The following is a 288358-nucleotide window of genomic DNA, read 5'->3' as shown; positions in this document are numbered from 1 at the left end:
AAAGCACTTCACCAGAACACAATTCTCCTACCAGATCAGGACCTCACTCCATCACTGGTCTACCACCTGGAAACTATTTCACTTCTGAGGTTCAAAGCACACAGCACAGTCCCTCTTCAAGCAGGTGGGGGGGGACACAGCACACAGCAAAGCCCCCTTTCCTCTACCTTGGTGGAAACAACAAACTGCAGGTGAGCCCCCAGAACACACAGCAAGGGCAGCCCCCTCAGTCTCTTCAGCTGATCCACTTTGGCAGAGATTCCTCTTGACCTAGAAGTTTCCTAATCTCCCAACCTAAGATCTAAACCCTCAGGTTACACCGGGGTCAGAAGTAAGGACACCGTCCCTCTGCACCCCCTTCCAGTTCCAGTATGTCTCAGGCTAGACAGAGCACACGCCAGCGGCGTATCAGCGACACACTCTCCTCCAGTACTCCTTCCAGGTCAGGCCACACCCCAACCTGGCTTTCCCCCCTCCTCGGGGAACGACCTCCAGAGGCCCCACAAATGGTCAAGCACTCTAGACGGTCAAAATGCTCAGCGAGCCAGGACTTCTGCACCCTCCACTTAGGAGCGGTACTGCCCAACACTAGGACCGCCGGAGTTCTGGTTACAGACACTCCCCGTCCTCTAGACACAGGAAGATCCTCCTCAAATGACCTATGTACAGCTTAGGCCCCTGACCTGGCGCTCCCTTAGGGAACCCTCCAGGCCCTGAGATAGGGTTTCAGGCCAACGTGGAACACACCGTCCCACACTCACTCCGCCTCCACTGAGACAGGGCGTGAGCCCCTACACCCCTACCATACTAATGGGACCAAGCTGGGTTACACATGAACCTCTTCCCCTTTACAGGATCATCAGATACACAAGCCACTCCTTTTGGAACCACTCCCTAATGCCTCTGCAAGACATCTAGCACACCGCCAGACATCCACCTTCTTGTCCAGTGCCTCTGCAGGACCTCCTGCACACCACCAGAGGTACACCTCTCATGCAAGCTTTTTAACAAAAAGAAAACTCACACCAACTCCTCCAGTTCAGCACATCACTCATTCGCACACTCCCCCCCCTCGGACTGGTAAGGCACTTTCCACCACCCCTGATCACTCAACCTGACCACACGTGACACAGGTACCAAACTCTGGGAGCGGGGAATGGGAATTAACACACTGGACACATTAAAGCTGCCACCACTGGATCCTACCACACTGGGGAATCCAGACACACACACTACACTCAGGGAACAACCACCCTCCTGAGCTAGTCATTTCTCCTCACACTCCCTCTCTTCCATCTACCCACACAGGGACAGGATTTGGGATTGGACACGGGACCCAGCAAGGGATTCCTAATCTATGGGAACCTCCCCCTCTAATGGCGTCCCGCCCTGTCACTTTCTCTCATCTGCCACTAAACATAAAGCGCAGAAACACATTTGAAAATGACACTCTTGAGGAAAAAAATCAAAAACAATAATCCCAAACATGTGACTATCTGAAAAAAACAATTGCAGAGTTTTGTAATGTAGCCAGTTGTCGCTATGGCACTGCGCAAACACAAGTCCAAAATCCGCACCGCTGACCAACAATGTTAGAACTGGCTATTTCTGGTAGGCTAAGGCTGACGCCAAAGCCAGGCAGAAACCACCATTCTAGTCAGGGCAAGGAAGTCACACGCCAAGATAACCTCTGCTCACCCCCTTGGTAGCTTGGCACAAGCAGTAAGGCTAAACTCGGAGGCAATGTGTAAAGCATTTGCGCCAGCGCACAACAGCAACAACATACTAGGCACACCACAGAAGAGACTCCACACAAGGTTATTATAAAAATAACTTTTGTATTGTAAAAACACATCAGATAAAATCACACATATACATTGTGCCAACTGGCACAGGCAATATTCACAGGGATTATGTACACAAGACAGGGCCACATGGGCGCCTGTCAAAATCAGATATAGAACTTCTAGATAAAGTGTAGAATATAAAATCACTTCTAGAATAAAGAATAAATGTAACATAAAATAATAATCAAAGATAACCGCCAGTAACCACTGGTAACAGGAACCAGGACCTTACTAGGACCACCTGTACTAAGAAAGAAGAACCACCTAAGTATCACACAGCATTAGGGGTCTAAGAAAGGATACATTACCCATGATGTAATAAACCTACATTCAGAGGAGTAGAAAAGACAACCACCTAAGAATAACCACATTTAGGGGCATAAACCAGAACACCTTACCCATGATGCATGAACACATTCAGAGGAGTAATAAGGAGAAACACATGATGACTAAACATTCAGAGGTGTTAAGAATAGAGCACATGATGCAATAAAATCACATTCAGGGGTGCAGCGCAAGAAGACACATGATGACTAAACATTCAGAGGTGCAGCGCATGGAAAGAAAGACACATAATGCATAAACATTCAGAGGTGCCATAACATAAGTCAATAGCGCAAAAACACACAGTAGGCAATTACTCTTTAAAAGCATAGAAATCACATTGCGCCTACACTACATAAGCCACTACCTGTGGCAGTCCCTAGGCCAACTGGCCTTGTTGGGGCAAGGATGCCCTGTGTCCAATGTCAGGGCGCGCTGCCATGCAGCGCCAGTCACAGAGTACAAAAAGCCTAAACGTGGCAGGTGCCCACAAAGTGCTGGGCACCTGGGCATCGCAATAAAATAAACTGCGACAGGGTCCTCACTGACCCTTGGGCGCAAACTGCGCCATGCTGGAGCCACACAGGCTCTGGGACACATACACTGTGCACGTTGGAGCCACACAGGCTCTGGCCAACACTGGTCAAACGTTGGAGCCACACAGGCTCTTAAAAACACATATGGCCCCTCTGAGCCACACAGGCTCTCTCAGACTGCGGGGGTCGTTGGAGTCCCTCACGGGGGACTCGAGCAAAAGAAAATGCGGCAGGGAGCCCCTCGGGCTCTAAACAGACCAAAAATGCCCCCACGAGCCTCTCTCAGGGCTCAACATCAACAATGCCCCCTTCGTTGGAGCCTCAAGGCTCTGGCGTAACGTTGGGGCGACCCACTGCCAACCGGGGCCGCCCGAGCACCAACTCTGCCTCACCGGCACACAAAACTCCATCTGCTCCCTCCCGGAGCAGCAACAGCATTGCCCCCGTCTCACCCGGCCCAGCCCTTAACTTACCGGGCCTCGGGCGGGGCTTCTCCACATCGCGGGACTCCTCGGCGACAGCAGGCGGGGCTCCTCTGGGCGGCGGCTCTCCACTCGCGGTGGGGGCAGGCACCGGCAATGTGTCTCGCGCCCCCCCCCGCTACCGCTCCTCCCGCTGCAGGGCTCCCTCCGCTCACGGGAGCCCTGCAGACCTGCCGCCATCACTCTTCCTCCTCTTCTCCCCGGGCCCGGCGGTGATCATCTCTCGGCACCCGGGCTGCGGGGGCGGGACTTCCGGCCGGCCGCGCTGAGATTGGCCGGCCGGCCAGGTACTTCCGGGTCGCCGCGGGCAGCGCGGCGGCCCGATTCAGGCAGGCAGGCAGGCGGGCAGGCATTAAAGATATCGGCGTGGGCAGCCGAAATTTAAATAAAGTCGCAAATAAGCGAGGTGGGCACTCGCCAAGGCGGGCAAAGCACTCTTCAGCACCATAATCCAAATAAAGCGTTCTACAGCGCTAGAGAACAGGCAGAGCGCTCCCAGGCGCTCAAGGGGAAGCACAGCGCTTCTTGCAGACAAATGCAGCTCCTCCATGCTGCAACAAGGTCCCAGTGATTCCAAGGGGGGCAAGCAAAGTCCCCCCCTCAGCCCAGCAAGGCAGAGGGGTTCCCCAGGAGTCCAGGAATGTCCATCAGAGGTCCAGGAGCTGGGCAGGACCCAGGGATTCCCCTGAGCCGCAGCAGCAGCATACCCCTGGCAGATTCAAGTCAGAAACAAGAACATTTTGGAAGGGGATACAACCCCTTCTTATACAGTGCAAAACCTTTGAAGTTCTTTGAAGTCCTTTGAAGCAGGCAGTGTGAGAACCAGCTGGACTGGTTTAGAGGGAAGTCCCCTTCAGTATCAGGGACAGAGGTGTCAGTCGCCCAGCGGGAGGTGGAGCCAGCTTTGTAGTTACACAGGAACAGCCCTTCACTATCAGGTGCCATCTCCTCCCACTTCCCTGGCAGCAGATGCTGCCTTTCATCCATGGGCTGACTCAGACAACCTCCTGGGCTCTCCAGCCCCTGTCATCCTCAAACCAGACAGTCAATCCACAAGCAGGCCCATGCACTCTGGGCCAGGCTCACCAGCCAATCACACGCTAGCACCAACTTACACAAATATGCCAACTTCCAAAAGTAGGACTTCTAGACTAGACACAGCCATGTTGCATACATCATTTTGCAGCATTCATTCTCACGAGTTCTCTCATACCAAACTCGCCCCTGCACTCCCCACGCATCAGGAACTACCATGGGCATACATATTCCCCATTCATTCCTATGGGAGGGCAGGTCACTCACCATTCATTCACAGAGAGCTCAAGCACTTTACACTGTACCACAGTGAAAAAGTGCGCAGAGGCCTAGAATCACCAATACCAGGTTCCATAAATAGGCTAGGAAAACGCAAAAAGTCTAGGGGTGAACCTGCCTAATGGGCCGGGTCCAACAGTTACCATCAAAGAAATTGGAAACCTGAGTGACAGCTGCTCTTTCTATCAGTTTTCCACTGATGGTCCATTTGAAACTGGCCTGTTATGGTCTTGGTCTAATGGGTCGTGATTGTTCTCCATGAATAGACTATCTTGAGCTCCTCTGATGATAAGCCTGTATTTAAGAAAGTGTTTCTTGGGTTCAATGCATGCTTGGTGACTGTGGCTGGCAGAAGCGTATTCTTGAAAGTTATTTGTAGACAGAGGTCTGACGGTGAACCAGCAGGTCCACTGGTCTTTACCAGATCGTGGGATTCTGAAAGATGCAAGTGTAGGGTGATTTTTCTTTGGGTGCGATCCCTCTTGTTGTTGTTGAGCGGCTTGTCTTGTGGCAAGGAGGCGTTCCGGTGGCTTTGGCGACAGTGTGGTCTGCCATGATACATTTATCATGGGACATCTGCCTACAGTCTCTACCTGACCTGTTAACGGAGCCCAGGTGAGGGATGTTTTCATGTTGATACCGACCGCATCTTACTGTTCTTCGCTCTTACATTTTGTTGAGGACCCCGGAGCAGCGAATAGAACAGGAGGGACTATGCAGGCGTGTAGCAAATAGGCCCTCAGACTCTAAACACCTCAGATACTCAATTGAAGTTGGTGGGCTCTGAACCCAGAATTCAAATCTTCTCCCCTCCTCATATGATTCTGATGGGTGGGGAGGTCCAAACCGGTGATTGAGAAGTGAGCCCCTCCACATTTGATTCTGATGGGGGGGGTCCACCTTCCTATAGCTTAGACAATACAAACTCTGGAGTTTCTATTGTACTCAAGCCTCTCATTTGACAAGCAGTGAAGACAGTGACCAAACATGACAGCTGTCACATCCGCCTGCTGGAGGCGCTGCAGTCCCTTCTAGATGCTCAAGATGTGGCTGTGATTGCACCAATCATCACCCTCTCCAGGAGTCATTATTGCAGCAGTTTGTTAGGTGGATCTCCTGAAACAACTGATCAGCAGTCTACAAAAGATCAAGAACTCTGCAGCATGCCGCCCAGAAGCGCGCAGATGTCTTCTCAACATCTGGGAGCCCAATGACTTAAACCCCTATCACACATTATGGGTCACTCTAGGGCTTACAATAGCGAAAGGTAACATAGGACGGCTCTGGGGAGCTGCTCACGCACCCACCCTGTCAGACTGAAAGAAAGACCTTGACTGGTGCATGTTCAGGGAGAAAAGGGTATACACTGCTCGGGGTTGCCGACCCCATGCAACCGACCTTTATTCTGTCTCTTCCCCATAACTTCCAATTCGGAAAACTGTTGATTGATGCTTGCTGTATGTCTCCACTGTCACCGCATTTACCTAATCCTTTGTACTGTCTGTAAATGTCAATGACTGTTAATAAAATGAATTATAAAAAAAAGAACTCTGCAGCATGGAAAGTCACTGGATATCAACATTCAGTCATAATCCTCCTCTTCTTAATCAATTGAGATGGCTTTCGATCAAGGATCGCGGTTCACCAGCTGGGGAATTTTCACACGTCCTTACCCTTGGTGCGCCTTAAACACTGGCGAAGGAATCTCCTTCCACGTACCCAAGAGGAACCTCCGCTCTGCCGACCTCGCCCCCGCTGAACCCCCGCTCATTTGCGGAGCAAGAGCGGGTGGAAGAACCTTCTCCTACATAGCGGCTTAGACCTGGAGCGAGCTCCCGATTACCATCAGACACGCCCCCACCATGCACACCTTCAGGAAGACTCTCAAGACCTGGCTCTGCGAATGACCAGAACTGCTGTTACAATGCAACTGCCTTTACATCACATGCCATTACAGTGCATGCCATTACACTGCATGTCACTACAACGCATGCCATTACAACGCATACCATTACAGCGCATGCCATTACAACACATCATAAGGTAAGTAATGGAGATTTCTTTAGTTTTAGGGTGGGTATGGGTTTTGGGGTAGATGGGAATAGTAATTTTTACCCCTACTCTATGCAACACTTACCCTACTGTTGCACTCACTGGAGTGGGAATAGTAATTGTTACCCCCACACTATACAACACTTACCCTACTGTTGCACTTACTGGAGTGGCAATAGTAATTTTTACCCCTACATTATCCAACACATACCCTACTGTTGCCCTAAAAGTATTATGCATTGTAATAGTATGCGTTGTAATGGAATGCGTTGTATTGGAATGCATTGTAATGGAATGCGTTGTAATGTTAGTTTGTAAAAATCCATTGTAATGGCATGTGTTGTAAAATCATGCAATGTAATGGTAGTTGCAATGTAAAAAACCGCATTGTAAAAGCATGCGTTGTAATTGTTTGCGTTGTAACGTCATATATTTGAGTAGCGCGCTTAAAAAAATCCCTGATTGATTTATTGATTGATTGATCTGCTATTATAGTAAACAAGCCCAGGTGCGTTGTAGTGAACATTCTAAAGGCACAAACATTTCGTTACCACAGTGAAAGAATTTGGAGTTTGAAGATGCTGGACCCCTGATATGCCACACTAATCTAAAAGAGGTGTAAAAACGTGTTCCCATATTTCCCACAAGAAGTAGCCCTGGGACCACCCTCCGGAGTCTGTAATAGGGCGGGTCTCGTGCGGTGGCCGTGTTTTTAAGCCACCTGCGTCCTGGGATTGAGGGGTTCAAAAAGCGTTGTCGCCACTGACACTCATTTTACGTTAAGACCTGTGCTTTAAATGGGCCGGTACTGTCCGGTATGGAGTACCAGCACTTTTTTATTTTGAGAGTGAGAGTACCTACACTTCTATTTTTCCATTTCAAGCACTAGTTAAGGCGGTGGGGACTTCATTGTGCATTAAACTCTTTAATGCTGCATCCAGCAGAAACCTTAAAAGGACAACAGAGAAGGTGATAAGAAAAAAAATCTTTCAGGACATCCTAATAACTCGTTGCCTTGGAGGGCCCTCGTCTCTAGAATGCCGCTCCTCACACAGCCAAGTAGGTCTGCGGCCTTTTCAGTCTTTTCTACCTTCTATTTCAGTTTCTTCCTCTCTCAGTTCCATACCTCGCTCATTCTAATGTAATTCCCCCTTTTCTCATAGTCATTCATTGTTACACCTGTCGTCGCTCCCTTCCTAACTCCAGCTTCAATTGTACGTTTATACGCACATCATCTAGCATGCCTTCATGGTTGTCAATCTTCCTTGTCTCTCCCCCCCCCCTCTCTCTAGTTCTCTCTCCCCCTCACTTCCTCTGTCCTTAAATATCACTCTTCCCGCTTCCGCTTTCGGTTGTGTCTCTCCCAGCCACACTCTCTCTCACTTGTCCCTTTCCATTCCTCTGTCTCAGCTGCTTTTCCATACCCTGCTCTTTCCTACAGCGCTACCTGGATTGAGCCTGTTTCTAAGCGCTTGTAAGGTTTGGACACAAAGCTGTGAAGGCCGCAGGAGGCTGTGTCGCCTGTTCTACGGGTCCTGGGGAGTAGGAGGTTAGCTCAAAGTATCAAGTGAATGCTGCCAGTTACCACTGGTGCTCCAGTGCCTGAGATACTATTTCCTTCGAATTCACTAATAAGTGCTTCCCTTTGTGAAGATGACTCTAAAGGCAGTGATGAAATGAAATGAATGAAACTTATATAGCGCACGACTTACCCTGGGGCATCTCAGCGCTTGCTTAGGGAACCCGTCCTGGTATTCCCCTGTGAGATAACCCTGGCAGGGTATCCACAAGGTGAAAGCCAGGCATCCCACCGCGAGGGGCCGTTGTTGCAGAGGCCGCCGCACCCTCCCGTAGGGAGGGGGAGGCTCGAGGGCCGGCGCCATAACCCACGCGGTGCCAACAGTGGGGGTGAATTGGTTCTGGGCACCCCGAAGCGGCCAGGAACCAGCGGAAGCGGGGTGCGCACCAGCCACCCCGACAGGAAGTGACCTTGTGACCCGGGCGCCCCCAGAGGGCGACCAATGGTCAACCTTGCTACCTTTGAACCCCCCAATCAGGGGGGTTCACCTGAGACCCTCTAGGGGGGCTCAGGAGGATTTAAGCACCGCCGCTCCCCAGCAGAAGCACAACGTCTTCAGGGAGCTGGGAGAGCGGCGCGACAACGACATCGCTTGAAGGAAGAGGAACCAAGGATCGACTGCTGCAGGAGACGACGAGGGACAGCCGAAGCAGGAGGAAGGCAAACCTACCCCCCCCCCTCCGCCCGGTCGTCGGTGTTCGCCCGGGACGGCACCGCAGAGTAGCGCGCCGCTCCAGCCTCCAGCCCAGCTCCGCGAGACTGCAACGCTGACATCTGGAAGCGACAGACGGAGTACGAGCTCGGCGATCCAGCCAAGCTCCACCGCGGTGAGCGACTCGACTTTCCCCCGCTTTCCCGCCCTCCCCGTACATAGCGCGCATTGAGCCGCTACACCCAACGAGCGGGAAGGTAAAGTGGGGAGGAAAAAAGCGGCGGACGGTAAGCTTGTAGGTGAGGCCAACCCAGCCGGGTTAGCCGGCCCCGAGTTTCTCCCTCGATCCAGCGGCGCAGAAATCAGCCCGCAGAAACCAGGCCAGGGCCCATTGACACGATCCAGCGGCGCAGAAGACAGCCCGCTGAAAAACCTCTCACAGCCGGAGCGAGCCACACCTCCCCGCCGATCACGTGGGAGAGCGCGCCGCGCAGAGCGGACGCGCCCGCTCGGTCTCCCCCTTGAAAACTCACGCATCAGGCGGTGCGGACCAGGAAAAAGGGTACAACGTGCTCAGAGCCCGCTGAAGGCACACGCATCACGCGGTGCCACCGCAAACGGCCTGACGCAGACACAGGGGGAAGAAGGCAACATGGCGGAGGACCAGCCAGAGGAAATGGCGGAGGTGTTGAAGAGGATCCGCGAAATATCGGCGGTGCACGGTGACGACTGGCTCCAGCCTCATTTGGCCAAAGGGAAGGAGAATAGGCCGGAGGGCCAGGCGGAGGAAGAGGCGTGCCCCTCAGCACCCAAGAAGCCCAAGACCACACCCCGGAAGAAGACTTCTAAAAGAAACCCCCCAAAGAAGGTACGCCAGAAGCCCCCACCGCCGAGGCTGGACGACGCCAAGCAGGGCGAGATGACCGGCAGAGCAGTTAATGGTGAGCATATTAGTACCATTGTAAAAGAATGCTTGAGATCGCTGGCGCCAACCTAGCTTAATGGCACAGGGCAGGGGGCGGCAGGGCCTAGGGAACAGCGCGCGGAGGAAGCAGGGGGTATGACATGGCATATGGTTGATCCGGGGTGGGCACGGCAAACAAGGGTCCAGGAGCAGGTGGGCCTGTCCGTGCAGGGGGAACAGATTTCTCCGCTACCCGGTTGGGGGTACACTACTTCGTCCGGGAGCCCAGGGTCGGGTGGGCTAGGCACTGACCTCTATGTTAGGCCATCTCCCGGACCGGCCTCCTTGACGACGAAAGCCACTGGGCTGGCATGCCTTATTCCTCTTGCAGTGAAGGAGAGGATATGGCGCAAGGAGTTTATAGATATATTTTCACTGTTGGAAATACAGCTAGAGGGCCTCGACCTGACCACATGTGACAGGAAGGAGGATGACAAAAGAGAAAGGCGCGGGGCCAGAAAGGAGCGGAATTTTGAGAATTGGCTAGACGCATTCAGAATTATGGCGTGTATCATAGATGAGAGGTTCCCCCATTGCGCAGCGGACCTATGGTTATACGAAGTCAACATACACTTAGCACAGAGGCAATTCCCTGGGGACGCCTGGTTGGAATATGATAAAGGGTTTAGATTAAAGATGCAGAGGCACCCAGAGATGGAGTGGAACGAGGAAGACGTATCAGGTTTCATTCATAAGATGCTCGCGGCCAAGGAAGTGAAAGCCTGGACAGGCAAATATGACCAGTCCTTTCGGAGCTCTTCTCATAAGGGGAAGAACAAATCTTACCAAAAGCATTCCTCGGGGAGATCCAACTCCCCGCCCACAACCAAGGCAATATGCTGGAGATATGATGCGGGGGACTGTTCATGGGGCTCCTCGTGCAAATTCCAACACGCATGCTCGAGCTGCGGGGGTAGGCACGCCGCGTTGGCATGCAAAGGCTCCAAGCGCGAATCAAAAGGTGACAAGAAAGAGAAACACAAGAAGCACTAGCCCCGAGGCTAGTGGGGGCGGGGCTCTAGTAGACATTCAACATTGCCAGCTGGCTAGGTCCCCCATTAATACGCAACAGCTGCGCAGACTAGCAAACAAATACCCAAACAAAGTGGACGCCAGAGTACTGGTGGAAGGCTTTGAGGAAGGTTTCATTATCCCATTCCATGGCCCGTTACCACTGGAGGGAGCGAACAACTTACAGTCAGCGAGGCAACACCCCAAGGTGGTAGGCACAAAGATAGAGAAGGAGAAGAGCCTGGGTAGAATCGAGGGCCCCCTTCCTAAGGAACTACACGCAAGTATAGTCGTCTCTCCACTGGGAGTGGTCCCCAAGAAAGAGAAGGGCCAATTTAGACTAATACACCACTTGTCATATCCCGAAGGGTCGTCCGTGAGCGATGGAATTGACCCAGAAGCATGCTCAGTTGGTTATGCGTCAGTAGATGATGCGATCGCACTAGTCAAAGCATCAGGAAAGGGATCCCTCATGGCCAAGGCGGACATTGAATCGGCCTTTCGCCTATTGCCCGTTCACCCGGCCAGTTTCCATCTACTGGGTTTCCAATGGGAGGGAAACATATATTTCGACAAGGCCATGCCCATGGGCTGTGCCATATCCTGCGCCTATTTTGAACAATTCGCCACCTTCTTGGAGTGGGCCCTCCATGACATGCACCAAAAAGGCGGAAAGCTGCACTACCTGGACGACTTCCTGTTCAGAGGCCCAGCAGGATCCACGACGTGTGCTAGTACACTGGCAGCATTCGAGGCCCTGACAAAGTCACTTGGGGTCCCCCTAGCAAAAGAGAAAACGACAGGCCCAACCACAAGACTTACGTTCCTGGGCATAGAACTGGACTCCATGGCAGGGACCGCCAGGCTGCCCCCAGACAAAGTGCAGGAATTCAGGGAAGAAATTGCCAAGCTACGGGGTCGGAGCAAGGCCACCCTTAGGGATATCCAAGGAGTGATAGGCAGACTGAATTTTGCGGCTAGGGTCATCCCGCCGGCGAGGGTCTTCTCCAGGCGCCTAACCGCGCTGACAGCCGGCGTTACCCACAAACACCATCACATCCGGCTAAGTGCGGGTGTAAGACGGGATCTGCAAGTGTGGGACGAATTCCTGCGGGAGTTCAATGGTGTTCTGATCTGGAGAAAAGGTTGGGTGACCGCTGAGCAGTTATCCCTCTACACGGACGCGGCTGGGAGCCTGGGTTTTGGGGCGGTCCTGGGAAACAGATGGTGTGCCAGCCAGTGGCCAGACAGGTGGCATGCGCAGGGGCTCACAAAAAACATCACTTTCCTAGAGCTATTCCCAATAATAGTGGCGCTGACCGTCTGGAAAGAGGAGATAAGAAACCTGAAACTCACCCTATGGTCCGATAACAAGGGGGTAGTGCAGGCCATTAACAGAGGCGCAGCAAGATGCCCTGACATGTTGAGGCTAATGCGGCAGTTGGTTAAATTACAGCTGGAGGGGAACCTGGAGCTGAAGGCTCGACACATGCCAGGGACAGAGAACACAGCTGCAGATGCGTTATCCCGGCCCCAAATGAAGCGGTTCAGAAAACTTGTACCCGGGGCGACCAGGGAGATGACCCCCTTTCCACCATACCTGTGGGACCTGGTGGGGTTGACCTGTCCAGGTTAATTGGGCATTCGCTCACCCCTGAGGCACAAAGGAGATACAAGAAATACGCAGGCACAGTAATGAGAATTGGGGGCATAAAGTCATTGGAGGACAAGGCCGAGGCGCGCACAGCGAAATTCGTGCAATGGGCATTCGACGCCAAGAAAACGAGATCTTGGGCCCAGGCACACCTGTCTGCCATTGCTCACTTTGCCAGGCTCTACACAGGTGAGGACCCCACGGCCTCTGCCTATCTGAAAACAGCCTTGAAAGGCTGGCGAAGGGTTGAGGGGACCAAGAAGGACGGCAGGCGCCCCATTGACTTCGACAAGCTGGGGCGGCTACTGAGTACATTAACCAGCATCATTTCAGACAAATATGAGCTACTACTGTTCAGGGCAGCCTTCACCACGGCATTCTTTGGGGCATTCCGTGTAAGTGAGATAGTGGCTCCCAACAAATCAGGCCCGGCACAGCGTTGCCTCCAAGCCAGGGACATCAAGCCGATGGTGAGGGCCGTTGAGCTCACGCTGAGGCAGTCCAAAACGGACAGGGCACGAAAGGGGACGGCGATACACCTACATTGCATCCCAGAGGCCGGGCTCTGCGCGGTGTGCTGGCTCTTTAAGTACATGGCGGCCCGCCCGGCGGGCGAGGGCCCCCTCTTCATACATCGGGATGGAAGGAACCTGAGCAGGTTCCAATTCACGGCTGTAATGCGCCAGGGCCTTGGTAAGGCCGGTTTCCAGGCAACATCATTTGCTCCTCATTCCTTCAGGATCGGCGCAGCGACCTCGGCATCGCAGCATGGCATGCCGGAGGACAGGATACAGGCTGTGGGCAGATGGCGTTCCAGGGCCTACAAGTCTTACATACGCCCACATCTCATATAAAAAAAAAAAAAGAGAGAAGAAAGGAAGAAGAGGGGAAGTGGTGGGGGGGAGCAGCCGCCTTGGGATGCCGCACGGCAGGGTTCTTGCCCTCCCTCGACCACACCCGGTGCGCAGCAAGCCACCCTAATGGAACATTTTCTCTTGACAGGGGGACGCCTGCGGCTTGTCTGGGTGGTGGGACATTCATTCGTGTCCAGAATGGAGTCCTGATGGCAACGAGCGGGGCACAAAGCAAGCAGGCCCAAGGCGACATACATCCGCTGGATAGGACGGCCCAGCATGAGATGGGAGCAGTTACTGCCTACCCTGGACGGCCTTATGGCAGACTCAGCGTGGCTGCCCGATGTCCTAATCATACATCTCGGGGGGAACGACCTAAAACGCTTTGGCCGCAAGGCGGTGGGGCAGGCCATTCAAAAGGACCTCACCAAAGCCGCGGCATGGCTGGGTCCCACGACAGTGGTCTGGTCAGAGATGATCAGCAGGAGGCACTGGAGGGGTGCTGACTCCAACAAAGCGGTAGATAATGCGAGGCGCAAGTTAAATATCGCCATGCACAAGTTTTGCTCTACCAATGGCCTGGAATCAATCCGGCACGGCCTCATCCACCCAGGCCGCCCGGAACTTTATGGACAAGATGGGGTGCATCTGTCCGACAAAGGAATGGAGGTGTTCTGGGATAACTTGTGGGGTGCAATGGCGCTCGCAGGTTGTCTTTAAAAAAAAAAAAAAAAAAAAAAGAGGTGGGTAGCCACGAACCAAGGGCAAAGGGGGGGAGCCGCAGAAAGACGTGAGCCTCCCTGCGGCGTGGCGGAAATCCTACAATGGTTGGCTAACCAAACACACCGGTGGGCGGTGTGTAGGAGGAGGGCCACTCACTTTTGAATGCCGCACGGCAGGGTGACGTGGCCGCACAAAGGAGGGGAGGAACAGATGGAGGCAGCCCAGACCCGGCCGGACGGCAGGGCGCAAATGGTAGCGAGCTGGAGACCTAACTCCAGGCAGATAAGCTCCCCTTCATGACACCCAAAAGGGGTGTGGCCAACCAACCACTGGAACACCAATAAACTGACTAAGAACTGGTTGCGCACAAGTGCCATTTACGAACTGAGGAGTGCACAAAAGACAGACACCTGTACCAGAGGAAGGTGTCATAATCTGTAATGTGATGTGCATGATTGATGACTAGAGTTCGCAAATGAAGATTGCACAACCAGTATGTTATTAATATTGTTATTAATATTTTTATTGATATTAATAAATCTGCGGCCAACAATGACCACCACTAATAACTGCCATTGTTGGCTGACATTATTTCCTAGTAGTGACAGAGAATGTATGCAGAATGCAGACCGGCAAGTAAGTATGTGTTGGTGTCCCACTGAGTAGGCACATGCGAGGGTTATTGCAGAGGCCGCCGCACCCTCCCGTAGGGAGGGGGAGGCTCGAGGGCCGGCGCCATAACCCACGCGGTGCCAACAGTGGGGGTGAACTGGTTCTGGGCGCCCCGAAGCGGCCAGGAACCAGCGGAAGCGGGGTGCGCACCAGCCACCCCGACAGGAAGTGACCTTGTGACCCGGGCGCCCCCAGAGGGCGACCAATGGTCAACCTTGCTACCTTTGAACCCCCCAATCAGGGGGGTTCACCTGAGACCCTCTAGGGGGGCTCAGGAGGATTTAAGCACCGCCGCTCTCCAGCAGAAGCACAACGTCTTCAGGGAGCTGGGAGAGCGGCGCGACAACGACATCACTTGAAGCCCACCCACCCACACCTGAGGAACAGCAGAGTCGCAGTGCTGGACATTGGGGGAAGGCGTTTGGCGGAAATCCTACAATGGTTGGCTAACCAAACACACCGGTGGGCGGTGTGTAGGAGGAGGGCCACTCACTTTTGAATGCCGCACGGCAGGGTGACGTGGCCGCACAAAGGAGGGGAGGAACAGATGGAGACGGCACTCGCGGCCCAGACCCGGCCGGACGGCTGGGCGCAAATGGTAGCGAGCTGGGGACCTAACTCCAGGCAGATAAGCTCCCCTCCATGACACCCAAAAGGGGTGTGGCCAACCAACCACTGGAACACCAATAAACTGACTAAGAACTGGTTGCGCACAAGTGCCATTTACGAACTGAGGAGTGCACAAAAGACAGACACCTGTACCAGAGGAAGGTGTCATAATCTGTAATGTGATGTGCATGATTGATGACTAGAGTTCGCAAATGAAGATTGCACAACCAGTATGTTATTAATATTTTTATTGATATTAATACATCTGCGGCCAACAATGACCACCACTAAGAACTGCTATTGTTGGCTGACATTATTTCCTAGTAGTGACAGAGAATGTATGCAGAATGCAGACCGGCAAGTAAGTATGTGTTGGTGTCCCACTGAGTAGGCACATGCGAGGGTTATGGAGATTAAGCAAGCTATTGCCCAGAGTCGCAGAGTGTGAACCCATGAGTCGAGGAGGCACCGGAGCGAGAATTAACGAGTCCGTGGAATTTTTGAGCCCAAGACCCGCCGAGGCGGGGAATTGAACCCTGGTCCAGGACCGATCTCAGGCTCCAGGTCTGCCGCCTCTAACCCCTGAGCCACACTTCTCCACGTGATGGCGAGCAGGGAAGGCTGTCTGGAGGAGGTGATGGAGGGCTTGCAGCCCACACAGGGTACACATAGCAGTCAAAAAACACAAGATAAAAGGTCAAGGCACCCTGGACCTGCACTGGTTTTAAATGTTCGAGGTAGTATAGACAGAACAGTGGTAGTGCACGAACTGGGAACCTGACTTCCCTGGCTCCCTTGATATTTTGGAAAACTAAAATTAATACCGCAAACAAAAAATGCTCAGCACATACCAATATATTTAAAGTATCAAAAAATGATGTAGTACAGTCTATGAGAATGAAATATAATATCAATCACAATCCTAATGAATACACTCCCAAAGCCCAATGAATTTGCTGGAGACTTATTTTTATCAAAAAACGTTCTTCTTTCTTTATTTTGATAGATGATATTTTCATTCAATTATTAAAAACATGATACATGATCATAGCCATGGGCTTTGGGAGTGTATTCATTATGATTGTGATTGATATTATATTTCATTCTCAGAGATTGTACTATATCACTTTTTGATACTTTAAATATAGTGGTATGTGCTGAGCATTTTTTGTTTGTTGTACACATAGCAGTCACAATGGATTTTATTTTTGTTTGTTTATTTTATGTGTCTTATATAGCGCCTGAATCACCCCATACGGGGTATCTCTGCGCTCAGACTGCTTGTGGTCATACCAAGGAGGACTAGAACAGTTCAGCTTTCAGAAGTTTCCTGAGGCCAGGAAATGTGTGCACCGGCACGTCTGTATGGGGAGTTGGTTCCAGTACCGAGGGGCCAGGTAGGAGAAAGCTTTACCTCCTGTACGTGCCAGTTGGATACCGGGAGTGCAATGGATGGTCAATCTCTGGCTCTTACAGAGGTTTATGACTTGCTTTAGAGGTGGGACGTTATGGAATGACCGTCCAGACTACACCCATGACTCACTGGCCACCAAAATAAAGCCTTCTGATGGGATCTGGGCAGTGGACACTCGAGCCAGGTCACTTTAGGGTGCTGGGCAAAACTTCTGTGATGAATGGTCTCTCTGGAGGTAGCTTTGCAAGGACATCTGAGCAGCAACTAGTGACTGTCAGAACCAGTCAATCAATCAATCAATCACGATTTATAGAGCGCAGCTGCATTACCAGTGAGGGTATCGAGGCGCTTTGAGAGCACCTGTTATCCTATTGGCTGATCCTCCAGGTCTTGAGGTACTTCCTGAACTGCTTGAGTGATGGTGAGGCTCTGGGGGGCTGGGGGAGGTTATTCCAGGTCTTAGCTGCCAGGTGGGGGAAGGAGCGCCCTCCGCTGTGCGTCCTGTGGATGTGCTGGGTAGCTGCTAGAGAGAGGGATTCAGAGCAGAGTTTCCTTTTAGGTTGGGGACGTTCATTCGATTGTTGAGGCACGCCGATCCTTCGTTGTGTAGTGCCTTGTGTGCGTGGGTGAGAAGTTTGAAGTGGAATCTCTTCGCGACTGGTGGCCGGTGGAGTTTCCCGAGTTGTGGGGGTGTGTGGGTCCATCTGGGGAGGTCAAGGGCGAGTCTGGCTGCTGTGTTTTGGATAGTCTGGAGTTTCGTCATGAGTTGGGATGTTGTGCCTATGTAGAGGGAGTTGCCATAGTCTAATCTGCTGGAGAAGAGAGCTTGCGTGACTGTTCGCCTGGTGTTAGGTGGGAGCCATCTGAAGACCAGCAGTGCAGGGACATGCGCAGGTAGTGTGAAAATCTGAGCCCAAGTAGTGTGCAGGGAGTCAGGGCCCTCTGCAGGAAGTGTAGCAATGACGTCAGTGCAGGAGTTGCGCAGAACCTTCAGTCAGCATAACCCTGCCTGGAGGGGTTTATATGGGAGAGTACAAAGTCATCCACGTGCCCTTAGGTTTGCAATGCCTCGATGCAAGGTACACAGGCAACATTCATGGGCAAGTGAGTGTGCAGGGTCCCGACAGACAGGCACATACATAGAGGGTCCCCGTGCAGAGCAGGTGTACAGGCACCAACATGTACTTGCCATAATGACCCTTTCGCCCAGGGCCTCCCCGACCAGTCACAGACATCAGGGGTAAGATGAAAAAGCATCACAGCATCCTGGAACGTCCAGTGCGCATGCCTTTGCAGCAGCAAGAGAGGCGGCCTCGGGAGGAAAAGAAATAGTTAACAGGAGAAGATGTGGTATAATGGCCGGATCGGCTGACTTTGGAACTATAGAACCTGGTTGGAGTCCCAGCGTGGGCTCAACATTGTGTGATTCTGGTGAAAACATTTAGGGCCAGATGTACTGCCCTATTTTGCATGCACAAACGGGTTTGCGATCTGTTTGCGCATGCAAAATCTACTAGGGCCAAGTACAATCCCTATTTAGCGTGTCGCAATTTTTTTGCGACTCGCTAAATAGGAATCGCGAGTTGCTAATAGGAAGCGGCCTTCCAAGGGCATTCCTTCCTAATAGCGAGTCAGAGGCCTATGTAAGAATGTTTTGCGACCGCAATTGTAGTTGCAACACACTCGCAATTTACCGCCCTCTTCAAGAGTGTGGTAAAGCACTCGCAAATACAGGGTAAATATTTTTTAGGGGCAGGCAGGCCCTTAAAAAATGAAACGAAAACGTTTCACTTTTCTTTTTTTAAATGCATCCCGTTTTCCTTTAAGGAAAACGGGATGCATTGAAAGAAAAAACATACCTGCTTTATTTCAAAGCAGTCCCAGTCTGTGTACCTTGTTTGGAACATTTAAACATTCTCAGCGTTGGAAATGTATTTATATGTACATTATAGATTGGGACGTCAGCCCACGCGCATGGCAGGCAGACGGCAATGGCGGATATCCAGCGGTTTATTCCGTTTAATATTCAGCGCCTCTGAGTGATGTGATTCACACACTCACCGTCGCCCCATAATCATGGATTTCCCATAGCGTCCGAGCTGCTTTATGTTCAACGTGTGCTCAGTTGTCGGGACTGATGGATCTCAATGCCACGTAATGTGTCGTATAATTTCCGTCTATAGCGTAATAAGTTATGCAAATTTAACTGCTTGTCTTACAATTTGTTGCTCTTTGCTGATACTTTAGAAATCCTGCCACATAACTTGATCTTTCATTGCCACATAATTTCAAGGGCCCTGGGTATATTTCTGATCTTTCAGAATAATGTTATGGGGACAATACATTTTATAGACACCCCGAAAACTATAAACCCTTTTTATATGGAGTTGTTTATGTTGTTTATTTGGAAATCAAGATCTCCAGAGCTGCAGCAACATCTTGGATCAGAGATGCCTGCAGGCTGTGCGTGGTTACAAATCGTTCAATATATGTTAAATGCATGTAGCACATATGATTCTATCGACTGCAACGTATACAGTGGCTGGAGGGCAACTGTGGAGGGTACAGTGGGGGCCTGCGTTGTACCGGACCCATTGTCTGATTTCTAGAGGGGGCAAGAGTCTAAGGGGCAGATTTATCAAACCTTCAACCAGCACAACGCAGCAATCCGCCTTGCTGCGCTGCGTGAAAGGGCAGGGGTGCACCGTATTTAACATTATACAGCGCATTCCTGTTCTTTGCTAGCGCTGGCACACAGTGCGCTGCCTAGCTCCAATGCAGGCAGCTTTGCGGCACTGTGCAAGGGAGCCTATGTTGCATGCAGAAATGTTTTTGTGGACGGAGGGACACTTTCTTACACAAAAACAATCCATAAAGGCATTTTCCTCTTTGTATGTGTGCTGCAGGCTCAGCACGCATAGTAAGAGGAAACAAGCATTTGCAATTCACTAGGTCTCGAATTTGTGAGAGTTTAAGCTATTAGAATCGCAAATGACAATGCCTTTTATTTATCTGTTTTGGTAATTATCACATAAATAAGAGGCATTGGGGTATATTCACAAGAACGTGCGCTAAATATTACCAGAAAATGCTAACGCACCTTTACACATCGCAGCCGATCGTGGGAAAATAACCCTGTGTTAACGTGGAATTCACAACACCGCTGTACCATGCGATAGTCCGCCGAAAACGCAGCCAATGTCCTCAATACAACCACTGCGATGAAGATAAAAACACAAGCCCCAACGCGGAAAAACGTGCAATGAGCCCATCCGCGATGAGGAAAGCAGGGATAAGCACCGCCAGGCCTGCATCACCCACACAGAAGTGAAAACTACACTGCCCGGAAGGGAGAAGGGTGCAGCACACACACATAGGCAGCAGAGCACCCCAACATTCAACACAATGTGGTACAAACACCAACATTTGCACAAATGAACACAGGACATAAGTGTACCTGCCTGTGGCCGGAAACGGCCACAGGCAGGTACACTTATGTCCTGTGTTCATTTGTGTTCAAACGGCCATACGCACCTGGCAAAGCACGAAACAGGGACACAAGAATGTGCAAGTACAAACCCACAGTCCTGATGGGGTAGCAATGCACGTATGATGGAGCCAGAGAGTCTGTGACACACACATTGGCAGACAAAGCAAGACACAACACAGTCGGATACAAGTGAAAGTGCTCAAACTTTATCAACAAGTGCATGTCAGTACATCCAAGAAAAATGTCACGATATGCATGACAATGCAGCAGCATGCCTGAATGAGGAACGGAGAAAACGCACCCATGTCCACCTCGGGGGAGTCCATCACCAATACAAGTCTGTGCCAAGCCGCGTTGGTTGTCCGCGCTGGGATCATGTGTCAAGGACAATGCAGCTATGTCCACTGTCATCTCGGGACATGTAATCAGATCCACCACCTGCAAACAGGCGTCGGGACACATGCAATGGGTCACATCCAGCCGTGGCTGCAGGTACCTTGTCACTCGTCCATGAACGCGAGTGCAGCAGTGTAGGCCAACAGCTCCAATGAGGCATCGTCGTCCAACACATCCGACATGTTGTCGACGTAATCCATCAGCTGACCCGGACAGATGTGCTGACACCAACCACTCAACCCAATGTGCATCAAAGCCCAGTCTGGTAGTGGCTCAATGTGCTCACTGCACACGTCGACTCGTGCAATCTCCCAGACCTAGTTCCCAGCCTGCATGCCAAATACCCATGCATGCCATAAACAGGTATCACAGTGACACTCCTTGTCGTGGGCCAACAGGGGGCGCACACACACGTCGAAGTTCAGGTCAGCCACCGTGACGTTGGAGAAGCAGACATCCATGGACCACTCGAATATGCATGAGCTACAATGCAACATAGGCTAAACGCAGGTGACGTCCGCAAGGCGGAAGCTCAGCCGGTAACTTATTAGCTGCACTGCCAACGGCAATGCCCCCAGAACATGCAGCATACATGCACGGTACAGCTCCACGTGACTGGAGTCGAGCGTGTGTCCGGGATGGTCTTCCATTGTGTCAGTGGCTCTGCTTGCAATGGACACACTTACCGCACCTCCTGCACGAGGCCAGGTCCGAGCCACACCCTGCTGCCCCTGCCGAATCAGCACACCCCTGCGGTGACCTGACGTACGCCAGACCAACACACGACGCTTGTGCATGTAGTGGGGTGCGTGTGCAGCAACAGGTCCAAGGTCACTGCCAGCATTGAGGTGACATGGTAACGTCCAATGAAGACAGCACACTATGACGTTGCAGGACCAGTGCCCATCATGCTGACACAATGACTACACGGACACACTTGCTCAGATGGTGTAAATGGCTATGTGCACGTGCGAATGGACACCTTTATTAGCAGGCACACATATCGAGTGACACCTGTGTTGGATGTGTGTGGGGTGTGTGCACACCAGCCACAAAGGGCTGCCTGGTGCAGTCAGAAATCAACAACAGTATACATCGAAAAGGTCATAATCATACAACCACAAAGGCCCCATGACTTGTGCTGCATAGAGTTGGTGGCCCCGGATGCACTGCGGCCAGAAGAGACCCACCACCACGGGATGGTGACTTGTGGTGCAGTCAGATGGGCCATGCGACTTGATCGGGTCCTCATGAATGTCCGAGGTGCATGTGGCGGAGGGTTGCGGGGGACAGTGGAAGGTGTCCTCCAGGGCATGATGCAGAGGTTTGATGATATCCGTAAGCAGCAAATGGAAGAGTAGATTGCGACGGCATCGCTTTCGCCACATAGTCAGTATCACTGACATGATGGTGACGACAAACCCAAGTCCATGGATTCAGTTGCCCCAAGAGTCCAATCAGAATGTGTCGTAGGTCTCGGGACACAGACTCAGTGGCCCCGTGGCTGAAAGGGGATGTAGTCTGCAATGAGGCCTGTACAATGACATCAGGTTTGTCATAAATGAATCAAGGCTGAATTCAAAATTGTGTATGACTTACTCGACTGCAGTTGTAGTCCTGAGGCAGTGGTTAGCATGGGCCATTCCCTGAGTGTCGCCAGCCTAGGTTGGATGGCACCACCGGCCTGCTTAGCTCAGGTTTAGTGACACCACAGGACACAGACTTGCTGTGGACAGGGTTGATGGCACCAGGTCAGTTGTTGGTAGTGTTCGTTCATGACTCTGATCCGGCTGTCGTCCGGACTGAACTGCATCTTCCTCTGACTCCTCTCCATGCGCTAACTGGTGTGGACTCTGCCATTCATAAATCACGACTAAGTGCTGGATGTGTGACCTACTGGTCCGCAGGGTAGGCCTGAGCCCTCAAACACGTGTCACCGGCTTGCGTTGAACAGGGTTAGTGGCGCCACGTGTGGCTGGCTGGCATAGAACAGGGTTCGTGGCACCACGTGTCGCCGGCTTGCCATATGGAATTATGCCTCACTGATTGTAGGGGGTCTGGTGCTGTGGCTGCTGCCACTGACTTTGGGACACTGCCATTCAGGCCTCAGGACACAGTTCCACATGTGGGGCCTACTGGGCCGACGAGGACACCGGTGGAGTATTTAAATGAGAAAGAAGTACTGTGGACCAGCGTCGGGGGGGGCAGTGATGGTCTGTGGAGGCTGCAGAGGTCACGGGACTGGTGCTTGCCGATTGCACCGGCACGTGGTGGGCCTTCTTTGACACACACCGGTGTAAGCAGGTGAGCAAAGCCTCGTTGGTGCGCAGGGGCAAGCATGAGGGGTCTGGGGACCAGCGGCCCAGGGTGCAGCAGGCGCACAGGGACGCAGGCCCCGCCGCACTTGATGCTGGATTCGTGGTGGGCTGGGAGGCGCCGCCCTGGCAGAAATTGTCCATTCAAAATGAGAACCATTGAGCAGTGCGAGGGCTTTCTGTTCACACCCTTATGCAGGCCTGGCGTACGTATGTCCAACCCACTACGCTTGAGCATGCAGGGGGAGATGTAATATGCAACATTTCCGTTTTCTGCCTTTCATGCTGTGGGTAGTCGTCTTGCTTAGCACCAGCAAAAGGCAGATGTTAAATCCCTGCTGCTACCATGGCTTATCGCCTGTTTTTCGTTTGCAACTGGGATCTGGCATTTCGTTGTGAAAGTGATGTTGTGTTTTTTTTTTCGTGTGTTTTTGCACGGGAACGCCTACTCTGCCTCTCATTAGGGTAAGCTGGTGGTGTTCACCGCGGAGGTACATTTCGGGGCAGTTATTGTGGGAATACTGGCGATGTCCGTAGTTTGCACCAGCTTGTGAGAGGGGTGTTAAATCTATCTCAGCTTTTGATGCGGTACAGTGGGGTAAATCGGAGTTAAGTCCTTGTAAATATATACCCTTTTGTCATTTACATTGCCAATATCTCAAACTCTTGTAAATATAGATATATATTGTGCTTAATTTCTTCTTTATAGCTCTTTATACGATTCTGGGTACTTTGATGATAGTGACAGGCATTCACACGCAGCATTTGTGTTTATGGCTTTATTATGGTGCACAACATAACTTTGGAGGGACTGGCAACTGAGGTGGCCAAGGCGCAGAATAAATGCATCATAAACTCGTCCCTACTAAAATACGCCCGGCCCTATGCGAATTACTGCATATTTTGTTTACAATGTGTACTGGGGTTCAATTAGCATATCAAAAATACAAGGAACACAATATATATTCAAGGGGTGACTGAGGCCAGAGCTGCCGACTTTGGAGCTGGGAACTCGGTTCAAGTCTCAGCATCGGCTCAACATCCTGTGTCTATGGTCAAATCGCTAAGCACGAAATGCATAGGGGATAATGCTTACTGTTGAAAATCTTCAAATATTTGGATTCTGAAAAACTGTTGTATATATATCATATGTGGTAATATGATGACGACACAAGAAATCTTTTGAAATTAAAATTAGAAGATTACCATCCCCAAACTTGTATTTTACCGTTCTTGTACAAACACACTACGCGCCTATGCGTTGTTGGAGTGCACAAGGTTAGACCTTACACGGGGTAAGGCTGCTTCTTCATTATTTCGTTCTGCACCTCAAGGACTACGAGGAGATCACCTTGCATGAACCCGTATGTATACACAATGCCTAGTTTTGCCCGCATACACATGCCACGCCTCGCTGCCCACTGAACTGTTTTCTGTGGTCTACTTTGTACAGGACTCAAGCTCCATGTTCCTGCTGCTGCATCAATGTTTCTTCAACTTGTTCAAGTGTGACACGGGTGACGTCTGTGCTACTACACCTGGTGAGAAAAAGTAGTTTCTAGATCATATTAAAATAAGAAAATATAAATATAATTAACGCTTTCATGCAGTTTTACGGTGCGAAACGGTGAGAATTGGACAAGGCTGGGCAGTCTCATAACACGTTATAAATGACCCTTATAAAATGTTTTTTTTTAAAATCACATTTAAATTGACTTTATCGCCCCAATATTCTGTAATTCCCTGCCACTACCAATTCGGATGAGCAATAATCTACTGGCGTTCAGAAGAACGCTCAAAACTTGGCTATATGAGCAAGCTCTTGAGTAACTTCCCTCGGTGTGACTTCTGCCTGATTAGCGCCATGAAACCTCTGGGTGATCGCGCGCTTTATAAATTCCTATTAAGATAAGATAAGATAAGACTGACATAAATGATACATTTACTGTGATAAACCTTCCTAATCGCATTGCTGGGTATCTCTCACCTTACACCAAAATATTTTGTCCCTAAACTCTTTTTTAGAATCCCCTTCCACCCCCAACACACACGCCCAGGTGGACTGACAGACGGAACCATCACAAAGCCGAAAAAAGGACATGAATGGAGCAAGGCTCAGATTCAAAACTAGGATTGCGTGTCACCTTTCGGCATTATTACACCGAATCTCCGATGTCCAACGAGATAGACAACCACTTTAGGAAGTCAAGCCTTGGCAGAAAACAAACCGCAATAAAAAACATTCCCAAAAGGTCCAGTTTTGCCACTGCTATGCCAAATGCACATTGAGTGCCTCCATGTGCATGTTCACACGCATTCCACTGGACTTTCTCGTGTCCTTTTTATGTCAAATCACCCCTACTCCTAATGTCCTGCCAATGAGCCTCGACACATCTTTGATCGCTCCTTTGCATCTTAATTGTGTTTATATTAACCCTGGGTGGGTAACTCCGCTCCACCAGCGGAGTTTGCAGAGATTTGGCTACTCGGCGCTCCGTGGCGAACACGGATATAGGCAAAACTCTGCCTCCATGGCGGAGTGGAGTTAGCCGCTCCCTCCCCCCTTCCAAATGCTTTAAAAATAATAAAAAGAAGGCACTTACCTGTGTTTCTACCTCCTCCCCTGCCTGGCCGCACTCCTTTCTGCTCCTCTCGAGTCCTTTTTCATTAAAAATCACTACATGTACGTCTTGCGCATGCGGATGCGCAAGCACAAGACCTACAAGTTAGTGTTTTTTTCAAGGAAGAAGGATGCTAGAAGCAGAAAGGAGAGCGGCCAGGCAGGGGAGGTGGCAGCAACACAGGTAAGTGCCTTCTTTTTATTATTTTTAAAGCATCTGAGAAGGGGAGCGGGGAGGGAGTGGAGTGAAGCGGAGCTAAGCGTGGCTCCACTGAGTTTTTTTCAAGTTCCGAGGAGCTACGCTGAGAGGCACTCCGCCAGCTCCGCCCACCCTTAGTGTATATGGTGCCTTGATTGCCCCTGGCTGCTTTCCAAGTGAAAGCGTGCTTGGCACCCTGAATGCTGCAGGAAAGCATGTTGTGCCTGCAGTACCAGAGTCTCTTTAAAGAAAAAGGTGCTTACAGATTAAATAAGACGTAAGGTGTAACCACAGAAGTAAAAGGGCCAGTCGTCATGGGAGGTTACAAATGCAGACAAGGCTCGAGCAAGGAGGGACTAACAAGGCTATTTACGAATCAGAAGCCAGCATTTATGAAGGACAATGACACAAGCCAATGACAAATATGAGCAGGGAGTAGGAAGGGCTTCTAGGGCATACTCTAATATAGCATGCCTTGCAGAGCAAGCAGCGTATGGGTGTAGTCCTTAGGCTCGACCTAAAAACGATGAGAAATAAAGATATTTCTCCTTGGTACACCTCCCCTGGGGAGGCGTGGCATTCTGATGCATTCCCAGGTCAACCACTAATGGTAAATCCGGCAATGTGCCAAAATCCATGGGTGGATACGTGGGGACACCCACGCTCCATCCATGAAACGCCTCCCTGTCGATTTGCGCTGCACAGCATTGCGTTACTCTGGATTTATCAAGCTACTCAGGGCCACATGGCTCGATAAATCTCACGTAGGTTTTGCATCGCCCTTGCGCCCCATTTAGTGGCCCTAAATCTATAGTTTTCTGAGGTCAAAACAAATCCTCAGAGACACCAATCGAAGCACACTCTGAGGCTTAGCAAAGGGAAACTACCTCTTGCATGACACGTCGCTTCCAGGCTTGAATGTTACATCTCTTACGTGATTTTAATGATTTAGATGTTATAATACTCCGATTTTGAATAGGAAATTAAACTTTATGTGTTTTGATGTGTAATAACGTTTTATGATACCTCTGTGTTATATTTTACTTGCCTTTCTAGGATAAGAGGCAAATTGTACTTTTATGGTTGTAACAAACTAAATAAAGTTTTGTTTGACTGACTGACTGACATCTCTTACAGGCTCAGGTGTTACATCTCCTACAGGCTCGGGTGTTACAACTCTTACAGGCTCGGGTGTTAATCCTCACCACTATACCGATGCTATAGGCTGACGCTTCATGACTATCAGTCATGTAATTTTGATTACACAGCTTAGGACTTCAGGCAGTAGATGTGCTTTGGCGTCGGGTACCTCAAACATTATTAATATAGTCTTTGACCGTACAGGCTAAAGTATCGGACAGAAGACACAACGCTTACAGGCTCTGGGTTGGGATAGCAGACCTACCTCCTGAGTTTCACATCTTACAGGCTCCATCTGCTGTCTTCCATCCTAATGGAGTTGTCCATGTGATCACATTGTCGGCGTTCTTGCGTCATCTCTTGCGCATTGTTCATCAAACCTGTTCTTCAGGCTGTAGAACTCCTCCATAATAAGGGCTGATTCAGAAACAATTCAATGTTTGGCACTTAGATCACACAGGCCTACAGCAGTCCCTATGGTGACAGGCTGTCCCTTAAGCAACATGGAGCACAGAGGCTCAGATTTCAGAGAGCAGAGCTATCCCTCATGTTACACAATTCGCCAAGGCTTTGTAAAGCACCCTGGTTCCTCGAGTCACAGGGATCTTGTAAGCAGAACCAGGACACAAAAGAAATATGCAAGAGGTCATACAGATTTCACAGGCTCAGGTGTTACTTTACTGTGTACACACCTTACAGATTCAAGGCTCTGGAAACAGAGCCACCCTGCAGGTTGCAGGCACACTGTAGAGTTCTTGCAAATTCAGGCCCCGGAATGAAAGCCTACACCTCACATTACCGAGGGCCGCGTGTACGTAGGTTTCATTTTGCGAGTTCCTGATGGCGAATTTTTGCAAATCACTATTAGGAAATCGCAAACACCAATGTACAAATGTGTCCTTGACACATTTAGCGGTTCCTAATGGGGTTGCAATTGACCTTCCTCATTAATATTCATGAGGAAGTTGGCAATTTGCGACCCATCGGGAATCGCTAAAAACACAGGGATCGCAGGGGTGGTGGCCTGCTGCGTACAGCAGACCACCATGTCTTTGTTTGCTTTAAATAAAGCAACTTTTATTTATTGCTAAATGCAGCCCCTTTTTTATAAAGGAAAACGCGATGTTTTTCAAAAACAAAAATGAAATATGTCACTTTAATTTTTTAAGAGTAGGCAGTCGTCCCTGAAATCACTGCCTGCTCTTAAAAAAACGTTTTTGCATGCATTCACAACAGGAAGGAGCCCCCTTGATGTTCCCAAAGGGTACCTCTTCCTATTTTGGGAATGGGTCACCACCTACTTGAAGTAGGCGGAAAAATGTGAATGTTTTGTGACCGCATTTCGGTTGTAAACATTTGTACATAGCACTGAGAGTTGCAATTAGGAAGGGACGCCTTTAACATGCCCCTTTATAATAGTGAAATGCCAACCCAATTTATGATTATGTAATAGTTTACAGAATTGCAAAATAGGGTTCTGCACATATGTTACAACAGGGGGCATCTAGTTGGCAGAGGTAGGTACCTTTGACCAAGTAGGGACCCTGGCTTCTAGTCAGGGTAAGGGGGCTACACTCCAAATTAACCCCTGCTCACCCCCTTGGTAGCTTGGCACAAGCAGACAGGCTTATCTCAGAGGCAGTGTGTAAAGCATTTGTGAACACATACAGTAATCAAGTGAAAACACTACAGATGGACACCACACAGGTTTTTATCAAACTGAGTATTCTTTATATAGATTTAACACAAGACCCAAAAAACAATACTGTAATCAAAAGTAGGTTTCAATATGGTAGAATTTTCTTAGTTCAAGTTGATGGTAAATGCGACACGTTTCTCATTAAAGTACCTTAAATGCGTAACGCAAAACAAACAAAAGTTCGCAGGGAGGGTGATGCGTCGGTTCATTGCTTCGGGGGAGGTGATGTTCCTCAGTGCTTGCGCAAAGTAGGCGATACGTCTGTTTCTTACCGAAGAGGAGGTGATGCATCGATCTCTTATTGCGTTCCGGTGACGATGCAACAAGATGGTGCCTCGATATGTTGCAATGCTCCGATGCGATGCTGAGAAGATGGTGCCCTTGATGCATTGCGACGGTGTGAATACGATGTGTGCAATCCCGACGGCCGTGCGGCGAACTCTGTAACTTTGGAGCCGCGACAGGCCCTGCAACACGCTTCTCCGGTGAAGCGACGGCGAACCTTGCAGTGATGACACGCTTCTCCAGTGATGCAACGATCAGCAGATGCGGTGGAGACACGCTTTTCCGGTGATGCGATGACGACCCTTGCGGTGGCGACACACTTCTCTGGTGATGCAAGGACCAGCAGCTGCGACGGAGAAACGCTTCCTCTGTAATGCGACGGCAACACATGCGGCGGTGACCCTCTTTGCGTCACACTTCCAGCTCCCAGCGACACGCAGGCTTCTTCAGACAGAATCCCCAGCAAGGGAATTCAGAAGGGAGCTGGTGGTGAAGTCTTGTATCCCTGAGACTTCAGCAGGAGGCAAGCACAGTTCAAGCCCTTGGAGATTCTTCTTTAAGATGACAAAAGTTTCCCCTTTCCTTGGAAATCAAGAACCACTGCAGGCCAACCCCAGAAAATAGCGCTCTGAAACAGGGGCACTTCAACTCTTTCAGATTCTCTGGTTCTTCTCCTTGGCAAAGGTCCGTTTTGTTCCCAGAAGTGATCTAAAATCTTGGGGTCTGGTTCCCCCTTTTTATACACACAAATCCTTTGTCTCTTGAGGCGGAGAGTGTCTGTACCTAGTCCAAACCAGTTTTGAGTGAATTCTGCCAGTGCACAACGTCTTCCTTTGTCAGTGTGGGCCAGGGTCATCAGTCACACTGCATGGGATGGAACCAGCATTGTGGAAGGCAGGCACAGCCCTATTCAGTCCCAGGTGCTATTCCTCCCACAACTCTACATGCAGATAGGTCTATTCAGACTAGTGCTGACTCACCCTGTCTCTGGGAGCCCCCCCAATCCCTGTCACTCAAAAAACAGACATGCAATACACAACCTAGCAGAGGCAGGCTGGATGATTTGGTAAGAAAATACCTACATTCTAAAAGTGGTATTTTAAAACACAGAATGTTAAAACCAACATCACTAAAAGATGTATTTTATCATTCTGTGTTCAGGCATACTAAATTCACTTTTCTACCATGTTTCCTGGGATCGTTATGATTATAAGGTGTTATAATCAAAACTGCCCTTTCTGGCCTATTGGGACAGGTAGCCTTGCAATAGTGAAAATTGGCTGTAATTCACTATTAGGACATGCCAAGCATATCAGGGCATGTCCTACCTCTTACATACAATGCACCCTGCCCTTGGCCCTACCTTAGGGGTGTCTGATATGTAGAAAAGGGAAGGTTTTAGGGACTGGTAAGTGGGTGCACTTGCCAAGTCAGCATGGCAGTACTAGACTGCACACAGACTCTGCAATGGCAGGCCTGAGGCACACTTTACAGGCTACTTCTGTGGGTGGCACAACTAGTGCTGCAAGCCCACCAGCAGCATTTGATTTACAGGCCCTGGACACACATGGTGCACTGAACTAGGGTCTGACAAGTAAACCAAATAAGCCAATCATGGGTTCACTAATTCAGTACATCAATTTACATAATTAGCACTTGCACTGTGGCACTGAATAGCAGTGTCACAGTACCCAAGGCATCTTAACCAGCAAAACATATCAAAAACAAAGGAGGCAATCAGTGAAAAATGGAAGGGAAACTCACGCCAATGGTACCAAGTCTAACAACATACAAAAAGGCTTCTCTGGAGTTGCAAACGGCCCGATTCTGCATATTGGCCATATGCCACAACACAAATGTTATGTACATGTGGTCACTAGTTCTTACAGGCTTATAAATATGTTCGTAGGGTTGTCCTTCATGTTACATAGGTCTTACAGGCTGAGGCATACGTCATCAAAGTGACTCTTCAGTCACACAGACCTAACAAGCTCAGGCGTGTTCTATGAAAGTTGAGGTACTGTTGAGGTCACAGAAATCCCACAGGCTCTGGCATCTTAACAGCAGAGCTGCCACCCAGGTTACACAGATCATAATGGTTAAGATATCTGCCAGCACAGATACTTCACCATATAGAGAGAGATCTTACTGATTTACATTGCAGTGCTATCTCCCAGGTTACAGATATGTTCTAGAGTCAAGCATCTGACATCAAGCTGCCTTTTGGTTACAAGGGCTACACAGGCCCAGGCTTTGGTCAGCAAACAATTTCCAGTGTGTTAAGATGTCCGTTAAGAGACAAAGTTGATGCATTGGTGTTAAAGGCCGTTTTAACTAAATTTGTGGCCAAATATTGTGGAGACAGCTATGAGGCATATGTCCCTGTACAGCACCCTAGTCCCTTTGTCCCTGTGGACGTAAACAAAATTCATTAGACCATCTCCCCAGTCCAGTACAGCTCCCTGTGTGATTGTGTTCATCTGTTGCATTCTAAAAACCTATCCTCGAACTCTAGTACAGCATCAGGTGTGCTTCTACCACATTATAAGGACACATATCCCACTGCATTACACCTGCCTGTATACATGTGTGCTTATACCATATTATAATGACCCATCGCCCCACTGCATTACAGCTCCCAGTGTGCATGTGTGCTCTGTCATATTCTAAGGAGCCATCTCACACTGCCTTACAGCTCCCTGTGTGCATGAGTGCTCCTGTCACATTCTAAGGACTCATCTCCCTGCTCCAGTACAGCTCCCTGTGTGCATGTGTGCTCCTACCACATGCTAAGGACCCATCTCCCCACTCCAGTACAGCTCCATGTGTGCTCCTGCCACATTCTACGGACCGTGGAAGGGTATACTCAGATGTGAGTCCCTTGCTCATTGCACCATCAGGATTCAAGCAAGCCGGGCCGACGACGGCTGAAATGCCAGAAACCGGTCCCCGGAAGCTTGTTTCCTTCCCAGTACAAGAATTGGCTTGGTAGTTTGGTTTGCCCTGTTCCCATCATACACTGGGACAGGAACAGACTAATTTGCATGTAGCCAGGTTCTGAGCTGGGATGGTGCAGTGAGCTAAAAAATGGTGATGGATCAAGCCCTGATCTTTGGACTGGGTAAGAGTGGTCTGCTTAATTCAGACACTCTGTTCATCACCACCCCCTTTTATGAATCACATTCTACGGACCCGTCTCTCCTCTCCAGTATAGCTCCCTGTATGCATGAGTGCTCCTGCCACATTCTAAGGACCCATCTCCTCACTCCAGTACAGCTCCCTGTGTGCTCCTGTCACATTATTAAGGGCCCATCTCCCCACTCCAGTACAGCTTTCTGTGTGCTTCTACCACATTCTAAGGACCCATCTCCTCACTCCAGTACACCTCCCTGTGTGCATGCATGCTCCTGCCACATTCTAAAGACCCATCTCCCACTGCAGTACAGCTCCCTGAGTGCTCCTGCCACATTCTAAAGACCCATCTCCCACTGCAGTACAGCTCCCTGTATGCATGAGTGCTCCTGCCACATTCTAAAGACCCATCTCCCACTGCAGTACAGCTCCCTGCATGCATGAGTGCTCCTGCCACATTCTAAAGACCCATCTCCCACTGCAGTACAGCTCCTTGTATGCATGAGTGCTCCTGCCACATTCTAAAGACCCATCTCCCACTGCAGTACAGCTCCCTGTATGCATGAGTGCTCCTGCCACATTCTAAGGACACATCTCCCACTCCAGTACAGCTCCCTGTGTGCTCCTGCCACATTCTAAGGACACATCTTCCACTCCAGTACAGCTCCCTGTGTGCTCCTGTCACATTCTAAGGGCCCATCTCCCCACTCCAGTACAGCTCCCTGTGTGCTTCTGTCGCATTCTAAGGGCCCATCTCCCCACTCCAGTACAGCTCCCTGTGTGCATGTGTGCTCCTACCACATTCTAAGGACCCATCTCCTCACTCCAGTACAGCTCCCTGTGTGCTCCTACGACATTCTAAGGACCCATCTCCCCACTCCAGTACAGCTCCATGTGTGCATGTGTGCTCCTACCGCATTCTAAGGACCCATCTCCCCACTCCAGTACAGCTCCATGTGTGCATGTGTGCTCCTACCACATTCTAAGGACCCATCTCCCCACTCCAGTACAGCTCCGTGTGTGCTCCTGCCACATTCTAATGACTCATCTCCCCACTCCAGTACAGCTCCATGTGTGCTCCTGCCACATTCTAATGACTCATCTCCCCACTCCAGTACAGCTCTCTGTGTGCTTCTACCACATTCTAAGGACCCATCTCCCCACTCCAGTACAGCTCCATGTGTGCTCCTGCCACATTCTAATGACTCATCTCCCCACTCCAGTACAGCTCTCTGTGTGCTTCTACCACATTCTAAGGACCCATCTCCCCACTCCAGTATAGCTCTCTGTGTGCATGCATGCTCCTGCCACATTCTAAGGACCCATCTCCCTGCTCCAGTACAGCTCCCTGTGTGCTCCTACCACATTCTAAGGTCCCATCTCCCCACTCCAGTACCTGTCACATTCTAAAGACCCATCTCCCTGCTCCAGTACAGCTCCCTGTGTGCATGCATGCTTCTACCGCATTCTAACGACCCATCTCCCCACTCCAGTATAGCTCTCTGTGTGCATGCATGCTCCTGCCACATTCTAAGGACCCATCTCCCCACTCCAGTACAGCTCCCTGTGTGCATGTATGCTCCTACCGCATTCCAAGGACCCATCTCACTGCTCCAGTACAGCTCCCTGCGTGCTCCTGTCACATTCTAAGGACCCATCTCCCTGCTCCAGTACAGCTCCCTGTGTGCTCCTACCACATTCTAAGGTCCCATCTCCCCACTCCAGTACAGCTCCCTGTGTGCTCCTGTCACATTCTAAGGACCCATCGCCCTGCTCCAGTACAGCTCCCTGTGTGCATGCATGCTCCTACCGCATTCTAGGGACCCATCTCCCCACTCCAGTACAGCTCCCTGTGTGCATGTATGCTCCTACCGCATTCCAAGGACCCATCTCCCTGCTCCAGTACAGCTCCCTGTGTGCTCCTGTCACATTCTAAGGACCCATCTCCCTGCTCCAGTACAGCTCCCTGTGTGCTTCTACCATATTCCAAGGACCCATCTCCCCCACTCCAGTACAGCTCCCTGTGTGCATGTGTGCTCCTGTCACATTCTAAGGACCCATCTCCCTGCTCCAGTACAGCTTCCTGTGTGCTCCTGTCACATTCTAAGGACCCATCTCCTCACTCCAGTACAGCTCCCTGACTGCATGTGTGCTCTTGTCACATTCTAAGGACCCATCTCCCCACTCCAGTACAGCTCCCTGTGTGCTCCTGTCACATCTAAGGACCCATCTCCCTGGTCTAGTACAGCTCCATGTGTGCTCCTGCCACATTCCAAGGACCCATCTCCCCACTCCAGTACAGCTCCCTGTGTGCTTCTGTCACATTCTAAGGGCCCATCTCCCCACTCCAGTACAGCTCCCTGTGTGCATGTGTTCTCCTACCGCATTCTAAGGACCCATCTCCCCACTCCAGTACAGCTCCCGGTGTGCATGTGTTCACCTACCGCATTCTAAGGACCCATCTCCCCACTCCAGTATAGCTCCCTGTGTGCATGTGTGCTTCTACCACATTCTAAGGTCCCATCTCCCTGCTCCAGTACAGCTCCCGGTGTGCATGTGTGCTTCTACCACATTCTAAGGTCCCATCTCCCCACTCCGGTACAGCTCCCTGAGTGCTCCTGTCACATTCTAAGGACCCATCTCCCTGCTCCAGTACAGCTCCCTGTGTGCATGTGTGCTTCTACCACATTCTAAGGTCCCATCTCCCCACTCCAGTACAGCTCCCTGTGTGCTCCTGTCACATTCTAAGGACCCATCTCCCTCTCCAGTACAGCTCCCTGTGTGCTGCTGTTACATTCTAAGGACCCATCTTCCCACTCCAGTACAGCTCCCTGTGTGCTCCTGTCACATTCTAAGGACCCATCTCCCTGCTCCAGTACAGCTCCCTGTGTGCTTCTATCATATTCTAAGGGCCCATCTCCCCACTCCAGTACAGCTCCCTGTGTGCATGTGTGCTTCTACCACATTCTAAGGTCCCATCTCCCTGCTCCAGTACAGCTCCCTGTGTGCATGTGTGCTTCTACTACATTCTAAGGTCCCATCTCCCCACTCCAGTACAGCTCCCTGAGTGCTCCTGTCACATTCTAAGGTCCCTCTCCCTGCTCCAGTACAGCTCCCTGTGTGCATGTGTGCTTCTACCACATTCTAAGGTCCCATCTCCCCACTCCAGTACAGCTCCCTGAGTGCTCCTGTCACATTCTAAGGTCCCTCTCCTTGCTCCAGTACAGCTCCCTGTGTGCATGTGTGCTTCTACTACATTCTAAGGTCCCATCTCCCCACTCCAGTACAGCTCCCTGAGTGCTCCTGTCACATTCTAAGGTCCCTCTCCCTGCTCCAGTACAGCTCCCTTTGTGCATGTGTGCTTCTACCACATTCTAAGGTCCCATCTCCCCACTCCAGCACCGCTCCCTGTGTGCTCCTGTCACATTCTAAGGTCCCATCTCCCTGCTCTAGTACAGCTCCCTGTGTGCATGTGTGCTTCTACCACATTCTAAGGTCCCATCTCCCCACTCCAGCACCGCTCCCTGTGTGCTCTTGTCACATTCTAAGGTCCCATCTCCCTGCTCCAGTGCAGCTCCCTGTGTGCTCCTATCACATTCTAAGGACCCATCTCCCTGCTCCAGTACAGCTCCCTGTGTGCTCCTATCACATTCTAAGGACCCATCTCCCTGCTCCAGTACAGCTCCCTGTGTGCATGTGTGCTTCTGTTATGTTATGTTATGTTATGTTAAATCTATTTATTGAGCGCGCTAACACCATTAGGTTTCTTGGCGCTGTACAGAGGGAGCAGGGAGGAGAGACAGAAGGAAAACCAGACTAAGGAAGAACAACTAGTGGTAAGCTATAGTAAACAGGTGCGTTTTGAGGGAAGATCTGAATGTGGGGTAGGGGGAGGATAACCTAAGAGGGAGAGGTAGGGAATTCCAAAAAGACGGAGCTAGGAAAGAAAACCTAAGGCCACCGTGTTTCTTCCGCTTGAATCTGGGGACAGAGAGTAAAGCCAGTTGGGATGACCGAAGGGTGCGAGAAGGGACATAAGGATGGAGCAAAGAGGAAATGAAGGAGGGACCATGACCAGTGAGGGATTTAAAGATGATGCAACCAAGCTTAAATTTACAGCGGGCAGAGACCGGAAGCCAATGGAGACTCTACCACATTCTAAGGACCCATCTCCCTGCTCCAGTACAGCTCCCTGTGTGCTCCTGTCACATTCTAAGGTCCCATCTCCCCACTCCAGCACCGCTCCCTGTGTGCTCTTATCACATTCTAAGGACCCATCTCCCTGCTCCAGTACAGCTCCCTGTGTGCATGTGTGCTTCTACCACATTCTAAGGTACCATCTCCCCACTCCAGTACAGCTCCCTGTGTGCTCCTGTCACATTCTAAGGACCCATCTCCCCACTCCAGTACAGCTCCCTGTGTGCTCCTGTGACATTCTAAGGACCTATCTCCCCACTCCAGCACCGCTCTCTGTGCGTCTGTCACATTCTTACTCCCCACCTCCTTGGAGAGGCTACGGTCTGGTCTGTCTTGGCGCTCAGTGGAATGTGGAGCTTGTAAGAACTTTTGTTCTCAGGCTCTTCTAGGTTCCCAGAGTGCAGCTACCCTTCCGGTCTTCCCTGTTCCTTTCCTCCCTGTTCCCTCCAAAACTCACCACTTTGGCTGGTATTCGAGGTGCCTCTCCGGCTGACGCGTGGGTGGGAACTCTTTATGGATAGGTCTCGGGCACTTTGGATGTTATCATCTCAAAGCCATGCTCAGCCCGAAGGAGCTGCAGACCCGGCATTGAATAGAAGAACCAGAAGGAAGATCAACCTGCCGCTGTGAAAAAACAAGCACTGGTACCTGCAATTCGTCCCTCTGGACTGAATATCTGTAACCAGAATCGAATCCCAGGACAGTGGCATTCAGGGTCCTGATCGGACCCCTAGAGAGATTGGACCTGGCTTAAGAGCTTGATTCTGGATCATCCGAAGAGCTGGAGAACTGAGAGGTACAGACCCAGAGGAGGCTGATGAGCGTTTCACAGAGTCCAAGGGGCATATCACCAACGATTAGCGATATTTATCGCTAACTAGGCTTAGCAACGATTTATTTATTGCTAAGCATCGCCGTAAATTATCGCTGAGATAACATGCTATTAGCTACGTTTATCTCCAAAGCGATCATTTTTCCGGCGATAGGGTGAATATCGCTGAGAATACAGCGATATTCACGCATTAGCCACTAAATGTTCTTAGCCATGTTTTCCACCTCCCATTGGATAACATGGCTAAGAACTAGTCTGGGCAGGTGTTAGTTTTTGGTGATATTCGCGCTTAGCGCAAATATTGCCATTGCTAAGCCTGCTTGGCTAATAGGCGTTAGCGACGTTAGTGACTGCTTTCAGTCGCTAACGGGTTGGGAACGCACACTTTGCATGTCATTAGCTAGTGATAATTATCACTAACATGCAAAGCGGGCCCTAAACCGCTCGCTATCGCCTCAAAGCTGTCGCTAACATCAGTTAGCAACAGCTTGCTAATTGGGCGATAGTATTGTCGCCGCTTAGCGGCCGAAAACGGCCGCTAAAGTGGCGAAAATAGCATATCGCCAGCATTGATAATATGCCCCCAAGTTATCTAGGGGAAGATTTACAAGCCCTTGCGCCTCTTTTACGCTGCTGTTGCGTCACTTTTGTGCGCCATGGTGTGATGTATTTACAACTGAAGCGCCATGTTGTAAAGCCCTGCGCCAGAAGTAGGCATTCCTGCGTGGGGGGGGGGGCGCATTCCGGCGCAGGAACGCCTCCTAAAAGTGGCTGAGTGAAATCTACAAGATTTCACTCAGTCACTTTTGAGCCCATGCTGCGTCAAAACCCTGCGCCTGCTTGAAGCAGGCGTAAGGATTGAAGCAGCATTGTAGAGATAGGGCCCCAACAGATCCTTGCTGGAGCTGCATTACGCTTGTGACGCAACTCCAGCAATGCGCCGCCTTTACGGCACAGATGCGTCATGCATCTGTGCCATTTTTGCCCCATGGTGCGCCGCATTGTAAATGCGGCGCATCCATGGTGGGGGAGCTGCGGCGCACAATAACTGGTGCATCCCTGCTGATATGCAGGGATGCACCACTTATTGCAAATCTGCCCCCTAGTGTTTTCTTGGGACCTGCCCCAGGTGTTGGGGGCCCATGAGGATTCATGATTGGGGTGGCAGAGACCAGTGCTGAAGCACCAACAGAAAGGAAATATGTAGTGCACTAACCTAAAGACATAAAAGGTACTACTCCTGTTGGAGAGCAGCCTACAAGTCTGACAAGGAGCAACACATGCAAGGAAAGACAACCTGCAGCACTCGGGCAACTGACTTCTCCCCCGCCCCCCTGTCCTCTATGAATATCTGTGGCCTGAGGCTTAATACACTCTTGAGGACCGGTTTGCTTCGAGATTCTTTTTGGTGGGTTCTGTTAAAAGCAGGATTGTGTTCCCCTTTTTGTTTAAAATTGACATGTAAAACGTTTTAATATATTGTTAATGCTTTTTTGCTTTGTATTTTCTTGCTAATTTTTTTTAACCTTTTTACTTTAACTTGGTGTGAAAAACGAAGTTCCCTGTTACTTTCTCCTTGCTTGGTGTTTTGTTCTTTTGTCACGCGGGAGTCCCAGCTGCTCAGACCAATGTATCTCAAGTGGGACAAGGTAAGTTGAGGTAAGAGTGTTTGCCTCTGTGAATGAATCTCTTGAGTAGCCTGGGAGTTCAGTCACAGCTCACATCAAGATCTCCCTCCCCTATGGTAGTTCAGTTAAAAGTCTTTAATTGGATGCGACAAACATCCATAAAAGTTATACAGCAAATGTCACAATTAAAAAATAACATAACAAGTTTAAAATACAATTTCAGATTTATAGCAGCATTCAAAACATCTTGACAGTAGAATAATGCTAGCAGCAATTAGATAAAACAGATAAAACCACTCCATAAAACAATATTCGGTGCTGAGAGATACCTATAGCAGCGTTCCAATAAAAACTCACAGATGTCCATAGAACGAGCAGCGAAGTGAGGAGAGCAGTCATTTGTAAGAAAGAGCCGGCACGCATAATTATTTCGTTGTTTGATAATTGCAGTCAAACAGCGAAGGCTGATCTAAGATGCTTAATGTCAGGGGACTCTGGGGCATATTATCAACAAATAGCGGTATTTATAGCTAAGTAGGCTTAGCAGCAATTTTTTTATCGCCGCGTATCACCGGATTTTATCGCTGAAATAACATGCTATTAGCAACGTTTATCTCAAAAGCAATAAAATTCCCGGCGATGGCGGCAAAATCCGTGAATATCGCTGAGAATACAGCGATATTCACGCATTATCGCTAACAGGGTCTTAGCCAATATTTCCACCTCCCATTGGATTTAATGGCTAAGAACTGGTCTGAGCAGGCGTTAGTTTTTGGAGATATTCGCGCATAGCGCGAATATTTCCATCGCTACGCCTGTGTTGGTAATAGGCGATAGCGATGTTAGCGACTGCTTTCAGTCGCTAACAGGTTGGGTACGCCCTTCTTTGCATGTCATTAGCGATAAATATTGCTGACATGCAAAGCGGGCCCCAAACCGCTCGCTATCGCCTACAAGCTGTCGCTAACTACCGTTAGCGACAGCTTGCTAATAGGGCAATAAAATTATCGCAGCTTAGCTGCCGAAAACGGTCGCTAAAGCGGTGATAATTTCCTATCACCCCCTTGATAATATGCCCCTCTATTTTAGAACCGGGATGAAAAATTGTCTAAACCTTCATACGTTGAGTATCTATATGCCTAAAATTACAATTTTAATAAGCATATTTAAATCCCAATAATAAATAGTTATTCTGTAGAAACAAAAAATTAACAAAGCCAGTAGTTGGTAAAAAAACATACGATAGCCAAAATTACAACCCAAAGGATTTTCTAGTTCTTACAGATGAGGTCCTAACCCAGAAGCATATGTCAGGTGAGTTCAGGAGTTGGAGATGTAAAAAAAAGTTTCTCTGCATCAGCGATGCCCCGAGCTCTTTAGTAACGCCTTGTGCAAATGTCTATGTGAAAAGCTGAGAAAATTACAAAAGTACATGAAATGCAACAGTGATCGTTCACTAACATTGTCACAAGGGCAGGACAAGGCCCCGCTAGGCCTGGCTCTCTGTTAAAGCATAAATGCAGAACAAAAAAGAACTGATCTCTCGCAGTGAATAAGGTTTAGTGATAAATAGATGACGGACTACACTGCAGCCAAAGACCAATAATATGTACAAACAGAGCATTTGGATAATTCCGTTCTCAGCCTCGATTCTTCCCTACAATTTAAAACCAGGGACTTGACCCGTAATTTGTCCTCCTGGGAGACACTCCTTGGATTCGTAAACAAAGAGGACAACCCCAAGGTGTAGAGAGTTTTAGCACTAGAACTCAGCCATGGTGGTGGAGCAAGAATTCGAGAAAACGAAACTTGCTCGGAGCAATCCCTCATTAACAGTACTAATCGGTAAAAATAGTAAAGAAAACTAAATTAATATTCGCACAACATTTACATGTGGGGAAAAGAGCTTTACGCATGCTTAGTTAATGAAGACTAAAATGCAACGGGACTAAAATCCGCTTCAAACTGGTAAACGCGTTTGCGCATGTGCAAATCAGAACTACGTAGATAACAACGTGACTAACCTGTTTGAGAGGGAAAACTCTCAGGCATGCGCAAGAATTACTAACATTAGGTCTTGAGGCACCGCATGCCTGGCATATGGGGTGCCTGAATTTAAAGAGAGGTATTGCTGCTAATGCTTTTACCTAAAGAAAGAAATAATAACATGCGATAGAGTAGAAGTGGATGGTGAACAGTAAAAATCACATATTTGAGAAATTAACATCTGTTTATTATTCTTTTATTAATAGTGTACGTTTGGGCCTATTGTTGCATGCAAGAGAAAAAGATGGCGGCGAAAATGGAAGCAAGCTAAGCCTAAGCGTTGGCATTATCATGTGACCCACTGACAGCGTCGCTGACAAACTGCCATGAGTCAAGGACGACAGTCTTGTGAAACCTCTTCTCGACTGTGGAACTGCATTCAAAATGTTATTTGATTTGCAACATTAGATATATCGGAAAGGAAATAAGACAGAATAATGAATGAGCTAAAGGGAAAGGGTTTGTTAGACAAAAGAGTTTGTTAAGAAATTAAACTTGTCAGAATGAGATGATGGCAACTCCCCTGTCCCTGCCCAATCACAGTCCGTAATCCATCGATATTAGCAACTTTTGAGGGTGGGACATGCAGAAATGAAGACTATAACTAGAGTGACTTAAGTTTAGAGTGTGTGTGATTTGATGATTGAGCGAGAAGCAGAGGATTTATGACATTGATGCTGAGAGAGAGAGAGAGAGGTGAGAGCTGCAGCGGTTGAGGAAAGGAGAGAACAGACTGTGAAGATTCATACCTGAATGACAACCTGATTAGATTGAAGATTCCAGAAGAATATCGAGGAGGTAGCGAGTGTAAGAGAGGAATGCGCCCTGGTGTGTCGGGTCTGTAGAGAAGTTTAGTGAGTATTGCCCTGTCTTGATCTTGTCCTATAGTCCTTGTCACCTGATTCTTAAATCGGGGGACCTTCACCAGTCCTTTGGCCAGTGGGTTGGTTTTCCGTTTTCACATTTGGGTAACTATAATCCTGTCTTAAATTTGCATATCTTTTGCAAATTTATGATTTATTATGCCTTTTGGCTCTTCATCTATCCACTCTCAATGCATTGATTTGTTGAATGAGTCTGTGAATTGAATGTATTTGCTAAATTAATTTTCACTCCCATGAAATTTGATGGAGTTTGCACTGTGAATTTGTACTAATGAGCGTTCATTTATGACTGAGATTTAGATAAAATGTATTGACTCTTACCCAGAGTCTATGGTTATTTCACTAAGATCAGTAAATTAGTTAGTTAATTGTTAATATCACCATCAACTACTCAACTAAAGTTCCATCGACCAAAGGAAGAGAGTTGATCAGTGAAGATGAGATAGACATGGAATAATTTTCTCAAATAATTTTGAGTCTACAAGTGAGTTAACTAATCAAGGTCAAAGTGGAATTACAAAACTTGACCCCTCGCGAAACAGCCAGGAAATTTGAATTTGTATATGGACCCATGCGAGATTTCTTGACTGTGAAGTGTTTATCCCTGGCCTTTCGCTGGATCAATGGTATTGAAAACCACTTATCAAAGCGGAGGCAATCCAAGATTATGTCCAGCATAATGACGCCTCTGGATTTATTCACACACTAACTTACAGCAGTAGGGGGTAAGAGGAACCTTATCTGCTATATAATCTTAGTTTAGCTCAGAGTGGACATTAAAACCAGAGGTAGTCGGCGGAAGATACAGGCTCCTCCGACTGGACATAAAAGAGACGAAGCGGTGTACCAACAGCCGCAAAGCGTTAGGGGTACAGGCTAGGAGGACCGCGTCATCTGCATAAAGCAATGTGGGCACCTGTAAGCCAGCTATCCTTGGGGTGTCTACTGGGTTTAAAGTCAGAGAAGACCCAAGGCCATTAATATAAATATTAGAAAGTAGTGGGGCTAAAATGCATCCTTGACGTCCCCCTTGTGGCAAAGCGAATTCTGGGGGCATTTTCCCATTGGCACTCATGCGTACTCGTGCAACTAAGTGCAGGAAGTTCACTAGAGGTAGATCCACCTGAAGATCCAACAATGTCCGCCACAGCTTAGTCGTATTCACAGAGTCAAAGGCTGTAGACAGGGCCATAAATGCCAGCTACAATGGGCGATGCTATGCATGGGTGTATTTGTTTATAATCAGATTCAAATGTAAACATTGCTCCACGGTTCACAGGCCAGAACGGAACCTGAATTGGAAAGGGGAAAGTATGTCGTGCTCTTGGGCCTCGATAACAAGGCGGTGATAAACCAATGATTTTAACTACGCTAACAATAAGTGATATGGGCGGTAACATTTTGGGTACCTAGGGAAGAGGTGTGGTGCCAAGGCCAGGGCATCTGACGCTGGATGCTGGGGATCACGGTTCGATCCCTGGCGCCGGGGGCAGGTTAGCCCAGCACCATGCGACTCTGGGCAACAGCTTGCTTAATCTTCCCAACGGCCCCCAGTGCCAAGATACCCCTTTGGGGGTGATTCATGCGCTATACAAGTACTGGATTTACATTTTCTTTTACATAGGGGTGTAGGATCTCAGTCACACCTCACGTCAAGACAGTGACATCTCTCCCGTATGGTATACTATCCACCTTTCCTGCAGATCACCAGCCCCTAGTTGGATACATCGGTTTGCACAATAAACGGATGATTGAGATCAGATGCAGTTAGGACAGTGGCTTCCTGGAGAGACATTCTTCTGCAAACCCTGACCATATTCTGCAGTCCAAAGGAGATTGTTGGACTACTTACTGAATGTCAGAGGGTCAGCTGATCCCCAAAAGCCCTAAAGTTACTTAAATATTATGCATTATAATAAGAGAAGTAGAACATGCCTTTTTTTATCTGAGCTCAGAAGTAGTCATGGGTTAGAACTCTTGGCCTTTGCAGAGAGCAGCCCATGAATAGACCCTATGTTATAAACAGTGGGCAGAGCCTGACCACTCCAAGAGAGGGTGTTTGTAATCCATCGCCCCCCCTCCCCTGGCGAATGATCACCGGCGTCACTGATTGGATTAAAAATACTGCAGTGCCCTATCCTCTGGAAAACATGTCGCTGTTCTCACCACTCCCCTGAACCCATGTGTACCCAGTGTCTGTTTGTAATATATCAATGTAAGGAATGTCGAAGGCAACACATAGCACTCTCTGGAGTTCCCTGGCAGGGAACTTGATGGAGCTTGTCCTCTTCAACGCAATTAAAGGAACTGCCCCTTGCCAAACAATGCTCTAAGCTTGGTATGCTCCATGGTCTGAACCCCAGGGTCTCCCAGTAAACAGAAATAGTGGTCTTGTGATAGTGCCATTGCCTGTTCAATTCTTGGTTGGCCTAGCAGCTTATCACAAGATGAGCCCTCTACCTAAGACAACTATATAGGCCATCATACAGATGGGGCAAAAATAAAGGTGCTCACAATCCCTCATTACTAAGATAAGGACTCCCTTAGAGGAGACTTCAAAAGGACTGAGTCTGACTCCATTTTTTGGAATCTCCCTGCTGACAAAGAGCAAGCATGGCAGCTGGAGAGCACATTTCCTCCATGGGGGATGGTTCCTCATGCTTTTCAAAGGTTTATAACTAGTGTCAATATCGGCCCACTCACTAGCCCGCTCCCAGCAACATGCATGTCGCAGAAATAAACAGACAAGACAACTTATTGTTGGGAAAAAGTAGCTGCAGGTTTATTAGCATATACACATGCCAACAAGGTGGGTTATCTTACAGACGATCCAAAGGCAAGCCGCCCCTCGCGACCTACCACCTGATGGGCCAGTTTGCAACGTGACCTTAGCCAAACGTTGCTTAGCGGTTATGGGAGGAGAAAGCCCCTCCCATTATCCGGTGAACCATTGGTCCACCCTCTTGCTCACGCCCCCCCCCCCTAAGAGGGGCGGAGCGTTCAAGCGACCCCCGGTTGTACAGGTTTCCAACCGCCCGTAGGATAGCGGGGCGCTGTCGCACCCCCAGGGTCCACCGCACAGACTACCTGGGGATATTAGGCCTCAGCATCCTTTGTGCTCCTGAAGAGGGTACTCTCAGGTACCTTTCCGCCTCTGGATCGCCCTGTAACTCCGCCACAGCCCTGGGTGTGGCGACCGTCGCAGCCAGGGCCCCCCCACCAAGGCCGGCATTCCACCTACTATTTCTAGCTCGTTATCTCTAGGGCCACTTCCCCTAACCAGCCTGAACCAGTCAACGTTAAATAGGGCAGGAGTGCCAAGAAATCCTCCCAAAGCCCCTTGCACTAGGCATACGGTCTCCCAGGTCTAATGACATCCTGTCTCCTCTGCCCTTTGCATATACGCAGCGCAGGACTTCCTGCGCATAGGCTCCAGCACCTCCATTGTGAGCGTCTTGCCTACAGAGATAGCGACAAGGAAGACCACTGAAATTACTTGACCCCCACTGGTGGCAGGAACCCCACCGTGAGTAAAAGGTGGTCATTCTCACAGGTGCATAGCATGCCGAGATGGCCAGCGCAAAATTCGTAAAAAGTGTCAACCTACACTGCTTGCTGACCAGGGACTGGTCACAACTGCCAGGACCCTGATAACCGCTAAAGACCCTGTTGTACACACCAAGAAGGTGTAGACTAGAAAGCTAGTGAGTCGACAAGGTTCCCAATCTGGTGGCCAAGGAGCATCCGCTGGAACACGTCTGAACGTGAAATACAGTGCCACGCACATCAATCCATAAAACCCATGCCTGATCCACAAAAGGCACATAGCGCCCGCTGCCACCCGCAGCGCATGGCGAGGGACAAGTGGCCCAGAACCCCCAGACTGAGTGTGGCACACTATCACCCTCACAGGATCTAGCTACAGATGGGCTACCCCTGATCTGGCAAGGCCTGTCGGTGGCCAGCCCCTCGCCCCTTAGATGACTACCTAGCCCCGGGGAAATAACTTGTAGCAGACCTGCAGGGGGGTCAATACCCGAATCCTGCAAGCAAGACAGTTGGTCACGTTTGCCAAAACCTGTCGAAAGGGGAGGACTTGTAGACTATCTAGGGTGATCTGGATGAACCATCTCGTGTTGCATGCCTGCCCTACCAACACCCCATCTGTTGACATAGTCGATGCTGCTTAGTTGCACAAAATACAGAAACCACACTAATACTTTCATGCATCGCCGACCACGAACTGGCCACCCCTTGAACAGGCCCACGGGTTGAATTGGTATGTGAGACATTTCCTAAGTTCAGTGCACAAAAGGGTGGCAATGGGTTATTTCCCTGTAGTATGTAAAATACTGATCTTACCTGCCCCTACTGGGCCCTCCAAGTACGTCAATACAAACTACATCAAAATACGAAGTGCCTCATATGGTGCCTGGTGCCCAGTACATTAGTTGGTCCACTCACTTCGTGGCCACCAGCTTCTCCAACAGGGGAAAAGGCCGTATTGGGTTATGTATAGGTAACCTCCCTACAACACTGAGAAGGTATCTCCTCATGATTTGCCAAAGTACAAAATGTTTACCTTTGCCTGACCTACGTAGGACCCTATGAAACATAAATCAAGCTGCCTATCCGACTGTGTATACATGTAGTGCCGCTAAAGCAAACGTCTACATGACGGCGAAAGTGCCAACAAGTGACCCACGTTGGAAACTGTGAGAAGTTGGCCTGATATGTAGTGTTTCCAATTCTGGAACCACTTGGTATCAGTCCAAACAACCCCAAAGATGTCAGGTTGTAAGTCAACCTTGTTAGACAAGCTATCCTAGTGGTAGCATGGACTAAGCAGCCTTAAAGGCTTAACTTAAGAGGTCGTGTTAAGCGAGCTGTTTTACCACATACAATCCTGTAATCAAATGAAAGGACACCACACAAGTATATATTATAAAAATATATGTGTTTATTTCTAAAAATAATCCCCAGTACTCCTTATGAGGAAAGGGGCACAAGCGTTAAATCAAAAGCACAGTATAACATACAAAGTTGCACTATTTTGGATAAGGGCCGGTGGCCACTTAAACCATATACTAAAAAAGTGGTATAAGAGATACCAATCGAACAGTGGTTAGGCCTAGGGCCTAGAGATTCGCTGGGAGCAGTCAGGACTAGCAATGCTGAAGTTGGGAGTAGCCCACAGGAGACGGGTGCAGCACGGAAAGTGCGGCTCGCACCAATGCAATGTCAATGGTGCGTAAAAGTTACATAAAGTGAGTTAAATGATACTTCCGCTGAACCTAGAGGAACAAAATTTTAGACACAGACCCTAGAGGTGTGTACCAGTGTGGGAACACTGGCGTTGCAATGTTACCTCACCCACAGGCCGTGGGTGCACAGGGTCGAAGTGGCGTCGGGTTTTGACACGCAGGCTCTTGGTGCTTGGAGCTGTTGCAGCTGCAGGCGAGGTGAAGCAGAAGTGTCCGGTGCGATCCAAGGGTGGATCGAAGTAGAAAAGTACCTGAAAGCAGAGGGGACAGAGTCTGGGTCACTCAGCAGTGACCAGGGTGGAACCAGGACGGAACCAGGCAATGTCGGGCGCAATCAGGTGGTTGTCGATAGGCTTCTCTCCGCTGTCACGTGGGCTCTGGGGCATCTGCGACGTCCAGGAGCGGGTCACGATCTGTCCCACGAAGGCTCTCGCCGTCAGCACCGTCGGCTTCAAGATTGCAGCAAACAGCACTTGGCAAAAGCAATCCCCGCGGAACCGGGAGATTGCTTATCACTCGAACCAGGAGGGTCAAAGTGGGGGCTCCTTTTCACAGGAGCTGGTGCAGATCTGGAGCAACCAGAAAAGCGAGTCGTATTCAAGTTTTCGTCGGCACAGGGGCCACAAGCCAGCTGGCAAGTGACCGGGCCAACGCGTCGAGCCAACACAAGCAGAAGGGCCCCACGCAGCACTCGTCGAGTGTGGAGGGGTGAGCTTTGGTGCAAGTGGAGCTCGGGGTGGGGGCTTCTCAAACCCCGGTGTACAGCTTCGAGGGTCACTCTTGGGCTGCACGGTCAGCGTCTCGTGGCCTTTTCAAGATGGCGTGCCCCACGCTTCCGGTCGCCTCCACTGGTCTCAGCTCTGCAGGGACTGTGGATCGGGCAGGGAGAAGGCAGGCAAGCTTGATCTCGTCGATCTCTGTCGCTTGAGTTCCGGCGGGAACTGCAACAAAGCAAGGGTCGAGGGCTGGATGTTGCCTGTTTGCACAGGGTGGTCACTCCTTGACCACAAGGGAGATTCTTCAGTCTTCTAACGTCGAGTAGAAAGTCGAAGGGTCCAGAATTCGTTTCTTATGTTTCTTCAGGATGATCTGAGTTGCATTGGCACTGCTCCCACTCTTATTCGAATCTGGTGGGCTGGACATCCTGCTAGGTCCCCTCCTATGGGTGGGACCCAGGAAGGGGGTGGTTACACCCCTTTCCTTTGATCCAGGCCGCGCTGGGACAGGGGCTGGGAGGCCCCAGAACCGGTTTGGCCGGATTATGCAAGGGGCAGCCTTGTGCTCCCCAGTCAGTGTCTGGTTTCTTCGAAACCTCCCTACTACAATCCACTATCTCCTGTCTGGGGTGGTTTGACACCGCCCTGCGACAGGAAACTCTTTGTCCAGGCCACCATATGCTGAGTTTCGGTCAGCAGCAGGAGGCCAGACCCGTGTCTGTGGCAGAGGCATCCATTTTGTGGATCTGAGGCTCATTTTAAATCAACCGCGTTTCCGTAAAGTAACATGTCTTATCCCTCTAGAAGGGTGGAATGCTACCCCCGTCGCCAGAACTGGCGAGGGGGTAGTATTCCAATTCGTATGACACCTTACATGACATGTTTTGATAAAGCCAAACCAAAGTTGCTATATAACCGCGAGGATTATAAGGCGCTTAAGAGTATATGGTATGGCATTATCCCGGATCAGCTTAGGGAGTTGTTCCCGACAGCTGCAGACAGGCTCAGCTCATGCCAGAGCTCTATCTCACATAAAACCACGCACTCTGCCCCCAGGATTGATGAGGCCTTCCATAGGAGTGGCTTACAGGCTATATATGTGTCCAGATATAGGTTTAGATATAGGTATACTATATCTAAGCAAGGGGTGATTACACCCACTTGCCCCAGCTGAGTGATCAGCCAGTTGTGTCGATTTAAGAACCAGCCAGGGGTGGCAAAAGCTATGCTTCAGCCCCTGGTAGGCCTTGGTGGCACCTATGCCCTGAGCACCTATAGTGCATGGTACAGGGGCTGACAAGGAGTCCATTTCCAATTGTGGTATGTACCTATAGCACATGTATTATAAATTTAGAGAGAGAACAGCAGGCTGGGGGTCTGATTAGCAGGCCCACAGCCTCAGTAAGTCGAAAACCAGTGAAGCAAAAAGCAAAAATTGGGGTGACCATAGGATAGCAGACCCTACTCTCCTACATAACCCCCCCCCCCAAACGCAGGGACATTAAACTTAACCTTGACCAGATAAGTCTTCATGTTCTAAGTGGAAGTACCTGGAGAGACCATCTGCATTACCATGGTCAGTCCCTGGGCGGTGCTCCACTGTACAGTCCATCCCCTGTAGGGAAATGGACCACCTGAGCAGTTTGGGATTTTCACCCTTCATCTGATTTAGCCACAAGAGGGGCTTATGGTCTGTCTGAATTAGGAAGTGAGTACCAAACAAGTATGGCCTCAACTTCTTCAGGGCCCAAACCACAGCAAAGGCCTCCCTCTCAATAGCTGACCAACGTTTCTCCCTGGGGGTCAGCCTTCTGCTAATAAAAGCAATGGGCTGGTCTTGACCATCTTGATTAAGTTGTGAAAGCACAGCTCCCACCCCCAACTCAGAAGCATCTGTCTGTACAATGAACTGTTTGGAGTAGTCAGGACTCTTCAGGATAGGTGCAGAGCACATGGCCTTCTTCAGGTCATCAAATGCCTTTTGACAGCTAACTGTCCACTGAACCTTTTTGGGCATCTTCTTGGATGTCAAGTCATTCAATGGTGTCACAATGGACCCATAGTTCTTTACAAATTTTCTGTAATACCCAGTCAGGCCCAAGAAGGCTCTGACTTGTGTCTGGGTAGTTGGAGGAGCCCAGTCCTGTATGGTCTGGATCTTGCTCTCCAGTGGTTGAACTTGACCCCCACCTACTAGGTGGCCCAAGTACACAACCTTGCTCTGCCCTATCTGGCACTTAGTAGCCCTGATAGTCAGGCCTGCCTTTTGCAGGGCCTCCAGAACCTTCTTCAGGTGGATCAGGTGATCCTCCCAGGTGGAGCTAAAGACAGCAATATCATCTAGATATGCTGCACAAAAGTCATCCAACCCAGCAAGGACTTGATTCACCAACCTTTGGAAGGTGGCAGGTGCATTCTTCAAACCAAAGGGCATTACCACAAATTGATAATGTCCACTAGGGGTAGAGAATGCTGTTTTGGCTTTTGACTCTTCAGCTAGTCTGATTTGCCAGTAGCCAGCTGTCAAATCAAATGTGCTCAGAAACTTGGCAGAAGCCAATTTATCAATGAGCTCATCTGCTCTTGGAATGGGATGAGCATCTGTCCTAGTGACAGCATTGAGACCTCTGTAGTCCACACAAAACCTCATTTCTCTCTTCCCATCTTTGGTATGAGGTTTTGGCACGAGGACCACTGGGCTAGCCCATGGGCTCTCTGATGGCTCAATCACTCCAAGCTCCAACATCTTTTGCACCTCAGCCTTTATACAATCCCTGACATGGTCAGGTTGCCTGTAGATCTTATTCTTCACAGGCAGACTGTCACCAGTGTCCACCTCATGGGTGCACCAATTAGTCTGGCTGGGTGTGAGTGAAAACATATGTCTGTGGGCCTGCAACACCTGTCTGCAGTCCACCTGTTGCTGCTCAGTGAGGCTGCCTGCCAAGGCTACTCCATCAACTGAACCATCATCAGGGTTCTGGGAAAGCAGGTCTGGGAGAGGGTCACTCTCTTCCTCCTGATCCCCATCTGTGGCCATGAGGAGACTCAGGTCCTCCCTGTCAACAAATGCTTTCAATCTGTTTACATGGAGCACCCTGTGGGGGCTCCTAGGGGTGCCAAAGTCAACCAAGTAGGTGACTTCTCCCTTCTTTTCAATGATAGGGTAGGGTCCAGTCCATTGGTCCTGGAGAGCTGCTGGCCCCACTGGGTCCAACACCCACACCTTCTTCCCTGGCTGGTACTCAACCAGAACAGCCTTTTGGTCATGCCAAGCTTTCTGTAACTCTTGACTGGCCTCAAGGTTTTTGGATGCTCTCTCCATGTATTCAGCCATCCTGGAGCGGAGACCAAGTACATAGTCCACAATGTCTAGTTTAGGCTTTTTGAGAGGTAACTCCCATCCTTCCTTCACCAAACTCAATGGACCCCTCACAGGGTGGCCAAACAAAAGTTCAAAAGGGCTGTAGCCAACCCCCTTCTGTGGGACCTCTCTGTAAGCAAAGAGCAAGCAGGGTAAAAGGATGTCCCATTTCCGCCTAAGCTTCTCTGGTAAACCTTTTATCATTCCCTTTAGGGTCTTGTTGAACCTTTCCACAAGCCCATTGCACTGTGGATGGTAGGGTGTGGTAAACTTATAGTTTACTCCACACTCTTTCCACATTGCTTTTAAGTATCCAGACATAAAGTTGGTACCTCTGTCTGAAAGAACCTCCTTTGGAAAGCCCACTCTTGAGAAAACTGCAATGAGGGCTTTTGCCACCACAGGAGCTGTCGTGGTCCTCAGGGGAATTGCCTCTGGGTACCTGGTGGCATGATCCACTACCACCAGTATAAATCTGTGCCCAGATGCTGTTGGAGGATCCATGGGACCCACAATGTCTATTCCAACTCTTTCAAAGGGTACCCCCACCACAGGTAGTGGTATCAGGGGGGCCTTTGTTGTGCCACCTGACTTACCACTGGCTTGGCAAGTGACACAGGAGCGACAAAACTCCTTGACATTTTCTGACATGTGAGGCCAGTGAAAGTGTGGAACAAGCCTGTCCCAAGTCTTATTCTGGCCTAAGTGTCCTGCAAGGGGAATATCATGGGCCAAGGTAAGAAGGAAACCCCTAAACTTCAAAGGTATGACCAACCTCCTGGTTGTGCCAGGTTTGGGGTCTCTAGCCTCTGAATAAAGGAGTCCTTCATCCCAATACACTTTGAGCATTCCCTGCAGCCTCAGCAGCAGCTTGCTGTCTGAGGGGTTCAAGGGAAGGGCAATCTAATTGAGCCTGCCCCAGGTCTGCCCTTGAGGGTCCCCCTGTCCCCAGAAACTCAACCTGTTCAGGTTCAAGCTCATCTGAGACAGTCTCCTCTTGGACTGCAGAATCAGTTTCCTGTGAAACTTGATCCTCAACCTGGGGCACGTGGGAAGGCACAGCCTTAACCCTCTTGCTCCTTCTCTTGGGTTGTGGTTGGTCTATTGTTTCAAGATCCACCACTGGTTCAGGAAGGCACTTCTTAGCCTGAGACCTTGTCACTGCAAGGACATGAGCTGAAATCCCTAGCATTTCTGCATGAGTCCTGTACTCCACTTCTGACCAAACTGAGCTTTCAAGATCATTGCCTAACAGACAGTCTACTGGGAGGTCTGCACTCACAACAACTTTCTTTAGGCCATCTACCCCTCCCCAGGAGAAGTTCACAACAGCCACACTATGTGAAGTAGTGTAGTTGCTTGCATTGGTCACTAGGTAACTTTCACCTAGTACAATCTGTCCAGGGTCCACAAAGTCAGGTGTCACCATAGTGACACTGGCACAAGTGTCCCTGTAGGCCTGAGCCAGTTTCTCATTGATTAATGGATTCTGCCTATATTTGCCCAGGTTACTGGGGCTTACTGCAGTGGGCAAAGGTAAGTCCACATCATATAGGAGAACTGCCTGTGTGGGGATTCTGACTAGGCCAGATTCCACCTCAGTACCCAGGGTCAACCCTACTAAACCCTTGGGCTGTGTACCACCACTGCTAACTGTACTAGGGGGTGCAGGTGCTTTAGGAGCTGCAGTGGTGGGGACTGGATTTTTCTTAGTGCATTCACTGCCCCAGTGTGAAACTGATTTGCAGGTATTACACCAAGGTTTCTTTGGGCCATCATTCTTCTTTTTCTTGTTTCCATTTTGGGAACCCCCCTCCTTATTGTTAGTTTGCGGGGCCTGAAGACTTCTGGTCCTTTTCTTTATCTTTCTGATTCCCACCCTTCTGGTCTGTTTTCTTCTGATCACCTTGGTTCTGGTTTTTCTGCTTAATCCTTGTTCTGACCCATTTGTCTGCCTTCTTTCCCAATTCTTGGGGAGAGGTCAAATCAGAGTCAACAAGGTATTGATGCAACAGCTGGTTCTGACAGTTATTAAGGATCTGCTCTCTCATCATAAGATTGTACAATCCTGTATAGTCTGAAACTTTACTTCCCTGCAGCCAACCCTCCAGAGCCTTAGTGGCACAATCTACAAAATCAGTCCAGTCCTGAGTCTGTGCTTTTTGGGTGTCTCTGAACAACAACCTGTATTGCTCAGTGGTTAGGCCAAACCCTTCAATAAGAGCACTCTTCAGAACAGAGTAGTTTTTGGCATCCTCAGGTCTAACAGTGAGTAGCCTGTCCCTCCCTTTCTCAGAAAAGGAGTACCATAAAATTGCTGCCCACTGATCCTCAGGGACCTGCTGTACATGCAGGCCCTCTCAAGAGCAGTCATCCATTTGTGGATATCATCCCCTTCCTTGTAGGGGGGCACAATTTTTGTCAGGTTTCTATTGTCATAGGCCCTGTCTTTTTCTTTAGGAACTTTGCTGCCACCAGTGGCATCTAAGCCACTCAATTTCTGCTCCCTTGCCAAGGTAAGTTTAGCTTGAGCCAAGGTAAGCTTAGCTTGAGCCAAGGCTACCTCCTCCCTCTCTATCTGGAGTTGGACAGCCCTCATTCTGGCCCTATGCTCTTTCCTCTGGGAGGGAGTCATCCCTCTCTGAGATTCTCTTGAGGCACTAGAAAGATGAGAGTCCCCTGATTGAGATCTCACCCTCCTGTTACCTGGGAGAATTTGGTTATGAAATCTGGGGAGGTGCTGGCCCTCTCCATTCCCATGTAGGTCTAGGTTGGCCTGGTTAAGCCTGGCAACCTGTACCTGGTTCACCCTCTGATCCTGATCTTCAGGCTCATCTATATCTGAGCTTTCCTCTTCCTCTTCCTCCTCCTCTTCTTCTTCATCTGGAAGATTCTCATTCTCAGGGGAGTGTATCTCTTCACCTGTCTCTAAGGGAGCCTGACTCACCTTATCTAAGTCATCCTTTTCTAGGATAGCTATTAGGGAAGGGATGGTAGGGCCTCTGCCCTTTTTTAGCCTCCTGGCTGTGCACAAGGCACTCAGGTCTTTGTGGCTAAGGTTGTCATATCTGGATGTTGTCCCTATAGGATCAACTACTACAGGAGCAGAGCCTGAGGCTCTATCGGTATCAGACATGACTGCTAGTGAGGTGTAAGTGATGCACTTACCTACACTGAGTGTTTTCCTACTGTACCTTGCTAGTGATTTGTAGTCAGGGTGTGCTAATCCCTTTAATCTACAACTACTAAGTTCAGTAGAACTTAATATGCTAAGCTTTTGATTTATATGTACCTAGAGGTACTTGATGTGATCTTTCAATTTGGTGTAAAGATTGCAATGGTAAAACAAACAGCAAGCTCAAATCCGCACCGCTGCACACCAATGTGAGAAGTTGGCCTGATATGTAGTGTTTTCAATTCTGGAACCACTTGGTATCAGTCCAAACAACCCCAAAGATGTCAGGCTGTAAGTCAACCTTGTTAGACAAGCTATCCTAGTGGTAGCATGGACTAAGCAGCCTTAAAGGCTTAACTTAAGAGGTCGTGTTAAGCGAGCTGTTTTACCACATACAATCCTGTAATCAAATGAAAGGACACCACACAAGTATATATTATAAAAATATATGTGTTTATTTCTAAAAATAATCCCCAGTACTCTTTATGAGGAAAGGGGCACAAGCGTTAAATCAAAAGCACAGTATAACATACAAAGTTGCACTATTTTGGATAAGGGCCGGTGGCCACTTAAACCATATACTAAAAAAGTGGTATAAGACCTACCAATCGAACAGTGGTTAGGCCTAGGGCCTAGAGATTCGCTGGGAGCAGTCAGGACTAGCAATGCTGAAGTCGGGAGTAGCCCACAGGAGACGGGTGCAGCACGGAAAGTGCGGCTCGCACCAATGCAATGTCAATGGTGCGTAAAAGTTACATAAAGTGAGTTAAATGATACTTCCGCTGAACCTAGAGGAACAAAACTTTAGACACAGACCCTAGAGGTGTGTACCAGTGTGGGAACACCGGCGTTGCAATGTTACCTCACCCACAGGCCGTGGGTGCACAGGGTCGAAGTGGCGTCGGGTTTTGACACGCAGGCTTTTGGTGCTTGGAGCTGTTGCAGCTGCAGGCGAGGTGAAGCAGAAGTGTCCGGTGCGATCCAAGGGTGGATCGAAGTAGAAAAGTACCTGAAAGCAGAGGGGACAGAGTCTGGGTCACTCAGCAGTGACCAGGGTGGAACCAGGACGGAACCAGGCAATGTCGGGCGCAATCAGGTGGTTGTCGATAGGCTTCTCTCCGCTGTCACGTGGGCTCTGGGGCATCTGCGACGTCCAGGAGCGGGTCACGATCTGTCCCACGAAGGCTCTCGCCGTCAGCACCGTCGGCTTCAAGATTGCAGCAAACAGCACTTGGCAAAAGCAATCCACGCGGAACCGGGAGATTGCTTATCACTCGAACCAGGAGGGTCAGAGTGGGGGCTCCTTTTCACAGGAGCTGGTGCAGATCTGGAGCAACCAGAAAAGCGAGTCGTATTCAAGTTTTCGTCGGCACAGGGGCCACAAGCCAGCTGCCAAGTGACCAGGCCAACGCGTCGAGCCAACACAAGCAGAAGGGCCCCACGCAGCACTCGTCGAGTGTGGAGGGGTGAGCTTTGGTGCAAGTGGAGCTCGGGGTGAGGGCTTCTCAAACCCCGGTGTACAGCTTCGAGGGTCACTCGTGGGCTGCACGGTCAGCGTCTCGTGGCCTTTTCAAGATGGCGTGCCCCACGCTTCCGGTCGCCTCCACTGGTCTCAGCTCTACAGGGACTGTGGATCGGGCAGGGAGAAGGCAGGCAAGCTTGATCTCGTTGATCTCTGTCGCTCGAGTTCCGGCGGGAACTGCAACAAAGCAAGGGTCGAGGGCTGGATGTTGCCTGTTTGCACAGGGTGGTCACTCCTTGACCACAAGGGAGATTCTTCAGTCTTCTAACGTCGAGTAGAAAGTCGAAGGGTCCAGAATTCGTTTCTTATGTTTCTTCAGGATGATCTGAGTTGCATTGGCACTGCTCCCACTCTTATTCGAATCTGGTGGGCTGGACATCCTGCTAGGTCCCCTCCTATGGGTGGGACCCAGGAAGGGGGTGGTTACACCCCTTTCCTTTGATCCAGGCCGCGCTGGATCAGGGGCTGGGAGGCCCCAGAACCGGTTTGGCCGGATTATGCAAGGGGCAGCCTTGTGCTCCCCAGTCAGTGTCTGGTTTCTTCGAAACCTCCCTACTACAATCCACTATCTCCTGTCTGGGGTGGTTTGACACCACCCTGCGACAGGAAACTCTTTGTCCAGGCCACCATATGCTGAGTTTCGGTCAGCAGCAGGAGGCCAGACCCGTGTCTGTGGCAGAGGCATCCATTTTGTGGATCTGAGGCTCATTTTAAATCAACCGCGTTTCCGTAAAGTAACATGTCTTATCCCTCTAGAAGGGTGGAATGCTACCCCCGTCGCCAGAACTGGTGAGGGGGTAGTATTCCAATTCGTATGACACCTTACACGACATGTTTTGATAAAGCCAAACCAAAGTTGCTATATAACCGCGAGGATTATAAGGCGCTTAAGAGTATATGGTATGGCATTATCCCGGATCAGCTTAGGGAGTTGTTCCCGACAGCTGCAGACAGGCTCAGCTCATGCCAGAGCTCCATCTCACATAAAACCACGCACTCTGCCCCCAGGATTGATGAGGCCTTCCATAGGAGTGGCTTACAGGCTATATATGTGTCCAGATATAGGTTTAGATATAGGTATACTATATCTAAGCAAGGGGTGATTACACCCACTTGCCCCAGCTGAGTGATCAGCCAGTTGTGTCGATTTAAGAACCAGCCAGGGGTGGCAAAAGCTATGCTTCAGCCCCTGGTAGGCCTTGGTGGCACCTATGCCCTGAGCACCTATAGTGCATGGTACAGGGGCTGACAAGGAGTCCATTTCCAATTGTGGTATGTACCTATAGCACATGTATTATAAATTTAGAGAGAGAACAGCAGGCTGGGGGTCTGATTAGCAGGCCCACAGCCTCAGTAAGTCGAAAACCAGTGAAGCAAAAAGCAAAAATTGGGGTGACCATAGGATAGCAGACCCTACTCTCCTACAGAAACCAATAGAGGCCATAAAGTATCCACCTGAGCCACAGCAGAGCCAGAGCAGAGAGGTCTAGGTGGGATCAGGCGGGAGGGGGAAAGATTGCTAAAGCAGGCCCAAAGTTCTGTGTAAATAGACAAAGCAACTCCAGGGAGCCTAATTGCAGGTATGGAAAACTGGCGAGGCTGGGTACAACTAAGCAGGTATCTCGGCGTGGGCCAGAAGGGATGGGTTGTATGTGTGGCAATGCAAGCACAACTAATCTACAGGGCTGCACAGCGTGCTCAGGCAAGAGTGCTGTGCAATGCTTGAAAATTGGCCGCTGCTCCAAAGTCTCCCTAACTATACTACCAATGGGAGCGCTACCATACAACAAGCCCAACTCATGGTTAGGTCAATGCTACAAGTGCATAAGATAACTAAGCCACAACAAATCTTTCGTGCATAGCCAACCAAGAAATAGCCACCCCCATCCGTGGCTGCCAAGGTGTCAAGGTGTGAAGTAGTGTGGCTCACTGGTTAGAGGCGGCAGACCCGAGAGCAGAGGACGGCCCGGGACCAGGGTTCGATTCCCGACGCGGCAGGTTTCTGGACCAGGGTCAGCGGACTCGATAATTCTCTCGCCTCGGTGCCCACTCTGATCAGCGATCACACTCGGCAACTCTGGGCATTAGCTTGCCTCATCTTCACTAACGGCCCCACCAGACCGCCGGGGATGCCTGGTCTCACCCTGGAGATACCCACTAAGGGACCATCTCTCAGGGAAGCCAGGAAGGGTTTCGCAGCGGTCGAAGCGCGGAGATACTCCTCCGGGAGTCGATCCTAGCGCTATATAAACCTGCAATTAATTAATTTTAATTAACTGCTATGTGTAACATGTCCATAAATACAGTGCACTATGGGTGACATAAAAGGACCTGAATAACACTTTCTTGCCAGCAATAGGACGAAGAACCAGAGAGACCAAATCAGGAAAGCCACCCAATAACCCAACAAGCGACTCTATGAGGCCAAGGAAAAGGCGGCTATAGGCAGATAATCCAGAGCTAAAGTGTGCCTGTGGGAAACACTAACACAGATACGCTACTTAGGGAGTCAGAGTGCCAGGTGTGGTAAGAGGCTGCGTAGCTCATAAGTAGCCGCAACCACCAACATACAGTCGGTCTGCAATGCCTGGCACCGTGGTGCAGGAGAAGGGTGAATGCAACTATGCCTTGACTTGAAGATTCACCTAGAGCTGCAGGGGAAAAAGGCGTGCCCAGTCATCGACTCAACCTGAGCATGCCCACCCAGTCTATTCACCGAATGAGGACAACCACGTCCAAGTCTCTAAATATTCTACTCAACCAGTGAGAGGGAAACCCAACACCAAGGTCGCACTACCGCCCCACAGCGTAAAAGTGACCGAGCTAGTACGTCTCCCTGCAGAGGTGCAAGCTGCGCCACCAGGGAAATGAGTTTTACTCTTAAAACAATAATAAAAGGTTTCTAAAAGAAACTAACCTCCAAAGCAAGTTGGAAGAGTCACCCAATATTTCCATTACTAGTAGAAAGATGCTGCGAAAAGGTATTGCAAACACGTAACCATCCCCGGATGATGTATGGAAACACAATCTGACATGACAAGAGAATGCTCGGGCCCTGTCAGTCACTCTTCCCAAAGAGGGCATGAAAGGGGTGGACTGTCAAATGGGCATAATACATATCGGGCCGTAATGACTCCTGGTGAGAACGTGGGTGTCCCTAACCTAACTCACTGGCCGCAGTGAGCTAAGACCCTACTACCTGTAAACAGTTTGGGCGGCCCCCAGGGGAGAGGGCGGTTCTCCAGCGTGGTTCCTGCAGATGAGACATAAAACAACGATTAGAAGCCCCGCCCCCTTCATGTAACCATAAGAAATTGTACAATGAGACTGGGGCAACAGCCCCCTTCCTACCAGGCAAAGCCTGTGAGTCAGTTGAGAGAACTGAAAATTCCAATTAGATTGTTGAGGAGTTGGGCGGGGCAAACCATAGAGAAACTACAGCATCACAGGCAGTAGTGCAGGGAAGCGTCATGTTACTAGGACCATATCTCACATGCTAAGCTTAGGCACAGGGGATGCAAGCACTGGCCACATACTGCCACTGCTTTCAGAGAAACCAGCGCAATCAAAGACAGAAAATCAACCAATTGCCCAGGCTCATCAGTAGTAACCGGCAAACCACCAATTAATGCATAGGGCAAAGGGAAGAACATGCAAAGTAACTAATGAAATGTGCAGTCAAAAGATGACAGGTGCACATAGGAGTGAGTGAAAAAAATCACCCCTTACTTGTCCCCTTACCATTCTTCCCAGAACATCTCATCCCAGGCCTTCAGATGACCTCAACCCAATACAAATATGCCCTCTGATAAAAAAAGGGGAACAATACATAAAGCTAGCGATAATCCCCATGGCTAAGTAAGTGTCTTACCCGTGTGTTCATTTGCCTGGGAGTCTGGCATATAGTGCAGTAATAACGTTTACCTGGGAATGGTACTATATGTAACCTGCACATGACATATCTTTAGTAACATACATGGAGCTCCCTCTTAATGTGCCTAGCTTCCAGTGTTAGCACACATGTCACCATGTTCTACTGAACCCTTTGAACATGAGATTGACTGCCTATAAAGCATTCCAGAAATAATCTCTACCAGAACAAAGAATGCTTCTGAACTTGTATTCATGCCACATTACGCTTGTAATGTACCTTTTGCTACATCTGGTGTAGCATAAATAACTGCAAGCCAGTCAAACTGGTACTTCACAAGGTACACACATTCGTACGCAGGTGGCATAAATTCCCGATATACCTATAAGATACTTGGGATGTGTTCCTCTAGTATGAATAAAGAAACGTTACGCGTAAGGCATCCTAATGCGTGCTGGCTCAGCAGAAAAGCCAGCCACACTAGCAGACCGGAGTCTGTCACCCAAGGACCTAATATATGAGACATGCTAGTGAAAACTGAAATGGGGGGAACCCAAAGCACAGTCCAAGCTGGGGAAGAGGTATAACGTATCGGTATCAATAGGAGACTAGCTCTACAATGGATTAATCTGACACGGTTATGGTAGACTAATATTAGTTATGTAGCGACTCAGTATTTTGCCGGGTGGCAGTGGCACCTCTTGGGTGTCTTTTGAAAGCCCTCACCCACCAACCTAGTTGGTGGCATGCTTCATCATCGGGCCCACCCAGTGACACCTAGCGTGTCCCGGGTGTGCTTCGACGCCTGATTACAGCGGAGCAGGTATGTCACTGTGTGTGCGGTGTGAGGTGCTAAGATAAGTGAAGTTAAAACGGCTTGGCAGGTGGTCCCTGGGGTGAGGATATTTTATTAAAAGGGCCTCTGCCAGCGGTTAAAAATAAGGCTGTGGGACGTTAGAGGCGGGTTACGACCTCCTACGTCCTTGAGTAGTCAACATGTTTCAGCCAGTGCCTTATGTTAATCTGGCTTTCATCAGGACAATAAATATGTGTGGGTTAAAATTAGGGGTTGTGTAGTGTAGTCTATGTGTCTACACGCCCTAAAGTGTATCTAGCTGTGAGATGGGGGATTCCCTTCTCAAGATCACGCTTTCAATGCTTGCCTGTTGTGCCTCCTTCGCAGAACCGGTGTTGCGAAGGAGGCACAACAGGTCCCACGCTGGTGCTGGCCAGAAATCCTGGCTTCACCCTGCCACTTCAATAACCTTGGAGCTACCAACAAGCATTGAAAGCGTGATCTTGAGAAGGGAATCCCCCATCTCACAGCTAGATACACTTTAGGGCGTGTAGACACATAGACTACACTACACAACCCCTAATTTTAACCCACACATATTTATTGTCCTGATGAAAGCCAGATTAACATAAGGCACTGGCTGAAACATGTTGACTACTCAAGGACGTAGGAGGTCGTAACCCGCCTCTAACGTCCCACAGCCTTATTTTTAACCGCTGGCAGAGGCCCTTTTAATAAAATATCCTCACCCCAGGGACCACCTGCCAAGCCGTTTTAACTTCACTTATCTTAGCACCTCACACCGCACACACAGTGACATACCTGCTCCGCTGTAATCAGGCGTCGAAGCACACCCGGGACACGCTAGGTGTCACTGGGTGGGCCCGATGATGAAGCATGCCACCAACTAGGTTGGTGGGTGAGGGCTTTCAAAAGACACCCAAGAGGTGCCACTGCCACCCGGCAAAATACTGAGTCGCTACATAACTAATATTAGTCTACCATAACCGTGTCAGATTAATCCATTGTAGAGCTAGTCTCCTATTGATACCGATACATATAAACCGGGGATCTGGACTAGCTTTCTGGTCCTCTCTCTCCCTCTTGATTCTCGCCCGAAGAGGTATAACGGCCTGAAGAAAATTCCGGGAGTAAAATTAATACACCCTAACCTCCCAGAGCTACTGAATGGGAACCCAGTTTCACAAAATTAGATTTTTTACCAAAATTGGACGATATTGAATATGTAACAGATAAATATTAAAAATTATAAAACCATCCCGCCACACGATGGCGGGAATCGAACCCATGCCGCAAGCTGTAGCGATCCCGGCACTAACCACTGTGCTAATGGCCTAGCTCTCATGAGGAACCCGGGAGAGGAAGGAGATGGCGGGCCGGCACTGCATGGACTCACTAATTCAGCCCAAGCAAAAGAACTGCTTAAGCTAATCGAACCCTGCCCATATGATCGAATGTAAAACGCCCAATAAATAGGCCACCCAGACACAAAGAACACACGCGTGCCTGGTGAAAGCTCCGATGGAATCACGCTCGAACTCCTGGGTGGAGGGGAGTGGGGGTAGATGGCCAGCGAAACTCATAACCAGAGCACGACACAACTGTCTACGCCGAGACGGCGAAATCGGGAGATGAAAGAAACGTGGGAAATGCAGGGAGGAACTCCATGGCACGACGGAGAAAGAGTGAATACCGGTGCGGAAGCAGTTCAGCCCCGTAACACTCCACCCTCAGTAATACATGGTCGGCATGAAAGAACGCTGCCCAAAAAATGGCCACGCATCCAAGCCCCTCCCCCGTAGCACCGAAGGGACAGACTGCCCCTAAAATGGCCGCTTGGGTGCCCAGACCCAATTGGCCGGATCATGGCGCCCCTAAAGATGGCCACCACCAAACCCCAAGACACGCGGCTAAAGGGGGGTCCCGAGGCACTGCTAGATTGCAAAAGAGCGTGCAAAGGACTCCTAGGCCCGGAGGGTCTAAGGAGAGGCCACCTAGTAAAGAGCGCGGGCAGCCAAGCCGCTCCTGTGGTGTGCCCGACGGCTGGCAGACTAGCACTGAGCACCCTCCCCCCCCCCGCCAACTGGGAAGGGAGGGGGCAGCCGCGACCCGCTGCCTCGCTAGGGAAACATATATATAAGGGGCGGGACGCTGAAAATAATTTCAAAAATCAACTAATAAATACTATACACTGATTCTGTTATTCAGGTAATCAAACCACATGAAAGGGAATCAAACCGCGAGCGCGCAGGGCCTGAGACACACCCACTGACCATCAGAGAGAAATCCTCCGCAGACCCGACCCGCGTGTCAGGAGATGGACACTACGAAAAGGTTGCGCGTGGAAAATACATAATACATACAATACATACATACACGGGCACATAATATCGACAAAACGCTACCCCAAGCAAGGTACCCCGCCCGGTGCCCAGCCCCCCGGAAACAAAACTACACAAAAGCGGATACCGTTCATGGTCCGGACATGTACCTGTCCCAGCTTCAGTGGCCCGATACTAAGCAGGCCGCCCGGCCCATCTCAACCCCTAATGGGGGAAGCAAGCACGAAGGGGGGAAAGGCCTCTCTGTAATAAAGGAAGTGACAGAGTCCACTGTAGATATAGGTTCCTTTAATGTAAGTTCCTTCCAAGATTACAGGTACAGAAGTAAGACAGATAAAACCCCACCAGGAGCCAGCTCTCATCAGCTCAGCCTGAGTAGATCAACTGACGTTAAGAGCCAGAGAGTCACCCCAGGCATTCTATGATGTCATCAACATTCTAATCAGTAGAGCACCACAGAGAAGTAGTTTACTACACATCCTCTCTCCTTAGTGAATGAGGAAAGAAAGAAGAAAACACAGACAAAGATACCTCAAGTGTGACATTTGCATAAAAGTACAAAAATGAAGTACGCAAATAAATAATGTACAACAAGTACTGCATGAGGTATGATTAGCATGAACAGAAATACTATAATCATAAGTATGAGCAGAAATAGAATAACATGCTAAATTTTAGATGGAAAGAAACCACTAAATGCTACTATACGCCACATCCCCTTCCCTTAGAGTAAAAACATGGCATGGATGAATAAAGAGCAGAGTAGCAAAGAAAAATGGTCACGCTGCCAACTGGGTACACCAGAGAGAAAAAAAACCTGAAAACAAAGGCAAGTGTAGACACAGGCCCTTTACAAGCTCCCCTAACAAAACAATCTGACAGAGAAAAATGAAACTTCTCACCCAAAGTCCCACCGACATGAAACGCTTGGCCACGAATCTCAGGCAGGTAGACTTTGACGAAAGCAGAGTGTCAAAAAGCAACGATGTTAAACAATCTCCACCAAAAATAGGGAACACAGGGTACTAATACTTAAAAATCACAACCTCCCCAAAGTAGGGTACACCACAGGAAAGACAACCTGGAACTGAAATAGGGCATTGACTACCCACAAATCAACAACCTCCCCTCAAAAGGGTACACCGCAGGGTAGAAAACCTGGGAACTGAAATGGGCATTGACTACCCTAAAATCCACAACACCCCCTAAGTAGTAGGAAACCTGGGAACTGAACTGGGCATTGACTACCCTAAAATCCACAACATCCCCTAAGTAGGGTACACCGCAGGGTAGGAAACCTGGGAACTGAAATGGGCATTGACTACCCTAAAATCCACAACATCCCCTAAGTAGGGTACACCGCAGGGTAGGAAACCTGGGAACTGAAATGGGCATTGACTACCCTAAAATCCACAACCTCCCCTAAGACACAGACCCCTAAAATAACACCTAGACTAATAAAAAAAAACAGTTTCACTGACCTCCCTCACAAGTGTCAACAACAAAACTGAGTGCCCCACGCCAAACCCACAAAAGAAATGACAGCAGGCATTATAATGACAGTAAAAGTGTAAAGCTCCCCACACCAAGCTCACAAACTAAATAAAAGCAGGCATTGTAAAAAAAAACAGTGAAAATGAAAAACTCCTCACAAACTTGCTTTCAATCAGTCCCCCACCCCTTACACACAAAACGAAATAAAAGTGAGCATTGCAGGCAGAGATAAACCTTCCTCCCCAAACCACACAAGACCACACAACGTTGCCATCGAAGAATAAAGAAGTAAAGTTCCTCCAACGGGCAAATGGTGAGCAGCGCTTCCAGAAAGAAGAGATACAACATCCTCCCAGATCTAGGATAAGTTCACGAGTCGAAAGTTCGTTACCTCTTGAAGACGAGCTGTAGTTGACCAGCGGCACCAGCGATTAACTCTTGAAGAACCCCGTGTAAAGAAACAGCTCATCGGAACCAGGAGAAAGATGTCCACAAAACTTTATTGACACAATCGTTGAAAAAAAAACTGTAGGACTGTAGGACTGAACAGAAGATGGCGGCACGTAACCATGACGTTGTGCGAGGTGGCTCTCCGCTGGAGCGTGAACCAAAACGTCCACTGCAGTAATGAACTGGCAGACGTCACAGAAGAACGAGTGCAAGCATCCATGAGGAGGTAAGGCTGTGCGTGTGGCATGAGAGCGCGTGGTGAAAGATTGTGCGCTGTTTGAAAACCAGCGGTTAAACTGCCAAATTGCAGAGGCAACATGTCTAATGTCCAACAAAGAAAATAAAAGTAAGTATGACATCACGAAAACGCAGGTACAATCCCAACATCCATGAAAATGCACATTCGCTTGCCGAAGACGCCACTCACAATACCACAAGTCACTGCGACAACATGAAAAGTACCCCAAGTCGCTGAATGGCGCTTTAGCAAATGTGTAAAAGAGTTTGCCAACATTACCGTTTAACTCTTGTCTCATGAGTCCTTCTCAACGCTGCAAACGCTCCTTAGGAGGTGCCAAATCCGACCTACAGATGGGCAGCGTATGTCTTGGAGAGTGCGTGTTGGCGTCGCTGATGAAGCTTGTTCTCTGTAGGAGACTTGCAGACAGTAAGAGAAAGCCTCACAAATAAACGCCGATTTTAACACGCATGGAGGATAGACCGAGTTAGTGCAAAAGTCTCTTTAGGCACAGATGGTTTAAAAAAAAAATCTCTTTAGGCACAGACGATTTTAAAAGTCTTTTTAAGCACAGACGATTGAACACTGTGACAGGCACTTTCGTCAGAAGACTTGCTGATGGGCTAAGACAATTCCCACACAGGTTGAAGTATGTTGCATTAACCCTCACAACATTCACCAGATACAGCAGAGTCTTGGAAAATGAAACCACAAACGCCCTAGATGCAGGCTCAACAGGTAACATACGCCCAGATTGCAGGCTGTCCAGGTGGTGGAACGGACACTGGTGGGGTTGGCTGGGGCGTTACCTTTGGGTTTTTATTTGGGTTTGAGAGTCCATAAAGTCTTTAGTTCCTTGTCTTTAAGTTCCTTAGTCGTCCTTTCTCCTTAGTTCACGCGTAGGTTCATCCTTTCAAGAAACGTCGCCAAATTGTAATAAAGGAAGTGACAGAGTCCACTGTAGATATAGGTTCCTTTAATGTAAGTTCCTTCCAAGATTACAGGTACAGAAGTAAGATAGATAAAACCCTACCAGGAGCTAGCTCTCATCAGCTCAGCCTGAGTAGATCAACTGACGTTAAGAGCCAGAGAGTCACCCCAGGCATTCTATGATGTCATCAACATTCTAATGTAGTTGTAGTTGAGCTTATATAGCGCACAGCTACCCGCAGTGGGTTTCCCGGCGCTTGCTTAGGGAACCCGTCCTGATATTCCCCTGTGTGATAGCCCCAGCAGGGTATCCACAAGGTGAAAGTCAGGCATCCCGCCGCGAGGGGCCGTTGTGGAGATTAAGCAAGCTATTGCCCAGAGTCGCAGAGTGTGTAATCAGTAGAGCACCACAGAGAAGTAGTTTACTACACTCTCACCTTTGATTCAGAAGGTCCTGGGCACCAACATCGATGGCAGCAAGAGCACAAAATAGAAACAGGAGCATAATGGCCGAACAACGGCCAGTCTATCTGCTTTCTCTATAAAATGGATTCCATTTACTTTAGATACATACCAGATTGGCTACTGGGTTACCCTTGTGAGTCCTTGTATATGGTACCTTAGGTACCCAGGGCATAGGTACCACAGAGGCCTACCTGGGGCTGAAACATGTATTATGCCACCCCTGGTTAGCCTTCCAAAGTGGTACCACAGGTATGCACTTGCAGCCTGGGTAAGGTGGTGTAAGCACCCCTTACTTGGATATAGTATACCTATATCTACCTTTACATATAGACACATATTAACCTATAAGTCACTCCTATGGCAGGCCTTGACAATCCTGAAGGGGAGCGCTTGGTTTTGTGTGAGAGGGTGCCCTAGCATGGGCTGAGCCCCTCTGCAGCTTTCGGAACCATCTCCTTATAGCTGTTCCAAGATATAGCCATGCTATATACTCATAAGTGCATTATAATCCTCACGGTTAATGCTAACTTTGGTTTGGCTTTATCAAAACATGTCGTGTTTGGTGTCAAATGCTTTGGAATACTACCCCCTCACTAGTTCTGGCGGCGGGGGTAGCATTCTACCCTTCTAGAGGGAAAATACATTTACACACTGGTACACCCAGTTAAGGTTAAACAGAGCCTCAGCATCACAAAATGGATGCTGCTGCCACAGACACAAGTCTGCCCTCCTGCTGCTGGTCGAAACTCTGGCAGGGAAGGCCTGGACAATAGGTTTCCTGTCCAGGAAGGTGCCAGTACCTCCCCAGACAGGCTGTAGTTTATTGGGGGAGGGAGGGTTGCATTCAGTGAATGCTTTTCAGACACTGCCTGGGGCACACAAGGTGCTCCATGCATTTCCCAGTTCAAACCGGTTGCTGGGGCGCTCTGCCCCAGCTCTGGCGTGAAACTGGACAAAGGGGAAGGGGTGTAACCACCCCCTCCCCAGGTCCTTACATAGGTGGGACCCAAGAGTTAGTCCAACCCCTAAACTTACTATAAGAATAGGAGCCCAGTCCCTAGGATTTTAGATTGCCCTGGACGAATCTCTGCAACATATATCTTGGACCTTCGACATTCCATATCGACTGGAAGACGGAAGAAATCTCCCTTGTGGTCAAGGAGTGACCACCCTGTTCAAACAGGCACCAACAGCATATTTGCCTGTCTGCATTTTCTAGGCTCCTGTCGGATCCCGAAGAATCTGTGATGCAGGACATGGACTTTCAGACATCACTGAGGCTGACCCGAGATCCCAGCAAAGCTGAGACTCGTAGCTGACACGAGAGACGTGGAACCGGAACTCCTGGACATCCTGCATTTTTGTTACTGCACCTACTTACAGAGGTATCCCGAAGCTGTGCATTGAGGTATCTGAAGCCCCTGCCCCGAGCACTTTGTTCACCAAAGCTTAGGGGCCTACACTGTACGAGTGTTCCGTGGGCCCGCTTTGTAAATTTCAGCTCGACACGCCTTCATGGTTCCTCGTCTGTTGACTAGTGGGCCCCTACGAAGGCCAACCTTTGATTCCTTGAGCTTTTCTGGTTGCTCCAGATGTGCTCTGAGTACCCTCCAAAGGAGAAGTCACCCAGACCTTGCTGGTCTGAACCGAATCCAATCTTGTCATATTGCATGGGTTGCTGTTGCCAAGGCTTGTTGGATCCAATCCGGATTCCGGCACTGCAGCACTTGACATCCTTTGTGGGACAGCTTGAATCCAGCTCCTGGTCATCATCGATGCCTCCTGGTCCTCGTGGCTGAAGAGTCAAGCTTCACCTTTTTCACCTGAAATCCCCCGACATCGGCTGGCATCTTCTTCCCGCCATCCTGGTCACTGGCTAGTGAACCAGACTCTGTCCTCTCTGCTTTCAGATTCTTCACATCTCCGATCCACCCTTGGATCCACCTGGACACTTTTCCTCTGGTCGCCTGCAGCATTTCTTCGCAGCTCTCCATTGGAATCGATGACGAAACCCGACACCAAAAGACACCTAAGCACCCGGGTACCCTGGGTGAGGTAACACTAGTACTCCGGAGCTCCCGTGGGTCTTGACTTTCGAAGTGTCCTAGTCTATAAGGGTTCCATCGTAGTTCACCTCTAAGTGCCCTTATTCTTTAAAATTGTAACTTGTTCGTTCTCCATAGAAAGTCAATGGTGATCCGCAGCTGTGTTTAGACACTGCACGCGTTCCCCGTGGGCCTCCTGCATCCTAACATTGGGTGGTTCCAGGTAGCCCCAGCGGTTCTACAGGCCCTCGGCCTGCTTTCTATCCATCATGTGATTCAGAAAAGGGGGGTGGTGATGAACAGAGTGTCTGAATTAAGCAGACCACTCTTACCCAGTCCAAAGATCAGGGCTTGATCCATCACCGTTTTTTAGCTCACTGCACCATCCCAGCTCAGAACTTGGCTATATGCAAATTAGTCTGACCCTGGCCCAGTGCATCATGGGAACAGGGCAGACCAAACTACCAAGCCAATTCTTATACTGGGAAGGAAACAAGCTACCGGGGACCGGTTTCTGGCATTTCAGCCGTCTTCGGCCCGGCTTGCTTGAATCCTGATGGTGCAATGAGCTAGGGACTCACATCTGAGTATACCCTTCCACGCTTATGGTGGACAAAAATGATTCAGAAAAGGGGGGTGGTGATGAACAGAGTGTCTGAATTAAGCAGACCACTCTTACCCAGTCCAAAGATCAGGGCTTGATCCATCACCGTTTTTTAGCTCACTGCACCATCCCAGCTCAGAACTTGGCTATATGCAAATTAGTCTGACCCTGGCCCAGTGCATCATGGGAACAGGGCAGACCAAACTACCAAGCCAATTCTTATACTGGGAAGGAAACAAGCTACCGGGGACCGGTTTCTGGCATTTCAGCCGTCTTCGGCCCGGCTTGCTTGAATCCTGATGGTGCAATGAGCTAGGGACTCACTTCTGAGTATACCCTTCCACGCTTATGGTGGACAAAAATGATTCAGAAAAGGGGGGTGGTGATGAACAGAGTGTCTGAATTAAGCAGACCACTCTTACCCAGTCCAAAGATCAGGGCTTGATCCATCACCGTTTTTTAGCTCACTGCACCATCCCAGCTCAGAACTTGGCTATATGCAAATTAGTCTGACCCTGGCCCAGTGCATCATGGGAACAGGGCAGACCAAACTACCAAGCCAATTCTTATATTGGGAAGGAAACAAGCTACCGGGGACCGGTTTCTGGCATTTCAGCCGTCTTCGGCCCGGCTTGCTTGAATCCTGATGGTGCAATGAGCTAGGGACTCACATCTGAGTATACCCTTCCACGCTTATGGTGGACAAAATGATTCAGAAAAGGGGGGTGGTGATGAACAGAGTGTCTGAATTAAGCAGACCACTCTTACCCAGTCCAAAGATCAGGGCTTGATCCATCACCGTTTTTTAGCTCACTGCACCATCCCAGCTCAGAACTTGGCTATATGCAAATTAGTCTGACCCTGGCCCAGTGCATCATGGGAACAGGGCAGACCAAACTACCAAGCCAATTCTTATACTGGGAAGGAAACAAGCTACCGGGGACCGGTTTCTGGCATTTCAGCCGTCTTCGGCCCGGCTTGCTTGAATCCTGATGGTGCAATGAGCTAGGGACTCACATCTGAGTATACCCTTCCACGCTTATGGTGGACAAAAATGATTCAGAAAAGGGGGGTGGTGATGAACAGAGTGTCTGAATTAAGCAGACCACTCTTACCCAGTCCAAAGATCAGGGCTTCATCCATCACCGTTTTTTAGCTCACTGCACCATCCCAGCTCAGAACTTGGCTATATGCAAATTAGTCTGACCCTGGCCCAGTGCATCATGGGAACAGGGCAGACCAAACTACCAAGCCAATTCTTATACTGGGAAGGAAACAAGCTACCGGGGACCGGTTTCTGGCATTTCAGCCGTCTTCGGCCCGGCTTGCTTGAATCCTGATGGTGCAATGAGCTAGGGACTCACATCTGAGTATACCCTTCCACGCTTATGGTGGACAAAAATGATTCAGATAAGGGGGGGGTGGTGATGAACAGAGTGTCTGAATTAAGCAGACCACTCTTACCCAGTCCAAAGATCAGGGCTTGATCCATCACCGTTTTTTAGCTCACTGCACCATCCCAGCTCAGAACTTGGCTATATGCAAATTAGTCTGACCCTGGCCCAGTGCATCATGGGAACAGGGCAGACCAAACTACCAAGCCAATTCTTATACTGGGAAGGAAACAAGCTACCGGGGACCGGTTTCTGGCATTTCAGCCGTCTTCGGCCCGGCTTGCTTGAATCCAGATGGTGCAATGAGCTAGGGACTCACATCTGAGTATACCCTTCCACGCTTATGGTGGACAAAAATGATTCAGAAAAGGGGGGTGGTGATGAACAGAGTGTCTGAATTAAGCAGACCACTCTTACCCAGTCCAAAGATCAGGGCTTGATCCATCACCGTTTTTTACCTCAGGCCAATGCCAGAAACCGGTCCCCGGGAGCTTGTTTCCTTCCCAGTGTAAGAATTGGCTTTTGTAGTTTGATTTGCCCTGTTCCCATCATGCACTGGGACAGGAACAGACTAATTTGCATACAGCCAGGTTCTGAAACTGGGATGGTGCAGTGAGCTAAAAAACGGTGTTGGTTCTAGCCCTGATCTCTTGACTGGGTGAGAGTTTTCTGCTTAATTCAGAGACTCTGTCCCTCACCACCCCTTGTTGTAAATATTTTTGTCCACCCTAAGCGTGGAAGGGTATACTCAGACATGAGTCCCTTGCTCATTGCACCATCAGGATTCAAGCAAACCGGGCCGAAGATGGCTGTAATGCCAGAAACCGGTCCCCGGGAGCTTGTTTCCTTCCCAGTGTAAGAATTGGCTTTTGTAGTTTGGTTTGCCCTGTTCCCATCATGCACTGGGACAGGAACAGACTAATTTGCATACAGCCAGGTTCTGAAACTGGGATGGTGCAGTGAGCTAAAAAACGGTGTTGGATCTAGCCCTGATCTCTTGACTGGGTGAGAGTTTTCTGCTTAATTCAGAGACTCTGTCCCTCACCACCCCTTGTTGTAAATATTCTATCCATCATGTGGTTCTTATACCACTATTTTAGTATATGGTTTGTGAGGCCCCTAGGGCAAAACGTATACTGTGTAACTTATGTTATGCTAATTAAGTTCCTTGTATTGTAATTTTACCTCTGAACTCATATAGAGTCCAGAGGGGTTGTGTTTAGATTAAAAACATATATGTTTGATATATACCTTGTGTGGTGTGCTTTCATTTGATCATTCAAGAGATTACAACTGGTAAAACAACTTGCTTAACTCGCCTCTAAGTCTTAGCCTGAAGGCTCCTCTCCACAGCTACCACTAGGATAGCTTTCTATAAGGTTTACTTTACAACCTACCATCAATAGGGTCGTTTGGACTGGTGCAAGGTGCCCACTAGAATAGTGGACAGAATATACCAGGCCAACTTCTCACACCAGGTTCATCAAAAGTCAAGGAGAACGCTGGGAAGAGAAGGAAGAGATTGCAGAGGCTAAATGAGGAACAACCATCACAAATGCTGCTTGCCAAATACCTTGCAGCATTTACCATCATAAGGCACCTATAACTTCGGACTAATATAGGAAAGCTTAGCATTAAGGAACTTTATCAAAAATCAATAGGTTCTTAAAGGGCACTTGTGAATCTCCCAGTATGCCTGACCCTCCCCAAAAGCGATGCACGTTCACTCGACTCAAGAGAATTTTTAGAAAATGCTGCTAAATGGTGCATTTTTCAGGATAATTTCTAAAACACTATAGGGGACAGAGAGTTCATAAAATGCACAAGGCTCGTCGTTTACTTTAGCATCTAGCTGCATATGACAGGGTCAAATGTATTTTGCCACTGAGAACCTTCTTGGAATGGCCATGGCATTGTTGAAAAAAATAAAAATACACAAATCTTGCAATCTAAGGCAATGCAAGTGGCCTAGAGAGCCCTTGGAGGCTCAGGTTCATCCAACAGACTAATCTTACACATTGTGGTTTCAGACAGCACCAGCGCAAGCATCTTACCCCTAAACATCAGCTATTCAGTAAATGAACACACATATTTCTTTATCAAATACAATCTTTTTACTTTCGCAAAATAAACTCAATTCCCCTAAACCAATAGCTTGTTATTTTCATCAACAAAAAAATCACAGCTTTTGTCCTGAAATATCATCTTTTCATCATCAGCGAAGGCATGTTAGGTGGCATGTTAACATTGCCATGTAATCGGGGGCACTCCTGACAGTGCTTGTTGTAGTTGACAGCAAAAAGCGGGTTTGAGCAGGCGGTGTTAAAGGTTTTTGAAGAGCAGTGCAGCCTGGCTGTCCTCTCAGGGATGGATCAAGCGTCTCCGAGAGCTCGACCCCTATAGTCTTTTTTACCGATCTTTCTATTGCAAATAAAGCAAAGACAGGACCAAAAGGAAAGGGATGAGAATAATACTTTGCAGCACAATGACATTATCCTACAAATCACAATCCTCTAGCCCCGCTCCCTCCCCGACATTCATACTTTGGGGTACCTTGGCACTGATCAAGAGATGTTTATTCTTATTCAACTCAGTGGTACTAACTGTATCGACCTTAGGCGGATGAACGGTAGAATGGAGCTGCTGAGATTCGAACACTGATTTCTAGGCACATACACACTCATACACACTCACTCATGTAAACACACACTCAAGCACAAACACTCAAGTGCTCACTCACTGAACAAACCTTATCATGTGAGCACACTCAGATAAGCACACAGATGCTCATGGGCTCACGTGCACACACACTAGCACACTCACATGCACAAAACACTTGTGGACACACTTGTGCACATATGCACACACACCTATGTGCAAATAAACGTGCGCACACATACACCAACATAAACAGCCTTCGACGCTTTCTTTTCCTTGCTGTAGCGGTTTCACTTTTTCTGTGGGAACAGAGCGGCAGGTCCATCATCATCCCCAGGCTCCACCAGGCGGGCTACTCATACCATTGTTACGCATACCCAGAGGCCAGAGCCCCTGGGTCCAGTGAGTCTTGGGAGATAGCTCTTCTGTGTAAGGCCAGAGCCCCTGGGTCCAGTGAGTCTTGGGAGATAACTCTTCTGTGTAAGGCCAGAGCCCCTGGGTCCAGTGAGTCTCGGGAGATAGCTCTTCTGTACAAAGCCAGAGCTCCTGTGTCCAGTGAGTCTTGTGAGATAGCTCTTCTGTGTAAGGCCAGAGCCCCTGGGTCCAGTGAGTCTTGGGAGATAACTCTTCTGTGTAAGGCCAGAGCCCCTGGGTCCAGTGAGTCTTGGGAGATAACTCTTCTGTGTAAGGCCAGAGCCCCTGGGTCCAGTGAGTCTCGGGAGATAGCTCTTCTGTACAAAGCCAGAGCTCCTGTGTCCAGTGAGTCTTGTGAGATAGCTCTTCTGTGTAAGGCCAGAGCCCCTGGGTCCAGTGAGTCTTGGGAGATAACTCTTCTGTGTAAGGCCAGAGCCCCTGGGTCCAGTGAGTCTCGGGAGATAGCTCTTCTGTACAAAGCCAGAGCTCCTGTGTCCAGTGAGTCTTGTGAGATAGCTCCTCTGTGTAAGGCTAGAGCCCCTGGGTCCAGTGAGTCTTGGGAGATAGCTCTTCTGTGTAAGGCCAGAGCCCCTGGGTCCTGTGAGTCTTGGGAGATAGATCTTCTGTGTAAGGCCAGAGCCCCTGGGTCCAGTGAGTCTTGGGAGATAACTCTTCTGTGTAAGGCCAGAGCCCCTGGGTCCAGTGAGTCTTGGGAGATAACTCTTCTGTGTAAGGCCAGAGCCCCTGGGTCCAGTGAGTCTCGGGAGATAGCTCTTCTGTACAAAGCCAGAGCTCCTGTGTCCAGTGAGTCTTGTGAGATAGCTCCTCTGTGTAAGGCTAGAGCCCCTGGGTCCAGTGAGTCTTGGGAGATAGCTCTTCTGTGTAAGGCCAGAGCCCCTGGGTCCTGTGAGTCTTGGGAGATAGATCTTCTGTGTAAGGCCAGAGCCCCTGGGTCCAGTGAGTCTTGGGAGATAACTCTTCTGTGTAAGGCCAGAGCCCCTGGGTCCAGTGAGTCTCGGGAGATAGCTCCTCTGTACAAAGCCAGAGCTCCTGTGTCCAGTGAGTCTTGTGAGATAGCTCCTCTGTGTAAGGCCAGAGCCCCTGGGTCTTGTGAGTCTTGTGAGAAAGCTCTTCTGTGTAAGGCCAGGTCCCCTGGGTCCAGTGAGTATCGGGAGATAGCTCTTCTTTGTAAGGCCAGAGCCCCTGGGTCTTGTGAGTCTTGGGAGATAGCTCTTCTGTGTAAGGCCAGAGCCTTGAGTCTCAGGAGATAGCTCCTCTGTGTAAGGCCCGAGTTTCTGGGTCTTGTGAGTCTTGTGAGATAGCTCTACTGTGTAAGGCCAGAGCCCCTGGGTCCAGTGAGTCTTGGGAGATAGCTCCTCCGTGTAAGGCCAGAGCCTCTGGTTCTTGTGAGTCTCAGAAGATAGTGCCTCTTTGTAAGGCCAGAGCCCCTGGGTCCAGTGAGTCTTGGGAGATAGCTCCTCTGTGTAAGGCCAGAGCCCCTGGGTCCAGTGAGTCTTGTGAGATAGCTCATCTGTGTAAGGCCAGAGCCCCTGGGTCCAGTGAGTCTTGTGAGATAGCTCCTCTGTGTAAGGCCAGAGCCCCTGGGTCCAGTGAGTCTTGTGAGATAGCTCCTCTGTTTAAGGCTAGAGCCCCTGAGTCCAGTGAGTCTTGTGAGATAGCTCCTCTGTTTAAGGCTAGAGCCCCTGGGTCCAGTGAGTCTTGTGAGATAGCTCCTCTGTGTAAGGCCAGAGCCCCTGGGTCCAGTGAGTCTTGTGAAATAGCTCCTCTGTTTAAGGCTAGAGCCCCTGAGTCCAGTGAGTCTTGTGATATAGCTCCTCTGTTTAAGGCTAGAGCCCCTTGGTCCTGTGGGTCTCAGGAGTTAGCTCCTCTGTGTAAGGCCAGAGCCTCTGGTTCTTGTGAGTCTCATGAGATAGCTCTTCTGTGTAAGGCCAGAGCCCCTGGGTCCTGTGAGTCTAGTGAGATAGCTCTTCTGTGTAAGGCCTGAGCCCCTGGGTCCAGTGAGTCTTGGGAGATAGCTCCTCTGTGTAAAGCTAGAGCCCCTGGGTCCTGTGAGTCTTGGGAGATAGCTCTTCTGTGTAAGGCATAGCCCCTGGGTCAAATGAGTCTTGGGAGATAGCTCTTCTGTGTAAGGCCAGAGTCCCTGGGTCCAGTGAGTCTTGGGAGATAGCTCTTCTGTGTAAGGCATAGCCCCTGGGTCAAATGTGTCTTGGGAGATAGCTCTTCTGTTTAAGGCCAGAGTCCCTGGGTCCAGTGAGTCTTGGGAGATAGCTCCTCTGTGTAAGACCAGAGTCCCTGGGTCCAGTGAGTCTTGGGAGATAGGTCTTCTGTGTAAGGCATAGCCTTTGGGTCCAGTGAGTCTTGGGAGATAGTGCCTCTTTGTAAGACCTGAGCCTCTGGGTCCAGTGAGTCTTGTGAGATAGCTCCTCTATGTGAGGCCAGAGCCACTGGGTCCTGTAAGTCTTGTGAGATAGCTCTTCTGAGTAAGGCCAGAGCCTCTGGGTCCAGTGAGTCTTGTGAGATAGCTCTTCTGTGTAAGGCCAGAGCCTCTGGGTCCAGTGAGTCTTGGGAGATAGCTCCTCTATGTAAGGCCAGAGCCACTGGGTCCTGTAAGTCTTGTGAGATAGCTCCTCTGTGTAAGGCCCGAGTCTCTGGGTCTTGTGAGTCTTGTGAGATAGCTCTTCTGAGTAAGGCCAGAGCCTCTGGGTCCAGTGAGTCTTGTGAGATAGCTCTTCTGTGTAAGGCCAGAGCCTCTGGGTCCAGTGAGTCTTGGGAGATAGCTCCTCTATGTAAGGCCAGAGCCTCTAGGTCCTGTGAGTCTCGGGAGATAGCTCTTCTGAGTAAGGCCACAGCGTCAGGGTCTTTTGAGTATTGGGAAGAGATCCTGTGTGTGGTGCCAGAGGGATACAACAGTTACAACGCAACTACTACAACGCAGGATCCTTTACAACGCATGCCTTTACAACGCATGATATTACATAGCAGATGCTATTACAACGCATGCCATTACAATGTAAGTATAGGTAAGTTTATCTTTTTTTAAACATTTATTTAATTTGGGTTTTGGGGTACAGGGGTATTTTTAGTGTTCAGGGTAGGTTTGGGTTATGGGGTACAGGGGTATTTTAAGGGTTCAGGGCTAGGTTTGGGTTTTGGGGTACAGGGGTATTTTCAGGGTTCAGGGCTAGGTTTGGGTTATGGTGTACAGGGGTATTTTTAGGGTTCAGGGCTCGGTGTGGGTTTTGGGGTACATGATATTACATAGCAGATGCTATTACAATGCATGCCATTACAATGCAAGTATAGGTAAGTTTATCTTTTTTTAAACATTTATTTAATTTGGGTTTTGGGGTACATGGGTATGTTTAGTGTTCAGGGTAGGTTTGGGTTATGGGGTACAGGGGTATTTAAAGGTTCAGGGCTAGGTTTGGGTTTTGGGGTACAGGGGTATTTTTAGCGTTCAGGGCTAGGTTTGGGTTATGGGGTACAGGGGTATTTTTAGCGTTCAGGGCTAGGTTTGGGTTATGGGGTACAGGGGTATTTCTAGGGTTCAGGGCTAGGTTTGGGTTTTGGGGTACAGGGCTATTTTTAGGGTTCAGGGCTAGGTTTGGGTTATGGGGTACAGGGGTATTTTTATGGTTCAGGGCTAGGTTTGGGTTATGGAGTACAGGGGTATTTTTAGGGTTCAGGACTAGGTTTGGGTTTTGGGGTACAGGGGTATTTTTACGGTTTAGGGCTAGGTTTGGGTTATGGGGTACAGGGGTATTTTTAGGGTTCAGGACTAGATTTGGGCTATGGGGTACAGGGGTATTTTTAGGGTTCAGGGCTAGGTTTGGGTTATTGGGTACAGGGGTATTTTTAGGGTTCAGGGCTAGGTTTGGGTTTTGGGGCACAGGGGTATTTTTAGGGTTCAGGACTAGGTTTGGGTTTTGGGGTACAGGGGTATTTTTAGGGTTCAGGGCTAGGTTTGGGTTATGGGGTACAGGGGTATTTTTAGGGTTCAGGACTAGATTTGGGCTATGGGGTACAGGGGTATTTTTAGGGTTCAGGGCTAGGTTTGGGTTATTGGGTACAGGGGTATTTTTAGGGTTCAGGGCTAGGTTTGGGTTTTGGGGTACAGGGGTATTTTTAGGGTTCAGGGCTAGGTTTGGGTTTTGGGGTACAGGGGTAGCTTTAGGGATTAGGGATAGGTTTTGGGTACAGGGGTATTTTAAGGGTTCCGTTTTTTTAAAAAAAAACTACTTTAAATAAATTAAATTAATTAAATATTTATTAATTACAATTTTTAAAAAAAAGATATACTTACCTATACTTACGTTGTAATGGCATGCGTTGTAATAGTATCTGCTATGTAATGACATGCGTTGTAAAGGCATTCGTTGTAAAGGATCCTGCGTTGTAAAAATCGCGTTGTAATAGTATGCGATGTAAAAGTAGGCATTTTAACGTCATACATCCGGTGCCAGAGGCTGTGGATGCGTGTCTGAGTAATGTCTGGGATAGTTCTAGGATTTTATGGGCCGTGGGCAGTAAGGGAGTGTGTGAAGCCTCTAATTTGCAAATAACATGAAACATTCAAGGCTGTTCATGGCTGCAACTCTGCGGTCCCTCAGCTGTGACTTGGACATGCTGTCACTCCCTCTCACTCTCCTCGCCTCTCTCTGGGCTCAGAGACTGTGGGCATTTTTATTGGCCCTTTGTTCCACCGGGCATCAATTTTTGTGATGCTCCGGTGCCACAAACAAAAAATCATAACTATGAGGTCAGGCAAAGCCACTTTGCGTGGCTTGAATGGTCTCCTAGATATTTATGGGCCCTTTGTGCCACCGGGCATCACTTTTTTTGACGCTACATTGGCGCTCTGGAAGCGTTCAATGGGCGTTGCGGTAAGTGTTCCCATCCAACTCCCACGGATTTTGACGCTGCTCCACGTAAAACTGAGGAAGTGCCAAAACCTTACACCTCCGGGTTGAGGCGTATCCAGGAGAAATAACTTTAAGTTTATTTCTCCTCGGTTAAATACGGTACATTCCTGCCTTTTCACATGATGGAGCGCAGCCCAGCAACGTGACTTGCGTCGCTGCCCTGTGGCAAACCCCCTTCAATGAGGCCCTATGTCCTGTAGGGCGAGCCCAGGAAACATTCTGACAGGGTGTTTGCAGCACTTGTGGCACACGTGTTCGAGCCTGCCCTGTGTACTAACTTTGGTAACAGCTGTCTGACTGCCCCTGAAAACAGGGGGTGGGGGCGCTAGTAACACTGAGGGGGTGCTCCAGTGAGGGGGTCTGGGTGACTAAATTGGAGCTAGAGACTGCCTCTTGACACCTGCTTCTGTTGGCCCTTGGGCACCTGCCTCTTAAAATGAGATGACGTACGGGCGGGTGCATAGGTCACAGAGTGGTGTCTGAGGTCAGGCTGTTCCATGTGACCTGGGCTCAGCTCACCTGTGTCTGACGGCTGATGGTGCCTGTGCGCAAACGCTGTTGAGTGCTCTGCTGTGATAAGAGGACCGTTGTCAAAGTCTCCGGGTGACGTCATACAGGTGCACAGTGAACTTTGAAATGCACTGCTGTAATATCGTGTGTAGTCAGTTCGTTGTGCAATGTTGTGACGTCATGCTTATAGTGAGCTTGCTTGCACACTGCGGTCATATCAATACATGCACAAGCGTACAATAATTGATTCTGCGATGCTGCCATGCCATGGCGACTTTATTTGTGTACTCTTGTGATGTCATGCCACCAGCGCTGCACGAGGAGTTTGGTTGCACACTTCGTGACATCGCAGCTTTGCATAATAAACTTGAAAATGTCTGTGAGTCTGGGACGTATTCCACATGTATAATAAGTTCGGCTGATTACAGCTGTGACGTCATGCTAATGTACTAAAACTCCTGCCGCGCATTGCGGCGAAGTCATGTCACTAAATAAAGAGTTAAGCTGGTCACTGCTCGGTCAGGCACACTGAGGGCGTGCGCTGTCATGACGTGCAGAGTACAGAGAGCCTAGCAGCTCACTGCTGTGACGTCACGCCACTTACAGCAGCCCGGCTCGTCACTGCTCAGTCACTCAGCTAGGCAACGCGCTGGCTGGTGTGTCGTCATGCTAGTGCACGGCACCACGAGTCTGCTCATTCGTGTGACGTCATGCCACTTTACAGCGAGTTCTGGTGCCAGTGGCAGTGTACCAGGAGTCTGCTTGCTCACTGCCGCGCCGTTATCCAACAATGTACAACGAGGTTCTTTCTGCCCTGCCTTGACATCATGCCGAGAGTCTGGCTGCTCACTGCTGTGACATCACACAACGTAAAAGGAGCCTGCCTGCTCACTGCCGTGACGTCACGCAATGCACAAGGAACGTGTCTGCTCACTGCTGTGACGTCACGCAATATACAAGGACCCCAGCTGCTCTGTGCTGTGACATCACGCAATGTACAAGGGCCCTGGCTACTAACTGCTGTGTCGTCACGCAATGTGCAAGGAGTCTGTCAGCTCACTGTTGTGACGTCACGCAATGTACAATGAGCCTGACTGCTCGCTGCTGTGACGTCACTCAATGTACAAGGAGCGTGTCTGCTCACTGTTGTGAAGTCACGCAATATACAAGGACCCTAGCTGCTCTGTGCTGTGACATCACGCAACGCACGACGAGCCTGCTGCGGACAGCTGTGACGCCACGCAATGTACAAGGGCCCTGGCTACTCACTGCTGTGTCGTCACGCAATGTGCAAGGAGTCTGTCTGCTCACTGTTGTGACATCACTCAATGTACAAGGAGCCTGGTTGCTTACTGCTGTGACGTCACTCAATGCACAAGGAGCGTGTCTGCTCACTGCTGTGAGGTCACTCAAGGCATAAGGAGCGTGTCTGCTCACTGCTATGACGTCACTCAATGCACAAGGAGCCTGGCTGCTCACTGCTGTGACGTCACTCAATGCACATGGAGCGTGTGACGTCACTCAATGCACATGGAGCGTGTCTGCTCACTGATGTGACGTCACTCAATGCACAAGGAGCCTGGCTGCTCACTGCTGTGACGTCATTCAATGCACATGGAGCGTGTGACGTCACTCAATGCACATCAAGCGTGTCTGCTCACTGCTGTGATGAGCCTGTCTGTGTACTATTGTGAGGTCACAACGTGGCTCGGCTTCCACATTCCTCCGCCGTCTCCACCGACAACAGCCACTGGTGGGGGCGGGCGGTCCTCCCTCGGCCCTCCCCGGCCCTCCTTCGGGCCCTCCCCTTCCTCGGTGCCTCCCACTCACCCCTCTGGGCTTCCTGGTTCCGATCACACTTGGCCCGGAGTCAGCAGGAAGCACCGGAGAGATATCCAAGGAGCGTCTGGCAGGTGAAGCGAGCGAGCGCCCCCGGATCTAGCGCCCACCAGCCCAGAGCCATGGCCCTGCGGGTCTTCGGAGCGCTGTGCCTCATCCAGGCGCTATGCCTGCGCCAAGCTTGGGCAGGTGAGACTCTTCTCCGTCGTTTTTGATCCACTCTGACCAGAGGGGCACAGATGGGCCCCGGGGAGGAGGGCAGGGGGGCCCCGGGGAGGAGGGCAGGGGGGCCCCGGGAGGAGGGCAGGGGGTCTCCGGGAGGAGGGCAGGGGGTCTCCTTCACCTGCCTCGGTGCGCTCTACACGAGCAGGGGCTGGGGCGAGGAGCAATGCACCTGCGCAGCGCAGGTGTGGGAGCCGATGGGCTCTTGTTTCCAGTGCCGGAGCCCTCTTGCGGTGCCGTTTAAGGGTGGTTTCCACTGCCTCAGGTGCGTGAGTCCCAGCTGAAGCCCGAGTTTCACTACCAGGCTGGGGTCTGGTCTCGCACTTTCCATCCTCCACGTCGGTGTCTGTAGTGACTGAAGACTGCGCAGGACGGAAGAGGGGACTGGTTTATTCTGAGACCTGCAGGCAAAGCGCAGCAACGGCCCAACCGGGAAGACCCCCGAGGAAAAACACCCAAAAGTGCATGCAAAGTACGCCGCGACGTCACAACCTTCTAGAAGAGTAAACCCAAGCAAAGGGGACGACGAGGGGGAGGGAAAAGGTGGGGTAACATGGCGGACAGGTAATGAGGATGCTAAACACGACAGTGCTTCTTGTAGTGCGGTTAGCACACTAGCAGATGCACGTAACACGCATCCACACATCCGCAGGCCAGGCGTGGCCTGCGGGGTCAATAAATGGAAGGCGTGCGCTCGGGCACGTCACTTCCGACGAGAACCAAGTGTGTGGGCTGTTGGCTGTCGCTGCGCGTATCCACCCCAGCGCATGCGACCAGGCCTAATTACCAAGGCCCACACCGAAACACCACATTGGCGACGAGCGGAGGGGGCCCAACCCTCGCCCGTTCACCGTGCATCGAGCGGTGCAGCCCGCTCGCTCCTGCGGTGCACACCGCGTGTGGCCTGAACCTGCTGGCTACTCTACGGGGCCGCTGTGCTCCTTTTCCTGCCCGCCCCTCGCCTGCCAGAGGGCGCTACCCCACCTCCGACACTGCCCTGGTGAAGTGGTGTGAGACGGGTGACTGCCGCCACGGCCGCCGTTCCTTCCCACTCCACACGGCGGCCGAGTGCCATACCTCACGCATCTCGCGTGATACGCGAGGTCGAAGTGCCCTGCATTTCCCCACGCATTGGGGGTGAGAGGAGGGACGAATCTCCTGCAACAGGCCCTATCATCTGCCCTGCCAAGCGGCCGCCGTGCATGCCCTGTACAGGAGTCTGCTGAGACCTGGTGTGACTGGCTGCTGCTGCCACAAGTACTGGTATCCTGTGTGGAGACCCCTGCTGCTGCTGCTCTGACCTGCATCACTCCACTGGCCAAGGGGCGCGTGAGCCCAGACGACAAACAGCGTCTTCTTCCCGCCAAGGTGAGCCCACACGACAAACAGCGTCTTCTTCCCGCCAAGGTACACGTGGTGCTGCGCGCCTGCGGAAGGGACTGGAGAGGTTCTAGACTCCGCCGTCATGGGGGATGAAGACGCAGGGGCTCCCATCATCAACATCCCTTTCCAGCATGCCGCCGCTGGGGTGTTGCCGCCATTCAGCGAGGCAAGTGATCCATCCACCGCCTCACCCCGCTGGAAAATTTGGTTGGAAAGGCTCGAGAACTACTTTGTAGTCACGAGGGAGACGGACGACGCGGTGAAAAGATCACTTCTTCTTCACTACGCAGGGGACGAGATCTTCAGGCTCTTCAAACACCTCCCCAACCCGACGGGGGTGACCACCTACGCTGCTGCTGTTACTGCCCTAAACAACCATTTTGACCCTCAATTAAACGTGGACTTCGAAGTCTTCAAGCTAGGGCAAGCCCGTCAGCGTGAAGGAGAATCCATGGACCAGTTCCACACTCGAGTGCGGGAGCTGGCTAGCTCCACGGATGAAGACCAGCCAAGGGCCATACGACGCCAACTAATCCAGGGATGCCGAGAAAAGACACTAAGGGGCCATATCCTGCGGAAACCAGGCATTTCACTGGAGGACATTCTCATCCTGGCCAGAGCACATGAACTTTCAGACGCCAGAGCAACGGCGATGGAACAGGCCTTACATAAAACTCCCGCCAAAACGGAAACCGTCAAGGTGGAGCGCGCCGACGCAGTACGACCACGACCACGTAGCCAGGCGAAGAAGGGATACCGAAGAGACACTCCTCAAGGCCGCTGTGGATACTGCGGACATGAGCCTCACGCAGCCAAAGACTGCCCCGCTCAAGGTCAAACCTGCGGGAACTGCGGAATCCCCAATCATTTTGCGTCGGTCTGTCGCAGAAAGAGCCAACCCAGGAACGCCAAGAAATCATGGACACCCACCAAAGCTGTCCGCCAACTATCACTCACAGACCCACCCCCGGAGAGAACGGACAAATTCCTACCAATAACCTATGACGAGTCAGACTCGGAAGACGAAGAGGCGTATGTAATCTCCTTTGCCCGGGAGCTGAAACTCAGACGACGACCACAGCCAACATGTGTAGTACAGGTGGGAGAAAATGAAGTTAAAGCTATCATTGACACCGGCGCCACCGTCAACGTCATGGGGCTACAAGAATTCAACAAACTGCGTCCTCGTCCGGAAGTCCTACGCTCCAAGACTAGAATCTTTGCCTACGGAGCAGACACTCCCCTCCCTCTAAAGGGGAAAATTGTAATACCCATACGAGCTGACGAGGCTGAAGTGACCGCAACGATACACATCATCGACCGAGAAGCCGACACGCTGTTGAGCAGCCACACCGCGGAGGACTTGAAGTTGATCGCCTTCGCCAACCGCATTCGGAACCACCAGGTGGAGGAATTGCTGGAGCGATTCCCTGAACTGTTCAAAGGTCTGGGCTGCATCAAATGCGACCCAATCAAGCTCCATATCGACAAGTCAGTCACTCCCACAGCCCTACGCCATCGGCGAATACCATTCCACCTGCGGCCACTGGTGGAAAAGGAACTTGAAAAACTGGAGAACATGGGGGTCATTGAAAAGGTAACAGGACCCACCCCCTGGGTTTCCCCCATGGTCATAGTCGAAAAGCCTAAACAGCCTGGCGAGATTCGGCTATGCATCGATATGCGGCTGCCGAACACAGCGATCAGAAGGGAGAGGCACCTAACACCCACGATGGACGACATCATAGCTGATGTGAACGGATCGAGGTGGTTCTCGAAAATCGACCTCAATGCGGGCTACCACCAACTACCCCTTGCCGAAGAGAGTCGCTTCATCACGACCTTCAGTACCCACCTTGGCCTCCGGCGGTACAAACGCCTCAACTTTGGAATATCGTCGGCAGCGGAGGTATTCCAGAACACCATCAGGGAACTGCTGTCTGGACTACCGGGGGTACTCAATGTGAGCGACGATATCTTAATTCATTCCGCCACCGCATCCGAACATTACAAACAACTACGGGATGTGCTAAAAAGACTGAGCACCTATGGAGCAACCCTCCACAAAGAAAAGTGCCAATTTTTCCAATCATCAATTGAATTCTTTGGTTATGTGTTCAACCAGGAAGGGGTCCAAATTGATCCGAGAAAGTCCAAATCCATCAAGGACGCCCCAGCGCCGAAATCCCCAACGGAGGTAAGGAGCTTCCTCGGGATGGCCACGTACTGTGGCCGGTTCATACCAGGACTGGCCACCCGCAGCGAGCCCCTCCGAGCACTTACGAAGGCGGACGCCAATTGGACATGGGGCCCGAAGGAACACGATGCGTTTCAAGGCATTAAGGACGCCCTCCTTGAGAATGCAACGCTCTCATACTTCGACCCCGCCAAGCGGACCGAGGTCATCGTGGACGCAAGCCCAGTGGGCCTGGGGGCAGTCCTGACACAAGAACATGAGCCCGGAAAATGGACGGCGTTGGCTTTCGCCAGCAAGGCGCTGACCCCGACCGAGACCAGATACGCACAGATAGAGCGAGAGGCCCTGGCAATCAAGTGGGCCTGCAGCCACTTTCATCTTTACTTACAAGGACAACCATTCGTGATGGTCACCGATCATCAACCCCTAGTGCCGCTTTTCAAGGGCACTGCTCCCCACCCACCACCACGTATCGAGAGGTGGGTGATCCAGCTGCAAACCTATGACATGGAAGTGGTATACAGACCGGGAGCCAAAAATCCAGCCGACTACCTATCGCGCCACCCACTACCCCAAGAGCCAGTAGCTGCAGACGGAGACTGTGAGGAATATGTCCAGTGGGTAGCACTCACTTCCTGCCCCCAATGCATGACCGTCGAAGAAATCAAGGAGGCGATAGTGGACGATAACCCATACCTGAGGTCGTTGCAAGTAGTACAAGAGGGATCCTGGACGGACTACCTACACCCCCCCAACACCTGGACAGCCGCAGATAAGGAAACCCTCACGAAATTCTGGCACATCCGCCATGAGCTTAGCGCCACGGAAGAAGGCATACTGCTGAGAGGGACCCGCCTAGTAATACCGAAACGTCTCAGACACCGAGCTACCCAGCTCGCCCACGGGGGCCACCAGGGTGCCACTAAAATGAAGGCGCGCATGCGAGAGAAGGTGTGGTTCCCTGAACTAGAAAACACAGTGGAAGAATATGTCAAGAATTGCATGTCCTGCCAGTTAACTAGCGAACCAGAAAGGCCGGTCCCCATAATCACTGAGGAAGCATGCACGACCCCGTGGTCCAAAGTCAGCGTGGACTTCGGAAGTTTCCCCGGAGAGGGCCACACCCTGGTAGTCATTGACTCATACTCTAAATACCCCATTGTGGAAAGAGTGCCATCCACGGCGTTCATACACGTGGGGCCAGTGCTCGAAAAAGTATTTTCACTATTCGGATTCCCCGGCGAGATCAAGAGTGACAATGGACCACCATTCCAGGGAACAGAGTTCGCCACGTTCTTGAAAAGTAGAGGCATCACCCACAGGCGCATTACTCCCCAGTGGCCACAAGCCAATGGAGAGGCCGAAAGGTTTATGCGAACTCTCAATAAAATGTTCAGGATCGCAGTGGTAGAGGAAGCTGACCCGGAGCAAAGACTACATGAGTTTCTGAGAGAATATCGAGGAACGCCCCACTGCACTACTCAGAAGAGCCCGTGGTCACTTATGTTTCAGGGCCAACGCAGAGACCTCCTTCCCATCGCCACAGGACCGACACCGATAGGGGTTGACATGAGAGAGACTCAAGAACGCCGACGCCGGAACAATGTGCGAGCGAGCCACCGGCGCAGGGCGACACCAAAGCAATTACATCGAGGAGACAAGGTTGTCATTAGGAACAGACGCCCGGGGGGAAAATTCCAAACATTCTACGAACCAGGCCCGTGGACTGTCACCAACACGAGAGGAACTATGGTGACGGCCAACAGGGGGGGGGAAGAAGTCTCGAGAAACACTTCATGGTTCAAAGTGGTCCCCCCTAGCCCGGGAGTGAATTCTGAAGCCATGGATGGAACCAACGAGCCGCCCCGAGTCGCAACACAAGAGGAAAAGGACGATTCAACAACGGAGACACGAGGGCCGGTGCCAGTGCAGGGAGGAGGACTGTCAATCATGTCCACCCCCATCCGGAATCCATCGCGCAGCGGGGAACGAGAGCCAGGCCGCACCCCGCGGTACAGTCTGAGGCCTAATCCCCGTCCAAGTCAAAGACTAAATGACTACGCCTGTCAGCTGAGACCCTGAAGCCGTCATCAAGGGGACACGCAAGTACAGAACGCCTGGTCAACAATTATTGTGATATTCTGAATAGCCTTGGGTTGAACATTTTCAAAGTTTGTGTAGTTGGATAGAGATGTAGTGCGGTTAGCACACTAGCAGATGCACGTAACACGCATCCACACATCCGCAGGCCAGGCGTGGCCTGCGGGGTCAATAAATGGGAGGCGTGCGCTCGGGCACGTCACTTCCGACGAGAACCAAGTGTGTGGGCTGTTGGCTGTCGCTGCGCGTATCCACCCCAGCGCATGCGACCAGGCCTAATTACCAAGGCCCACACCGAAACACCACACTTCTCTCTCTCCTTATAAAGAAAAAAAAGTTTTTTAGCTCCACAGGCATGAAAACACGGGAGTGTACATGAACGCTGAGCCCCACTCAAGGCTGGCCCGCTTTACTTCACGCGAGAGGCCGTACTCTCCTGTTCTTGTCTGTCACTCACTGCACCCGCCTGCAGGGGTATCTCTATCCCCCCCCTCAAAGTGTGGGAGGGTTGCCGCCTGCACTGTGAAAACAAGAGCAGCTTTTAAAGCTTTTCACGCATAAGTTAACTGGGGGCAGCGCGTTTTCCCTAGGTGGTGCATTAGGAGTAGGACTAGGTGTGGCGCAGCGGCTAGGGTGCCTGACTCTGGACCACAGGGTTCACGGTTCGATCCCCGGCAGCAGGTTAGTCAAGCACCATGTGACTCTGGGCAAGCTAATCTTCCAGACGTCCCCTGCGCCAGGACACCTCTCCGGAGGTAGCTGTGCGCTTTACAAATGCGGGCATTTACATTTTCCATGATTGACAGGCGCATTTTTTAAACGTGCGCCCGTGCATTCAAGGAAAATACACTGTATGTATAATACAGCCTCAGTTTTTCCCAAAAGTGCGGCTTTTACTTCCTTCTTGTAAAGCCTGAGTGAGTTAATTGCTCTCGTTGAGGGTGGTAGGGAATTCCAATTTTGGGGGGGCAGATCCGGCGGAAGTGCGACAGTGAGTTTTCCTTTTTTGAATCTGGCTGGTTCTAGTATGAGAAATTTATCACTTCTAGACTCCATTCTGCCTCCTCATAGTTTGATCCTATTTGCCATGTATTTTGGAAAATCATTGTGTAGAGCTTTGTGTGTCGGGCATGCCACCGTCAGTTGGATCCGAGCTCCAACTGGGAGCCAGTGAGGGCTCTGACTGATGGGGAAATGGGATCAAACCGCTATGCCCCTCTTGAGAGCTTTGCTGCTGCATTTATTGTCCCTCTTATTGGGGCTAGGCTGGCTTTAGGAATACCGATGAGCGTGGCTTCATAATAGTCCAGTCTTGAGAGCACTAGAGATTGTTCCGCTGTTTAGAGGTCTCCTAGCGGTATGAAGGGTTCTAGTTTTCTTAGTAGGTGCTTATGGAGGTCATCGCTTTTGTTTGCAGCTCGGAAGTGGGCTCGCATGTTTAGATTAGAGTCTAGAATGATGTCTTGTGACAGGGAAACAGGTATCCCTCTGACTAGGCTCTACCTGCATAATTTGTGGGACCCCTTGACCATGCTAACACTTGTAGTCACCACAACTGAATCTTTAACTTCACCAACATCAACTTCTGTCCTTACATTTAACACCGCCTCGTGTTCCGTACATGCCCACCCAGTGACATCACAATGGGCGTTCCCCTTCACAATCCTAATAGTCCCTTAAACCTAGAATAAGACTTGTCTGCATGTTTCTAGACCCCTTCCCCCCCCCCCCCAACAGAAAAATGAATAAAGACATTCCTGCAGTCATATCTCTTCCTGGACCTTCCTTGCTCTATGACCATATATTCTGCCAAGGCTTGTTTGGAGAAGACTCCTTCTTCACTCTAGTCTTCCTTTCATAAAGCATTCTTATTATGAACTCTACTGAAACGCTCCACCTGCCTGGTTTTGCGGGTTCTACATTGTTCTCTTTATATAAGTTCTACCACATGCTTTTAAAACTTCTACTTGCCCTAAGGGGTTAACTGAACCCAGTCACTAATAACCAATGTACAACAAAATGGTGTGCAGAGTTCCCCCGGGGGAGCTTAAGAAATTTGGCTCACCCTGTAATTCTCTCTCATAATACCTAGACAAGGGGTGAAGAAAGGGTCTCAAGTGTGCAGTGTTGACCCATATTCCAGAATGAAAAGGTACCTCACACAGGCTATCAACAGGACCACAACTGTAGCCCCAGTCGATAGTTGTTCAGCCTCATCATCGGTGCCTTGCTCCTTCGGCGGGCTGGCGGTGCAATGCCCGTCGGGCAGCGGTGAAAGCTGCACTTTTAGTGGAGATCTTTAATTCTGGGCCAGCGGGTGTGTGCGTGTGAGGGGCCAGAGGGAGTGTAATAGTGAGCGTGGTGGTGAGGTTAAAAGAAGTCAGGGAAGTCCTGTTGGTGAACAATTTATTGGTCAGGCTTCCTGCTTCAGTAAAACAAAAAGGGGTACTAGGGGGTGGCAAGTAATGGGACCAACCCGTATTCAACCCTTTGTGTGCAAGTAGTGGTCAACATGTTTCACGCCCTAAGGGCGATTCATCAGGACCTGGGTGCTCATAAATTACTTGGTTCCTTAAAAATTTATTAGGACACCAGTATACGACCTGAATTAATGTCGTATCGTAATGGTTCCACAGAGGGGACTTTCTGGAACTGAAAAAGAAAAGAGAAACAACAGTATAAACACATGTAATGCCTCCTTGGCAGTCAATTGCTAGTGACTTGTTTTCTGTGTTTATTTGTGTGCATGCTATCCAAAGCATGCGTGCCCAGTGAATGGCTTTGTCTAGATAGTAAAGGCAGCAGGTTTTTTCGTGCCACGGTAAGAGAGAAGATCAGAATTCACTTAATTCTGATTAGTGCATGGACGGTGCTCGCACTAAATAGTGGTTGCGTGCTACTTTTGCAGAAAACCATGACAAAAAAATAAGTGATAACGCCTACATTAGTTGCCCAGGCGTATGTACAATCAGAACCCCCAGAGGCGATGCGGTGGTGAGTAACAATGGTCAGCCACCCGTAGGAGATTCGAATCATTACGCTCTAAATGAGCGAGCCACACAGTGAAAACCGAGGAAAAACGTGGTTTGACACTCTGTAAAGAGAAGTTGATTTGTACGCCAATCAGCGCACTCACCCTTAGTGTTTCTTCCTAGAAACCTCACGGGCCATCCAAGTGGGGCCAGCAGCGAGATGAGGGAGCCCTATGGAGGAAGAAGACAGCAAGGCAAGTGCCCAGCGGGGAAGGATATGTAAGCCGATCGAGGTTTTTGCTGAAATGCTACGCGGTCAATAAACCGTCAAGGGAACCAGCCTCTAACCAGCCCGCCCAGCTCCTTACCTCTAGCGTCGCTGCATGCAAGCTGCTCTGCACCTACCCCTCCCACAGGAAAACAAGGTCTGGACAGCCGGCGTGGTTGAGCAGACCGCTTCCGGGTTTAAGAGAGGGAGGTAGCGCGCGCACATTCAGGGTGTGTCCGTCACGTTGCTAGGCAACGGAAAGCCTAGTTGACAAGGCAGACGGTACGAAAGAAGGACTACACAGCTCGGGCGCATTCGTATGAGCGCCATCTTGGACTGGAGTTGAGTGTGTGACAGTCAAGGGTGCGCAGCTCGGGCGCATATAGTATGAGCGCCATCTTGGACTGGGGTTGAGTGTGTAACAGTCAAGGGTGCACAGCTATGGAAATAACAGTGGACAATGAGTCCAGAATCATGACTATCTGGCGAGAGTCGTCCAGGGCACCCCGTCATTTAAACCCAGCGTGTCACACTGCAAGCGATGTATCCATCTTTGTTCATGCATGAAGAGTGCTTGTTGATTAAGGTGTGGTAGGGATTCAATCACAGCCCATCGCATGTTCTCAGGGAGGTGTTCCTTCTCCTTACAGTGGTCATACAGTTTGGTGTGAGATTTATGACAACGGATGTTACTGTTATGTTCCATTATCCTTTGCTTGACAGGGCGCATGGTCATCCCTATGTAGAGGCAGTTACAGGGGCACATAAGGACATATATGCACTTGGAGCTGTTGCAGTTCGTGTGCTTGCTGTAAGTCCATGTAAACGTGTGGTTCAGGGTAAGGGATTTGCCCTGGATGGTCTGTGGACAAACAACGCATGTGCCACACCGATAGTGTCCAGTCACAGGCGGGAGATCCCACAAAGTCTTGGTAGTGTGAGCAGTGGTCTTCTTGGGGCGGGTGTGTACAAGGGAATCCTTGAGGTTTGCCGTCCTCTTGAAGGCGAAACGTGGACGTGGTATCTCCAGTCCCGCAGAATTCAGGATACCCCAGTGAGCATTGACAGTCTTCTTGATGAATACTGAGTTCCTGGTGAATGAGGTCACACAAGTAATCTTGTCGTCTGGTATCTTTGGGTGTACCTCGAGAAGGGCCTCTCTATTGTTATTAAGAGCTCTTTTTGTAGAATCCTTCAGGAGGCGGGTGGGGTAACCTCGGTCCAAAAGTTTAGTTTGGAGGGAGCGAGCCTGTCGTTTGTAGTCATCAGTCGAACTACAGTTTCTCCGAAGGCGGAGAAACTGCCCAAATGGTAAGTTGTCCCTAAGGGACTTAGTATGGTGGCTGTTGTATGGTAGTAGGCTGTTCCTGTCCGTCTCTTTCTTGTAGAGGGTGGTGCTTATTGTCGTGGGCTCCAGTACAATGGTGAGGTCGAGATAAGGGATCTTTTCACTCGACATGGTGCCAGTAAATTTGAGGAACGGGTCCTGTTGGTTAATCCACAGACAAAACTTCTCACAGGTAATCTGGTCCCCCTTCCAGAATACCAGGATGTCGTCGATGTAGCGACGCCAGCAGGTAATGTTTTCACGGAAAGGATTAAAATCGGGGGGGTAGATGCACCTTTCCTCGAATGATGCCATGTAGATGCAGGCCAGGCTCGGCGCAAAGGTCGAACCCATAGAAGTACCGCGTATCTGATGGTATAGGGACGATTCATATTTGAAGAAGTTTTCAGTTAGTGCCAAATGGGCCAACTCCATGATGAAGGAGATGGGTGTGGGTGACATCCACTCCTCTTGACGGAGGACTGCTTCAACGGACTCCAGTGTCGCTTGTTGGGGGATGTTCGTATAAAGAGCTTCCACGTCAAGTGTCAAGAGAAGGTCGATGTCTTCTCTCCCATCCATGTCGTTGATGAGGCGAAGTACATCTCTCGTGTCCTGAAGGTAGGATGGAATGCGTTTGACCAGGGGTTGCAGGAAAGCATCGCAGAACTGGGAAAGGGGTTCTAAGATAGAACCAATACCCGACACAATGGGTCGTCCTGGAACAGGGGTGATGCCCTTATGTATCTTTGGTAAGATGTAAAAGTACGGTGTTACAGGGTCTGTGGTCACCAAGAATTCTGCCTCTTTTTTGCTAACCCATCCATTGGTCTCTGCTTCAATGACCAGGGACATCACGGTAGTCATGAGACGGTTAGTGGGATCTTCAGTCAATGGTCTATAATGATTGGTATTAGACAACTGACGTCTGCACTCTAGGTCGTAGTCGTCATAATCGAGAATGACAGTGGCTCCCCCTTTGTCGGCCTGCTTTATCACAATGGAGGTGTCATTGCCAAGTGAAGAAGCTGCCCGTCTCTCAAAATTAGAGAGATTGTTGAATGATTTGGTGGATGGTTTGTTTTTTAGGGTTCTCAGCACAGCTCTTTCAAAGGTCAGTACCTCAGGGGGGACCATCCCATCCGTTGGAGTGAAAGTGGAGGGTTTCCTGAGGCCAGTGTCGTCACAGGGGATGTCCGGTTTGTTGTCAAAGAACGCTCGGAGGCGTACCTTCCTGAAAAATTGCTTCAGTTCTATCATTTCATGGAAGGTGTCGGGGGTCGGAGTTGGGACAAACCCCAGTCCTTTCTCCAGGACTGTCTTCTCTGCGTCGGTAAGGGTTCTCTTGGAGAGATTAACGATCAGGCTCTTCTCCCCCTGGACGTCGTGCTCCTGGTTTCCATCCCCGTTGGTTCTGGCACCTGATCTTGCCACTGAATACCTTTGTTCCCGCCTCGCTTTCGCCCTCTTCCTCTGCCCCAACCTCTGCCCTGAAAAGGAGGCGGATTGAGAGGGTAGAATTGCCTCTCAATCCGCCTCCTTTTCAGGGCAGAGGTTGGGGCAGAGGAAGAGGGCGAAAGCGAGGCGGGAACAAAGGTATTCAGTGGCAAGATCAGGTGCCAGAACCAACGGGGATGGAAACCAGGAGCACGACGTCCAGGGGGAGAAGAGCCTGATCGTTAATCTCTCCAAGAGAACCCTTACCGACGCAGAGAAGACAGTCCTGGAGAAAGGACTGGGGTTTGTCCCAACTCCGACCCCCGACACCTTCCATGAAATGATAGAACTGAAGCAATTTTTCAGGAAGGTACGCCTCCGAGCGTTCTTTGACAACAAACCGGACATCCCCTGTGACGACACTGGCCTCAGGAAACCCTCCACTTTCACTCCAACGGATGGGATGGTCCCCCCTGAGGTACTGACCTTTGAAAGAGCTGTGCTGAGAACCCTAAAAAACAAACCATCCACCAAATCATTCAACAATCTCTCTAATTTTGAGAGACGGGCAGCTTCTTCACTTGGCAATGACACCTCCATTGTGATAAAGCAGGCCGACAAAGGGGGAGCCACTGTCATTCTCGATTATGACGACTACGACCTAGAGAGCAGACGTCAGTTGTCTAATACCAATCATTATAGACCATTGACTGAAGATCCCACTAACCGTCTCATGACTACCGTGATGTCCCTGGTCATTGAAGCAGAGACCAATGGATGGGTTAGCAAAAAAGAGGCAGAATTCTTGGTGACCACAGACCCTGTAACACCGTACTTTTACATCTTACCAAAGATACATAAGGGCATCACCCCTGTTCCAGGACGACCCATTGTGTCGGGTATTGGTTCTATCTTAGAACCCCTTTCCCAGTTCTGCGATGCTTTCCTGCAACCCCTGGTCAAACGCATTCCATCCTACCTTCAGGACACGAGAGATGTACTTCGCCTCATCAACGACATGGATGGGAGAGAAGACATCGACCTTCTCTTGACACTTGACGTGGAAGCTCTTTATACGAACATCCCCCAACAAGCGACACTGGAGTCCGTTGAAGCAGTCCTCCGTCAAGAGGAGTGGATGTCACCCACACCCATCTCCTTCATCATGGAGTTGGCCCATTTGGCACTAACTGAAAACTTCTTCAAATATGAATCGTCCCTATACCATCAGATACGCGGTACTTCTATGGGTTCGACCTTTGCGCCGAGCCTGGCCTGCATCTACATGGCATCATTCGAGGAAAGGTGCATCTACCCCCCCGATTTTAATCCTTTCCGTGAAAACATTACCTGCTGGCGTCGCTACATCGACGACATCCTGGTATTCTGGAAGGGGGACCAGATTACCTGTGAGAAGTTTTGTCTGTGGATTAACCAACAGGACCCGTTCCTCAAATTTACTGGCACCATGTCGAGTGAAAAGATCCCTTATCTCGACCTCACCATTGTACTGGAGCCCACGACAATAAGCACCACCCTCTACAAGAAAGAGACGGACAGGAACAGCCTACTACCATACAACAGCCACCATACTAAGTCCCTTAGGGACAACTTACCATTTGGGCAGTTTCTCCGCCTTCGGAGAAACTGTAGTTCGACTGATGACTACAAACGACAGGCTCGCTCCCTCCAAACTAAACTTTTGGACCGAGGTTACCCCACCCGCCTCCTGAAGGATTCTACAAAAAGAGCTCTTAATAACAATAGAGAGGCCCTTCTCGAGGTACACCCAAAGATACCAGACGACAAGATTACTTGTGTGACCTCATTCACCAGGAACTCAGTATTCATCAAGAAGACTGTCAATGCTCACTGGGGTATCCTGAATTCTGCGGGACTGGAGATACCACGTCCACGTTTCGCCTTCAAGAGGACGGCAAACCTCAAGGATTCCCTTGTACACACCCGCCCCAAGAAGACCACTGCTCACACTACCAAGACTTTGTGGGATCTCCCGCCTGTGACTGGACACTATCGGTGTGGCACATGCGTTGTTTGTCCACAGACCATCCAGGGCAAATCCCTTACCCTGAACCACACGTTTACATGGACTTACAGCAAGCACACGAACTGCAACAGCTCCAAGTGCATATATGTCCTTATGTGCCCCTGTAACTGCCTCTACATAGGGATGACCATGCGCCCTGTCAAGCAAAGGATAATGGAACATAACAGTAACATCCGTTGTCATAAATCTCACACCAAACTGTATGACCACTGTAAGGAGAAGGAACACCTCCCTGAGAACATGCGATGGGCTGTGATTGAATCCCTACCACACCTTAATCAACAAGCACTCTTCATGCATGAACAAAGATGGATACATCGCTTGCAGTGTGACACGCTGGGTTTAAATGACGGGGTGCCCTGGACGACTCTCGCCAGATAGTCATGATTCTGGACTCATTGTCCACTGTTATTTCCATAGCTGTGCACCCTTGACTGTTACACACTCAACCCCAGTCCAAGATGGCGCTCATACTATATGCGCCCGAGCTGCGCACCCTTGACTGTCACACACTCAACTCCAGTCCAAGATGGCGCTCATACGAATGCGCCCGAGCTGTGTAGTCCTTCTTTCGTACCGTCTGCCTTGTCAACTAGGCTTTCCGTTGCCTAGCAACGTGACGGACACACCCTGAATGTGCGCGCGCTACCTCCCTCTCTTAAACCCGGAAGCGGTCTGCTCAACCACGCCGGCTGTCCAGACCTTGTTTTCCTGTGGGAGGGGTAGGTGCAGAGCAGCTTGCATGCAGCGACGCTAGAGGTAAGGAGCTGGGCGGGCTGGTTAGAGGCTGGTTCCCTTGACGGTTTATTGACCGCGTAGCATTTCAGCAAAAACCTCGATCGGCTTACATATCCTTCCCCGCTGGGCACTTGCCTTGCTGTCTTCTTCCTCCATAGGGCTCCCTCATCTCGCTGCTGGCCCCACTTGGATGGCCCGTGAGGTTTCTAGGAAGAAACACTAAGGGTGAGTGCGCTGATTGGCGTACAAATCAACTTCTCTTTACAGAGTGTCAAACCACGTTTTTCCTCGGTTTTCACTGTGTGGCTCGCTCATTTAGAGCGTAATGATTCGAATCTCCTACGGGTGGCTGACCATTGTTACTCACCACCGCATCGCCTCTGGGGGTTCTGATTGTACATACGCCTGGGCAACTAATGTAGGCGTTATCACTTATTTTTTTGTCATGGTTTTCTGCAAAAGTAGCACGCAACCACTATTTAGTGCGAGCACCGTCCATGCACTAATCAGAATTAAGTGAATTCTGATCTTCTCTCTTACCGTGGCACGAAAAAACCTGCTGCCTTTACTATCTAGACAAAGCCATTCACTGGGCACGCATGCTTTGGATAGCATGCACACAAATAAACACAGAAAACAAGTCACTAGCAATTGACTGCCAAGGAGGCATTACATGTGTTTATACTGTTGTTTCTCTTTTCTTTTTCAGTTCCAGAAAGTCCCCTCTGTGGAACCATTACGATACGACATTAATTCAGGTCGTATACTGGTGTCCTAATAAATTTTTAAGGAACCAAGTAATTTATGAGCACCCAGGTCCTGATGAATCGCCCTTAGGGCGTGAAACATGTTGACCACTACTTGCACACAAAGGGTTGAATACGGGTTGGTCCCATTACTTGCCACCCCCTAGTACCCCTTTTTGTTTTACTGAAGCAGGAAGCCTGACCAATAAATTGTTCACCAACAGGACTTCCCTGACTTCTTTTAACCTCACCACCACGCTCACTATTACACTCCCTCTGGCCCCTCACACGCACACACCCGCTGGCCCAGAATTAAAGATCTCCACTAAAAGTGCAGCTTTCACCGCTGCCCGACGGGCATTGCACCGCCAGCCCGCCGAAGGAGCAAGGCACCGATGATGAGGCTGAACAACTATCGACTGGGGCTACAGTTGTGGTCCTGTTGATAGCCTGTGTGAGGTACCTTTTCATTCTGGAATATGGGTCAACACTGCACACTTGAGACCCTTTCTTCACCCCTTGTCTAGGTATTATGAGAGAGAATTACAGGGTGAGCCAAATTTCTTAAGCTCCCCCGGGGGAACTCTGCACACCATTTTGTTGTTCATTGTTGCTAGGACGAGTGCATTGGACCCCCTTAAAAATTGTCCTACCCTCCTTTTCCCCTTCTTTTGATATCACTAATAACCAATGTCTCAAAATGTCCTTCCCTTGCAAATGTTTCTTTGGAAAAAGTCCAAAACATCATTTGTAGGTGCCCACTTCAGAAACCTCTGGCCTTGGAGTAGCAGTCTGTCTAGATCAATGCACGTTTAGCATCTCACGCTAAGCTACTAACGGGCCTTGAAATCTCAGTTGTTACCTTCTGCCATGTACGACCTCACAGGGCTGAGTAGGGCGGTGTTAGTCTTTAGGCTGTGATTGCAAGAACAGGCTGAGATGAGAACTGTTGAGCCCACCATGTCATCGAGTTTGGGCACCAAAAGAACATTCTCAAAATGCTTTTCTTGGAGGTCATTCAACGATATCACTCATGAGCAATTTCTCTTTCTTTTCTGGATGCTCTGGGGAATATACTTCTCAGCCTTGAACAATAACCTTCCCTCATCAATCTCCAATAACTTGGTCGCTTTGTCAGCGTTCTCCCACTCAATTGTACTAATTTCAGAGAATTACGAATCGTGCCTACATAAAGTTCATTGTTCTCTTACCTCTGGCTGATCCTCATCATTCCCTAGAAAGGCATGATAAGCAATCTGCTACCACATTTTTCCCCAGGACAAACTACTATAAAATGATTCTCCTTTAATCTAGAACACAATCTGCAAATACATAATGTGGAATTCCATCCATCTTCTGGAGATATTTGTCTAGCAGTGTATCATCCCTTCTCAAATCAACCTGAGTATTCCAGATATAATTTGTGTAGTGCTTAATAGCTCAGACACATGTTAACATTTTTTTTCAATCACAGCATACTTCCTCTTCATGATGCTCAATGTGTGTTATGTGATTGCCACTTTCCATTCTTCTTTTTCACTCTCTAACCTCACACAGCTCCGATTCTCTAAACACACTAGCATCGACAGCGGTCACAGATTTCCCCCCTCATAAAAAAGTTTCAAGTTGGGTGTGTGAACAGTAAGAGTTTTTATCTTCTACTAAGCCCTCCACCTACTTAGGCATCCAGTCATACTCCACATTCTGTTTCAATATCTTTTTTACAGGTTCCATCTTCTCTATGAATTTGTTTACACACTTTCTTTATTACCTGCATTGCAATTCAAAAGGCAGTAGTTTTTCAGTGGTGCCAGAATAAGGTGCCTTCAAATGGCATCAACTAAAGATTTATTTGCGACAATCCCTTCAACGGAAATGGAGTGTCCAAGGCACTCTACTTCTTTTTTTTAAATAATTTGCGTTTTGCCTTCTTTAGTGTCAAACTATTCCTTCGTAATCTGTCATGCACACATCTTAGATGTGTTCTTTAGATTCATTTTCACTTCTTAAAAACACCAAGATGTTGAAAACAATTGACAACATGTTCAGTGTTACTAGAAATTTGGTACACTGTCCCTTAAAGAACAATTTCTGATGCCACTAAGTTAAACATCATCCTTATAAACTGAAGTAATCCATGTGGTGTTAAAAATATGGTAAGTGGTTTGGATTCTTGATACAAATCAACCTGGTGGAAGTGGATCCAAGATCTAAAGTAGAAAATATGTAACTGCCATCAAGTGTGGATTTTAGTTTGTAGATATTTGGCAATAGGTTACTATCTACTATGTTATTGTTGAGCTCCCTTCAGTCCACACAAAACCTCAAGATGTTATCTGTCTTACTAGCCAGAACTATATGCGATACCAAATCAAGATTCAGTCTCTTCTATGATGTCTTCTTCAATTAATTTCTCAAATATTTCTCTTGTTTCACATTTATGGATACATCACACAATTTCTGTCAGCTAGGAACTGCCTCTTTTTTTAAGATTAATTAGATCTGATAAGCCCTTCAACTTCCCTAATAAATACAGCAGGAAATAACTTACACAGCCATTCCTCATGTATTGCCTCTTTAAATGATAAGACTTTTTTCTTGGAACATTGGTTGAAGTGTTACTCCTGGTGCCCTTTTGTCTCCAAAATAATACACACCCTTTCTCTGCTACATATAGATTGATGTTTGCATTCATTTCCTTGAATAACAAATGTGGCCTGCAAAAACTTGAAACACCTCTTATGGGACCCTCAAAGGCTTCCGGCACAATATAGATTTATTTTCAAGATCTGATAAGCTCATTACATGTCCAAATTTCCCAATCAACTTAATAGGGTAATATAACTATTTCTAGATAGCCACTTATGAAAAAAGAATGGGAGAAATAGTGTTGTCCTGTGACAGCTCTGCACAGCCCTTAAAGGCCTGGGTTTTTATTTTGCATTCTGGAACTTGCTGTTTTCTTCTTTGTTTATGTTACATCCTGGTAAGGAATTCCAGAAGACTTGGATAGGTTACAGATGATAAGTTTATTCTTCTTAGATGGTTAGATAGGTTTTCCAGTATATAAGTAATCAAAGCCCCACCAGGAGCATCCTCTCTGCTGCTCAGCCCAGGATCCAACTGACAGTCCACTCACAGAATGCCAAACACTCCAATGACATCACACTCACACTAACATTCCACTCACACTGGCTGAACAGCAGAGGCAGAGAAACAGGGAAGATGTAAAAACCTTAGATATAACACACCTTCCCTCTTTACAAAATGAACAAAGAGAAAGCAAATGTAAAACGCAACATTGCAATAACATCACAGTATAATCAATAAAATGTTGCAGTAGAAAGATTGTAAACACACATAAGTATGAAAAACATACTAGAAATAAGCAAGGTGAAATGTGACGTAATAATAAGCAACGAAGGAAAAACATGTAATAAAATGCAAAGTGAGAACAGTATGACAAATAAGACACACATACATCTCCTTCCTTAGCAGAGAAAATTGAAGTAAGAAGTTTCAAGAGGAAGGAAACAGTCAAACAGAAAAGCAAACTGAGAAAAATTACATAAGCAAGAAGTAATAATACCACGAAGATGAACAAGAAGTAACGCACGAGTGTGACCACCACAACTACACCAACTGGCCAGGCTAGCGAGAAGTATGGAACCACTGAACACAGCAACAGGAAGAAGGAAACCAGGAAGAAATTAAAGTAAAGAACAAAAATAGGTGGCATACACCTAACACATCAACCAAAAGGAAGACACGTAAAAGAAAGGTCTGCGTAAACTGTCCCACACCGAAGATAAAAGTACAGTCACACCTAAAATTAGACCACAAGTAAAGAATTACAGGGAAAGTGCGATCTGGGAAACTGAACTAGACAGCAAAAAAAAACTCAGTAACACCTTAAATTAGACCACATAAGTAAACCTGCGTGCAATAAGACAATAAACAGTAAATATCAAGTACTCATGTAAAGAATCGGAGGAACAAAAAATGCTCCAGGAAAAATGCGATCTGGGTAAACTGAACTACACATCAAAGAAGTTCAGTCACGCCTCAAGTTAGACCACTCGCCAAACTGCAGGAAAATACGATCTGGGTAAACTGAACTACACAGCAAAGAAATTCAGTCACGCCTCAAGTTAGACCACTCACCATTTGAGTATAATTCATACGACAGATTATAGTAATAAATGCAGATACAATATAAATGAATAAGTATATTCACAACAACAACCTAATGTTCAGTCACAATATCTGCCTGCTAGCTGTTTACACTCATTTATGAGATCTGAACTTCTGCGAAAACCTGCGCACTAAATGAAAATTGCACTGTAAGTATAATCATGGAAACATCAGAGGTAAAAGAAAATTGCTTCAGGAAAACTGCGATCTGCGTGAACTGAACTACACATCAAAATAATCCAGTCACATCTCAAATTAGACCACAAACAAAACCTGTGCACAATATAATAAAGGCACTGTAAGTGAAAAATCATGAACAGAACCAAAGAAAAAAAAGAAATGCATCACATCAAAATACATAGAAGAAAATGTCGAAAACCTACATGCCAAGCAAAAGAAATTAACATATGCTTCAGAGTAAAATGGCAGTACTACAGTAAAATAAGAAGTGTATAAACACATTGTAAAATTGTAATAGTGTTAAAACGCAGAGAAAACGTAGTAAATATGAGCTAAAAATGAGAGAGTGAAGTAAGTTGAAAATGATCCAGCATAATGTACATTTTAGGTAAGATGAATAAAATAATAAGTTAACACAAATAAAGTTGTCACCGTTGTCATGGCATGCAGCTGATGAATTAAAGGTAAATGGAACAGTACCTTGTGAAAAAACGTTTGCAGAAAGATTGGATGCAAGAAAACACTGGAGGTGTTGAATATACATGTCAAGAAACAAGTGGACTTATCTTCCTTGAAGAAGTAACACGAGTAAAGATTATTTCCTTGAAGAAGTGCAGTCATGGTGGTTGACCGCTACGTGGCACTGTTGCATAGCCAAAACAATACCAAAAACGTAACACTCTGTCATCATGACAAAAGAACTGTATGTCGGCAATCAAATGAAGAAAAAGAAAACATCGAAGGCAAACAGCAAGAAATGTGGTTGACAGTTGGCAGCACACTCAAAAGTCAAGGAAGTCCGGTGGTGTACGAGAAAATGGAGGCACGCTGTGCCGGGTGGATCAAGACAAGTCCAAGCTCCTCTGACACTGTAGAGAATTGGTACGTCACAGTACCGGCTGGAAACACCACCGGACGGCTGCAGACGTCATGAGGAAAGAAGAGCAGTACAGCAGGATAGTGAAGGTAAGAGCGCGTGATCACAATGTGTGCTCGAGACATTTTGAAGGATTTAGATGACAGTTAAATTGCCACAGTGAAGCGCGGTACTCGGGGAACGAAAAACCCATAAATAATAAACACACTTTGAAAAATCAAACACTCCCACGTAGGATCACTTAAACTGAGTGTGCCGATCTCCGTTTTTTTTTTAAGTTGAAAAAAATCACTGCTGGAATGCTTATGCGGCATATCAGAAAATATACTCATTGTGAGCAAGATGTCAAGTTGGCAACAGGCAGTAATGAGCATTAAAAGCAACTTGACGATCACAGGAGCGATCAGAAGTGGACACAGCCACCTCACTGTAAATAATGAACTTGCAGGATTATGGCTGAAACACTTGATCAAACCCAGGCTTAATGTACACTGCAGTTCTTAAACAGATGAAGTAGATAGACACTCCCAAAGCAGCAGTAACACCAGAATTCAGGGGAGCTGGAACATAATGCTGAATTAGGCAGAAAAGCAGTAAGTTGAATTAAAGAAGCAGGAACTGGTAAACTGCTGTGAGCACGCAGGTGACTAGAAGTGTAATAACTAGCACACACCAGAAACACGTGCCCAGTCAGAAACTGGCCCAGTAGAAATCAAGCAGGAATAAACCGGTAGTAGAAAATGTACGCCTTGTCCATTAGCTGTCCGGTGAAATTTGGACACTGGTGGGGCGGGAGGGCGTAAAATCCTTACGTAGGTTCGTTTTAAGTAGAAACTTGAATAAAAGTACCTTTAAGAAGCTTGTTGAAGGTCCTTAAACTTGAAGAAATTCCTTACGCGTAGTTTTGATCCACCTCGTCGCCAAATTTATGTTACATCCTGGTAATGAAATTCCAGAAGACTTGGATAGGTTACAGATGATAAGTTTATTCTTCTTAGATGGTTAGATAGGTTTTCCAGTATATAAGTAATCAAAGCCCCACCAGGAGCATCCTCTCTGCTGCTCAGCCCAGGATCCAACTGACAGTTCACTCACAGCATACCAAACACTCCAATGACATCACACTCACACTAACATTCCACTCACACTGGCTGAACAGCAGAGGCAGAGAAACAGGGAAGATGTAAGGTAAAAACCTTAGATATAACAGTTTAGTAACTGCTGGACAACAAGAACTAGAATAAAAAATTTAAAAATTGGACTTGGCGAGCCTGTCACACCTGACGTCATAGAACTTTCACTCTACCCCCACCCACTGCCTCCTTTTTCTCCCACCCTCACCCCTTTTTTTCCCACCCTCTTCCAACAACTCCTCTTTTGGGAATATGCAAGATCTGCCTGGGTGCAAGGAAGCTGAGTCCTGAACATGTAGCCTGTCTCCTTAGAAGGGATGGTTTTGGTTCTTGGGATTTACTATGATCTGCTCAGGAAGACAAGGCCCTTGCTGCTTAATTTCTGATTTAAAATTTCCATGGTTATAAAGTTTTCATGTTTTCAACCTTGCGAGGTCCTATGTTTTGTGTTTGTAAATGTTTAGATTTATCGACCGATCTCCCCCTATGAACATGAAACAATGTCCGTATATGATATTTATGAAACACAAGAAGCGTTAGTCCTTTTGTGTGTGTGTGCATGAGATATATATATATATATATGTTTCTTTTATTGGTGTGAGATTCATGTATTCCTTGTTGATTCGTGCAAATGAGTCCTCTGTTCGCCCAGTCCTATTGGTGAGTATTTCCGGAATGTTTGTGGTTGCCTCAGATAAATCTTTTATTCTCTGGCCCCTACTCCAGCACGTCTCATCCAGGGCCTGCAGACATATAATCACATCACCCCCATCCTGATGGGATTCCATTGGCTCCACTTGCCAGCACACACAATCATCAAAATCAGCTGTATCATTTGCAAAGCCATTGCGACGACCAGCACCATGCTTATCTTGCAGACAAACTCGCCATGCCTGTTGGCTGCTGCACACCCGCAGCCAGGTCCCCATTAACATGCAGATTAAGAAGTATGAAAAGAAAATACAAGACAGCAAGCCATTTCCATCACACCTCCATTAAAAGGCCAGTTTACACCTTGTGCATCTCTTTAACCTGCAGGAAGTTTCAACCTTTCTGTCCTTCTATAAGGCTACCTCTTCATGCTGAAGGTACCTTTCCCTCACTGGGCCTTTCTTTACTTCTATAGAGACACCTCTTCGTTCCGAGGCCCTTCTGCTGTTCTTTAACCAGCGGGAAGATGATTCCACTGTTGACACATCTTCATGCCGAACCCCCTGTTATCCCGGTGCTTCTCTTTAACCCCCTAAGCAGTTCATCTGTTGCCTGTCTTTTACCTGCGGGAAGGTGAATCCTGTGTTTCACATTCTATGGAGCCAGGTTCATTCCTAAGGACCTTTGACCTCGCAGAGCCCGCCTCTTTAACGTTTTTAGGTCGAATAAAGGTCATTTCGGTCGCTTCGTCTAGAGGGCCCCTCGTCATCCTGAATGCTCATTTCCTCCCAGTGCCCCCAACCTGCAGGAAGAGGAATCCTTCGTTTCTCCTATAGGCACAACTCTTCATCCTGTAACCCGTCTACCTCCCATTGCCTCTTCCTTCAACCCGCAGCAGGAAGATGAATCCGGTGTTTACTTCTTAGCGACACCTTTTCATACAAAGGTCCTTTTTCATCCAGGGTTTTTTCTTTCATTCTTTCCCTCCCTGGGCCTTTGTTTAACCTGTAGTTAGATGACTCTTTAGTTTCCTTCTCCATGGACACCTTCTTTCGGAGGCAGTTTTTGCGGCGACACCTCTGCACCCCCTGCAGTTTCAGGGCGCTGGCAAGAGCGGCCTGTCTCTGTCTCAGTGCAGCTGCACCCGTCACCTCTCCCAGAATGCTTTGCTCCGAAGGAAGCTTTGCAAATGTTCTTGGCAGGCGCTCGTGCTGGGACGGAGGGGGTGGGTGGGGTGTTTGGTTTTCTGCAGAGAAACGAAAGAGAAAGGCCCGGGCTGTGTACAGCAAGGACTGCTGTCAACAGCAACACCCCAGCAACAGGGCCCGGCTGGGGTCGAAGTGCACGGGCGGGTCTGCCCTTGGAGAGAGAGGCGTCACGCGACTCCCACAGGGTGGGGGCCGCTCACTTCTGTGCGCGCTTCACGGTCTCTGCGTCCTGTCTCCAGGCACCTCCATCCTTCTCGAGCCTCACTCACCGTGACAGTGCAGGACGCCGCAGCACAGAGGGCACGCTGCCCACACCCTGGGTGCCAGTCTGTAACCGCCTCAGGCTGCCTCCGGGCAGGGCACCGTGTGCCCTGTTCGGCCCTTGTCGTTTACAGATCATTATCCGCCTATTTGATTACTTTCATGGAAGCAAACAAAGACCACAACTCCCAGAATACCCTCTGTGCCACAGAGTTTCTCAGTGAGGCCGGGGCCACTTCAGCTTTTAATGCCGTGTCTGGTAACTCAGTGGGCTAATGCACTGTAGTCTGTAGGGGCCGTTCTTCAACCCCACAGGTTCTGTTCAACCCCACAGGTTCAAATCCCAGCGGGCCCACTCAGCCTTTCATCCTTCTGAGGTCGATAAAATGAGTACCATTGAGTTGGGCATCTGTTATTCAACGCCAAGATACCCTTTGGAGTGAATGTTTGGATTTTGGGCGGAACACAGTACTGAGCTGGCTTTAATAAAATCTACAAACTAGATCAGAAAGGCTCTAGATCAGGGTGGTGCTGCCATACTTATCAATCAATCAATCAAAGCATTTATATAGCGCACTACTCACCCAGAGGGTCTCAAGGCGCTAGGGGAGGGGGGTTCGCTACTGCTCGAACAGCCAGGTCTTGAGTTGTTTCCTGAAGGCGAGGTGGTCTTGTGTCAGGTGAAGGTGGGTGGGGAGGGAGTTCCACGTCTTGGCGGCCAGGGAGGAGAAGGATCTTCCTCCCGTTGTGGCTCTTCGGATGCGGGGGACGGAGGCGAGGGCGTGGCTGGTCGATCGAAACTGGCGGGTGGGAGTGTAGAAGTTGAGGCGGTCGTTGAGGTATCTTGGGCCTTGGTTGTGGAGAGCTTTGTGTGCGTGGGTGAGGAGTCGGAACGTGATTCTTTTGTTGATGGGGAGCCAGTGCAGGTTTCTTAGGTGTGCGGAGATGTGGATGTGTAGGGGGATGTCCAGGATGAGTCGTGCTGAGGCGTTCTGAATCCTTGAAGTCTTTTCTGGAGTTTGGCAGTGGTTCCGGCGTAGAGGGAGTTGCCGTAGTCCAGTCGGCTGGTGACGAGGGCCTGGGTGACGTCTTCCTGGTTTCGGTGGGGGTCCACCGGAAGATCTTCCGTAGCATGCGTAGGATGTTGAAGCATGACGAGGAGACGGCGTTGACTTGTCTGGTCATGGAGAGGGAGGAGTCCAGGATGAAGCCCAGGTTGCGTGCGTGGCCCGTTGGTTTGGGTGCGCTGCCCAGGGCAGGGGGCCACCAGGAGTCGTCCCAGGCGGATGGCGTCGATCCCAGGATGAGGACTTCCGTCTTATCTGAATTCAGTTTCAGGCGGCTGTTCCTCATCCACTCGGCTACGTCTTTCATCCCTTCGTGTAGGTTGGTTCTGGCGGTGGCGGGGTCGTTGGTGAGGGAGAGGATCAGCTGGGTGTCATCGGCGTAGGAGATGATGTTGAGGTTGTGTTGGCGTGCGATGGCCGCAAGGGGACCCATGTAGATGTTGAACAGCGTTGGGCTGAGTGAAGATCCTTGTGGTACTCCGCAGATGACTTCGGTGGCTTCTGATCTGAACGGGGGGAGGCGGACTCTCTGTGTCCTTCCGGCGAGGAAGGAGACGATCCATTCCAGTGCCTTCTCTTGGATTCCGACGTTGGATTCCGACTTATAATGCTAGATCTCTCGGCCGCCTTTGATACGGGCCAACATAAAGTTCTGATGGACCGTTTATCTGCGGTCGGAGTCCAAGGCAAGGCCTGAGACCTCCTAAAATCATTCCTGGCCAGCAGAACACAAACGGTGTACCTTGGCAGAGATAGTTTGAAGCCCCTTTCTCTCCCTTGTGAAGTTCCACAGGGCTCCTCACTCAGCCTGACATTATTTAACTGCCTTAAACTTAACGCAGGGAAAACTGAGGTCATCGTATTCAGGAACACCGCCAACCTTTGGACACCTGATTGGTGGCCAAATACAACGGGCATGCCTCCAATCCTGGTGGAAAGGGCGTAACATCTTGGAGTGACCCTGGATTTGAAATTGGCCTACGGAGATCAGATCAGCAGGGTCGTCTCTTCCTGCTTTCTTATTCTCAGAATCCTGCGTAAAATCAAATTCCTCCTCCCGGAACGCAGCTTGAAAACAGCAGTCCCGGCGCTCATTCTTTCACGGCTGGATTACTGCTATAGTCTCTATATTAACATCCAGAAGAGACAATTGGTCAGACTCCAGATCGTGCAGAGTGCGGCAGCGAGGATGCTTACGGGCACCTCCAAGTTCGTCTCTGTGGGGACAGGACTCGGAACCCTTCACCGGCTCCTTGTTGAATTACGGATTCAGTTTAAGGCCATGTGTATAGTCTTTAAAGCCCTCAATGGCATTGGCCCGACTTCTGAAACAATCTATACAGTGGTATGTTCCGGGAAGAGCCTTATGCACCATGCAAGCAAAACAAGTAACCCCCCCCCCCCCCTTTAACAAAATTAGCTGGGGTGGCAGGAGTTCCGTTACTGTGCCTCTAAGGCATAGAACAGGCTCCCCTTTCTTCTAAGAAACTCAACGGAGCTCCTTCCTTTTTAGGAAGGGATTAAAAACTGGGTTACTCATGTAAATGTAGGTCATGTAAATCGTTATCCCGCCAACTGGTACAGTCACAGCTTTTTATTGGACGGTAGGGTATAGCGCCAGGAGGGGTGCAGGCAAGAGGTTTTCCCATTGCGTAGTTCCTTTTGGGGAAACTGAAATGGAAACATTCCACAAGGCAAAGCACCTTTGGTAAGCAGGTAGAAGTGTGTACATCGGCATATATTACGCATTTGCTTGTGTAAATGCTGTCCATGTTAATGCCACGCTTGTAGAGCGCTCGGTCTCCCGAGGGGGCCATGGCGCTAAGACTCAAAGAGAACTATACTGCTCATGGAAGACCCCTCCTTATACACGTGAGCCAAACCCTTTCTTAAACATCCCAGGCTTCCGGGCATTTCTGAAAGGTTCCGGTCTCGTGAGGGGGTTCAAGGCTTCAGCGGCAGGCACCGAGAACCTCAGCCGATTGTCTTTGGAACACGACTTTGCAGCTTCCCAGAAGCACTCTTAGAATATTCTGTGAATTTAAAAATACAACACAACTACAAGAAGTACAGCTGTGAGTGTAACTTGCTATTTTTTAAAACAGGACCCATAACGCTTCTAGCAATATTACTGGTTGCCAGCTCTGGCTGGCTGCAGTCATTTTCAAAGGCAGCCCAGAAGGATGAAACCAGGCCCGTTTTGTATGTGTCACTGCTGACGTCAGCTGGCCTCCTGCGCTGAAAACAGACCTATTTATTTATTTCTGCATCATAATTAAAATAAAAACCTGCCCAGCAATAATACACAGACGAAAATAGTCCACCATAACAATCCATGCCTAATGTACAAGTGAATGTTAATCTCAGAGAAACACAAGGTGTCCAACCAACCGTTGTGAGCATGGAGCTGAGGTGAGGCTGCAACTTCAGCATTTTTAAAAACAATCTGTAAAACTACCAGGGAAAAGGTAAAGTGAAAGTTTTCCCAAAGTCTTCCATAATCAATTTATATTAGTTTTAAAGTTTATTGTGACCTTTTTGTTAATATTCCTGGCCACTGGAGTAGAAATGAAATGAAATACCAGCATTTGTATAGCGCACCGCTACCTCCTTAGAGGTGTCCCGGCGCTGGGGGCCGTCGGGAAGATTAAGTGAGCTATTGCCCAGAGTCACATTGTGCTGGGCTAACCTGTCGCCGGTACCGGGGATCGAACCGCGAACCCCGTGGTCCGGAGTCAGGCACTCTTGCCGCTGCGCCACACCTCTTTCACAAGTAGAGTTGAGGGTACTCCCCTACCCCATGACATTAATATCCCTACCTATATGTATTGATTAAAGGTATTCATCAATTAGGCGGGATTCATAAAGTGTGGCTAATCACCCATGGTAGCATCCAGGCACAGATAGCCTCGCTGCTTCAGATTGGTTTAATTGAACAGCTGGGTCTTGAGTGCCTTCCGGAACTCTAAGAGCGAGGTAAGTGGGGGGGGGGGGGGGGTTGTCCCAGGATTTTGCTGTGAAGTAGGAGAAAGCGTGTCCTCCACTGTTGCTATGGCGGGCGCGCAAGGGGGAGGGAGCCGGAGCGCAGGTGTCTGGAGGTTGGTGGACATTCAGGTGGCGGTGGTTGTAGGCTGGTGTTGGTTGTGCAGGGCCATGTAGGTGTGGATCAGCAGCTCAAATTGACCTCTTCTGGTTGGGGAGCCAGTAGAGTTTTTTGAGGCAAGGAATAATGTGGGTCTGTTTGGGAAGGTCGAGAATGAGTCTGGCTGCGGAGTTCTTTATGGTTTACAGTGTCTTCAGGTGAGTGGTGATTCCTGCGTTGAGAACGTTGTCGTAGTCCAGGCGTCTAGTAACTAGGGCTTGAGTGACGGTGCTTCTGGTGTTGATAGGGGGCCAGTTAAAGATTTTCTGTAGCTCTTCAGTGTTGAGGAAACCGGCAGATAAGACTGCGTTGATCCAGGTTTTCATGATTAGTTTGCTGTCCAGGATAATGCCAAGATTACGAGCATTGTTTGCCTGTGTGGTTGAGAGTCCTAGTTTGCGGGCCACCAGGAGTTGTTCCACGGGAAGCTGTTTCCGTATTGTCTTTGTTTAATTTCAGGCAGTTTTTTTTCATCCAGTCTTAGACGCTTGGGTTCTGAGGTGAGTGGTGGTAGACTGTCTCTCTGGGTCCTTCGTTAAGGAAGGAAGTGATCAGTGATCACTTGTGTGCCTCAGGTGACTAAGTATGCCCGATCAATAAAGTTCTATTTCCCCATGTAGCAGAGCACCCAATCTGGTCTTATTTACTGTTAGGCTGCAATTACTTATAAGTCTATTTTACTAATGTTGGATAAATTAAAAGAACAGCATTTTCGCCCGTTTAGCAAGTCCTTGAGGCTGGATGTCTGAGTAATACGGTTTGTGGTAACGTGTTGGGTTGCTACAGGGAGACCACATCCGCTGTCTCAGCCAGCAACAAGGTGATCATTGAACAAGATTGGTAACCTCACTGGGCAGATAGGCGCAGAACATCGGAGTGCAGTGGTTTCATGTTGATTGGTTCTGAACATACATTGTCGCTCTCCTACCTCATGTTAATCTGAGGAGTCAGTGCGCATGTGCGTTGTGGGTTTCAGGGAACAGGATCACAAGCCATCCAGTGCTTGTCTGACCTATGAGAGAGAGGGGAGAGAGAGAGAGAGAAAGAAAGAGAACAGCCTCCTACTCTACAGCATTCCAAGATTAAACCTTCTAGTCACAGGTAAGTAGCTTTGTGTTTCTTGTACCTCTTGCTCCAGCTAACAAATGTTTTATTTATTTATTTATATTTATTTATTTATTTGAAACATTTGTAAAGCGCGAACGAAGGCCCGAGGGCATCTCGGCGCTAAAAAACTGCTATGTTTAACCCAGGGAGCCAGAAAGTACGAAGGTTAAAAAGGATCAGAGGTTAAAAAGCCAGGTTTTAAGATTTTTTCGAAAGGACCTGAGAGAGGTGCTGGCCTTAATTGAATATGGAAGTGTATTCCACAATTTCGGTGCGGCTACTAAGAACCGCCTATCACCCCAATTGACAGTTTTGGTTCGGGGTACCGCCAGATCAGAAGAATTGGAGGAGCGCAGTGTTCTTGATGGGCAGTAGGGAGTTAAATTTTGAGTGAAGAACACTGGTCCGACATTATGTAAGGCCTTGTATGTCAAACATAGTGCCTTGAACTTTATCCTCTTTTTCACTGGGAGCCAGTGAAGTCGCCTTAAAGTTGGTGAGACCGATTGGTATTTAGTGATACGCCCTAGGAGCCTTGCAGCGGCATTCTGGATGGCCTGCATTTTAGCTAGCACTCTCTCCTGGGCACCTAGAAACAGGGCGTTACAGTAATCTAGGGTGGAGAGAACCAGGGCGCTTACCAATGTTTTGGCATGATGCTCAGGTAAAAAGGGCAGAATTTTTTTTATAAGCCGGAGTTTGTAAAAGGCAGAGGAAGAGATCTGGTTAGCATGAGGCAGGAAGTTCAGACGGTTGTCAAACAGTACACCCAAGTTCCTGACCTTGTCGACCGGATCTGGAGGCTGGCCCATAGACGACGGCCACCATAAGGGGGACCAGTCTGGGGAAAGATTGCCGAAAATTACAACCTCTGATTTTTCAGAGTTCAATTTCAGGCAATTATGGCCCATCCAACTGCCTATTGCCTGCATACCTTGGTTAAGCATGTTCGCTTTTTGTGGCCCATCGTTCTTAACAGCTAGGATCAATTGGGTGTCATCTGCATAGGACGTTAGGCTCATCCCAAATGCCCTGATGACTTTGGCAAGGTCCGACACATAAATGTTAAAAAGTGTCGGACTAAGGGATGAGCCCTGAGGAACTCCACATGGTAAAGACAGTGGGGAAGACTCGAAAGGTCCCACAGTGACAACCTGGGTCCTATTAGCCAGGAAGGAGGCAATCAGATTTTTTGCGTTGCCTCGAAAACCTATGCTCTCGACACGGTCGACCAAGGTGGTATGGTCGACCGTGTCGAAGGCCGCCGATAGGTCCAGTAGGATCAGGATGGCAGAGCCCCCTGCATCCCGGATAGATCTAATATCATCTGCCGCCTTGACCAGAGCGGTCTCTGTCCCATGGCATCGGCGGAAACCAAACTGCGATTCATCGAGCCTTTTGTTCTCCTCGATAAAGAGGGAGAGTTGGGTGTTCATGATTTTTTCCACCACTTTCGCTAAAAATGGCAGACTGGCAATGGGCCGGTAGCTTTTAAGTTCCTCTTTATCGAGGGAAGGTTTCTTCAGAAGCGGTTTTATGAGTGTTTTCTTTAGGGTGTCCGGGTAGATGCCTGTGGAAAACATGGAGTTACAGATCTCGGTTATGGATGGGAGAACTGTGTCCATCATAGGCCGCAGAACCTTCAGAGGACATGGGTCCAAAGCTGACCCAGATTTAATAGAGGATATGATGTTGAGTACCTGAAGGCAGGTCACCTCTCTGAACTGCTGAAAAATTGGTCCTTCAGGCTGGGTAAAGGCCTCATGGGCGCTAATTGCGATGTTAGCAAAGTTTCGATAAATGTCATCCACTTTGCTGAAAAAAAAACTAGACAATGCGTCACAGAGGGTTTGGGAAGGGGTGGGTGTGAGATCCACAGAAGAGCCAGCTAACTGTCTGGTAGTCTCAAATAGACATTTATTTGAGTTCTGTGCATTTTCTATTCTGTAACAATAATATCTTTTCTTAGCGTCTGTAATAAGATTTTTGTATATTGTTACCGACTCTTTGTAGAGAGATTTGGACTCCTGGGAATAATCCTTACGCCAGTGTCTCTCTCTGTTCCGGCACTGTTGTTTTTGGGTGCGTAGTTCATCCGTGTACCATGGGGCCGAGGGGGTCGCTCTATTGCGTGACCGCTGTTTGACTTGAACCAGATCTCTGGCTGCTGAACTGACCCAGTGGTAAAATTGAGAGGTGGCGGTATTAGGGTCAGTGGATAACAAAGGAGTTGTATCTGTGAGCAGATTTTTTAAGCTGCATTCATCTATGTTATCCCAAGCCAAGTATGTTTGATGAAGGTTACCGTTAGATTTATTAATCGGGAGATCATAAATTTGTAGCGATGAAAGAATAAGATGGTGGTCAGACCATGTTAGAGGCAGTATTTTTGTAACTTGAAAGCCAGTGGCATTTGAAAAAATGCCATCTAACATATGACCTCCTTCATGCGTGGGGGCATGAACCAAAGTGGCCAAGCCAAAGGTAGATAAGTCTGCTAATAGAGAGGCTGTGTCAGGATTATCAAGGGCATCAAAATGAAAGTTAAAATCGCCTAGAATGGTAAAAGGGGTATCTAATGCAGATACTTCCAAAAATGACCTGAAGGCGCCAATGAAGTCACCTCTAGGCCCAGGAGGGCGGTAAAGAAGAATCCCTTTAAAAGTGTAAGATGGGGACATTTTAATAGAAAACTCAATGGCTTCACACGGGGTCTGCACAATAGTGGAAAACCTTACAGTGTAGGTGTCACGGGCGATAATGGCAATGCCACCTCCCTTTTTCTTGGTTTGCCTATCTAATCTATGGGTGGTATACCCCATCGGGACTGCTATGACCAAATCCGGGTCGGATGCTGGGCCCATCCATGTTTCAGTCATGAACAGGAGATCTATTTTGTGGTCATGGATCAACTCATGAATGTCTTGGCTATGCTTGCCAAGTGAGCGGACATTTGTGAGTGCTATCGTGTATGTTTCCGTAGTACGCAGTTTACTTTGCGGGGGTTTATGGATAGCGGGGATCATGATGTGACAGCCCGAGCAATGAGTTACAGGGCTAGTGAGCAGGGAGATCGGATGGGAGATACAACAGGTTTCACTAGTCGTGGGGCGACAACGCATAAGCTGGGCGGCCGAGTAATGAATACGAGGGGACTGGTCAAGTGGGCCAGGGGGGGTGGCCCTAGGCCCGGGCCAGGCGCGGACGGGCGCAGACGGGCTTGCCTTAGGCGCGCCTTCGGCGCGCCGTCGGCGCGCCCGCTGCGCCCGCCCGCTGCGCGGACGGGATGGCCCAGTACTTTTAAGCATTGTTCGGGGAGGCGGAGGAGGGCGAGAGGGAGGAGCAACTCGACCAGCAGCCTTCCCCAACCAAAGATGGCGGCCAATCTGGATCGAGCCAAGAGTTCCCAGCGCCTAGCAGCAGCAGCGCTGACTCAATGTTGCTCCAGAGTGGCCTCGGAGCGAAGTAATCTCGCGCCGAGGTGAGCAAAGAATTAAAAATTCACAAGCTAAAATATTCACAAACTTTTTAAAAAACGGGATAATTGTTGCTAAATAACAGGATTATCGTTCTGGTCAGCAGAGACAGCAAGAACCCCCGGCTTCCGCCTCAGGGGAGAAATAAGCAGCTCGAGGATGCAGGAAACACCCTCTAAAGTAACCTGGGAGGGCGGGAGGGAGGAGCAACTCGACCAGCAGCCTTCCCCAACCAAAGATGGCGGCCAATCTGGATCGAGCCAAGAGTTCCCAGCGCCTAGCAGCAGCAGCGCTGACTCAATGTTGCTCCAGAGTGGCCTCGGAGCGAAGTAATCTCGCGCCGAGGTGAGCAAAGAATTAAAAATTCACAAGCTAAAATATTCACAAACTTTTTAAAAAACGGGATAATTGTTGCTAAATAACAGGATTATCGTTCTGGTCAGCAGAGACAGCAAGAACCCCCGGCTTCCGCCTCAGGGGAGAAATAGGCAGCTCGAGGATGCAGGAAACACCCTCTAAAGTAACCTGGGAGGGCGGGAGGGAGGAGCAACTCGACCAGCAGCCTTCCCCAACCAAAGATGGCGGCCAATCTGGATCGAGCCAAGAGTTCCCAGCGCCTAGCAGCAGCAGCGCTGACTCAATGTTGCTCCAGAGTGGCCTCGGAGCGAAGTAATCTCGCGCCGAGGTGAGCAAAGAATTAAAAATTCACAAGCTAAAATATTCACAAACTTTTTAAAAAACGGGATAATTGTTGCTAAATAACAGGATTATCGTTCTGGTCAGCAGAGACAGCAAGAACCCCCGGCTTCCGCCTCAGGGGAGAAATAAGCAGCTCGAGGATGCAGGAAACACCCTCTAAAGTAACCTGGGAGGGCGGGAGGGAGGAGCAACTCGACCAGCAGCCTTCCCCAACCAAAGATGGCGGCCAATCTGGATCGAGCCAAGAGTTCCCAGCGCCTAGCAGCAGCAGCGCTGACTCAATGTTGCTCCAGAGTGGCCTCGGAGCGAAGTAATCTCGCGCCGAGGTGAGCAAAGAATTAAAAATTCACAAGCTAAAATATTCACAAACTTTTTAAAAAACGGGATAATTGTTGCTAAATAACATGTTTCACACCCTCAAATTAAAGTTCTCTTCCTTCGGTGGGGGTGGGTGGCAGGTGGTCTAGGTCAATTGAGGGGAGGGGCAAACTCTTGAGTTTGGTTTGGAAAGTAAATTGTTGACCATGTCCATCCGGTTTATCCGATCTTGTTCCAATTTTTCATCTTCTGGTTTTACTCATGATTGCAGTGTCTGCCACACACCATTCTGTTACACCTTGCAGTTATGTCTTCTTGAGGATAATCAGGTTTAATTATTTTGTTTTGGAAGTCTCTGCCAGGGTATTTACTAGCTGCCACCATCAAACTGCTGAGGAAGTTCTTTGCGGAGCCCACCTGGACAGTCATGAGCCATTTTAGGTCTCGCCTAGGCAGCGCTTGCGCTGTCTCTTCGAAACATGCTGTATTCAGGATATGTGCATAAAGCTCCGCCTACTTCCCACCCATACTTTTAATTGGCTCCTGTCCCTGTCCTTTGTAAATAGTGTTTTTTCACTAGGCTTTGTAGTCCCTCCTTAGTACCGCCCTGTCTCTTTTTGTAACCTCCTATGAGACCACCTCCTATTACATGTGTTGTTACGCCCTAGGTGTTCATTACAGCCTCAAGGCCCTATTTTCTTAACTCACTAGCATATCTCACATCTATATTACACCTTCTATAAATTTCTCTTCATCAGCTCCACATAGAGTCCAACCTAATCTGGAATTAATATAATAATTCTTTTTTCATATTTCAAAGCTTCTAATTCTATATATTGAATATACTGTGGTACTGTCTTTCATGCAATGCATTATCGATAGAGTGGATTTACCATATCTTCAAAATGTATGATGCTCACTAAAGACCTCTAGGTGCAGCTTGCGTACTGCACCTACACATCTCACATATATATTAGACCTTCTATAAATTTCCCTTCTTCAGCTCCACATAGAGTACAAACGAATCCAGAATTAATATAATAATTATTTTGTCGCATTTCAAAGCTACTAATTGTATATATGGACATAGCTATTTGAATGTACTTGTCGTACATGCAATGCATTATGGGAGTACCATATGCGACCAAAAGTTTGATGCTCACTATGGACCTCTAGGAGCAGCTTGCAGTACTGCATCTAGACATGCAGGGCTGGTGACCTGCTCACTAGGGACCTCTAGGAGCAGCTTGCTGTACTGCATCTAGACATGCAGTGCTGGTACCTTGCTCACTTGGAACCTCTAGGAGCAGCTTGCGGTACTTGCAGTGCTGGTGCCTTGCTTATGAGGGACCTCTAGGAGCAGCTTGCAGTACTGGCAGTGCTGGTGTCTTGCTTATGAGGGACCTCTAGGAGCAGCTTGCAGTACTGGCAGTGCTGGTGTCTTGCTTATGAGGGACCTCTAGGAGCAGCTTGCAGTACTGCATCTAGACCTGCAGTGCTGGTGCCTTGCTCACTTGGGACCTCTAGGAGCAGCTTGCTGTACTGCATCTAGACCTGCAGTGCTGGTGCCTTGCTTATGAGGGACCTCTAGGAGCAGCTTGCAGTACTGCATCTAGACCTGCAGTGCTAGTGCCTTGCTCACTTGGGACCTCTAGGAGCAGCTTGCTGTACTGCATCTAGACCTGCAGTGCTGGTGCCTTGCTTATGAGGGACCTCTAGAAGCAGCTTGCTGTACTGCATCTAGACCAGCAGTGCTGGTGCCTTGCTCACTAGGGACCTCTAGGAGCAGCTTGCAGTACTGGCAGTGCTGGTGCCTTGCTTATGAGGGACCTCTAGGAGCAACTTGCAGTACTGCATCTAGACATGCAGTGCTGGTGCTTTGCTCACTAGGGACCTCTAGGAGCAGCTTGCAGTACTGGCAGTGCTGGTGCCTTGCTTATGAGGGACCTCTAGGAGCAGCTTGCTGTACTGCATCTAAACATGCAGTGCTGGTGCCTTGCTCACTAGGGACCTCTAGGAGCAGCTTGCTGTACTGCATCTAGACATGCAGTGCTTGTGCCTTGCTCACTAGGGACCTCTAGGAGCAGCTTGCTGTACTGCATCTAGACATGCAGTGCTGGTGCTTTGCTCACTAGGGTCCTCTAGGAGCAGCTTGCTGTACTGCATCTAGACCAGCAGTGCTGGTGCCTTGCTCACTAGGGACCTCTAGGAGCAGTGTGCTGTACTACATCAAGACATGCAGTGCTGGTGCTTTGCTCACTAGGGACCTCTAGGAGCAGCTTGCGGTACTGGCAGTGCTGGTGCCTAGGAGCAACTTGCAGTACTGCATCTAGACCAGCAGTGCTGGTGCCTTGCTCACTAGGGACCTCTAGGAGCAGTGTGCTGTACTACATCAAGACATGCAGTGCTGGTGCTTTGCTCACTAGGGACCTCTAGGAGCAGCTTGCGGTACTGGCAGTGCTGGTGCCTAGGAGCAACTTGCAGTACTGCATCTAGACCTGCAGTGCTGGTGCCTTGCTCACTTGGGACCTCTAGGAGCAGCTTGCAGCACTGTGACATACAATGCTGGTTCCTGGCTTACTATGAAATGAAATGAAATGAAATGAAATGAAATGAAAAAGAAATTTATAGAGCGCTCTGTGGCCAAGCGGCTTCCTGGCGCTGAGGAACACATCGGTAACTGCCTAACTGGTGCAAGAGAGATTAGCCAGGGAAAGCCTGAAGAAAGAAAAAAGTTTTGAGGGCTTTCCGAAAATGAGAAAAAATGGGAATAGAGCGGATAGAGAGGGGAAGAGAGTTCCAGATTTGCGGAGCACGCACAGAGAAGCGGGTGCCCCCTGTGCGGGACTTACGGAAGCGGGGAACGTGAAGAAGAGAGAGGGAGGAAGATCGGAGGGAGCGGGGAGGGGCATAGGAAGAGATCAGAGAATTGATGAAGAGAGGAGCGGACCGGGCCTGTGCCCGAAAGGCCAGGCAGGCAAGTTTGAACTGGGACCTGAACTGAACGGGGAGCCAGTGAAGGGTTTTTAGGGCGGGAGTGATGTGGGAGAACTTAGGTAAACGAAGGACAAGACGGGCCGCCTGGTTCTGGATGGCCTGGAGACGACGGGTCTCGTAGGCAGGGATGCCTACATACAGGCCATTACCATAGTCCAGGCGGGATGTAATAAGGGCAGTGATGATAACTTTGAGGGCATCAACAGAAAAAAACCGGGAGATCTTGCGGATGAGGCGGAGGGAGAGAAAGCAAGAGGAAACAACAGAACTAATGTGTGCGTGCATCGAGAGGTCATTGCTGACCTTGATGCCCAAAGTCCGAACAGAGGGAGCCGGGGAAGGTGGAGGACCAAAAGAAAGGGGCCAGTGGACAGAGGACCAAGGGTTAGAGGGGCCGCCGGTGAGAACAAGCTCTGTCTTGTCAGGGTTGAGCTTCAAATGATTGAGGCTCATCCACTGAGAAATAAAGACAAGAGTTGACCTGAGCTTGGGAAGAGAGTGAGTGGGGGAGGATAGATCAAAGACGAGCTGGAGGTCATCAGCGTAATTATACACTGAGACGCCCAGCTCAAGAAGAGAGGAAATAAGGGGGCGGATATAGAGGTTGAAGAGGAGGGGGGAAAGAGAGGAGCCTTGAGGTACCCCACACGTGACCGGGAGGGGAGGAGCCGAGAAGGAGGAGAGGTGGACTGCCTGTGAGCGTCCCTGCAGAAAGGACGCGATCCAAGAGAGGGCAACGCCCTGGATGCCCGCTGCGCTGACACGGTCAAGAAGAATAGTATGATCGACCGTGTCAAACGCAGCGGACAAATCCAAAAGGACTAAGGCCTGAGGAAGGTTGCCATCGGCCTTGCCCTTCAGTTCGTCAAGGACCGCCAGGACCACGCCCTCAGTGGAGTGGCCCGGTCGAAAGCCGGCCTGGTGGGAGGCCAAGATGTTGTTCCCCTCGATGTAAGAAGAGAGGCAGGATGTTACGTGGCTCTCAAGAATCTTCCCTAGATAGGGGAGGAGGGAGATCGGCCTAAAGTTCAATGGAAGGGAGGGATCCAGGCCAGCTTTCTTCAAGATGGGAAGCACGATGGCAGATTTAAAGAAAGAAGGGACAGAACCCAGAGCCAGACAGGAGTTGAGAAAGGTTAGGGGGGGGGTGGGACAACTAGTGAATAAAGTTCTGAGGATACGAGCAGGTGCACAATCCACCGGGGAGCCGGACTTGACCTTAACAAGGAGGTCAAGAAAAAGCTCGGGTGAGATGGGTGTGAAATGATCAAAAACGGGGGAGGAGAGGGGGGGATGGTCCGGTAGATCAAGGGGAGGAACAATCGGGATGTTGGCCTTAATGGTGGTTATTTTATTGATGAAATAGGTGTTCAACGAGTAGCAGAGGGATTGCGAAGGAGCAGGGGAAAGACCAGCACGGTCAGAAGTGGCAAGGCTACGAACCAGAGAAAAGATCTCACGAGTTTTGTTAGCCGAAAGGGCAACGCGGTCCGAGAAGTAATTGGATTTGGCTGCTAAGATAGCAGATTTGTAATTATTGAGAAGGGCCCTATATTTCAGGCGGAGAGTGGGGCAATAGGTACGGCGCCAACGACGTTCCGACCGTCTAAGCTCGAGCTTCAGGGATCTAAGGTCATCGGAGAACCACCTGTGGGCGTCGTGAAGACGGGCCGATCGAATCTTTTTAAGAGGAGCGGCCTGATCGCAAGCCGCGGAAAGCCAAGTGTGGATGGCATCCGCCTGATTTTCCACAGGGAGGTCGGTCAAAGCGGGGGCCGATAGGGAGAGAGAGGAGGAAAGATCATTGAGATCAACCTTATTCCAGCACCGAGCCCAGATGTTCTTGGGCAAAGTAGCTTTCTCAGGCTGACCTAAGGGGATTGAAAAGGAGATCAAAAAATGATCAGACCAACCACAGGGGGAAATAGAAGACACCAGGGGATTGCAACGGAGAGACCAGATCTGGTCAAGAATATGACCATGGATATGGGTAGGGGTCGAGACGTGGGATGAGAAGTTGAGACAACAGAGAGTAGCAGAAAAGTCTTTCGAGAGGGGGTCCTCCTGCGGGTCGCCCGGCCAGAAATTAAAATCCCCCAGCAGAATTAGCGACGAGTTGTCTACAGCCAGGGTGGCCAGGAGATCCTGCAAAGAGGACACAAAAGAGGACATGTACTGAGGGGGGCGGTACAGAAGAATCACCGTGAGGGGAACCGGGAGGTTGAGAGAGCGGGCCACCAAAAAATCTACATTGGTGATGCCAGGATGCGGAAGAAGCTGGAATTGCAGGGATCGGCGGACTATCATCGCCACGCCACCCCCAGTTCTTCCATCTGGGCGGTCGGCACGGAGGGCGTAGTAAGTTGCAGGGAGAATAGCAAGAAGGTCAGGAAGTGAATGGGAGGAAAACCAAGTCTCAGTGAGGAAGAGAAAGTCCGGGGGGTCCGTATCCAGTAGATTGAAAAGGGCGGTTTGATTTTTTACGGCGGAGCGTGTATTCAAGAGAATAGCAGAAGCATCAAGGGAGACAGGGGAAACACAAGGAGGGGAGGGCAGAGAGGAGATTGGGGAAGAAGAAGAAGGTAAGACGCCACCGGAGGGGGGGCGGGCATAGATGCCATGCGAGGATAAGTAAAGAGCTGTAGATGGGGAAAGAGGGATTGAGGCAGAGAGAGATGAGAGTTGGGCCGAAGAATACGCCAGACGAGGGGCAGAGTCTGTGGCCCCAGGTCCCGGTCGGTCGCGGACGGGCGCAGACGGGCTTGCCTTAAGCGCGCCTTCGGCGCGCAAACGGCGCGCCCGCTGCGCCCGTCCGCTGCGCGAACGGTGGAGGCACATGTTAAGTAGTGAGAGTGGGAGGCGAGATCCGGGGGGTGTGGCCAAGAAGTGGGCGTGGCCGGTAGGGCGCCCGCTGAAGGCGGGAAGCGAGTGGGAGAGCTACCGCTTCAGCGTCCAACTCGGCTGCGCGGGAGGGAGGGAACAAGGGCAAGGACCCTGAACAGGTAAGGAGAGGGTGGGTTTAAAAAGCGCACTCAGGCGCAGAGAGCTCCAGAAAAAATAAATCAGGGCTGAGAAAGTTTTGCTGCTAAAAGCTCCCGCGGAAGGCAGGGAGTGATCCTGTGGCGAGTCAGCTCGTAGTCAGCTGCTAAATAGTGTCCCGGGGGGCGTGGCCAAGAAGTGGGCGTGGCCGGTAGGGCGCCCGCTGAAGGCGGGAAGCGAGTGGGAGAGCTACCGCTGCAGCGTCCAACTCGGCTGCGCGGGAGGGAGGGAACAAGGGCAAGGACCCTGAACAGGTATGCAATCATTTGCAATGCATTAGATCTCGCATTACTGAAGTATGAGGCATTATTATTTGCAACGCCAATACCTCAAACTATCAGTAATGCGAGACCTATTGCATTGCCAATGCTTGTTCCTTTCTGTGTCACTTGCCGTTCAGCGGAATGACTCCCCAACGCCTCCAGTTCCCTAGCAAGCAGTTAATTCTTCATATCAACGAACGCAGTTTTTCTAGCTAATATGCCTGGGTTTAGTGCCATGACTAGCACTGTCTCTTTCATTACTGCCGCCATGATTATATCGCCATTTTGACCCCAAGGAACTTGAAACCACCATTGCCGGACCTGGTGCTCCCCCTTGTGGCTGAAGGGAGTGTGGTACACTAATCTCATTATTTGGCGCAGTGTCCCCACCTGAACCTTTGACCTCCAGCTGCACCCCATGTGCTTCTTTTGGTAGCTTCTCATCTTTTATCGTCGCCAGTCGTCTATTCCTCTGAAGTTAGGGACCCCCGTGTAGATTATCTAGTTGCTCTAGTTCGGCGTTGAGTTTGAGCATCCCTCCTGTCACCACTGTTGCCTTCCAGCTTATGTCCTCTGATGGGAGAAAGATTGGAAAGTTGTATGAAACTTCTACTTACTTCCAGTTGAGAACCAGCTGCTTCCTAGTCGTGGCGTTCCGTGTCTGCTCCTGCGTTTAAATATAACACTTGTCACCTGTCACCAGAGGTACCGGTTATCCCTGATTCTGTTATGCTGTGACGAGCAGGAGCAGGGCGACTCATGAAGTGGATTCTGGACGATTCACATTTGAGCTGATGTCAAAGTCGTCATTTTTGTGGATGAGTGCATGAGCCTCCGAGGAAGTGTTGTCTCATCGACCACTGTGGGGAACTCCAGACTGTAGGTTCACAGCCCTACCGTGTGTGGCCACCATTTGTACTACATGTAAAACCACCCCAGAGCTGAGACTTGGTGGACATGGTGATGTTAAGGAAGGTCGGCGTGAACGCCTACTTGAAGTCTGAAAGCATTTATTAAACAAAAATAAGCAAAGAGGGGTCTCCTGATGCGAGCGAGCAGTGAGACCCTAAACCCCACCCCAATTTATGCAGCGTCTATAGACTTTTGTATAAAGGCACCAATGGAATACACGTCGCAGAACAGGATAGTCTGATATAACAGCTGGTAGAGCGTCTGATTGGGATCACAATTCGGCCCGGGAACCCCAAACAAGTGGCCACTTGTCCGGATCATGTCGGTTCATGAAACCGCGTTTTATTAGTCTCATTGGGTTTGTTTTTAGAGACCTGTTTGATAAGTTATGTATTTTAAAGCTCATAGAGGCAGAAACATTGGTGAAAACCTGAAGCACTACATTTGGGCGGGCGGTCGAGGTGAAATAAAGTAGCCCAAAGGCCACTGCTCCGGATATGGCTACGTTTGCCACCTGGCTGTTTTTTTTAACCGCCATCACTGGTATTTTATTGTGCTTGCCGGTACCAAAATGAAGAAAATCCCCATAAGCTGGTATTTTCTCCTCTGATCGATATGCTCTTTAAAATTTAAACAGTAAATGTGAGATGAAAGTAGTTTAAAATGTGGTCTGAAGCTGCTTTAAGGTCCATGACTGATAGTTAAAACTAAACAAAGGCAGAGCAGCCACGTTAAGAAGGAATACAGACTTCTTTATTATTGTATAAAGAATCCTGTCTCATTTTTATGTTCCAGCCTTTGCAGACTCTTAAAACATGAGCAAACAGAAGGTTATTTTTTTATTGTATTTTTTTATATTGCGTGAACTATGCGAAAGGGCAGCGATTACATGAGCACCAGTCACATTGCAGAGGGATCCAATTCATTTTTAGGTCTCGCCTGTCGATGCGCATGCGCATCGAGCTTGCGAGACTATGGGGGCTTAAACACTCTAACCAACTTGCAAGTAATCGTGGCGATTCCTTCAGTGCCCGTGAAATTTAAGCTCAATGCGCATGCGCATTGAGCTTAAAAGCGCGTGCACATGCCCCCAGCCGCCTGCCTTGCCCACTCTCTCTCTCACAGCCTCCCCCAGCTCCGCCCCCTCACTTCTTGGTTGCACGGCCGCTAGGCCGTGCCTCCCCTACTCTCCTCCCCCCTCCTCCTCCTACTCTCCTCCCCCCTCCTCCTCCTACTCTCCTCCCCTGCCTGCTGTGTCGCACCTCTCCCCGCTCCGCCCCCTCCCCTGCCCGCCGTGTCGCATTTCTCCTCCCCCCCCCCCCCTCCCCTTCTCTACCTTCCCTCCGTCTTGTCTCTTTTGGCCAATTAAATCGCCATAAAACAGGAGTAAGGCTATTTCAGCCCGTTGATCTATTAACCTACGACCATTAGGTTACGCCTGATATGTTAACCTATGACCTTCTGGCTAGAGAAAGGTCTATTCCGCATTAACCCGTCATCCGTCATTCTCCCAGTTTCAAAAGACGAGGCCCAATCATGTCCTAGGGCATATACCCAGGGCCCTCTAACTCCCAAAGCTCGAAGTTTACGGGTCGGCTGAAAATTACGTCATCCGTCAGCCGCCATCTTTGTTTGAAGACACAGCAGGTCTGGCGGTTCAACGCATTAATGACTTACTACAGGGGCTCTCAGGGTGAGCCATAGGCCTCATATTGCAGAATTATCCATTTCAAAGCCAATGCTCGCCACCTGAGCTCAACGCCTATATCGTTTATGCTGCTCTGCCAGCTGTGGCCTCAAATCTACATTTCAGCATGTTCTTTGCAAGCGGAGGGAACAAAATACTGGCATGTTTCTAGCACACTTTCAGGCGCCCACCTACATACATGGTACAATGAGTCAATTTCAAACTTGTGCATGGGGTATTTTGTAGGCACGCATACTTATTTTAAAAAGATCTGAGATGTACATGTTATGCGATTTGGTTTTCTGGAGCAAAGACAATAGTTTTTGCGGTAAATGCGTTCATCCCCACAACCCCTCTCTACCTTCTCGCGAGATTTGCCTGTACGGAGATGAAGTCAGACACCTTACTCCTTTCTCTTGAGTTCCACAGCAACCCGAGACGAGGAATCTCTCTTAACCACTCATATTTACAACCAAGTGAAAGCCCTGTCCCCCAGCTCCGCCCCCTCACTTCTTGGTTGCACGGCCGCTAGGCCGTGCCTCCCCTACTCTCCTCCCCCCTCCTCCTCCTACTCTCCTCCCCCCTCCTCCTCCTACTCTCCTCCCCTGCCTGCCATGTCGCACCTCTCCCCGCTCCGCCCCCTCCCCTGCCCGCCGTGTCGCATTGCTCCTCCCCCCTCCCCTTCTCTACCTTCCCTCCGTCTTGTCTCTTTTGACCAATTAAATCGCCATAAAACAGGAGTAAGGCTATTTCAGCCCGTTGATCTATTAACCTACGACCATTAGGTTACGCCTGATATGTTAACCTATGACCTTCTGGCTAGAGAAAGGTCTATTCCGCATTAACCCGTCATCCGTCATTCTCCCAGTTTCAAAAGACGAGGCCCAATCATGTCCTAGGGCATATACCCACAGCAACCCGAGACGAGGAATCTCTCTTAACCACTCATATTTACAACCAAGTGAAAGCCCTGGTGACAGCTGCTTACCCAACCGGCTCTCTGATGCCCTGCGGCTTCAAGCCACAATTAACCAAAAGACAATTTAAAGGATTTTACATGAAAAAAAACATAACTGTAGTAAAGAAGAGCACTTCTGCCATGAAACCGTGGGTTTAGCACTTAAAGTATTTGTAATATAACATTAATAAAACTATTGACATTGTAACTGACAAAGCTATTAATTTTGCTACTTTCAAAACCAACACATAAATAAAAAAGTGTCATTTACAATATCAATAGCTCAAACTTTCCTAATGCGAGACCTATTGCATTTCCAATGCTTGTTATTTTAGTTTTTGAGCAATTTAAGTCATGTGCCCAGAATCACAGGATGTTGAGGTGAGGCTGGGACTCAAACCTATGTCTATACTTCCAAATTCAGAAGCTCTGACCCTAGCATTACATCCTCTCAATGTTCCTCGCTGGGAAAGGTGCCTCACAGGGAGGCCTATGTCCCCCCCACCTAGGCCTGAAAGACTCTGGAGCTGAGATGCCAACAACAGCACCTCAGCGAGGCCGATTCACTTTCTCTCCTCCTTTCAGCCAACTGCAGCCTCAGGGCGATGGCCTGGCAGGATAGGGGGTGAAGAAAAGCACAGAGCTGCTGGTGCTCGAGGGGAGCAGAGGTGATGATGTGTGTGTCACCCATGAGTGGGGAGACATTCACATTCACAGTGCCCTGTTTTGCTCCTTTCTTTTGCCTGAAGAACACCCCTTTCACTCTACTATCGTTCTTCCTTCTCCTTTTTTGTACGGCACAGGCTTGTGTCATGCTATTCTTTGTAATAATATAATGTATATTTGACATTGTTTCTTGTAAATAAATTCCTTGCCCAGCTGGGCAAGGAAACCGTAATCGTATAGTATTCCATTGTGTCCTATACTGTATTGTGTTGAATTTGAATGAGCTAGGAACCTTTGTTTTCTATAACGCTGCTCAGTTTAACAGCATGGCAGGGGAGTGGAACGCTGCTTCTGGGCATCTGCGCTGGCCCCAGGGGGGGGCAAGATAAAGTCTGCAGCGGACAGAACAATACTGGCCTAGTGACACTGCTGCAAACTACCCCCTCGGAGTGCCTGTTTTGTAAAAAAAAAACAAAAAACCAATTTAAACATTAGTGCCAGGGCCCTAATCAGGAGACCACTGCAGCTTACACCACATGTTGCCCCTGCCAGCGCTAGTACCAACGCAACTACTAACAATCACATCTGCAAGAGTGGCAATTTGGACTATTTCAGGCCCCCTTAGCCAGTGGTCTTCAAACTTTTTTTATCCCGTGCCCCCACCCAGTGTCAACAAATTAATTGTTGCCCCCCTCAAAATTATTAACAAATATTATTCCGTTAATATGTCTAGACTTATTTAAACATTGCAGTTAAGTTTTGTTAACCTTTTAAAAATGCAATCAAATACATGATTTCCAAACCTACTATTTTGGTCAGCCAGGGCCTAACTTGTCAATGTTTCCATAGTGTGATTATCAGGGGTGGGGTGGGGGTTTTGAAGAATATTTGGAGTCCCTCCCCTTTTGAAACAGACCCGGAGATGGGATATAAATGGCACATGTTAGTGATGGCTCATTACAGAGCAGTTTGCTGCCGCTCATTTGTTTTCCACTTAAAACAAAGCCCTGTTATTAGCATTTAAAAAAAAATAATTTACTTTTGATTGGAATTTTCCGTTAGCATACATGGTGTACAGCAATCGGGTACAATTTGCAGTGCATTTCAGGTGTATCAACATTTCAATACATGCTAACTGCGTGCCCGTTGCGGCGGGGTGGGGGGTGCCGCTCTGCTTCTGTATGGTAGATTGAAACCTTGTTTGCATGTGAGGTCGAGAGGACTACTGTGACTTCCAGTCCCTCAAGACAGTTGTTAGAACTTTCTTGTGTGGAAGTGGTAGTGTGTAGGGGAAATCCATATTCATAAGTGAACTGGGAATGTAACTCGGGCAGATGTGTTGGGGGGTGGAGTTGAGGGGGAGAGGGTGAGTGGGTTTAGGGGTCGTCGCTCCGCTATGGTTCGTTATCTACGGGCAGTGGGTCTCGTCGCTGCTGGCGGAGTGGTCTACCCTGGGTGGCCGAAGGGGTGGGCTAGTGCGGAGGGGTCCGTGTGGATCGATGGGTCCTGATTCTTGGTGGCCTGTGGGGTCTCCCCGTGCGTAGCCTGTGTTTGTGTAAAGTTATGGGGGATCATCGCCCATTCCATTGATATGGGGTTCCATCGTATACCACGTGCTTCTTTCTGTCTGATTATAATCTTCTTCGGCCGCGCCCCATTTCGTGTTGGCCCCCCCCCCACCATGCGACTATCAGGGGGCCTCCCGGTGATTGTCAGTGCTTAGCTATGCTGCGTTTAGTGAGGAGTATGGCTAGTGTTGCAAATTTGGTCTCTACCTTTTTGTGTTTGTCGTCTGAAGATGCCGAGGGCACATGCTTCCCATGTAAGAAGTTCCGTCAGGCCCGTGATCTCTTGTAGTGTATGTATTGTGGAGTGTGGCCCAGAAATCTCGTAGTATGGGGCATGTCCAAAACAAATGGATAAAGGGGGCGTCAGAAGTGTGGCAGCGGGGGCAGTCAAAAGCACTGTTATTAGCATTGTGCTTCTTTTTGCCAAGAGTCTGGCGGCCACCCTAAGGGGGCCGGTTCCCACTTTGAAGATCTCTGCCCTAAGCTATAAGAATGGTTTGGGTAGCAGGCAATAGCCAGTGTTAATGTATTTTGAATTAATAATTAACTGTTGTTGTGGTAATCTCTAAATTAGCCATATAGCACCACCTTGTGTCAAGGTCCCTGTTGACATAAGTGCCGAGGACCAGAAACCACCGGCTCAAATTAAGCCCTGCCTGCTCAGAGCCTGCCTGCTGGCCCTACATTACATTGGCTTGTTGGGGAAAACAGTAAGGCTCTGTGAGCCGGTTGACAAAAAAACAGCCGACAGGTGAACCTTCGGCACCGGCCCAATACCTAACAGCCCGCCTGCTGGGCGGGTGTGTAGTGTTCTAATTAGAAAGGAGCACAAAAGACCTTGAAATGAAATGCAAATAATATGAACTTTCAGATGCTGAGCGGGCGACTCCAGAGTTCTGGCTTCATACCGCCAAGCATGAGAAAGAAATGAAATGCATCAGAAGCGAACATAGTAAACATGGTAAGCCAGACAGCGTTTGCTGGGCGGCAGGGAGACAGCTATCGGGAGTCTGTAAGGCACATTTGGGCAATTTCCCAGTGGCCAGAACAACAAATGGCAGAAGTAGGATCCTGCCTGGGCTAAACCTGCCCCTGGGCCTTTGTGGAAGGTGCTACTTCAGTGCCCATGAGCTGCAGCCTGATTGGCCGATGTTGGACCAATAGACAACCATCTAAGTATTGTTCTCCTGGTCCGACCATCACACCAGACCCCCTTGTGGCCAAGGGTGGAAAAGCACGTGCCTTGACAGCGTACTGGGTCCATCTGCTCTGAGGAGGGGGGACTCCACACCCCAAGGGATGTGTCCCCTCGGACTGGCGGCCACTGGACCTTGGGACCGGGGTTGGATTGGGATTAAAAATCAGCCCGGGCATGCTAAAAAGAAAGAAAAAAAAAAGTGTCCCACATTTGCATAATGCTTTTCTGCAAAACACTGCTTCAGCGACATTTAAAAAACAAAAAAGGGGGGGTGTGGGTGGGTAAAAAAATATACTGATTAGTTCACACTGGTGAAATACACCTGAAAACCAGTGAGGCTCAGGTCCCCGCCCCTGCTTTATATGCATACATTAATTGACAGGCCCAGCCAGAGAAAAGTTGATGAAAGGGAGGTAATGGATGCCCATCTACCTCCAGAAACGCCACTCGGGCACCCACTGATCCACAGCGAGTATCAAACAACGCAGAAAGAGCCAAATCGGCCCCAGACTGCTCAAAAAAGCAGCCCACAGGTAGAACCGGACACCAGCCCCTCGGGTGTTGCCAGAGTGCCCCCATTACCAATCCAACGCTACTTGGGACACCTGAGGGCATGGCAGGTGGATGGCCAGGGAGCCCTGGGAGACCGACTCCTCTCTGAGTGAGCCCTGTCTGGGCGGGAGCAAATAACAGCCCGCGCACTTCAAATAACGGCACACAGACACGTTGGCTAGAGTACTCGGGTGGACCGGAAGTCCCGAGCGACCCCAGTCTGTTTATTTAAGCCTTCTCGCCACGCCTGGCTCAAAGGTGCTACATTGTTTGCATCCACTTCCAGTAGGGGTCCACACGTAACTAGCGGTGAACAACTAGACTGCTACATCTCATCCCAGGTCAGTTTTAAAGCGGAATAAATACGCAAATAAATCAATAAATGGATAAATAAATAATTTAACATGCCAAACCAGCAAGTCTTTGGTTCAGCCTTGGGTTTGGTCTCAAATCGTAATGACGTTGATGAGCAGACGTGCTTGTCCGTGGTGTGATTGTTTCTCTTTCCCTGGGTGAAGATCTTGATCCGGTGTCAACTGTTAAGTCAGGGACTGTGGGACTCGATGCATGGGTTTCTGCGGGTTTCAGTTCATCAGTCACCCACTCTGGTTAATTGCTGCTGGGCACTTCGGTCCGAACTCTCCTGTGCTCCGGAGCAAGTATTTCTTTGAACTAAGAAACATTTTGAGTAATTACTTCTCCGTTCTTCTCTGCTGTTACTGCAGTCCCTTTGTTGACTTTAACAGTCCACAGACCTGATTCATCGAATGTGCAGAATTTTCCTCCACTCCAGCGATTTCTCACCAGAACTGTACATCCAGGCACCAACAGCCATGGTTGTGTTCTTCGTTGCTGACTGGCCTTTTGATTGGTTGCTAGTCTATGGGCTTGAGCATTCTCGGGATGGTATGGCTCTGGTTCCCAATTCTCAGCTACTGGAATGGTGTCTCGTCGTTGTCTGGAAAGCATCAGTGACCACAGTGATCTCTGAGTGGTGCAATGAGGAGTGCTACAGTATTCTTGCAGAAAATTCTGTAGGGCAACTTCTGGGTCTGACTACTCGGCTACCGCTATCCGTAGGACTTTTATTAACCCCTTCGCTGCGGCGGCTATTCCGCCGCAGCGCTAAGGGTGCGGGGGGCCGCGCGGTGCGCCCATGCTGGTGACGGAACTGCTCCGTCACCAGCCTCGGTTGAGCTGTGCTCCTGACGGAGTGGTTCCGTCATGGCCCCGCCCGCTCAATAGAACGCGCAGCGCAGGCGCGAAATCAGCGCCGCGCAGGCGCGAGCCATGATGGAACTGCTCCATCATCAGCACAGCGCTACCACGGGTGATGACGGAGCGGTTCCGTCATCAGCACGGAAGCGGTTAAGGGTCCTCATGAATCGTTCAGCCTCCCCATTGGCTTGTGGCCACTGGAGTGATGTGGTGGTGTTTTATTCCTAGTCTTGTTAGATATTCTTTGAATTCGCTTCCTTGAAAAGGGGGGGTCCATTATCTGTTCTGATTGTAGTTGGTAACCCAAATAGGGCAAAGGTCTTCTCGAACATCGGTAGTAAGCAGTTAAATGCAGTTGATGGTAGTACTTCCAAAATTGGATATTTGGTGTATCCGTCGATTTTAAGACTGCAGTGGTTCGACCATCTGGAAAGCTTTCAAAATCCAAACGTATCCACAACCAAGGTGACGGTGCTGGCTCTTAAGTTATCAAAGGAGCTGGTGACTCAGAGTTTCCAGTGATTTGGCATGCTTGGCATCTGCGTACTGGTTAATCTACTGCTTCTTCTAGGCCTGGGAACCACACTTTTTTCTCTCATTCTGGATTTCATTTTTTTGTACCTTGGTCTCCTTCATGTGCTAGAGAAGTGGCTCGATCTTGGAGGCTTAGGGGTATTACAATGCAGGACCCTCTTATCACAATGCCACTGGGTGTAGCAATTCGTTCTCTGTGTACTTTCCATATTTTTCCTAAGCAGGGTCGGTCTGTTTCATTCCACCCATTGATGTTGTGGAGAAAATGTGTCCATGTTCCTTTTCCCAAAGCGTCCATTACCCTCCCGAGCACAATGTTGTTTCGTGAGTGGGCTTCAATTTCTGAAATTGTGAGGGCTTTCGGGCATGCCCATTGAGCTATCATGATGATGAAATCTTCAGTTTGTTCCTCCTGTTCAGAATTGTGATTTGAGGGTTCAGCAGGGTTCTTTGTGCCAGATCGATAAACCGGATCTAATTGATAATGTTTAAGTTGAATCGCCCACCTTTCTATTCGGGGTGGCGGGTGTGGAGCAGTACCTTTGAATAGCGGGATCAGCCGCTGGTGATCAGTTCCTACACGGAACAGGTGCCCTGAGATATATAAATGGAAATGGTTGCATGTCCATTTTATGGCCAGTGCTTCTCGTTCAATTTGCGAGTATCGGGTTTCCGTCACTGTCAATGCTTTGCTTGCGAAGGCTAGCGGGACCCACGTTCCTAGTTCGTTCTCTTGGTTCAGGAGGACCCCTAACCCTACTGGATTTGCATCCACTATCAGTTCTGTTCGCCGTGTGGTGTCGAAATAGGCCATTGTCTTCTTTTCTTGCAGGGCTGACTTTACTCTTTGAAAACACTCCTTCTTCCTCATGGCCCCATTTCCACCCAGCCTCTTTCTTTGTTAAGCTCCGTAGTGGTTAAGAAATGGTGGCCAGGTTGGGCATGATCCTTCCGCAATACGTCACCATGCTTAGGAAACCCCGAACTTCGGACACAGTTGTAGGTGCTGGAGCAAGCTGGATGGCCTGAGACTTCCTTGGGTGAACTTTTACCCCTTCTTGGCTAAATACATATCCAAAAAGCTCGATGGTTTTCTTGAAAAATTAACATTTTTCTTTGTGGAGTGTGACGCCATAATCTAGTAGGCGTTTGAGGGTAGCTCGAAGTCGTCGATGTTAAAGTGTAGCAGAATGTATTAAAATGTCATCACTGACATTAAGCACTCCTTGTAGACCAGATAGGATTTCTCTAATTGTATTTTGAAAAATCTCCGCGGATATTCCGAAATGTAATCTTTTGTAACACCGAAGTCCTAGGTGTGTTGAAAATGTGGTTATATATCTACTCTCTTCAGCTAGTTTTAACTGGTGGTATCCGGCGTTGAGGTCCAGTTTTGAAAACCACTGAGTCCCATTAAGATCAGCGCGAATGTCATCAAATGTCTCTCCCTGCGTATTGCCTGATTGGGCATTCTCATATCTATGCAAAGCCTGATTTGGCCGTTTTTTTTTTGGTTTCTCAGCTATAACCATGGGTGACACCTACAGAGTTGGTCAAGTCACTTTCTGTATCACTCCTTGTTGTTCCAGTTTTTGTATTTCTTGTTCTACCAGTGGCCGCAAATGGAATGGCATACGCTGGTGTCGCAGAGCAATTGGTTTTATAGATGTCAATATGTAATTTTACTGGTGGTCGTTTTATGCATTCTAATCTTTTGAATAGTTGTGGGAACAAAATTCTAGCATATCCTCGGTCTGTAGAGTTTTTAATGCGTTTGTAAATGTTATCAGGCTCAAATCTTCGGCCGTGTGGCCACCTAATAATATGTGCACTTCTCTGTTGACTACGTGGAATGTCGTGGTAATTTTGCGGTCTTCTGATTTTACTTGCACTGTCAGTTTTCCCCTTCAGAGGAAGTGGTTTCTGGCTGCTATACTTGAGTATGCTTACTTTGGATGGTACTAGCGTAGGTCTTGGGTTGAGCTTTTTGTAGTGCTGGCTTCCCATTACATTCACCGATTCTACAGTGTCTATGAGGGCGGTTACCGGTGACCCTGCCATTTCTATGGCACATGTTGGTTGGGGACGCCTTCGCTGTTTCAGGTCACTTGCGAAAGAGACAAGGTAGCACCCCTCTTCATCTGTAGATGAATCTTCGATGCATTGTCTCAGTCATCTGTGTGTTCAGCATTCTTGGTTCGCTGGGATCATCTAGCGAAAGATGTTTCACTGACCTCGCTGGGGGGGTTTCTCCCAGGAGCACCTCTACTACGCATGCCGCCTCGACACACACTCGAAAAACGACTGGGAATGCCACATTTTTAGCATATCTTGCCTTTCGCCGGACATTCATGGTGTGGATGTTCTTCTCTCCCACAGTATCCACATTTGGGCTGTTGTGGTCTTCTGGTGGGCCATCGACCCCGACTTCCTAGAGCGGGGGTGCAAACTGCGTCTACTCGGTCTGTCTTAACATTTGCCGCAGATTCATTTGGCTTGTTAAGCGCTGCTTCCATTGCTGTTGCCCTGACATCAGTTAGTTCATGAGAATGTGCTAAGATTAGTATGTCTTCCAGAGAGATGCGTGGTTGTCGGAGAATGAGGGTCCGCAGGGTTTTGTTGCGGCATCCTTGAATGGCCTGAGCTCGTACCTCCTTGTCCTGATCATCCTCAGTGCAAGTGTTGGCTAATTCTCTGAAACAGGCATGAAAAGTGTCCATAGATTCTCCTTCCCTTTGACGGGCTTGTCGCAATCTAAAACGCTCATAGTCCGGGTTCAGTTGAGGGTCAAAAGGTGCATTAAGTGCCCGAACTGCAGCTTCTTAGTCAGTTGATTCTCCAGTGTTTGGTAGATGTGCAAATAACTTGTATACCTCATCACCTGCAAAATGTAGCAGTAGCAATCTTTTTACAGCACCATCAGTTTCCCTTGTTGCAATAAAGTAGTTATTTAGACGGCCAATCCACACGTTCCATCTTGGTGACTCAGTTCCAGGGTCGATTAATTCACTAAATGGCGGGAGTGCACTGACTTGTGAATGTGCGGGTGCGACCGCCCGAGTTGTAGGTTGTGGAGCGGTGGTAGAGGTAGCCTGTTCAGTCATGGGGACTCTGCATAGAAGATGGTTCTGCCAAATTTGGTTTGTTTGCCAGTGCTTGTTTGTCTTCTAATGTTATTTCAGTTCGCAGACAGTTGATTTTGCCAATGCTTGTTTGCCGTTAAGGCTTGTTTGTCTTCTTTGTTTGCTTTTTTTTTAGCTGTCCTGTTAGTTTTGCCAAGTTTTGTTTGTGTGCCAATGTTTGTTTGTCTTCTAATACTGTTCCTTCAGTGCGCAAACAATTGGCTTTGCCAGTGCTTGTTTGTTTGCCAATGTTAGTTTGTTATCTAATATTGCTTCAGCGCCCAGACAATTGATTTTGCCAATGTTTGTTTTTTGTCAACGTTTGTCTGTTTATTTTGCTTGTGTATGGACGGTTGGTTTTGCCAATGCTTGTTCTGCACCGATGCTTGTTTGTCTTCTAATGTTGCTTTTATTCGCAGATATTTGGTTTTGCCAATGCTTATTTGTTTGTCAATGCTTGTTTGTCTTCTAATGTTACTTTCGTTCACTGACAATTGGTTTTGCCAATGTTTGCTTTTCCAACGTTTATCGGTCTTTAGTATGCTTCAGTGCATGGATGGTTGGTTTTGCCAATCCTTGTTCGGCGCCAGTGCTTGTTTGCCTGCTGCCGTTGGACACTCTGTCAGTTTTGCGCGTTTCAGCGGGCGCCTCAGATTTCAGGAATTTCTTGTCAGGCGCTGCTGATCCTGACTACGCATGCACGCACTTCAGAACTCAGCGCGGGCTTTGCCGTGTCTCTTCAGCGATGCTAGCGCACTATTTACTGCACGTGTATAAGCAGTTGACAGTGAGGGCGCTGGGCAGGCGGTACCTTGATCTTCCGGACTCCTTCACGATCGCGTCTCACTGCGCTGACTCGATCGGGTCTCCTCGCACCACCACTATGTCAGACATATTTTACTTTCGACCTCGGCAGGTCGACGGTCCGGATGAGACAAACTTTTTTTTTGGCCGTGAGAATACTTGGGCCATCGGAGCAGGAACACCGCTGCGTAGAATCCTTGGGCCATCTGAGCTGGTACACCTCTGCGTAGAATCCATGGGCCTTCGGAGCAGGAACTCTGCTGCGTAGAATCCATGGGCCATTGGAGTAGGGACACTGCTCCGTAGAATCCATGGGCCATCGGAGCAGGAACTCTGCTGCGTAGAATCCATGGGCCATTGGAGTAGGGACACTACTACGTAGAATCCATGGGCCATCGAAGCAGGAACTCTGCTGCGTAGAATCCATGGGCCATTGGAGTAGGAACACTGCTCCGTAGAATCCATGGGCCATCGGAGCAGGAACACTGCTCCGTAGAATCCATGGGCCATTGGAGTAGGAACACTGCTCCGTAGAATCCTTGGGCCATCGGAGCAGGGATACCGCTGCGTAGAATCCATGGGCCATCGAAGCAGGAACACCGCTGCGTAGAATCCATGGGCCATCGGAGCAGGGACACTGCTCCGTAGAATCCTTGGGCCATCGGAGCAGGAACACTGCTCCGTAGAATCCTTGGGCCATCGGAGCAGGGATACCGCTGCGTAGAATCCATGGGCCATCGAAGCAGGAACACCGCTGCGTAGAATCCATGGGCCATCGGAGCAGGAACACTGCTCCGTAGAATTTATGGGCCATCGAAACAGGAACACCACTGCGTAGAATCCATGGGCCATCGGAGACGGAACACCACTGCGTAGAATGCGTGGGCCATCGGAGAAGGAACACCACTGCGTAGAATGCGTGGGCCATCGGAGAAGGAACACCACTGCGTAGAATGTGTGGGCCATCGGAGAAGGAACACCACTGCGTAGAATGCGTGGGCCATCGGAGAAGGAACACCACTGCGTAGAATGCCTGGGCCATCGGAGAAGGAACACCACTGCGTAGAATCCATGGGCCATCGGAGCAGGAACACCACTGCGTAGAATCCATGGGCCGTTGGAGCAGGGACAACGCTGCGTAGAATCCTTGGGCCATCTGAGCTGGTACACCTCTGCGTAGAATCCATGGGCCATCGGAGTAGGGACACTGCTCCGTAGAATCCATGGGCCATCGGAGCAGGAACTCTGCTGCGTAGAATCCATGGGCCATTGGAGTAGGGACACTACTACGTAGAATCCATGGGCCATCGAAGCAGGAACTCTGCTGCGTAGAATCCATGGGCCATTGGAGTAGGAACTCTGCTGCGTAGAATCCATGGGCCATCGAAGCTGGAACTCTGCTGCGTAGAATCCATGGGCCATCGCAGCAGGAACTCTGCTGCGTAGAATCCATGGGCCATCGAAGCAGGAACTCTGCTGCGTAGAATCCTTGGGCCATCGGAGCAGGAACACTGCTCCGTAGAATCCATGGGCCATCGGAGCAGGAACACTGCTCCGTAGAATCCATGGGCCATTGGAGTAGGAACACTGCTCCGTAGAATCCTTGGGCCATCGGAGCAGGGATACCGCTCCGTAGAATCCATGGGCCATCGGAGCAGGAACACTGCTCCGTAGAATCCATGGGCCATTGGAGTAGGAACACTGCTCCGTAGAATCCTTGGGCCATCGGAGCAGGGACACTGCTCCGTAGAATCCATGGGCCATCGGAGCAGGAACTCTGCTGCGTAGAATCCATGGGCCATTGGAGTAGGGACACTACTACGTAGAATCCATGGGCCATCGAAGCAGGAACTCTGCTGCGTAGAATCCATGGGCCATTGGAGTAGGAACACTGCTCCGTAGAATCTATGGGCCATCGGAGCAGGAACACTGCTCCGTAGAATCCATGGGCCATTGGAGTAGGAACACTGCTCCGTAGAATCCTTGGGCCATCGGAGCAGGGACACTGCTCCGTAGAATCCATGGGCCATCGGAGCAGGAACTCTGCTGCGTAGAATCCATGGGCCATTGGAGTAGGGACACTACTACGTAGAATCCATGGGCCATCGAAGCAGGAACTCTGCTGCGTAGAATCCATGGGCCATTGGAGTAGGAACACTGCTCCGTAGAATCTATGGGCCATCGGAGCAGGAACACTGCTCCGTAGAATCCATGGGCCATTGGAGTAGGAACACTGCTCTGTAGAATCCATGGGCCATTGGAGTAGGAACACTGCTCCGTAGAATCCTTGGGCCATCGGAGCAGGAACACTGCTCCGTAGAATCCTTGGGCCATCGGAGCAGGGATACCGCTGCGTAGAATCCATGGGCCATCGGAGCAGGAACACTGCTCCGTAGAATTTATGGGCCATCGAAACAGGAACACCACTGCGTAGAATCCATGGGCCATCGGAGACGGAACACCACTGTGTAGAATGCGTGGGCCATCGGAGAAGGAACACCACTGCGTAGAATGCGTGGGCCATCGGAGAAGGAACACCACTGCGTAGAATGCGTGGGCCATCGGAGAAGGAACACCACTGCGTAGAATGCGTGGGCCATCGGAGAAGGAACACCACTGCGTAGCATGCGTGGGCCATCGGAGCAGGAACACCACTGCGTAGAATGCGTGGGCCATCGGAGCAGGAACACCACTTCGTAGAATGCGTGGGCCATCGGAGCAGGAACACCACTGCGTAGAATCCATGGGCCATCGGAGCAGGGATACCACTGCGTAGAATGCGTGGGCCATCGGAGCAGGAACACCACTGCGTAGAATGCGTGGGCCATCGGAGCAGGAACACCACTGCGTAGAATCCATGGGCCATCGGAGCAGGGATACCACTGCGTAGAATGCGTGGGCCATCGGAGCAGGAACACCACTGCGTAGCATGCGTGGGCCATCGGAGCAGGAACACCACTTCGTAGAATGCGTGGGCCATCGGAGCAGGAACACCACTGCGTAGAATGCGTGGGCCATCGGAGCAGGAACACCACTTCGTAGAATGCGTGGGCCATCGGAGAAGGAACACCACTGCGTAGCATGCGTGGGCCATCGGAGCAGGAACACCACTTCGTAGAATGCGTGGGCCATCGGAGCAGGAACACCACTGCGTAGAATGCGTGGGCCATCGGAGAAGGAACACCACTGCGTAGAATGCGTGGGCCATCGGAGAAGGAACACCACTGCGTAGAATGCGTGGGCCATCTGCCCAATGATGAGTATTCGCTCCTCGGTGAGTCGTCTCATCGCGGTGAGCATCTCCTCACAGTGAGTTGTCTCATCACAGTAAACAACTCATCACAGTGAGTTGCTCCCATTGTCTCAAATCGCAGTGAGCATCTCGTGTCACAGTGAGCATCTCATCACAGTGAGCAGCTCTTCAGAGTGATAACCCGTGCGGGCTGCATTTTGAGCGGTCCTTGAGTGCACTAGCGCAGCACCCCCGAAGGCTGGCACATTGCACATCCCATGGGCAGTTCAGAATGAAGAGTTGGAGGCATTCGTCTTGCTATATTCGGGCTTTTATTTACTCCGTGTCTGCCTGTTTCACGTCCGTGTTTTTCCTCGTCATACTTCCTGTATTCTTGGCTGCTCGTGGGTACCGTGGCAGGCCCTGATTTTTTTCAGTATTTCCTTATTTCTCCGGTAGGGCTGTGGTTTTTCAGCCAAAGCCACAGACCGGCCTTGTTTGGCGGGTTAACTGTGCTGCCCGGCTCGCCCCCGCATGTGAGAGGGAGTGCTTAGAAGCCCCAGTTCTGTCGGTGCGCCTCACCGCAGCAGCGACGTTGCACTGGTTATGCAGGTTCTTGAGATCGTGTAAACATGGACTGGGTGGCACCAGGGCATCCCGGGCGAGGCTAGTCATGGCCACGGCACACGCGCCTGGCACGGGCCTCTCCGGCCGGGTCACCAGCTGTGGCCCCGTTCACCCTGGGAGGCGCTTGTGGGCACAGCCAGCGAGTATCCGAGACAGCAGGTAAGCTGAGGTGAGTACTCACAGTGCCTGCACATGGCTGGCCTCGGCACACCCGCCCGCTGGTGAGAAGCTGGCACCTCGGGGGCACAGCTGCTGCAGCCCAGGCTGGAGGAGCAGGGCACGGCTGTTCTCCAGAGGTGGGTGGACTGCGAGAGTCGGGCTGCGACCTCCAAGTGTCAGGCCAGTGCCTCAGAAAGTCTAGTAACGTTGGTGCAGGGTCACTCGCAGACAGGCCGGTGCCTCGTACAGAGTAATTGCACCTCATTCCTGTGCCTCTGAGGTGCTGGTAGTCCTGCTGCAGACTCAGCCACTCACACCTCAGCCCGGTGCCTCGGAAAGGCTGGTAGTGCTGGTCCAGAGTCACTCACACATCAGGCCGGGTGCTGGTGCAGACACCCACGTCAGAACGGGTGCTGGTGCAGAGTCACTTGCATGTGAGACCGGTGCCTCTAAAAGCCTAGTGTTGTTGGTGAAAAGTCACTCACACGTCAGGCTGGTGCCTCTGAAAGGCTGGTAGTGCTGGTGCAGAGTCACTCACACCTCATTCCAAGTCCTCTAAAATGCTGGTGTCCCTAGTACAGTCACTCACACCTCAGGCCGGTGCCTATGATAGGCTGGTAGCTCTGGTGCAGAGTCACTCGCACATCAGGCCGGTGCCTCTGAAAGGCTAGTGGTGCTGGTGCAGAGTCACTCACACGACAGGCCGGTGCCTCGGAAAGTCTGGTAGCGCTGGTGCAGAGTCACTCGCACACCAGGCCGATGCTTCTGAAAAGCTAGCAGTGCTGGTACATTCACTCACACGTCAGGCCGGGGTCTAATAGAGGAACTGGAATAAGGTGTTGGTAACTCTTCACCAGCACTACTAGCCTTTCAAAGGCTGGTAGTGCTGGTGCAGATTGTTTGAGGCATGTGAGCTACAGATCACATGCTGTGCATAGCCTGCCATCTATTGTTCGGTCTGGATGTTTGCACTTTGTTTTTGTCCGAAGAAATCTTTCCAGTCGCGGGGTAGGTGACTCCTCCTTTCGGTGATAGTGTGCATGGGCATCAACTCCATTGCTAGATTGTTTTTTCCTGCCATCGGGTTTGGTTGTGAATTGCTGCTCTCCGGTTCGGCACAGTTTCTCTGGATTCCTTCGGCGCGCAATCCACTACCCTCGACGACATTGTTTCTTGATCGCGTTTCCCATTCTCCGGGTATTGTTTCGAACCATGAATCTTCGATCCGGAAACTCATGTAGGGCTGTTTGGCCTAACCGCGCCGGGCTCACTAGCAATCGATGGAACGGACTCCATTTCAGCTCTGTACAGGGTGTCGCGCCAAGGTTCCGCGCACCGACCTGCACTAAGTGTGCAATCTCGGTTTGTCCCCGGAACACGACAAGAGACTGCAATGTGTGCCAATCGTTCCGGTCAAAGAAGGCGCTTCGTGACCTTCCGGGTCGATGTCACGAGATGCAATACCAAGGCGGCTCCATTATGGACATCTTCGGTGAAGATTCCAACCGAGAATGAACACACCCTCAAAGAGCCGAGGAAGAGGAACATGTCTCAGTGTCCAAGGTCGACTCCGAAATGGAAGAAGAGGAGCAAGTTACAACAGGTCAGCTTACATTGTGTACAGAAACCCCCTTGCCCCAACAACCCAAACCGATAAAGGCTCCGGTCCTTCCTCCGCATGCGGGCCAGGGTCAGCACTGAGAAAAAGTTTCGGTCACCCCGCCAGTCGGCTCTGCGTCGCAACACAAAGAAAAGCCTTCCTGCTTGGGCTTGAGTCTGCCTAATGCCGGCACCAAGCCTAAATCCTCAAGGCCGAAATTCAAACCTGTGCATGTTCCATCTTTGTTGAAGCCTGAATCTTTGGTGTCGAAGAGTTTGGAGCCGAAACATTCAATGCCAAAAACTGAAAGTAAAGATAAAAAGAGTCCGACAAAAGAGCCTCGGTCCGTTGTTCCACCTTCGGATCCCAAACAAAAACAACTGGTTATTTACCCAGATACTGGACATCTTAATGCCAAATTGCCTGAAATAAGGGAATTGGCCCATCTGGATGAGCATCACATACCCCTGAAGAAAAGGAATGTGGGTACAAACCCATCACCACCTTATGTGCCACCTCCTTCACCTACTAATCCTCAACTGCTCATTACTTCCACTAATTCACCACTATCACCTGACCCACAGGCTGAAGAGGATGGGGATCGCGATAGGCCACAAGATGTTGACCCATGGGAGGATTATGATACTGATCCACACACAGACACTGACCCAGACTTGTATCCTTCCGGGCCATCACCTCCGGACGACAATATAGATTACATTGAGCATCTTAACAAGGCTGCTCATTACCATGGGGTTGAACAACATAAGGAGGCTTTAGATGAGGACTTCTTGTTGGAAACCTTAAGCTCCACTCAGAAAAGTACACATACATTACCAATGCTTAAGGGGATGCTTCAGCATGCAGATGAGGTTTTCAAGGACCCTGTCGGGGCAAGAATTATCACGCCCAGGGTTGAAAAGAAATCTTAACCAGCAGCTACTGACCCTGTCTACATCAAGGGTCAGCTGCCCTTCGACTCTATGGTGGTCTCTAATGCTCGTGAGAGAGCGAACTCACAGGCCACAAGTGAGGCCCCTCCTCCTGATAAGGAGTCCAAATTAATTGATGCCTCTGGTAAAAGAGTAGCCTCACAGGCAATGGGCCAATCAATGGCCCATTGCCAATGCTCAGGCTTTACTAGCCAGATACGATGGGGCTCATTATGATGAGTTGGAAAAACCTATGCAATTTTTGCCTGATGAGCACAAATCTAAGGCGAATGATCTGATCCAAGAGGGAAAACTTATCACCAATACTTCCATCAAGTGCGCATTAGATGCAGCAGACACAGCAGCACGTGTAGTAAACACCAGTGTGTTTCTACGCAGACATGCATGGTTTCAAACCTGAAGTACAGGCCTCCATTCTCAATCAGCCTTTTAATAAGGAACACCTTTTTGGTCCAGCAGTGGACACCTCACTGGAAAAAATGAAATAAGACCCTGAGGTCGCAAAGTCCATGTGGGCTTTACTGTTACCTACTAATAGGGGTTCCTTTCGCCACTCCTTTTACAGAGGTGGCTCCAAAAAGTTTACCACAAAAAATCCGTCCTCCTCTTACAAGGGCAACAACGAATTGCCCTCATCAAGAGGCTATTTTAGAGGACGTTTTAGAGGAAACAATGGTAAGGGAAGAGGCAGAGGCAACTCCACATGGACTTCCCCCGCTAACAAACAGTGACTTCCTTCAGTTACCCTCCGATCATTCCACAGCTGTCAGGGGACGTCTCTCTCAATTTCTCCCTGTCTGGAGCAATATCCCCTCAGACAAATGGGTTTTACAAATGATCCAATATGGTTACTGCTTGGATCTTACAGACACTCGCCCAAACATTCTTCTAAGATCACGCACAATGTCACAGGAACATCTTACCCTTCTAAAAAAATAAGTTCTCTCTCTGTTAGGAAAAGGAGCAATAGAACTAGTCCCATTGAAACATCAAGGGACCGGAGTATACTCCCTGTACTCAGGCCTATACTTGACCTCCGAGAACTAAATCTATACATTCAATCGGACCGCTTTCACATGGTCACTCTCCAACAAGTTCTTCCGCTCCTTCAATAAATTGACTTAGGCGTCCTTTGAGTCAAGAGTGGACTATTTCCATATCCCAATACATCCTGGCCTAGTTCCATATCCCAATACATCCTGCTCATCGCAAATACCTAAGGTTTGTAGTAGCAGGACAGGATTATCAATTCAAGGTTCTCTCATTCGGAGTAACTACCGCACCCAGAGTTTTCACCAAGTGTTTAGCAGTAGTCACAACTCACCTTTGAAGACCACACATTCATGTCTTCCCATAACTGGACGACTCGCTCATAAAAGTCAGCTAGCAAAAAAGCAGTCTCAGTCACACTCACAAAACAGTACAGTTGCTCCACGATCTTGGATTCACAGTGAACGTGTCCAAGTCTCCTCTACGATCTTCTAGTCGTAGGGCAAGTATGAGCCATGATGGGGCCCGTAGATATCAATGACTCGAGAGTAATCCAGAGCCTTTATGCAAATTTTTACTGTTGCTAGACCTTGAATTTATATGTTGGTGAGAAAAATTAATAAGATTTATGTTAATATTGATTTTATTTGCAGTTTTATGTTTTGTATCTCTCTAACCACCCTCAGGGATGACATCCTGGATCTGTACATGTCTTGAGAAATTATTTTTGAAAAAGAGTTAAGCTTTCAGAAATATTACAAAAAATTAAAATAATCCAACTAAAGAACTTCAGGTATTTGGAAATCCTCAAAGAAAAAGGAAAAATCTGGGTTCATTCTTGTGCCAGGGTGTAGTACAACTGGTTGGGTGTGCATAAGTAGGGTTCCTCTGCATATTTTAGGTCCAGAAAATGTCATGGAGAGTGGTGGGAGGGGCCAATTTAGGGCTCCTCTTTGCAGTGCCTGTAGAAGGACCCATTTGAACCTGTGTGAATGGTGAGGACGGATGTCAGGTGAGGTAGATGGTTGTGGGAGTGAGTTCCACTCTTGAATTACCAGGGTACTCTCTATTTCTTGAAGCTTCGAGACTCAAGGTGGAGAATATTTTGTTGTACAAAGCCGGCTTGTAAACTGGCCAGGTGTTCGGGTGCTTGCTTCTTAGCAGTTAAACATTTGAGCGCTGCGAGATAGGTTAGGGGTTTCTGCACTGGATGGTGTGGTCATAGCAGTGAGAGCCTGCAAGTTGGCCTGGCCACTACATGGAGGTCAGCAAGGGTTTTTAGTGAGCAAGGCCACATTGTGGGATTTCTCCAGGTGATGGTAAAGGTGAGGTGACCTCCTCTGCAGTGTTGAGTGTGGTGACTTGACAGTGGGCTGTGATGGGTTGATGTCCTCCTAGTCGCTCATTCAGGGTACTTCAAATACAGTTTTGAAACACACTTCATTTCAATCATGCCAACTCAGGACTCCAACTCAAATGTTCAGAAACAGATTTGCGAATGGTCAGACTAGGTGATCTGGATAGTGTTTGAGCCACTCTGGCGGCACTCTTAGAGGTGTTAGGTTCCAGTGGGGAGCTCGTCATGTGATAGTTTCTCTTTGTTGACCCTTAAAATGGAAAAATGTTGTGGTAAAGTGTAAAATGCAAAGTTTTGCCAGGAATTTATTTTTGCTACCATTGCAGTGATGTATGATGGTAACTCTTACACAGGATAAGGGCGAGTGTTAATATCTACTACCAGGCAGTGAAGTTGGCAAATCTCTGGCTCTGGAACTATCTGGATTTCAAGGAATGCATATGAACGAGGGCTGCACTAGCACCTATTGGCTCATCGCAATCTAATCTTGATATAGAGAAAGCCTGCGATAAGATGATATCTGTGATGGGTCGAAAGGATGGATTGAACAAGGTCTTAGTAGAATGAATGATCTCAAGTTCACGATAGATGATATTATCGGCAAGTTGAACATGATTCAGATGATGCCACCACAATCATGGAGCACCTTAACTCTCAACTCCTCACAGACAGCTAAACCACCATCATAGGCACGCTCGCCTTTTGACCTCCAGGACCTCGCCCCAGCTTCTGCAAAGCCAGTCCCGATTTCAGCATACTGCTCCCCATCCACTCCAAGCACTACATCTTTCTCTCAGACCTCAATTTCCACCTTAACGACCCTGAGGACAACAATACCGCCAACTTCCTTAAAAGCATGAAAATCCTTGGCCTTGCTCAACCAGTCGCCAACCCCACCAACATCATAGAACACACATTCGACCGCCTCTCCACAGCTAGCGACAGTCAAGTACAGCCATGTCACCGAACTCACCTGGACAGACCACACCATTGTCCACTTCACCAATATACGTCCACCCAGCACCCCTCACTAAAGCTAGAACAAAGTATCAGAGAGCCATTGGACCAACACTCTTAACTCCTCCCACCCAGACACCTCCACTGACCTAGAACAGGTTGTCGAACTTCTCCGCCTGGATCATTGACTGCGCCAAGAGTATCCTCCATTTAAGCCCACAAGACCCAGGATACCCTCTAAACAGGTCAGCTGGTAACCACAGAACTAAGCACTGCTAAATGCAACTGCAAGAAACTGGAAAGAAGATTGTGCACCATCAAGGACACTACAGACCGAGGCTTCTACAAAACATTGCTCAACCAATAGATTTTCACCAACTCCTGAAAAGGATAAATAGGACCACCTTGCCAACTGCTTCAAGGCCAGTGCCAACTGTAGAAAAGAACTCCTCAACATAGTCCAAGAGTTCTCCAACCCATCAGCCTCCACAAATATAATCACCCTCTCCCAGGAACTCTCTGACTCCCTACCAGACCTCTTCCACAGCAATATCTCTGACATCTACAAAAACTTCAAGCTCAAAACCCACCGACATCCTTCATTCTGAAGGGGCCTTAGCAGTAGGAAGGACGCTTAGCAGCTTGCTTAAGCGTGCAGCGCTTTAGTGCTATTTACATGCTGTAATTCGCGATAAATTTTAAAAACGCCAGTTTTTTATATTTAATTTTGTTTGTGTTCTACATTTCCCCTGCTTTTAATTCCCACTTACTAGCACTTTAATCGGTAAACCTACCGCTCTTTGCGGGTCCTTGTCTCTTTGACTGACTTCCTGAATTCGACTTTGGCGGCCATCTTGGGGGGGGAAGTGGGACGCTATTTCTCACACGGTCTAGTCGTCACAAGGACGCTAGACCTCCTACTTAAGGCAGCCATGCTAACGCGCAGCAGGGACACGCAGCGGGACCGCCGTCATTCCGCCGGAGTTACGCCAGAGTTCAGCCCGTCAAGTCAAGTCAAGTCAAGTCATAGAATTTGTATAGCGCACTACATACCCAGAGGGTTTCAAGGCGCTTAGGAAGGGGAGGAGGATTATTTGTCAAATATCCACGTTTTAAGCTGCTTTCTAAACGCTAGGTGGTTCTGGGTGAGGCGAAGGTAGGCGGGGAGTGAGTTCCATGTTTTAGCAGCCAGGTATGAAAAGGATCTGCCTCCCATGGTGGTCTTGTTGATGCGAGGTACAGTGGCGAAGGCTTGGCTGGAAGAACGTAGTTGGCGGGGGGGGGATGTAGAAGGACAGTCGAGAGTTGAGGCAATCTGGTCCGATGTCGTAGAGTGATTTGTGTGCGTGGGTAAGCAGTCGGAAAGTGATCCTCTTATTGACGGGTAGCCAGTGGAGGTCTTTAAGGTGACCAGAGATGTGTTCGTTGCGTGGGATGTCTAATATGAGCCTGGCTGAGGCGTTTTGGATTCGTTGGAGTTTCTTCTGGAGTTTAGCGGTGGTACCTGCGTAGAGGGTGTTTCCGTAGTCCAGTCGGCTCGTGACCAGAGCGTGGGTGACTGTTTTCCTTGTTTCAGAGGGGATCCAGCGGAATGTTTTTCTGAGCATGCGAAGAATGTTGAAGCAGGATGAGGATACGGCGCTGACTTGTCTGTTCATTGAGAGTGAAGAATCCAGGATGACGCCAAGGTTCCGTGCGTGGTCTGTCGGGATGGGTGCTTTTCCGAGGGCTTCCGGCCACCAGGAGTCGTCCCAAGCAGAGGGGGATGTACCTAAGATGAGGACTTCTGTTTTGTCTGAGTTCAGTTTCAGACGGCTTTGTTTCATCCATTCTGCGACTTCTTTCATTCCTTCGTGTAGGTTAGATTTGGCGGTGCAGGGGTCCTTGGTGAGAGAAAGGATCAGTTGAGTGTCATCCGCGTAAGAGATGATGTTGAGGTTGTGTTGGCGGGCGATGGCCGCGAGGGGGCTCATGTATATGTTGAAGAGGGTGGGACTGAGTGAGGATCCTTGAGGTACGCCGCAGATGACTTCAGAGGCCTCGGACTTGAATGGCGGAAGGCGGACTCTCTGGGTTCTTCCGGTGAGGAACGCGGTGATCCATTCAAGTGCTTTTCCTTGGATTCCGATGTTATAGAGGCGTTGTAGAAGGGTGCTGTGGCAGACTGTGTCGAATGCTGCCGAGAGGTCGAGGAGGATGAGGGCGACTGTGTCTCCATTGTCTAGTAGAGTTCGAATGTCGTCTGTTGCTGCGATGAGGGCGGTCTCAGTGCTGTGTTTTGCTCGGAAGCCAGACTGTGAGGGGTCGAGAGATTTGTTGGCTGGCGTGTCTGGCCCTAAGCCCGTCTGTGCCCAGACGGGCTAAGGGCCAGACACGCTGGTTTTTTCAGCAAAAGGTTAGTATTACCTACACAAGAAATTATTTGATATCATTACGCCCTGCGGCTGATTTGCCCTGTAATTTTATCCATAACAGTGATTTACCTTATGTAACATGTAATCGATGTAGGAAGGCCCAGAGAGTTATAGGAAAGAAGTCTTTACTAATGGCGTTATTGAACTGTAGGTCTCTCCCTAGCCATTCCGTTGAAATTAATTCTTTAGTCATAGATTATGAGTTAGATATCCTATTCTTATCAGAAACCTGGATCACGTTGTATTCGGGCCGGATATGGTGCAAGCCCTCCCCCCTGGCTATCTAATCTACCATCTAGACAGGCCTATTGGGCGAGGAGGTGGCCTTGCTATCATATATAGGGACACGTTGGCCTGCAGAGCGCAGGACGGAGGAGTGCGTGACTGTGAGAGCTGTCAATTTTCATTACGGATATCACCTACAACCTCCATCTCAGGCCTCCTAGTATACCGCCCCCTGGGGTGTGTAGGCAACTTCGCCAGTTCGTTGATTGAAACTATCACGCTTCTGGCATCGTCGTCCGCCAATTTCGTGGCACTTGGAGATTTTAATCTCCACTTTGAGGACCCTGCGGACACACTTGCTACCGACCTGCTAGGTGATCTGAAAGCCTTCGACATGAGTCTAATTAATTCAGGGGCCACGCACTGTAAGGGCCACCTATTGGTCCAGTCTTTTCAAATATGGACAAGATTGAAGCCTCAACTCCTTTAGCCTTACCGTTGTCAGACCATTTTTTGGTTCCTTTTAATTGGCAGTTTGATCCAACGAACGCAACTATTCCTAGAATCTATTTGGCTGACAGGGCTTGGTCCAGGCTCCCAGTTGAGCGCTGAATTGCCAATCTAGATGGGACTCGCCCTTGTCTGGTGCAGGATCCATTAATGGCTGATATAAACTTGGAAAATTGGCTAAACAGATCTTTAGACGCTATTCTTCCCATAAAGAAAATGCCAAAGAGGGAAAAAAGAGTGGGTTCAGCCCCTTGGTATTCCCAGACGTTGAGAACTCTCAGGAAAGGTTGCAAAAGGCTAGAGAGGATTTGGAGAAAGGATTGGTGAGAGGCAACCCGGATTGAATATCGTAAGGCAATAAGAGGATACAAAACCGCTCTCCGGGATGCCAAAGCCAAGTTTTTTGAGGAGAGAATTGGCAACTCGGCTTACTCCTCTAGAGAGTCGTTCAAGGTCTTCAGAGACCTTCTGAAAACTCCGGACCCACCACTGACCCACGAGAACCCTCAAAAGAAATGTACGGATCTGGCCAACTACTTTCATATGAAAGTAGAAAACATCATAAATTCCTTACCACCTTCTCAGGAATTAGATATAGGCAAACAGCGAGCTGATGTTCAGATTAAGCTTGATGTCTTTGGCCCAGTGACTTCTGACGAAGTCCTCAGGATTCTAGGGGCCATGAAGAGTGGTTCACCGAGGGATCCGGTCCCGATGAGATATCTTAAGCAGATAACAACTACCATCGCGGAACCAGTAATATATCTCATCAATGCATCCTTGGCACAGGGGTCGGTTCCACCTAGTTGGAAAAAAGCGGTCGTAAAAGCCCTTTTGAAAAAGCCTGGTCTAGATCCATCAGACCTGGCTAATTTCAGACCGATCTTTTTGCTGCCTGGGTTCGCTAAGATTGCGGAGAAACTGGTGAACAGGCAACTGTCACTCTTCTTGGAGTCTAACGGCCTGTTGCGGAATTCCCAAACGGGATTCAGGCCGGGCCAAGGCACTGACACCGCCCTCTTGGCAGTCGTGGAGGAAGCCAGGAGCATTCTGGATTCAGGACGATCAGTGGCAGTGATCCTCCTGGACCTCAGTGCGGCTTTTGATACCGTAAACCATCAGGTGCTGCTCCAACGACTGTCTGATGTGGGTCTGACTGGAACGGCCTTGAAGTGGCTCGCGTCGTTCCTTCACCAACGAACCTTTCAGGTCTGGGAAGGTAGTGCTCAATCTGCCCCCATTCCCCTTCAATGTGGTGTGCCTCAGGGCTCCTCCCTGAGCCCCACATTGTTTAATGTCTATATGGCTCCGTTAGAGGATGTGGTGGCACCCCTGGGCATCAAAATAATCAGCTATGCTGATACCCAGTTGGTGGTGGCCCTCTCCCAATTAGGGGACCATCCTGACCTTTTGCACTCCTGCCTGTCCAAGGTGTATACTTGGATGGGCAACTCGGCATTAAAATTGAATGGAGCTAAAACAGAGCTGATGTTGCTGGGACATGCGGGGCCTTCATTACCGCCAGGTAGTTGGCCAACCTGCCTTGGCGATCCTCCAACTCCCAAAAAAGAGATTAAAAGTTTGGGTGTGTGGCTGGAACAAAATTTGTCATTTAAAACCCATGCAAAGAAAACTGCCGGAGTCTGCTTTTCCTTGCTTCGATCGGCCCGCAAGATCTTACCCCTTCTTCCTCCGACCTCCAGGAAATTCCTTATTCAGGGGCTGATAGTCTCGAGGTTGGACTACAGCAATGTGCTTTTTTTGGGTGCCCCGGAGGCAACGCTCACTAAACTTCAACAAGTGCAGAACGCGGCAGCAAGACTGTTGTTGAATATTCCTAGGAGACAATCGGCAAAACCAGCATTAGGAGCGCTGCATTGGCTCCCAGTACGGGAGAGGATAAAATTCAAATCGCTCTGCACGGCTCATAAAATCCTAAGAGGGGAAGGCCCTCCCATCCTGCATAATATGGTTCTCCCCTATAAGGCTACTAGAGCACTTCGCTCGGACCATAAATCCCTAGTAAAAGTGGCCAGAGTTAAAAGAGCCCGGACGGGCGGGAGAAGATTCTCGGTGAATGTGGCCAAGTTATGGAACCCGTTGCCCTTGAATCTGCGAACAGAGACCGGTATCATTCGGTTCCGAAAGCTGCTAAAAACTCACCTATTCCCCGCCTAATGATGTCCTTCTCTCAGCTCCATCCCTCTGAGCTATGAACGAGCGCTGGGATGCCCGAGGGTAACCACGCGCTATATAAGATTCCAAATAATAATAATAATAATAATCCTCATCGTTCCTACAGAGGAACACCCTAACCACCTGGGACCAACTTGCCACTCAAAACTCCACTGCCATTGTGAACTCTGTCCTCTCAGAAGCACCAATGGACCCATGCACCCAAGACATCTTTAACCCTGGGTGCAAGACAATGAACAACAAACTCAGCACCATCTTAAATGCATGCATTGCCACGGCTACATTCCCCAATAAATAGAAACATGCTGAAGTTAAACCCCTCCTTAAGAAACCGACCGCCAACCCCCACACACTCGAATTTCAGCCCCATTTCTCTGCTCCCTTTTCTCACTAAGATTCTTGAAATAGCCACCATCCACCAACTCGCGTATCACCTGGAGAACAACAACCTTCTCGAAAGGTCCCAATCTGGTTTCCGCGCCAACTACTGCACCAAAACCGCCCTCATTGCTGCCACTGACCATATCCGAGCCCTCCATGACTGAGGGGAACAGCACCACTGATCCTCATTGATCTCTCAGCAACATTCAACACTGTATCCCACCACACCCTTATCAAGGGACTGCACCACATTGGAATCCAAGGAGACGTCTCCTGATGGATCACTTCCATCCTCATTGGAAGAACCCAGAGAATCTGCCTGCCTCCCTGCACTCTGACACAAAAGCATTATCTGCAGTGTCCCTCAAGGCTCATCCCTCAGTCCCACCCTAGTCAACACCGACATGACCCAGCTGGCCGAGATTGTCAGTACCCATGGATTAAACATCATATACTACGACGATGAGACCTAGCTCATCCTCTTGCTATTGGAAGAACCCTCCAACACCAAGGCCAGCTTCCACATGTGCATAATGAACACCACAGATTAGATGCAAGACAACTGCCTAAAACAAAACACAGAGAAAACAGAAATACTGATCTTCTGGAACAATACCTCCCTGTGGAACTACTCCTTGTGGCCTGCTGAACTGGGTCCCTCACCCATGCCAACAGACATTGCCCGCAACCTCTGCATCATCCGAGACAGCAGGCTCACCATGAAAAGCTGGATCAACGCAGTCTCCTCCACCTACTTCCCTCTCTTCGCATGTTCCTCGAGATCTTCAAATGACAACCGATCAACACCAGATAAATTGTCACCCAAGCCCTAGTTACCAGCTGGCTGGACTACGACAACGCACTATATGCAGAAATCAACTCACCTCTTGAACAGTCTACATACCATACAGAATTTGGCAGCCAGACTCATTCTCGACCTCTCCAAGCGGACCCATATCATCCTCCACCTCGGGAAGCTCCACTGCCTTCCCGTTCAGAAGAGATGCCACTTCAAGATACTGATCAATGTGTACAGAGCCCTGCACAACAAAGGACCATCATACATCAACCACCGCCTGAACTTCCACTAACCCATCCGATAATTTTGCTCCAGCTCCCTCCACTTTGCTCACACCCCTCGCGTATATCTAAGCCACAGCGGAGGTCTTTCTTTCACTTACCTTTGCAGCCAAGTACTGGAAGACCTCCCTCTTCACCTCCTGTACCTCACCCGTGCAACTGGAATTCAGGAAGAGACTCAAGACCTGGCTGTTCGACTGAGCCCCCGAAGCAAGATCCTCAATCCCTAGATACCCTCACGGGTGATTAGCAGCGCTTTACAAGTCATGATTGATGAGGGTTGATGATGATGTGCCACAAGATTTGTCAGTGGACATTTGACAGAGTTCAGCACTATGGTTACAGCTCTACAGTGAGTGTGTTTGGAGGGAGTGTTGTGTTCTCAGGTTTGAGTACTGCACCTCTTCCTTGAGGTGTCTCTGCACAAGATCTTTAAAGGAGATGAGTGATGGAGGGAGAGCAGTGGTGTAGTGGATTCTGATCTGGGATGTCTCAACGGAGTGCAATGTACTGTGTGGCATATTCGAGGATAGGGTTCTTGTAATTGGGTAGTGAGTTGCCGCTGGATAGGGACTGCCCCGTAACAGAGTTATTTCCTGGTGGTGCAAGTACTTGAGTGAGAGAGTGGTGTCATGAGGCTACAGGTCCGACCAGGAGGAGAACTCCTTCCAGAGTTCTGTGATAATCGGATACTTCAGTTATGCTATGCTACATTAAAAAATTCTTATAAAGCGCATGCACACCGATTGGTTTCATGGCGCTGCTGTAAGAGGCGCTGGAGCCCTGTTGAATTACTTGTGTGCTTGCCTAAACAGCAAATTCTTGAGGAGTTTCCGGAAGCTAATTTCGGAGGGAAGGGAATCTCAGTATCTGTGTGCCAGTATTGCGAACCTGCAGCCGCCCTGATGCTTTAGTTTGAAGGAGGGTATTGTCAGAAGGTGCATGTGAGCTCCGCGCAGGTTACGCATGGGTGTATGCTTTTGAGTAAGGCTGTAAATAAATTTGGGACTCCTGCCATTCAAGGATTTATAGATGAGGCAGCCTACCTTAAAGGTGCATCGCTGTGGGATGGGGGGGGGGTGGAGCAGTGCAGCTTCCTCATGAGAGGGGTGACATGTTGCCACCTAGGTTGCTGAAAGATCAGTCTAGCCACCTGGTTCTGCACCAGTTGTAGTAGCTTGGCTAAATATAGTGGGATGCCAAAGTATAGAGAGTTGGCATAGTCTATATGAGACATGACCATGGCTAGAACAATCTGTCAGTGCTTCCAGAGTGAGAAGTCTGCTGATCTTTCTTATCTTCCTTAACTGGAAGAAGCAAGTTGAGACAACAGAACACATTTGAGCCTTCATTGTAAGCTCACAATTAATTGTTACCCCGAGACTTTTAGCAGAAGGGGATGGGGAGGGTCCCCTGGTCAGTTGGTCAGAAGTGTGGGTCCAAGGATAATGGATGCCCCCCTTTGTGATCAGTTCAGTCTTGTCCGGGTCGAGTTTTATATGGTTGCTGTCCATCCAGTGGCGGATGTGCAGCATAGTAGTCTGGAATTCAAAGACCAATTCAGGAGAGTTGTTAATGGTGAACATTAGTTGAAGGTCATCTGCATAGTTGAAGGTGCACGCCTTTCTCTCTTTCAAGGACCGGATCAATGGGAGGAGGCAGAGGTTAAACAAATGAGGGGATAGTGAAGAACCTGGGGACTCCACATGTGGTCCTTATCTTTGGTGCAGTAAACTGGGCTATGCGGACCGACTGGGAGTGGTAATGAACTAATCCAGCTAAGAGCCGATCCCTGCATCCCTGCATCCCTGGTACGGTCGACCAAGATGCTATGGTCGACCGTGTCAGAAGCCGCAGAGAGATCAAGCAGTACCAAGGCTTGCGGGAGCCTCTGTCTGCCTTTTCCTGGAGAGTGTCTAGCACCCTCAATATCACAGCCTCTGTTGAGTGTGCTGGGCGAAACCTGCTTGATGGGGGTCAAGATATGCAGACTATTCAATTAAAGCAGAGAGGAATTCAACCATGTGAGCTTCCAATACCAAGGAGATTGGATGTTAATTCATCAGAATATGGGGTTCAGTCCCTGGTTTCTTCAAGATGGGGACAACAATTGCCTTTTTAAGGCCTTGGGGACACAACCCTGAGATAGTGAGTCATTCAAGAGAGAGAGGGCTCCCCTAGGGAGAGCAGTGAAAGCATTATTGGTCCTTCGGTGCATTGATCCGGGTGTGATAGAAACATATACCTGGTCTTCGGGCGTGGTGACAATGACTGGGGGTATCGCTTTTCTGTACCTGAGGTATTGGGTGTAGAGGTCAGGGGCTCATACTGGTAGATGCAGAAGAGCAGTCCAAATGTAGGTGGGTAATGAATGTCTGCATAACTCTGGAGAGACCTGCTGATGCTCACCCTTTCTAGCGGAGAGTACCTGGCTTTTGGCCCATGAATTTTCTATGCACCCTTTTTGAGTGCGAAAGGGAGGTGCAGAGATGACAAGAGAGAAGCCACAGGGTGCACGGGTGAATGAGTGCTGCTTGAGAAACCCCTCAAATTCCCCTAAAGGGGGTAGAGACCACCTTGAGGCCTAGTGTAACTCCCTCATATCCCCATACTCGTGGGAGAAAGGGCGGGAAGGTAGGACGGAGAAGGGTCCCAGTATCATCTGAGACATACACCTGCTACGTTATTCTTCTGAGGTATTGCACAGTGTGACGTCTGCCATGGACACCTTTCAGTGTTTCCAATGTTTCACTCTAGCTTGGAAGCGATGCTCTGACCATGTCCTGAGGTGACACCTGGCACGAGCGTACCCTGGGATCAGAGGCGTGGCTGCGAAGTTCAGCCCGCTGTTGGTGGGGCTCAGCCCCAAGTCACATGAGCAGCCCCATCTCAACGAGTGCGGTCTGTGGGGTGTCCTGATTATGGGTGGGCGGAATTTGCGTATTCGCGTTACGCAAATCACCTCGAAATGGTAAAAAATCTCAGCGAACACGCAGAAATTCTGCGAACACGTGGAATTGCTTGTTCGCGATGCTTTTTTACTGTTTGCAATCGCTGTTTGCATACACGGGGGGAAATATCTTGCGAACCCGCATTTTGAGTACGCGAACAAGCAAAAATTTTGTGAAGTTGCAGAACGCAGAATTTTGGGCAATTTCACGTTTCCGCGGAATAAGAAATTACTCAAATTCCGCGAGCGGAACGAAATTTACCGCCCAGGCCTAGTCCTGATCCAGGCGCATGATGCTCCCTGCGAAGGACCCCGAAATGAGCGCACATCCCAGAACTATGGATGAACCCCTCATTCAATAATCCGATATAGCGCCAATAAGCCACCGGCCGACACTCAAGCTGCCCCTGCTTGGAAAGCATGGAATGAGACCTTAAGTAGGTGGGAGGCCTAATTACCAAATGCAGTGACGTCACTTAGTGCGAGGGAGGGCTGTAACAAGTCACAACCTTATCTTCTTTCTCTTGCTCTCATAGTCGAGCTATAACGTTTGTAATGTGTGTCCTGTATGTATTTAAACATGGTTTAACGGTGTGTGTGTGTGTGTGTGTGTGTGTTTTTTCACGCATTGATGCCCGCTCGCCTGTCACTAGGAAGCAGTGAAAGCCCGAGGCATTTGCACGAGCCACTTTTGACACATCATGCATACCTACCTCTGTAAACATCCAATCACCTGTCAGGCAATGCATCACAAAACATAACGCAGATGCCGATTTAAGAAGATGAGCGGCGGTGTTAGCCTTTATATATCGAACTCATCGTGTTAGTGTCCGTGGTGACGTCACACGTCAAATGAACTCGTGGCACATTGTGTAAAGCGCCTCATGGATCCCAGAGGTTTGTGAACTGGTATTGTTTTACTAGCGCTGCGAAGTGGCCTCCTGGCTGCATGAACACGGCATCTGAAACGACAACAACATAAATGTCAAATGCAAATGTGAGAGGCGCATTTAAAATACATTTCAGCTTTAAAATGTATTTTTGACCTATTGTAAATCAAATGCCTCTAGTCCACCTTGAGGGAGCTGACCTTATAAATGACTGAAAATGACAGCATTTTATGTCACCGGGGGTTATGCCTGGTTAGTAATTCAAAGAGGGCCGCTTTCGACAGTAAAACGAGTGGTCTGTATTTAAAGTGGTTATGCTTTGGCGCTATTGCTCTGAAACGAGGCGGCCTGCAATCCTGCCTTTTGTGTCTAACCAATCCCCCAGAGGCCATTGCGTATGCTAATCACTCTCACAGACGCCTGGCAGGAGGTACAAGCAGCTGCAGGGCGTGTAAGGTCCCTGCCTGGCATACATTACTGGTGGCAATGGTAACTAGGCGCCATTGAACCCAGACGTGTTGCTAAGGGGCTGCTGCCCTCCTCCAGCCAGCCCCCCTCCCTCCGACCACTGGGCGAGGCACTTGTGCTTGCCCTCACCCCCCTCCACCTGAACTGGCCCATCACTCGGGGGGGGGGGGGAGGGGGGTGGTTGGCGGGGTTATGTTAATTTAGTTTCTTAAGCTCATTAGTTGCCCTAGGGTGTCCTGGCGCTGATCACTGCCTATCGATTTCTGAGGTATCTGTTGCCTATGGAGTGAAAAGTCAACATTTCAGTCCTTTCCCGAAAGTAATAATCTCAGTCGTGTTCCTAAAATGGAATATAAATTCATTCCAGGCCCTTGCGGCACCTCTGATAAAACTTATACCACTCCAGTTAACTTTTTTGGCTGGGGGTACGATCACTCCTTTTGCTCTCATTGAGCGAGGTCCCTTCTGGGAATGTACCATTGAAAACGCTGTTTCAAATGGTCCCCTGGTTCCCTGGAGGGCCTTAAAAACCGTGCAGAGGGCTTTGAATTGAATCCGTTGTTTGACTGGGAGTCAACGTAATTCCTTTAAAACCTTTGATGCGTGTGACAAGGTCAGCTCGTCATGGGCGTTACCTGCGCTGTGCGTGTGACGAGTTGACCTTGTCACGTAACGCGGGATTTTTAAAATCTCAGCTGGAAAACCGCTAGCGCGCATGCGGTTAATTCTATTTTCACAGAGACACACTTGGGTGGCCCAGTCAGCAAATCTGGCTGCCGCCTTTTGCACGAGTTGGAGCCTATTTAGGTGCTTTCTTTGGATATTTAGGTATAGACTGTTGCAGCAGTCCAACCGTGACATAAGTGAAGTAACCAATGTCCTGTGACTATCTGCCGGTAAAAAAGACTTCATCTTCCTTATCATTCTGAGACGGTGAATGCTAGCTGAGACCACCGGATTTGCCGAGTCTACGAAGGTAAGTTTGTTGCCCACTATGACCCCTAGATTCTTAGCTTTTTTTAGTTGGTTCGGGGAGGGTCGCCAATTCTTCCGGCCACCAGCCTGGCATCCGGACGTTGGTATTGTTGCCAAAAATAATGACCTCCATTTTGCTTGAGTTGAGCTTCAAGCAGTTTGTAAACATCCTCAACCTGACCGCTTTCATCCAATCGTGAAATCTTCTTCCTGTCTCAACCTCTTGCCCAGGCCGAAGTGACATCACTATTTGCGTATCATCTGCTTAAGAAGTCAGCTGGAACCCAAAAGATCTTATCAAGGCCGACAGGGGTGTCACATAGTCAATAAAAAGTGTGGGACTAAGGGACGAACCCTGTGGTACTCAACATGGAAGGGAAAAAGGTTTTCAGCCTACTTTATGGAAGTCCACAATTTGAGTTCTTTCTGTGAGGAAAGACTTGTGGAGGTTCCAGGCGCTACCTTGTATGGACCGTAAGCATACATGCAGAGGCACTTTCAGGCGGGAGATAGCTAAAATAAAGCAATTTTTGGCTTAAAAAATGGGTAGCCTCCGGCCTAGGTCTGGTCTGTTTTCATGTAGGTATGTATAAGGTACTGTGGTTTACGAAGGGTTCGGTAATAAGAAATTGAAAATAATAATGAAATGCGTTAATTCTGATCTTAAGATGCAATTTTAACAAGGAGTGTACACTGCGTGTGACTTCTCCCCACAAGGAGTCTGCTGCTGCTCTCACTGTGGGAGATTTGCCTCACTGTGGTGGGTCTGCACCTTGTCTCGCTGCGGTGGGTCTGCACCTTGTCTCACTGCAGTGGGTCTGCACCTTGTCTCGCTGCAGTGGGTCTGCACCTTGTCTCGCTGCAGTGGGTCTGCACCTTATCTCGCTGCAGTGGGTCTGCACCTTATCTCGCTGCAGTGGGTCTGCACCTTGTCTCGCTGCAGTGGGTCTGCACTTCGTCTCACCGAGGTAGGTCTGCGCTTCGTCTTGCCGCGGTGGGTCTGCACCTCGTCTTGCCGCGGTGGGCCTGCACCTCGCCTCACCGTGGTGGGCCTGCACCTCGCCTCACCGTGGTGGGCCTGCACCTCGCCTCACTGTGGTGGGCCTGCACCTCGCCTCACCGTGGTGGGCCTGCACCTCGCCTCACCGTGGTGGGCCTGCACCTCGCCTCACCGTGGTGGGCCTGCACCTCGCCTCACCGTGGTGGGCCTGCACCTCGCCTCACCACGGTGGGTCTGCACCTCGCCTCACCACGGTGGGTCTGCACCTCGTCTCACCACGGTGGGTCTGCACCTCGTCTCACCACGGTGGGTCTGCACCTCGTCTCACCACGGTGGGTCTGCACCTCGTCTCACCACGGTGGGTCTGCACCTCGTCTCACCACGGTGGGTCTGAACCTCGTCTCGGTGCTGTGGGTCTGCACCTCTTCTTGCCGTGGTGGGTCTGCATCTCCTCTCGCCGCAGCGGATCTGCAGCTCGTTTCGCTGCATTGGGTCTTCACCTCGTCTCGCCCCGGCGGGTCTCCACAGTGTCTCGCTGCGGGGGATCTCCCCTGTGCCTCGCCATGGCAGGTCTCCTCTGTGCCTCACTGCGCTGGGTCTCCTCTGTGCCTCGCTGCGCTGGGTCTCCTCTGTGCCTCGCTGCGGTGGGTCTCCACTGTGACTCGCTGCGGTGGGTCTCCACTGTGCCTCGCTGCGGTGGGTCTCCACTGTGCCTCGCTGCGGTGGGTCTCCACTGTGCCTGGCTGCGGCGGGTCTCCACTGTGCCTGGCTGTGGCGGGTCTCCACAGTGCCTGGCTGTGGCGGGTCTCCACTGTGCCTGGCTGTGGCGGGTCTCCACTGTCCCTGGCTGCGGCGGGTCTCCACTGTGCCTGGCTGCGGCGGGTCTCCACTGTGCCTGGCTGCGGCGGGTCTCCACTGTGCCTGGCTACGGCGGGTCTCCACTGTGCCTGGCTGCGGCGGGTCTCCACTGTGCCTGGCTGCGGCGGGTCTCCACTGTGCCTGGCTGCGGCGGGTCTCCACTGTGCCTGGCTGCGGCGGGTCTCCACTGTGCCTGGCTGCGGCGGGTCTCCACCGTGCCTGGCTGCGGCGGGTCTCCACCGTGCCTGGCTGCGGCGGGTCTCCACCGTGCCTGGCTGCGGCGGGTCTCCACCGTGCCTGGCTGCGGCGGGTCTCCACCGTGCCTGGCTGCGGCGGGTCTCCACCGTGCCTGGCTGCGGCGGGTCTCCACCGTGCCTGCCTGCGGCGGGTCTCCACCGTGCCTGGCTGCGGCGGGTCTCCACCGTGCCTGGCTGCGGCGGGTCTCCACCGTGCCTGGCTGCGGTGGGTCTCCACCATGCCTCGCTGCGGTGGGTCTGAAGTTAGTCTTGCGGATTAACACTCTGTTGCCACCATTGTAGGGAGCTCTCAAGTCTGACTTCTGGTGTTTTCAGTTAATACTCACTATTTTATACTCTCTTTCTGTTTTGCAAAATGCTGACACTAATCGATGCGTGACATTGTTTCTTGCTAAAGAGTTCATTCCTTCGATCTCCCGATACTTCACTTTTCGATGCACACGTTTACCAGCACGTCATGGATACCTTTTATATTTGTCTGAGCCTGCCTTCTTTCAAAACACTGCAATTTACATAATGAAACGGGAAAAGGGTTGAAATGACAAAATGTTGAATCAAATATATGAATTCTGTGTTATAAGTAACTTTTCACTCTACAAGCTCTGTTGTACTTTCATGTTACATGTTTACACTTTATGATTTATTTGTAATTGCTAAGGCTGTTATTTTTTGTTTTTTTGTATCTTTCTTTGTTTCTCATATTCCATTGTGTTGGACTCTAGTTAATGGTTCATTTCTTAATTTTTTATTGTATTTACTTAGACGGCCTGATGAAGTTACACTAAGATTAATTAAGGCGTGAAACGTGTTGACTTTGGCACCTTGCTGAGTGCGTTCGTTATTAAAAAGCTCGGTCTAAGCATCGAGAAAATAAATAAATCAATTTGCTACTAACTTTTGCTCTAATAACTTTCTTTAATTGAAAGAACAAGCAAAGGCACCCCTGTGAGCCTGTCTTTCATATTCAATACTGCTACGGTCTGGGAGGAATCCTACTTACCTGCAGTGCCTCTGCAGATGGTTTGGTGTCTGGGTTGCCTTCCAATCAGAATGAGTTCAGTGCATGTGTGATGCTTCCTCCTATGATGTAGTGCCAAATTGTACCATCCTCCTGTGGTGCAGGAAACCGGTCTTGTGCAGTGTAGGTTACGTGTTATTGGCGGTATCCTGTACTACACACCTTTATTTGTATCTAGTTCCCTGCCGTATGATGTGGGCGCTATGCACCATTCCTTCTTTGGCTCCTCTTCCGCAGCATAGCAGATGTGTCATGGGCCCTAATGCAAGCAAGAACAAGAAAAATGGGCCCCAAACCTTGTTGGGTGGTAAAATTAGAAGCGAACCAGTAGTTGGGGTGAAATAGCCCCTCACACCTTGTGCTCTGGGGCACTGCACCTGCTCCCCTATAGTTGGGTATGACCCTAGTCTTGTTGGCTACATTTCCCGTCTGGTCAGATGGCGCCTCGTGCAGTGCAGAGGTCTAGAGCTGGGCCATGGTGGGGTGCGGTGTTTGTGTGCAGAGTTGTAACCTAATGCTTAAATGGACTCCTGTGTTATGCACCATGCTTGTATTGAGATGCATGAGGGCAGTATGCCTCTGTCCCAGCCTTGTAGCCCTCCTGCCTGGTTGAACATCCTCTTTTGTCCTGTGTTGCAGGGACACCTTTCCTGCTTATGGAAAACCACTCCAACACCGTGCTGGAGGGCGATGACGTCACTCTGGAGTGCCTGTCTAATGACGACGAAGACATGAGCGGATACACGTTCCAGAAGTACAGCAAGGTATGACCCCAGTGGACTCCCTACCTCCGGGCTGGGGTGGAAACCAGAACCAGCCCCGGAAGGTGTTGAAGCAGCGCCCTCTGCAAGAGGCCACAGCTGGAATGGGCCGTGGAGGCCTTGTAAATGTAAATGTACATGTATTTATATAGCGCAAATCGCCCACATTGCAGGCATCTATGCGCTTGCTTAGGGAACCCGTCCTGGTATTCCCCTGTGAGATAACCCCGGCAGGGTATCCACAAGGTGAAAGCCAGGCATCCCGCCGCGAGGGGCCGTTGTGGAGATTAAGCAAGCTATTGCCCAGAGTCGCAGAGTGTGAACCCGTGAATCGAGTAGGCACCGGAGCGAGAATTATCGAGTCCGTGGAATTATTGAGCCCAACCCCGTCGGGGCGGGGAATTGAACCCTGGTCCCGGGCCGATCTCAGCTTCCGGGTCTGCCGCCTCTAACCCCTGAGCCACACTTCTCCACTTGTTAAGTCTTGGCATCCAGTCCTGCCCCTCTGTCCATTGTGGACATCCCAGAGTGTCCGAGCAGCCCGTCCGGCCTGACCTCCGAGTCCACCTGTGTCTCTGTGGTGATGGTCCCTTCCCAGTGCATGGATTGGGGGACCTGGGAAGGAATCGCCCGAGGGGGTGCAAACATTAATTAATGTATAGGTTGAATGGGTGTTGGAAAAGTCTGAAAGCTGATCAAGCTTAAATAGATACAGGGTAAAATTACTCCCTCCCTCACTTGCCTCCCCTCCCCCCTTTCCTGGTGAGTTGCAGAAGTCATGCAGCTCTGCCATGTAGAAGTCCAATCTGTAGAGAAGCAAAACGTATGAAAGGATGCCATAAAATCTTGTGAGGTTAAACAGTTGAAAAATGAACCAGGTAGTTGGTTCTAGTGCAGGCCTTTTAACCTTCACGACTGTCGCTCGGTCTCCGGTACAGTACTCTCCTGTCCTTTTAACTTTCACGACTGTCGCTCTGTCTCCAGTACAGTACTCTCCTGTCCTTTTAACTTTCACGACTGTCGCTCGGTCCCCAGTACAGTACTCTCCTGTCCTTTAACCTTCACGACTGTCGCTAGGTCTCCAGTACAGTACTCTCCTGTCCTTTAACCTTCACGACTGTCGCTCGGTCTCCAGTACAGTACTCTCCTGTCTTTTAACCTTCACGATTGTCGCTCAGTGTCCAGTATAGCACTCTTCTGTCCTAGGCTGGACTGTTTCCATGAGGCACAGGGTCAGACTGACTTGCATATGACCATGTCTGAACTGGGGTGGCAGAGTGGGCTAAAGAACGGTGATGGATTAAACCCAGATCAGTTGACTGGAGGTGAGTGCTTGCATTGATCAACACTCCGTCCATCATCCCCTTTGGTTTCGCTCCACTCTCCTTGAACCTTCACGACTGTCGCTCGGTCTCAAGTACAGTACTCTCCTGTCCTTTAACCTCCAGAGACAAGTTCTGGAGGCCTTGGGAGCACGGTTGGATTGTGGTAGCCCATCCCACTCTGAAAGAAGCCCCCTAGCCCCCAGTCCACTGCAGAAGAGTCTTTCTGTAGACAGAGATTCCTTAAGTGTTCAAAGACATATATAGGTTCATCTGCTCTAGCTCTCTTAACTTGTATATCTGCTCTAGCTCTCTTAACTTGTTCATCTGCTCTAGCTCTCTTAGCTTGTTCGTCTGCTCTAGCTCTCTTAACTTGTTCATCTGCTCTAGCTCTCTTAGCTTGTTCGTCTGCTCTAGCTCTCTTAACTTGTTCATCTGCTCTAGCTCTCTTAGCTTGTTCGTCCGCTCTAGCTCTCTTAACTTGTTCGTCTGCTCTAGCTCTCTCAACTTGTTCATCTGCTCTAGCTCTCTTAGCTTGTTCATCTGCTCTAGCTCTCTTAGCTTGTTCGTCCGCTCTAGCTCTCTTAGCTTGTTCGTCCGCTCTAGCTCTCTTAACTTGTTCGTCCGCTCTAGCTCTCTTAACTTGTTCGTCTGCTCTAGCTCTCTTAACTTGCCTTAAGCCTTTAGTTTCCAGGAGAGGAGCAGTGAATGTGGCACGGGTCTCTTAGCTTACTTCATGCCTCAATTTGTTTTGCGTCCACATACGTTTCGCCCTTTATGGCTCCTTATGCCTAGGGCCTTCTCAAGGTTGGAGCATCATAGTTCACAAATATCAGTCCATAGTGAAATCCTGTATGGCAGTGGTGCTGTGCTGTTCCACCAGAATATCAACTACAAAATATTGTGAGGCCAAAATTTCAAGTCCCAAATATTGAGGACCTAAATATAGTGAAAGTGAGTGTACGTAGGTAAGTATAGGTAAAGTAGGTGTACATAGGTAAGTATAGGTAAAGTAGCTGTACATAGGTAAGTGTAGGTATAGTAGGTGTAGATAGGTAAGTATAGGTTAAGTAGATGTACATGGGTAAGTATAGGTGAAGTCGGTGTACATGGGTAAGTGTATGTAAAGTAGGTGTACATAGGTAGGTATAGGTGTACTATGCTTATCTTCACATTGCAACATCCAGTCTTTTCACACAGCTCGACGTCTCTTCTTAAGCTAGTCTTGTCATTTTCCGATGCATCCCACCGCCTCTAGCCTAGGGAAGAGGTCCCTTAACTGAGGTTGGAAGGGGGGGGGGGGGCTAGCAAGCACCAGGCTCTAACCATGAGGACCTTTGAATAAGTGGAGCCTCATATGAACTCAGTCCGAGATCAAGTTAGAAACATAACTCCTATTTTAGTGAAAAAAAAGATAAAGCGCGTAGGCGAGCCAATCTGTAACAAGCGACCAGTGCATCCTTGATCTGTCTGGTCCTGGCTGGAGTAGGTGTCACAGGGCAGCCTCCAAATAACCCCCAGGTCCATACCAATTTCTGGCGAAGGATCACACATTGGACACTAGGGAGCCGTGCCTGTCAATGGCATGCTTTCATTCAGGTGTTTGAGTGCACTTGTAACAGGGATAAGTGATCATAACTCCAGTATTCGAAGAGTAAATATGTTGAGAGCTGCTGGGTGGCCTCATTTCTTGTCAAACATGTGTCAAGGGGCTAGTAGCCTGTCTGGTGTGATAATGTAGCACAGTCAGTGCCAAGAATGAACATCTATTTATGTCTACATTTCTTTGACGCGCTCTGAAGTCCCATACATGTGTTGGCACCTTTGCCTACAATATTTTTTAGTTTTACTATGAAATTTATTGAAGGAAAAAAGAAAGATAGAAAATTGCTGCTGTACAGTTCTTTTTCCATGACCCTCAAAATGCTGTGTTTTATTTATTTTGTCGATATTTAAAGTGAGAAATCGAAATGCACTAATGCAATTCAAATGGGTATATAGCTTTAAAAGTGTGCACACTTAAACTTCATAAAATTATGTAAAATTATTGTGAGAATGTTTGTTTGGCATTTTGAGTGACCCAGATGAAAGGATTTCCCTCGAGAGGGCTTGGTACTAACACTTTTATGACCAAGGACTATGAGACTTTAACTCCCTTCTCGAGGAGTGCACTGGTAATAGGAGACTCCTTTGGCTACCATATTGGCACCTCTTTCAGATCTTAACCCGCTCTCCTCCCACTCAAAGTGGTCATGGGCTGTAAGTATCAGCCTGTGAGCCTTACGACTGGGAGGAGACTGTGAGAAGGAAGTCGTCGGTTGAGAATGATGCATTGGAGTGCACGGCAGAGTCCTTGAGTGACAGCTGTAATCCCAGACATCAAAATACCACGTTTCTCTCCCTCCAGCCATCCTGAAACCCTAGGCCCCTGAAAAATGGACACCCTGAAAACAGTGTCATTAACTGCTAATTATTAATAATTACAGAAATATTAATTGCTGGTGGAAATTGCCAGTTTAAATCTTGGTTCCCTTTCCTACCCTTCCTTCTGCTCTGTCTCTCATCGCCCTGGCTTGCTCTTCTAAAGAGTGTGAGAGCCACCCAGGGCCACAGTGGTCCTTCAAGCAGCCACGTGACGCAGGTGTCCTTGCTCGGCCTCTGATTGGCTGTTTCTTTTCCATTGCAGTGGATGAAGACCTGGTTGAACCTGGACACCCCAAACACCTTCCGCTGCTGGTACTACGACGTGAACATCACCCGCGGTGAGGGGCGGCTGCTGCTCCATATCCAGGACATCCAGCCCTGGCAGGTGGGGCCTTACCGCTGCGTCGCCAGAGATGGGGGCAACCGCAGCCAGGACAACGCTACCACCTCGGAGAGCTTCAGTATACCCTTCTACTGTGAGTACCAGCCAGCAGCAGGCCACAGGCAAACTCTCAGTGGGGAACCAGGGCACAACTGGAGGCTAGCCATTCACATCTCCAGAATCACCTGTGCAAGGCGGTTAGGGCTGTGGCAGAATCAGTCACACGTGAGGCAGAACATTTGCAAGGCTGCTAGGGCTGTGGGAGAGTCAGTCACATGATGTGCTATTGTCTCTGAACAGGCAGCAGGCCTAAGGTGTTATTAATCGCATATCAGGCTCCACTCAGAAAAGCAGATGGGGCTGGGACGGAGTCACCTGTCAGGCAGAACCAGTGAATGACCAGTAGGTCCAGGAAAGAACTACTCAGAGATCTGGGTTGACTCTGAGAGTCTGTTAGGATTTGGGGAGAGTGGGCAACATGTCGGCTCAGTGCTTTTAAAGCCCTTGGTATGGTGTGGGCAAAGTCAACTGCATATGAAGCAGCGAGCGTCTTAAAGTGTGAGAGCTGGGAGTAAAAGCACTTATTCACTATACAATCACCCCATAGTCAATCCAGAGGCGCCAAATCAATTACCATAACGCTGTCGGTGGCGTACGAAAGATTCAAAGTGGTCTCTCTTATAAATACTTTACAATGTATATGCATCCAAGTTTTAATCCGTCGTCATAGTAGTTATCATAGCAACAGTTAAAATACAAGTTAAAAACAAATTTCTCATTAGTTAAAAAACTTGTGTGTAATTTTCACAGCGCAGCACCATATAATATAATAAAAAAGAACACAAATGTTTATGAACATAACAGAGCAGGGAGGGAAACACAAAACAGACACAATTGTCTAAATTTAAAAAACTGATCTGTTCAATCTGGGATGTAAAATACTTCACGTGGTGTCCACATCACCATCTACCAAGTAACCGGTCGTCACAGATTCAGTGTTATAGGCACGTCCACGCGTTTCGGTGAACAGGACTTAAAGGCACCCATCTTCCTCAGGACAGACAAAAACGATTCTCCCACAAATGTGTGAAACAGAAACTCCTATTAAAAAACAAGGTTGCCCAAAGGCTTCGACACAGATAGAAAAGGAGCAGGGACAGTCAGTGCTCCAAAACAATGTCCTCTGAGTAAAGGATAAGCCCAGGGGGCACAGACTTCTTATATCTATCGCAGGGGTGTTCCAAAGGTTTGGCTCCTGCCTTAGTTTTAAATTCGTCTTTAGCCTACTTGGGATTTCAGACACTGGTCGAGATCAGAAATGCGGTCTGATGTCTACGCGACTAAAATCCCAAGGAGGCTAAAGACTAATTTAAAACCAAGGCAGCGGACATTGTTTTGGAGAACAGAGGGTCCCTGCTCCTTTTAGGAATATCTTTCCACGACCAGGGCGAAACCCCAACAGTGTAAAGTTCTTGGAGGATCCTCGGTGAAGGGTCGTGGCTCATTTGAAGTTTTATTATCTCACAAGAAATCTGGATCAAAATGAGGCTGTTCCCCCTTCGACATTGAACCGTTCCAAGAGTTTCTGGATTCCCACACTGGGGTCCGCGTCAAAGCCTTTGGGTGACCTTTTTTTAAATAGGAGTTTTTGTGTCACACATTCATGGGAGAATCGTTTTTGTCTGTCCTGAGGAAGGTGGGGACCTATCAATCAGGATTTATAAAGCGTGGCTCATCACCCGATTGGGTATCCAGGCGTTTGCTGGCCCAGACGCATATTCGAACAGCCAGGTCTTCAGTGCCATTTGGAATTCTAGAAGTGAGGTGCATTGGGGAGGCTGTTCCAGGTCTTTGCTGTGATGTGGGAGGAAGAGCGTTCTCCACTTCTGCTTCAGTAGATGCGGGGAGTATGAGAAGTAAAAGGGAGACGGAGCGTAGTCTTCTCGATGGTTGGAAGTTCCGGGGGTGGTTAATGTAGGCGGGTTCTTGGTTGTGTAGAGCCTTGTGTGCATGGATCAGCAGCGCAAAGCGGACCTATTAGTACTGAATCTTTAACAAGTGGGTACTTGGTAGACGGAGCTGTGGACACCACATGTAGTATTTTACACGCCAGATTGAACAGTTCAGTTTTTGAAATGTGGATAATTGTGTCTGTTTTGTGTTTCTCTCCCTGCTCTGTGTTATTGTCATGTTTGTATACTTTGGGGTTGCTGGTAACATGTGAAAGTGGTGGAGCGAGTTAAGTGCTCCACCGCTTCCCGAAACACACAATAAAAAAAGGTTGCAAAATAAACATGCTAGCATGCATTACAATAAAATAAAAAATAAAATAAATGTACTTACCCGGGCTGCATGCTCTATGTCCTGTCTGTGGCTCTGAGCACGATTTGAAGTGCAAACTTCCCTCAGCAATCCTGACGCTGCTCATGAGCTCTGCCAGGCTGGAATGGAGTGGCCTGGCTAGACGCTCCATCAGGCTCTGGAGGCCTGTGCTTCGTCTCCACCCAGTTGTCTAAGACAGCTGGGTGGACACCTGCAAAGTGCGATAGTAAGGCTGGCCATTGTAAGACAGCCGGCCAAACTGACATGCACACTTTGCAGTGTCTGGCCAGCCTTCCTCTAGTCCTCCATGCTGCCAACCAGCAGCAGAGGCCGGACACACCCTGTAATGACCGGATTTTCCGCTTAGATGGAATCCGCCCCTAGGGGCCCCTCCAACCCAGTCAGAACGTAACCACCTCTCTCCTTAGAACGTATTTACAATGGATATGGATACATATATGTATATCTCACACCTAAGGATAGGGGAATAGCAATAAACATGCATAGGTTTTCTATCATATCTTATTCACATCAGCTAGTCTCACGGCCACTCAGACCCAGACTAATCTACCCTAGGGCAGATATGACACACAATCTGGCGTGTCTACACATGGGCCTGCAGTCCCAATGCTCTCACTTACACTCGGTTCACAATCCGGCGAACCTCCACGTTGGTCTCCCCCCCCAATGCTCTCACTTACACTCGGTCCACAGTCCCGCGAACCTCCACGTTGGTCTCCCCCCCCCCCAACGCTCTCATTAACGCCGCATATCAACGACGACCACTTTCCTATGAACACCTATGGGAGAAACTTCTCATTTATCTACTTGGGATAAAACTAGGACAATGTGAATTTAGTACGTTTCTTCTAATTGAAATATGTACCTTCTGTTCCCGACATCAAAGGCCCCCTCGCTTCCTATTGGCTTGATCACTCCTTACCTGATCGGGATTTCACATCCGTTCATGCAAACAATGCCAAACACTAAAGATCAGTTACCACGATTGAACAGGAATACAAGGCACATGTCGGTTCACAATAAACCAGGGTATTTATTAACAATAATCACAAACACAATGCTATGCAATATATTTTCTGCAAAGGAAAGGTAAAGGTTAGAATGATTTAAAGAAAGGGCGGAGATCACCTGGTTAATATGAAGTCTGGGCTCGGCAGTCATCTAGGTTCCCTTCTCGTCTCTGTGTCTTGGCTCGTCTCAAAGTCACACCCTAGCCGTCACAAGTACACGTCTGCACCGCTAGGCTCAAACTCTTCTGCTTCCCTCCAAGTCACTGGAACCTTGCTGGTTATTGGCTACCGTATCTCTCTCTCTCTCTCTGTTTCTATGCGCTCCGCGCTATTTCTCCTTCAAACTTTCTCAGAGAGTCTCGGTTGTAAATCTTTCTCGGACTTCAAAGATGGCGACTGTCCGCCGAAGAAAATAATTAATGGCAGAGATGCTAACGGCTAGCTGCCGCCTATGAACTAACTCCCTCACTGTCTAACACCTTCGCTAATATCAAAGCCTGTTCCTTCATGGAAAGTTACGGCCAGTAACCTGCCGCCCACCAAATTCTTGTACCTCCCCGTACCAAGGACACGTTCCCAGCCGGCCGGCCTGAAGTTGTGTCTTCGGAGTGGAGAAAAATTCATTCCTTCGATAAGGGCCAGCCTGAGCCGGTTCTCTCCAAGCGAACAACACCTTGAAACTAAAACATTACACTTGACCTAGAAAGCCTCTGAAGCTACCAGGCAGAGGGCAAGATGGAGTCTGTCCCGTTTAAGGCCTACAGGGCCCAGAATACGTATAACTCCATGGAAAATATCCTAACACACTGGCACAAGGGTGGATCATGACTAATACTTATATATCTACTCCCTAGCTTAAATTCGTAAGCCCTACTCTAAGGAAAGGGGTACGAATATACCCTACCATGTCTCCCAGAGAGGTCCTACTTATAGTCCTAATCCCTACACTATAAGACTGATAGACTGGAGTCATTCTCCATCATTCTCCCTCCAAAAAGGGCCGGAAAAAGTCCGTCATTACACACCCCCATTTCTCCATCTCAAAGGCAGTCTGACTGCTGCAGCTCACCTTGTGAAAAATTAGAATACAAATGAAATCATTTCTTTGTCATTTACCATAGCTCACAGCGGACGGGGGTGGGGGGGGGTGATGCTCCCCCGCCCTCAAGAAGAAACCACACCTGATACACATATTTGTTAATTTTGTTCTATTATATGGTGTTGTGCTGTGAAGATTACACAAAAGTATTTTAACTGAGAAATTGTTGCTATGATAACTGTCAATGGTTTAACACTTGGATGCATATTATGTTGTGATATATTTTTAAGAGAGACCACATTAAGGGCCAGATGTAGGTAGCCCAATACCGGTCGGTAACGGACAAAATTACCGAATTTCGGCCGTTCCCAACCGGTATTTAGGGTTTGAGATGTGGGAGGCAGGTTTAAGGATTCTGTAATTTACCGAACAGTAATTTAAGGAATCGGTAAATTACCGAATCCTCAATGTAGGGAGCCCTCAAGTGAGTGCATTTGTGATTTGAGGATTCTGTAGTTGGTGGTAAATTTCGAAAACCATTTTAAAAAGCAAATTTTTGCTTTTTGAAAAGTGCGATGTGCCCTTAGGGCCTGTATGTGTGCCACATGTGCACCCATGCACTATTCAGGCCTGCCACCCTTGAAAATGTTCCCCCTATTACCGATTCGGTAATTACCGAATCGGTAATAGTGAATGGCTTTCCATTCATTCTTATGGGCCTCCAGTCCCATAGGAATGAATGGGAATTATCGATAAATACAGAATCGGTAATACCAAATATTACCAATTCGGTAACATTTACCAAATTATTTCCTACATCACAATTACCGATTCTTAAATACCGAATCAGTAAAATTCGGTATTTAAGAATCAGTAATTTGTGATTACCTACATCTAGCCCCTAATCTTTTGTATGCCTTGTATAGCTTTGTGGTACTGGGTTTGTCCTCTGGAATGATTGAAAGAGGACTATATAGTGAAAAAGTGATTCTATCGCTTGTAAAAGCGGAAACTAAATTCCATTCAGTGGTACTGAGCCCTGTCCCTGGTTTTGTGGGGTGATCTCTCATCCTTTACTACTAGAGCTGGGAGAAAGACACCCCTAATGACTTTGCCTTCTGGTAGCTGATGGTTGGTGCTATATTCGGCCATTGCTTCTGAAAGGCTAGTAAAACTCTGGCAAAGTTGCTGTGTTTGTTCTATAGTATCCAAAAGATTCCTCCTCCCCTTTGGAATACCCCCAGGTACAGAGAACTTCTGGAGAATTCTTCAGCAATGCAGCTGCATGCCACCAGGTGGTGCCCTCTGGCTCTGTACTACCTTGGAAGTGAGTGGAGTCCTATATAAGCGCCGCCCCTTCATGCTAATGTCAGTTCGGTTCTTTGTGTCCATTCCATAGGGATCTAGAGCTCGGCTCCCAGCTAGATAGTCTTCCGATAACTCTGGCAAACTGTGCACAGTGTGCTAAGGAAGGAAGACACACTGAAAAGACAACATTCAAGCCACGCCGAGACTGCAGGAAGATGATGCCGGGCACCGACCGGCAGAAAGGATGCCTCTGGTGCCAAGGCTCACGCCACAGCTCGAAGTCATGCAACAACTGTGCCCTCACCCACCCTGAGGCATTTTGGGACTCTATGTGGCTGACCATAGCTTACAGTCTAAGCATGCTACTCGTTCCTGGTCTCCGGCCTGATCCTGGGCACGTGGCCACTCGCACTACAAAGTCCACTCCCACTCAAAATCTTCCAGTAAGTCGAAGATAAAATCTCAGCTCAAGTATAAGAAGGTCAATCTGGACTTAATCCCATCCCATTCTAAGTCTAGTGAGAAGGCACAAGGGTGCCATGATAAAGATCACACTCCTCGGATGTCTCCTGGGTCCTAACCAATCCTACAGTCGGTGGCCAGCGTGCTCCAAGCTTCCCAACTGTTGTCGGCTTATAGCGACACCAGAGAGGCCAAGCTGCAGAATTTTGGTTCGAATCTGGTTCTCTGGAGCATCTTCAGATCCCACACAGCTGCTGGGGTCATCAGTCGGACTTCTTTCAGCGGGTCCCCATCCCATGCTATCCGCCTCCTCGTGACCCACTAACCGGGCATTGCATTAGTCCATGATCAAGTCCAGGTCTCTGACCCCCAACCGATGTAGGCCTTCTCCGTGTTTTAATCTGATCATAAAAATGCAACCAGCGGTAATAGAGCAAGTTTCCAATCCCAGATCTCTGCAGGTACCGTCCGTATCAGAAGATTCACACATTTTTGGCTCCATTTCCAACCTAATTTAGGAAGCCAGCGCCCCTTAGAACACTGATGGCGAGGAAGGGTACAGAGTGCTGACTCGTCATTCATTATAAAGATGACGCAAGCGGGCTAGAGACATCTCCTGGATCAGAGCTGGACTCTACACTTTGGCTACGAATGGAGGACATTGTTTAGTTTGGTGGTTCAGAGGGCAGATGAAACCCTAGACATTCAGTTTCCCTCTGTTGAGACTAAGACCAATCTGTTACCTGAGATTCTTCAACCAGGGCCAACTTCCTCTGAGCCCTTCTTGCCTTCCCCCTGAAGCCCTTACTGATGCCTCTCTGACTACATGGTCCAAGCCGTACTCATACTCTCCTTCAGTCGATGTTCAGCTGGGTGACATAGGCTGTCTCCAAGAGACTTGGACTTCCTGGCCAAGCATCCTCCACCAGGGAGCCATATTGTTGAAGTTTAAAGTATGGTCAATTCAAATTCCTTCCCGTCCAATCTTCTGCAAAGGGGTGTAAAAGAATTGGCGCTTTCAGCAAGGGATTGTTTTTTTGTGGCTGGCCTAGCGCATAGATGTTTAAATGTAGTTAACTCTTGGGTGGGTACACCCATGCATTATGCAATATGGCTGTCGTAGAGAACTCCATGTTCTCATTCATCCAAATGATACATGATGGTCAGAATAGAGTCAAATATGCGCTCCAAGGTATGGCTGGACCATACAAGCTGCATCGTCGGAGCTATTGGCACCAGTGTCGTGCTCAAAAGATATGCTTGGATGAGATCATCAGACAGGTGTCCCTAATGGATATGCCCTCCAATGGCTCCTGGCTCTTTGGGGAAAAAGGCTGATTTGGTGCTGGAGCGAATCAAGGACAGTCACACTAAACTACATTCTCTGGCTACTGGCTCCAGCTAAACAATTTCCCCACCAATGCAGAAAATTCATAGCCTGTTCCACAATGCCAGCACCCAGACCTGTACTGCAACAGAAGCCCAATCCTTTTAGGACTGTGGTTGCAGTACCGGAAGACACTATTAAAGCCAGCACGGGCAGCATTCCTCAAATTCTTCCTTCCCTGCATCAATGCATGGCCAAGCTGCTTTAGTTTGCCCTGCCAGGCTCATGCCTGGCATAATTCTGCATTTACTCTTCAGCTGGAAATCCATCCTGTCCGACACAAGGGTGCTACAGATTATTTAAAGGGACTATGGCCTGCCCTTTCTTTCGGTGACTCTTGGAGCAGCAGTCCGCTATCGTAATGCTGGAAACCAACCTTCTGTTGTCCAAGGCTGCCTTTGAGATGGTACCGGGTATGGAGATGGGGCAAGCATTTCATTTGTGTTACTAGCTCATTCAAAAGAAGAACAGAGGCTTGAGGTCTATTGTGGACCTCTGCCCGCTGAGTGCCTTTTTCAAGAAAGAAAAGTTTCAAAATGCTCCCTCTGCCTGGATATAGGGGACTGGATAGCTTCTTTGGACTTGTAGGACCTGTATTTTCCTATAACTGACTTTCGGTTGGTTCTTAACAAATACTTGTACCAGGTAGGCCACAAACACTTACACTCAGCTCCCGGGTATTCACGGAAGTGTTGAAGGCTGTAGCAGCCCATCTTCAGAGTTCAGGAGTACGTGTATTGCTGTACCTTGAAGACTGGCTGCTGAAGGCAGGCTCACCGCAGTTCATTGAAGACCACCCCTCGATGACAGCCAAACTCCTTACATTGTTGGGTTGTAACACCAAGGAGCCAAAGTCCCATCTGAGCCCTACAGAGGATACTGTTCATCTGGGTATGGTGGTCTTTAAAGCCTTTCCTTCACGGCAGCAAGTTGGGGATAATTTATGATACAATCCTGACGCTTGGGGATCACTGATGGATGTCAGTGAGGCTGGCTCTGAGGTTTCTATGCCTTCAGGTCTTGTGTGTCCTACTCATCGCCAGGTGGTGCATGTAGGCCTGACCGCGAAACCTCAGATCTCAGTGGGGCCAGCATCAGGGCTGCCTCTTCAACTCCATTGAGATCTCAGAAGAGATGACACCGGCTCTGGAGTTGAGGCTCGTATGAGCATCCTGAGCTATGGTCACTCTCTTCCCCCACCCAGAGTTCGCAGTGGTGACAAATGGCACTGGCGGTCTCGAGGGGGCCAGATAGAAGAGGGGGAGATCGAAAGTCCTCTGGTCCATGTTCGAGAGCCAGCTTCATAACAGTCTTCTGGAACTTCAGGTGATCAGTCGGCCCTGAAAGCTTTCCTGCCGTTCATCAAAGGGAGGTGGGTGCCATGTGGTGCTGCAAAAAGCAGGGCAGAATGGGGTCCTGGATCCTGTGCCAGGAGGCGTTACAGGTGGCTGGACCAGCAGAACTTCTTCCTGGTTGCCAAACACCTAGTGGGATCCTTGAATGCCCAGAGTGGATGTACTGAGCAGGGGTCATCTGGCAGATCACAAGTGGCGTCTGTCCCGAGGTGGTGAAGGGCACCTTCGATTTAATGGGCATGTCCTCGACAGATCTATTCGCCACTGTCAAGAATGCAGTGTCAACAGTTGTGCACAGTGGAATTTCCTCTGATCTACTTGTTAGGAGGCACATTCTGCCCAGAAGTTAGGTACAGACTCCTGTATCCCTTTCCGCCACTACCTCACCTGCCTCGGGTTCTGAAGAAGATCAAGATATACCGGGCCCAAGTAATTTTTATCTCACTGGACAGATATTGAAAAGTGTGTGTAGCGGTTTAGAGAAATCAAGGGACAAACCAGAGCGTGGAAGTGACGTTTTTTCCCCCAACCACTTTTCTCATTTGAGAAGCCAGTCTTCCCCAAAAAAAATGTCCATAGGTATGTCCGTTCTTTCTTTGCCGCGTTGGGGTGCTTAAATATTCCACTCCTCATTCTCCGGGTCGGTTCCGGCCTTCTGGGGTAGCTCGCAGGTCTGGTGGTTTGGAAGCACCAAAACAAAACAAATGGAGAAGAACGTGGAAGCATGTTGTTTTACTCGTGGGGAGGGTAGGGTGTGAGGGACCACCAAAACGCCACAGTGCTCTATTTAGGATGAGAGGTGTCTGGGTACAGTTGAAGAGGAGGATGATAGAGGCGGTACACTGCCCTAGTTACCATTCCAGTCCCTCCTACCAGTCCAACTCGCAAACCGGTTGGTGGGAATATGCCAGATCTCTTAGCTTTCCTAGCTTTGATCTTAGCCTTTGCGTGTATTCCAGCATCCCTCTCGTCTCTTATGCCTCCTCCTTCTCCCAGGGCTCCTTTGTCATAACAAGCAGTGATCTGGGTTGATGCCCATACAGCATCTCGAAGGAGGATCAGCCTAAACTGCTTTGTACCTGCCCTCTCAGTACATACAAGGCGAGGGGAAGGAGTTGATTCCACACCTTACCTTCCACAGCAAGCATTTTCTTAAGCATCCTCTTCAGGGAGCCATTGTACCTTTCGACTAATCCATCTGTTTGCGGGTGGTAAACCGAGGTTTTGATATGACGGAGGTTCAAGTTATTACAAACCTCCCTCGTTAGTCTGTAAACAAACTGGGTGCTCTGGTCTGTTAAGATTTCCTTGGGGAAACCTACTTGGGAAAACAGCTCTATCAGTTTTTCAGTGATGTTATGTGTTGTGGGGGCCCTGAGTGTAAAAGCCTCTGGGTATTGTGTGGCATAATCTACTATTACGAGGGCATATTGGTTTCCTTTTTGTGTTTTAGGAAGGGGACCGATTAAATCCATTCTCACCCTTTTGAATGGGGAGCCTATAATGGGTAGGGGTTGTAAGGGAACTTGTGGAGGCCCATGGGTATTTCTCTTTTGACAGACATCACGGGATTGGCAATAGCTGTTTATGTCCCTATAGACCCCAGGCCAAAAGAAATGACTCCACATTTTGGGTGGTCTTTTCAGCTCCGGTGTGTCCTGCCGTAAGGTGGGAATGTGAAAAATACAATATTTGTTCTTTGAAAGAAGTAGGGACTAGGATTGGGTCTGTTTTGGCACCCTGTCTGTATAATAGGCCTTCCTTAAGGAGGAAGCTGGGAAAGTGCTGGATCATTAGATTGGGCAAATCGAAAGCTCCTATCTAAGAGCCATGGTTCAGGAGTGATAAGGGCTGGTTGGGGATTTTTCGCTGTATTGGCTCCTTCAATGGGTTTGCCCTGTTTAATGTTCCTCAAAAACAAGTCTAAGAACTCGAGGTTGTCTCTTCCGATAAGGAGGTCCTCTGGTAGCCCCTCCAAAACCCCTACCCTGACACTATATGTAGACCCTTTGTGTGGAGTGAGGGAGATTGATGTGACTGGGTACTGCATTAGATCTCCGTGAACACACCTTATGTGGACTAATGTGTCTGGGACTATCTGACTGGGCTGAACATGAGTCCCCCTTATCACTGACTGTTTGCACCCGGAGTCTGAGGGCCTTCACAAATCTCCCATTCACCTGGACACTCACATAGAATGCGCTCTCCATCTCAGCGGTGTACATGACGGAACGTGGTATGTATCCTACTTCCATGGGTTCACCGGGGGGGGAAGTCTCATCCGAGGGCAAATATGGGCGAAGTGGCCCCAGTCTTCAAGTGGATCCCCACTGAATCAAGAAGGACGGTCACCCAGGCCCTCGTTGGCTGTAGACTGGACTACGGAAATGCACTCTACGCAGGAGCCCCGGCCAAACTCCTGAAACGGCTCCAATGCATCCAGAACGCATCCGCACGCCTGATCCTCGACATCCCTCGCCGCTGCCACATCACACAATCCATCTGAGAGACCTGCACTGGCTCCCCATCAACAAGAGTATAACCTTCAAGCTCCTCACCCACGCACACAAGGCACTCCACAACACCGGACCTGCATACCTCAACAGCCGACTCAGCCTCGATACCCGCCAGCTCCGATCCGCAGACCGCGCCCTAGCTACTGTCCCCCGCATCCGAAGAGTGACCGCCGGCTGCAGATCATTATCCCACCTCGCCGCCAGGACCTGGAAACACCCTCCCCATCCGCCTGCAGCAGATCGAAGACCTTCTAACCTTCAGGAGACTCCTCAAGACCTGGCTCTTCGAACAGTAGCAGCTCTTCCCCCACCCCCAGCGCCTTGAGACCCTCACAGGTATGTAGTGCACTTTATAAATGCTATGACTGATTGATGGATTGAGTCACCACAATCGAAGCGCTGGGGCCCTTTGAAAGTGGGTATCTCAGTTTTCTGTGGCCGTATCTTCGGGGGCTCTGGTATATCCTTTGGACGTCTGTCTGTCTTTACAGGCCCGGGTCTGAGATGCTTTTCAGTTTCCTGTATGGGGTTTTTTTGTTGTGCCTGTGAGAAGGTTGTGGCCATCTCGATCACCTGATCAGTAGTAAGGTTATTATGGTGACGAAGCCAGTGTTGGGTGTTGTACGGGAGGGCAACCAGGAATTGCACTAGGTATAGGCGATCCATGATTTCTTCTTTAGTGCTCACATGGGGTCGCATCCATTTGTCTGCAGCTGCTTTCAGCGAAATAGGGTCTTTGAGTTCTCTCTGGTATACCTTTTTCTTTCCTGAAGCGTACGCGATACGCTTCTGCATCAAGACCTAGGTGGTTTTAATATGGTATCCTTGATTTCGTAGTAGGGGGTATTGCTGGTGGCGTTTGCCACTTGATATGCTGATTGCGCCTCCCTGGTTAGAAGGGGGGCGATAAAGAATTGAGGAGGAATGCGTCTGGGTCCTCTCTGGCCACGTATTTCTGCAACAATACCCCGGAGAGGTTTGTGGTGTGACTCGTGGGCTCTCATGATGGAGGGGTAGGTACGTCAGTCATCAGTTTCTGAAGCCCCTCCAATTGGGCAGCAATGCAGTCAGTAAAAACCTCACGGTCAGCCACGGCCGACATCTGCCGTTCCACGGCCCATCCCAGCTTGTCCTGGCCTTTGATTAGGCGTTGGATTAGGGCGTCAGTATTTGTTGGGCTAATGTACGGCTTTATACCCGCCTTCTCCCCCACTTGTAGTGGGTTAGAGAAATCTAGGGCCAACCCAGAGCGTGGGAGTGAAGGTTTTATTTTCCCCAAACACTTTTCTCCTTCAAGAAGCCAGTCTCAAACATAAACTAAAATGTCCATAGGTAAGTCTGTCCTTTCTTTGCCGCATTGGGGTGCTTAAATATTCTGCTCCTTATTGTCTGGGTCGGTCCCGGCCTTCTGCGGTAGCTCGCAGGTTCGGTGGTTTGGAAGCACCAAAACAAAACAAATGGAGAAGAACGTGCAAGCACGTTGTTTTACTTGTGGAGAGGGTAGGATGTGAGGGACCACCAAAACGCCACAGTGCTCGATTTAGGAAAAAAGGTGAGCGGTGTCTGGGTACGGGTGACGAGGAGGATGATATAGGAGGTACACTGCCCTAGTTACTGGTCCAGCCCTTCCTCCCAGCCCAACTCGCAAACCGGTTGTGTACCTGCGATAGCCACGCTCCTCCTGGAGTGTGGCTGGACGAAGTGCAGGGTCATTCGCTTTCCGGCATATCTGTAGGTCCTCTCGGGTCCACGTCTGTTTCTGCCTCCGCCAACTCTGTGGTCCGTTATTCGCTTCCGCTGTACTCCACCTCGCTCATCTTCTTCGACGCTCTACTGTTGGAATCAGCACGTGCTGGTTTCCTGATTTCCTCCTCCCTTATTGGCCAGGGGGTGATGATGTTGCAAAAGGGGGCCGGTCTTTCCAGAAAACGACTCTGGTTAAAGGAGCAGTATTGAATTTCGTTGACTACATCTGGTGTAGTGTTCAAAGTGTCAAGACCTTCATCGTGCTGTGGGAAACAAGAGGGCCATTGGAAGGAGAGACATACCACCAGTCCTCATTATATTTATCTTTTCCCAACTCACTAGGGACCTCGTGACACACCTCGTGACAGTGTGGTATTCAGAACTCCTGAGTATTTGCCCTCCAATCAGGCTTCTCCTTCGGGCGGACCTACTGTCTCCGCAGCAGCCCAGGGTCCTACATCAGTGTCCACAACCCACAAGCTACCGCCATGCATTGGAGATTGAGCCGGAGCAGCTGAATGTGAGTGACTTTCTGACTGAGGCAGCTCATGTCATCCTTGCAGCTAGACGTCCTTCTCTGGAGCCAATCTACGCCAGATGCTGGGAAACATTTCCCGCTTACTCTATATTGCTCAAAACACTGACCCCTTACACGCCAAACATTCCGATGTCCTTTTGTTTGTTCTTCTGTTTGCCCAGCAAAGCTCTGTGATGGGCAGAGGGGAAGGGTATTAATCAGCTCTTTTGGCCTTTCTTTGTTTACCCGACCAACCATCTTTGTCATCGGCTATGGTACGTAGTGTAAAAGGTTTGATGCATGTGCAAGGCTGAGAGGAGAAGGGTGCAAGGCTGAGAGGAGAAGGGTGCAAGGCGGAGAGGAGAAGGGTGCAAGGCGGAGAGGAGAAGGGTGCAAGGCGGAGAGGAGAAGGGTGCAAGGCAGAGGGGAGAAGGGTGCAAGGCAGAGGGGAGAAGGGTGCAAGGCAGAGGGGAGAAGGGTGCAAGGCAGAGGGGAGAAGGGTGCAAGGCAGAGGGGAGAAGGGTGCAAGGCAGAGGGGAGAAGGGTGCAAGGCAGAGGGGAGAAGGGTGCAAGGCAGAGGGCAGAAGGGAGAAGAGTGCAAGGCAGAGGGGAGAAGGGTGAAGGGCAAAGAGGAGAAGGGTGAAAGGCAAAGAGGAGAAGGGTGCAAGGCAGAGGGGAGAAGGGTGCAAGGCAGAGGGGAGAAGGGTGCAAGGCAGAGGGGAGAAGGGTGCAAGGCAGAGGGGAGAAGGGTGCAAGGCAGAGGGGAGAAGGGTGCAAGGCAGAGGGGAGAAGGGTGCAAGGCAGAGGGGAGAAGGGTGCAAGTGGGTGGCCGAGAAGGGTGCAAGGCGGAGGGGAGAAGGGTGCGAGGGTGAGAAGGGTGCAAGGGGGAGGGAGAAGGGTGCACGTCAGAGGGGAGAAGGGAGAAGGGTGCAAGGCAGAGGGGAGAATGGTGCCAGTGGGTGGCCGAGAAGGATGCAAGGCAAAGGGGAGAAGGGTGCAAGGCAGAGGGGAAAAGGGTGCCAGGGGGTGGCCGAGAAGGGTGCAAGGCAGAGGGGAGAAGGGTGCAAGGCAGAGGGGAGAAGGGAGAAGGGTGCAAGGCAGAGGGGAGAAGGGAGAAGGGTGCAAGGCAGAAGGCAGAAGGGAGAAGGGTAGAAGGCAGAAGGGAGAAGGGTGCAAGGCAGAAGGCAGAAGGGAGAAGGGTGCAAGGCAGAGGGGAGAAGGGTGCAAGGCAGAAGGGAGAAGGGTGCAAGGCAGAGGGCAGAAGGGTGCAAGGCAGAGGGCAGAAGGGTGCAAGGCAGAGGGCAGAAGGGTGCAAGGCAGAGGGCAGAAGGGTGCAAGGCAGAGGGGAGCAGGGTGCAAGGGAGTGGTCGAGAAGGGTGCAAGGCTGAGGGAAGAAGGGTGCAAGGATGAGGGAAGAAGGGTGCAAGGGGGATGGTGATGAAGTTAAAAATGTGCCCCCCCGCCCGGAAACGTTTCTGTGGAAGCCCATCCTGTGAGCTTCCAAGATCAGCCCCCACTATTATAGTGGGGGCTGAAAGAAGAGTTGGTTTGCAGAGGAAGAAAACTGGTCAGTAGGAAGTAAGGGGTCCTTTGGTGTGTGATAGTAAAGCCCGGTCCTGCTGCAGGTATGAAAAGAAACCGCATCATCGAGTGTGTTGTTTCAAGGCGCAGTGGGATCAGTTGGAGCAAACCTGATTTACTAGAGATAAAGATAGCGATACATGTTAATTTATTTTTTGTAAAATGACAGTGACGTGTTATGTATGTCTGTATAAATGCCAATCACTAATGCAAATAGAAATAACTGCTGTTTCTTGTGAACATCTTATAGCAGTGTCAGTAGCTTTTGTTAATGTATAGTGCATTAAATGCCCATTATTGTAATTAGAAAGCTGAATAATATTTGTCAATATTCACGTTTCATAACGTGGTTTGGTTCGTATTTCTTGAGTTTAACTGCATCTGATCAACCCGATATATTCTTTTGTATTGGTTTAAATCTTCAATGATACTTTATTATAAATCTTCTTTTATCATATAATATTTCTATATCTTTACATTTTCCTAACAAACCGCCTGGATGAAGCGCAGGTGAGACTAGCCATATACGTGCAGCACGCGGCAGGCGTAAGCTGCAAGATATGGAAAATGATCAGAAGTAAACGTCAAGAAAGATATTTACATGTTGTATATCCCAATCCACGAGATCCAGTGAGGGAGCAGCTAGGTACCGAGAGGGTGCAGAGCGTTGCGGGCGGTGTGCCATTTTCGCTCCCACCCCCCTCCTGAGTTCTATGGGGCGTGGTTCATTTGTTTACAAACTTCTAGGTTCCTCGTAATAGAGGTAAACCCCCATACTTACAAGTTTGTATGATTTTATTTTCATGCACCTTTTCACACATAGTGCTATTTTGAACTTTCACTGCCTTTGGCAGGGTGGGCCTTAGCGTGCCCAGACCTGTCAAGGTGACACTCGCAAACTGGTCCTGAAGAAAGCCCTGTAAAGTCACACATAACACGGGCAGAAACATGTTGACCTCTCTTTAAAGGGAAACACCAGTATACTTTATTTGGTTAGTTTTCCCCACACATAGAAAGCTCTTAATATGTCAGGTTGACCAACCAATAAATGATTTTTTGGTACAACCTTGGACATTTTTAAATTCACTACTTTTTCAGTCCCTACCCTCACGAAAACCTGCTCCGCAGTCTCCTGGCGTCGCAGCACACCGGGGAGGTATTCGATCTCTCCCGGTGGACCCGATGATGAAGCATGTCACCACTAGGGTGACATCTTGCATTTTTTCTTGAAATTGGTCTTTCCATACGACCACTTACAACTGGCCTCAATCTCACGTGCTATAATCATTCTGAACGCTTATTCTACGGACACTCTTCCTTTGTTTATTTGCTATCCCAGTAATGTCCATTTGTTGGATTCAAAGATATGACATGCAGAAAACTTCAAGAGCTGCTAATCCAATAACCACGGATAAGGAAGCCGTAAGAACACGAATTAAAGAAACATCATCCATGCTGATAGGCAGTACATTGAATTGAAAAGTACATTAAAACTTATTGGTGGGATTAAGTCGGAAGCACAGAGGCCAGATTATTCGTTCTCGAGTGTTAAGCCTGTAGGCCTTCATCTGTTAATATTAAAACTGGACGCGTTTATTAATATATACTGTGGGATTAATTTCTTCCCGCGCTAATATCGTTCACCCCATTCCTCAGCTCATCTAATTCTGTCACGCTCCTCCATATTAGTAGAGAGGCGGGAATAAGTAAATTAATAATTAGGGGGTGCTTTGCGGACAGTGACCCTGACATTTTGATTTTTTCCTTTACACTAGATTACATTCGGACAGAGTTGCTTCTGCAGTGTCCCTCTGTTTTTTAATGTTCTTTTTTTAAATGGGCTTCGACATTGTGATTGTTTTTCAGTATAATTTGTATCTGTTTTTAATAATTAAAGAATAGTTTATTTTTATGTATTGCTTGTTTATACTGACAAAGGGTAATGGCCAGTCATTACTATTACGCTGCAGTGAACTTCCTTCGCTGCCCAAAGATCCCCTCCAGGCAGGCAGTACTCCACCTGGGTTGCACAGGTCATGACCTCTGCGCACACAAAAAGCAACCAGACCTGATCAATGCGGGCAAGAGGCCTTATTCACTTTTCTGGACCCTTTTCTTATATGCACCATGAATGTAAGATAATAAAAAAAGAAGGTTAATTGCACGGACAGCCAACCAACTAGATATCCATAATGTCTCCTTTTACAATTAGTGTGACTATTCAATATTTCAATATTTACCGGGTGGCATCCAAGGCCCCTCGTACCAGCTATGCACCTAATCTACAGGAACTCAATTCTACTGTGAGCCCTTTTAAAGAACACACTTGTGTTGTCCAAATTCTATTAAAAATAATTTTACCAAGCGTTAGTCTCTCTTTTCCGTAAGCGTTCTATATACACTTCATCCTGATTACATATTCATCCTGTTAATACAGCTTTTCTTCGTGCCACTCTACATATCAGTAGCCGTCTAATTGCAATTTAAATCATACCGGCTGGTCTCTTCAGTATAGCACCACTCGATGTTTAGCACTATCACTCTACTGCAATCGAAATCATAGCTCATATCCTTAAGATGCGTAAAACAGAAGTTTGCAGAAATGCCATATGTGAGCCTTTGCATACTCCAAACAACTTTCAGATAAGCTCTCCAACCACCCGGGATTTAAAAGACTCATCACCCGTCTTTACAACTAGCTTTCCTCCGTCACCTTACCGCATGTGCAGACCGACTAGCGTTGTCTCGTTCTTCTGTCCAGTGAGTTTGTGAAGCCTACTTAACTCGGCGGTACACGTACCGGAAAACAGCCTGTTTCCATGTCACGTGGCACACTGAGTGTGGGGGGGGCACCATCTTGGAATGGTGAATTCCAAGATGGTGAGACCTACACTGGCTCCCTGTCGACAAGAGGATCACCTTCAAGCTCCTCACCCACTAACACAAAGCACTTCACAACGCCGGACCAGCCTACCTTAACAGCAGACTCTGCTTCTACACCTTCACCCGCCAGCTCCGCTCCGCCAGCCTCGCCCTCGCAGCTGTCCCCGCCTACAACGAATGACCTCCTGCGGCAGATCCTTCTCCTACCTTGCCGCCAAGACCTGGAACACCCTCCCTACCCACCTACAGCAGACCCAAGACCTACTCGCCTTCAGAAGACTCCTCAAGACCTGACTCTTCAAGCAGTAGCAGCACCCCCCCCCCACTCCCCTCAGCGCCTTGAGACCCTCACAGGTAAGTAGCACACCCTACAAGTACTTTGATTGATTGAATCCATGTAATGGAAAACTGGTAGCAGTTCTACGAGAGCCACTCGTGCCCATCATTATTCTTTACAATCAGGTTTTCTTATCACTATTGCTGCAATTGATAAAAACACATTCTGGAATCCATTTCAAAGGATGCTTTCATTTACAAAGTTGCACCAGTTTATTTTACCCCTCCCCATCTATTTGCATACACGATTTTGTATTGAGTACAAATTGTTCCCCTTTTAAGAAGAAACCAGCTTAACTTGAAGGGCAAAAATAACTCCCAGTGTAGGAAGAAATTAAAGAGATTTGGAAGGATAGAGAACACCATCTTGGAATCAAAAGTACAGTAATGTCACTAGTCTCAGAGCCCTGAAGCAGACATTCACAAACTGACCTTTTTCCACTCAATATAGTCATTCAATCCACATTGATCCGCCTTCTCCAAAAAAATTCCAACGTGCCTCCCTATTGATTAAAGTTCTCTCGATATTGTTTAAGTCACCTAACACCTTTTCTAGCACAACCCACTTCAATGTTCTAATGTTCTAACCTCATGGTTCATTTCTTTAAAATGTTGCATTAGTCTAGTGGTAAGTTTGACTGCGCGGATTGTACTGAGGTGCTCCTGAATCCAAATCTGTATTTTTCTTGAAGTGAGCCCTATATAGTGGGCACCCACACAAGCACGTCAAACGGTAGATCACGTTCACTGTATTACAGTTGCTGAATTTTGTCAGAAACCAGGTTTTGCCGTTCATCAACCGAATACTGGTTGTTTTCTCAGTAAGATCACACATTGAACACAACCCACATTGGTAATGTCAAGGGGGAATCGATGACTCTTTAAGATACGGTCTGGGACTAGTATGGACCAATTTATCCGTTTGATTGCATGGTTGTCTGAACGCAAATCTGGATTGTGGCATCTTGAAATCTGCTGTTGCCAATAATGACCAGTCAGGACACAAGTCGTAAAAAAAGAAGTGGGGGACGCTGTCACCGGAAGTTACGTCATGACAGGAAGCGGCATCACAAAAGGTGCCGAGCTCCTCGTCCCAGAGAGGCCAAAGAGTGAAGTCCAGCTGTTTGGCAGGGGGACGGTGTCCCCTCGGTAAAAGAAGTGGGGAGACGCCGTTCACCCGTGTGGTACCCCGTCTCGAGCCCTGTGACCAGTGTTTGCGGATCACCTGTCGGATTTTCGTTGCTAGGGGATCAAACATCTTTTTAATAATAACAAGGAAACCCAAAAGGTACCTAGGGACCATGGGCAAACTAACTTTTTCAAAAAACAGCGGTCCTTAGGATCAACAACATGAATAGAATGGAATATAGACTGCAATCAGTACTATATCAAACAATTTCAGTACCCAGCCGGGCCTGAAAAGCTTTATTCAAATATATGCATGGATAAACAAGACCACCAGGGGGGTCAAATTCACTATCTGATAGGGTACAAGCCCGTACCTATCACGGTCTTCCTTGGCTACCTCCTTTGCACCAATTTCTTAGATAGCACTTCCGACTGCTGTATATAGGCATTTGTAGAGGACCAATTTCTGCGATCACGCAGGAATTGATCTACGGGTAAAGTATCCCGTAGCGCCCTGGGGTGAAATGATTGATAGTGCAGTAGAGAATTCTTGTCATACCCTCTCGGATAGATATTGAGAGGCAGTGCCTGCATTGATCATTGATACAAGCAAAGGGTTTGGAGTAATGCGTTGGCGCCTCTAATTGCAATGTAAGTGTAAACCAAGAACAAATAATGAACGGTGCTACAGGTAAGAGGATAACCCAAAACCTCCAAACTGGACCGAAGTCCTTGAAACCATTATACAGATAACCTGTGCACACACAATTTTCATTGACCGTATTAATACTGTGTGCATTACAAAAGCAGGTGGCTGGGCACCTGAAAAACAAATAACCCATACGGAAAGAAAACGTCATTTCGTCCATTTTGATTGTGATGCTTTTGTAATACACACAGTATTAATACTGTCAATGAAAATTGCGTGTGCACAGGTTATCTGTATAATACCCGCATTGATCAGGTCTGGTTGCTTTTTGGGTATGAATTGAGTGGTGGGAGACCTGATCAGTTATTTTCCCTCTGTAGCTCCTTATTGTGAGAGACATGACCTCTGCACCCTTGGCAGGGCGGCGGGCACCCGCCAAGGCCTAAACAAAACCCCGAGTCTTGACGCCCGCTGCTACCGAAGAAAACTTGTCATAATCCTCAAGTAGGGTTTGTGTCGCTGTGAATTGTGGGTATAAGCAGGGAACGTGTTGACCAGTCATTCTACCCACGCCCCAGATAAATTCTCTAAAGAATAACAAGTTGTAATATTCTAAGGCCACCAGTAGATGGCAGAAGAGTTAACAGCATCTGAAGTATATATATAATACGATGCTCATACCGATAGTCGCAGGGTAAGCAATGTTTTGTTTATTGTGTGGCAGTGGGATTCTGCGGACTACTGCAGCTATTGTATTACATTTCTGAGTAAGCAGACAAGACTAATTGGTTTTCTCTTTATACCAAATTCATCACTTTTTATTATCCTAAAATATGCAGCTGCTATCTCTATCATATTGTTTTTTTTTCTTGGTTACATGAAATGTTAAAAATCGACGCAGATGAGTTGTGTGCCATGATTTTATCGTCCGTTGTGCTCAATAAACTGGCCTTCTGATGCGCTCTTTATGTACCGGGCCGGTCTGTGGTTCCATTGTTGGGTGCGCCTGCAGTTCCTGGAAGTGTGTGGTCCACATGGCTTCATGGACAGTATATTCATCAGTTTGACCTTCAGTAGCACCGTTAGCACGGGAGGGATGAAAGTGTCAATGTGGTGGTCTCCGCTTTATTCAAGGGCCTGGATGGTTGGAAGTGAAGTGTGGTTGAGGTGACTGGTGAATGCCTGACTCAGGCGACCATGTTCGCTGGGTAGTGCCAGGTCAGCATGAAGAGCAGAACAGCCTGCAGGGGGAGCCTCCTGTCCCATACCCTGCGCAGGCCCGGACTGACCGTTGCGAGCACCGGGCAATCCCCCGGTGCGCCGCAAGGGTTCGGGGCCGGTTTTGGGCCCCTGTGGACCGTTTTTGTTACAGGGCCGTTTATGCAGCATAGCTGCAAAATCGGCCCTGTAACAAAATAGGCCGCAAACCGGCCCCGGCGAAGAGCTCGGTTGCACCCCTAACCTACCCCAGGGGGGCCAGCCAAGCACTTTGCCGGGGCCGGTTTTGGTTCCCAGTCCGGCCCTGCCAGTAACAAAAGCAGCAGAGTTTCACTTTTCCACCCCCAAGGTGACTAGGTGTGACAAAATTGCGAGGGCTGCTTTGAGTTCCCAGTCCGGCCCTGACCCTGCGGGTGAAGAGGGTGGGCTGGCTGAAGCCTGTGCTGACGGGGCAGGACTTGGACTGTGACTGATATCTGCCTGACTTTGCCACATTGCTATGTAATGTAATGTAATGTATGTGTCTTGTAAAGCGCACTGCTGACCTGAGGCGTCGTGGCGCTGTAGACCGCTGGGGAACCCGTCCTGGCTATCCCTGTGAGATGGTCCCTACTGGGTATCTCCAAGGTGAAACCAGGCATCCCCAGCGTATGTGGGGGGCCGTTGTAGAGATGAGGCAAGCTAATGCCCAGAGTTGCCGAGTGTGATCCCTGGTTCGAGTAGGCACCGAGGCGAGAATTATCGAGTCCGCTGACCCTGGTCCATGACCCTGCCGCGTCGGTAATTGAACCCTGGTCCCGGGCCGTTCTCTGCTTCCGGGTCTGCCGCCTCTAACCGCCTCTAACCAGTGAGCCACACCACTCCACAGGGCATCAACCTTTCAGAAATGCCCCGATAGACCGGTTATCCTTTCTCCTTACCCTCACCCTCATTCAGAACACGCTCTCACTATATCCTTTTCTGGCTACTCTTCCTTCCTCTTACCATCTTTTTTCCCCTCTCTAAATGGTTTGTCACCTTTTCTTTCTTCCTGTCACTCCGAGTCTCCTTTCACCCTCTGTCTCCTCTTGCTGGTCTCTGTCAGTTTTCTCCCTTCTGTCCTGTCTTTCCTCCTCAGCCTCCTCTCCACATTTTCCCACTCACTATATTTTTTTTGTTTGTTTATGGTTTTCTTCTGTCCTCTTCTTCTTCTCTCTTCTTTCCTTTTTATGTCTCGCACCTGCGATGCAGGGCGAAGCCCTGCTGTCGCAGAGCAAGCCTATTGTTGGCGGTTCTGCTTACAAGGACTAAAGAGGAGACCAGAGACTGGCACGCACCGCCTGCCGTAATCGGATCCGGTCGCGCGTGCGTTCACCATCTCCTGTCTCCCCTAGCTCGTACAGCACACAGACAGACACACACACACACGCACACGCACACACACACACACACACACTCACGTACGCATGCACACACAGACACTCGCGCACACACCCCCTCTTCCCCCCCACCAGTCATCGGGCTCTTTTTACACACGCACGCATACATATACACACACTCGCACACAGACCCACTCGCACACAGGCGCGCGCACACATCCCCCCCTCACACCCCACTCACTGGGTTCTTTTCGCGTGTCCCTCTCTCCCTCGGCAGCCAATGAGTCATTCTCGGCAACAGGTGAGGCTCTCCACGAACACGGGAGCCCCGCTAGATCACACGCAAATCTTCTGACGGGCACAGGAGCGCGGGGTAGGCTCCCGTCTGCTTCCTGTATTTTTGCGGCCCAGCCCCCGTCCCAACACAGGTTGTCTGGCTTCCTGTTCAAGCCGAGCTGCAGCAGTGATTTTTTTTTTCAATACCTAACTTGTTTTCTAAATAGTATGGTTTCCCACATCTGACACGGCTGTTGTGTAAAACGCTCATGTGAAATGTCTTTGTGGCATCTTGATATCCTTGCATAACGTGCAAGGTCTCATTCGTGATAACTAGGACTTCACCCCAATGCCGACAACGCTGCTCTTCAAATGCCCCATTTCATGCGCTGTCTGTAGTAGAGCATCATTCTTTTACAGCACTCTGCACGGTAATCGCCTGTTCATAAGATCACTCCTCCTGAATATAAATAGGCCTCCTCTCCATACACTTCTCTCAGGCTGAGGCCCACGTGCACATATCCCCAACATTTAGTCATTGTCACCCCTGCCAACCCCGAGATTTTTTTATGATCTTGTCGCTTATAAATAAGACTTTGTGCAACACATGAAGTGGGGTTCTTGCGGCATCGTGTTAAAATTGAAAATCCTGGTGTGCCGTTTGGTGTGAAGGAACTCGACCAGAGTGTTGTTCCCATCCGAAGTCACACAGGGCGAACTCGAGTTTCTCCACTGGCGAGGTTGTTGTCTCACCCCTAACCCTCGAGGCATCAATGGACAGAGGGCAGGTGTGAGAAGTTGGCCCGATATGCAACGTTCGCTATTCTAGCGACCGCTATGTATCGTTCCAGCGACCCTTATGGTGTTTGGTTGTAAGTCAACCTTATAGACCAGCTATCCTAGTAGCGTGGATACGAGCAGTCTAAGGCTAAAGACTCGAGAGGGCGCGTTAAGCCAGCTGTTTACCACACATGTACCCCTCGAACACCAAGTGAAAGGACACCACACAAGTGTTATGAAAATAAACAGGATATTTATTAAGAATCACAACAGCCCTGTACTCTTTATGAGGACAGGGTACTAAGCACAAACCAAATCTCTTAGGAAAATACTTCAAGTGCACAATTAAAACAAGTGTCCGAGGACACGGAAAGGTTAAGGTCTCGGGCGGATCCGATAAGGCAAGTCGGAAGCGAGGGACTCGGGACCCTAGAGTAAGGAGGCTATGCAGGCACCGAAATGCCGAGTTACCTAGCCACGCGGGCTGCGGCTGCACAAGTCTTACAGGCGTCGGGGTCTTCGCTGACGAGCCAGGAGCCGGAAGAAAGGAGTTGCTGGCCGGCGACCAGTGCTGAATAGTTCGTAGAGATCCAAGCCTGGATCGGAGATTGATGAAACCTGAAAGCAGAGGGGACCAAGTTCGTACTACTAGCCAGTAGTCAGAGGGTACCAGGAAGGCACCGGTTGGCCGTCACCTCGACCAGGTGAGTGGGCGACGCTAGGCTCTGCAGTCTCACGGACCAGGAGGCGTTGTCGGCGACCACGGTGGAGGTGCGAGCTGTCCCACGAAGGATGATGCTGTCGGCGTCGCTGGGCCCAGGATGGGGCAACAAGCCTTGGCAAATCTCGGGGCCACGGGATGGGCCTAAGATGGCGTCTTGAGTGGACCAGGAGGGTCCGGGGTGCTTCTCGCAAGGATGGAAGCAAGGGCCAGTCTGGAGCAACCAGACCAGCAGTGATGATTCTCGGATGTCGTCACAGAAGGGCACAAGCCAGCGGCTAGTGACCAGACAACGCGCTGAGCAGCGAGCAGAAGGGCCCCACGCAGATCGTGGAGATGCTGGGAGACTGCACTTCGGTGCTGGAGCGGCTCAGGGTCGGGGCTTCTCGGACCCCAGAGCACTCACCAGGGAATTGCTTCGATGGTCGTGCTGGTTTAAGAGCGTGCAGGTTCTGATGATGGCCGGTCCCTCGAGGTCTCGTCGCACCCACAGATCACAGCTGAGCTGATGACGTGGGTAGAGGTCAGAGGTGCCAGGGAAGCCGGTTCTCGTCGAGCTGGGCCGTCGGATCCTTGAGGAAGGACTTGCAGCAAACCGCAGAGTTCTTAGTTGGTGCCCGCTGATGCAGGGTGACTACTCCTTAGTCACAAGGGAGAAATCTTGAGAAGAGTCTTGAAGTCCTTTCGTAGAAAGTATTCTTGATTCAAAGATGATCTAATTTGGAAGGGTCCCCGCTCCGGTCTTTATCCTAAAGAAAGGGGTGGGTACATGACTAGGTCCTGCCCTAAGGGTGGGACCAGGAAGGGGGGTAGTTACGCCCCTCTCCCCTGCCGGGCTTTCCCCAGGCCAGGGCTGTCGCCCCTGGAACTGGTTCTAACCGGCAGATGCGTAGTGAGCACCGGGGTGCCACTCCGCAGTCACCTTCTCGCCAAAGCCCTACCTACCCAGAATACACAAACCCTGTCTGGGACGGTGCGAACAGCGCCCTCGACAGGAAACCCTTTGTCCAAGTGCTCCTCGCTGGAAGGACTCCCAGCAGCAGGAGGTCAGACTTGTGTCTGTGGTGGCAGCATCCATTTTGTGGAGCTGAGGCTTTAGTTAACTTTAACCGGGGTTCACAGTTACGTACATGTCGTGTCCCTCTAGAAGGGCGGAATGCTAACCTCGTCGCCAGGGTTGGTGAGAGGGCAGCATCCCGATTCGTATGACACCTTACTCGACATGCCTTGATAACGCGATACCGGAGTTACCGATATGGTACGCGTTATCATGGAACAGCTATTGGGCCTTGATCCCGCAAGCTGCAGCCGGGCTCGGCTCGGGCCTGAACCTAACTCACACGAGCCCACGCACTCTGCCTTCAGGATTGATAAGGCCTGCCATAGGAGTGACTGATAGGGACTCGGGTGTCCAGTGTATGGTTAGATATAGGGCTACTATACCTAAAGCGAAGGGTGGTTACACGTCTTCGCCCCAGCTGTCGTGCAGCCAGTTGTGTCAAATTTGAGAGGCCAGCCAGGGGTGGCATAATACATGCTGCAGCTCCTGGCGGCCCTGGGTACACCTATGCCCTGCGTTACGGGGTCTGATAAGGTGGCCCAGTACCAATTGGTAAATGCACCTAGGGTACATATCGTAATTTAGAAAGAGAACAGCCAGGCTGTGGGTCTGATTAGCAGGCCCACAGCCAGAGAAAGTCGTAAACCAGTGAAACAAAAGCAAAAAATCTGGGTGATCATAGGATTGCAGACCCTACTCTCCTACATGACCCCCCCCCAAACGTCGGAACAATAAGCTAACCTTGACCAGGTGAGTCTTCTTGTTCTAAGTGGAAATATCTGGAGAGCCCATTGGCATTGCCATGATCAGTACCAGGTCTATGTTCCACTGTAAAGTCCATCCCCTGTAGGGAAATGGACCACCTTAGCAGTTTGGGGTTTTTACCCTTCATCTGATTTAGCCACAAGAGGGGCTTATGGTCGGTCTGAATCTTGAAGTGAGTGCCAAACAAGTATGGCCTCAGCTTCTTCAGGGCCCAAACCACAGCAAAGGCCTCCCTCTCAATAGCTGACCAATTCTTCTCTCTAGGGGTCAGCCTTCTACTTATAAAAGCAATGGGCTGGTCTTGACCATCAAAATTCAGTTGAGAAAGAACAGCTCCCACACCCAACTCAGAAGCATCTGTTTGGACAATGAATGGTTTGGAGTAGTCCGGACTCTTGAGGATAGGCGCCGTGCACATGGCCTGCTTTAGGTCATCGAATGCTTTTTGACAGCTCGCTGTCCACTGAACCTTTTTTGGCATTTTCTTGCTTGTCAGTTCGTTTAATGGTGTCACGATGGAACCATAGTTCCTGACAAACTTCCGGTAGTATCCAGTCAGGCCCAAGAAAGCTCGAACCTGAGTCTGGGTGGTTGGAGGAGCCCAGTCCCTGATTGACTGTATCTTGCTCTCCAGTGGCTGAACCTGGCCTCCACCTACAAGGTGGCCCAGGTATACAACCTGTGTCTGCCCTATCTGGCACTTGGTGGCCTTGATAGTGAGACCTGCGGCTTGCAGTGCCTCTAACGTCTTCCGCAGGTGGACCAGGTGATCCTCCCAGGTGGAGCTAAAGACAGCGATATCGTCAAGATACGCCGCGCAGAAGTCATCCAGCCCAGTAAGGACTTGATTCACCAACCGTTGGAAGGTGGCAGGTGCATTTTTCAGACCAAAGGGCATCACCACGAACTGATAATGCCCACCAGGGGTTGAAAATGCGGTTTTAGGCTTGGCGTCCTCAGCTAACCTGATTTGCCAATACCCAGCTGTCAGGTCAAACGTACTTAGGTAGTTGGCCGAAGCCAATCTATCGATAAGCTCGTCTGCCCTTGGTATTGGGTGGGCGTCAGTCTTAGTGACTGCATTGAGACCCCTGTAGTCTACGCAAAACCTCATCTCTCTCTTACCACCCTGGGTGTGAGGTTTCGGCACTAGAACTACGGGACTAGCCCAAGGGCTATCCGAGGGCTCAATGACTCCCAGCTCCAACATTTTCTGCACTTCACTCTTGATGCAGTCTCTAACGTGATCAGGCTGCCGGTAGATTTTACTCTTCACGGGCAAGCTGTCACCAGTGTCAACCTCATGGGTACACCAATCGGTCTGGCTGGGGGTTAGAGAAAACATATGTCTGAACGACTGAAGAACCTGTTTACAGTCGCTCTGTTGATGTTCGGAGAGGCTGCCACAAAAGACAACACCATCTACCGATCCATCGTCAGGATTCTGAGTGAGCAGGTCGGGGAGAGGGTCACTCTCCTCCTCCTGTCCCTCATCTAGGGCCATGAGCAAACTCATGTCCTTTCTGTCGACATATGCTTTTAGCCTGTTGACATGGAGCACCCTGTGGGGGCTCCGGGGAGTTCCCAGGTCGACCAGGTAGGTGACCTCTCCCTTTTTCTCCAGGATGGTGTAGGGCCCGGACCATTTGTCCTTGAGTGCTGCTGGGGCCACTGGCTCCAACACCCACACCTTCTGTCCGGGCTGGTAAACAGTCAAGACAGCCTTTTGGTCATGCCAAGCTTTTTGGAGTTCTTGGCTGGCCTTAAGGTTTTCAGATGCCTTTTCCATGTACTCAGCCATCCGCGAGCGGAGGCCGAGCACATAGTCCACTATGTTGGTTGCAGGCTTTTTGAGAGGTCTCTCCCATCCTTCCTTCACCAAACACAGGGGTCCTCTTACAGGATGCCCGTACAAAAGTTCAAAAGGGCTGTAGCCAACCCCCTTCTGTGGGACTTCTCTGTAGGCGAACAAGAGGCAGGGGATCAGGACGTCCCATCTACGCCGAAGCTTTTCAGGTAGTCCATGAATCATCCCTTTAAGGGTCCTGTTGAATCTCTCAACAAGCCCATTGCATTGTGGATGATAGGGTGTAGTGAACTTGTAGTTGACACCACATTCCTTCCACATAGCAGTTAAGTAGCTCGACATAAAGTTTGCACCTCTGTCGGAGACGACCTCCTTAGGGAAGCCCACTCTGGAGAATACTCCAACTAGGGCTCTTGCCACAACAGGTGCTGTAGTGGTCCTAAGGGGAATAGCTTCAGGATACCTGGTGGCATGATCCACTACCACCAGTATAAACTTGTGCCCTGATGCTGTAGGTGGTTCCATGGGACCGACGATGTCGATCCCCACCCGTTCAAAGGGTACCCCCACCACAGGCAGTGGTATAAGGGGGGCCTTCGTCGTGCCACCTGACTTACCACTGGCTTGGCAAGTGACACAGGAGCGGCAAAACTCCTTGGTATCTTCGTTCATGTGTGGCCAGTGAAAGTGCGAGACAAGCCTGTCCCACGTTTTCGTCTGGCCCAAGTGACCTGCTAAGGGAATCTCGTGGGCCAAGGTAAGTAGGAAACCACGCTGAGACAAGGGTACAACCAGCCTCCTGGTCATGCCAGGCTTGGGGTCTCTTGACTCAGTGTACAGGAGTCCATCTTCCCAGTATACCTTGTGGGTACCTGTGGCGTTCCCAGCAGCCTCAGCAGCAGCCTGCTGTCTGAGGGGTTCAAGAGAAGGGCAGTCTAACTGGTCCTTCCCCAGGTCTTCCCTTGAGGGTCCCCCTGAACCCAAGAATTCAACTTGATCAAGTTCGAATTCCCTAGGCTCAGTTTCCCGCAATTCCTGTAGGTCAGCCTCCTCTGAGACTTGATCCTCGACCTGGGGCAAGGGGGAAGGCGCAGCCTTAACCCTACCGCTCTTTTTCTTGGGAGGTGTCTGGTCCGCTGTTCCAGGATCCAGCACCTGTTCAGTGGGGCATTTCCTGACCTGTGACCTGGTCACAGCGAACACATGTGCTGGCAAGCCTAACATTTCCATGTGAGTCCGGTGCTCCACTTCTGACCATTGTGACGACTCCAAATCATTGCCCAACAAACAATCCACTGGGAGGTCTGGACTAACTACAACCTTCTTTTGGCCAGTTACCCCTCCCCAGGAGAAAGCTACAATTGCCATACTGTGATTGGTAGTGACATTGCTTGCATTGGTCACCAGGAATTCTGTACCTGGCATGATCTGTCCAGGGTCCACAAAGTTAGGCGTCACCATGGTGACGCTGGCACAAGTGTCCCTATAGGCCTGAGCCATCTTTCCATTTATGAAAGGCGTCTGTCGGTATTTGCCCAAAGAATTGGGGCTTACGTCAGGGGACACGTCCGCGTCCCCTGTACTGACAAGGACAGCCTGAGTGAGTGTGCCAACTAGGTTGTCACGCCCCTCAGAACCCAGGGTTAACCCTACTAAACCCTTGGGAGGCGCACTACCACTGCTGACTGTACTAGGGGGCACAGGTGCCTTAGGGGCTGCAGTGGCAGGAGTCTGCCCTCCTCCTTTCTTGGTGCACTCACTAAACCAGTGAGATTTACTTTTACAGTACTGGCACCATCTTTTGGATTGGCCTTCTTTCTTCTTTTGGGGAGCCTGACCCCCACCCTCTTTGGGTTGTTGGGGACCTGTCGAAGACTTCTGGTCATTTTGTTCCCCCTTAGAATCTTTACCCTTCTGGTCTGCTTTCTTCTGACCACCTTGATTCTGGCCCTGGTTCTGTTTAACTCTCGTGCGAACCCATCTGTCTGCCTTCTTTCCCAATTCTTGGGGAGAGGTCAGATCCGAGTCGACAAGATGCTGATGCAACAACTGGTTCTGACAATTGTTTAAAATTTGTTCTCTCATCATCAAATTATACAATCCTTTGTAATCAGTAACCTTACTGCCCAGTAACCAGCCCTCAAAAGCCTTAGTGGCACAATCGACAAAATCAGACCAATCTTGAGACTGCGTTTTCTGGGTATCCCTGAACAGCACCCTGTACTGCTCAGTGGTTAGGCCGAACCCTTCAACGAGTGTATTTTTCAAGACTTGGTAATCGTTCGCATCCTCTACCCTTGTGGTGAGGAGCTTGTCTCTTCCTTTTCCTTCAAAGGAGAGCCACAAGATAGCTGCCCACTGACTCTGGGGAACGCCCTGCACAGTGCAGGCCCTCTCCAAAGCAGTAATCCATTTGTGGATGTCGTCCCCTTGTTTAAAGGGGGGCACTATCTTCCCAAGGTGTTTCGTATCGAAACTCTTTTCCCTATTGCTAGGTACATTGCTGCCACCAGTGGGGACTACCCCACTTAACTGTTGCTCTCTTGCAAAGGCAAGCCTCTCTTTGGCCAGGGCAAGTTCTTCCCTTTCGATCCTTAGATTAGCTGCCCTTTCCTTAGCTTCGTACACTCTCCTCTGAGGGGATGTCATCCCTCTCTGAGACGAGTTGTGAGAGCCATTGGTTTGAAGGGATCTGCCAGAGCCTCTCGACAGAGATCTGGCTCGTCCATTCCCAATGTTAAGCTGACCTGATAGTGGCCCCAGGGGTCCCCCAGTACCGCTATCATGTTTGCTTAAGTTGGACCTGCTTAGTCTGACGACTTCTACCTGTCCCTTATCTGCCTCATCCCCAGAGAGATCCTCATCCTCATCTTCCTCCCCATCTTCGTTCTCAGTTGCGAGGTGGATGAGGTCAGGATCGTCTCGGGTTCCCTCGAGGGGAGGCATGTCTCCTTCTGGATTAGAATGGCTAAGAAGCTTCTCAGCCTTTCTGGCATCATAAGTCTCGAGGAGACCAATCAGAAAGGAGGTGGTGGGGTTAGCCCCTTGCTTAATCTTCCTAGAGGTACATACTTGTCGTAACTCATGGAAGTTAAGCGCAGTATATCTTGAAGGGATGACCTGTGGAGGGTCAACTGACACAAGGGGAGACTCAGAGTTTCCTCCTTTGTCCGACATACTGCTTCTAGTGTGGCGTAAGTGATGCACCTACCTACACTATGTGTTTCCCTACTGTTCCCTTGCTAGAGTTGCAGCCAAGGTGTGCTAAGCCTTGAGGAGCTACAACAGCTGGTTCAGTAGAACTCAGAGTATTCTAAGCTTTAGTTATATGTACTAACAGTACTTATGCGATCTTTCAACAAGATATTCTTAGGATACATGTGGTAAAACAACAGCAAGCTCAAATCCCAACCGCTGCTCACCAATGTGAGAAGTTGGCCCGATATGCAACGTTCGCTATTCTAGCGACCGCTATGTATCGTTCCAGCGACCCTTATGGTGTTTGGTTGTAAGTCAACCTTATAGACCAGCTATCCTAGTAGCGTGGATACGAGCAGTCTAAGGCTAAAGACTCGAGAGGGCGCGTTAAGCCAGCTGTTTACCACACATGTACCCCTCGAACACCAAGTGAAAGGACACCACACAAGTGTTATGAAAATAAACAGGATATTTATTAAGAATCACAACAGCCCTGTACTCTTTATGAGGACAGGGTACTAAGCACAAACCAAATCTCTTAGGAAAATACTTCAAGTGCACAATTAAAACAAGTGTCCGAGGACACGGAAAGGTTAAGGTCTCGGGCGGACCCGATAAGGCAAGTCGGAAGCGAGGGACTCGGGACCCTAGAGTAAGGAGGCTATGCAGGCACCGAAATGCCGAGTTACCTAGCCACGCGGGCTGCGGCTGCACAAGTCTTACAGGCGTCGGGGTCTTCGCTGACGAGCCAGGAGCCGGAAGAAAGGAGTTGCTGGCCGGCGACCAGTGCTGAATAGTTCGTAGAGATCCAAGCCTGGATCGGAGATTGATGAAACCTGAAAGCAGAGGGGACCAAGTTCGTACTACTAGCCAGTAGTCAGAGGGTACCAGGAAGGCACCGGTTGGCCGTCACCTCGACCAGGTGAGTGGGCGACGCTAGGCTCTGCAGTCTCACGGACCAGGAGGCGTTGTCGGCGACCACGGTGGAGGTGCGAGCTGTCCCACGAAGGATGATGCTGTCGGCGTCGCTGGGCCCAGGATGGGGCAACAAGCCTTGGCAAATCTCGGGGCCACGGGATGGGCCTAAGATGGCGTCTTGAGTGGACCAGGAGGGTCCGGGGTGCTTCTCGCAAGGATGGAAGCAAGGGCCAGTCTGGAGCAACCAGACCAGCAGTGATGATTCTCGGATGTCGTCACAGAAGGGCACAAGCCAGCGGCTAGTGACCAGACAACGCGCTGAGCAGCGAGCAGAAGGGCCCCACGCAGATCGTGGAGATGCTGGGAGACTGCACTTCGGTGCTGGAGCGGCTCAGGGTCGGGGCTTCTCGGACCCCAGAGCACTCACCAGGGAATTGCTTCGATGGTCGTGCTGGTTTAAGAGCGTGCAGGTTCTGATGATGGCCGGTCCCTCGAGGTCTCGTCGCACCCACAGATCACAGCTGAGCTGATGACGTGGGTAGAGGTCAGAGGTGCCAGGGAAGCCGGTTCTCGTCGAGCTGGGCCGTCGGATCCTTGAGGAAGGACTTGCAGCAAACCGCAGAGTTCTTAGTTGGTGCCCGCTGATGCAGGGTGACTACTCCTTAGTCACAAGGGAGAAATCTTGAGAAGAGCCTTGAAGTCCTTTCGTAGAAAGTATTCTTGATTCAAAGATGATCTAATTTGGAAGGGTCCCCGCTCCGGTCTTTATCCTAAAGAAAGGGGTGGGTACATGACTAGGTCCTGCCCTAAGGGTGGGACCAGGAAGGGGGGTAGTTACGCCCCTCTCCCCTGCCGGGCTTTCCCCAGGCCAGGGCTGTCGCCCCTGGAACTGGTTCTAACCGGCAGATGCGTAGTGAGCACCGGGGTGCCACTCCGCAGTCACCTTCTCGCCAAAGCCCTACCTACCCAGAATACACAAACCCTGTCTGGGACGGTGCGAACAGCGCCCTCGACAGGAAACCCTTTGTCCAAGTGCTCCTCGCTGGAAGGACTCCCAGCAGCAGGAGGTCAGACTTGTGTCTGTGGTGGCAGCATCCATTTTGTGGAGCTGAGGCTTTAGTTAACTTTAACCGGGGTTCACAGTTACGTACATGTCGTGTCCCTCTAGAAGGGCGGAATGCTAACCTCGTCGCCAGGGTTGGTGAGAGGGCAGCATCCCGATTCGTATGACACCTTACTCGACATGCCTTGATAACGCGATACCGGAGTTACCGATATGGTACGCGTTATCATGGAACAGCTATTGGGCCTTGATCCCGCAAGCTGCAGCCGGGCTCGGCTCGGGCCTGAACCTAACTCACACGAGCCCACGCACTCTGCCTTCAGGATTGATAAGGCCTGCCATAGGAGTGACTGATAGGGACTCGGGTGTCCAGTGTATGGTTAGATATAGGGCTACTATACCTAAAGCGAAGGGTGGTTACACGTCTTCGCCCCAGCTGTCGTGCAGCCAGTTGTGTCAAATTTGAGAGGCCAGCCAGGGGTGGCATAATACATGCTGCAGCTCCTGGCGGCCCTGGGTACACCTATGCCCTGCGTTACGGGGTCTGATAAGGTGGCCCAGTACCAATTGGTAAATGCACCTAGGGTACATATCGTAATTTAGAAAGAGAACAGCCAGGCTGTGGGTCTGATTAGCAGGCCCACAGCCAGAGAAAGTCGTAAACCAGTGAAACAAAAGCAAAAAATCTGGGTGATCATAGGATTGCAGACCCTACTCTCCTACAGCAGGTGTGCAGAAAATGGCGGGCTTGCGCGCGGGCAGCAGTAGCGGTCGTGTAGCTAATATTGGAGGGACCCCACGAGGCCACGCTCCACCTGTGGCGCTGGCTCGGGGGAGAAGAAACCATGGTAATACGGGGATGATAATACCTTGGTTATGGGAAACCTGACAAAGGGAAAGCTGCAAAATAAAAACACCAGCGGCAGCGATATTTATATACGCAGGACTCCAGGGATACACGTGCTGTTATGTACAGTAAGGACCCCATACATAGGACGCCACATGCGCTATAGACAGAAGGATATGAGTGATGTTCTGTGCACTGATAGCGAGAAACTTTAGTCTCCGTGGAGACAGAAATATTGCCTTGTGCGCTATCACAGGGGGGAGAAATGTTACTCTGTGTAGTGATGCAGAGAAAAATATTACTCAGTGCAGTGAAAGACCTAAACACGTGACCCTGCGATAGAAATGTCGACCATTGCAGGGATGAACGTAAAGACATCGCACTGGGGAGCGATGCACAAAGCTGCAGTTTCTATTCATGTCAGGGAGATTTTAGTTTCGCTCATAGTTTGAAGTGATACCGCCCTATAAAAACGCTCATCGCGGGATTTACTTTAATATGAATTAACCAGTTGAGCATCTGCGCCCACACATTTTAGAGATAACATGTTTGCAAGAGACATTTACTTTTTAACCTAACCAATTGTAAATTGTCAATCGTAATATTAAATCTATTTTAGTCATTGTATAAAAAAAAAACCTCTAAGGTGAACTTCTCAGAGCCTATGCCATGTCTTATTGCATATTGCCAGGGCGCCCCTCTCCCGCTCCATGCAGGGTCGGACTAGGACAGAAAATAGGACCGGTCACCAAATTTAAAAAAAGACCATGTCAGTGAACTAAAATGTTTTTTTTTAATTGCAAATTGCGGCAGTTTTTAACTTGTAAAGACAGTGTATAAGTGTTTTGCAAGTTATGGAAGACATCATAGATCTGAGCTTGCCGCATGAAGTGTTTATTTTAATATCAGAGAAATTAACAGTAAAAACCAGCCCAGCAGACCTTAAAACCGACTGCACACTGACTTGTCAAACTAGCTTTTGGTGCACTGCCACAGCCCTGTAGGTAAGGCCACTGAAATGATGACCGTCTGGCTGGTCAACTTCCTGTTGCTATATGTAGGTGCAAAAGTAGTACTAATGGGGTGCAAACTAATCACAGAGAGTGGTACCATTTCCAAGTGTAAACATAACAAAATAATACTATCACAAACAGTGCCACATAATGCTGCATAAGATGCCTTTTCTTGTCACATAGTTTAATCAACCCTGTCGCATAATTTGGCCCTCTCGTTCCGCATAATTACAGTTGTCCTTTCTGTATGCAAGTCCAACCCATGCTCCATGTATTGTATTATATTGTATTGTAATTGCATTTATATAGAGCTTACTACCCCTGACGAGGCGTCAAAGCGCTTTTTCGGCGAGTAGCACGCTACTCCGGGACCCATAGAGGATTAGTGTTGAATTAGTATAGTGAAACATGCAAGTACATTTTAAGTGGTGGACAGGTTAGTCAGTTAATTGGAATTGGAATGATAGCAGAAGGATAGAGGACAAAGGTTTGTATTTATATAGCGCTTGTTGACGCACGCTATTCAGGAAGCCTACAAAGGATTAGTGGTGAATTAATATGGTGAAATATGAAGTAATGTCAATGGTGGATATTAGTCAGTTACACTTGGACATTTGTTCACAATTCGCCATATGCCTTTCGTTTCTGTCTCACTCTCTCCTACCCCTTCACTGTCTTGGCCTCTCCACTCTTCCTCAGTTTCCGTCTCACTCTCTCCTGCCCCTTCCCTGTCTTGGCCTCTCCACTCTTCCTCTGTTTCCGTCTCACTCTCTCCTGCCCCTTCACTGTCTTGGCCTCTCCACTCTTCCTCTATTTCTGTCTCACTCTCTCCTGCCCCTTCACTGTCTTGGCCTCTCCACTCTTCCTCTATTTCTGTCTCACTCTCTCCTTCCCCTTCCCTGTCTTGGCCCCTCCAATCTTCCTGTGGTTCCATCTCACTCTCTCCTGCCCCTTCACTGTCTTTGCCTCTCCACTCTTCCTCTATCCCTCGCCCTCCCTCTCTCTCTCGCCCTCCCTCCCTCTCTCTCTCGCCCTACCTCCCTCTCTCTCTCGCCCTCCCTCCCTCTCTCTCTCGCCCTCCCTCTCTCTCTCGCCCTCCCTGTATCTCTCTCTTGCCCTCCCTCTATCTCTCTCTTGCCCTCCTCTATCTCTCTCTCGCCCCCCTCTATCTCTCTCTCGCCCCCCCTCTATCTCTCTCTCGCCCCCCCTCTATCTCTCTCTCGCCCTCCCTCTATCTCTCTCTCGCCCTCCCTCTATCTCTCTCTCGCCCTCCCTCTATCTCTCTCTCGCCCTCCCTCTATCTCTCTCTCGCCCTCCCTCTATCTCTCTTTCGCCCTCCCTCTATCTTTCGCCCTCACTATCTATCGCATCACCACAGCATCACTCAGGGGCACCACAACATCACTATGCGCTACCACAGCATCACTGCATCACTCGTTGCCGCCACAACATCATTCAGAGCCACCACAGCATCAATCTGTGCAACCAGTCAACAACAACTGATTCAAATATGTCCTCTCAATGTTTCAAGCTTTATTACAAATGTCACAAAAATATGTTGCTATTTCACTTCTGTTCTTGGATTTTGTCACAATAAAATACACTCAACATAATCTTCACAAAAGTTATTTACAAAAGTTTAAGCTATTACCATTATAAATTACAATACCTTTTATGTAAGTATTAATTATTTAACAAAAATGAAAAGCCATTGTTATTTGTAATATCAATACATCTAAGTCACTTAAATACAACACATTGCATTACAAATGCTATAGGTGTCACATTTGCGAAAGTTAAAACTATTGCCATTGTAAATGACAACGCTATTATTTTGCTATTTTCAAAACCAACACATAAGTAAAACATTTGTCATTTACAATACCAATAGCTCAAACTTTCCTGATGCGAGACCTATTGCATTGCAAATGCTTGTCTGTCCCCGCCCTTCACCTTTGCTTCCTCTCTTTACCCTTTCCCTGCTTCTCACTTTCCAATATGCCTTCTTTCCTCCTCTCATCTCTTCACCTTTTTTTTCTCTTTACACTGTTTATCCTGTCCCTCTCTGTTCTGTTCCCCTTTCTCTTCTTCCTTCCTGTGTCTTCTCTCTTCACTTCCTTTCCTCTCTAACCTGTCTATTTTTTTCCCTCAGACCTCTTTCCCTGTTCATCTTGTCTCCTGTATCTTCGCTTTTCACCTTTGGTTCCTCTTTATCCTGTTTATTCTTTCTCTTTCTCTGTCCTCTTCCCCTCTCTTCTTTCCTTCCTGTCTCCTCTCCTTTCTTCATATTTGCCTCTTCTCTTTACCTTGTTTATTCCATCCCTCCGTCCTCTTCCCCGCTTTTTTCCTCCTCTGCCTCCTCTCTTCACCTTTGTTTCCTTTCTTTACCCTGTTTGCTCGTTCTTTCCCTCTGCCCTCTCTTCTTTCCTCCTCTCTTCCCCTTTGTTTCTTTTCTTTATCCTGTTTGTTCGTTCTCTCCCTCTGCCCTCTCTTCTCCTCTGTTTCCTTTCTTTACTCTGGTTCCTTTTTCGCTCCCTCTGTCATCTTTTCTCTCTTCTTTTCTCTTCTGTCTCCTCTCTTTACCTTTTTTTCCTCACGTTACCATGTTTATTTTTCCATCCCTCTGTCTTCTTTTCCCTCTCTTCTTTCCTCCTCGGTCTCCTCTCTTCGTCTTTGTCTCATCCCTTTAACCTGTTTTCTCTTTCTCCCTGTTCTTTCCCCTATGTCTCTTCTCTGTCTGCTCTCTTCCTTCCTGTTTCCTACCACTTTATTGTATCTTCCTCCACTCCCTTTCTTTGTCTCTTGTTCTCTCTGACCTACCTCGTCTTTGCTCTCCACAGACGTACGCGAGGTGTACATCAGTCGTGTGAATGTCTGGTGCGGAACTGTGGGGTCTAAGGAGTTCATCGAAGAGGGGTCCGACCTGGAGCTCCGCTGCCGAGCAGAAACAGACTCCCCCCGAGAGGCCATCTACGAATGGAGCCGGAAGGTGAGTGTGGAGCCAAGACTGGCATTGAAGTTGGCCCCTGGGCCAGTGAGCAGTGCACCGCGGCTGGTGAATGCTGTCCCCCGACTCAGCTGGCGAGTGCAAGCAGTGAGTAGGACTGGCCAGCAGTGTGGCTTTGTCAGGCTGCACCCCCCAAGATGGAAAAGTGTGACTTGTTAAGTCCCCAGTAGACATCTACGACTGGTCCATGTGGCCTTGAGCAAGTGTCTCTTTGACAGAGGAATGCCTCTCTCTCTCCAAAGGTCGGCGCTGCCGCTGGCCAACCGTACATAACAGGCGACTTCACCATTAACCGGTTATTGCAGCCTCATCAGATGGCACAGGCCTGGCCTGAACGGTCACTCGAGTACACTGCAAGCTGTGCACCTGCACAGGGCCACCGAACCCCAGGGGCCACCTCGCCAATATATATCCATAATATAATAATCCTCTGAGGATGGATACATATTTGGGTGGCAGCCCCTGGCAGGGATTTGGTGGCCTCCGGTTCTGTTCCACTTCCAAACTCCCTGACACCCCCCCCCCTTTCACTGGCCTCCGTGCTCCGCCCCTGCCCTGAACCCCTCTTCCGGGGCCCCCCACCTATGCTCCCTGCCCAGGGCCTAGAGCCGCCTAGAGCCGCCCCTGGCGCTGTCCTCAGTGTAGGTGCAAACTCTGATAATGTCTGCCCTGAGGAGGGTGCAGGGCTTTGTGGGATGAAAAAACTGGAGGGTATCTCAAAGGGGCGTGGCCAGTGCAATTAGGGTGTGGCTTAAAACAATTAAGCTAAATATCTGTGCTTAACGTAGTGGACCGCCCGACTTGTATTTTGCTGTTTCTGCCATTGCATCTAGATATGAGACAACAAGTAAGATCTTACCTACAACAAGTCAGGACTATTGGCTTTGTCAATGGTTGTTAGTTGCATAAGATAAATAAGCAGCAACTATGGCTTGTATATAATATTGAAAAAGCTTCTTCTTAAAGCCCTGCTGACACCACGACAATGTTGCTGCTCCTGCGTTTCAAAAAGAGAAGGGAAATCCAGAGAGAAATGACTCTCTGTAAAGGATTTCCCTCCCCCTACAACACTCACCTGGCATGACGTCATGCCCTAACTTCTCCACTAGTGAGAAATGAGCAGTGCGTGCAGCACACATCCATGTGCCTGCTGTCAGTACAGTCTGGAAAAAACGGACCGCCTGTGCCAGGGCACAAAACAGAGCCTGATAGAGACCCGCTCCGAGGTTCCCTTTAAAAAAACTGCCGGTGCTCAGCACCGGTGAGACCCAGTCCACCTAAAGCCCTGGGAAGGTGCATTAACGCAGATTTCTCTTTCACTGAAGTGCCAGTCTCGTTTTGAAGAGGGGTGAACGACAGCCCCTGCAGGCGGGTGCAGTGCATTACCAGTCCAAATCTGCCTGCAAGGGGATGCTTGAAAAAGGGCTTTGTCCCAGCACCCCTCTTGGAGGAAGCATTGATTACACCTGTCTGTAGTGCAGCGCAGGCGTAAAGGCAATGTGACCCCTCGTTTGTACAAGGTCACACCCCCAAGCAAATGTGACCACGGCCATCTTGTGATAGCACCAATACAAAATGTGTGCGGGCTCCCCCCCCCCAAAAAATATATATATATAATGTATGCGGAACTCTAGCTTGTTTTCAGCAGCTTGATCTCCACCTTTTCCAAGCAAAAACGGACACGGACCACGAAAATCTGATGCCAATTATTTTATTTGTGCTTTGTCTGCCGCCATAACGTCTCGGCTCGGAGGAGACTTGATAACATGACAACGTGAGTAAATTCACCACCCACTTTTAAATTGGCTGTGCATTGGGTAACATTGATTACATGTCATAGAAATGAAAGACCGATTATGTCCATTTTAACAGTTAATAACAATGCCAAAACATTAGTGGCGGTATCCAATTTAACTTACAGGAATAATACATTTTTTGCAAGTCACTTCTCAGGGCAAAATAGCCAATCATTTGTGCAAAGATGCAAAAATTTACAAAATATGTGCAAAATATCGCTATAGCTGCAGAGGTTAAATAAAGCATAAATCCTATTAACCCCTTGGCCGCAGCGGTAATTCCACCGCGGCGCTAGGGGGGTGGGGGTCGCGCTCCCATGCTCCCATGCAACCACTCTGTCACGAGCCACGGGCGTGCTGTGCTAATAACGGAGTGGTTCCGTCACGGCCCCGCCCGCTCATCAATTTAGCCGCGCAGACATGGAATTGATGGAGCGTGGGGGAAGCGGCCGTGTTTAATATGCTTCAGGATCCTAAAAAATACTAAAGCATCCTGCAGTGCTGATTGTAAATATGCTAATCATAACAGCACAAGCATTCCAGGTTAAATCCCTAACTTGCGTTGACAAGTGGCAGCATTGCGCTTTAATAGCTCAGCTAGACCCACTGTTCTCAATCACTAACGCGAACATTAACCCAGCAGAGCAGTAAATAAGTGCAAATATATATGTTAGCATGCTTAATAACCACATCTTCTGAATTCATTGAGCACAAAAATAATCCTGGGATAAATCCCCATAATAAGTACTGTTTCTGTCTTTCTAATCCGATAAGGATACTATTTGACATGAACAACTACCCTAAAAAGTATGTGAAAAAATAATTAAAGTGCAAATATAAAGTGCAAAGTGTTGATTAAAAATATGTAATATCATGCTCAGAGGTAGACTGAGCCCAGTCATACCGGTCCAACATATCAAAACTATTGTTAACTCACAATTGTCCTGATTCGGTAACACATTCATTGCGGATCCAAAAATAAAATACTACATCTTAACAAATAAAATATTTGTATAAATAGTTATTTGTTTGTACTCGAGACGAGCACACATCCAAAACCTCTCTTCACACCCTGCAGCTGATGGTGCTGCCCACTGGTGCAGCTGTCTACCAGCCCACTGCTGCTAAACTTAACTGTACAGGCCTAGCAAAATCCTAACAATGTGACTAGACCTGCAGGTCTAGTGGCTGAAATAATCTACTTGACCTAATTGTAATGCTCTTGACTCATCTCCGGGTTCCAAATGATACCATCCTGGGCAAATATTTGAATTCACTGAGCCGCTATTTTCTTCTATTTCGCATATGAGAGCACTTACCAATATGTGAGTTCTGCATGTCTGCGGCACAAAACACTCTCGTTTGATTTAATAGACTCAACTTTTGCTACATATAGAATACAAATCTAGCCACATATAGGATACACATTACCCCCTTATTGCCTCTTAGTTTATTGACAGCCTTGTTATCATGGTTGAGGCAGTCACATTCTCTAATCATGTTTAAGACCGATCACTTTAAATAAATGCATCCCTAAAGCATAAAGTGGTAAAATAGTCATTTGCAATCAGGAGACTTTACATTGAAATGGCACCAACATTTCCCACTGACATCCAGTTTTATTGATAAAACTATATAGTGTATAAACAATAATATTTGGAAATTGAGTGTTCAAGGCATATGAGCTGCAGATCACACACTTTGCGTTAGATCGCCATCTGGTGTTGGGCTCGGATGGTTGCACCTTGTTGTTGTCTTGGAAAAAGTCTTTGTAGTCACGAAATAGGTGACTCCTTCCTTGGACAATAGTGTGCATGAGCATCAACTCCATCTTTAGAATGTTTTTTTCCGCCATTGGGTTCGGATGCAACTTTTGCGCAACGGTTCGAAACTTCGTTTTCAAACTTTTTCGACGCGCAGAACTTCTCTAACTCTCCGAATTCTCTTCAAATTTCAACACTACCTTCATCAGTTCGATTCCGGTTGTCGACGCTGGCCGCGGGGCCTAGCGACGCCGTAGGACCTACGGCTCATGGAAATGACGCCGTTCAAAAAATGCCCCCAGTGTGGAGCAAAGCTCCCACACAGTGATCATCATAAGGTCTGTTACCTGTGTGTCTCGCCAGAACACAAGTCCAGCTGCCAAGCCTGCTCCTCTTTTGAATCGAAAAAGACTATCCAAGATCGTCTGGCTCGACAAAACATCATGGCGCAGAGATCCGCTCCGGAGCCAGTAGTCCTCTTCGACGAAGACCCAGATGAAGATTCCGAAGATTTGGAAATCGTGTCCGAGGCAGAAGACTCAGACGACTCCCATCACTCCTGGTCAATGAGTGATTACTACTGCCCCTGCTCCAACCTCAACTTGTCACTTTTTAGAGTCCCAGTAATTAAAGCCTTTATGGAGGGCCTTAAAAGAATCATTCCTCCTAGATTACCACCCTCTCCGGTTTGGAATCTCAACATTGTTCTTACTAGGCTCATGGGACCCCCATTTGAACCTCTACATAAATGTGAACTTCAGTTCCTCACATGGAAAGTAGCTTTCCTTATCGCAATCACCTCTTAGAAGAGTAAGTGAGATCCAGGCTTTAACCATACAAGAACCCTTCTTACAAATACATCGTAACAAGGTAGTTCTCAGAACAAATCCAAAATTCCTTCCTAAAGTCATCTTAACCAATCAGTAGAGTTACCAGTATTTTTTTCAAAACCCAGACTCCGTAGCAGAGAGAGCTCTTCACACGCTAGATGTCAAAAGAGCTCCACTTTATTACATTGACAGGACTAAATCCTTTCGAAAAACAAAGCGATTGTTTGTAGCTTTCTCCCCACCGCATAAAGGTAATCCCATCTCTAAAGCTGGAATTGCAGGGTGGATTGTTAAATGTTTACAAATGTGCTACCAAAAAGCCAAACGCACATTGACAATTCCCCCAAGGGCGCATTCAACACGCAAACTAGGGGCTTCCATGGCATTCTTAGGGAACATTCCCCTAGAAGGCAGCAACAGGGTCTACAACACACACCTTCACCAAACACTATTGTGTTGACGTGCAGGCCAAGCAACAGGCTTCTGTGGGCCAAGCTGTTCTTAAAACACTCTTTCAAACAACTGCAACAGATACAGGTGACCACCGCTATGTGAGATACTGCTGTACAGTCTTTGCAAAGTGTGTGATCTGCAGCTCATATGTCTCGAACGGAAAATGCTACTTACCAGTATGCATCTGTTCTTGGCATGTAGAGCTGCAGATCAACAAGCGCCCGCCCATCCACCTCCCCGGGACTTGTATCTGTTCCAATATTATCTTACTTAGATATACACACATGGACATCTTTTATTTTCTACTAACTCAATCATTTCCCATCATGGCAAAAAACAATCTAAGGATGGAGTCGATGCCCATGCACACTATCGTCCAAGGGAGGAGTCACCTATCTCGTGACTACAAAGACTCTTTCAAGGCAACAACAAGGTGCAGCCATCCGAGCCCAACACCAGATGGCGATCTAATGCAAAATGCTCTGCAGCTCTACATGTCAAGAACAGATGCATACTGGTAAGTAGCATTTTCCTTCTGTAAATATTTGCTATTTGCACTTCACCAAGTAAAGTGTTCTGATTTGATTTTCTCCTATTTAAATATTTCTTTGCATCGCACTCAGTTCCAAAACAGTGTGCTTTATGAATTTCTGATATATTTTGAAATATTTGTACTATTCATTTACAAGCTTTCTAAATGTTTCATTAAAAAAAACTGACATTCTACAGCCTTTTGTTTGACAATGATTGGCAGTTCGGGCTGAACTGTTCCCATCAGGGTCAAGACTGATTTGCATATGTCTGGGTCCAAACTGGAATGGCATAGTGAACAAAAAACTATGGATTTAGGCCCAGACCCCTGTACTGGGGTGAATGTATGACCATGGTTCTGCATTCTGTCCATCAATTGTTCTTTTGACAATGATTGTTAGACAGCTTACTTGACAAAAACCTTTAACTGTTGTAAAAAGAGAAAAATAAACTCAATTTTCCAAGCTGCAATTTGTAAAAAGACAAACTGACATATGATCACTTTCCTTCAACAGAGAGCAAATGTCAAGATATCTTTATTGCTCATTAGCTTTGTGAATGAACACCTGTTCTTTTCAGATTATGTTCACTCACCAGAACGACCAATAAGAGCTAAAAATAGCTCAGCCTCATAAAATCTGACATTGCGAGTGGGCGAATAGGCTTTTCAAGGCTTGCTACATGTGAATACTTGATGCAATGCTTTAGAAAAGTTATCATGTTGCATTTAGAAAAGTAATCCTGTACAAGGAAATTGAAGTTGATTTTGAAGGTGTTGGATTTGGGCCCCAACATTGTTTATTTTTTTATGAAATATTAAGTGCCTTGTATGTCTTGAATATTGATGGAATACAAACTGGGAAAAACTGCATCGCAGGGTAGGGGTTTACCCCATTCACCACTGTCACAGTACTACACTCCGACAGCTCAATCCCCTATCTACGATTACACTGCATGCAGAAAAAGTATTTGGTAGAGTGAAATGGCCATTGCTTTGGCAGGTATTCGAGTGGTTTGAGGTACCCCAAGTGGCAATTGAATGGTGTCCTACTGTGCATTCCAGTCCAGTAGAGATGGTGCCTATTAACAGGATTACCTCATCCCACTCTTCATCACCAGAGGGACCAGGCAGGGATGTTCATTATTGCCTTGTCTACATACTCCCTATATGTAGACATTTTTTGAGGAATCCTATGGATCATTTGGGCATTAAATCTATTATATTGCCCCGAATTGATGTTACGGTTAATGCCGATGATGTACTGATCACCCACGCAGACCCGATTTCTGCACTTCCAGCAATCGAAGAAGCTTCAGACGAATATGAGAAAGTGTTGGATATAAACTTACGGCTAGAGCGGTCAACCTCGAAGCTGGGGAACCGGGTTTGAGTCTCGGCAGGATCGCTCAACACCCTGTGATTCTGGGCAAATCACAAAATCTCCCTGTGCCTAACAAAAATGAATGTGTCTATCTGTAACCAACCTATTCCTCATGTAAAACGTTCTGATACCTGATTTCTTCGGGTGGAGTTCACGCTATAAAACTCTAGGGGAAAAAAAAACCTAATCAAGGTAATACAGAGATATTAAACATAGGGACTCGCTGTAAATATACAGTAAATAGTATCACATACTTGGGTAGATTCCCACCCAAGCACTTTGCACTCCTCTCTGTCATCAACCTATCTGCATCAAGGTAGCACACTGCCCCTCCAATGTACCTCCATACTGACCCAGAGCATCTGTAATTAATTCAGCTCTGAGATCATTCATCCTTTTACCAAGGTACCTCATATATGAACTGCAAATGCGCAGCAATTCCAGAAAATCAACTGTACACCGCTCTGCCAATGCATCTCTATACATACCTGTCACTGTTTCACTGTCCGGGTCTGAGTTTTGAAACACAGAGGCTGCACTTGATGCGGATGGAATCCATAAACATCAGCAGAAGCACACATTTGAACCCGAGTTGGCGTGGCCTGCCTGCCACCGTGTCACCAGGTCACAGTCCTTCTTTGGGACAACTGTCCTTCCTGAAGCCTTCAGAAGCGGTCGCTCCTCACGCTGCTCCCTGTGGTATCGTAGCGCTTCACTGCCTCGCATTGCTCAACTAAAAACTTGGAAATTTGATAAATAAAGGAACCCCCTTCCTTCCTTGAGACCCTCTGGGTGAGTAGTGCGCTATACAAATTACTGAACTTGAACCTGGGAGGCATGATGAATTTCTAAATCTGTGGTTTATTTAAAAAATCACAAGGGATTTATCGAATCAGCCAGGAGAGAAGGCGCGCCGGATTTGAACGCGCTACTAGTCAAAAAAAGTCCTCATTAATGAGATGGAGGGAACAGGAAATTCAGAGCAGATTATAAATACATAATTTAGAGCCCTGATGATGTCCAAGTGTAGACAAAACGCGTTGGCTGATTGGATTGTTACTATATTGTGAGGATCCAACAATTTGAAAGATTTTTGAAATAAATCACAGAGTTTGAAATTCATCAAAGACTGCCTACGAACCTTTTTTTTGTACAAAACCATTACTTGAATAATAGATTTGTGAACGTTGTGAACCGAGGCGCTGCTTTCAGGATAGGTTATGAATTCTTGTTTATTAGTGGCCCAGTGGCGGTGAGACCATTGAAAGTTCACCTAATCGAATAACCAGTATTACACACCAGTGCACACACCAGTGCACACACCAGTGCGCACACCTTCTAGCCCTCACCGCCTTTTGAGTTGGATGAAGCATCAAACGTGGAGCCCAGGTGGCAAAGTATCATCAGTGCCTGCTGGGGACCCGCTGTGCCCCTGGAGTCTTGCATGTGATAGGTTGTGGGTCTGTATGCTGACTCCTTTTCCACGATATGTGATCAGATTTGGGTCTGTGTGCGGAGTCCCAGGTTATGATAATTTGTGGGTCTGTGTGCTGAGACCAAAGTTCCTGGAGTCCTAATTGTGAAATGTTGTGGTTCTGTGTGCTGACTCTTGAGCACCTGGATGTGGTATGTTGTGAGTCTGTCTGCTGAACCCCGTCGTATGCCGATACCGGAGTCTCTGGACCAGCGGATATGATTTGATTGTGGGTGTCTGTTCCTACTTCTGACCTCCAGTATGTAATACTGTGGATGTGGGCTAACTCCTGTTCGCTGGACCCCTGATGTGATAGGTTGTAGATAGGCGTTTCAACTCCTGAGCCTATGGGACCGCAGATGTGATAGTTTGTGGGTGGGTGTACTGGCTCCTAAGCCTTTACAGCCCCGGAGATCCTGGTGTTTACATCTGTTGTTTGCTTTACAGGGCGATGACTGGATTGTGGCATCAAAGACGTTAAGACTGAAGAAGATTGGAAAGGAGGACGCTGGCATCTACACTTGCCAGGCTCGACACCCAGTCCTGTTCAACTTAGTGAAAAGCAAGTCGGTGGAGCTGGAGGTGGTGGAGCCTGCAAAAGGAATTACTGCTAGTAAGACTTAACTCTTATCCACTCCTCAGTACCCATGCTGGTGAAAGCCTAACCGTACACATGCTCATCGCTGTCTGTGCCAGTGACAGGTGAAGCGCACACCTCTCATCTCTGTCTGTGCTAGTGACTGTGGTGAAGCTCACGCCTCTCATCGCTGTCTGTGCTAGTGACTGTGGTGAAGCTCACACCTCTCATCGCGGTCTATGCCAGTGACTTAGGTGAAGCTCACGCCTCTCATCGCTGTCTGTACCAGTGACTTAGGTGAAGCTTACACCCCATCACTATCTGTGCCAGTGACTTGGGTAAAACTCTCACACCTCTTTGCTGTCTGTGCAAGTGACTTAGGTGAAGCTCACACCTCTCATTGCTGTCTCAGCTAGTGGATTAGGTGAAGCTCACACCTCTCATCGCTGTCAGTTCTATTTCACAGGTTAACCTCACATCTATTCAGCATTCTGTGTGCTGACAGCAGTGAACCTCACACCCACTCGTCATTGTCTGGCTCATGACAGATGAACCTCACATTGCTGTTTTTGTTAGGGACAAAGGTGAACCCTGCATTACTTATCACTGACTGTGCTAGTGACTTATTCCAGCCTCAACAAACTCCCCTCTGTCTGCACTAGTGTCAGTGGTGAACCGCAGAAACCTGGTGAACCTGCTCTGAGTTAGTGACAGGAGTGAACCCTGCATCACTTATCACTGACTGTGCTAGTGACTTATTCCAGCCTCACACCCACTCCCCTCTGTCTGCACTAGTGTCAGTGGTGAACCGCAGAAACCTGGCGAACCTGCTCTGAGTTAGTGACTGGAGTGAACCCTGCATCACTTATCACTGACTGTGCTAGTGACTTATTCCAGCCTCACACCCACTCCCCTCTGTCTGCACTAGTGTCAGTGGTGAACCGCAGAAACCTGGTGTACCTGCTCTGAGTTAGTGACAGGAGTGAACCCTGCATCACTTATCACGGACTGTGCTAGTGACCTATTCCAGCCTCAACACACTCCCCTCTGTCTGCACTAGTGTCCGTGGTGAACCGCAGAAACCTGGTGAACCTGCTCTAGTTAGTGACAGGAGTGAACCCTGCATCACTTATCACCATGGGCGTCCGCAGGAGGGGGCAAGGAGGGGCGGTTGCCCCCCCCTGGAGCTCCCCTCCTTGCCCCCCTGGCCCCTGCCAGGGCCTGCTCTGACCGGTGCCATCCCACCGGGTGCTGCCTTTCTGGGGGCGCCGTGTTTACAACAGAATTATGATTTTAAAAGCACCTGCTGCTGCGCGTTCCTTTCTTCCTGCAATTACGGGGCCTCACAAACATGTAAGATAACTCCTGTGATTAATGTTCTTCCTGGCCAGAGATCCGAGTTTTGTGTAGTTGAGGTTTTTGAATTATGTGAAGGTAGTACAGAGGGTTAATATGCCTACTGCAAAGAACGTGTACCAAGTAGATCACAAAGTGCATTTAATGTAAATAGATCAGCAGGTTACTGCTTTTAAAAGAGCCATCCTTTTGTTACTTGCAATTTATAACTTAAAATCCTAGGGCCTTCTTTATGAAGGTCTTGTACTTCCGGTGCGTCACTTTTAAAATGGGGAAAAGTGTACCAGTGGCGCAAGGCCTTCATAAATGAGGCCCCTAATATAGAATAGTGAGGTATTAACTTTCATCATAGAAGTGCATACACTCTGCTAAGTATAGAACATAGATTAATGTTGCAACAAGGGTTAATTTGGGTAGAAATGGATTCTTATTATTAAAGAAAACTCCCAACTATGCTGTTTCTTTTTCGAATCTGAGTTTGTGCTTCTCCACACCAAGCACTCCGAAACTATACTGCCTACCACTACGGATGACATGTGACTCCTACACTTTTAGGGGCACATGCATCAAGTGATTTTGGGATCGCAAACGGTGCGAATCGCAAAAATCGTCCGTTTGCGATTCCAAAATCACTGTTTGGGATGCATCAACGCATAATTTAAGAAATAGATATTTTTTGCGATTTCTTAAATTGCAATTGCATTTAAGGAATCGCAATTTGCGATTCCTTAAATGCAATGCATGAAAGTTTTAAAAATAGCGAATTCGCAATTTGGGGGAGCAAATTACCATGAAGTTGAACTTCATGGTAATTTGCGAAAACTTTGAAAATGCACATTTGTGCATTTTTCAAAGTTTCATGTTACGCACACACATGCCCTTAGGGCATGTGTGTGCGCAACATATGTGCATGGATCAATTTCAGGGGTGTATCAGGGTCTCCTGTTGACACCCTGGCACCCTTGAAATTGCATTCTCAATTTGCGATTCTCTAATTGAGAATCTCAAATTGAGAATGTCTTCCCATTCATTCCTAAGGCCCTCTAGGCCCATAGGAATGAATGGGGAGGGATTCCTTAATTGCGATTCGCAATTTGCGAGTCGCAATGAAGGAATTTTAAGAAATCGCAATTTATTTAGCAATTTCTTCATACATAGCCATTTGCGATTCCTTATTAACGGTTCCTTATTTTTCGCTAATAAGGAATCGCAAATGGCATTGTTGATGCATGTGGGCCTTAGTCCTTTGGCTTATGTAACATTTCCTATAAACTAATTTACACAAGTATGATTGATGGTCTGTGTAATGTGTGTGTGATGCAAAGTGCTCTGACATACTTTAATGGTATGAGTAGCACTATATAACGAATTTCATGCATCTGAGAGAGAGTGGTTATGGAGACTTGGTCACTATTAAAGGGTGCTAGTGAGAGAATCCGTGGTGGAGGTGGTCATTGGGGCACTGGGTGCCACCAGCGCTAAAGCCTGGCCTGCCCCCTGCGGACGCGGGACGCCCATGCCATTATGCATTTCACATGGTGCTCCAGCCACTGTTCCTCTCCAACTCGCACTCTCTGTTGTAGTCTGAAGTTCCTCTGCATCCCAGGGCTCAGTAGTACAAGACGCGGGCTTCATTTTCCTGCACCTGTCCTTTGGCACTCTCTTCTAGGTGAACTCCTGTGCATCTCATTGTACGTCATTTAGTCAGAAGCGCCAGGAGACCTCGGACTTTATAGCGCGCTCTGACACAATAACAAGATTGAGGCAAAGTCTTCAAATAATTATTGGATTATAGTGATGGACTGCCTAGAACAGTTGCTGTTAAGTAATTTACTAAGTAGAAAGAATAGTCACATTTGAATAAAAGAGTATATTTTAACGTAGACACCGCTCTGACATAAAATGGTGGACATCAATGGATGATTTTTGATTTAATAAGTTGCATTTTTCAAGAAAGATAGCACAAACAGAAAACGAATGGAAATGAAGTGTTAGACATAAGTCAGTACAGAGGGGAATATCCAGATGGGCTAGGAAGCGTGGATGCTAAGAGGAGAGGGGCTGAGTCCATGTGTAGTCACCACTGTAGTCCAGAGCAGGGAGGAGGTGCAACGAGCAGGCATATGTAAGATGTATCCAAGAGTAGAAATGATCATACAGCCCTTCCGAGTCTTACTCATTGAGGGTTAGAGCAACTCATTCTGGGCACTTGCCCGCATTGCCGCAACATTACAGATTTCTCAATCAAATCAGGGATGTATCTCTAAAAATAATTTTTGGGTCCCTTAACATTTTCTTCCGCCCAATGGTATAGATAGCCAAACAGCAGAAAGTTTACATCCATGTGACTGATAGGCAGGGCCACTGGAATTATGCAATTGTGTGGCGATTTTTGCATAATTGTATATTTGCTGCATTTGTTGCATAATCCAACATATGCCGCATAATCTGCAGAGTTTAAGAAAAAAATTGTTTCTAGCTCAAACGGTTCAAAAGTTAGTAAAAACGTAGCGACACATGCTGATGGGCAGTTGAAAGTCCTTTGCAAAGGTTGACTGAACAACTTTCTGTAGTTTGATGCTATATTTGGGTGTTTAACTAGTACTAATGAGGTGCAACTAATGCCCAAACAGTGTTAACAAGTTTGAAGATGACAAAATGAAGTTATACTGTCACAAAATGTTCCACATAATTAGCTTTTTCTTGATGCATAATTCACGCAACCCTGCCGCTTTATGTGACCCTCCCTGCCTCATAATTACAGTGGCCCTGCTGTTAGGGTATCCCTGCTGAGTGCCTCATAATCTACTCACAGCGTAGAGTGTGATTAGTGTAGTAAGGCTGGGCCTGTCATACCCATGTGCTCTAGACTAAGATCCTGTGGCTGCGCTTGTGTGGTGAATGTGGCCTCAGGGAGTTCAGACCTCTGTGAGGACCATAGACAGTCAAAGTGAGGAAAGCACCTGGCTGCCGACGGCAGAGCCACTTTTCGCAGCTACCTCTCACCACTGGCGGGCCCCAAAACTAGGGCAGTTCCTCATACACACTTAAGGGTCTCCCAACCTGTGCACTAGAGTCTGAGCCCGCGCTGTCGTCAAAATGAGACGGTCAGAGAGAGAAAACAGTAAAACTAGGGGAGTCATGCAATGACACAGAAATGAGTATGAAAACAACACAAACTCAGCGTAGCAGGTGCTCCTGAGTAGACTGGGTAAGATTTTTACGTAGCATCCTGCCAAAAAGATGTCTGCATTCCTCACATGCACTAAGTTACTATCTGGTGACTTCAGAAACAAGGGGTTAGTGGGGCAGCGATGACCAAGCAGTTCGAACTTCTACTCGGACCTAATTTAAGAATTGCCATACGAGCTCCAAGACTGCAAGGTAACCAAGTTAAGTAACACCAGTACAAGGGGTAAATGTAATTTGTGAGGTATAGAGTAAAAATGGTTGTAGAAACATCCGTTTCATTTTCATGTATCATCCCCATCCCTAATTACCAAAAATACAGTACAAAAGGTCGAGAATCCATAATTAGGTACTTTGTAACGCGACAAAAAAGGCCATCCTTCCATCCTTTTTCAAGTTTGGGCTGAATCTCTTTTTCTGTCCATCTGTTCACAGTTGTTCTTAATCACAGTAAAGCGTTGTAAATGGCCACAACACGTGTTTTTATTTTTGTATACATTTGACGCAGGCAGCCAACTAAATAGCCAGTAGGTGCTTAGAAGAATGTAGGGTCTAAATTTAGTGGTTGTGAGATTTGCATAACTGAGGACCCCTATTCCGAGATCCTTCGTATACATAGACCTTCTAGGCAAGGGGGCACCACAGGTTGTAACTAACACGCCAAACCTCAGGACAGGAAGATTTCCAGGATAGCACAGGTACTGGTACAGTAACCGAAGTAAAGAGCAGCACAACGGACTACTTATTAAAACTGTGTTGGGGCCCTGAGAATAGGAAATGTTGTGCCTTGATCCCTGTTGAAAGCCTCTTTCAAGCTAGTCGGTTTGTAGCTCTTAATATTCAGCCTGTTCCTTCACTACTTGAAATGCCCTGGTTGGGAAATATACACTCCTCAGGGGCTTCCTTGCTTCCATTGGCCCCTCTGCTGCCTTCTGCTTGTCGAATCCAACATTAAGTTAACCTAGAAGCGCAGCAAGGTGCTTCAAGTACCTCAGGTCTGTGAGGGAACGAATCAGATGTTCCAGGGTCAGTGTCGCGCACAAAAACCATTTCCCAGTGTAGCTGGAGACCGAGGAACCAGCTGATCACAACATGTAAAAAGGCTGTTGCATCCTGGAGCACTGGTGGTTGTCGGGTCGAGGAGGGGCTAGCTTTGCAGATAGAGGATGTGGGTGCACATCCTTTGTGGAAGGAATCCACCCTTTTTCTCTGGGAGAAACTTACAAGGACAATAGCTGCATAACGTAAAACACAGATTTTTAAAAAATATTTTTCATTTTGTCGGACAAAACATATTAGTCTACACAAGACAGTGAGGTACATGGGGGCAGTAAGAGTAACAATCAATAAGGAATTCTTCTGCGCTGGAGTGACTGGTGACATAGTAAGTATCAATAGGGCACAGTGCGAGAGGACCAGCATAGTGTCTGTCAGTCACTGCCCTAATTTGCTGCTTATCATTTGATTCACTCTCAGGTGTGCATTGATGGGAGATTTATATATTTATAGTGTACTGGCGTGTGGTGCTTGCATCAGGAGTTGCCTTTTGTTAAAGGTGTAAGTTGTACTTCCAGGTTTCAGCGGCAGTCGTCTGTCACTCTTTCCTTTGTTGTTTTCATGACACAGCTGGTTTCTCCGGCGGCTGCTGTTTGTTCGCAATGGGTCAGGTTCTTGGCTCTAGTGAAAGGCGCCCTTCGGCTGCTTTGTATTGCTAAGAAGTGTACGTTTCGTCAGTGCACACCAGGCTCCCCGCAGAGCGTCTGCCTCTTGCTCTGGTGTTGTTTTTGTCCTCAGGCTGCTCCCCGCCCCTATTCACCTCTCTGAGAGCCAGTGCCCCCTTTGACAATCTCAACCTGCCACCCACCGCTTCCCCGCCTCTTCTCCCGGTTCACACCTTGGTGCTTTCACACTTAACGTCACCTCCAGCTCGCATTTTCGGAGGGCCCCGGGCTCCCTATCACCGACATGAGGAGGAGGAAGAGAGAGGGGGGACAGAGGAAGACTTGGAGTCGGGGAGACGGATACGGTGGAGGGTGAGAGTGAACGAAGAGGGGTGAGCGAAAGAGAGAGAGCAGCAGTGGGGAAAGAGAGACCGAGAAGTAGGGAGGAAGGAAGATGAGAGAGCAAGTGGAGAGGGAGTGGGGGGTCTGGGTGAGGGAGAGCAGCTTCAGAGAAGTGAGACCTGTGTCTTAACTCCACCAGTGAAGACAGCGGGTCCAAAGGAGAAAGAACCAGGCCAGACATAGCAGGTCCAGGCAGTGTGCACGAAGGCAGGCTCGGTGGGTCCGGAAGAGGGACAGGGCAGGCAGAACAGCTCCAGAGAAGGGCGAGCAGAACCGGACCAGGGCGAGCCGATCCGGACCAGCAGATCCTCCCTGAGCAGGGAGACGGCGCGATACCGAATCAGAATTTAGTGTTCAGCTTTTGGGGTGCCGGGGGACAACTTTAGGGTTCAGGGTGGGTGTGGGTTTTAAGGTGCCAGGGGGTAATTTTAGGGTTCAGGGCGGGTATGGGTTTTGGTGTGCAAGGGGGGACATTTTAGGGTTCAGGGTGGATATGGGTTTTGGGGTGCCAGGGGGACAATTTTAGGGGTCAGGGCGGGTATGGGTATAGGGTGCCAGGGGTTTAATTTTAGGGTTCAGGATGGGAATGGGTTTTGGAGTGCCAGGGGGACAATTAATGGATCAGGGTGGGTATGGGTTATCTGTGCCAGGGGGGTAGTTTTAGGGTTCAGGGCGGGTATGAGTTTTGGAGTGCCAGGGGGACAATTAATGGATCAGGGTGGGTATGGGTTATCTGTGCCAGGGGGGTAGTTTTAGGGTTCAGGGCGGGTATGAGTTTTGGGGGGCAGGGGTAATTTTAGGGTTCAGGGTGGGTATGGGTTTCAGGGTGCTAGGGGGTAATTTTAGGGTTCAGGGTGGGTATGGGTTTTGAGGTGCCAGGGTTCAGGGAGGGTATGAGTTTTTAGGGGGGTGGAGTAATTTTAGGGTTCAGGGTGGATATGGGTTTTGGGCTGCTAGTGTGTCATTTTAGGGACCAGTGAAGGTATGGATTTTGGGGAGCCACAAAAGAAAGATGGCTGTGGCACAACAACCCTATGGTGTATGAGATAATATGTGGCCTGCTTCCTGCCCCCCCAATGGCTCCTCCTGCGCCCCCGTGTTTCTTGTGCCCCACCTGGCACACATCATGTCAAAGGATGGTGATGACCTTAACATTTGCCCCCCCCTGGAAAAATTTCTGCGGACGCCCATGCTTATCACGGACTGTGCTAGTGACCTATTCCAGCCTCAACACACTCCCCTCTGTCTGCACTAGTGTCCGTGGTGAACCGCAGAAACCTGGTGAACCTTCTCTGAGTTAGTGACCGGAGTGAACCCTGCATCACTTATCACGGACTGTGCTAGTGACCTATTCCAGCCTCAACACACTCCCCTCTGTCTGCACTAGTGTCCGTGGTGAACCGCAGAAACCTGGTGAACCTTCTCTGAGTTAGTGACCGGAGTGAACCCTGCATCACTTATCACTGACTGTGCTCGTGACCTATTCCAGCCTCAACACACTCACCTCTGTCTGCACTAGTGCCAGTGGTGAACCGCAGAAACCTGGTGAACCTGCTCTAGTTAGTGACAGGAGTGAACCCTGCATCACTCATCACTGAAAGTGCCAGTGACATATGCCAGGCTCTCACCCAATCCTCTGTTTGTCTGCTCTAGTGACAGAAGTGAACCCTGCATCACTCCTCAGTGATTTTGCTTGTGACAAAGGGGAGCCACACATTGATTCTTCAGTCTGTTTGTGACAAAGTTGATCCTCGCCATCACTGTTTGTGCTAGTGACAGATGAGCCTCACATGACATCCCTGTCACTTTAGCTCATCATTATCTTCCTGGTGGAGGTGAACCTCACATTCCCTGTGTTATGAGCCCGTGGTCTCAGCTCGTGTGACTGCTACGAGTTTATCCAGGCTAAATATAAAATGATGGTTGTGCATGGATGAATGTGTGTTTTTCTAATACTAGTCTAGTCTAACTGGTCCTTTGTAGAGCGCTCACCCACCAGTAGGCCTCTTGGCGCTAACTTGACACAGAGTAAAACTCTAGCACGATTAGTAAGCTTTAATAACATCTCCATGTTTTAAATTCTTGTTTTACTTTGCTGGTGCATAGAATTGCACAGAGCAGCTCAGATGGAGGCTTTCATGGTGAGGGGGCGGACTCTAGACGCTCTGACCTCTTACTCGCCTTCTTGCCCACTGCCGAAAGCGCACCATGGCTGCGCAACCGGCGCGTGCCGATCATGGACAGGAGCCATTTGTGAAGGCTACAAGTAAGCAGCATAACACATAAACACAGTTCCAGCAATCCACTGTGGTTTTATTGTGACTTTATTTGGACTAAATACATGGCACCCCACTGTAGGAAGACGAAATTGCACCACAAGTACCAGGAGCCATAGCGGTGACCACGCCCATCTGAGCGGGTACTTAAACTGAAATCTGTGTGCAATCACTGCCATGCAAAACAGCCCTAAAGTCAAGCCTATGAAGAAGAGAGAGGGATCTCGAAACGCGTCGGCTGGAAGAAGCAGCTGTTGACTTCGTTATTGTTGTGCTGCAGCTTCATCAATAAATCGAGTGGCTATACCTACCTGTGTGGGCTTCTGCTGTTTGGGGCAACTCTTTGATTGGATGTATATATGTGTGTGTATATATATATATATATATATATATATATATATATATATATATATATATATATATATATATATATTTGATAAGAGTGACTGACATTATTACGCCAAGAGAACCGGGTTTATCTTGATCAAGGTTGCTTTCAATTCTTTCTGTATAATGGAGAAAGTGCAGAAAGAAAGGCTAAAGCTAAGTTATTATTGTCTAATAATTCCCAATCACATTTTGAAATGAATTATTTATAAACTACTGATGTAGTGATCTGACCACAGGCATTGGATTGTCTATGAATCTGTGTCCAGCTCTGATCCGCAGCATTTCCTTTCATGTGAGTAGGATTAAAGGTCCATTGAGAGGGCTGAAGTGAATCTAACAGCTCACAGCATTCTCTGCCTTTGGATGAAGGATCTATCCAAGAGTTGAATAAACCTATTTTCAGTCTGGTAGTAGAAGTCCAAACAGAATAGACTAAAATTGGCTGAGTTTTATATTCCCTTTCTCAAGCAGCAGTGCAAGGAAGTTCTATTGAATAAGCATCTGCACTCCATAGGTTTTAGGAACCGAGCTCTAAAACTGCGGAGGTAATTTCTGACTGACCGATGCAGTGGGTGGAGATGGAAAACACCAGGTCCAGCCCTTTCTCGCTTCCTTATGGGGTGCCGCAGAGCTCGGGACTTAGCCCTACTCTTTTTAACGTGTATGTTACCCCTCTGGCAAAGCTCATTCACAGTTCCTGGGCTGACCGTACTGTCCTACTTGGACAATGCACAGATTGTGGTATCCATCTCATCACAGGTTGAGAATGATGGCAACATTTTTTGCTGCTGTATGTCGGCAGTCGCAAGGTGGATGCGGAGCAACTGTCTCCACCTAAATTCGGACAAAACGGAAGTATTACTCTTTGGGAAAGAGACCTCCTTTTGGAATGCTATCTGGTGGTCTTCCGAGCTGGGCAACCCTCCGAAGCCAGAGCAGAAGGCAAGAAACCTGGTAGTCATTTTTTACACCAAATTGTGTTTCTCTGCCCAAATTAATGCAGTGACCTCCGGGGGCTCTTTCTTGCTACGGGTTCTCCAAAACATGTCCCATTCATTCCGTTTGACCTACAGAAAACTGTAATATTGGCCATCGTCACATCCAAGATGCATTATGTTAATGTTCTATATCTAGGCATCTCCAAGTATCTGATAAAAAAACTGTAATGCCTACAGAAAGCTGCTGCAAGAACACTTTTAAAAACACTCCTCTAAATTCAAACCAGTGTCCAATCGACTGCATGCCTTCACTGGCTGCCAGTAGAGGAGAAGATCTCCTTCAAGGCATTATGCCGAATGCATAAAGCCTTCACACGACCGGCCCGCTGTATTTCCAAAAACGACTCTCGTGGTGCACGCCAAGCAGAAATCTTGGATCTAGCTCTGCATTTATGGCCACGGTCCCAAGAATCAATAAAGTAAACTGGGGTGGCCGAACATTGGCCTTTCAGGGGGGAAGGCTATGGAACTCTTCCCCTTGCTATCCGCTCGCAGCCGACCCTACAGTTATTCAGAAAGCAGCTAAAGACCTGGCTGTTTCCACTTTAATTAGCGGAGTCATCCAGGCTTCACTCAGCCCGTTGCACTTTTGTTGCCTTTGATCTGCTCAGCGCTAAGACTCCCTCTGATAATGCGCGCTCTAAAAAATTATATCATATCATTGGGACCTGTGTTTGACCTCATGGCCACAGGTTCAAATCCCGGTGGGTCCACTCAGCTTTTCATCCTTCTGAGGTCTATTAAACTGAGAAGGAAACATCATTTACTACGAAGTCTTTACCACTGGTGACGTTTACTACGGTTCACTTACCACGCAAACGTCTTTTCAACGCGGTGCATTCCACGACCGTCTTTACCACGCAACGTTCTTTCCTTCCAGTCTTTGTTTTTTGTCCTGCGTGTTCATCATTAAGAAAAAGGAACTATAAAAAAAGGGGGCTTGGGGGTCCGGGGGGGTCTCCCCCACCCCCCCAAAAAAGCAGATTGAAAAAAAAAAAGAAGAAAACTGAGAAAAAAACGATAATAAGTGCCTCTGACGATCAAGAAAAGAGTCTCCTCAGCGACGTGGCGTGTACGTCATTATAGTAGTCCTGTCTCTATTTTTCAAAACGTGTTTTGACGCTAGTTTCCGTGAAGGGCAGCTGGTAAAAGGCGTGGAGAGGTGAGATAAGGATCCAATGTTTATACATAAAAAAAATATAATTAAAGCGCATTGTAAATTAAAAAAGAAAGGTAATCTGTAATATTGATTTGTTATAAACATCGATATTTTGCTTTGTTCGGCAGTTTGGATTTTTTTTTAGCCTATCAGTATCATTATGTACAGGACGGAAGAGGTTAAGTAACGTAAATTTTGCGGTGTATAATCGTGCGTTGGAAAATGCTTCGTGGTAAAGACGCATGCGAAGTAAAATTCGCGTGGTAATGCCATGCGTGGAAAACGTTAGCGTTGTATTATCATATATTCAAACTGAGAACTATTGAGTTGTGTAACAGAAAGCATCTGTTATCCAGCTCCAAGATACCCTGCGCTTTACAAAACACAATTGTGTTACATGATATCTGGATGTGTAAACTGTGTGTCTAGTGAGTCGACAATCTTGTAATATCTCTGTGTAAATGGTCTGCCAAAGCCACAAATTCCAATTCACTTTCCCCATGCACTAACTAAAAGTAATCTTTCTGGACACTATGTGATTGGATGCTCAAAATTGGGATTTTCTATAAGCACAAAAAAATGACATCAGCCAGCTGCATGCAACTCATGCCCACTGATGGGTTCGAAAAGGAGGGTACAGTGACCATTTAGAAACATGTCAGCCTTTTACGTTGAACCAATAAGCCACAATTCTGTAAAAAGTTAATGGTAAAAATCTGACATTTTTGGGGACCTGTTATGTTGAGAGAATGTAACTTTAATGTAACTTGTACCTTTCTGGAGATTTGCTAAAGATCTGCATTTGTTTGTTATAATGAAGTTATCTCAAGATAGTTCATTTCATTAAAATTAACCCTTATATAATGTATTTATCGCATATTATTAAATGTGTTTCTAAACATCTCTCTCGGGTGACAAGTCCCAGTGTCCACCATGATTATTCTATCAATTCAAAACATATTCCTCTCTGGCATGAAACCAGTTCTGTCTTTGCCAGAATAAATTTGCAGCATAAAGGCATTCACAGTTTCCAGAACTATATGGCTGTAGTGCACATGCTCTCTCTGCACACTCCTGCCATCTAGTGTTGGGTCTGGACGGTTGCAAGTTGTTTTTGTTCATAGTTGTTTTTGAGTTGAAAAACCTGTTGCAACTTCACCTTTAATCCACATTGCACCAAGGGTTGCAGGTTGTTTATGCTCAAAGTTGTTCTTTAGTTGAAAAACTTGTTGCAACTTCACCTTTAGTTCATGAAGTACCAAGACAAAAACTCCACGTCAGATTGTTTTTTCTGCCATCTGGTTTGGGGGTTCGAGTTTCATGTCTGGGACCCAAATCTCGTGCCGCTCACAGCGGACTGCCCCTCCCCCCTCCCGCGGCGCCACCGCTTTAGTGACCGTCATCAGGACTTTGCCCCCAGGAAATGATGGTGAACCTCTTGCGTGCCAGCCGCAGAGTCTTTCTATTGACATCCGAACATCTTGGAGTGCCTGGAATTTAGGACTTGTTGCTCGACTGTGACCAGGACCCTTCACAAATCATCACTGTTGACGAGGCCAGAGAATGACTGTGGGGGTGCTATGGAGAGAACACCCTTCCAGGCTTGCCCTGGGTGCAACACAGAATTCTCCTGACTAGGCCATCACAGAGTGTGTACTTTGTGCTTTTTACCAGAGCATAACAAGGCCTTGTGTACCACCTAGAAGTCACTTTGGTTCTTGAAGACCTCTCTGTACCAAAGGGAGAGGTGCTAGGGACACAACAAAACCAGAACTGAGAGTCACCCGCCACCCCCAACATATTTGAGCAGGAAGATGTCCTCGCTTCTAGGGAGAAGAAGCAGGCCCATCAGGTCTTCGCCCCGCTTGGGGGAACAGAAGCCCAGAAGTGGTAGCCATTCCTCAAGGCCTTCAGTCCAAAGACCAAGGCCACACTCAGGAACCCTGTTTGTCCTCCAACGTGTAAGAGTCATCCCCCACTGGTTTGACCTGGAAAGCCTAGGTCGACCGAGGCGGAGCATAACTCCAGAGGGAGTCGGACATAGAGCACTCATTAGGCGCTGACCTACACGTCTGGCTCGACTGCCAACTCCCTTGAAAACCAGCTGCACGGGGCACAAAGCCACTCCAAGAGTCACCATTGCCTCAGACCTGAAGCACTGCGACACCCCATCAGAGTCCAAGTCGATGACCAGGATGGCACCAAAGTTGACACCGAAAGAACTATCAGCACCGTGCTCTGATACAAGCGAGAACCCGATCATGCTGCTGCTCCTGGAAGCCCTGGACAAGAGACAAAACAGACTCTTCCACAGGGAAGATTTTTACCAGGCCTCAATCATAGGAGCACCCACACACACCCTTCCAGATCCCCAAAAAGAGAAGACTAACTTGTGAAGAGGAACTCCCTTCTCCAAAGAGGGTCAGGAAGAGGGCTTCAAGTCCACCAGCACAGCCCTCTGCACTTAGGGATCCCATACCAACCCTCTACTGCCATGCCCTCACACAGTCTCCACAACCCCTGCCTCAGTCAGTCCACACTCACTCCAGCCAGGAAGGTCATTCTACTCCGGGACCTTTACTCTGAGCCTTTAGCACTGTGGGAGGGAGACTACCCCTGGGAGAACTACAAGGTGTACCTTCCTGATAGTCCAGACTTGGACGCAAACCCTTTAAAGAGTCCTCACTAGGCACAACTACCTTGTACCAAGAGGTGATGCAGGGAACTGCACAGCACTAAACACTTAAAATGCACACGATGCAGGAGGGGCCTCCTCATCAAAACCTCTCCAACAATCAGAGGTGCTTACAGAACTTCGCAGTGCAGCGGGGATGCTCAGAACTTCCCAAGAGAACTTTAAAGACCTGGTGAAGGCCAGGATGGCCACCTGCAAGGGAGTAATCAAATTTAAGGCATCCCCTGGTATACATTAAGGGGCCGTGCTCCTCTTGACTTGCTGGCGGTCCACATAAGAAGGAAACAAGCCTCAGCTCATGCAACTGGGGCTGCTCCTCCAGATAGTAGAGCAAACTAATAGATGCAGTTTGGAAGTGTGTGGCATTGGGGTAGCCACACAACAAAGAATCTCTAACTCGGTTGACTTGTCCTCCCGATGAGACTGACTTCACTGGGATGTAATGGAAGGGCTGATCATGATAATCGGAAAAGGGGCCAGGAACTGGCACCAAATTGGTGATTTCAGATGTGAACATTAGTCTGTGTTGAATGCTGCAGACATATCATTGAGGGACTATCTTCTTGTTACCCTATGATTGGCTGTGAATTTATGACATTTTGGCTAAATGTTCAGCAGCATCTGTTAAACGTCAGTTCGATGGGTAGTACCTTTTCGGCCTGCAGGTCGATACCATGCTCGATAAAGAAGGACATGAATGAAAGCAAAACTAAGAGCGCCCTGCAGAGCTCGGCACGTGCCTTTCATAAATTGTAGTACAACAGGGGGTGGTGATGGATTAAATTGTAGGCAAGAAGAGTCACAAACACCTAAGCCCTCCTAGAGGCAGGGCTACCAGCAGGACCGAAGCACCCAGGAGATCTAGCCTGCACAATCTTTTGCAGGGTAGATACCGGGGCAATGGTATGGGTAGAGGTCAATCCAAAAGGGGCGTGACTGCCTACAAAGAGTGACTTCCTCAGTATCCCACCCGCCCCCCCATCTAGATCATACACCTGTCAGAGGGAGGGCTGAAGTTCTTCTTTCCCCACTGAGTGGAAATATTCTCTTGACAAATGAGTGCTCTGGGATACTACCCAGAGTTCCACACCACTAAACCATTCCATCTCATTGCCTCGTCCCCAGCTGCGACCATCTGGGTCTTCGAAAGGAAGGCATACAACTGCTCCTCACCAAAATTTCTCTTCAGCTGGGTCCTCCACACAGGCAGAGTGAAGGAGTTTACTACCTGTACTTTTTAATTCCTGAAAAGGACAATATTCTACAGCCAATCGTAGATCTCAGCTCTTCAATCGCCATATCTTAGCGAATAATTTCCACAGGACATGTTATGTTAGTATGAATTTGTAGAGCGCACGTTCACCCTGGGGTTTCTTGGCGCTGTGTACCACTGGGGAACCCGTCCTGGCTTTTCCTGTGAGATGGTCCCTATTGGGCATCCCCAAGGTGAAGCCAGGCATCCCCGGTAGTGAGGGGGCCGTTGTGGAGATTAAGCAAGCTATTGCCCAGAGTTGCAGCGTGGGACCCATGGATAGAGAGGCACCAAGGCGAGATTTATCGAGCCCGCTGACATTGGTTCCGTACCCTGCCGCGTCGGGAATTGAACCCTGGTCCTGGGCCGACCTCTGCTTCTGGTCTGCCGCCTCTAACCGGTGAGCCACACTTCTCCACAGGACATGCCTGCAGGATGTCACCCCTCTGCTCATACGAGGGACTCCATGGGGGTCCTCAGTATTCAATTTTTCTCATCCGTATACATTCAGCCCTCCAGCAGAACTTCTGCATTGTTGTAAGAGGACACCAGCACCAGTTCAACATACTCCCTTTCAGGGTTCACTCCGGCTCCAAGGGTGTTTACGAAATTCCTAGTGGTGGTGGCAGTCCATCTGCGCATAAATGCCCTATATATCATTCCTATCTGTACGACTGGCTGATCAAGAGCAACAGCAGTGTGTTTGTGCCACAAGAGAAGGGTTAACCATCATTGTAAAAAAAAAATGTTTTAAAGTCCCACATTTATCCGCTGCTGATTCAGCACTTTCAACGGTCACTCTGAAACGCGGGCATCTGAGAAGCCTATCCGAACCAAGAGAGGATGGTGGAAAGATGGCTACCCAGCTGAGGTTCTTAGTAGAAGTTCCTGTTTGGGGATCACCATTTGGTGTATATCACTGCACATGTACCTAGCCATCTGCCCCATTACGAAACTCCATTGCATCGGAGGCAACACTGGCTATCCTCTATATAAAACTGGTTGGTCTTTTTCTTTATTGGATGCAGAGGCCCTGATTCTCTTCGGCTCGTCCATGAAGGCCCAGACTAGAACCTGGAGACCGGTGAGGCACTAGAGACATGCTTGGGAAGGCGCTTTTGTGGAATTCCAGCTAATCTCCCACCCTTCGCCCTCACCAATGCCTGCTGGAGTAGATCCTAGGTGCATGATTACTGAGATGGTTAATTGACCCAAAAAGGTTGCACACAAGAATGCCTCACAGAGAAATGCCGCATGAAGCCCCACTCTGTCTGCTGCCCAGTAGCTGCAAATAAACTAAAGGAGTGACCCATCCTCTGCCCACAACCAGAGCAGGCCTGAGGACTACCTAATGCTGATGCAACAACCTGCGGCGACCAAGGACAGTCGTGGTGAGTATGCCCCCCAACATGATGTGGCTCTAACCTGACCGCTGCCACGCGACCAGCCCTCAATCTAGCCCTGTTTTCCAGGGGATTGCTAGACTGTTGCTGCTCGCGCAGTACTGCACCTTAAAATCCGCAAGCTGGCTAGCTGCTTGTTTCCTTGCAGACTGAGCCGGCTCACGGCCTGCATACCTGAACTGGATTGGCCGCACTCAAATAAATCCATCTGCATCCAGCCACTTCTCCTCCCTCACGTTGGGGCCACTGCCTACACCGGAAAAGTCTTTGCCCAACCGCTAGGCCCACGTTCTCATGCCCACGATCCACAGGGCTCGTTCTTGGAGCTCCTTAACAGCCGGAACAACGGATCCAAGGAAGCTTCACCTAGAGCCCACAAGTTCACCCATATCCTTGCGAAAACACGAAGGTTCACCCCAAGATAGGACTAATCACTACTGTTCATGGAAACTAAGACTGGGTGACCTGACGCTTTGCATATAAAAGTGAAGGACTCAACACTGAAGCTCTTTATTTGAAAATAAAAAAAGGACTTAACGCTTTTAAAACTAGTCCCCATTGCAGCTAATAATGCAGTTATTGTGGAATGGTTAAAATATGATCCCTGCCATAAACGGGTCAAATTCCTTTTACCTCTCCTATTCAGGCTCTTCCCAATCCCAATGCACCCCCTTAACACCTGACATATCAGCTTCTGAGCATATGAACATGATCTGAGCCTCAAGGAAAGCATCTGTGACCCATGTTGAGATTTGTAAGGATACCTGGACTGACCCCACCCCACCCCTCCCACTCAGTCAGTCGCATCTGATCGCATAGACATGGAGACCAACCCCCAAGAGCATCTGTCAACATATTGACGCAGGTACGCTGCCATTCCTTCAGACGTATATATTCCCCATATCTAACAAAAAACACATCCAAGAGCATGACACGAAGACTTCTAAAATCTAACCCAGACATGCTAAATTCTGACCCGTATTTCTGCTTAAAAATTGGATCTGATTTTCTACACTAAAAGAAAAGCACAATGGAGGAATACCACGCTCACTCAGCTCCAGTTCACTCTATCCAGGAAAATTCCACATGGGTTCAAACTCTTGGTTTCCTCACTCGCTTACAAAGCTAAGTTAACCATATCCTAATACAATAACGGGATCATCCTCATCCAGTCTTCAGACCGAAACCTCAAGTTGGCTTTTTTAAGAAACCTTCTGTATCATCAAAAATTCTTTATCTACTAAGGAACATGCCCCATTCCATGGCTATATAGACCCTGCAGGCTCCCCTCAGGAACTCACAGTAATGTCCCCTCAAACCCTACCTCCAGTAAGCTCCACCCCCACCCTCTTCCCTATGCTGTGCAACACACACACCGCCAACCCTACACCTCCTTCTGAGGAGCATAAATTCCTATCCATGTAGCTCCAAACTAGACTACCACTTTACTACCTAAAATAGCAAACACAGGGACTCACAACCAAGGAAATAACCACACTCTTGGATACTTAGAAAACACTTAAGGCTGGCACACAACAGTAGAATCCAAATTTGGACCTACAACTACTTTAATACAAACTCTGGCTGTACTGTGTGTTGAGTCATTAGAAATGGACTCGGTTTTCATCTATGCAAAATGAAATAAAAAGAAAAAATTGAAGAACTCTCTGCTCTGGATATGGACTTTATATCTTTCCCTATTGATTAAATTTTGTTGTGTAGTGCACCTGCGCTTTTGTTTGAAATTTTTAGATTCCGCGTTGGAACTAGCACTGTGACGGTGGGTGCTATTCGGTGTGCACACAGACCCCTGCAAGTATAGAAGGGACTAGACTGATGGAGTGACATCAGGGTAGATGCTGGCAGTTAAGAGGGTTCCACTGTTAGGTTTATTGTTTATACTTTAAGACAAAACTTCAATATTTGATTAGCATCACCTCAGAGCTGACAAAAACCTGATGGCACTACAAAACATATGTGAGAAATAGCCACATTCAAGTTTCAGACGCTAAATATCGCTCTAGACCACCTTCATGCCTCACTACCAACGGGATCCCAACTCTCAACCTCTCCCCAGCTGAGATGGAAAACAAGACCCTACCCTAACACCCACACTTGGCCCAAAAATACTCAAAGAGCCTGTTTCCAAAGGTGAAATCCACACCTCCTCCTCTCATATAATTCTACAGATGTAGACCAAATACAAATGATTGTTAGAAACCCACACAGAGAACCAAGGCTCAGTTACAGAACCACAAACAAGTCCAATCTCAAGCAAGTGCCCATCACTCAAATAAGCATCAAGGACACCAAACCGTACTTGACAAGCCTGTTACTCAATTACAGCTCGGTAGTGAAACACGGAGCAGACATAACGGACCTCATCCTGGCACACAAGCTGGATATACTCCTCCTTACAGAAACTTGCCTAAATGAGGCCTCCACACATACCGTTGTCTTACTAGTTTCACCTAACCACGACATTATAAGATTAGATCGAACCAGCAAGCCAGGCGGAGGCATTGCTTGTATACACCGTGAAACAGACACACAACATTGCCCTATCCTCATGTGAATACTTATGCATTCATATTCTGAACAATACCAATCCAGTTGGCAATTGCACACCATCTACCATTCACCAGGAGATAACTTTACATTCATAGAACAAATAATGGAAATCATCTCTACCAACGCAGGACAACACTGCACCCAGGTCTTAATCCGAGATTTCAACCTCCACTGGAATGGCCCAGCAGTCAACAACCTTAAATCCTTCCTTGCTGACCTTAACTTGACACAATTCTGTGGCATATCTACCTACAATTTGGGGGTGACTTAGGACATTATTATTGCCAAGAGTAAAAACTTCCAACTGGAATCCATCATCCCTTGTTATTGGACAGATCACCACCGCATCACTTTCCTTATCACAGAATCTGTGACGACTAAAAAGGCCCAACTAAAGAAACCCAAACACTGGGAAAGGAGCTTGTAAAGTGCCATCCTGAATAATCTAACATCCCTCACCAACAATGTCTTCCTACCTCACCTGGAAATGGTAGATGTGCATGACCTCACAGCCCATTACATAATTTGATGCTGAACATTCTAGACACAATAGCACCATTAGAATTAAATACAATGTCCACCAAAGATTCCAAACCATGCTTCAATGACCGCTTAAATGCAGAAAGACGTAAACTCACTCTAGCTGAACGATCCTCTAGATTCTCCCCATCCCTTGAACACCATAAACACTTGAGATCATTGAGGAGCACTTACTGGAAACGCATCAGAATCTCAAAAGCATTAGTAGCACAAAGCCGGGTCCGAGAGGCGGGTATGTGGGATAACTGTGAAGGCTAACGTAACTGCCGCAAGATAAGACAGATGGTGGACAGCAGGTGATGTCACTCGTATAACTATTGAGGCAAAAGTTGAGTTATGTTATTATAAAATACGAAAGCAAGATGATACTTATTTTTGGATACAAAAGTAATGCCTAAAATTGTCCTATATATTGGAAGATATGCTGCCGGACCGAAGGTTGTCGGCTAAATAGCTGTGTAATCCTTGCCTTGGCTGAACAAAGTTGGTTGTAGCCGGCCCCAGGGTTGTAGGCTTGATATTGTATTTTATCAAGATGTCAATAAAATCTTGCGTTAAAAAAAAAGAATCTCAAAAGCAAACTTCTTTAGAAACTAATTCGAGAATGCTAGAAATTGTACAGGGAAGGTATTCAAGTTCATCAAGCTACAATCAAATGGACAACCCAACCCTTCTCCTACAGGCTCAAATCCACAGGTAAACTTTGGGGACTTTCCTTCCTTCTTTGATGGAAAACTATCCAAAGAGCGTTTTTTATTTTCCCAATATCATTTGCGCTGTTTGACCAATCTTTGCGAAATTTTTAAAACTAATGGAGCTGTTGGTCAGCTTCTGTGTTTAAAGTTTCAGAGTGATTCGTCAAGCGGGGACTGCAAAAAAGCAATGGTCCCAAAACATGTTTTCTCCAAGATAATTTCCATCGGAAACTTTAGACACTGCTACTGCCCGAACTGACACCACATTTGGCAAAAAGATAGCACTTGGTTCAGAAATCACTCTTTTAGTTAAATGGTGTAAATCCATTCAATAGTTCCTGGGAAATTAAACTTTTCTCAGATATATAAATATCCCTGTGGAGGATCCACGAACCCTCCCGATCTGGAGCCTGCCATCTGTTTGGCTGCCAACAGTTACAACCAGGAAGTGTTGGCAGCTATCTTGTGACTCTGTCCAACCGAGTCACAAGAAAAAAGTAAAAAAAGGATTAAAAACAAGAAAGGGGGCAGGGCAGAAACACCCTGACAACCAGGCCTGCTCAGGTGGTCCCACAGGGACCCCAGGGCCAAACAAAACAATTGTTTGTTTTAATTTTTAGCTGCGGTCACGTTGGGTTAGCGTATCCCGCTGAAAATGTTTAATAAAAAAAAACAAAGAGCTGTCTCCTGGGCTTAGTTTCTTTAAAGTCCTCAGGTGGTCCAGGTTCTGAGGGCAATTGAAAAAAGATATGCAGGGACCCATGGTGGCCCCGGGGACCGCCACCTCCTCGGGAAATAGTCATTAAATGCGGGGGCACACAACCCCCTGCAGCCATGGGGACCAACACCCCCCCGGGGCTTTATTATTTTTTTTTAAAAGGTCTTGAGGTTGCTCCTGTTCCGAATGCAGCCCCGGGGACCACCACCTTCCCAGGGTTATTTTTAAAAATAAAGTGTGGAGGGGGCTCTAGCATCCCACACAGCCCTGGGTACCACCACCTCCCTGGGGCTAAAGTGGAGATGGCACGGGCCTTGCATGCCCCCCTCCAGGCGCCCTCCATGGCTCTGGGGACCGCCACCTCCCAGGGCCGGCTCCAGCAATGTCTCAGGGTGCACGCCCGGGGATATTGCAGTTTGCTATGGCATGGCGGGAGCAGCGCTCCTGCCATGCCTTAGCAATCACTGCTTGGCTTCATGGAAGGGAGAGAATAGAAAATGCTCCTGCTTCCATGAAGTGAAGAAGAATGGCTTTTGGGCAAAGGGAGCTGCATATTAGCATGTAGGAACTCACTCATACAGTTAATCATAGAGCCACTTACTCACCCAATCAGTTACTCATACAAATAGGAACACATACTTACTCAGCTATACTGTCACTGACAGAAGCACACACTCATCTATATGGCCAATCTCACATTCACTCACTCAAGCATACAGTCACTCATATACTCCGTCACTCACATATACTGTCTTTCACAGACTCATTTACTCACCCATACTGACACATGCACATCGACACAACCGTATAAACATTCACTCACTCATACAACTTTACACACACGCAACAGTACCCCATACTGCCACTGACGCACCCACTCACTGATCCATACAGCACTCACACACCTCCTACTCGACAAACAGACACCCAGACAAACATAGACATAGTCTGACAACCAATCAATCACCCATATAGCCATTCGCGTACCCAGTAACACACTCATACACCCACTTGGACGTTCACTGACAGATGCACGCATTCACACAACCCATACATTCACTGAGACACTGAATCACTCACTTATACAGTCAGTCACACACCCACTGAGTCATCCATACAGTCCCTCAAAAACCCACTGATTCACCAGTACAGCTTGGTATATGTATTGAACACTCATAAACTTTTAAAGAACACTCAGTCACTGGATCAGGTCATCACTGATGTCGTCAGTGATGTCCCTGACCATGTCATGAGTTATCTAATATGAGTTCATAAGCAGTGCATTGCGGGGGCGCAAGTTACAGTTCGCTTAGCTAACTATAAAGGCTGAATTTCTCTGGTTCTATACGAGTGGATTGTCAGATTAACTAGAACGTCCCTCTAACCTTTGGTTTGGGTGAGCGTCTGTGCAAGCCTGGGTGGCTTTCAGTTGGAGCCTGGGTGGCTGTCGGCGCGAGCCTGAGTGGGTGTCGGTGCACGTTTGTGTGTGTATATCTTTCCACAGAGGCTTACAATCGCATTTTTCTCACACAGTGTTCTGGCGCGCTATGCCCACCACCACCTCTGGGCTATTAGCCATGTACATCGGGATCCCGGCCGCAGTGCTGCTGCTCATCATCCTGGTGCTCAGCGTTGTGATCAAAAGACGTATGGCCAACCGCAAGAAGGCACCAAGGTGAGTCCTGCCCAGAACCAGGGACCCCTCCTCAGCCCCCACCCAGAACCAGGAGCCATATCTGGATAGGACTTGAATGTATGTCTCGCACAAGTGGTACACGGGCGAAGGCTGTCGTGCATCAGTTGGTGAGCACTGATGAGGGTACACCCTATCTGGGACCAGGGGTGGAGGCCCTGCCTTCTCTGGATACTTGATGATGAAAGTACTTGCTCCATGTACGGGGAAGGCTGTCCTGCCCTCTGCAGGTGGGGTTGATGCGAGTACAGCCCACGCGAACCAGGGGTGGAGGTCATGCCCTCTGTTTATAGGTGCTAATAGGACAGCATCTCTCTCCCTGGGCCTGTGGGGGTGATGGAGACCTTGCCTTCGAGGATGGGTGCTGATGTGGGTGCCCTTCACTAGGGGCCAGTGTTGGGAGTTCCAAGTGGATGGGCTGTGATGTGATCAAAGGATCAGGCATGGAGGTCTGTGACCCCAATCTCGTTGGACCCCAAAGGAGACCTTCCTGTGCTTCACTGTTTCCCATGGTCACCCCCATGATAGGTTCCCCAAAAACCATTCTTCCCTCCATTAACATTCCTGTGCCTGGCTGTTTGATGGGATGAGGTTTTACCATCTGCTGAACATTCATCTCACTTCTTCGACACTTATTACACTCACTTAACTGGTCTTAAACCTTGTCTTCTTGTGAAATCCTCCTTCCTGTTTTCACCTCTTCCTTTGGGTATTTGCCCATTTTTAGTCCAGTTGGGCATGAACTATTTTCCTCCTTTCTTATACTTCTGTTAGTGTAACTAACCTGGTCCTAATGACTAGAACAGAAGAGTCCAGTTAAGCTATAGAGGTTCATCCTATGCAAACTGCAGCCCTGTGGGTGTCCCAGTGAAGCTCTTCAGGCTATATAAACCCATCTTTATTTGACAGAAATGCTTAATAGTGACCCCTGACAACGACCCTCCTCATTTGGCAGCACTAGAGGCATAGCAGCCGTACATGGATGCCATTTTGAGAAGCTGATAATGCACTGATTGGAATCTGGGATGTCACCCCAGCGAGAGCCTGTATTGTGTGCAGAATCTTTGATGACCTGTTGGTGATGACCGATCCTTCCAGGGCCAGATGACCCCCAAGACCTGTTCTTCTCCTACTGTAAGATGTACTCACTATCCGGAACGCCTACAGCCCCCCACCCCACTGTGGCGAACATTCCATCACAGATTACCCACAATGCACCCAGAAGTTAGTCACAATGCCCCAAAGAGGCTTTTCCTACAACCTTGTCCGAAATAGGAATGTTAAATAGCACAGAGTTGGCCTGTCTTGCAAATTATACCTTACTGTAATATTCTTCAAAATGTTCTATTTTGAAGAGGTCTCTCCTCGTGTGTGGCCTTTCATGGGCATAATCCCTCCTCTTGTTTGGCCATGTTCACTTTTCAGCTGTAGCATGCTCTCACCTTATGGACAGGTCTCTCATCTTGTTTCTCCATGATCTCTACTTGTCTGCCAGCACAGTCTCATATGGTTCATCCTCCCTTCCCACATTGACAGAGGCTTTATCTCTTCATTTTGCCCTGACTTTGATTAGATATGCAGCATTCCCTGACGTATGGTCATTGGGCGGAAGTAGAGTTCCAGAGTGTTAGCCACCGTAGGCTTTGGTAGGTGCTCAGGACTTTAACTCTACATCTTCTCTGACTTCTTTTTCAGCGATGAGCCGGAGCAGCGGAGCCCCATCTACAAGGGGAGCCAGGAGTCGCTCCCCTCCAGGGTTGGAGACACTGAGCCCCTGGTCATCTAATGGCTGCACGCAGAGCATGGTAAGGCGCCCGCTGTGGTGTGTTTACATCACTGGCAATGTTCTGTGTGAGTTGGGATCTCTAGGGTAATCAGTATGTGTGGCCTGTTAATTATTAGGTTCGGTGCACTCCGCTATTGGCTATAACCCAAACGTAGAAAGCACAGCTCCAGACTTGTGGTTCAGCTCTTTGGGAAGGCTGTGTGTCCATGGTAGTGGTTGAGGGCACAGTGGAAGGGTTGATGATGCTGATGTAACTGCTGGTGAGAGGTGGTAGGACTGTCAAAGAGATATGATTGGATTCTTGGGTGAAGATGATTGGACTGATTGGCGGTGGTGGTAGTTTAAGAACTAAAAGTGTAGCCTTACAACCTAGCTCAGATCTTTCTTTTCACAGATATGAAGATAACTCCCTTATGTTGAAGTCTGTCATAGTTGTGTTTAGTAAACACTCTGCTTGTAGTGTGAAACTTTTCTAAACGTATACCGTGCGCAGCTACAGGCTTCTGGTGGTTGGGCTCAGAAACATGCTCTACAAAAAGAAATCTTATGTTAGAAGTCTGCCATTGGAGAAGTCTATGTCCCTCTGACTAGGTCACCCATAATGCCCCAGTGCAGTCTATGTCCCTCTGACGAGGTCACCCATAATGCCCCAGTGCAGTCTATGTCCCTCTGACGAGGTCACCCATAATGCCCCAGTGCTCCATAGCATGTCCACTATTTTCCGTCTTCTTTCCCCTCGTTTAGCCTGAATGCATGCATGAGTTCAGAGTTTGGCCTCCGTCTACAATACTGTTGGTTTATAGGTTCTGCCGCTTGCACTGCAAATTCCTGTCATCTAATGTTCGTTTTAGAATACTACAGCTTAATATTCTTGAAAGTCTATGTTTCATACCTGAGCATGCACAGAATAACGTCATGTTTCCTAAAACCCATTATGCAGCAGTACACGGATCCTAACTCTGTTTATATTTTTTCATCCTCTGGTACAAGTTTTTCCTCCCTCTGAGTGCCACTTGAGCACTGTTTGTAAAAGGAACATTGACATTGCATTGAAAAGAAACGCTGCAAGCTCCTGGTGTATGAGAATGACTTAAGAATTATTTTATATAGATAATACGAAAGAGAGAAGAGCGATTCCCTGCCCCTCCCATTCCCTCCTCCACACCTAGTGTAGGGCTCCTTAGATCAAAGCAAGCAGTATTGTCCCAAGTAGAGTGCCTAGGTCATCACCGCAGGATTGAAATTGCAGATAAGACGCTACCCCTTGTTATTGGGTGGAACATGATACCTCTTTGGAGTCCGGGCCATCACATATATGTTGTGTTGTACCACTTGCCTGTAGTTTCCATGGAGGCACCCGGTGTATTATCAATTTTGTTTCTGATCAATGTCATGGGACTCAGAGGGAGATATAGTGCTCTATATCAAGATGCATTGTCTTTCTTTTTGTTGTTGAGTCTTGTCGTATTTCTGTTACGGCTTGCTCCTCAGTCTCACTGTGGTTGAGGGGTCTGCCATGATGAAGCCATCTGCCAATTTTCCTCTCGTCTTTGTTGTGGACTCATTACTGGGTCGGCAAGCGTTCTTTTGTCTCAAGTCCCCCGTGATTGAACCCCGGCTGCATGTTCCAAGACTGGTGGCTTATGTTATCTTGTTCAAATGCAGTGCCAGAGGTCAAATCCATATAGAACTGGCTGTAGATCATATGTGTTAGCATAGATCGCCATCTGATGTTGGGTCCAGATTTTTGTACTTTGTTTTTCTTCGGAGAAGTCTTTGTAGTCACTCCTCCCTTTGGTGATAGTGTGCATGGTCATTGACTCCATCCCCAGATTGTTGTTTTCCGTCATCAGGTTCGGATGTGTATTGCTGCGCTCCGGTTTGCTATAGTTTTCTAACCTCTTCGACGCACAATCCTCTACCCTCGATGGTATTGTCTTTTTTTAATCGGGTTTCCCATTTTACGCATATCGTGTAGACCGTAAAAACCTTCGTTAGCGAACTTCGAGGCAGGCCATCAGGCTTACCGGTGCGGACCACGCCACAGTCGATGGAACGGACTCCGTTCAAACTATATCCCAGGTGTTGTGCTAAGTTTCCATGCACCGACTTGCATGAGGTCTGCAACCTGTGCTTACCCCCAGAACACGAAGAAAATCCTGCAATACCTGTTGATCGTTCCGATCGAAGAAGACCATCCTTGATTGTCGGGGGTAACTTCACGAGATGCAACTTGGCAGCGGCTCCGTACTGGACATCTTCGGCAAAGAAGAAGAACACCGTTCTGCCACACACGCCGAAGAAGAGCTGGTCTCCATGTCCGAAGCCGACTCCGACATGGAAGAAGACCTGAACCTCACCCCAGGTCAACGTACAGTGAGTACATATCCCCATGTACCCACTAAAACTTAACATAAGGCTCCGGTATCACCCTCAAGCTCCTTTTGACAAACAAGTTTCAGATGCCCCGCCCTCTAGTCCGGCTTTGAAACTAAAACACAAGCCTTCCACCTTTGGCTCAAGCCGGCCCTATTCCGGGGCCGAACCAACACCTTCGGCACCGAAGCATAAGGACAAACATGTGCCACTTCCCATGCCGCCGACTCAGAATCGCTCCTGCCCTGAGTGGTCGCTCCCTGGTCTGCCTCTCTGTCGAGACGCGGTATTGTAGATCAGTGCTGCATAGCGAGTAACTGTGCCATTGTCATTTCGCCTGGAAGCTTATTTGTTTTAATCTCGCTTGCTTGTACCATTTGTGCCTGCATTTGAATTATTTGCGCGATATCCCCCGGCGCCCTGCTCTGCTCCCCCCTCCATTTTGTCTCTGTTGTTGTTGTTGTGCTCCCTGAGCCCGCCCCGCCTCCCAGCTGAGCCGCCCTCGCCCCTCCCCCTCCACTATCCATATATGACAGTAGCTCATGCGTGCAGCGTCCACGCGCAGCGTTCGCGCCCAATCCGCGCCGAAGGTGCGCCAAAGGTAAGCCTGTCTACGCCCGTCCGCGCCTGGACCGCGCCCAGCGCCAGTCCCCCTGGCCCTCGCATTTCCCAGCCCTCCCGCATTACCTACGATGCCACCACCCTCCTAGCCCTTAACCCCGGCCGCTCCCCCAACTGCGTCCAAGCCGCTCCTGGACACACCCATGGACCTTTCTCATGCTTCTCCTGCAAATTCTTCTGCACCGTCAACCACTCCGCTACGATCACACCTCAGTTTCCCGACACCAACCACCTACAATGCATCTTGCTCAACACCCGATCGGTCCACAGGCACGCCATTGACCTATGGAATCTACTAGACACCATCTCTCCGGACGTCGCTTTCCTTACTGAAACATGGATGAACGCCTCCTCCGCCCCAGACATCACCATTGCCATCCCAGAAGATTATAAGATCATACGCAAGGATCGTACCGGCCACACAGGAGGAGGAATCGCTATCGTCCACAAGAAATCCATCCAAATCTCAACCAGCTCTGACGTCAACCTCGCCAACTCTGAACACCTTCACTTCCAGATCCACATCGACCCCAAGACCACACTCAGAGGCACCCTCCTTTACAGGCCTCCAGGACCCCGCGCTCAATTTAGTGAGGACATCACGGACTTCATCACTCCACACGCGCTCCCCTCCAAAGATTACATCCTTCTGGGAGACCTCAACTTTCACCTTGAAAAGAACAATGACCGCAACTCCACCACCCTGCTGGACAACCTCGCCAACCTCGGACTTAAACAACTGGTCACTTCCCCCACCCACATCGCAGGTCACACTCTCGACCCTATCTTAACCTCCAGCAATCATGTCTCCTTCAGCCACACCACGAATCTCCTTTGGACTGACCACAGCTGCGTTCACTTTACCTACAACAAGCCCAAACCCAACAACCACCCCCAACCAACTCTGCAAAGAAACTGGAACAAAATCACCATCGACCAGATCTCCTCATCGCTTCTCCTAAACCCCCCAGCCCACTCCTCAAACCCCGACCAAGCCGCCACCAACCTCACCCTATGGCTATCCAACAGCGCCGACATCCTAGCACCACTGAAAAAAAGACAAAGCAAACTTGGCAGCAAGAAGGCCTCATGGTTCAACGATGATCTTAAGAAATCCAAGAAACTCTGCCGCTCCCTTGAGAAAGTCTGGAAAAAAGACCCAACCACCAGCACCAAGGACGCCTTCAAAAACGCCACCCGCATACACCATCAACTGATCCGAAAGGCCAAGAAAACCGCCTTCAAGGAACGACTAGATAACAACGCCCACAACAGCAAGGAACTTTTCAACATCGTCAAGGAATTTACCAATCCCTCGGCCAACTCTAACGACATCACCCCCTCTCAAGCCCTCTGCGACTCCCTAGCCTCATTCTTCCACAACAAAATTGCAGACATCCACAACAGCTTCGACAACCAACCCGAAGACCAACCCACCCAACCATCTGCTGGACCTTCACCCCCCTCAAACGTCCTTAATGACTGGAACACAATCTCCACTGAGGACACCATCCGCCTGATGAACTCCACAGACCCATGCCCTCACCACATCTTCAACAAAGCAGACTCCATCATAGCACCGCACCTCCGAGACGTCATCAACTGCTCCTTCAAATCCGCCACCTTCCCGGAAAGCTGGAAACACGCTGAACTCAGCGCCCTTCTGAAGAAACCCACAGCGGACCCCACCGAACTCAAAAATTACCGCCCCATCTCGCTCCTTCCATTCCCGGCCAAAGTCATCGAGAAAGCTGTCAACAACCAGCTCGCCGCCTTCCTCGAAGCCAACAAATCCCTCGACTCCTCACAGTCCGGCTTCCGAGCAAAACACAGCACTGAGACCGCCCTCATCGCAGCAACAGACGACATCCGAACTCTACTGGACAATGGAGACAGTCGCCCTCATCCTCCTCGACCTCTCCGCAGCCTTTGACACAGTCTGCCATAGCACCCTTCTACAGCGCCTCAGAAAACATCGGAATCCAAGGAAAAGCACTGGAATGGATCACCGGAAGAACCCAGAAAGTCCGCCTCCCACCATTCAAGTCAGAGGCCACTGAAGTCATCTGCGGCGTACCACAAGGATCTTCACTCAGCCCCACCCTTTTCAACGTATACATGAGCCCCCTCGCAGCCATCGCCCGCCAACACAACCTCAACATCATCTCCTACGCGGATGACACTCAACTGATCCTTTCACTCACCAATGACCCTAGCACCGCCAAAACTAACCTACACGAAGGAATGAAAGAAGTAGCCGAATGGATGAAACACAGCCGTCTGAAACTGAACTCTGATAAAACAGAAGTCCTCATCTTAGGTACCTCCCCCTCCGCATGGGACGACTCTTGGTGGCCAGAAGCCCTTGGAAAAGCACCCATCCCGACAGACCACGCACGGAACTTGGGCGTCATCCTGGATTCCTCACTTTCAATGAACAGACAAGTCAACGCCGTCTCCTCATCCTGCTTCAACATTCTTCGCGTGCTCAAAAAAACATTTCGTTGGATCCCCACCGAAACTAGGAAAACGGTCACCCACGCTCTGGTCACGAGCCGACTGGACTATGGAAACACCCTCTACGCCGGGACTACCGCTAAACTCCAGAAAAAACTCCAACGAATCCAAAACGCCTCAGCCAGGCTCATATTAGACATCCCGCGTAAAGAACATATCTCTGGTCACCTGAAAAACCTCCACTGGCTTCCCGTCAATAAGAGGATCACTTTCCGGCTCCTAACCCACGCACACAAAGCACTCTACGAAATCGGACCAGAATGCCTCAACACACGACTGTCCTTCTACACCCCCTCCCGCCAGCTTCGTTCTTCCAACCAAGCCCTTGCCACTGTACCTCGCATCAACAAGACCACCATGGGAGGTAGATCCTTCTCCTACCTGGCAGCTAAAACCTGGAACTCACTTCCCACTTACCTTCGCCTTACCCAGAACCACCTAGCATTCAGAAAGCAACTTAAAACGTGGATATTTGACAAGTAATTCCCCACCCCTCCTTAAGCGCCTTGAGACCCTCTGGGTATGTAGTGCGCTATATAAATCCTTTGACTTGACTCTGAAGACTCCACAGCCTAAAATGGACAAAACTAAGCATTTTGATTCAAAACACTCGGCACCTAATGACACTGAGCCCAGTTCCTTAATGCCGAAATCCACTCCGAAAGGGACAGATACCCGTACCAAAGAACTTCCATCCGAAGACACACTGGATCCAAAACAAAAAAGACTTGGTATTGATCCAAAAACGCTTCTAAAGAACAAGAGATATGGGCACGAACACACCCCTCCCCCCCCTTACATACCTCCATCTCCTCCCAATTCCCTAATTACACCAGCAAATTCACCACTTCCAATGTCACCTGACACACAGGATGACGATTTCACAGATGGGGATGGGGATTGGGATGGGAATAGGGAATATGATCACCACATCCCTCACAATCCAGACATACCACAGGACACTGATGCCTGGGATGATTATGATAAGGATTCAGACCAACCTAACGACCAGGACCTTCCCCACCTGATGATAACATTGGCTTTACACAACTTATCAGCAGGGCTGCCCAGTATCACTCACAGAGGTCTACTAATACTTTACCCATGCTGAAAGGTATGTTAAAGCATACCGACGAGGTATTCAAAGACCCAGTTAGAGCCAGGATACTGACACCTAGGGTTGACAAAAAATACAAGCCCACTCCTACAGACCCTGTATAACTAAAAGGTCCGTTACCATTAGACTCTCTTGTTGTGTCTAACACCCGCAAAAAAGATCTCTCTCTCAAACTAAAGGCAACTCCGCCCCCTCCCCCCCTCTGGATAAAGAGTCTAAACTTATTGATGCCTCTGGCTAGAGAGTAGCGTCACAAGCCTCAAAATATTGGCGTATTGCCAATGCTCCGGGTCTGTTGGCACACTATGATAGGGCACACTGATGAGTTGGAGAAACTCATGCAGCATTTACCATAGGAGTATAAAAATAAAGCTAACTACCTCAGTCAAGAAGGGAAGCTCATCACCTGCATTTCCATAAAGTGCGCCCTAGATGCAGCGGACGCAGCTTCTTGTTCTATTAACACTAGCATACTGTTGCAGAGACACGTGTGGATTCGCATCTCTGGATTCAAGCAGGAGATACAATCCTCCATACGTAATCAGCCCTTTGATAAAGAGCATCTTTTCGGGCCATCAGTAGATACTTCATTAGAAAAAATTAAGAAAGGCACCAAAACTGCAAAATCCATGGGAGCCCTACAACCCCCTTCTAGCAGGGGCTCCTTTTGTCGCTTCTTTTACAGGAGTGGTTCAAAAACACTGTTGTCAGAAAATCCCTCCTCCTTAAAAGTGGAACAACCAATCTAACTCCTCCAGAGGATATTTTTGAGGAGGCTACAGAGGAAATAAAAACAAGGGAAGAGACAGAAGTAACTCCACCGGCACTTCACCTGCCAATAAACAGTGACTTCCCTCCATTACCCCCGATCATTCCACTCCTGTCGGGGGTAGGTCTCTCACTGTTCCTACCTGTTTGGAACTCAATCACCTCAGACAAGTGGGTAATACAAATTATCCACCATGGTTATTGCCTGGAACTTACCAGTACTCTGCCAACAATCCTTCCGAGGCAGTGTGCAATGTCACCAGAACATCTCACCCTGTTGAAACAAGAAGTCCTCTCTCTATTAGACAAACATGCAATAGAACCGGTCCCATAACGTCATCAGGGGACGGGAGTATACTCCCTATACTTTTTGATTCCGAAAAAAGACGGCTCCATCAGGCCCAAATTGGACCTAAGACAGCTAAACCTCTACATTCAGTCGGACCACTACCACATAATCACCCTTCAACAGGAGCTCCCATTACTTCAGCAAGCCGACTTCCTTTCCACATTAGATTTAAAGGACACCTACTTCCCAAATTCCCATTCACCCAGCTCACAGGAAATAATCTCAGGTTCGTGGTAGACGGACAACATTACCAATTCAAAGTCGTCCCATTCGGGATAACTACAGCACCAAGAGTCTTCACAAAGTGTCTGGCAGTAGTCGCAGCTCATTTAAGAAGAGAACACATTTGCCTCTTCCCTTACTTACATGACTGGCTAATAAAAGCCAAGTCACAACACAGCTGCTTTCACCACACTCACAAGACAATTCAGCTGCTTCACCACTTGGGATTCACTGTCAACCTCACCAAGTCTCATCTTCAACCCTCCAACCTGCAAACGTACCTAGGAGCAACAATAGACACTTTCAAATCTCTAGCGTACCCCAACCCAGTCAGAATACGCAACATGCAAACCCTAATATCACAATTTCAACTGCTTCACTCACTACCAGCCCGACTGTTCATGCAGTTGATCTGAATGATGGCATCTTGCATTCTAATTGTTCCTTACGTAAGACTCCAAATGCGTCCCCTACAGGAATGTTTAGCACGTCAGTGGAACCAGGCTCAGGGTCCGTTAAGCGATCTGGTGTTGGTGCACAGCTTCACTCATCGCTCTCTGCAGTGGTGGAATACACAAAATCGACCCGGTTCCACAGATAGTGCTCACAGCAGACTCATCCATCACCGGTTGGGGAGCTCATCTTGAAAAACATACCATTTAGGACATGTGGACTCTACAAAAACTCCACATAAACCATCTAGAGCTGCTAGCAATTTTTCTAGTACTCCAAGCTTTTCAGATACATCTAGTAGGTAAAGTCTTCCTTGTTCGTACAGACCGCATGACAGCGATGTTCTACATACATAAGCAGGGAGGGACACACTCTACAGCTTTCACACCTCGCTCAAAGCATATGGAAATGGGCCATACCTCAAAAAATATATCTCCTTACTGAACATTTCCCAGGAGTAGACAATCAAATTGCCAATCTGCTCAGTCGTCAAACACAACAGATCATAAATGGGAACTACACCCTCAAGTTCTTCTCCCATTTTTCCAAATGTGGGGATTTCCAGAGATGAATCTGTTCGCTACACACCTTTACGCAAAATGCAGAAACTTCGCGTCCAGGTGTCTACACCCAGTGCCCAAAGGCAATGCTCTATGGATCAATTGGTCAGGGATATTTGCCTACGCTTTTCCACCTCTCCGGCTAATTCCATTGGTGGTTCGAAAGCTCAATCAACATTCCCTCACAATGATCCTAGTTGCTCCTACATGGGCTCGACAACCATGGTTCATAACACTGTTGGAACTATCAGTATTTCCTCATCAAAAACTACACCTCTTCCCCTAAGCTTCTCACTCAGGACCATGAAGACATTAAGCATCCATATCCCAGTAAACTCAACCTTGCGATCTGGCACCTGAAATCATAGTTTGGCTACCTTTAATCTCCCGCCAGACTGTATGAACGTCATTAGAGAGGCTAGGCACCCTACCACAAGAGCATGCTGCGCAGCAAAATGGAAACGATTTGTAATTTATTGTAATAACAATCAAATAAATCTGCTTGATGCTTCAATTCAAAACATAATTTGCTATCTGTTACACCTACAAAGGGCTAACTTGGTGAGAGTGCATCTTGCTGCACTAGCGGCTTACCTACAAAACAGACAACACTTGTCCTTGTTTCGTGTGCCCGCTATTAAAGCCTTATGGAAGGACTCAAAAGAATCATTCCTCCTAGACTTCCACCTTCTCTCGTGTGGAATCTTAATATAGTCTTTACAAGACTCATGGGCACGCCATTTGAGCCTTTGCACAAATGACAACTACAGTTTCTGACTTGGAAGGTAGCCTTCCTTATAGCCATCACATCTCTTAGAAGAGTTGGTGAGCTCCAGGCACTAACTATATAAGAAGCATTTTTGCAAATTCACAGCAATAAAGTGGTTCTTATGACTTACCCAAAATAATTTTTACCCAAAGTCGTTTCTGCCTTTCATCTCAACCAGTCTGTTGAGTTACCAGTGTTTTTTCCTCGAACAGGCTTGGTAGCAGAACGTGCTCCGCACACATTAGATGTGAAAAGAGCGATACTTTATTACATTGAAAGAACTAAATCTTTTAGGAAAACGAAACAACTTTGTTGTTTTTCCCCCACCACATAAAGGCAATCCCATTTCAAAAGCCGGTATTGCACGGTGGATAGTTAAGTGCATCCAAATATGCTACCCTAAAGCTAAACGCACCTTAACAGTTCCCTCTACATACAATTCTACACACAAGCTAGGGGCTTCTATGGCATTCTTAGGGAACATACTCTTAGATGACATCTGCAAGGCTCCAACATGGTGTACACCACACACATTCACGGAGCACTATTGTGTAGATGTGATAGCAAAAAAGAAGCTAGTGTGGGTAAGGCAGTTTTAATAACACTATTTCTACCCACTGCAGGAGATACAGGTTAGCAACCGCTGGGAAAATAACTGCTATGTACTCTATGCTAACACCCATGATCTACAGATCATATGCCTCGAATGGAAAATGCTACTTACCCAGTATGCATCTTTTCTTGGCATATAAAGCTGTAAATTCTAAGATAACAATAGTATGTCTATTGACTCTCTGACTTGTATACTCACTAATTAAGAACTAAAAAACTGGACCATGACACCTTTTTTCTTTCAGAACTTATGTTTCGGACAAACTTTATCCTCAATGAGACAGTAACTGTTTCAATGTTAACTCATATCACAAGGGTCAAAGTGAAAATCATAATAGTATTGCCACTAATAGATCAATAAAACTTATGTTGACTATTTCTTCCACCCAGTTTGTGGGTTTTGATGCCGGATGTAGCCAAATGGATGACTGATAACTGTCTCAATTAACCCGTTAAGCGCGCCGCAAATTCGGAGGTAGTGCGGAACGTTCCATTGCGCGGGCGGGATCGGAAACGTTCAGCGGACGTGCGCAGCACTAGCGAGGTAGTGCATGCGACGTCCGCTGTACGTTCGCAGCACTTAAGGGGTTAAATAATATAAATTCTCTTGTTTGGAGAGCAAACCTCCTTGTGGCCACATTTGTGGTGGCCTTCCGATCTGGGAAGCCCACTGTACTTTCCTCCTCAGCCAGGAACCTAAGTTTGAGTTTTGGCCAGAAGCGATCTATTGTATTCTCGTGTAAAAAGTTAGGGTCACTTGCTTCACTTTTACAAGGACACTTAGAGAAATGCTTTTGCTCCTTCTGAATTCCACTGACAAGACGGTTGTATATGCTCTAATCACTTCTTGATTGGCCACTCTTTTTGTTTGTCTTCTATCTACCCACAGCTTCAGTTCACAGCTCTGCTCCCTACTTAATTGCAAATATACCTCCTACCTCCCCAGTAGCCCTTCTCAGTACCTCAAAGGGAGCTGCACTTGTGACTCATTAGAATGTAATTTGTCTTTAATGATATGTGCATGGTTTTCATGTGCCTTTCTAGTAAGGGTCACACTAGCCTTCGAAACCGTATCCAGCCTTACCATCCCATCCAGCTCGCTGTCTGAGATCTGAAGTTGCCAATCTAATTTGTACTCCTGCATTATGAGACTCTGTATTAGAGAGGGAATATCCTCTACTTTCTGGCCTCCAAACCTGAAATGCACTGACTCCTGATGTCCTCAATTTAGGTTCTGAGCCATTATTTGGAAAGAAACTCAATACCTGGTTATTCAGCTCACTGTAGCTTTCACTTTTCGAGTCTATACCCTAGTTTTCAGCCTTTGGTGTCAGAGTGCCAAGGCGACATTTCTGGGTGGAAGTTGTGCCATACAGAATTCTCATTCACTCGTCTTTGTTTAGATAAATGGGAGATCATTGTGTTTCAGATGAATTCAGAAAAATCAGTGACTCTTCTCTGACCATTCAAATGTAATGCTTCAAAAAATGCACCACAATAACCCAGTATTGTATGACGAAAGCTGTCTCAAAAAACCCCATCTGTCCTCAATATAGTAGATGCCTTATGTAGAAAGGAGTTTTGCGGTCAGAAATGGCCCAATTTGGCTGTTTCCGACTCCATAATTGCTTTTACATATATTCAAAGCACAACTTGTAATTCAGTAATATATTGCAAATTGCAAATTGCAATTTGTGTTTGCAAATGAATATTTGGAAGCGTGGTGTTTTGGGAGTCCCTTATTAATTTCCAAACCTGAATGCGATGTATTAATGTTTTGCGACCAAATTTCGGTCAAAAACATGAATACTTGACAGACTCCTTAAAGAAGGTGGTAACCAATTCACAAATGAGTAGGGGTTTAATGGGACCCTTTCTCGTTTGAAGAATGGATTTTTTTTTCTGAGAGCAGGCAATGGTCTCAGGGACCACTGCCTAATCTTAAAAAATGAAACTACAAACTTTCATTTTTTTTCTTTTTAAACTCCTCCCATTTGTCTTTACGTAAAATAAAAGATTGCTTTATATAAAAGCAATCACAAACATGGTGTTCTGCTTTCTGCTTCCCTCTGCAAGTCTCCAGCCCTGTGAAGGCTGCAATTCCAAATGGGTCACAAAATGCGACCTAACTCATTAATATTCATGAGGTAAAGCGATTTGTAAGGCGATTTGCGACCTCCTAGGAGTTGCTATTTAAAAGATGCAAGCTTTCTTACTTTAGGAACTGTGATTTCCTATTGCGATTCAATAAGAATGGCAACTAGAAAATCTCAATTTTAGATTTTTGTACACTTGGATCTCTTTCTGGTACATACTTGGCCCTCGCATAGAACCGCAAGGTCACAATGTCATTTTGACACACAGACTAGTATGCATTTCTTTTGCTTACCACAGACAAAAGCACCCTTTAAAGTTTGTGTCGTGTGTATCTGTTTGCTTTGACAGAAAGCGATATTTGTATGCATATGCCTGAAGATTGCTTTTTCTGGGAACACTCCCACATATATCTTCATATACACCTTTGAGCCAGCATAGCCTTTTTTGTGCTGTCAGCTTACTTAATTAATATATCCCTGTGCATATTATGCACTTGTATGGCATTTCACGGTTTGTTTTCAAGGATTATACATTTGTACTTAATCAAGTTGTGAGGGCAAAAGGACCCAGAACTCAACTTCGCATACATTTTTCAGCAGTACCGCCCCTTCCATTGATTTGGGTTCTTATGAGAAGAAACAGGGATGACCTAGATTGGTCTTCTGTGTGTGCTCCGCTGGACTGCATGCAACAGGGCCTCTGAGTTATTCCTGTTATAATTTCGATTTTTTACATACAAATTAGAGACGTGTTTAGTGCTTATTTTGAGCCGCTGGTTTCAGGAGTGGCCCAGAGGAACTAAGTTTTGGGGACCAGCACATATTTTTACTCATCAGACTTTTACCCAGAGCACGAGAGAGAAAGCATAAAAGGGGGAATTAAGAAGGAAGAGAAGAAAAGAAAAGTGACAAGAGAAGAAAGCATGGATGGAAAAGAACGTGCAAGAGTGGGGAATAGAGGCCGAGAATGTCTGGTGGTGGATGAAAGATGCGTGGGGTGGAATCAAGACTAGTCAGCCTTGGTATTTGGCTACCCTGACCTTCATTAGTGCCAGTGGCCTTTGGACCTGATGATTCTTTTTCAAACTAAGCCACAAATATGTTTTCTCTTGCATGTGTCATTCGATTTCTTTTTTCTTTTCGTGTGTGTTCAAATAATTGTAGAAATGTATATAAACTATGTTATTTTTTTTGAGTAATGAAACTTTTATATGTCTTTTCAACTGTGTAAATTGTATCCTTTTGCCTGCTATTATTAATTGCTTGTGTCTGTTTTCTATTTAAATTGTATTGTAACAAAATAGCCTTGAAAAAGCTCATTAGTCCATTAGCTGGGGGCGAAACATGTCACCGATGTCCTAAACCTGCACTCATTCGGACTGACTAAAGCATGCAAAACAGTGATGGATGGAATGCTTGAATTAATCGCAGCCAGTGGTAATTACTTGGACCGCGTCACAATCCATTGTTCTTTTGCACACTATGTCAGCTCAGTTTGGACCCAGCATTATGCAAATCAGTCTTAACCCTACTCCAATTGGAAGAGTGCAGCCCGAACTGCCAAGCCAGGTCCTCCCTGAACTGGAACATGAGCAATTCAGGACCTATTTCGCCCTAGTTATGGACTCATCAGCTGCATACAGCTTGTTCCTGGTGACAGTGTGCACAGTACCCATGTCTGGGAATACCCGTCCCACTTACGGCAACACACTAAAGTGTACCAAAAAAAAGTGATGGAGGTAAAGCTTGAAATATCTCAGCCATCGGTAAGTACTCAGGCTGCAACTTAATTCATTGATGTTTTTTGCACACTGTGTCACCTCAGTTTGGAACCACCTATATGCAAATAAGTCTTGACCCTGCTCCAATCGCAACAGTTCCGCCTGACGTGATGGATTGGGATGTTGCCCAAGTAATTACCAGTGGCTATAATAAATTCAAGCATACCATCCATCACTTTTTTAGTGTACTCATTAGGACTGAGTCAGGACTTGGACAGCATGTTAATCTTCAGTAACAATCAATAAAAGCTAAAGTAACAAATTACCTGAGAATTGTGAAATCTTGTAAAAGCATCGTGCTGACATTGTATCTTTAGCTAATCAAGAGTATTTACAAACATCAAAGCAGTCTCCCACTACCCAATGATACCATGCCAATCCTCACCAGCCATTAATTGATGAGATTAAAATCTCTGTCCTTGACATCAGCAGTCATTTTGACCTTTTTCCATGGTGGTAGCTTAGTTATCAGTGTTCTTCAAAGTGAGTCAACATACTGAGCTAATCATTAGAAAAGGTATGTTCGAGGCATATGAGCTGCAGATCCTACACTTAGCAATAGATCACCTCCTGGTGTTGGGCTCGGATGATTGCAGGTTGTTGTCTTCTTGGAAGAAGTCTTTGTAGTCACGAGATAGGTGACTCCTCCCTTGGACAATACTGTGCATGGTCATCGACTCCATCTTCAGATTGTTTTTTCCCGCCACTGGGTTCGGATGAAAGTTTTCCGCTCCGGTTTGAAAAGACTTTTTCTGCATTTTCGAAGCGAGAAACTTTAGATAAACTTATTTCAACATTGAATAGACTTTTCGACATCACCAGCTACATTCCGGTGCGTCAACGCGGGCCGTTGGGCCTATCGGCGCCGTACGGCCTACGCCTCATGGACAGAACTCCATTCAAGAGATGCCCGGTATGTCGAGCAAAATTCCCTCATAGCGACCATCACGAGGTTTATAACCTCTGTCTCTCACCAGAACACGACGAGTCGACCTGCGCAGCCTGTGCCTCCTTCCGATCGAAGAAAACTATTCGGGATCGGAGGGCCCGTCGACACGAAATGAGAAGATCAACGCCAGCACCGGAGGCCATCTTTGAGGAGGAGATCGTGGAAGAAGATGTCTCCGAGAACGAAGATCCAATCGAAGATATCTCCGAAGACGAGGCTCCACTCGTCGCCGAGGAAGACTCGCCTGATCTCCAGATCGTATCGGGGGCAGAGGACTCGGACGATTCGATTCCATCTCGACAACCTGTGAGTACCACTGCTCCGCACAACATACACTACCCAAGACAAAGGCAGCGGTCGGCACTCCGCCCATGGGGCCCAGTCGAGACCGAGATTTACCCTCTAACGCCCGCCTTCGGGCTCGGCTCCGAGGAAAAAGACTACGCCTTCAGGTGCCTCGGCGCCGAAACAACATCACGTGCCAATTCAACCTCCTCCATTGGCACCGAAACATCCTTCGACACCGAAGCTAAAACGCCCTTTGGTGCCCAAAGACAAAGACCCTTCGGCACCCGAACCAAAAGACACATCGGTGCCAAAGCCAAGAACCATACCGGACCCGAAAGCTTCGACTCCGAAACCCTCTGGTTCCAAAAATAAAGAAGGGAAGCCAGATTCCAGCGCCGCAGGCCCAACAAAACCTGTCTCCATGCCGAAATCTACAAAATCGGTAACAAAGTCTCCAAGACATGATACAGACAAGCCTAAAACACCTTCAGCACCGAAGAAATTGCCACAGGACTCAAGCCAACAGAATTTGGCGATCTGGCTCCTCAAGTCCTAGAGTTTGGTTACTTAAACCTACCACCAGACTGTATGAATATCATTAAAGAAGGTAGAAGACCCACTACCAGAGCATGTTATGCTGCTAAGTGGAAAAGATTTGCAATATACTGTAACAACAATCACATTGATCCACTGGATGTTTCCATCCAAAATATCATTTGCTACCTTCTACACTTACAAAGGTCCCATTTGGCTTATTCTTCCAAACGCCTGCATCTAGCAGCCTATTTACAAAATACACAACATCTATCTCTCTTTAGAGTACCTGCAATCAAAGCATTTATGGAAGGATTAAAACTAATAATCCCACCTAGGTTACCACCTGCACCAGTATGGAACCTAAATGTAGTCCTTACAAGACTCATGGGACCCCCTTTTGAGCCTTTACATAGGTGTGAACTGCAATTTCTAACATGGAAAACTGCCTTCCTTGTTGCCATCACCTCTCTCAGAAGAGTCAGTGAAATACAAGCATTCACAATAGAAGAACCATTTTTTCAAATACATCCTAACAAAGTGGTTCTTAGACCCAATCCTAAATTCCTGCCAAAAGTGATTACTCCTTTTCACCTAAACCAATCGAGTTACCAGTGTTTTTTCGAAAACCGGACTCTGTTGCAGAAAGGGCTTTACACACCCTAGATGTTAGAAGAGCTCTACTATATTACACAGACAGGACTAAATCCTTCAGAAAGACAAAACAACTATTTGTATCTTTCTTTCCCCCACATAAAGGCAATCCAATCTCTAAAGGGGGAATTGCCAGATGGATTGTAAAGTGTATTCAAATATGCTATCAAAAAGCTAAACGTACACTAACAGTTCCTCCTAGAGCACAATCCACTCGCAAACTAGGAGCCTCTATGGCTTTCTTAGGAAACATACCACTAGAGGACATATGCAAGGCAGCAACATGGTCTACAATACACACCTTCACTAAACACTATTGTGTTGATGTGCAAGCCAAGCAGCAAGCTGCAGAGGGACAAGCTGTCCTTAACACTATTTCAGTATTCTGCAACGGATATAAGCGACCACTGCTAGGGGAGACACTTCTGCACAATCGTTGCTAATTGTAGGATCTGCAGCTCGTATGCCTCGAACGGAAAATGCTACTTACCAGTATGCATCTGTTCTTGGCATGTAGAGCTGCAGAGTCCTACACGCCCTCCCGCCTCCCCGGGACTTGTATCCGTTCCAGTACTCATCTTACTTAGATGCACACGCATGGACATCCTTTCTCTTTACTTCTACGAACTCCATCATTTCCCATCATGGCGAAAAACAACCTGAGGATGGAGTCGATGACCATGCGCAGTATTGTCCAAGGGAGGAGTCACCTATCTTGTGACTACAAAGACTTCTTCCAAGCCCAACACCAGGTGGCGATCTATTGCTAAGTGTAGGACTCTGCAGCTCTACATGCCAAGAACAGATGCATACTGGTAAGTAGCATTTTCCTTATCCCAAATGTCACCGGGTGCTAGAAGGGACGTTGGTTTTCGGATGGATCTTTAGGTATTCATATGTGTTAAAAATTTCAGGTATCATACGGTTAACATTGTGAATGAAGCAAAACTCAATATCACAAATAAGCTTCATTTGAGGTCCTGCATATGTGGTTGGACAGATGGGAAGAGATGGTTAGACTAGGGAATGGAGGTGTCTGGTTGTTAGCGGGAGGTGGACAGGTGGTTGGCAGAAGGTTTCAGGGTGTTTGGTGAGATGCTCAGATTCTTGAAAGTGCTGATGTGGGTGTTGCAGTAGTTCGGTTTAAGGGGAGGTGGGCTCGGCATTGGCTTTGTCACACATGGAAGGGGACAGGAGCTAGTACTTTAGAAAAAAGCATTGCTTGTCTCTGCTACCTCTGCTTCCATCTTGTCTACCTCGTGAGTGTAGTTCACAATTAATTTGACTTTCTCTCTTTATTGGCAGAATCGAACATTGATTTGGCCTGCTTTGCTTCGAGATCGCACCACATCCTGGCTACGTTTGCAGAGCGACCTGATTCAGTTTCTGGCTACTTTTGCCCCTGATGGTTTCCCTATTCTATAGAGGGCGGATAAGCTTTTCAATTAAAATATCCAGAAATTTGAGTGATTCTACACCTGGTGATGGAAATCTATGCTTCAGATCATCTTTTTATGCATTATACAGATAAACAGAGGAATTGATAAATAGTGCGGCACTGAGGAATTCTCTATTTTGAAAGCTCTATTCCCTTGTTCAACTTTCCAGTCTCTAGATGGAGCCCATCTCTTGGGAATTTATTACCACCTGGTATGGACCATCCATGCATATACTATTCGAGTTATTAGAGAGGCCCAGTACATATCTATTCAGCGTTCTAGCCACTAGGAGCCCTGATGTGTAAATCACTCCAATATACCTCCACATCAATATACAATGGAGCCACTAGGGGGGGGGCAGACACTGGTGCAACCCATTCCAACCAACCATGAGAGGGACCCACCATAGTTGGGTCGACGGTGTGGAGGATCCTTCTGCACAAGGACATTCCCATTCCAGTCAAGAGCGAAAGCCAGCCACATCAATGTGTATCTCTATTACACATGTGTATATAATTCCGCCTGCTTCAGGTGGGCACAATGGATGAATATACCACTCCTGCCTCTAGAGGGGGCCCTTACGTCTGGACAGACCACGAGACCACTTCTCCAGACATGGATGACTATTTCTGGTCTGTCGAGGGGGTTCATGTACCACTCCATCCATGTTGTGGCTGAAGGGGTTCCTACACTTGGATATTCCATTCTGTCCACTCAAGGGTGCTCACCACATGTAGGTATAGTATTCCTGCTACTGGAGGGCTCCAGTGCATTCCAGCCACTAGAGGCACCTCTGGCATGAATAGATGTAGAAGCCGCTAGAAGGGGGCCCAGCAGTCATGGATGTCAGATTATAGTCATAATTGGTAGGAAATCACAAATGCAGGCCTTAAGACGAGCTTGTGTCTTGCTCAGTGAGAGCCTAGGATGGTAACCAATCACTGAAAGGTGGAAGCCATGCATGGAATGGGCATGGAGACTAAACTTGCTGTTCTGAGTAAAGTTTACCATTCTGTTTGAGACCAAAGCCTGTGTGGCACAGACATTGAACACCTCTCTCAATAATTGAACCCTCCTGGGAGACCATCCAAGGGCCCTTCTGCCTTCGGTCACGTGGGAGATGTAGTAAAAGGAAGCTGGATCCACCGGGCACTGCGGCATGCCCTGCGGTTCAGCGGGAAAGAAGAAACACTGGACGGAAGACATAGGAAGTGCCTGTGAAAGAGAGGCAGGTCTTCTTTTGTCTCTTGCCCTTGGCACAGAAGGATGGCATGGCGCCGCACATATGGGTGCCAACCTGATAATACTCTCACCCTGCCTCTTTTACCCTCAGTGCCTAGAGTTAATGATTGTTGATTTTGTAATTCTGCACTTTAAGCTTTACATCTGCCTTTGTTTTGTAAGTTGTATGTAAATTGTTGTCAAAGTCTTTGCTCCCTATTTTGAGGTTCAAAAAGTTTTTCGCGCTAAAATCCTTTTCTGAGCAGTGGAGTCACATGTTCTTTGGGGTTCTTGGAGATGTGCTGGTTGGGTTCTTTTTGGTTCTTGAGATGGCCTTGAGTTCTGTTTGCTTTTCGAAGATGATCTTAACAAGTTTGGTGTAGTTCATATGATGCTTGGAGACGTTTGTGTGGGTTTCTGCGTCTTTGAGATGAGGGTATTGCATATGTTTGATCCCTAGTTCATATGATGCTTGGCGATGTTTGCATGGATTTGTGGTTCTCTTACTTGTGGTTATTGCATATGCTTTATTCCTAGTTAATATGATGCTTGGAGATGTTTGCATGGGATTGTGGTTCTCTTCGATGTGGTTATTGCATATGCTTTATTCCTAGTTAATATGATGCTTGGGGAAGTTTGCATGGGTTCCTGCATCTTTGAGATGTGGTTATTGCATATTTGTTCATTTGATGCTTAGAGATGTTTGCATGGGTTTTTGGTTATTTGAGATGTGGTTATTGCATATGCTTCATCTCTAGCCCATATGATGCTTGGAGATCTTTGTGTGGGTTCCTGCATATTTGAGATGTGGTTATTGCATATTTGTTCATATGATGCTTAGAGATGTTTGTGTGGGTTTCGGGTTCTTTCAGATGTGATAATTGCATATGCTATGTTTGGAGATATGCTGGTTGGGTTCTCCTTAGTTCTTGAGCTGCAGGGCGTGTTGTCTGTTTCTTTGACAGGAGCAGAAAGGAAGGGAGAAAAACACGGAGGTATGCAAATGTTCAGTTCTCCTCTAAAACACCAGTTGGGCTTTACCACCGACCTAATAACAGTGATACAGATGTGTAGATTTGTTGAAGACAAAACCCAGGAAGCAAGTACAAAAAGATGGCGAGGCTACACCACTGTCTGTGGGTTCAAATACTGGGAGATGTAATGGTAAATATGAGGCCAGGCAGCTGGAGGGCAGCGTCTAAAATGATGAGTATCAATTAGATGGCAAATGACAGGGTTGCTAGTCCGCCCCATGTTGGCGGGGAACTTAACCTCCATTATAGAGTTCTCATTGAACAGACCAATGCATTCTGGAAGTTGTAGTCCTTGTGTGCTTGCCTTCAGCCAATTGGATCAAGGCTCTAAGAACATGGGCAAGGTTTATAAAAAGATGGCAACAGGGGTACATGATTGCAGAACTGTGCTTTTTGAAGGCATACAGTTTTTTTTAGCACTGAGCACAAGAAGGAACATGCTTAATGGCGATAGTAAATATCAATAAGAGTGTCACAGTTTAACACTGAAAACAAGGGTGTAGGTTAAATATGTCCTAAAGTTCACAGCAGTTTTTCCCATCCGAGGCATTTGTGTAAGAGTTGCTCAAAGCAAAATATTTCTGCAAAACCATGATTAAGCTAAGAGGACTTTCATGCAGCGATGCCTAGGGCAGCGTCAGTGTGTGGACTCGTGCAGCGATGCCTGCAGCAGTGTGACAGTATGGACTCGTGCAGCGATGCCTGCAGCAGCATGCCAGAGTGTGGCCTTGTGCAGCGATGCCTGCAGCAGCGTGCCAGTGTGGACTCATGCGGCGATGCCTGCCGCAGTGTGACAGTGTGGACACGTACAGCGCTGCCGGCAGCAGCGTGCCAGAGTGCGGACTCGTGCAGCGATGCCTGCAGCAGTGTGACAGTGGGGACTCGTGCAGTGATGCCTGCAACACATGCCAGAGTGTGGCCTTGTGCATCGCTGCCTGCTGCAGTGTGACACCGAGTGAGAGAGTGTTGACACACTGACGGGGGTGGATCCCAGTGCATTAGTGCAACCACAGGTCGTATAGCGTAGCAAGGACAGAATGCACTGGCCAGATGTTCCCTATGTATAAGTGCAGGGACTAGCTCCTGGATACCCTCACATGTGATGAGCCGCATTCTACAAATTCACGTAACATAGCAGGGATGACTCCTGCAGCACGGTAGCGGCTGGACACACTGGGCCATGGTTCCGAATACAGTAGTGTTGGTTTTCGTACACCACAGCAGTGGGCTGAATAAACCATTAAAGAGGTTAGAGTTCATTACTTTAGTGGTTGTTCTTCTACTGCAGTGATTGGGCACAGTTTTGTGTGGGTCCAAGACCTCAACAGTCATGAAGAAGCCTAGTATGGCAGCAGGAGGCTGGATGTGATGATTGAAAATGTCTCGTACTACAGCATAGAGTTGTACCTAATTGAAAATGTGGTACCACAGCATGGGTTGGACATGATGATTGAGCTGGTTTAGTTCCATTGCAGGGGGTCGGGCATGATGATTGAGCAGGTCTAGTACCACAGCATGAGGTTAGCATGATGCTAGAGCAGGCCCAATACCACAGCCTGGGTTGGACATGATGATAGAACAGGTCCATTATCCCTGCATGAGTTGGGCATGATGATTGAACTGGTCTAGAACCACAGCCTGGGTTGGACATGTTGAGCTGGTCTAGTCCCACAGCATGGGATGGACATGATGATTGAACTGGTCTAGTACCACAGCATGGTGGTTGGATATGGCTGTGGATTTCAGGCACCACCTCCTAGTTAACCTGATTGAGGATGTCTGGCTCCACATCATAGAACTATGCATGATAATTGAGGGGGATGGGCCCCACATCATGGGGTTGGATGTGAAAATGCAGAAGGTGTGGTACAACATTAGAGGTTTGGAAATGCTTGATGATGTGTTCTATCGCTGCATGATTTCGATGGTTTGGTACCGCTGAAGGAAGATGAATATAATTTTTCAGGCATCTATTACCTCTGCAGGAAGTGAACACACTGATACCACAGGAGGGTGTTGGATTCAACCATCTGATCCAGCACTCACCCGCCTTCACTTCTATGAAGTTCACTTCTAGGTTGCAACAGAATAAGTTCAGAGTTAAATGGCCCCAGGATGGATGCCCGGGTGAAAGGTGCTGTCCTTCTCTTGTGCAATGGTGAGCACGTGGATAGGATGGAAGAGGACTCCACTGAGCAGAAAAGAAAGCAAGAAATGACTGTGAGAACCTAAAGATCAGGATTGTGATGGGTTTTAGTAACACTGTCTTTTTACGGGAATATTTTGTAATCACATGTACATGCACTCTTTCTAAAATGGCAAATTAATAAAGTGTGAACAGCTGCCTTTGAAGGCAGGAATTTAAAACCGGTGTTTTTGTCTGGCTTCTTTCCGTTGCATTTAGTTTAGTGTTGCATCTGTCCATTGTAAGTTATTGTTTCAGCGTACTCCTTTATAAAAAGGGGATTACAGCATTCTCAAGATTGCTTTGTTATGAACTGTTCCTTACTATGCGCTTTGGCCTTCAATGCTCCCTTGGGTTTTAAAAGCAAACCTCAATTCCCTCTGGAAAGGCATATGTGGTTTGAACTGTGAGAAGGCATTGCCTCTAAAAAGCCCTGGCTCTCTGGGGACAAAGCACCATTTGTGGAGTATATATCTCCTAGAAATTCTGATGCAAAATAAAGCACACTATTTCATTCATGTTATGTTATGTTATGTTACGTAACTCTTATATAGCGCATGGCTACCCCAGCAACGAGGCGTCCTATTTCATTCATGTAAATACTAAACATGCCATTAAACGAGCTATGGTACCACAGGTTGTTAAGAACAGAGTTTTCACTCACAAAACCTAAAAGGGCATGAAGTTCAAAAGCCAGAATATTGCCAGAAAAACCTTAAAAATTCCAACTACAAGCTTCGTTAACCCACTATATTTTTACTAACGGCTATTGCATGTTGTGCGCTTCAATGTAGATACAGAATAGATTAATGAGAATATGATGCATTCTCCATGTTAAGAACCCTATAACCAAATCAGCCCTTTAGGAATTTGAACCACTCTAAATCCAATGTAAGTAGTGTAACGCGCCCATGTGTAGAAAGTGGCTAAAATATATCTGCTAAAAATCAACTACTACTCAAAGCAATTTAGGATTTCTAGCCCATGTTAACTTGGTTTAATTGTTTTGATTCTCAGTCATTGAAAATATTAGTTCTGGTGAATGTCTTGTATTTCAATCATAGAAGAAGCTGAAACATGTTAAATTCTTCAAGATATGAGGTTTGAGGAGGACTGGTTGAAGTACTGGCCAGAATATAATAAGGAAATACGTCTGTGCTCCCTGCTCTTTGTTTATCCTTTCACTTTTCTATGCATTTGACATGGGTAAGCTGCTTCTCTTCCCGTGTATGAGCACTGTGCCCATTTTGTAAACCTTCTTGTCTTTTGGTCACTAGATGGAGACCACTCTCTGGTTCATGTAGACAAAACATTCTGTATACTGGTCAGTATTTGGAGACAAGATTCCATTCTGGCAAACCCTTCTTAGATTTTTAAGAATCTATCTGAATTTCATTTGCAGCTTCTGGTGGGCAGCACCAGTTAGTCTTGGTGGTAGCTGTGTAGGGAGCGTTTCCTGACTTCCTGAACAAGGTTCCCTCCATACCACCTAGACTGTTGTAGTTCCCTCCATGGTAGTGTCTCCTCCTTAATCTTCGGACATTTCTTGGGGTTCCTGCTAATTTATCCAGGCAGGTACCTTGAGCTGGACTTTTACCACACCCCATGGGAACCCTGGTACGCATTAGGTAAAGGTGTGCTTTTGGGTTATGTCTTCTGGGGTTAGTGCTGGTTTTGCGTAAGCGCTGCTACAAATGTAGGTAACTAATAGTGAGATGTTTTTCTGAAGCCTCTTGATGGTTGCTGTCAATCATGGGAACCTCCTCCTATTTAAACCAACTATTCCCATTCTTTTCTAGGGTCCTCATTAAACGATCCAGTGTCTTATCTCCTTTCTATACAGAAAGGCCTGGGCATTCTAGAACACTGTCTGAGTAAAGCAGCATTCATAATTGAGTATACTTTCCATTACTCATTTCTACATGCAATATGACGTGGATGCTGACAGCAGGTGGTATTTCCATCAAGAGAGCCCTTCAGTGGGTAACAAGCATGCCACCTTCATCCAGCAAAAAGTTAAAAACAGTTAAGCAGGTCAGTGTGTCCATCGCCTCTTGTCACCTAAAACCAAATTTCCAGGCAGTATTCGTATGGTTGATCAGTCTATATTGGTCCATACAGGGGCCATATGGTTACTTCCTTGCAGTTCAAAGGACTGCAGGTCCAAGGGTGTGGGCCACTCCACATTGCCTTTTGTGGCCATTTTCTCTCTAGATGAAAAGTTCCCAATTGGACATGGTGGACCTAGGCTTGGTGTAGGCTCTGCTACTATCTGAAGAGAAGTGGTCAGGCAAGCTGGGCCAAGCCAATTAGAGTCTAGGGAAAGGTCAACTCACTACAGTGGTGTTCAGCACCTGAATGAGTGCTGGGAAGTGTTCTTGCTTGGTGCCCAGGCACAAATGTAGGGGTACTTTTCCTGGGGTGTGCTACATTGTTTCCTTGGTTAACTGGCATTATTCAATCCCACCTCTAAGGGAGACATTTATTCGGGATTCATTTCTTAAGGGCACTGCGCTGCGGAAAGATGTATCAGAAGAAAGTTATTAACCTTCAGTAATAATATGCTCGTAGCATGTGTTGCAGTAGATACACACGCTTGGCATACTTCTGCCATCTAGTGTTGGGCTTGGATTTATGCAAGTTGTTTTTATTCAAAGAAAGGCTTTTGAGCCGTTGGATGCATTGTGACTTCACTTTTAGTTGACAACGCGCATGGGCACAGACTTCATGTCAGATTGATTTTTTCTGCCATCAAGCTTGGACAAGTACCGATGGAGCTCTGAGACTTTGTGCTTCTATGTTTCTTTCTGGCCCACAGGGTGACTGGGGAAAACCTTAGTCCTCCTCGCTTTCCTTGAGGACACCCTTTGGAGACCAGCACCTGGCTATCAACTCCCATATGGCAAGGGTCTTGCGCCCTCTTTGGGTCTTCGTAACGCTTCTTTATTGGTGACCCATCCGGTGAGAATGCGCACCGGGTGATAGGACGGACGCCATTCCAGTACTGTCTCCAGTGGCACGCAAAGTACCCATAGACCCACCTTCACAACGTCTAAACTCTGAATTGCCAATGACCACGACGATGCTGTATGTGAAGCCTCTCTTGCTTTTCAGGCAAAGAAGACCATCTAGTACGAACCAAAAAATGCACCAGCAATCCTCCGCTGAGAGGCCAGGCATTTTCTGTGAATAGGACCCCTTCAGAGCTGAGGATGGTGAAGATTGCAACCCCTTAGGCAGTACACCCCACCATCCATCGTCCAGTCAAAAGGTATTCTTCTCCAGGAATTTCGACCACCGGAGAAGAAGTACCTTTGAATCCTCACAACCAGTGGCCTTCAAACGGAGAACTCCACCAGGGTTGTGAATATGGTTGATGCCAACACACACGCTAAGAATCCTCACAAAGAAGCAGAGCACTGCTCTGAGGGGTTTTGAAGTTGAGCTCTTTGCCCAACCCATCACTGCCATTAAGGCCTTCATCGCCTTCAGGTTCTGGTCGGCACCAAACAAAAGCCTTGGATCAGGCAAAGGACCCATACAAGAGCGTCTACCATCCCTAGTCGTCCAGCCCAAGATCCCTTACAAGCCTCAATTCCACCTGAAGCCAAAGGCCCCTTCGATGCCAGCACCTAAGCCGCCCTCAACTTGAAGGTCACCATTGATGTTGAAGATTGCTTCGATGACCTTGTCGGATGACTTGGAACCACTACCCCTCCCGAGACTGCAGGAAGAGTTGGATAAAAGGTAGAAAAGACTAATTTCATCCCCTGACTGGGAAGATTTCAGCAAAGCCACCTCAGTAAAATCTGTTTTGACACTGCCTCAGAAAAGAAAACCGTTTTTTGAGGAGGAACCTTCAACAGGTCAAACATAGAGACAGAGCACCAGTCCTCCCTCTATGTATCACCTCCTCTACCACTGCCACCTCCTCCTCCTCCTCCTCCTCCTCCTCCTCCTCCATCTCCATCTCCATGGCCATTTTCAACATCTCCATTGCCTCCTCCAGAATTACAGAGGTATCCCCACATTCCTCCTATGATCCTTGAAGCCCCCTCCGCTCTGAGAATCCTATGATGCACCTCTTTAGTCGGAGCATCGGATGACCCATGGGACGTCTGTAGTGTAGATTCACCAGGAGACCTAGCCCCGGAATACCAAGAGCATCTCCCCCAGACAACACCACATCTTATCATGAGGTGATCTAGCGGGCGGCCACCTTCCATGAGGTGGACATGAACATTCTCCACGAGGAAGACTATTTCCTAGTGGAGACGTTATCCTAATCTGAGTGAATAGTTCAGTTCTTGGCCATTCTAAAGGTCATGTTAAAATTAGCCCCTTACACATTTAAGGAAGACGTCAAAGCTAAGATGGTAATACCAAGGGCCCAAAGAAATTGCAAGCCACCCTTCTGTGATTCTGCCAACATCAGGGATCATGTCCCACCAAACTCCTTTGTTGTCCACACTGTGCATTAGCAGGCTTGCGCTCAAGCCAAGTACAACACTCCTCTGCTGGATAAATAAAGCAGAATGCTTGATGCAGCAGGCATAAGGATGATAGTAGTGGCTACCTTAATGGCAACTCTAGGGGGCTATTTGAGTGACCCCTCCCCCTCCCAGAGACGGCCCCTTTGTGGGGCACTTCTCCTGCTTTAATAGGGCACAGTCGAAGGAAATGCAGAAGCCACGTGATTCATCTACCTTAGTTCAAAGACCCTCTCATGATTCATCTACCTTAGTTCAAAGACCCAATCGTGATTCATCTGCCTTCGTCTGAAGACCCTCTCGTGATTCATCTACCTTAGTCCAAAGACTCTATCGTGATTCATCTGACTTAGTCTGAAGAACTTCTCGATATTAATCTACCTTAGTCCAAAGACCTTCTTGTGATTCATCTACCTTAATCCGAAGACCCTCGTGATTCATCTACCCTAGTCCAAAGACCCTCTCGTGATTCATCTACCCTAGTCCAAAGACCCTCTCGTGATTCATCTACCTTAGTCCGAAGACCCTCTTGTGACTCATCTACCGTAGTCCGAAGACCCTCTCATGATTCAGCTACCTTAGTCCGAAGACCCTCTCGTGATTCATCTATCTTAGTAGAAAATCCCTCTTGTGATTCATCTTCCTTAGTCCGAAGACCCTCTTGTGATTCATCTACCTTAGTCCGAAGACCCTCTCGCGATTCATCTACCTTAGTCTGAAGACCCTCTCCAGATTATCTACCTTATGCCAAAGACCCTCTTGTGATTCATCTACCTTATTCCAAAGACCCTCTCGTGATTCATCTACCTTAGTCCGAAGACCCTCTCGTGATTCATCTACCTTAGTCCGAAGACCCTCTCGTGATTCATCTACCTTAGTCCGAAGACCCTCTCGTGATTCATCTATCTTAGTCCGAAAGCCCTCTCGTGATTCATCTATCTTAGTCCGAAAGCCCTCTCGTGATTCATCTATCTTAGTCCGAAGACCTCTCGTGATTCATCTATCTTAATCCGAAGGCCCTCTCGTAATTCATCTACCTTAGTCTGAAGACCCTCTCGTGATTCATCTACCTTAGTCTGAAGACCATCTTGTGATTCATCTCCCTTATTCCAAAGACCCTCTCATGATTCATCTACCTTAGCCCGAAGACCCTCTCGTGATTCATCTACCTTAGTCCGAAGGCCCTCTCACGATTCATCTACCTTGGTCTGAAGACCCTCTCATGATTCATTCTTTCTGGGACACCACCACACTGAACGGAGCATTGATTACCAATGCCCAGCTCATTTTTCGCTAGCAAAACTGTTTAATACTTGTTTTAATTGATTTTAAATCGCCGACGGTAACACATTTAGAAGTGCTCCTAGCGGTTTTAAAATAATCACATGTACTCTGCTTGATGTCGCAAATGTATTTTGACTAAAGAACTTACTTTTGTGCAGTACTTGGCGTGTTCCCCGGTCCACCACTGAGCATTCAGGTTGTGTGGAGGTATAGATCGCCCACCAGGAAGTGTGAAACTACACTTCCGGTTAGGGCCGAGGTTAGCAGTCTAGCTGCTCACCACCACCGGCATAAAAACCGGATGCCTCCCCGGACGCGCAGCGGACGAGCGCAGCGGGTGCGCCGCGGGCCTAGTGCCATACCCCCTGGCCCTGAGACCATCCAGCTTACCGGGGGCCCTCTGCGATACTCCTCAAAACACCTAAGAGACTTCAATACCATTAAAAGCAACCCGTGCTGCAAGACACTGCCATTACTCACCCACAGCTCTACAACCCCGGATATCTGTCCGGGCTGAAATTTTAGAATTCCCTCTCCCATGACAACCACGAGCCCCCTGACTAAAACCCAGGACGCCAGGCCCTCGTATCGCATGGCACTGATCAATGCTCGCTCCCTTCCTAAACACCAATTAGAAATCAGTGAATGCATCATTGATCAGGAACTCGATATCCTTTTTGTCACAGAATCATGGGGGGATGAGGCTTCTGGCCCTGACTTCTGCGCCGCCACTCCTGATGGCTATTGTGTGGCTAGACTGGATAGAACTATAGGTAAGGGCGGTGGCTTAGCCATCATTCATAAAGCGACCTACCCTATAAAAACAGAACCTATACACGGATTAGAATGTGAGGCCTTGGCCTACTCCATCACCCTCAATCATAACCAAGCCTTCAAAGGCATTTTGCTATATCGCCTCCCGGGGATCTCGGGCACGTTTTCTTTCCTCCTTAGATCGATTTGTAGAACTCTCACTAGAACCTCTCGACTACACCATTCTGGGAGATTTTAACTTCCATTTAGAAGCTACTGTAGTATCGGGTTCCCAAGGCCTACATGCTCCGTAGATAACCCACTTACTCTGAAAGAACTGTTGGCACGGAAACTGAAAAGTACAAAGAACAAGTTTATTAAGACCCCATGGGGTGGTGGTACATTCCTACAGCACCCTTCGGCAATGCAAGAAGTATCACACCGAACGTTGGTGTGAGTCCCTCTTTTATACAGTTTACAAGCAATAAAAAATAGGCGGCACAAGGTTACAGAGATTATGTACATATATGGTCATTTTTGGAGCACAGCCAACTCATGGGAGGGGTTACAACCCCACTGGTCAGTTTGGCGGCACATTCCTGAGAGGTGACTGGTCAGTTGGAACTGCGCATGAGCGGGCTTGACCGTGGCTAAAAATAGCCTGTTGCTGGGCAGAGTCGAGTGGTCAGTTGCACGGACAACGGACTAAAGGACATGCTGACCACGAGGCCGCTCATTCTCTAAAATGGCCGCCGCAATTTACAAAATGGAGTTTCTAAGTATAGTCAAGTTAAGGGGAAAAACGTGTAGCACAGCTAAGCGCTAACTCGGCCATTGTCAAATTACGACAGACGACCCTTTTAGCGTTTAGCTGAAGCTACCTCATAGTGGACATAATCGGGATGTTCATCTTCAATATCAATTAGCATTATTTGAGCTACTTCTTTATGAAGCATCATTTTGTTATGAGCAAGAGCTCGTCTTGATGGTATACATGCCAATAAACACATGGAACATAAAGCTGGGCCACATTGTATACATAAACATACAAGGAACAGTATCCCAACAATGATACATAAAATCGTTAGCAGTTTCCAACCCCAGGTGGTAAGCATTGACCAGAACCACCCTGAAAGAGTCCACGTTCCATTGTCCGGGTGTATTTCAGCTGCTATTTTGTGCAACTTAGAAATGGCATCATAAACGGATGGCGAATTATCTGGTACATATACACAGCAGCTACTTCCGATGATTCTACATGCCCCCCCCCGATCAGCTAGAACCACATCTAGAACCATTCTGTTCTGAAGTGTAACGATCCTAGAAATCTGAAGTTCTTCGGTAATATTTCCTAATGCGATAGCAGTATCATTAGCTACAGCCTCAACAACACGGGTCAATCGTCGTATTTTCCTACTATTCAAAGCAGCCCCCACAAAGGAGAACAGTCCCAAATTAAAGTCCACATATTGCTGCAGTGCGGTATCCGTCTGGTCAATATCGTCCAGAACAACAGTACGTTTAACATGAAGTCGTGGTAAAGTACATAATCATTATGATACATTGGTGGGGCAATGACTACAGGGGGCAATACAAAGGATACATAGCAAGTGCCTAACCATCCTAACGGAAGCTGATGATAGCCCTTAGATCCACAAATAAAATAAGTATTACGAGATGCCACAAACGATATGCCATTCGGGCTGTCGAACGTAAGTGTAGTGTTGCATTCACTTTTTCCAACTGGGATTGTACCTTTATTACGTATGCACAAATCAGCTTTAGTTGCAATAACATTAATAACATGCGAATTGGATACATTAATGTTCCTTTGGTTGCTGTAAATGCGGGGTGCAGATGCATTGTCGGGGCGGTATTCTTCCCATTCAAATCGAGTACCCTCAGCTCGTGGGTACCCATACCGGTCATGGTAGCAGATCTTATTCAAACGGAAAAGCACTCCTCCTTTCGTTGGCCATCGCAAAGTGAATAGGAGAGTGTACCAGGCATTGCAAGACCCATTATGTGAAAACGGGAGTGGAATGAGTGGAGTGCCCCCTTTCTTCTGATGACCAGGCAACATCCCACACACCCAACAATTGGAAGTATTTGTCATGTTATGTGTATGATGCAGGATCTGAATAAAGCTATTGTTCAAATAGGTCTGCCGGTGCCGTTCTTCATGGTAGGGCAAGGTGAAGTGAAAATGTTCAGATGGAGCCGGGGTAGTCGGCAGCAAATGTTCACGTGCAGGCACCACAAGTTCAACTACCCAAGCTATCACTGCTATTACCACAATGGTCAAGACAAAAAGGATGGCACCAAGTATTCTTTTGTCTCGTGATGCAGAAGACGCCATAGTTCAAAGAGTTCTCAAAGTCTCAAATAGTTCGAAAAGTTCACAAAGTCTCAAATGTACATATATGTATATATACACCTAAAAAAGAAAAATGCGGTGCTGAGCTCCGAGGTAGCCGTTGTTTTCTTCTCCGGGGTCAAGACGGGTGTCGCTACTCTTGGCAGAACTGATCCCCCCCCCTTGAGATTCCCGGTTTCCGTTTCACAAACCCCAGAGCGGTAACCAACCAGTCTCGAAAACCAAAAAAAATTCTTCTCCTTATCGTGGCCGCAGATCGTACCGTTGTCGTCCAGAAACAGTGTGGTCCGGGAAGGCTCCCTCGACTTCAGCCGACGTCACAGCTGGGCTCTTTTCTTTTTCCAGAATCTCCTTGTAGTCAGTCAGCACAGCAGGATTCACCAGGTGCGGAGAGACACGCCGGCAGTGAGTTGAGTGTATCCACCGCTTTCTGTTGGTCACTCGTACAGCTGTTCGAGTCGCCAAAAGGACCTGCTCGGGGCCACGCCACCTCGGTTCCAAGCTGTTCGCCCTCTCGAACGACCTGACCATAACGAAATCCCCAGGACAGAGATTATGAGCCTCTCCGGTAGAATTGTCAGGGAGCGCTTCTCGAACCTGTTGATGAATAGAAAGCAAATCATTTGTTAATCGTGCCAAATAGTCATTCATCATTATACAAGGCACATCATGTATCAATCGCGGCTTAGGCACTCCCCATATATTCATAGGCCTTCCAAACACCACTTCATATGGTGTGAGGCCAGTTCGAGAGTGGGGCACTGACCTGAGAGAGAGCAATGCTAACGGTAAAGCATCCGGCCACTTCAATTGCGTAGATGCTACAAGCCAGTTTTAGTTTCAACGTGGCATTGTACCATTCGACAAGACCCGCTGACTGAGGGTGGAACACAGCATGAAACTTCTGCTGGATCCCCAACCGCTTCAGCACATACTCCACAATTTTCCCAACAAAATGAGGCCCATTATCGCTGCACAAAAATTTGCAAACTCCAAAGCGAGGAAAGTACTCCTTGAGCAACACCTTAGCTGTTGTTAAAGCTGTATTATCTTTCGTGGGGAAGGCCTCGACCCATTTACTAAAGGCGCACACCACCACTAGGACATACTTAAGGTTATTGCAGCGCTCAAGCTGGATATAATCCATTTGGAGTACCTCGAATGGTGCAGATGGTGGAACGAACCCTACTTTCGGAGTATGGGTCCCTTTCGCAGGATTGTGCTGCAAACATATCAGACAGGTCTGCACTACTCTCTTGGCTGTATTGGCGATCTCGGGATGCTCCCAAAGTCGTGATAACAATCGAGTGATCGCAAGAGCTCCCACATGTGCTAATCCATGTGGTCATCTGAACCATCGCTTGCAAGTAAGCTGCAGGCAATTTCCATTTCTCCATGTCTTTGCTTCTCCAACAGCCCTCATCATCTAGCACCCCATCTACTGCCCATGCCGCAAGTTCTGCTTCAGTCGCTGATTTTTGGATATCTAGTATCTCCGCTCTAGCATCGTACCATCACTCAGCTTGTGATTTTGTTACGTACATGGGGGAGTCAGTTCGGGACATAGCTGTTTGTCGTGCTATGCTGTCTGCAAAGGCATTTCCTTGACCCACTTTATCAGTGATCTTTTTATGGGCACTGCATTTAATGATCGCTACTTTCTTCGGACAAAGCAACGCGTTTAGGAGATCACGCACCAATTCTCCGTGCATAATGTGTACTCCATGAGAAGTTAAAAACCCACGTTCTCTCCAGAGTAGCCCGAAGTCATGTGCTACTCCGAAGGCGTACCGGCTGTTTGTGTATATGTTCACACATAGGCCAGCACTCAATTCGCAAGCTCTCGTCAAAGCTATCAGCTCTGCTGCCTGAGCCGATTTTTGTGGTATTCGTGCTGTTTCTACCACTGTCTTAAGGGTCGTGATCGCATATGCTGCGGAAGTCGTGCCATCTGGCAGCCTCAAACACGATCCATCAACCCACAGCTCCCCATCCACATCTGGAAGTGGCATATCCTGTAAGTCGACACGACCCTTTGTCTGTTCCTCAGTCAGGAAAACACAGTCATGATGTTTTTCTTCCTGACCCTCCTCAACCGGATAGGGCAATAAAGTGGCAGGGTTCAGGGTAGCGCATCTTTTCAGTGTGATATGTGGCGCCAGAAGTGTAAGCTCATATCCTGTCAAACGTGCACTCGTGAGATACTGGGTTTTCGTCTGATTCAACAGGGCATCAACTGCATGGGAACCTAACACCAACAATTTGTGCGATAAAACTATTCCCTCACTCTGCCGTATAGCTACCGCTGTTGCTGCAACTGCTCGAAAACACCCAGGTAACCCACATGCTACAGGGTCAAGGAACGCTGAGAAATATGCACATGGCCTTTGTTTGTCCCCGTGTGCTTGCACTAACACTGATGACGCGCACCCATCTTTCTTGTGTACGTACAATGTGAAAATCTTTGAATAGTCTGGTGTACCTAACACAGGTGCAGAGCAAAGGGCTTGTCTCAATTGTTCAAAAGCATTTTGACATTCATCTGTCCATTCAAGAGGCATAGGTGTAGTTTTGGACAGCAACGCCAACAATGGTTTGATAATGTGTGAAAACCCCATGATCCACTGTCTACAAAAGGACGTTAATCCTATGAAGGCACGTACATCTCTCTGTGTGTGGGGAACTGGTGTATCTAAAATTGCCTGAATTCGATCTGATGTTAATGCACGCCCCTCCTTAGACAAAAGATGACCGAGGTAGGTCACCTTGGGTCTACAATATTGAAGCTTTTTCTTCGAAACTTTATGATTATTTTGAGCCAAAAAGGAAAGCAAAGCAAGCATACTCTCCTCGCATTGAGCATAAGTGTCAGCAGCCAACCAAAGATCATGGACATACTGGATAAGGGCAACTCCAGATTGCAATTGAAAGGAATCAAGCTGTCTTTTTAAAGCCTGGCTATAGATACTCGGACTCTCAGTGTAACCTTGAGGAACACGACAAAATCTATACGATTTATTATTTAACGTAAAACCAAATAAGTATCTGCTATCAGGATGGATGGGAATGGAAAAGAACGCATTTTTCAGGTCAATGACACTAAAGGTCGTCGCCGTTGGGGGGACCAATGTAAGCAATGTCGTGATATCAGACACCACCGGGTATTGGGGGATGACAATTTTGTTAATTTCTCTCAAATCAATAATAAATCGATAGACTTTGTCGTCAGTATCTTTCTTAAGGATCGGGAGAATAGGACTATTGCAAACATTATAGGGGACTTCCTCCACTACCCCTGCACTGATCAAATCTTGAACAATGTGTGTCAGGGCAATTTCACCTTCCCTGGAGATCTTATACTGTGGGACACGTGGCAAAAGTAATCCCTCCTTTACAGTAATGCGAATAGGTGGAATAAGCATCTGTCCCACATCCGTATCTGAGGTCGCCCACAATGTGTGAGGGAGAGAGGCTAATGCTTCACAGTCTTGTATAGTAAAAAATCTGTCTGAATCTGGATAGTTATCATTCAAAATAACTCGCACTCCCTCCGGAGCGCAACGTATTGTTGCTCGAAAATATTTAAGCAAATCAATGCCCATAATATTATCTGGGGTATAAGGTGACAACAAAAATTGGCCAAAACTGAAAAATTTATCGAGACAAAGTGCAAGAGGCTTCGATAATGGGCTGGGAGTGGGTGTGCCATCAAACCCAATACATGTAATCATATCGCCAGACAGGGGAGCCCTCGGAACCAAGTTTTTAGACAAAGCGCTACGAGTAGCCCCTGTGTCAACTAGAAACTGATCAGTAGAACCCAAGATACTCGCTGATACATATGGACCACTCTGATCCACTGGCACTTCAACTGATTCCGTACCCCATCCTACGCAGTCCTATGCATGCACATAATCCTGATGCTCCACATTCTCACTCTCCGATATCTGATACTGGTTCCGCCTATCAAATGTATTACGGTCATCCTGGCCACGGCCCCTCTCTTCAAACCTACCACGATCACCTCCGCCACCTCTCGCCCCCGAATAACTGTTCCTTGACCTTCCACCTCCTCGACCACGCTGACTACGTTGCTCACGAAGTACCGGACAATCATCAGCCCAATGCCCAAACTCCTTACAATAAGCACATTGATCCTCATTACCCCCTCCTCGTCTGCCTCTATCATTCCCTCTAGATTGCGTTCCACGAACCTGTGCCAAGATCACCTTCGTTTTCAATTCCTTCGCCTTCTTATCAACACTTTCTTTAGCCTCCAATTCCTGCCGCTCATAATACTGAGCCATAGTTAACAAAGACGCAGGGGTCGCCGTGGTCCAGGAACTTTCGCTCATTTTCAATCGCTTCGCAATCTCCGGTAGGAGATTAGCCACATACTTATCGACAAACAGATGCCTACCCGTATCGTCTGTTAATGATTGCCCACTATAATCATGAAAAGCTTCTTCAAAGCGTGTAAAGAAATCAGATACCGATTCATCTGGCTTCTGTTTGCATGAAGCCAACATGGTCCAATCAATCTTTTTAGGAGGCACCAGAGTTTTTAATTTAGTCAGAATAGCCGTCGGAAGATCTAGAATCAAAGCACACGGTTTACATGCAGGTTCCCTTTGTAAGTCAGCCTGCTCTAAATCCTTCCAAACAGCCCCAAAAATCGTTTGGTCATTAGTTTTACGAATCAACCTCCACATATCAGGGGGAAGAATTAACCCAAAGAAGAGATCTATATCAACAAGCATCATTACACAAGAGGAAATGGCCCCCTCAACCCCTTCATAGAACGCAGCTGGATTTTTACGAAGATCGGGCAGGGAGTTCTTTAACGCCATAACATCTGATCTATTCCAAGGCGTATATACCCAATTATATATAAAGTACCCCTTCACATTTTATCGTCATCTGTACCCTCTCCCTTTGGAGGAACATACAAAGGCGCGGCTTCACGCATAGGCATAACATGCATTTTGATAGTCTTATCTGAACCCCGAAGAGGACACTCTTTGGATTCTACGTTGACCCCGACACGGACCCTGTAGCATTTTTCCTTTCATCCCGCAGTCTGGTCGCCTCATCCCGCAGATGAAGTAGTCGTTTGAAAAGGTTGTCAGTATCTGAAAGAGCAAATAAACCTTTATCCAAATTCTCACAATAAACTGACACAGCTTTGGGTTCTAAAGTCTCTGAATATTTACGGAAGCGAGCAACAACTTCTTGCGCTAAAGTAGTTATAAAACACATTAATTCTCGTTCTGACCACATTCTTTTCAGCTAAAATCGTTGCTACAGTTACATGATTCAAATTTAATTTCCTAGCAAGACCACGCAAATCCGCGGCTCTTTCCGCAGATAACCTGACACTCGATTTGTCCTTTCCATCCGACTTATCCCGACCTTCGTCACCGGAATCCTCAGACGGAGCCGTGGGATGGACAAATGGGGGCGGAGAGCGATCTAGTAATGAAAAATCATCAATTTCATTATTAAGGACAGGATAAAGCGGCTGACGAATAGGAAATTGACCGGCCGTTTGCAAGTTACGTTCCCGTTCCTCCCTCTCTTTCTTCTCCTGCGCTTCCTTTTCCTCAAGCTGTAAAGCCTTATCTCGAGCAGCCTTGCGCTGCTCTTTGTCCGCCAAGGCAATTTCACGTTTCATACGTTCACGCACCGCTTTCTCCCACATTCGTACACAATCAAACATATTCTGTCTAGACCTACGTTGAAACAAACACTGCTCCACAAATTGAACCTTTCGCAAATTGAACGACCCATGTAGTGGCCATTGCAATTCAGGATCGGTTTTTGTATATTTATGCCATAATTTGCTATACATTATAGGGGGAAGGCCAAATTTTATATACATTTCACGATTCGTTGTTCCTTCTGGGGGAGCCGGCTGTGATTCCGCTAACCTAATTGTGGTACCATTTCCAAGACAGCACATCCCTCGGAGTGTGCTTAAAACAGGCATGTTCGAAAAGTATCACGAAAGCGTGATACCGCATAAACTGGCACTTACAGTACTTCACACAAATGTGCCACTCAGAGGAAAAAAACAAAATTAGAGAAACATCTCTACATGCCTGCCTATGTGAAGTGCACTACACATATAATTCAGAGATCAAAAAGTCACAAATGTTAGCTAACTCAAATCATAGACACAAATCATAGAACTTCGGCAAGCGTCCGCAGACTACCTTACCGATCACAAATCTTACCCAAATCTCAAAGGTCCAGATTCCAACTGCCAAGGTCTTTAATTGAATCAGCCAAATGGCACTTATCCAGCAACGCAGATGATCGAGAACTCAGTCGGAGACCGGCGCCACCTGGAAGGTCAGATCGGAAGGAAGGGAAGAAACACCGTGGGTGCCAAGACTCGGGTCACTCGGTGGCAGCGTACGCGTCCATGGCGAGTTTCCAAACCTTCGTCGCGACCTCTCCTTCGGGCATCCGAGTCGCCGATGAGTCCCTTCGTGGTCGCCAATTTGTAGTATCGGGTTCCCAAGGCCTACATGCTCCGTAGATAACCCACTTACTCTGAAAGAACTGTTGGCACGGAAACTGAAAAGTACAAAGAACAAATTTATTAGGACCCCATGGGGTGGTGGTACATTCCTACAGGACCCTTCGGCAATGCAAGAAGTATCACACCGAACGTTGGTGTGAGTCCCTCTTTTATACAGTTTACAAGCAATAAAAAATAGGCGGCACAAGGTTACAGAGAATATGTACATATATGGTCATTTTTGGAGCACAGCCAACTCATGGGAGGGGTTACAACCCCACTGGTCAGTTTGGCGGCACATTGCTTGACCGTGGCTAAAAATAGCCTGTTGCTGGGCAGAGTCGAGTGGTCAGTTGCACGGACAACGGACTAAAGGGCATGCTGACCACGAGGCCGCTCATTCTCTAAAATGGCCGCCGCAATTTACAAAATGGCGTTTCTAAGTATAGTCAAGTTAAGGGGAAAAACGTGTAGCACAGCTAAGCGCTAACTCGGCCATTGTCAAATTACGACACTACGGGTGACAAGGATACCATTCAGTTAGTCTCCGACTTGCAGTCAGCTGGACTACAACAATTAGTCACAGGCTCCACCCATCAAGCAGGCCATACGCTTGATGGATTATTTACAAACGATCACCATATTGCACTAGCCAGCTTTCTCCCTCTAGCATGGTCAGACCACTGCGCAGTCATTTTTACTTTACCAGCCCATAACCCCAACCCGCCACAGGCCAAAGCCCACCTACCCAAAAGCACGAAAATCTGGAAGAATCTTGACATCCCACTTCTATCCGCTACACTCATAAATTCCCCATTTGAGGCCTCCCCTGACCCAACCCAGAGTTCAAACGGGTACCTGGTTTGGATTATGGAAGCTGCGGACCAATTAGTCCCGACCAAATGTATCTTTCCCAACCGTGCTGCACCATCCGCGCCTTGGTTTACCGAGGACCTTAGACTCCACCGACAGCATTGTAGGAACCTCGAGAGACACTGGCGCCAACACTACAGCGCCGAAGATAAACTTACCTACAAAAATGCCTTAGCTATATACAAAAGAGCTATCCTCAAAACCAAAAAGGAATATTTTTCATCCCAGATCGACCTGGCCCAGAACTCAGCTAGAAAGCTATTCCAAGTTGTGAACTCTCTCGCTAGTCCCCCAACAGGCCCTCCCATTGAGGCATCTCAAGACCTCTGTAGCTACTTTTTTTTGCAACTAAGGTCACTAACATATACTCTACTTTCACCGCCCATAACTCCCCGGAAATCTCCTTGCCTTACCTTCAGCCCCAGGCCCCCAGACCCACCTTTTCCACGTTTCACTAGGTTTCATTTCAACACATCAGCAAACTAACCACATCTATAAAGTCAGGATCCCCTCTAGACCCATGCCCACCTTCTATAGCTAACTCCATCACGGACACTATCTCGCCCACCCCTAACAGACATCTGTAATTCCATTTTCCAAACAGGAGTCTATCCGGAAATATGGAAAAAGGCAATTATCAAACCTCTGCTCAAAAAACCCTCCCTGGACCCGGGTGAGTCAGCCAACTACAGACCTATTGCTGGTCTCCCTTTTCCTGCTAAAATCTTCCAATCCATGATGAATCAACAGCTGTCAGAATTTATTGACACGCATCAGCTTTTGGACGACACACAGTTTGGTTTCAGGAAGGGCCACGGGACAGAAACTGCCCTAATAAAGGCCTCCGATTAAATTAGGGCCATCCTAGACCACGGTGGAGCGGCGGTCCTTATACTTTTAGATCTGTCCGCCGCCTTCGACACGGTTGATCACTCCATCCTGATCAACCGTGTCGCAGCCTTGGGGGTCAACCATGTGGCCAAAAACTTGCTCACTTCCTTTTTGGCCAACCACACGCAGGCGGTGAGGTTGGGGGAATTTTACTTGCCCTTTTTCACCTTACCGTGCGGGGTACCCCAGGGCTCATCGCTAAGCCCTACATTATTTAATAGATATGTAGTGGACTTGGCGAGAGTTATAAGAACCCATGGCTTATCCTTAACCACCTACGCTGATGACACACAGCTGGTGTTGGCGGTACACAGAGACGGACCTGCAGTTGCCTCGAGATTCCAGGAGGGGATGCTAGCCATCTGCTCCTGGATGTCGAGGAACTGCTTGAAACTTAACTCTGATAAAACCGAGGTGATGACCTTTGGCACCCTCTCACCAGAATGGTCTCCCAGCTGCTGGCCCAAGCAAATGGGGCCCCCTCCGATCCCGGTGACCAAGGTCAGAAACCTGGGAGTCATCTTCGATGACAAGTTATCGTTCAAACATCACGTAAACTCAGTGGTCTCCTCCTCTTTTTTCGCACTGAGAAAAATTAAAAAACTTCTTCCATACCTGCCAGCCTCAGCAGGAAAGACTCTAATTACCACATTAATCTTCTCAAAAATAGACTATAGTAATGCGCTATTCCTCAATGCGCAAGAACAAGTCCTAAATAAACTGCAATCCATTCAAAATGCGGCAGCCAGAGTCCTGCTCGACATTCCCAAACAGCACTCTACCTCCTTGGCAATACGCCGCCTTCATTGGCTACGAGTCAGGAACAGGATCAAATTTAAGGCACTCTGTATCGCCTATAAAGCGATACACGAGACCGGGCCTCGCTTCCTTAGGAATGCTTTTCAGATCTATGCCCCAAAAAGATCTTTGCGATCAGCTTCCACCTTCCTACTACCTGTTCCCCACACCAGAACCTCAACCTGGGGAGACAGACGTTTTCTGGTAGCGACCCCCAAACTCTGGAACTCCCTGCCCTTGTCGATCAAAACCAGTCCCACCCTCATTTCCTTCCGAAGATCTTTGAAGACCTGGCTATTTGACCAAGGATTCCATCTGCTGGCCTTTGTCCCTTGAAGTTCTAATGCGCCGAGACACCCCAGGGTATTTGTTGCGCTATACAAATTTCGAAAACATAAACATTCATCTACCTTAGTCTGAAGACCCTCTCGTGATTCATCTACCTTATTCCAAAGACCCTCGCGTGATTATCTACCTTATTCCAAAGACCCTCTTGTGATTCATCTACCTTAGTCTGAAGACCCTCTCGTGATTCATCTACCTTAGTACGAATATCCTCTCATGATTCATCTATCTTAGTCTAAAGATCCTATCGTGATTCATCTACCTTAGTCTGAAGACCATCTTATAATTCAGATTTTCCACAGCTAGGATGGGTAGAAAATCATGATTGTATTAAAGACATAGAGGCTGATATTATGCATATCTCTTGAATTGCCAACTCACAGCAGCAACTACAAAATAATGCAAAGATAATAAAATCCAATTTCTTCTTTTCAAATTACCTCTTGTAGTCTCCTCCTGAAAAGAATCACAAACAATATATTAAAGGGTGGGAATCAAAAGGAGGAATAATATCAGGTTCTGTGTCTTTAATAAAATCATGATTTTGTACCCATCCTAGCTGTTGAAAATCTGAATTTTATGGCATGGCCAGGAGGCCAATATTATGCATGTTTAAAGCCTTGCCATAATATTCCTTACTGCACAATCCACTGGCTTAAAATAGAATTTCTTGAATACTGAATCTGAAGACCAGTCAGCCATGGCTAAGATCCCATGCAGTCCTCCCCCCAATAGCAGGGTCTTAGAAGCCATAGCCCCCTAGTAGAATGAGCTCCAAACCTAGATAAATCTATCTCCGCTCTTCTCATGACCCCTTGACCCAGCGAGCCAAGGTAGGAGTGGACTCAGCCTTATGCAGGGTTCTGTTCTGAAAGAAATTATCATCTGGACAGAACAGAATGTTTGAGATGCAATGCATCTCAAACATTCTGTTCTTCTCTCCTACTCACGTAAACTTTTCCCCACGCACAACTTCCTACACTCGTTCAAATAAGGATAAAATATAGTTCAAGACATCATTTTGGTTCTCTTAGTGACATAGAAGCAAACTCCTTCTGGAACAAAGCTACGTCCTGAAATTTCTAGAGCTCTAAAATCTGAAACTCTTCTAAAAGAAAACAAACATAATAACATTGCCTGCTTCAGAGAGAGTTCCTTCAAGTCCAAAAACAAATTTTCGCTCCAACTCAATTGTTCTTTAAGAACTAGATCTATGTCCCCTAGGGATGAAAATGTTGCTCCCGGTAGAGCATTTATTCTTACGCTTCTCTTTAGCACATCATGTTGACCTACAGGTAAGCTGTCTATTAAGTCATGACCTGCTGAGATGGCAGACCTGGCGATATTAACTGCACTGTATGATTTTCCTTCAAATAATTCACTACTCCAGGTGGCTTCCCTTCCTCTTGGTTCACCTCCATCATCGTGCCTATATTCAAGAAGGGGAACAGGGGGGATCCGGCCTGCTACTGGCCAATCTCCTTGCTGGACTCTGCCGTCAAGATCTTGGGCAGAGTCATCTTGCAAAGGCTCGAGGGTTGGCTTGAGGAGAGCGGGATCCTGTCGGACCTACAATATGGCTTCAGGGCACACAGAGGGACTATGGACCAGTGTCTTAACCTTCACCTTATTATTAGTAAGTACACTGTGGTGAAGGGGGGGCTTCTTTACTTGGGTTTTATGGATCTATCATCCGCCTTTGATTTGGTCAACCGCTCAAAACTGTGGATTATTTTGCGTAATATGGGTTTGGACACAACTCTGGTCAATTTTTTACACGATCTTCATCTAAATTTGTATGCTTCTGTTAGGGTGAACAGGGACGGGAGGTGCACAGCGAAGTTTAAGTCCGGGAGAGGTGTCAGACAAGGTTGTATCCTGGCACCTCTCCTTTTCACACTGTACATCAACTCCCTGGGGAAATCATTGAACTCAGTCACCCCGGATATTCCACGTATGGGGGGGGTACCTATCCCGGTCCTCCTCTACGCGGACGACGCTGTCCTCTTAGCTCGGACTGGCACAGGCCTCCAAAAACTACTAGATCATTTTGGCCTCTTTATGGAAGCACTGGACCTTAAGATCAACACTGCCAAATCCCATGTCATGGTTACTGGTTCGCGAAAGAAACACACGAAGATCAGGTCCTTTAGCTGTAACAGCTCACCAATCTCCAGGGTCCCTTTCTTTTGCTACTTGGGCGTCACTTTTGACGAGAAAGGCACGTGGGGGCGCACAAATGAGGCTAAAACAGAACGGAGTTACCAGATCCACCACAGCCCTTCTGCATTTTGCCAAAAGATTGGGCTCAAGACCTATGGAAGCCATGACGCGTATCTACAAAGCTAAATGTCTGGCAATTGCTTCCTATGGAGCCGCCATATGGGGCTATGTTGCAAGCCCAGGTATTCAAATCGCTGAAAACAACTTCATACGAGCCTTGATATCTCTCCCAAAATCATCCCCTATACATACAATTCACAATGAAATAGGCCTGGGTCACGTCACCGACCTCCTAAAAATGTCCCCAGTGTTATGCTGGGTTAAAATCTGGACAAATGAGGAAATCAGTCTAAATCATTGTATTCTGAAAGACTGTATGTCTCTGGACAAAGCCGATAACATCCCGTGGCTGGCGTATGTTAGAGCGGCATGCGCGAGGCTAGGACGTCCAGAAATGTACTCTCTGCCACATAATTTAAAAAAAGAGGATAGAAAATGGGTCAAACTGCATTTCCAAAACTTGTTGGAGGGTGAAAGGGAAATGGTTGAACTTGGCAAACCGATGGTACGTTCACTCTTCCAACTTTCTTCAACTACAGCCATGGAACCTTATCTGAAATATGTCACCAAGCCCTATCACCGCTTTTTACTTATAAGGTTCAGGTTCAACCTAATACACCTTGTGCTTGGCTCGCAGTCAAAGTGGGGCTCACCAGAAAACTTACCCCCCTGTTCCTGTGATTGCTTTTCTGCACAGGACACCCTTCACTTAGTTATGCTCTGCGAACATTACCTGGTGGCTCGGAAAAAATTCCTGGTCCCTATCCTGAAAGATCTGAACTTTGTCCAGGTTCGGCCAGCTTTACTATACTTACAGATGCTGAGCTCGGTACAGGTCACATATGGGGTTGCCTGTTTTCTGGTAGCAGCTGCCAGACAAAATAAATTAAGATCTGCTGCTACTATGAATCACCTAAATTGATATTTGCTGAAATGGACACTTACCACACCTATCTTTCTTTTTTAAATTTGGTAAATTTTTAACAAAAAATCTTTACTGTGTTCTTATGAAGGAGTTGCAATCTTTTTTCATACATGTTTAATTGTATTTTAACTTGGTATCATGTACGATGTTCTGCTTTTATGGTTTTAATTAACCGAATAAAGTTTCTTTGACTGTCTTTGACACTACTTGTGCCAGAAATGCTAAGACTGGAACCAGACTCCTCGTAGAACACCAACAAATCCATCTTTTCCAGGCCAACCTGTACGCCTTTGAAGTCCCTGGAGCCCATGACTCTTTAATGAGTTTTGAAGCTTCCAATGATAAGCCATGGGCTCCAGGCTCTCCCGAAACTGGCCAAGCCATCAAACTTAAATTACCTTGAAGAACCAATTCATGATACTCACCTGGTGCGTTTGTCAACAATTTAGAGACACTCGGAAGAAGATCCGGATCGGCAATCCGCATTTCCATAATGTCGGAAAACCAATCCTGGCAAGTCCAGAAATGGGCTATTAACACTAATTTTCCTATCTCCCTCTTTACTTTAAGTAACACTCTTTGAATTAAAGCAAACAGAGGGAATGCGTAATTCTGCTATCTGCCATGCAGAAAAGCATCTACAGCTTCGGCTGCTGGGTCCAGCCTCCAACTGTAGAACCTGTGAATCTGAGCATTCACCCTGTTTGCAAAAAAGTTCACTGCCAGAGGACCCCATCTCCTGTCTATAGAATTGAACATTTCCCTGTTCAACCTCCAATCGCTGAAATCCACCAGCTGTCTTGAATTCCTATCTTCAACGGTATTGTTTATTCCCAGTTGGTATTGAGCTAGAATCATAATGTTTCTGCTCAGGCAGTAATGCCAAAATATATACTAACAACAAGAGAGTAAGGATATTCAAAGGTCACTCCTATATCCCTAGTAAATGATGCAAAAAACAACTAAAGAGTGACTGGTCGGTGCTGTGGTAAAAAGATTTTTTGAAAACCAAGCTACCAGGAGAAACCGAATCACACTGTCAGTGACGAAGCGTTTAAACAGGAGAAAGACAAAGAATGGGTGAACAACATACAGAAAGAGAGAATTTATTTTTAAGAAGAACCCTCACTCACCTTAGTGGTGACATGCTTCATCATAGGATTCCCACTGGAGGAACCGAATGTCCCTCCAGTGTGCTTCAACGCCTGAATCACAGCGGAGCTGGTTGTTGTGGAAAAAATTATTTTGATTTGTGTTATGTGAGAGTGTTAGTGAGGTTAAAAAATATCAGCGGTACCAGAACCAACTTTATTCAGTGGTCAGCTAATATTGTTAAAAATACAGCTTCTGACCTCCACTCCCAAGGTCAGGCTGTCGAGGATCGGGGCAGATCCTTTCAAGTGGCAGCATCTTGTTTATGGAACTCTCTGCCACTAGGTCTCAGACAGGCGCAAGACCTCCTCGCGTTTAGGCGGAAATTAAAGACCCAGCTGTTTCAGCTGTAAACCCCGTGGATTACTTTTCGCAAGCAGAGTTTCTCTTTCTGTTAGTTGTTGCGTGGTCTTTGTTTAGCGCCGGGACACTCCTGGGAGTAGCCACGTGCTTTATAAGTGCCATATAACATAACATAACTTCATGGCACCCTTGTTCTCCAACTTTTGAACCTCCTGGTCTACTAATTTTTCTTCCTCTCTTGTAAACCTTAAGGGAGGCGGACGCCTTACCTGGACTAGTCGCTCTATAATAGCTATTCAATAGCCACTTACAGTATGTAACAGCCATGGATCAGAAGTAATCTCCTTCTATCTGTCTAAGAAAATGGGTGAGTCTGCCACCCAATTTTATTAGAATAGACAAAGGGTCGTTTGCCAAGCATACCTTGGTTTCTGGATCTCCTCTAAATCATCCTCTTACCCCTCTGCCTTTGAGAGTAGAAACCGTATAGTTTCCCGCTTCAAAAGTTCTGGGTCTGTACCCACGAGAGAAGCAACTTTGTGAGATTCCTATGCCTCGGCCGGGGAATCGACCCTGCATTCTCTCGGCTGTGCCAAAAACCTTTCTGATGTTCTTCTGGACTTTCTGTATTGAATTAAAGGTGCCAGCATACAGAGCCATCTCTCTAACAAATTCCTCTCCAAAGAGGAAACCATTTGCCTCCAGGCCAGACTCTTTCCCTGCTAGTTCTGCCAACTTTGGGTCTGTCTTCATAAGTAGGCTCTTCCTACGTTCAATACACAGGGATGTGTTTGCGTTCCCCAACAAACAGACCGCTCTTTGCACCCAATGTCTTAATTCCAGTATATCAACAGATTCTTTCAGATAAACCTCCTCACAGAGGTCGAAAATCTTTGTTAAAGGCAACACATTGAGAAAGCGTTCCTCACACCCCTTCAATCCCTTATCAAGTCCCCTGCGTCGCATTCGGGTGTACAGGCCACCTTATTCGAAAGGGATGGTCTTGGACACTTGGATCGGAGTCATGTCCTAACCTCCTTAGGAATTTCTCTCCTAATCCAATATTCAACGTATAGAGCCACATGCTTTGATGGGGTCCATTGAGGAGAGAGAGGATGTTGGATAGTACTGGGGTCAAACAGAAGGTCACCCAAGGGATCTATGACTTGATCTAAAGCCTGTTTCTCACTCCTCTCCTTTTCAACCTTTTTATTAATCTCTTCTTCTGAGGAGTCAAAGTCTGAGGCACATGAAATTATGATATTCCCACTGCTTAAGGAATCACAGGCAATAGCGTGGCGCTCCCTTTTAGTGGCCTTTATAGCCTTCTCATTCAACTCCTTATGAGTTTCTTTACCAAAGCCTTTCTGATTAAGTGCCCCTTTTCCTTTAGTGATCTTCTATTGCCCCAGAAGTTTCTTCTTTTGGGTAGGACTTCCACTGCCTGAGGTATTACCAATCACCTCCTCAACTGAGCAGGACTGCTCCTCTCTTTGTCTCTCACCAAATCTCCCTTCCTACTTGTCCTTACAGTCGTCCAGTTTCTTACCCAACTGAGACGCCAGGGCAGAAATTGTCTTATCCACTCACTCCTGTACTTTAATCTCCATATTAGCTTCACTATTCCTATTCTCTTCCATAGTCTCTAGGAATGATGAAGAACAAACCACATAAACTAGAATTACACACCCTCAAAAATCTGCTGCACTAATACTCCACTATTTGCTTTAGAATTCCAACACAAAAATGTTAACTTGAAGTACCGACCGAACCGCAGTTAAACTCTTGACCCTGGCAAGCTGACGGAGGAAAAACGGTAACTCAGGCTCTTTCAAAGCCCAAAAGATGGCTGCCCGTTTATTATGTAAAGGCCCTATGTCAAACCAAGCTAAAATGGCTGCTGTTTCATGTGCTTTCGTTAAGGTGACCTAGGAGCAGCCTTCAGTACATGCTTCTACGGTATCAGTAGTCAATAAGTAAGTGCCACAACTTTTTTGACAAAATATTGAATTCCTTCCAAGTTTGTTCTAGTAAAAATCAGAGCGCAAGGATCTCCCGCTCATTAGATTTATATTGCGCAGTAAAGAACTACTTCTTAGTAGAGTGCAAGGGGAATTCATCTGCTCATGCTTGCAATGCCTTTTTTTTAAATTCCTTGTAGGGGAGGGTGTGAGAGCAAGGACGGTGCCCTCGCGACTCCTCCTCGTCTCGAGCGCTTTGGTCAAAGAAGACGCACAACCGAAATTAAGACTGTCCTCAGGAATTGAGAGGCTCAGGGAACAAAATTGAATCTCCACAGCGTCCTTCAAAGGTTCAGCCAGAGGGGGATCGAGTGCAACGACCGTGACATCGCGCTTCTACCTGAGTCGAGGGCATCTGTCAAACTAGACCGAGCCCCGAAAATACATATCATGAATCTAAGGACTTTGCAAGGTGGTGGAGATCCCCCACTGAGTCCCCAATGTGCCCACAAACAAAAGTTTTTGATGTTTTTTTTTGTTTTAAAGCAGACATACAGGTGCTCCAACAAGGTTAATAAATCCAAAACAACAAATATCATGTACAAACGAGCATGCCACATATCAAAGACGAGCGTGCCACATATCCTATAATCAAACAAATGCTTATAAAGCCACAAAAGCGCTCAAAACATCAAAAGGCAAGCAGAAAGAGTTCAGTGAACTAATCTTGGCTGTGAGCAGCAACAAAGAGAAGGGAGATGGCTGCCACACACAGGATGAAATAGACTTTAGAATGTTGAGTTTACTATTCTAAGTTCTTTGCATTGTTTTGTAGTTGCTGCTGTGAGTTGGCAATTCAAGAAAGATGCACAATATTGGCCTTCATGCCTTGCCATCAAATTAATCTACCTTAGTCCAAAGATCCTATCATGATTCATCAACCTTGGCTGGACAAAGTTACAGAGGAGTGAACTGTTAACCACTTTGCCACACGCATTGAATGGGAGAAATTACTGGCTCTATACCAATCTGGCTTCCGTAAAGGGTACAGCACTGAAAACTCGTCACTTAAAATCCCAAATGATGTCAGTGCATGCTGGAAAATGTTGATGTCTTTCTCGTCGCTTTTTTTGATTTATCAGGGGTGTTCAATGTGATCGATCAGAAGCAGGTCAACCTAGTTCTTGAATCCTGCATGGGCTACAATGGGGAGGTTCTTGGCTGGTTCTCTTCGTCCCTGACAACTAACCGTAAACACCTGTTAAGGATGGGCTACAATCCCTCGGAACCCAAACACCTGTTAAGGATGGGCTACAATCCTTCGGAACCCATCTTTGTCATGTGTCCAACTGTGCTTTTAAACTTGTGAAATGGAACTGCTAAGAATCTTTATACAGGAGGCAGGGGTTGTGATTCTTCAGTTCAAAGATGATACTCAATAGTACCTACAAATAATAATAAATTGTTTTGGATCTAAAATTTAAATAAACTGGCAATCTGAGCTCAATATTGTTGGTTTCTAAATCACTCTGGTTGATGAAGTTAAATGCCTGGGATTGTGGGTTGATGCTGTCTATGAACTCTCATGTCACACAACCTGCTGATAAACAAGTCTTGTTGCATCCTTCGCTCTTCAGGATATTGTTCTAGCACGTTTGGACGCTGGTAATTCCATCATAATGGTCCTCCCAAGCTCACTGCAAACTCCTTTGAAAGTTGTATCTGAAAGAGACACGTTAGTGATAGATTCCTTACCTTAGAATTTCCCCAAGAGTCAGACTGGATCCGAAAGTTTTCGTCAGCAGTACCCCTGCGCGCCGGAAGGTGGTGTTGTGCGGCTCTGCTTCAGTCTCTGCGTAGGAGTGGAGATGACGTCACAGAGACTACTTGGGCACCACTCATGCACGCTGACGTCAGTTATTCCTTTTTCCGCGCCAGCAAGCGCAGATCCGGTTAGAGCACGTACCCTAGTCACTTTTTGACTATACTTTTGAGACTTTTTGTTTCCTCCATTTTTGAGCTTTGACTCCTGGTGCCACGTAGGGATGCCTGCGGGGCATGTCGCCATATGATGTCGGTGGCCATCCCCCATGGCATTTGTCTCTACTGTCTGGAGTGCGAACATGACTCCCGGTCATGTTCAGACTGTCTGGCCATGGCTCCGAAGGCAATACGGGAGCGGTCTCGTAAGCTGCTGGAGGCCCGGCAATCGTCTCCGCGCCATTCGAGGTCCAGGGGTCGATCGAGGGCCCGATCGCAGAGCCATCATCATCGCTCCTCTGGGTCAAAGTATTCACACTCTTAATCGGGTAAGAGACTTCATAAGAAGAAGTCGAAGAAGCGTTTCCGCTCTCCGACGTCCCCCTGACGGTCTCCGGACGCGGATGAGGGGGTCCCACCCCCACGGCTCCTTTGGAGCCTTTGAGTCCCGCGGCCTACCCACCTTATCCTGGTCCATCGGCAACTCCTGCCCAGGTGCAAGATTTTCTTGCAACCATGGACTGCTTTTTCAAGCCTTGGGCTCCCCCCGGCCCGCCTTCAGGCCCCGTGATCCCAGCTGAGGGCCCTCCCTTGCCACCAACTCCGCTGTCGGTGCCGCTGGCGGCTCTGGTGCCGCAGGGACCTCCACCGGCAGCTCGGGCCCCGGTGCCACCCACGGCTCTGTTTCCAGCGCTGCAGTGGGTTCCGTTATTTCCACCACTGCCCTTGCCCGGGTTCCCAGACAATTTTGCTCCTGGTTAGGACCCTAATTGGGACACTGAGCCGGACCGGCGTCGATCAGTGCTGTTCGGCAATTTGTATTCCCCTGTCCCTCCCCCTCCTCCGCAGCCTGTTCCACAGGAAGTGGAGGAGGGGGCAACTGGCAGGGGTCTGAGGACTCTCTTGCAAGGCAGTGTGGGTCGGAACGAGAATGGACAGAAGAGTTGGGGATGCTGGTGGCCTTGACCTCTACTCTGACCCTGGGTTTCTTTCTCCTCCTGCTGTGGCTTAGGAAGGCCCCACATACACTGTGGTGCTTCGTAGAGCAGCTGAGTCCCTTGACCTTGATCTGCCTACAGTGACCCTCCAGACTAATCTCCTCACTGAGGTGCTTTAGCCGGCAGCAAGCTCTTTGGAGCCCCTGATGCCGTTCAATGAGGCCCTAACTGACGTCTTGATGGGCACCTGGCCTAGACCAGCCACAGGGGATCCCGCGTGGATAAGAATGTGGCCAAGCGCCATCGGCTGACCCCGATTGACCCTGGTTTTCTGTCCGCCCACCCCACCCTGGAGAGCCTGGTCATCCAGGTCTCCACTTCCCAAAGCGTATTCCCTAACCCTCAGCCGGGTAAGGAATCCAAGAAGCTGGAATAGTTCGGCAAGAAACTGTTTTCATCTGCCAGCTTAGGGCTGCGGTTGGTGAACACTGCATGCCTCTTGGGCCGCTATTCCCACGATGTGTGGGACACGGTTGTGTAGGCGCTACCTCCGTGTCCGGAGGAGGTTCGGACCGTGCTTTTCCAAGCTGTTGCGGAGGGGAAAAATGCAGCAAAGTTCACCATCAGGTGTGGACTGGACACCGCAGACTCACTGGGTAGGGAGATTTCCACGACAGTGGCCCTCAGTCGCTACGCCTGGTTGCGGTCCACTAATCTTTCAGGGGATTTACAAAGTTCGCTTATGGACATGCCCTTTGATGTACTCGACTGTTTGGTGATAGGGCAGATAGTGCGCTAGAGCGTTTTAAGGACTCCCGAGCTACGGCCAAGTCCTTAGGTCTCTCCACCATGCGCCCGGCCACGTCTGCTTTTTGTTCCTTTCATGGCCTCCGACTGAGTCCCAGCTCCACATCAACATTCCGGCGCTTCAGGCGATCCGACTTTGTAGGAAGGTGGATACCTGACTATGGTTACCCCAGATTTTTTTTGCCTAGTGTTTAGCTGGTTTTCGACTTAGTTGGCCTGGGATCCTGCTAATCATGGTCCCAGGCTATCTGCTCTCTCCTTAAAATGGACTCCATGTACCCTAGGTGCATAACCAATTGGATATTGGATCACCTTATCAGCCCCTGTACAGTGTACTATAAGTACCCAGGGCATAGGTGCATCCAAGGCCTACCATGGGCTGCAGCATATCTTTTGCCACCCCTGGCTGGCTATCCAAAATGACACAACTGGCTGATCACTCAGCTGGGGCAAGATGGTGTAATCACCCCTTGCTTAGATATAGTATACCTATATCTAAACCTACATCTGGACACATGTACACCTATAAGTCACTTCTATGGCAGGCCTTATCAATCCTGGAGGCAGAGTGCTTGGTTTTATGTAAGATGGTGCTCTAGCATGAGCTGAGCCTGTCTGCAGCTTTCGGGACCAACTCGCTTAGCTGTTCCGGGATAATGCCATACCATATACTCTTAAGTGCATTATAATCCTTGCGGTTACTTGCTAACTTTGGTTTGGCTTTATCAAAACATGTCGTGTAAGGTGTCATACGCTTTGGAATACTACCCCCTCGTCAGTCCTGGCGACGGGGGTAGCATTCCGCTCTTCTAGAGGGAGAAGACCTGTTACTTTGCTTAAACGCGGTTAAATCTAACCAGAGCCCCAGCATCACAAAATGGATGCTGCTGCCACAGACACAAGTCTGGCCTCCTACTGCTGACCGAAACTCCGGCAGGGGAAGCCTGGACAATAGGTGTCCTGTCACAGGGAGGTGTCACACCACCCCAGACAGGAGATAGTGGATTGTAGCAGGGAGGGTTGAATGAAACTAGACACTGCCTGGGGAGAACAAGGCTTCCCATGCATAGTCCAGTTCAAACCGGTGCCGGGGCACTCCTGCAACAGCTCTCGCACGAAACTGGACAAAGGGAAAGGGGTGTAACCACCCCCTTCCTGGGTTCCACCCATAGGAGGGATCTAGCAGGTAATCCAGCCCCTTGATTGAGAATAAAGGTAGGAGCTGTACCCAGGAGCATTAGATTATCCTGAACGAAACTTTGATACAGAACTCTGGACCCTTCGCCATCCCACTCGACGTGGAAGACTGAAGAATCTCCCTTGCGGTCAAGGAGTGACCACCCTGTGCAAACAGGCACCATCCAGC

The 288358-nt window shown here is 48.4% G+C and overlaps 3 protein-coding genes across 3 annotated transcripts; 1 reads left to right on the top strand and 2 right to left on the bottom strand.

The window, feature by feature from the left end:
• Positions 1-80602: 80602 nt before the first annotated feature.
• Positions 80603-258488, top strand: LOC147700950 (B-cell receptor CD22-like). Its single transcript, XM_086929782.1, has 8 exons — positions 80603-80794; positions 159631-159755; positions 163761-163974; positions 202005-202153; positions 210848-211013; positions 233816-233957; positions 235671-235780; positions 253733-258488. The coding sequence occupies exons 1-7, from the start codon at positions 80728-80730 to the stop codon at positions 235759-235761; spliced, it is 954 nt and encodes a 317-aa protein (XP_086785908.1). The 5' UTR covers positions 80603-80727; the 3' UTR covers positions 235762-235780; positions 253733-258488.
• Positions 133977-135461, bottom strand: LOC147700952 (uncharacterized). The gene has a single exon (XM_086928380.1). It carries the CDS (start codon positions 135459-135461, stop codon positions 133977-133979), a length of 1485 nt encoding a protein of 494 aa, XP_086784506.1.
• Positions 135558-137182, bottom strand: LOC147700951 (uncharacterized; the record flags this gene model as incomplete). Its single annotated transcript, XM_086928379.1, has 2 exons — positions 136165-137182; positions 135558-136012 (listed from the first exon to the last, which is right to left on the bottom strand). Coding segments are annotated over exons 1-2 (1473 nt in total), but the record flags the coding sequence as incomplete, so codon positions are not given.
• Positions 258489-288358: the final 29870 nt, after the last annotated feature.

The sequence above is a fragment of the Lissotriton vulgaris genome, chromosome 7 (genome assembly GCF_964263255.1).
Source record: "Lissotriton vulgaris chromosome 7, aLisVul1.2, whole genome shotgun sequence".
Lineage (NCBI taxonomy): Eukaryota > Metazoa > Chordata > Amphibia > Caudata > Salamandridae > Lissotriton > Lissotriton vulgaris.
This window is presented reverse-complemented; position numbering and strand designations above follow the sequence as displayed.

Coding starts and splice junctions, on each gene's coding strand:
- LOC147700950 (XM_086929782.1), top strand. CDS start 80,728: ATGGCCCTGCGGGTCTTCGGAGCGCTGTGCCTCATCCAGGCGCTATGC. Junction 211,014..233,815: donor TGCAAAAGGAATTACTGCTA/GTAAGACTTAAC, acceptor TTTCTCACACAG/TGTTCTGGCGCGCTATGCCC. Junction 233,958..235,670: donor AACCGCAAGAAGGCACCAAG/GTGAGTCCTGCC, acceptor CTTCTTTTTCAG/CGATGAGCCGGAGCAGCGGA.
- LOC147700952 (XM_086928380.1), bottom strand. CDS start 135,461: ATGGATTCTACGGAGCAGTGTTCCTGCTCCGATGGCCCATGGATTCTA.